Here is a 237,742-nt window from a genome sequence, read left to right as displayed (position 1 = left end):
TAAGGGAAAAGCAATTAAAAAACACAACTTGGGCAAAGAACATCAACAGATGCTTTTCAAAAGCTTGAACATATGGACCAACATGCATACGAAAAAGTGCTCAACATCACTAATTATTAGAGAAACGCAAATCAAAACCACAGTAAGATACCATTTCACACCAGAGTGGCTATTATTAAAAAGTTAAAAAATAACAGATGCTGCTGAGGTTGCAGAGAAAAAGGAATGTGCTGGGCACAGTGGCTCACACCTGTAATCCCAGCAATTTGGGAATTCAAGGAGGGAGGATCACTTGAGGCCAGGAGTTCAAGACCAGCCTGCCCAACAGGATGAAACCTCGACTCCACTAAGAATACAAAAATTAGCTAGGCGTGGTGGTGCACACCTGTAGTCCCAGCTACTTGGGAGGCTGAGGCACGAGAATCACTTGAATCCAGGAGGTGGAGGTTGCAGACAGCTGAGGCTGTGCCACTGCACTTCAGCCTGGGCGACAGAGCAAGACTGTCTAAAAAAGAAAAAACAGAGAGAGAGAAAAGGGAACGTTTACACACTGTTGGTGAGAATGTAAATTAGTTTAGCGATTGTGAAAAGCAGTTATGGTAATTCCTCAAAGAACTAAAAACAAAAGTACCATTTGACCCTGCAACCCCATTACTGGGTATATACCCAGAGTTATAAAAAAGAATGAGGTCATTTCCTTTGCAGAAACATGGATGGAGCTGGAGGCCATTATCCTTAGCAAACTAACAAAGGAACAGAAAACCAAATATCGCATGTTCTCATTTTTGTATTTTTAGTAGAGACGGGGTTTCACCATACTGGGGAGGCTGGTCTCGAACTTCTGACCTCGTGATCCACCCACCTCAGCCTCCCAAAGTGCTGGGATTACAGGCATAAGCCACCATGCCCAGCCGCATGTTCTCACTTTTCAGTGGGACCTAGATGATTAGAACCCATGGACACAAAGAGAAGAACAAACACTGGGGCCTACTTGAGGGTGGAGGGTGGGAGGAGGGAGAGGATCAGACAAAACACCTGTTGGGTACTAGGCTTAATACCTGGGTGACAAAATCATCTGTACACCAAACCCCTGTGACATGCAGTTTATGTATATAATAAACCTGTACATGTACCCCTGAACCTAAAATAAAACCTCTAAAACAGAAAAAGAAACACAATTGGAGCAAATCCACATGTGTTGAGAAAGGAAGTGTCCACCACACATGCTTCACTATAAAACAACATTACCAAGTAATAATATAATTCATTAACGTTTGGCTGTATAAACAATGAGTGGAACAAATAAGAAAGTATTATTGAAAGATCCATACCAACTGCAAACAGCAGTTACATCCTGGAAATGGAATTGGAGTGGGGTGGGGTCAGGGATCTGACACATTATTTTACAAGTGCTTATATTGCTGGAATTTACAATAAGTGTGCTTTCCTATGTGACTTTTTTTTTTCTTTTTTGAGATGGAGTCTCGCTCTGTTGCCGAGGCTGGAGTGCAGTGGTGTGATCTCCGCTCACTACAAGCTCCACCTCCCGGGTTCACGTCATTCTCCTGCCTCAGCCTCCCAAGTAGCTGGGACTACAGGCACCTGCCACCACACCTGGCTAATTTTTTGTAGTTTTAATAGAGACGGGGTTTCACCATATTAACCAGGATGGTCTCGATCTCCTGACCTCATGATCTGCCTGCCTCGGCCTCCCAAAGTGCTGGGATTACAGGCGTGAGCCACTGCGCCCAGCCACTTATATGATTTTCAAAATAACAGATGAAACCATTTCAAAAGACTCAAGAGGTGTGTGACATCCTCGGGCCCCAGAGCCCAGGCCTCCTCCAGCCCCAACACTGTTGAGTCCCCTCTGAGACGGCCCTTTGAGGTCTCCTCATCCCACCACTCAGGTACAGAGACACGGAGACTCCCAGGAGGGGATCCTTGCTGCAGCTCCCACAGCAGACAGGGATAAAGTGAGGTTCTGTCCAGCCTGACACACATACTGAGTGAGCACACACACTGTAGGCTTGTCCTGGATAGTGGGACAGTCCCTGCTATACAAGCACCATTCAGTGGACACTGGGAGCGAACAGATGAGACCAAACCGCCCTGCAGGTCCTAAGACAGGGGCAGCACAGAGCCCTAGGGGACATGGGTCCCATCCAGCCCTGAGCCTCCCCCTCACCTCATGGCCTCTCCCTCTCCCTGCTCCTGACCCAGGAAGAGCTACATAATGTGGGGCATTCAGTGCAACCTGAAAATGCAGTAGCCTTCTTCAAGACAGGATTAAGAGGGTTTCAACACAGCCACAGAAGGGCATTATATTAAGTGCAGGACCCTTCTATGCACAGGCCCCCATGTGATGACACAGGTCACATGCCAAGAAGCTGGCCCCATCCTACTCTCCTGCCTCAGGTCTAGATGCCCACATTTGGGAGTGACCTCAGGGACTAAGAAGACAAAAGTTCACAGAGCTCAAGAAGAGACACGGCTCTACTGCTTCCTGTGCCCTTTACTCTGTTCAACTCTTCTGCAGACCCTCAGGGCAGACAGCCCCTTAGGTGATGAGACAGGTATGGGCCTGGCCTCCTCCCTGGCCAGGAGAACACTGCAGGCAAAGGCCCATGGAGTGCTGAGGTGACCCAGCCCTGCACTGACTGTCCTGCAGGGGGAAGTTGTTGTCCATCTCTGCCCAGGGCTCCGCAGGTGGAGCACTAATTTGAACCCTGGTCAATGCCTGGTTCTGGACGCACAACAGGTGAGTCTAAGCCCTGAGACCATCAAGATGCGGTTATTGTGCCTCTGTCCTGATGAAACCATCTGTGGCTCCCACCATCTGTGGGACACAACCCCCACCCCCCTGCAGGTGTCCCTTGATACTGCCTCATGCCATCCTACCCTGGGTGATAACTATTCCCTGAGTCCCCAATATTCCCATTGGGCATATCCCAGAGGTCTGCATTCACAGACTTGATGAATGCCCATGACAATGGTCAGATTTTAAAAGGAATTATAAGAAACGTGCACTGAGGCAGGGCGCAGTGGCTCACGCCTATAATCCCAGAACTTTGGGAGGTGGAGACGGGTGGATCACCTGAGTTCAAGACCACCCTGGCTAACATGGTGAAACCCATCTCTACTAAAAATACAAAAATTAGCTGGGTGTGGTGGAACCCTCCTGTAATCCCAGCTACTCAGGAGGCTGAAGCAGGAGAATTGCTGGAACCCAGGAGGTGGAGGTTGCAGGAGCCGAGATAGCACCACTGCTCTCCAGCCTGGGCGACAGAGCGAGACTCTGTCTTGAAAAAGAAACATGCACTGAAGTAAGAAAGTGGCAGGGCATCAGACTTTGAACATCTCAGTTTAGTGTAAGCTTGTTTTAAAACACCAGAGAAGAGCTAGAATCAAAGAACATTGCGAAAGAAAATATATGGAACATGACAGTGTTGACATTTTGTCTAGAAACATTAAAAACAAAGGATGATTTTTTTAAAACAAACTAGCTTGGCATGACTGTTTCTTCTACAGTTTCCTCACTGTCCACCAGAGGGCTCCAACCTGGGGTCTTTCCAGGGGGCTGCTGACCTCCCCTCTGCAGGGCCCACAGGTCCCAGCGGAACTCTCTTTGGAAGTACGTTTATTTCATGCATCTGCAGTTGTCTAGTCAGTCTCACGTCTAAATCATTTGATCTCTGCGCAGAATGTCATGAGGGGTCCGCACATGAGTTTGAGGACTATCTGCCCAGGGTGGGTATTTTATATGGTGGGGTTTTTTTTCACCAAATACTTATTTAAAACTGTAATAAAATATATAGATTAAAAAGTATCATTTTAACCATTTTAAACTATACAATTAAATGGAATTTACTACAGAGCCCTGATGGAGTGCTCCTGTAGCCCCGACTACTCAGGAGGCTGAGGAGGGAGGATTGCTTGAGGCAAGGAGTTGGAGTCTAGTCTGGGCAACATAGTGAGACCCTGTCTCTAAATACACAAATGGAATTAACTATATTCACAATGTTAAACCACCATCACCACTAATTTTTCCAGAAAATTTTCATCCCTCCAAACAGAAACTTTGTATCATTAGATAATAGTTTCCAGGGTACACAGCAAGACAGTAGAATAGATGCCTACACCATTTGTCCCTTCCCCCCCACCCCACTGGAACACTACATTTTAATCTGCACATAGAAAAGCACTGTCACAAGAACCAAAAACCAGGGGAGCAATCACAGTACCTGGTTTTAACTTCATATCGCTGAAAGAGGCATTGGGCCAGGTGCAGTGGCTCATGCCTGCAATCCCAGCACTTTGGGAGGCCGAGGCAGGCAGATCAGTTGAGGTCAGGAGCGTGAGACCAGCCTGGGCTACATAGACCCCATATCTACTAAAAATACAAAAATTAGGCTGGGCGCAGTGGCTCACGCCTGTAATCCCAGCACTTTGGAAGGCTGAGGCGGGCGGATCACAAGGTCAGGAATTTGAGACCACCCTGGCCAACATAGTGAAACCCCATCTCTATTAAAAATACAAAAATTAGCCGGGTATGGTGGCACGTGCCTGTAATCCCAGCTACTCAAGAGGCTGAGGCAGGAGAATTGCTTGAACCCAGGAGGCGGAGGTTGTGGTGAGCCGAGATTGCACCACTGCACTCCAGCCTGGGCAACAGCGTGAGACTCCACCTCAAAAAACAATAATAATAATACAAAAATTAGCCAGGCGTGGTGGCGCACTTTCATAATCCCAGCTACTCGAGAGGCTGAGGCATGAGAATCACTTGAACCCAGGAGGCAGAGGCTGCAGTGAGCTGAGATTGCACCACTGCACTCCAGGCTGGGTGACAGGGGAGGCTCTGTCTTACAAAAAGAAAGAAAAAAGGCACTGAAGAGTGCTAGACAGAGGCCACGCCATCCCTCACCCATCCCCCACCATCCCGCAGCAGCCCTGCAGTGTGGAGACAGAATCTGCCCTTTGGGAAGGGTGAGTGCGGCCACTGGAGCACCTTACATTGAATTCAGCGCTGCCCCATCACAGCAAAGAATAAAGCCGTGCTGGGCTCAGCCAGTGCCCACACACAGAGGCAGTATTTGGACCAGTCCTAGCCAGAGAGGAATCACTCATCCCAGCAGTCGGAACTTCAGTTTTTCAGCAAGCCTCCCCACGGTGGGCTGATGTGCTCTGGAGTTCTAGGTGAACTTAAAAGGCAACTCCTAGTTAGGCTGGGCTTAAAGCCAGTGGACTAGCGTGGCATGTAACCAAGGGAGATACCAGCTGGCATGGCTAAGGGAATGCTTTCACCACCCCTCCCCCAATCCCAGGCAATGCAGCTAGAGGCAACAAAAGTGACCCTCCTTCTGCTTAAGGAGAGAAGAGCGAAGAGTAAAGAGGATTTTGTCTTGCATCTAGGATACCAGCTCAGCCACAGTAGGACAGGGAACTGGGCAGAGTCATGAGGCCGTTATTCTAGGCCCTAGCTCCCAGATGACATCTCTAGACACACCGTGAGCCAAAAGGGAGCCCACTGCCTTGAAGGGAAGGACCCAATCCTGGCAGAACTCATCACATGCTGACTACAGAGCCCCTGGGCCCTGAATAACCAGTAGTGATACCCAGGCAATATGCAGTGGGCCTTGGGCTCTGAGACATGCTGGCTTCTGGGTGACCCAATGCATTCCCAGCTGTGGTAGCCATGGGGAGAGACTCCTTCAACTTGAGAAAAATAGAGGAAAAAGTAAAGGGGACTTTGTCTTGTGCCTCAGGTACCAGCTCAGCCACAGTGGGATAAAGTAACAAGCAGTCTCTTGGGGTTACCGAGTCCAGGCCTATGTTCCTGGAGAGCATTTCTGGACCTTCCCTAGGCCAGAGGGGAGCCCACTGCCCTGAAGAGTGAGTCCCAGGCCTGGCAGCATTCACCACAAGCTGATGGAAGAGCCCCTGGGCTTTAAGTGAACATCAGCAGAGGACAGGTGGAATCCCCTGTGGAACAGTGGTGGTGGTGGAGGAAGGGGAAGGAAGAGCAGGAAGGACTTTGCATTGTTTGAGTGGCAGATTAGCCACAGTTTGTTTGTTTGTTTGTTTGTTTGTTTGTTTGTTGCGATGGAGTCTCATTCTTGTCGCCCAGGCTGGAGTGCAATCTCTGATCACTGCAACCTCTGCCTCCTGGGTTCAAGCGATTCTCCTGCCTCAGCTTCCTGAGTAGCTGGGATTACAGGCACCCACAACCATGCCTGGCTAATCAGCTGCAGTTTTTGACTCCCATCCCTGCCTCCCAGACAGCATTTCTAGACACATCTGAGGCTTAGGAGAACTCATCACCCTGAAGGGAAGGGCCTTGGGCAAGACCCAGTGTGGTACTTAGGTCTGACCCAGCACAATCCCAGTGGTGGTAGCCACAGGGGTGCCTGCATCACCATACTTCCAGTTCCAGGTGGCTCTGCACAAATGGAGAGATTCCATTTCTTTGAGACAAATTAAGCGAAAAGAACACAAGTCCCTCTACCTGGTAATCCAGATAATTCTTCCAGATCTTATCCAAGATCACCAAGGCAGTACCTATATAGGTCTGCAAAAACCACAGCATTCTTGGGCTTGGGACCCAAGTGCCTTCAAACACCTGGAAAGCCTTCCCAAGAAGGACAGGCATAAAGAAGCCCAGACTACGATATGAAGACTACAATAAATACCTAACTTCTCAGTGACCAGACACCAACAAACACCTATAAGCATCAACACCATCCATGAAAACACGACCTCACTAAACAAGCTAAATAAGGCACCAGGAACCAATCCTGGAGAAACAGAAATATGTGACCTTTCAGACAAAGAATTCAAAATAATCGTTTTGAGGAAACTCAAATTCAAGACAACACAGAGAAGGAATTCAGAATGCTATCAGATATATTTAACAAAGAGGCTGGGCACAGTGGCTCGTGCCTGTAATCCTAACACTTTGGGAGACAGAGGCCAGAGGATCACTTCAACTCAGGAGTTTGAGACCAGCCTGGGCAACAGAGTGAGACCCTGACTCTACAAAATAAATAAAATTAAAGTGTTAACAAAGAGATTAAAATAATTAAAAAGATTCAAGCAGAAATTCTAGAGTTGAAAAATGCAATTGACATGTTGAAGAATGCAACAGAGTCTCTTAATAGCAGAATTGATCAAGCAGAAGAAAGAATTCATGAGCTTGAAGACAGGCTATTTGAAAACACAGAGGAGACAAAAAAAAAAAAAACCATGAAGCATATCTATAAGATCTAGAAAGTAGGCTCAAAAGGGCAAATCTAAGAGTTATTGGCCTTAGGCCAGGCGTGGTGGCTCACACCTGTAATCCCGGCACTTTGGGAAGCCTAGGCAGGTGGATCACGAGGTCAGAAGATCGAGACCATCCTGGCTAACACAGTGAAACCCCGTCTCTACTAAAAAAAATACAAAAAAATTAGCCAGGCATGGTGGCGGGTGCCTGTAGTCCCAGCTACTCGGGAGGCTGAGGCAGGAGAATGGCATGAACCTGGGAGGCAGAGCTTGCAATGAGTCGAGACTGTGCCACTGCACTCCAGCCTGGTGACAGAGCAAGACTCCATCTCCAGAAAAAAAAAAAAAAAAAAAAAAAAGCTATTGGCCTTAAAGAGGAGGTAGAGAAAAAGATAGGCACATAAAGTTTATTCAAAGGAATAATACAAGAGAACTTCCCAACCCTAGAGAAAGATATTGACATTCAAATACAAGAAGGTTATAGAATACCAAGCAGATTTAACACAAAGAAGACTACCTCAAGGCATTTAATAATCAAACTCCCTAAGATCAAAGGATCCTAAAAGCAGCAAGAAAAAAGAAACAACATGCAATGGAGCTCCAATACATCTGGCAGCAGACTTTTCAGTGGAAACCTTACAGGCCAGGAGACAGTGTATGACATAATTAAAGTGCTGAAGGAAAACAACTTTTACCCTAGAATAGTATATCAGGCAAAAATATCCTTCAAACACAAAGGAGAAATAAAGACCTTCCCAGACAAACAAAAGCTGAGGGATTTCATCAACACCAGACCTGTCCTATGAGAAATGCTAAAGGGAGTTCTTTAATCTGAAAGAAAAGGATGTTAATGACGAAGAAGAAATCACCTAAAGGTACAAAACTCACTGGTAATAGTTAAGCACACAGAATAGTATAACACTGTAGTTGTGGTGTATAAACTTCTCTTATGTAGAAAGACTAAATGATGAGCCAATCAAAAATCACAACTACATTAACTTTTCAGGACACAGACAGTACAATAAGACATAAAGAGAAACAACAAAACATTAAAAAGTGGGGTGACGAAGTTGAAGTGTAGAGTTTTTATTAGTTTTCTTTTTGCATGTTTGTTTGTTTATGTAATCAGTGTTGTCATCAGTTTAAAGTAATGGTTTTAAGATAGTATTTGCAAGCCTCATAGTAACCACAAATCAAAAAACATACAACAGACACACAAAAAATAAAAAGCTAGAAATTAAAGTATACCACCAGAGGAAATCACCTTCACTAAAAGGACAACAGGAAGGAAGGAAAGAAGAAAGAGAAGACTGCAATAAATAAAAACAGAAAAACAACAAAATGACAGGAGTAAGTCCCTACTTATCAATAATAACACTGAATGTAAATGGACTAAATTCTCCAAAAAAAAAGATATAGAATGGCTGAATGGCTGAAAAATAAGACCCAATGATCTGTTGCCTACAAGAAACACAGTTCACCCATAAAGATACATATAGACTGAAATTAAAGAGATGGAAAAAGATATTCCATGCCAACGGAAACCAAAAAAAGAGTAGGAGTAGCTATACTTATATCAGACAAAATAGATTTAAAGACAAAAACTGTTAGAAGGGACAAAGGAGGTCATTATACAATGATAAAAGGGTCAATTCAGCAAAAGGATATGACAATTGTAAACATATATGCACCCAAAACTGGAGCACCCAAATATATAAATCAAATATATTAGAGAGATAGACCCCAATACCATAATAGCTGGAGACTTCAACACCCCACTTTCAGCATTAGACAGATCTCCTAGACAGAAAATCAACAAAGAAACATCAGACTTGATCTGAACTATAGAACGAATGGAATGATGGAACATTTCATCCAATGGCTGCAAAATACACATTCTTCTCCTCAGTACACAGATCATTCTCAAAAATAGGCTATATATTAGGTCACAAAACAAGTCTTAAAACATTTTAAAAATTGAAATAATATCAAGTATCTTCCCTGACTACAATGGAATAAAACTAGAAATCAATAACAAGAGGTATTCTGGAAACTATACAAACACATGGAAATTAAACAATATGCTCCTAAATGGCCAGTGGGTCAACAAAGACATTAAGAAGGAAATTGGAAAATTTCTCAAAGCAAATGATAATGAAAACACAACATACCAAAACCTGTGGGATACAATGAAAGCAGCACCAAGAGGGAAATTTATAGCTCTAAGTGCCTATATCAAAAAAAGAAAGAGAAGAACTTCAAATAAATAACCTAAAACCTAATGATACATCTTAAAGAACTAGAAATGCTAATAACCAGAATATATAAGGAGCTCAAACAACTCTATGGAAAAAAATCTAATAATCCAATTAAAAGAAGGGCAAAATATCTGAATAGACTTTCTCAAAAGACATACGAATAACAGACAGGCATATGAAAAGGTGCTCAACATCACTGATCATCAGAGAAATGCAAATCAAAACTACAATGAGCTATTATCTTGCCCCAGTTACAATGGCTTTTATTCAAAAGACAGGCAATAAAAAACGCTAGCAATGATATGGAGTAAAGGGAACCCTTGTACACTGTTGGCAGGAATGTAAATTAGTACAACCACAATGAAGAACAGTTTGGAGATTCCTCAAAAAACTAAAAATAGAACTACCATACAATCCAGCAATCCTACTGCTGGGTATATACCCAAAAGAAAGAAAATCAGTACATCAAAGAGATATCTGCACTCCCATGTTTGTTGCAGAGCTGTTCACAACAGCCAAGATTTGGACGTAACCTAAGTGTGCATCAACAGATGAATGAATGAAGAAAAGGTGGCACTTATACACAATAGAGTATTATTCAGCCATAAAAAAAATGAGATTCTATCATTTGCAACAATATGGATGGAGCTAAGGGTCATATTAAGTGAAATAAACCAGGCACAGGAAGAAAAACATCACATGTTCTCACTTATTTGTGGGATCTAAAAATCAAAACAATTGAACTCATGGAGATAAAGAAGAGAAGGATGGTTCCCAGAAACTAGGAAGGGTAGTGGTGGGATAGGGGAGAGGCGGGTATACAGTTAATGGGTATAAAAAAATAGAAAGAATGAATAAGATCTACTATTCAACAGCACAAGGGGATTATAGTCAACAATAATTTATTTACACATTTTAAAGCAACTAAAAGAATGCAATTGGATTGTTCGTAACACAAAGGATAAATGCTTGAGGGGATGGATACCCAATTTTCTATGATATGATTATTATACAGTGCATGCCTGTACTAAAATGTCTCGTGTACCCCATATATATATATACACTTACTATGTACCCACAAAAATTAAAAATTAAAAAAAAAATTCCCCATTGCACCCTGCCCCCAGATCTTGATAATCCCTAATCTACTTTCTGTCTCTGAATTTACCTATTCTTGATTTTTCATGTAAATGGCATCATACACATATGTCACTTTGTTTCTGGCTTATTTTACTTAGCATAATGTTTCCAAGGTCCATTTATGTTGCAGCATATGTCAGAGCTTCACTCCATTTTAAGGCTGATTGACATTCTGTTGTATGTATCACCATATTTGTTTATCCATTCATGTGTTGATGGACGCTTGGGTTGTTTCTATGTTTTACCTATTGTGAATAATGCTGCAGTGAACATTCCCATGCAAGTATCTGTTTGAGTCCCTGTTTTCAATTCTTTGGACATATACCTAACAGTGAAATTCCTATTTCATATGACAATTCTGTGATTAGCTTTTAGCTTCCACATATTACTAAGAACATGTGGTGTTTAACTTTCTGTTCCTAGCCCAGTTCCATTCATGTTGCCACACGTGACAGGATTTCATTCTCAAGCCCCCAAAGACACCTCACTGGGCCTTTGTTTTTTTGTTTTGTTTTGTTTTGTTTTTGTTTTTGTTTTTCCAACTTCTGGGACAGATGGCTCCTTCTAAGGCAGCCCATCCCCGTGGTGGACAGTTCTCTCGAATCTTGACAGAAGTCCTCTGGACAACTCACATCCTCTCCCTGGGCTCATCCTGCACTGCATGGAGCTGGGCAGCCTGGGGACCCGCAGTGAACAGGACCTGGGGTGACTTGACCTTGAAGCCTGGAGGTCAGAGCCCACGTCTGCCCAGAGGTCTGGGCCAGCTCACATCATGTGGACCCTGGTCAGCATCCCTGGGGCAGTCCTTGACAAGGCTGCAGGTCTCATCTTACCCTCCAGGGGGAGACATTGCACACAGACAACACTCAGGAAACAAATTCCCCTGGTCATGAACCTGGCTTTGCTAAGGAGGTGAAGGTAGAGCCCACTTTCCATCCTTTGCTCCAAAACACCCTTCTGGGCCCTCCCCATGTACCTGCTCTTCCTGGGCCCTCTGAGGACCCTGTTCTGTGAGGGGTCCCTGTGCAGCTCCCCATTCTCTCCTGGCACCACTCGTGGGGAAGGTGCAGTGACCACAGGACAATCAGCCTCGCAGAGGACAGAGACCAACCAGGATGGTCAGGGAGAACACGGACAGGCCTTGAGCCTCAGCTCAGCCAACAGACACGGAGAGGGAGGGTCCCCCTGAAGCCTTCCCCAAGGACAGTAGAGCCCAGAGCCACCCACCTCCCTCTATCACAGTCCTCTCTTCCCAGGACACACAGGACACCTCCCCCTCCATATCCAAGAGCTGCAGCTCCATCTGAGACCCCTGGGCCTGGGTCTCTCTCCCTGGGTTAGAGGCCAGGCTGGTGACACTAGAGACAGAGGGCTGGTCCCTCCCCAGTCATCCCCAAGTGAGCCCCTTTCCATCCCCCAGAGCCACCTCTGTCACCTTCCTGCTGGGTGTCTTCCTACCTTCCCAGCGCACTGGAGAGCATGGGGAGACCTGGCAGCTCACTGTGTGGCAAAGAAAATAATTACCACATTTGGATATGCCAGGGTTCTCTGTGTGCTGCTGACAGACCCATAGACAGGACACAATAGAGGTCAGTGCTGGAGAGGGGGGATTCTCCTCCCCTGATGGGGACAGAGGTCCCATCAGCCTTGATTCTCAAAGTGTGGTCTGGAAAACCAAAATGTAGACAGAAAGGAAAAAGAAAGTAAGGACAAAGAGGCAGGAATGAGAGGAGAGGAAACAGCTTCCTGGACAAACCCCGCCCCAGCACACATGATCAGACAAAGCTCTGGGCCCCAGGGAGGAGGCTCAGCACAGACAGTGGAAAACAGCAGAGCTGACAGAGCTGCCGTGCTCGAAGCGTTCCTGGAGCCCAAGCTCTCCTCCACACGTGAAGACAGAGCCAGCAGCAGACACCATGGGGCACCTCTCAGCCCCACTTCACAGAGTGCGTGTCCTCTGGCAGGGGCTTCTGCTCACAGGTGAGGGGAGGACTCCCTGGGAAGGGGAGGAAGGAGGGTGCACAGAGAATGGCTAGGGTCCTCTGGGTAGGATGGAGCTCTAAGAGGGGACAGAGGGCTTCTCTTGGAGCCAAATAGGAGAGAGGACATGAAAGGGATAGAGATCATAAAAGGAAAGTCTCAGTGATCTGAAACTGTTAGTGAATAAACGATCTCCCATTTTCTACCTTTTCCAACTGAATCATCAATGAGCAATAAATTTCAAAAACTGGTGACAATAATCACAATTTAAGTCAGCGTGACAATTAAGGAAAACATTTTAAAAGGGGCATTAAACAGAGCCCTGAGCCACCAACCTCAGATGTTGGCAAATAAACCCCAGGACGTGAAGAGCCCTGGGAATGCTCAGTAACTCATCCACAGGAGTCTGCAGCCTATCCCAGGCACTGGGGTGCAACCAACGTTACACGAATCCCTGCCCTCACGGAGCTCACACTCTCATGGGTGGGGAAGACAGACACGCAAAGAGATCTAGAATGTGAGGTCAGGTGTTGACAAGAGCCCTGGAGGGAACAGAGCAGAAAAAGGTCAGAAAGGGAAGACCCAGGGTCTCTACAGGAGGTGTCAGGGAAAGGATCTCCCAAGAGCACCCTGATGTGAGCAGGATCTGAGGGCAGTGGGGAGGGAGCTGTGCAGATCCCTGGGGAAGAGTATTCCAGAGAAATGACAAGGTCAGAGGCACTAGGGGAATGGGAGTCACACTGCTGACCTTGACCCAGCAGGACACACACGCACACACACACACTCCAAGGTGGAGGGGTGAAGACACCTGCTCAGGACCCAGGGCCCCGTTTTTCCACCCTAATGCATACGTCCCAATATTGACGGAAGCTCTCTCCTCTCCTAGTCTCACTTCTAACCTTCTGGAACCCGCCCACCACTGCCCAGCTCACTATTGAATCAACACCATTCAATGTCGCAAAGGGGAAGGAAGTTCTTCTACTCGTCCACAATCTGCCCCAGAATCGTATTGGCTACACCTGGTACAAAGGGGAAAGAGTGTATGGCAACCATCTAATTGTAGCATATGCAATAGGAACTGCACAAGCTACCCCAGGGCCCGCATACAGCAGTCGAGAGACAGTATACCCCAATGCATCCCTGCTGATCCAGAACGTCACCCAGAATGACACAGGCTTCTACACCCTACAAGTCATAAAGTCAGATCTTGTGAATGAAGAAGTAATTGGACAGTTCCATGTATACCGTGAGTGATTCCCCCATGACCTCTGGGTGTTGGGGGGTTAGTTCTACTTCCCACACACGGGATTGTCAGGCCTGGACTGTGCCTGTGGCCCCCTCTGCATTATACCCCATGTTAAGGTTTGAGCATTTAGTGCAGGATACACTATGGGACAGACATCAAAATATCGAATATCTTACTCTGGAGTCCTGATCCTGCAGACATTTATTTCAGAGGAAGGACAATCTGATGTGGGCAACTTATCGAGGGGAGACCAGTCTCAATCTAGTCCCCAGGGGACCCTCCTGGTGAACATGTCCCTAAGAAAAACCCAGTAGGAGTCAGTCAGGGTGTGGCCTGAGGGGCCTTCTGGGATCCTCACAGACAAGCTCAGCCCTGGGAATCCTCTGCTCCAAAACACTATCCCAAGGTTCTCAACTCCTGGTGACCCTGAGGAGCCTGGGCCAGGGCTAGATTGTGGCCTGGGCAGAGCTGACTAGGAGCAAGAATCTGAGCTATCCGAAGGCTGTGGCTCCTGGAGCTGGTAACCAGCCAGAGTTCAGGCACTAGAGCCTCACTTGGGCAAGGACAGAGCCTCATCCTTCACCTTAGTCTCAGCCTGGAGAGGACAGATGGACAAGCTCCCCAGGCCACCAGCCAACTGCCCTGGGGGCTTAGGAGATGCCATAGGAAGTTCAGCATCCCCAGGAGGAGGAACAGAGGAGACAGGATGCTCCTGAAAGCTCCTTGTCCACCAGGGATCAGGCTGAGTGGCACTCTCATGGAATCCAACAATAATAGATGCTGTGGCCGGGGGCGGTGGCTCACGCCTGTAATCCCAGTACTTTGGGAGGCCAAGGTGGATGGACTATGAGGTCAGGAGTTCAAGACCAGCCTGACCAACATGGTGAAACCCTGTCTCTACTAAAAATACAAAAAAATTAGCCGGGCGTGGTGGTGCGTGCCTGTAATCCCAGCTACTCAGGAGGTTGAGGCAGGAGAATCGCTTGGACCTGGGAAGCAGAGGTTGCAGTGAGCCCAGATCACACCACTGCACCCTAGCCTGGGTGACAGAGCGAGACTCCATCTCAAAAATAAAAATAAAAATAAGATTGTTTATTTGGGCAGCTCCCCTATGCAGAGCTGAGGTCAAATAATTATAAATATTTTAAGGTTAATTCACAGACCACAAAACAAGCCAAAACCATTAACCATTTATACTATTTTGCTGAGGGGAAACTGAGCCACATGGCAATAAATACAGTCACTGTATCAAGGTCACACAGACTGTAACTGGCAGAACAGTTACAGGGGATTCATCTTCAGCCACAGCCTTAACCTCTCCTCTACTCCAGGGGCCTTATTTGGCATCTGTGGACCCCAATACCAGAGTTGGTTCAGTTCCTTTCTTCTTAGGCATCTGCCGCCCAGAGGGGAGACCCTGGTCTGGGGAGTGAGATCAAATGGAGAATTAACCAAGTTTTATTCTGGAACTTATTCAACAGTTAGAGTCAGTGTCAGAAATGTTCAGGCCTAGGCCAGGCGTTGTGGCTCACACCTGTAATCCCAGCACTTTGGGATGCCTAGGTGGGTGGATCACTTGAGGTCAGGAGTTCAAGACCAGCCTGGCCAACATGGTGAAACTCCATCTCTACTAAAAATACAAAAAAAAATTAGCCGGGCATGGTGGTGCATGCCTGTAATCCCAGCTACTTGGGAGGCTGAGGTGGTAGAATTGCTTGAACCCAGAAGGCAGAGGTTGCAGTGAGCCAAGATCATGTCACTGTGCTCCAGCCTGGGAGACAGTGAGATTCTATCTCAAAAAAAAAAAAAAAAATGTTCAAGCCTATCCCCTCAGACCCAGACCCACACCTCTGCTCCCTGGACTTGAAATCCTGTGTTTCCTGATGTGTTGGTGTCACTTCCACAGGAGGATAAAGGAAAGGACTTTGCTTTCTCTCCTTGCTCACACCCTGTACCAGCCAGGGCCCAATATGAAACACACACTCAGTAGTTCTCTCATGAATGAATGAATGATTTGAATGATCCATAACCTCTTTAGAGATTGGATCTGGTTGCAGAATCCTGGGAGGTTTTTGCCATACCTGCTCCCCATTCCTCCAGAGACTGAGACCCATGTTCCATCCCCTGATCATCTGCCCCTAAAGCCACCCCAAGTACCATATTTCATGTGACTCTGGGGCTGCTCAGCTGTGGGAAGGTTTTCAGGGCTCCCTGGTCTTGGTTCTGGGACACCAGAGGCTCCTGGTTGCTGGGGTCTCTAAGGTCACTTAGCCCCCACTGCTCACTGTCATGGGCATCTCTGACTCTCTCTGCTCCTCCATGTCCTCATTTTCCTCTTCTTTTTTTTTTTGAGACGGAGTCTCGCGCTGTCGCCCAGGCTCTGGAGTGCAGTGGCGCAAACTTGGCTCACTGCAAGCTCCGCCTCCTGGGTTCACGTCATTCCCCTGACTCAGACTCCCGAGTAGCTGGGACTACAGGAGCCCACCACCACGCCCAGCTAATTTTTTTGTATTTTTAGTAGAGACGGGGTTTCACTGTGTTAGCCAGGATGGTCTTGATCTCCTGACCTCATGATCCACCCGCCTTGGCCTCCCAAAGTGCTGGGATTACAGGTGTGAGCCACTGTGCCCGGCCTTTTCCTCTTCTTTTATCCCAGCTGAACTGCACAGTTTCCTCCACTCTTAGGCCTTTCCCAGACACTCCCTCTAACAAGGTTGACTGTCCTGTTCCCTTCCCGCTCACACTGTGGCCAGGCCCACCTCCCAGGCAATAGGAAAGGCACAGAAATGAGCCCGGAGCAGCCGCCCCTGCCAGGTCCATCACAAGCCACTGTCCCCAGGTCCCTCGGTGAGGCTGACATGTGGAACAGGCCACATGACAGGGACGAGTGACTCCTCCATACACTCTCTATACTGACTCACCACGGGATCAGAGGCAGAAGGACAGGTCTGCAGTCCCCAAAGCCCATGGGCTCATTTCACCCATTTGACTCCTAACCCCATCCCTGTCCTGCTGTGGCCTCACATCCTCTAGTGGTTCCTGGGACCTTCCCCAGGTGGAGCTGGCCAGGCGGGTGCTGTCTGATGGGTTTGCTGCCCATTCCACATACATCTGTGTCCTCATGATGACACCACTGTCATAATGTGGGGTCTCTCGGACAGGGAGATGCATTAGCCACTGGTGTCTCACTTAAGTCTCTGACCAATTTGGATGAATTTGGTCAAACTCTAGTTGTGTTTCCTGAAGTTGAGAGAAAAGGAAGAAAGCATTTCACATGACTGTTTTGGGTTCCTCTTTTTACCTGTAATTTCCACAGAAATTTGTAACATAGAACTCTTTCTAAATTTACTAACATAACATACATCACTTCTCCTCATATGGCATCGTTTCTCTCTTAATGCAATTAAGAACCCTCAGATATCCTTTCTGACAAGTTCTGTCTTCCTAATAGGACCCATGAGTCCCTTCTACCCAGGAAGTCACTGATTTCAAACTGACTTCAGCATCTTTCTTTGATCATAACATGATCCTACTGGACTTCAGAGCTTGGTTTAAGAGTTTATCATGCTCTCTAGAGAATATTCCTCTTATTAATTGGTGTTAGATCCAGAGGATTAATAACAATTTTCGCAAATGGAATAATTTAACTTCTCAAATTTATATCCCAGATCTACCAAACACACACAGTCCATGAGGGTCAGGTTTTCAGCAAGTTCATGCTCCTTCCATTCCACTAGTTGTTTATTCTGCATTTGCAAAAAACCCACATATTTCAGAAAAGATCCACAGTGTCATCACCTGCTCTTTTCAGGGGGAAAAGGGACATTAAAGACCAAAGAAAAGGAACATAGATATGCTGTTAAATCCAGGCATCTCCTGCCTGTCACCCTCACTCTTTTCTAGATTATTCCTTGCACTCTGCTCTATCTTTAGGGTCACTGGCTCGAGTCAGTCATCATCTAACACCTGGGAAAAACTACCCTACCTTGTGGTTCTGCTGCCTAATGACTGAGCTGACCTTCAGGCTTGCCCCTGGTGTCCCCTGCTATTTCTGCTGAAACATACAGTCCCAGGCCAGGCTGCGCAGTATCCTCAGGGTTTAAGGACAACGGGAGGTCCCATCATCACCCATCTCTAGGATGTCCTTAGACAGGGAAGCTGCAGAGAAAACACACCTAGTGGGGCAAAGTAGGACTGTGAAGCTGGAAGGGACCCAGCACCTGCATGTTCCAGGTGAGGACCCACAGGTGGGTCAGGCAGGCATCAGCCAGTCAGGGAAGGACCAGAAGTGCCCGGGGCTGTGATTCCCAGTCCTGGGTCTGTCCACGACCCAACACTGCTGCTCAGTTCACACTTGAGAAAGTCTGTACTTCTCTCACACAGAGCAGGCAGCCTCATGGTCTCTGAGCCCTCAGATCATCACGCATCTGTCTTGTGAAACACACACTTGCCGTGAGCTTTTAAGGACTCAGGTTGGCTGAGAGGTGGGGAGATGCCAGCTCTGATTGAAAAATGCCTGGCCGGAATCCCAGCACTTTGGGAGGCCGAGGCAGGTGTATCACAAAGTCAGGAGATCGAGACCATCCTGGCTAACGGTGAAACCCCATCTCTACTAAAAATACAAAAAATTAGCCAGGTGTGGTGGCGTGCGCCTGTAGTCCCAGCTACTCAGGAGGCTGAGGCAGGAGAATCACTTGAATCCAGGAGGAGGAGGCTGCAATGAGCCAAGATCGTGCCACTGCACCCCAGCCTGGGCAACAAAGTGAGACTCCGTCTCAAAAAAAAAAAAAAAAAATGAAAGAAAGAAAAATGACCAGCTGGGCACGGTGGCTCACGCCTGTAATCCCAACACTTTGGGAGGCCGAGGAGGGTGGATTGCCTGAGCTCAGGAGTTCGAGACCAGCCTGGGCAACATGGTGAAACCCTGTCTCTACTAAAATATAAAAAAATTAGCCAGGCATGGTAGCGTGAGCTTGTAATCCCAGCTACTCGGGAGGCTGAGGCAGGAGAATTGCTTGAACCCGGGAGGCAGAGCTTGCAGTGAACCGAGATTGCACCACTGCACTCTAGCCTGGGCGACAGAGCTAGACTCTGTCTCCAAAAAAAAAAAAAAAAAAGAAAGAAAGAAAAGAAAAGAAAAATGTCTGTGGAGGAATCAAAGGTGCCACACAGGGCAATCTTCTCTGTTATCTGCACAGCGGAGCTGCCCAAGCCCTCCATCACCAGCAACAACTCCAACCCCGAGGAGGACAAGGATGCTGTAACCTTCACCTGTGAACCTGAGGCTCAGGACACAACCTACCTGTGGTGGGTAAATGGTCAGAGCCTCCCAGTCAGTCCCAGGCTGCAGCTGTCCAATGGCAACAAGACCCTCACTCTACTCAGTGTCACAAGGAATGACACAGGACCCTATGAGTGTGAAATACAGAACCCAGTGAGTGCGAACCGCAGTGACCCAGTCACCTTGAATGTCACCTGTGAGTATCTTCTGTTCCTCTGTGGCCCAGGCTGCCAGCCCAAATCCATGCAGCCAGAGGGCAGGCCTCTCAGTCCCTCTCAGGTCCAAGGATGCAGACCCTTAACCCTAGACACCCAGGCTGGCCATGACTTCCTGTCCCAAGCAAACCTGGGCAGCCCCAGCCTGGACCAAGAATAGGAGGGGAGGGGCTGCTCCTGTCCTGGGAGGCTCAGGGTCCACAGCCTGTGATGGGAGAAACAGGTGAATGTCTGAGACCCAGACTCAGTGGACACAATGGAGGTTTGGTTGGGACTTCAGAGTTGTGACTTAGTAGAGAGGAACACTGTGGCCCTTCTTCAGACCAGGAGCTTCCCCTTCCCTCTGATGATATCACCTGTGGCTTTATTCTCTTTGCTCCAGATGGCCCGGACACACCCACCATTTCCCCTTCAGACACCTATTACCGTCCAGAGGCAAACCTCAACCTCTCCTGCTATGCGGCCTCTAACCCACCTGCACAGTACTCCTGGCTTATCAATGGAACATTCGAGCAAAGCACACAAGAGCTCTTTATCCCCAACATCACTGTGAATAATAGTGGATCCTATACCTGCCACGCCAATAACTTAGTCACTGGCCGCAACAGGACCACAGTCAAGACAATCATAGTCTCTGGTAAGTAATTCCTGGAGCATCGACACTAAGATCTGGGGTACAAGCTTTCTGGTTTTCAAATAGGAGCAGAGAAGAAATTTTCTTTTCCAGCCTGTATCCAACAGGCACAAACAAGTCCAAATTCTCCCCTGAACCCTCTCAATTCATCTCTGCAGACTCTCTTCCCTTTGTTTTTCTGATTTCTCACAGCTGACCTTAGCTCCAGCCTGGAATGTGGGAAGGGGGTTCTCTCAGCCCCAGAAAGCCCCATGTAGCAGGAGGGGCTTCACAGAGGGGGAAGCAGAAAGGGTCCTCAAGATCAATTTGCTTCAGTCACTAACATGTCCCTTTCTGTAACTTCTTGGCCTTCTTTTACCTACCCCATAAGATATAAGGAATATGTGAGGTTTTAAAACAGGCTCACATTAGTTTTCCCTAAATGAGGGAAGAAAATGCCCTTCATCAGGGATGAGCAGCTCAGACTCTGCTCCCCGCTCTACTCCCAGCTTGCCTGGTGATTGGCTCTGCCCTGACTCCATGTGGGGTAGGACGCAGGTGTGTGCAGAAGGTGTCCAGGTGGCCTGTCATGAATCCAGCTAAATCAAGATGGCAGTCAATGGCTGGGCGTGGTGGTTCATGCCTGTAATCCCAGCACTTTGGAAGGCCAAGGTGGGAGGATCACCTGAGATCAGGAGTTCGAGACCAGCCTGACCAACATGGCAAAACTCTGTCTCTATTAAAAATACAAAAAAAAATAATTACCAGGCATGGTTGCGCATGCCTGTAATCCCAGCCACTAGGGAGGCTGAGGCACAAGAATCACTTGAACCCGGGAGGCAGAGGTTGCAATGAGCTGAGATGGCACCACTGCACTCCAGCCTGCACAACAGAGAGAGACTCTGTCTCAAAAAAAAAAAAAAAAAAAAGGCAGTCAACACCTGAGCCTCCCCTGGGTCAGGCTGCCTCCCTAAGCTTGTCCTGGCTCTGAAGTCACCAGCTGTATGAGGCTGTGGGCACAGCACATGGGATAGCACAGAGCACAGCGAGTGACCCACACTTGGAGAAATCGGGAGATTCAGCCACAGGGGTTCTGCATTGGAGAGAATGGGCAATGCCAAACAGCGTGTATTTGTAGAGAAGGTAAGAATATCAGCCTTTTGTTAACACTGTGCCTACTCTCTAGGAATCTCCACTGTGATATTCTATCCACAGACCAGGAAGTAAAACTCCTCTTTACAGTGAGAAATCCTTCAAATTGGAACCAGATACTCAGGTCATAAAGACTGGATGGGGCATCATCATTCCCTAAAAAAATTATTTAATGAAAAAAAAACACTACCTTCCCTTTTGTAGGTAAAGTGACAGTCACAGGAAGGATGCCTGATCACAGAAAGCTCCAGGAAAGGGTCAGTGGGAGGCCAGGCGCGGTGGCTCATGCCTGTAATCCTAGCACTTTGGGAGGCCGAGGCGGGCGGATCACAAGGTCAGGAGATCGAGACCATCCTGGCTAACACGGTGAAACCCCGTCTCTACTAAAAATACAGAAAAATTAGCCGGGCGCAGTGGCGGGCACCTGTAGTCCCAGCTACTTGGGAGGCTGAGGCAGGAGAATGGCGTGAACCCGGGAGGCGGAGGTTGCACTGAGCTGAGATCACGCCACTGCCCTCCAGCCTGGGGACATAGTGAGACTCTGTCTCAAAAAAAAAAAAGTCAGTGGGAAAAACATTCTACCTGATGATGAGGTTGCTCGGTCTGTGCACTGAGAAGAGGATTCCAAGTGGGGATACAGAGATATCCAGAGGGTCACTCTGAGACGATCTGGGGTCAGGAGGGAGGTGCAGCCCTCTCCTTACAGATCATCACCTGAACAAAGACACTCGACCTTCTGCAGAGGGTCAGGGCTATCCCCTGGTTGATCACCTTTGCACAGCTCACTGTGGGACCTGAGAGCTGCGTGAGATCTCAGGGAAAGGAGCATAGCCCCAGGCCCCAGGCCCCAACCCTATTCTCAGTAGGTTATCTCAGATACTCTGTTTGTCCACAGAGTTAAGTCCAGTAGTAGCACAGCCCCAAATCAAAGCCAGCAAGACCACAGTCACAGAAGATAAGGACTCTGTGAACCTGACCTGCTCCACAAATGACACTGGAATCTCCATCAGTTGGTTCTTCAATAACCAGAGTCTCCCGTCCTCAGAGAGGATGAAGCTGTCCCAGGGCAACACCACCCTCAGCATAAACCCTGTCAAGAGGGAGGATGCTGGGAAGTATTGGTGTGAGGTCTTCAACCCAATCAGTAAGAACCAAAGCGACCCCATCATGCTGACCGTAAACTGTAAGTGACTCCTCACCCCTTCCTATATGTCCCTGGAGGATTACTCTGCCAGTGGTGTGCAAAATGGATAAAACTCACAGGAGGCAGAATATCAACGAAGAGACCATTATAGCAAACAGAATTGCAAAGTGGTTAAGAGCTCAGGCTCAGGCCGGACGCAGTGGCTCATGCCTGTAATCCCAGCACTTTGGGAGGCCAAGGCGGGTGGATCACGAGATCAGGAGATCAAGACCATCCTGGCTAATATGGTGAAAGCCCATCTCTACTAAAAATACAAAAAAAAAAATTAGCCAGGAGTGGTGGCAGGCGCCTGTAGTCCCAGCTACTCAGGAGGCTGAGGCAGGAGAATGGTGTGAACCCGGGAGGCGGAGCTTTCAGTGAGCCGAGATCGCGCCACTGCACTCCAGTCTGGGCAACAGAGCAAGACTCTGTCTCAAAAAAAAAAAAAAAAGAGCTCAGGCTCTGAATCAAATATACACATACTTAGTTGTTGTTGTTGTTGTTGTTGTTGTTGTTGTTGTTTTTTGGTTTGTTGGGTTTTTTTGTTTGTTTTGTTGTTTTGAGACAGGGTCTCGCTCTGTCACCCAGGCTGGAGTGCTGTGGTGTGATCAAAGCTCACTCCCGCCTCAATACCCTGGGCTCAAGCAATCCTGCCACCTCAGCCACCAGCGTAGCTGAGACTACAGGTGTACACCACCATGCCTGGCTAAGTTTTTAAGTTTTTTTGTAGAGATGGGGTTTCACTGTGTTGCCCAGGCTGGTCTCAATCTCCTGGTCTCAGCCTCGGCCTCCCAAAGTGCTGGGATTACAGGAATGAGCCACTGTGCCCACCCCGTATTTAACTATTCTAAGTACCTCTCATACAGATGGAAGCATGCAACATTTGTCCTTTTGTGTCTAGCTTACTTCATTTAGCACAATGTCTTCAAGGTCCATCTACGTTGTAGAATGTATCAGAATTTAATTCCTTTTGGAGACTGAATAATATTATGCTGTGTAGATAGATACATCACATTTTGCTTATTGACTCATCCATCTATGGACAGTTAGGTTGCTTCCACCTTTTGGCTATTATGAATAATGCTATTACAAACATGGGTATACAAACATCTGTTCAAATCTCTGCTTTCAGTTCTTTTAAGTAGATACTCAGAAGTGGAATTGCTGGATCAAATGGTAATCCTGTTTAATTTTGAAGAACCATCATACCATTTTCCACAGTGGCTATACCATTTCACATTCCCACCAGCAATGCACTAGAGTTCCAATTTCTCTACATCCTCAAAAACATTTGTTGCTTTCTGGTTTTGTTTTGTTTTGTTTTTTATAATGGCCATCCTAATGGTTATAAGGTGGTATATCATTGGAGTTTTGATTTGCACTTCCCTAATGATTAGCAATATTTAGCATCTTTTCATGTGCTTATTGGCCATTTATCTTCTTTGGAGAAATGTTTATTCAAGTCCTTTGCCCATGTTTTAATTAGGTTGTTTGGAGATTTTTTGTTGAGTTGCAGTAGTTCTTTATATATTTTGGATATTAATCCCTTATCAGATATATGATTCTCAAATATTTTCTCCCATTCTATAAGAGGTCTTTTCACTTTTGTGATAATGTGCTTTGATACACAAAAGCTTTTAATTTTCATGAAGTCCAATTTCTCTACTTCTTCTTTCATTGCCTATGCTTTTAGCGTCATAGCCAAGAAATCATTGCCAAATTCAATGTTCCAAAGTTTTCACTCTATCTTCTAAGAGCTTTATAGTTTTAGCTCTTACATTTAGGTCTCTTATGCATTTTGAATTAATTTTTATATATGATGTTACATAAAGGTTCAATTTCATTCTTTTGCATGGATATCCAGTTTCTTCAATGCCATTTGTTGAAAAGACTATCCTTTCCCCACTGAATGATCTTGGCACCCTTGTCAAAAACCATTTGGCTATGTATGCAAACATTTCTTTCTGGACTCTATATTTTATTGCACTGGTTTCTATTTCTTTTTGCCAGTACCATGCTGTTTTGATTACTGTAGCTTTTGGATTTCGTTTGTTTGTTTGTTTGTTTTATTGTTGTTGTTTGGGGTTTTTTTGTTTTGTTTTGTTTTGTTTTGCTTTTCTTTGTAGAGATGGGGTTTCACCATGTTGCTGAGGCTGGTCTCAAACTCCTGAGCTCAAGCAATCCACCTGCCTCCACCTCCCAAAGTGCTAAGATTACGGGTGTGATGATTACCATAGCTTTGTAAAAAATTTTGAAACCAGGAAGTGTGAGCCCTTCAACTTTGTTCTTTTTCAAGATTGCTTTGGCTATCCATGGTCCCTGCAGAGTCTATATAAATTTTAGAATGAATTTTTCTATTTCTGCAAAAAATATTACTGGAATTTTGGTAGAGATTGCACTGAATCTGTAGATCACTTTGGGTACAATATTAAGTCTTCTAATCCATGAAAATGGGGTGACTTTTCCATTTATGTCTTCTTTAATTTCTTTTGGCAATGTTTTGTATTTTCAGGGTACAAATCTTTCACCTCTTTGGTTAAGTTTATTTCTAAGTATTTTTAAAGCTCTTATAAATAGAATTTTTTTCTTAATTTTCCTTTGGATTGTTATTAGTATACAAAAATACTACTGATTTTTGTATGTTGATTTTGTATCCTGCCACTTTGCTGAATTTATTATTCTAATAGTTTTTTTGTGTGGAATCTCTAGGGTTTTCTATATATAAGTTAGTCTACTCTGCAAACAGGTATAATTTTACTTCTTTCCAATCTAGATGCTTTTTTTTCCTTGCCTAATTGTTCTGTCTAGGTCTTCCAATACTACATTGAATAGAAGTGGCAAAAGCAGGCATCCTTGTCTTGTTCTTGATCTTAAAGGAAAAGTTTTCAATCTTTCACCATTGACTATGATGGTAGCTGGGGGTTTTCATGTGTAGCATTTATTTTGTTGAGAATTTCCTTCTATTCCTAGTTTCAGTGTTTTCTAGCATGAAAGAATGTTGAATTTTGTCAAATGCTTTTATCGACTCATTTTCATTACTGGTTATAGGTCTATTCGGATTTTCTATTTATTCATGATTCTATCATGGCAGGTTTTGTGTTTCTAGGAATTTGTTCATTTCATCCAGGTTATCCAATTTGTTGGCATTCAATTACTCATAGTACTCTTATAATCCTTATTATTCCTGCAGAATTAGTAGTAATGTTTCACTTTCATTTCTGACTTTAGTAATTTGAATCTTCTTTCTTTCTTAGTCAATCTAGTTAAAAGTTGTCAATTATAGTGATCTTTTTTGAAGAACAACTATTTTTTTTTGGTTTGAGACAGTTTCTCACTCTGTCACCGAGGCTTATCATGGCTCACTGCAGCCTCAACCTCCCAGGTTCAAGCAATCCTCCTGCTTCAGCCTCCTGGGTAGCTGAAACTACAGACACGCACTACCACCTCCAGCTAATTTTTGTAATTTTTTGTAGATACAGGGTTTCACCATCTTGCCCAGCTGGTCTCAAATTCCTGAGCTCAAGTGATACACCTGCCTCAGCCTCCCAAATTGCTGGGATTACAGTCGCGCATCACTGTACCTGGCCTACAGTTATAAATTTCTTTCTTGCACAAGATTCTTAACTACTCTGAGCCTCGGATTCCTCAACCGAAAATTGCACTGAGAATGCCTGCTCCATAGAATTGCATGGGTTTTGGGTTTTTGTTTTGTTTTTGAGACAGGGTCTCACTCTGTCACCCAGGCTAGAGTGCAGTGGTGCAAACACAGCTCACTGCAGCCTCAACTTCCTGGGCTCAAGCAATTCCCCCACCTTAGCCTCCTAAGTAGTACACGCTACCACACCTGGCTAATATATTTTTATTTTTGTTTTCGGAGAGACAGAATCTCACCATGTTACCCAGGCTGAACTTGAACTCCTGGGCTCAAGCAATCCTCCCATCTGTTTCCCAAAGTGCTGGGATTACAGGTGTGAGCCACCACACCTGGCCCCATAGTGTTATTTTAAAGATTTAATGTAATAATAAACCTTCAGCAAAACACCACGCACAGAGGAAATGTTTCATAAATGTTACCTGCTATTACTACTACTATTATCATTAGCCTTGAAATCAGATAGTCCTAGAGTCAAATCTCAGATCCACCTCTCACTAGCCATCTGACTTTAGGTAAGCTTTTTACCACTCTAAGCTTCCATTTTTTTCATGTTTAAAATGGAAATAATGTCTACCTGACAGCACTATTTTATGGATCAAATGAGATATATGTAAAGCATTTAGCAGCACAGGACCTAGCACACAGGAAGTACCCCACAAAAGTAGCTAACATAGCATTAATCACCAGCCTGAGTTGACTGGTGAGGGTTAAGCCCCAAATAGTTGCAACAGATATAAAGAAATAGGCTGGACACAGTGGCTCACACCTGTAATCCCAACACTTGGTAGGCCAAGGCTAGAGGATCTCTTGAGCCCAGGAGTCCAAGACCAGCCTGGGCAATATAGTGGAACCCTATCTCTATAAAAATTATGTTTTTAAATTAGCCAGGTGGGCGGGCATGGTGGCTCACGCCTGTAATCCCAGCACTTTGGGAGGCCAAGGCAGGCGGGTCACCTGAGGTCGGGAGTTCAAGACCAGCCTGACCAGCATGGAGAAACCCCATCTCTACTAAAAATATAAAATTAGCCAGGCGTGGTGGCGCATGCCTGTAATCCCAGCTACTCAGGAGGCTGAGGCAGGAGAATCGCTTGAACCTGGGAGGCAGAGGTTGCAGTGAGCTGAGATCACATCATTGCACTCTAGCCTGGGCAACAAGAGCGAAACTCAGTCTCAAAAAAAACACAAAGAAAGAAAAAAATTAGCCAGGTATGGTGGCATGTGCTTGTAGTCCCAGCTACTGAGGACACTGAGGTGGGAGGATCACTTGATCCCAAGAGGCTACAATGAGCCATGATTGTGCCACTGCACTCCAGCCTGGGTGACAGAGTGAGAACCTGCCTCAAAAAAAAAAAGAAGAAGAAGAAGAAATAGATGCAAAAGGTATTATTTATATATTTATTTTATATATATATGGGGGGAGAAGCATTATACAAGAAATGGGACATGGCTATGATCAAATATGGGAAAGGCAGAAAAAAGGAGGTAAAGCAAAGTCTTAAGCCTGGTATGTTAGTTTCCATCTACTGCGATACAGTGAAGATGGGATTAAACATACGAGATAATTTATTGGGGTAAATGCCTGTGAGGGAAAGTGAGGCGAGAGTGAGAGGAATCTCAGACCATGATGCAAATCTGATTCCTGTGGAAGAGAAAGAGAGGAAGGAAGTTTTAGATTGCAGTTTGTTTGTTTGTTTTTGTTTTTGTTTTTTGAGACAGAGTCTCACTCTGTCGCCCAGGCTTGAGTGCAGTGGTGTGATCTCGGCTCACTGCAACCTCTGTCCCCCAGGTTCAAGCGATTATCCTGCCTCAGCCTCCCAAGTAGCTGGGATTATAGGCGCCTGCCACCGCGCCCAGCTAAATTTTGTATTTTTAGTAGAGATGGGGTTTCACCATCTTGGCCAGGCTGGTCTTGAACTCCTGACCTCGTGATCCACCCACCTCAGCCTCCCAAAGTGCTGGGATTACAGGCGTGAGCCACCGTGCCCGACCTGCAGTGCAGTTCTAATAGCGTTTCTGCAAGGCTGACAGGGAGTCCTCCAGCCATTCACACTTCAGAGTAAAACAGTCACACAAAACTGGGCTTGCTTTCATACCCCTGCTGGGAGCCTATGGGAAGCCAGTTCTCTATGCAAAAGAGGTGGTGAATTCAGAATGCACCGACTGCCACAACTGAGACACTGAGAAAAAGATGCAACCACGAAAAAGGTGGAAAGTTCTAATCACATACAAAATAACAATCAGCGTTTCTCACATTTCAAAGCCTTAAAAATGTCTGAGTGCAGAAAGGCCAGGGTGAAACTGACAGAAGAGAGATCATCAACCTAGAAACATGGTGATTGGGGTTGGGCGCAGTGGCTCACGCCTATAATCCAAGCACTTTGGGAGGCCGAGGCAGGTGGATCACGAGGTCAGGAGTTCAAGACCAGTCTGACCAATATGGTGAAACCCCATCTCTACTAAAAACATACAAAAATTAGCCAGGCTTGGTGGCACGTGCCTGTAGTCCCAGCTACTTGGAAGGCTGAGGCAGGAGAATCACTTGAACCCGGGAGGCGGAGGTTGCAGTGAGCCAAGATCATGCTACTGCACTCCAGCCTGTGCCACAGAGCAAGACTCTGTCTTAAAAAAAAAAAAAAAAAGAAAAGAAAAAAAGAAACATGGTGATTGAAAAAAAAAATTCCAAGGATATAGTTAGCTAATCACCTTCCAGCAACCTTCCTACAAAGAAACTGTATTCCTTGAAGGAACAATTAGAAACTACTTCACTCTGAGAGTTATTTCCCAGCCCCCACTGTAAAGTAATTTCACCTTCATTTCTTCTCCTCTTTTCTTCCCATGACAGATAATGATCCATCACCAGAAAATGGCCTCTCACCTGGGGCCATTGCTGGCATTGTGATTGGAGTACTGGCCCTGGTTGTTCTGATAGCAGTAGCCCTGGCATGTTTTCTGCATTTCAAGAAGACTGGCAGGTATGATGGCCTTTCCTCTTATTCTGTTTCCTCCAAGGCTGACTGCCATGCTTGGGAGAGGGAAAGAATTCTTTGCCTGTCTCTGGGCCTGGATCTCATACTCCTCCCACTAAACTCCTGCTTCTCGGCACTAATTCCCACAGGTTTCCTCTTCTCTGATCTCATGCTCCCTGTCTCCCATTATCTCTCAGACATGGCTATTCCCATCCCCATCTAATCTAGAGGAAGAGACTCAAGTATGTTCCTCTGTCCCCTAGTCAGGGAAAGCAAGGTCTAAGAAGGAAAACAAATGAAAAAATGAAAGAAGCGGCCGGGCGCGGTGGCTCACGCCTGTAATCCCAGCACTTTGCGAGGCCGAGGCGGGCGGATCACGAGGTCAGGAGATCGAGACCATCCTGGCTAACACAGTGAAACCCCGTCTCTACTAAAAAAATACAAAACATTAGCCGGGCGCGGTGGCGGGCGCCTGTAGTCCCAGCTACTCGGGAGGCTGAGGCAGGTGAATGGCGTGAACCCGGGAGGCGGAGCTTGCAGTGAGCGGAGATCGCGCCACTGCACTCTGGCCTGGGAGAAAGAGCAAGACTCCGTCTCAAAAAAAAAAAAAAAAAGAAAAAAAAGAAAAAATGAAAGAAGCAGCAGGAGAAAGCAAGTCATGTGCTCTGTTGACCACAGTAGGAAGAGGAGGGAGAAATAGCATAGGAAGAGAACCTAAGAGAAAGTAAAAACAACCAAAGTCCTCTTAAACAATAAATAGAGGAAAAAAAAGCACAGTATCTACCCTGGAAAACAAAATGGGAAAGGTTTTAAGGATAGAAGTAGGCACAGAAGCAGCTGATAAAGAATAAAATGAAATGTGAACATCCAGCAAACAGGAAAAGAGTAAACACTAGAAGGGATTGTAGTCAGACTGAAGAACAAGGCCCTCAGAAGAAACGCAGTATGAACATCAAGGACTCCAAGGAATTACCTGCTCACAGTGTCCTTCCTAACTTAAGGAACAAAGATTCTATGCTTGGGAATAGCAGTCACAGTGTCTGATATTTATTTAGGGCAAGCGACCAGCGTGATCTCACAGAGCACAAACCCTCAGTCTCCAACCACAGTAAGTAAAGCCACTTACCCCAGTGAGAACTGGTATGTTCCACCACGTGCCCTCCCATGGCAGGGAATCCTGGATTCCCAAACCACTCCCTCCCTTCTGAATTTTCACAGAAAGGATCTCTATTTCCCAACCCTAAGGTGGCATAGGTCTTCCCACCCTTCCTAGCCACAGGAGTCCCCTGAGACACATCTGAGGAGAGAGGCTCACTCTGCCTAGGCCAGGCAGGCCTGAGGAAGATCCCATGTTTCCAGGAGCCATTTCCTCAGCCTTACTCCTTCCGCCTCCTGCCTCTATTACGGATGTGGGCACTCTCCCTTGGTGAGACTTTCCTTGTCTTGTGGGTGCTGTGGGTGCTACAAGTCTCAATGCCCCTCCTTGCCACTGGAGCATGTTGCTGAGAAACCCATCTGGGCAAAAATCAAGGCCTTGTAAACTGGTAGAACTCTTCACAAGTGGATTGTGGCCTCTTGTGGTTCTGCCCCTGACCCCTCTCTGGTACTAACGTGCTGGGTCTGGACCATACACTCAGGGAAGTAAATTCGTTAACTGGTCCTTAAACTCCCCACCCTCCAACTGCCACCTCCTTCAGCTAGAATCACCTTAAGTCAGCTTTGCATTTCCATGGATTGCTAACTCTTCTTTTGCTTCTCCAGCTCAGGTCCACTCCAATGACCCACCTAACAAGGTAAGCATAGCCGGTTTTCATGGGCTTATTTTCTCATAGAAATGATTCTGTGTAGAATTGATTATTCCTGAAGACACAATGTAACATCAAGTTTGGGTTAATGTTCCTCAGTGCAACAACAAAGACTATTTGTAATCACTCCCATGAGTCTACTTTGTAGCAAGAACATGCATTTTGGAATTATTCCCATCCTGTGTCTGAATACTGGATGTGACCCTTAGTAGCTCTGTGACCCTTGTCAAGTAACCTAACCTCTTTGATCCTCAGCTTTGTCATCTGTAAAATGGGCATTCTGCCTACTTCAAAGAGAAGTTGAAGGGATTAAACAAGATAACCTACATAGAGCACCCAGCACAATGGCCTAAAAAAGGAAGGCACTGAATCATTCTCACTCCCCTAATTTCAGTCTGATCCTGCTCTTACTGTCAAAAGGATAATTTCAATTTTAATAGATCTGACATCCTGTTTTTTATAATAATTTTATAGAATTTTTCATTTTATGGTCGGACATGGTGGCAGGCGCCTGTAGTCCCAGCTACTTGGGAGGCTGAGGCAGGAGAATGGCGTGAACCCGGGAGGTGGAGCTTGCAGTGAGCCAATATTGCACCACTGCGCTCCAACCTGGGCGACAGAGGGAGACTCTGTCTCAAAAAAAAAAAAAGAATTTTTCATTTTACCTTTTCAATAGAGCAAACATACATACTGAAAAGTGCTAAATCATAATTATACTTTCACAATGTATGAACTTTCACAAGTTGAACACACCCAGGTAAGCAGCACCCAAATCATGAAATACTACATGACCTCCCCTTAAAAAGAGAACCTTCCAGTCAGGCGTGGTGGCTCACGCCTGTAATCCCAGCACTCTGGGAGGCCAAGGCAGGTGAATCACTTGAAGTCAGGAGTTCTAAACCAGCCTGGCCAACATGGTGAAACTTTGTCTCTACCAAAAATACAAAAAAAATTAACCAGGCATGGTGGTGGATGCCTGTAATCCCAGCTACTTGGGAGGCTGAGACAGGAGAATCACTTGAATCCAGGAGGCAGAGCTTGCAGTGAGCCGAGATCATGCCATTGCACTCCAGCCTGGGCAACAGAGCAAGACTCCATCTCAAAAAAAAAAAAAAAAAAAAAAAAAAAAAGAAAAGAAAGAAAGATGAAAGAAAAAGAAAGAAAGAAAAAAGAAAGAAAGAAAGAAAGAAAGAAACTCTACCAGTCACTTCCCTCCAAAGAGTAACCATTATCCTGACTTCTAATGCTCCAGATTAGTTTTGCTTGGTTTTGTTTTTATATAAAGGAGAAATACGACATATCCTTATTATGTGGCTTCTTCAACATTGCTTTGTGAGACTCATCCATATTGTTGTACGTATTTGTGGTTTGCTGGTTCTCATTGCTGCATTATCCTATTCCACTGCATATATACCATAATTTCTCTCTTCTAATGATCATTCATCAGGAGGTCAGCAAGCAGAGAATGGGTAACAACAAAAGCCCTTCTCCAGAGCTAAAATTTCAAAATGGTAACAGCTTGTGGTGCTGAATCACACCAGGCAAGGTGAGGCCCTGCCCTGTGTCACTGACTTAACTGATCATTACTTGTGCTTTTCAGATGAATGAAGTTACTTATTCTACCCTGAACTTTGAAGCCCAGCAACCCACACAACCAACTTCAGCCTCCCCATCCCCAACAGCCACAGAAATAATTTATTCAGAAGTAAAAAAGAAGTAATGAAACCTGTCCTGCTCATTGCAGTGCTGATGTATTCCAAGTCTCTCACCCTCATCACTAGGAGATTCCTTTCCCCTGTAGGGGTAGGGGGGTGGGGACAGAAATAATTTTCTCCTACTCTTCCTTCCTAATAGGCACCTCCAGGCTGCCTGGTCACTGCCCCTCCCTCAGTGCCAACAGATGAAAAGGTACATTGGGAGTCTGTAGGAAACCCAACCTTCCTGTCACTGAAATTTGGCAAAGCTGACTTTGGGAAACAGTGGCCAGAACTTCCCCTCCCTTCCCCTTTTCCCAACCTGGACTTGTTTTAAACTTGCCTGTTCAGAGCACTCACTCCTTCCCACCCCAGTCCTGTTCTATCAATCTAATTCGGATTTGCCATAGCCTTGAGGTTATGTCCTTTTCCATTAAGTACATGTGCCAGAAAACAAGAGAGAGAGAGAAAGTAAAGGCAGTAATGCCTTCTCCTATTTCTCCAAAGCCTTGTGTAAACTCACCAAACCCAAGAAAATCAAATATATAACCAACAGTGAAATTCCACACCTTTGTCCACTGTCAGGGTTGTCTACCTGTAGGATCGGGGTCTAAGCACCTTGGTGGTTAGCTAGAATACCACCTAGTCCTCTGGCAAGCCTGTCTTCAGAGAACCCACTAGAAGCAACTAGGAAAATCACTTGCCAAAATCCAAGGCAATTCCTGACGGAAAATGCAAAAGCACAGATATAATATCTTTATGGGCTCTATTCAAGGCAGTGCTGAGAGGGAGGGGTTATAGCTTTAGGAGGGAACCAGCTTCTGATAAACACAATCTGCTAGGAACTTGGGAAAGGAATCAGAGAGCTGCCCTTCAGCGATTATTTAAATTATTGTTAAAGAATACACAATTTGGGATATTGGGATTTTTCTCCTTTTCTCTTGAGACATTCCAACATTTTAATTTTTGTAACTGCTTATTTATGTGAAAAGGGTTATTTTTACTTAGCTTAGCTATGTAAGCCAATCCGATTGCCTTAGATGAAAGAAACCACCAAAATCCCTCAGGTCCCTTGGTCAGGAGCCTCTCAAGGTTTTTTTTGTCAGAGGCTCCAAATAGAAAATAAGAAAAGGTTTTCTTCATTCATGGCTAGAGCTAGATTTAACTCAGTTTCTAGGCACCTCAGACCAATCATCAACTACCATTCTATTCCATGTTTGCACCTGTGCATTTTCTGTTTGCCCCCATTCACTTTGTCAGGAAACCTTGGCCTCTGCTAAGGTATACTTGGTCCTTGAGAAGTGGGAGCACCCTACAGGGACACTATCACTCATGCTGGTGGCATTGTTTACAGCTAGAAAGCTGCACTGGTGCTAATGCCCCTTGGGGAAACGGGGCTGTGAGGAGGAAGATTATAACTTAGGCCTAGCCTTTTTTAACAGCCTCTGAAATTTATCTTTTCTTCTATGGGGTCTATAAATGTATCTTATAATAAAAAGGAAAGAAAGGGGCCGGGCGCAGTGGCTCACGCTTGTAATCCCAGCACTTTGGGAGGCCGAGGCGGGTGGATCACGAGGTCAGGAGATCGAGACCACAGCGAAACCCTGTCTCTACTAAAAATACAAAAAATTAGCTGGGCGTGGTGGCAGGCGAGTGTAGTCCCAGCTACTCGGAGAGGCTGAGGCAGGAGAATGGCGTGAACCCAGGAGGCAGAGCTTGCAGTGAGCCGAGATTGCACCACTGCACTCCAGCCTGGGTGACAGAGCGAGACTCCGTCTCAAAAAAAAAAAGGAAGGACAGGAGGAAGACAGGCAAATGTACTTCTCACCCAGTCTTCTACACAGATGGAATCCCTTTGGGGCTAAGAGAAAGGTTTTATTCTATATTGCTTACCTGATCTCAGGTTAGGCCTAAGAGGCTTTCTCCAACAGGATTAGCTTGGAGTTCTCTATACTCAGGTACCTCTTTCAGGGTTTTCGAACCCTGACATGGACTGTGCATACCTTCCCTCATCCATGCTGTGCTGTGTTATTTAATTTTTCCTGGCTAAGACCATGTCTGAATTATGTATGAAAATTGTTCTATGTTTTTATAATAAAAATAATATATCAGATATCGACATGCTGCCTCATGGTTGATACTACCTTAGACAATGTTTTTCTCTACAGGCAGAATAAAATAAACAAATTGTTCAATGGGGAGTCAGAGTAAAACTATTTCTTCTTTTTTTTTTTTTGAGTCGGAGTCTCGCTGTGTCGCCCAGGCTGGAGTGCAGTGGCACAAACTCCGCTCACTGCAACCTCCACTTCCCTGGTTCAAGCAATTCCCCTACCCCAGCCTCCCCAAGTAGCTGCGATTACAGGTGCATGCCACCATGCTCAGCTAATTTTTTTGTATTTTTAGTAGAGACAAGGTTTCACCATGTCGGCCAGACTGGTCTCAAACTCCTGACCTCAGGCAATCCGCCCGCCTTGGCCTTCCAAAGTGCTGGGATTACAGGCGTGAGCCACTGCGCCCAGCTGTGAAACTATTTCTAAGCCTACAGATATTTGATCTAGTGATCAGAGAATTAGCTAAATTCATTTGCATACCTGCTAACAAAGTGAGTATATCTGGGAACAACAGACCACAGCTCCAACTTGCCTGGGAGGAAGTGCCTATCTTCCTCTGGGAGAGAAGATGATCTCATGAGTAAAAGACCTCCCAGCCTCTTCATTAGGGGCCAACAACACTCCCCACACCGGTGGCTCCAGTGAATCAGATGTAGCTATACAAGGGTCTCCACAGGTTCATTCACATATAAATCTCTCTAGACCTTCTAACTCTTCCTGGTTCCGAGTTCCTTTATTCTGCCCTCTAGGAGGGTCGGATCTCTTCTAACCCAAATAGCCTTCATTTATTAATTCTGCTAAGTACTAAGCTATAACCTCATTTCCTTCACTTGCAAGCAATTGAAACACATGTGCTGTCTTTGCCTTCCCTCATCACCTAATTTTTCCTGGCCCTCTGCAGTGCCTCCATACCCAAGATCGCTGGAAACAGCACAAAATCAGTATCCATGTCTTGGCCAAATCCAAAGGCATTTTTAGGGACCTCACACTTTTTCCTTTTACAATATCTAAGATCACAGACAATTTTTCCGTTCTGGAAAGCTCTCCTCCTTCCATTTCCCACTTATGTACTGCTCCCTCATGCCAGATTTAGTAGTCAGACCCTTCTTGTCTCCCTCCATCCACCCTCTTTCATCAGCTTAGTGACCACTCTGGAGATGGCTCTTAATTTATATCTCTAGCCCCAACTACTTCCAGAACTGATGACACCCACATCCAAATACTGTCTGAAGTTACCCATTTAAACAAGCTCTCCCACACAGCTCACTCATTCCTCCCAGTGACACCCCCTAAGTTTCCACAGCCCCTGCTCATTTGTTTCCAGATTCAATACATTGTGAAAGCCTCTTGATCCTTTTTTAACAACGCTCAGTTATGCTGTTCTCACCATTCCCATAAACCTAACTGACCCAGACCCTCAACAACACTCAAAGTCTTGCTTGACTTCTTGTCTCCAGTCTCTCTGAAATCTTCCTTGCATATGACTGCTTCATTACCCTCCTAAAAGCTAGTTCACTCCCCTATTCAAAAATCTACAGTGGCCTACTCTGGCCTATTAGATAAGTTCAAACTTCTTCTAAAGAGAAGATGTTTCTGGCCGAGTGCAGTGGCTCATGCCTGTAATCCCAGCACTTTGGGAGGCCGAGGCGGTTGCATCACTTGAGGTCAGGAGTTCGAGACCAGCCTGGCCAACATGGTGAAATTCTGTCTCTACTAAAAATACAAAAATTCACTGGGTGTGTTGGTGGACGCCTGTAATCCCAGCTACTCTGGAGGCTGAGGCAGGAGAATCACTTGAACCCGGGAGGGAGAGGTTGCAGTGAGCCAAGATCATGCTATTGCACTCTAGCCTAGGTGACAGAGGCAGACTCCATCTCAAAAAAAAGAAAAAAAAGAAGTTTCTTCCTTCCTTTATCACTACTTCCTTGTATAATTCCTCCATCCTAATTAGATCTCTCCCCCTACATATCCCTGCCCCTCCATCCCACACACAGAATTCTTAGTTCCAATGCTACACCTAAAAACATACCAAACAGGGTGACCTCCGTCTACCAGCTGCACTGTGGAGTTACCCACATCCTTCATCCCAAGCAACCTCTGAACTTGTGGAGAACAAAGACTATAGCATTAACATGTGAACCTGAGACCCAGGACACAACCTATGTGTGGCTGAGAATCTCTTCCTGATGACCAATTCATGTGTTCATGAAAGATATAGAAATGAAGAAGGCAAGGTCCCTATCCCAAGGAATATAAAGCCCAAGACAGGAGATAAGACCTGAAAAATAATCATAATACCAAAAAAGAAAGGTGTAAATGCCACAAGAAGTCAGAGAAATCTAATGGGAAATATGGCTACACATTGGAATAACTGGGGAATTTTTTAAAAGAACAACTGATGCTCAGACTCCACCCACAAATTCCAATATAATTGGTCTGGAGAGGGACCCAGGCTTTGTACTTTTTTTTTTTTTTTTTTTTTGAGACGAGTCTCACTCTGTTGTCCAGGCTGGAGTACAGTGGCGTAATCTTATCTCACTGCAAGCTCCGCCTCCCAGGTTCAAACAATTCTCCTGCCTTAGCCTCCCGAGTAGCTGGGACTACAGACACCCGCCACCACGCCCAGCTAATTTTTTGTATTTTTAGTAGAGACGGGGTTTCACTGTGTTAGCCAGGATGGTCTCAATCTCCTGACCTCGTTATCTGCCCCCCTCAGCCTCCCAAACTGCTGGAATTACAGGCGTGAGCCACAGCGCCCAGCCCAGGCTTTGTAATTTTTAAGCCTTCCAAGACACTACCAACATATAGCCAGGATGGAGATAATAGGTAGGACCTGGGGCTAAATCAATGTTTTTAGCTAGGGGTATGCATCAGAATTACCTAGGGAACCTTTTCAACATAACTAAGTATATATACCATCCCTGGAAAAGCTGATACAATATGCCTGTAGTGAGACTAGGGCTTGTGTATTCTGAAACACTCCCAAGTGATTCTCACAAGTATTCCGTGTTAGGAAACAGTGACCTGAAGCACAGGTAGGAATTAAATTATAAAGAGTTGGAAAGACATACTATATGATGGGCATGAGATGAATAATCTATTCTGCAAAGCACAGAGAGGTACTCAAGAAGAAATTGTTGGCAAATGGCTGAACTTTAAAAGACTTGACCTTACCAAGTAAGGATGGGGAATGATTGGTATTCTTATGTATTGTTAGGGGAAATATAAAATGGCACACCCACTCTAGAAAACAGTTGACACTTTCTTATAAAGTTCAATATACACTTTTACAATCCAGCAATCCTACTCGTAGATATTTACCCAAGAGAAATGAAAATACATATCCACACAAACAGTTGTACATGAATGCTCATAGCAGTATTATTCACAATAGCTAAAAACTGGAAACCCAAATGTCTATCAGCAGATGAATGATAAACACATTATGGAATACCCATACAATAGTATACTAATCAGCAATCAAAGGGTACAATCTACTGACAAAACAAAATGGATGGGCCGGCAGCATAGCTCATACCTTCAATCTCAGCACTTTAGGAGGCCAAGGTGGAAGGATCTGCTTGAGACCAGGAGTTCAAAGCTGCAGTGAGCTATGATCATACTATGGCACTCTGGCCTGCACAACAGAATGAGACCCTCCCTGTAAGGACGCGCAGTGGCTCACGCCTGTAATCCCAGCACTTTGGGAGGCCGAGGCGGGCGGATCATGAGGTCAAGAGATCAAGACCATCCTGGCCAACATGGTGAAACCCTGTCTGTACGAAAAATACAAAAATTAGCTGGGCATGGTGGCGTGCACCTGTAGTCCCAGCTTCTCAGGAGGCTGAGGCAGGAGAATCACTTGAACCCGGGAGGCAGTGGTTGCAATGAGCTGAGATCGTGCCACTGCACTCCAGCCTGGTGACAGGGCAAGACTCCATCTCAAAAAAAAAAAAAAAGATAAATCTTGAAAACATTATGCCATGCAAAAGAAGCCAGACACAAAGGAGCGCATGCTATATAATGTCATTGTTCTTTTCCAGAAGGAGGTCTCACTCTGTCACCCAGGCCAAGTGCAGTGGCACAATCATGGCTTACTGCAGCCTTGACCTCCCAGGCTCAAGTAATCCTCCCACTTCAACCTCCTCAGTAGCTGGGACTACAGATGCACGCCACCACCACACCCAGCTAATATTTTATTTTTTTATAGAGAGGAGGTCTCGCTATGTTGCCCAGACTGGTCTTGAACTCCTGGAGGCAAGCGATCTTCCTGCCTCGGCCCTCCCAAAGTGCTGGAATTACAAGCATGAGCCATTATGCCCAGCCTATATGATGACATTTAAATGAAGCTCAAGAATAGGCAATTCCAATTAAAGATGTTAAGAATTCGCCCCAGGCTGGGCGCGGTGGCTCACACCTGTAATCCCAGCACTTTGGGAGGCCGAGGCAGGCGGATCATGAAGTCAGGAGATCGAGACCATCCTGGCTAACATGGTGAAACCTCATCTCTACTAAAAAATACAAAAAATTAGCCAGGCGTGTTGACGAGCGCCTGTAGTCCCAGCTAATCGTGAGGCTGAGGCAGGAGAATGAGGTGAACCCAGGAGGCGGAGCTTGCAGTGAGCTGAGATCACGCCATTGCACTCCAGCCTGGGTGACAGAGGAGCGAAACTTGTCTCAAAAAAAAAAGAATTCGCCCCAGAGGGTGGGATTAATGACAAAGATGCTCAAGGGAGCTCTGGGGCTGATGGAAATGTTCTACATCTCAATTCAGGTAGTGATTGCATGGGTATACACATTTACCAAAAATCAACTTGTATACTTGAGATCTATAGACATTTCAATGTATTTTAATTTTACTAGGCCAGGCGCGGTGGCTCACGCTTGTAATCCCAGCACTTTGGGAGGCCGAGGCGGGTGGATCACGAGGTCAGGAGATCGAGACCACGGTGAAACCCCGTCTCTACTAAAAATACAAAAAATTAGCCGGGTGTGGTGGCGGGCGCCTGTAGTCCCAGCTACTCGGAGAGGCTGAGGCAGGAGAATGGCGTGAACCCGGGAGGCGGAGCTTGCAGTGAGCCGAGATCGCGCCACTGCACTCCAGCCTGGGAGACAGAGCGAGACTCCGTCTCAAAAAAAAAAAAAAAAAATTTTACTTCAATTTTTAAATATAAACTAAGGAAAGGAGCCACTAATTCAATCTATCAGGTACAAAGCACCTGTATTCATGTTCTATTGCTATACAATAAACCACCACTAATTTAGTGACTTAAAACAACACTTACTCATTAGTTTGCAGAATTCAGTTCCTTGAAGTCATAGTTTGAGTTCCCCATTGTCCTGTTGTCAGCCAGGGACTATTAGTAGCTCCTAGAAGACCTTCTCAGGTCCTAGCACTGTGACCTCCTCCATCTTAGCCATGGAGAACCTCTCTCAAGTCAAATCCCTCTCACACTTCTACTATCTCTGATTTTCCCTTCTGAGATCAGCCTGAGAAAACTCTCTGATTTTGCTTTTAAAAAGCTCATGTGTTTACATTAGGTCCACTCAGATCATTTCCCTTCTGATTAATTCAAAATCAACTAAGTTGTAACCTTAATTATGTCTTCAAAATCCTGTTTGCCACACAAGGTAACATAATCGTGGGTGTGATATCTCATCATATTCATAGCTCTAGGTATTAGGGGCCATCTTAGAATTCTGTGTACCAAGCACACATAAAGCCGCTGGTGCTTTCTGGAAGCTCCTTTACAATCCTGGTATCCTGGGTTCAAGTGATTCTCGTGCCTCAGCCTCCCCAGTAGCTGGGATTACAGGTGCATGCTACCACACCAGGCTAATTTTTGTATTCCTTTTAGTAGAGATGGGGTTTTACCATGTTGGTCAGGCTGGTCTCAAACTCTTGGCCTCAAGTGATCCACCTACCTTGGCCTCCCAGAGTGCTGGGATTACAGGTGTCAGCCACTGTGCCTGGCCCTCAACTTTTATTTTTTGAGATAGGATCTCACTATGTTGCCCAGGCTGGAGTGTAGTGGCACAATCATGGCTAATTGCAGTCTTGACCTCCCAGACTGAGGCAATTCCCAGGCTCAGCCTCCTGAATAGGTGGGACCACAAGCGCATACCACCACATGGGGGTAATATTTTTATTTTTTGTAGAGACAGGGTCTCGCTATGTTGCCCAGGCTGTTCTTGAACTCCTGAACAGAAGCAATCTTCCTGCCTCCGCCTAACCAAGTGCTTGGATTACAGGAGTGAGCGACAATTTAACGTGCAATAAGATACTGTTATTAGTCTGCTATAACAGACTATATGGCTGCCATATGACTATATGGCTGAGCACCAGAAAGCCTGAATGGCTTAAACAACAGAAATTTATTTCTCATAGTTTTGGAGGTGCCTTCTTGCTGTCTCCTCACATGGTCTCTTCTCTTTACCTACACATCCGTGGTGTCTCTCTTTGTGTCCAAATTTCCTCTTCTTTAAGGACATCAGTCAGAAGGAATTAGGGCCCACCCTACAGGCATTATCTTAATCACCTTTAAAGCCCCTATTTCCAAATAAAGTCACTTTCTGAGGCACTAGGGGTTAAGGTTTCAACAGAAGAATTTTAAGGGAACACAATTCAGCCCATGACAGAGACCAAGGGCAAAAAACAGAAACAAGAAAGCAAGGACCAGGCCAGGCACAGTGACTCACATCTGTAATCCCAACACTTTGGGAGGCCGAGGCAGGCGGATCACCTGAGGCCAGGAGTTCGAGACCAGCCTTGGCAACATGGTGAAACCCCGTCTCTACTAAAAATACAAAAAATTAGCTGGGTATGGTGGTGCGTGCCTGTAATCCTAGCTACTTGGGAGGCTGGGGCACAAGAATCACTTGAACTTCGAAGGTAGAGGTTGCAGTGAGCCAAGGTCATGCCACTGCACTGCAATCTGGGTAACAGCATGAGACTCTGTCTCAAAGCAAAAAAAAAAAAAGAAAGAAAGAAAGCAAGGACCCCCATTTCCTCCTAGCCTACAAATATCTGAGTCAAGGATATACCCATTGCCCTCAAACCTCTAGCAATGTTCATACACTGATAATAGCTAGCACCAAAGTTAACCCCTGAAAAACTAAGGTTATCAGAAATTGAAAGGCATTCCAAGAAACCAACCAAATATCAAACAGGACCTTTTCTAGGTTTCTGATTATTTGTTTAACAAACATTTATTGAGGACTTACTATATGTCAAATACTAATCTAGGTGTTGAAGAGAACATGAAGATTAAAAAATAAAGTCCTTCTGATTTGGATTCTGATTCAAACCTACTATTTAAAAAAGAAGAAGAGGAGGGAGGGAAAGAACAAAGGAAGGAATGAAAGAACAAATAAATGAAAAACGGAAAGGAAGAACAATTATAAGGTAATTGCAGAAATTTGATCATTGGCTGGATATTTTGATACTAAGGAGGAAATAATCTTTTTTTTTTTTTTTTTTGAGACGGAGTCTCGCTCTGTCGCCCAGGCTGGAGTGCAGTGGCATGATCTCCGCTCACTGCAAGCTCCGCCTCCCGGGTTCACACCATTCTCCTGCCTCAGCCTCCCGAGTAGCTGGGACTACAGGTGCCCACCACCACACCTGGCTAATTTTTTTGTATTTTTAGTAGAGACGAGGTTTCACCGTGCTAGCCAGGATGGTCTTGATCTCCTGACCTTGTGATCTGCCTGCCTCGGCCTCCCAAAGTGCTGGGATTACAGGTGTGAGCCACCACACCCGGCCCAGGAGGAAATAATCTTTTAGTGTGATAACGTTTTCTGATATGTTTGTGATACTGTTTCTTTTTTTTTTTTTTTTTTTTTTGAGACGGAGTCTTGCTCTGTCGCCCAGGCTGGAGTGCAGTGGCGCAATCTCGGCTCACTGCAAGCTCCGCCTCCCAGGTTCACGCCATTCTCCTGCCTCAGCCTCTCCGAATAGCTGGGACTACAGGCGCCCGCCACCACGCCCGGCTAATTTTTTGTATTTTTAGTAGAGACGGGGTTTCACAGTGGTCTCGATCTCCTGACCTCGTGATCTGCCCGCCTCAGCCTCCCAAAGTGCTGGGATTACAAGCGTGAGCCACCGCGCCTGGCTGTGATACTGTTTCTTAAAATGCCCTTCTATTTTGGGAGTAAGCTGAAATATCTACAGATGAAATGATTTGATGTCTATGATTTTCTACAAAATAATTCATGGTTGGAAGGGGGAGTATGGATGACATAAGATTGAACTGAAATGTTCATCACTGAAGGTGGATGATAAGTACATTTAAACTCATTATATTATTGGCTCTACTTTTACAACTGTTTTCCGAGAATAAAAATTCCTTGCTCTCCAGAAGCTTATAATAAAAGGAGTCAGAAATTCCAACAAATAGAATGCAATGACAAAGTGTTGGGTAAGCTCCAAGGGCAGCAATGGCTCTCGGATAGGCAGAAGGAGTCAGAGAAGATATCAAAGAAGAGCCTCTCGTTGACCAGAGGCTTTAAGGAAGAGTATCTCAGGCCAAGGAAAGACAAGTGGGTACAAAGGCATGAAGACATGAAGTGGCAGAGCTTCCCCACATGACTTATTAGCAGCTATGTTAGTGCCAGTGTAGGTTCTAGAACCAGACTACCTGTGCTGGAGTTCTGCTTCTGAGTGCCTGCTGTAAGACCTCATGCAGGCTATGTGTAATATCTCTGTGCCTCAGATTCTTTACCTATAAAACAAGGATTATAGCAATAGCAATATATACTTCAAGGGGCTGATGTCAGGAGTTGATGAGTTATTTAATGCATAAAATGCTTAGAAGACGGTGGGTAAAAAATAAATGCCAGCTATTAGCAATGGTAGCAGACTCCTAGCCCACAATACCACACATTCTGAAAAATCACCTCCAATTTGTCAATTTATCTCCTTTTTGTTAGACTGTAAACTTGTTAAATAAGGACTGTGTCTTATTTATCTCTTTATCCCTAAAACCTAGCCTAAGACCATGCCCATAGTAGGCCTTGATCAGGCAATTCTTTCAGATGGCAGGGTAGGGACTACCAACAGCCTCTGTCTAACTCGCTCTTTATTTCTCCATGTGATACCCTCAATTCCTGAAATTCTCTGGCTTCCTTTAGCTTCCTTCCTTGTGTCTAACTCGTCCCCTATTCTGCTCCAGGGTTGTTCATTTATTAATTATGCCCTCTGGTCCCTCCCCTGGCAGGTGTCCCAGTGCTTCCTCTCCCTCTCCCCACAGATAAGATACTCTCTGAACAGCCTCTGCATTGCTTATTCTGCAATTAGTGAAGGATGAAGGAGGCTGAACTCCTAGATCATACCTATTTGTGAAAAGTAGAATCCTCTGGAAAAAGAGAAAAGCAGGTCAGATGGCCAAAATATAAAGCCTTCAAATGTAGCCCCAGCTTGAGGAAATCCTGTAGACATGTTTGTACCATCAGCTAAAATCTCACTGTAATGTTCTGGGGGTTTAGAAACTGCTGGGGAGGAAGGAGGCATGGTGAGCAGGGAGCCCAGCTTTCTATCAATTTTTGCAAACTTCAGTATTTCTTTTTCCTCTGCTAGTAAACGTCCCCATTTTCCCTCAGAGTAGACTCAGAGGGAAAGAAAATTGAAAGATCCATTTTCATAACCGGAGCCTGACAACTGAGAACATACAAGACCACAGATGGCTACTGACTCTACAGATGAAGTAGGAAAGTCAGATGCAGCTCCCTCTGTGTACAAAGTGCCCTCTGCCCTAAGCTGTGATGTGGGGCTGGAACATGATCCCAGTATCCCCAAGAGTGGGGACTGCTGGTAGATCATTAACTAACTACCCACAAGCAGAAGGAAAAAGAGACCTCTGAAGTACCTCTCTCTACCCATTCTCCCTGTTTCCTCTGAGAGGACAATTCAAGGCCATGTCCCCAGCCTCAGGTTTAAGGGTTCTTTAATACAAAAAGGGTGGGGGAGGGGATCACAAAGCAGAAACAGGACACTGGAGAAAAGAGACTGACCATGCTTTGTTTAAAGGTCAAAGTCTTGTGAAGCATGCCAATCTTTCTTCATTGCTTGGGTTCTGTATGATGTGAGCCTTGTCCTGTACTTGGAGCACTATGTGAACCCAGAGTTTTCCTTGCTTGGGGCTAGAGAAATAAAAAGGGGTAACTATTTTAAAAAGGCTAATAAACACAAGCAGAGTAGCAAGTATCTGAAATCCTAAGTGTGATTATAAGGAAGTGAAACTGGTTTTCTTGTAGGCCTCAGACTGATTTTGAAAGTAACTCTACATGGCAAGTTGACCAAAATATTTTGAGTAATGATGACAGAATTTTTTGAATAGATGTGTATTTATTCCCAGGACAACTACTTTCAAGGTGCCCATATTTATCTGGATATGATATACTTGTTAACAGAATCCTATAACTATAACTCACATGAGTTTCATAACTTTTTTGTCTTAACTTACATAGGACTGAGGAACAGTTTAATACTAGCAGGAGTTTAAATGAGCCAATCTCCCCATTTGAAGCCTTCCTGGTTAACTCCATCAGCCAGCCCTGTTTGGTCCAGAGGAGAAGGAGCAGGAATGGAAATGGACGGAAACAGACGTGACATTCTCCTACTTCCATTTAACCCAAAAAGGGCTTTATCTTTATTGGAGAATTAGGCTTTGCTTATTCGCTGGCTACTTCACATCAGACAGAGAAACTTAATTAACGTAAATTATTCAAAGAACCAGCTGTAAAATTTACCACTAAAGTAACAAAGTACAGGGCAAGAGTTATTAGTGCTTCATGCATGTTTCAGCTTATTCTCTAAAGCTCAGCAACTTCTCTCTTCTTAAGAATTGTAAGCCCTCCATACTGTCAGAGGTGTTCGAACCAGAGCAACTCCATATTGAACTGGGGCTGGGTAAAATGAGGCTGAGACCTGCTGGGCTGCATTCCCAGGAGGTTAGGCATTCTTAGTTGCAAGATGAGCTAGAAGGTCAACACAAGATACAGGTCACAAGTCTCCCACTGATAAAACAGGATGCAGTAAAGAAGCTGGTCAAAACCCACCAAAACCAAGATAGCGATGAAACTGACATCTGGTTGCTCTCACTGCTCATTATACACTAATTATAATGTATTAGCATGCTAGAAGACACTCCCCCCAGCACCATAGCAGTTTGCAAATGCCATGGCAATGTCTGGAAGTTACCCTATATGGTCTACACAGTTCTGAGAAATCCCTGCCCCTTCCTTGGAAAACTCATGAATAATCCACCCCATATTTAGCATATGATCAAAAACTAACCATAAAAATAACCAACTAGCAGCACTCAGGGCTGCTCTGCCTATGGAGTAGCCATTCTTTTGTTTCTTTACTTCTCTAATAAACTTGCTTTCACTTTATGGACTTGCCCTGAATTCTTTCTTGTGCAAGATCCAAGAACCCTCTCTCGGGGTCTGGATTGGGACCCATTTCCCATAACATCTTCCAGGGAACCATGAAGGGACAATACTGGAGAGACCCCCAACTCCAAAGGAAAATCATCCACGCAGCACCAATTGGCTAACTTTGGGTAAGTGCTGGGGTACATTTTATCCTGGGTAAAGGACAAAGTTGGGTTAGAGGCCCAACCTGAAAGGTTTAGAATACCTCCTAAGACATAGCGGATTGTGCTCACTGCACCAACACATATACTAAAATTGGAAAGATACAGAGAAGATTAGCTAAAAATTTTTATATATTAAAAGAGAAAAGGAAGGAAGGAAGGGAGGGAAGGAGGAAGGAAGATGCAAGGGAGGGAGGAAAGGAGGGAGAGAGGGAGGGAGGAAGGAAGATGGAAGGGAGGGAGGGAAAGGGGGAAGATGGAAGGGAGGGAGGGAAAGGGGGAAGGAGGAAGGAAGGAAGGAAGGAAGGAAGGAAGGAAGGAAGGAAGGAAGGAAGGAAGGAAGGAAGGAAGGAAAGCAGGCAGGCAGGCAAGCAGGCAGACAGGCAGGCAGGCAGGCATGCATGCATGCATGCATAAGGGGTTAAAAGGCCCATCACAGTAAAGGGCAAGGACGCTTGTCTGAACTTGGGTTAAAGGCTCAACTTAGGAAGGTCAGAGTCCCTCCTAAGACATAGGGAGTTAGAGGTCTCCCTTGGTAACACTGTTCTTGGTTAAAAATGGATTTGGTACTACGGGATGTTAACCGCTATTCTCTTTGGATTAATCTGCCTTGTGCTCTTTGCTGAAGGCTATGAGTGACAGGATTAGGCATGTACAGGATCGTGGGACACAGGGAGCTTTTTTCTCCCTAAAGGGGGAAACTTGAGAGCCAATGAGACTACCAGAAACGATCCCTTCAAGACTGACGATCAGCTGCCTGAACATTTGATCCAGTGTCACTGCAATGGGTGGGTCTTTCCCTGGCCCCCGAGCTCCTTGCCTCCCCTACCCTGCTGCAGTCAATGCTTTTCTCCCTCTCCCTTCCCTTTCCTCTCTCTCTCTGTGTGCGAACCAGTTGAATGCATGGTAAAAATCACTTTTTATCTCCTCTGCAAAGTTTTCATTACTGGGAAAAAGGATTTATGAAGCTAATCTTAGGCTGTAACAAATCCAGTGTAATTTGCGCTATGAATTTGTCTTTCTGTGACGTTCTGTCATAAAAAGAGATACCACAGGATAGAATGCAGGCCAAGGACCCCTGTAAGCCCTCTGTTCAAGCCGCCCCAGAAAGCTGTTCAGTTACAAATTGCTGCAGGTTAATGAAACCAAAAAACAAAACAAACCAACCAAAAACCTGGATGAGGTTTCTCCCTCATCTTGTTTTATGTCCTTGGGAGTCTGACATTGTAACCATGGTACTTTCTCTTGGTCTCTGCCATCTGGAGGGCAGGAATTTGGGGGCTCATGTCATAGCCCTAAAAATTATCTTGAGCAGTTAAAAGCCTTAGCAAGTTCAAAATTGGCTGCTCTAGGCTCTTCTGGGAAGGATAACAGAAACTGCCCAATGTTGTCACTCAGTAGCTAAGATTTCATCTTTTCACAATGGTGGCCTGGGTTCAATTTTCAGCCTGGGAAATAAGTCCTTTCTGATTTATTTGTGTGACCTTTACCATTTATTAATTCTCTTCCTCTCCATGAACAACTTATTTTTTATTTTTTATTGTTATTACTTTTTTTTTTTTTTTTTTTTTTTGCCCATGACATAACCCTCAGGAGATCCTGAAAACATGTGCCCCCGTCCATGAACAACTTCTGGCTTCCCTTCTCAAATTTTCCTTTCTCTGTGCTACCTTTAGAGATTCTAGATCTTGTAAAAACTGCTTACCAACTCTTTGGAAATACCCGGTACACCCACAGTTAAGTCATAACCTTAGTTAAAACTTATTGGTTTCATCTGGCAAGTTACCTTTGGTAAAGTCCAAAAGCCAGAAATATTGGCTGTTTGTCTTTAACTAGAGTCTAGTAATAAGATTTGGTTAAAAGCCAGCTTAATTTAAAGCAGATGTCCAAGATATACATACGTTTTAAAGGCCTTTATGTTTTTTTTCTTGGATCTTACTTTTCTGGAAAAAACAAAAACAAAAACTTTTTCTTCTCAGGCGACTGAATTCTCTTTCTCCAGTTTTTATTCTTGCCACCTTCATGCTTACATAAGAGGACCTAAGATAATTTCTAACAGCCTGGGACTCCTCGGGAAAAACAGAGGATGACACAGACCCCATTTTGGGGAAAACTTCTCTTTTCTTCACGGAACCCCAGCAATTAAAAGTGGATAGGCCGGGTGCGGTGGCTCACACCTGTAATCTCAGCACTTTGGGAGGCCGAGGCGGGTGGATCACGAGGTCAGGAGTTCAAGACCAGCCTGGCCAAGATAGCGAAACCTCATCTCTACTAAAAATACAAAAATTAGCTGAGCATGGTGGCGGGCGCCTGTAATCCCAGCTACTTGGGAGGCTGAGGCAGAGAATTGCTTTAACGCGTGAGGTGGAGTTTGCAGTGAGCTGAGATTACACCACTGCACTCCAGCCTGGGTGACAGAGCAAGACTCTGTCTCAAAAAAAATAAAATAAAAGCAGATAGATGCCTCTCAAAATCTAATGCTCTGTTCTGTTTTGCATTGCATTACCTGACATTTTGACTTTTGGGGGGTATCAGAAATTACTTTGCATTGGCCAGGCGCGGTGGCTCACGCCTGTAATCGCGGCACTTTGGTAGGCTGAGGTGGGTGGATCACCTGAGGTCAGGAGTTTGAGACCAGCCTCAACATGGAGAAACCCCGTTTCTACTAAAAATACAAAATTAGCCAGGTGTGGTGGTGCATGCCTATAATCCCAGCTACTCGGGAGGCTGAGGCAGGAGAATTGCTTGAACCTGGGAGGCGGAGGTTGTGGTGAGCTGAGATCGCACCATTGCACTCCAGCCTGGGCAACAAGAGCAAAACTCTGTCTCAAAAAAAAAAAAAAAAAAAAAAAAAAAAAAGAAATTACTTTGCATTATGAGAGAGCTTTTAGCCTCCATGTGTAATAACTAGGTTAAGGGACAGCTAATGGCAGTTATGGGGGGATACTCAGCTCTTTGCATATTTGGATCAGAGAAACATGCTCTCAGCCACCTAAAAGGTATGGAAACATCCGCAACTCCCACTGAGAGATGAGTCTCCCATGGGAGATGGGCTGATTACCTCTTTTTTGGGATCCAGGATCCAGTACAAAAATGGGTCCCTTGGCCGGGCACGGTGGCTCATGCCTGTAATCCCAGCACTTCGGGAGGCCAAGGCGGGCAGATCACGAGGTCAGGAGATCGAGACCATCCTGGCTAGCATGGTGAAACCTCGTCTCTACTAAAAATACAAAACATTAGCCAGGTGTGGTGGCGGGCACCTGCGATCCCAGCTACTCAGGAGGCTGAGGCAGGAGAATGGCGTGAACCTGGGAGGGGGAGCTTGCAGTGAGCTGAAATCGCACCACTGCATTCCAGCCTGGGCGACAGAGCAAGACGCCGTCTCAAAAAAAAAAAAAAATGGTCCCTTAATTCTCGGGGATCTGTTTTGCCTTCCAGCTGTGTCTGCTTATTAGGCTCTAGAAACCTCATGCTTTCCTGGCATTGTTCTTTAAAAGGCTCCACCCTAAAGCCAGTCAGTAATTAACTTAACTTACATCCTTAGAGAAATCTCTATGTGTAAGAGTGTATGTTTTTCCTAGCTGTCTTTTTTTTTTTTTTTTTTTTTTTTTTTTGAGACAGAGTTTTGCTCTTGTTTCCAAGGCTGGAGTGCAATAGCGCAGTCTCGGCTCACCGCAACCTCCACCTCCCAGGTTCAAGTGTTTCTCCTGCCTCAGCCTCCCGAGTAGCTGGGATTACAGGCACGTGCCACCATGTCCAGCTAATTTTGTATTTTTATTAGAGATGGGGTTTCACCATGTTGGCCAGGCTGGTCACGAACTCCTGACCTCAGGTGATCCACCTGCCTTGGCCTCCCAAAGTGCTGGGATTACAGGCATAAGCCACCACGCCTGGCCCTGGCTGTCTTAACTGAACTGTTATTCACACCATTTTTCCTTGGTTTGAATAAAATATGAATTCTCTATTTTGTTTCATCTAAGAGTTGGCCCTTTGGAAACGTAATTTAGTATTGCTTAGCTGACAATTAGGACAGGGAACAGAAGAAAATAGAAAAAAGGTAGAAAGAGAAAAAAACAGTAGGGGAGAGAGGTGTGAAGAAAGTTATGGATATGAAGATGTATTTTTGGCAAGGAAAGTTATAAAGAAAAGAAATATTATGTGAGAAAAGATCTTGTATGGTAAATCCTTGTCCTAAAGTAGAATGACTGATTATTTAGGAAAAAGGGAAACATAAGACAAGTTAGAAAGTCTAGATGGTCTGTGTAAGTCATGATAGGGTTCATAAAATGGGAAAGAAAAACTTAAAAACTGGCAAATGAAAAATCTTACAACTATTGGTTCTGCTTCTGTTTGTGTATCTAAGTTTTGTTTTCTGTTCTTGTTTTTGTTTTTCTTGTCTGTGTATTTATATGTGTTGTGTGTGTGGTATTTATATAAAAAGCTCTAATTAATTGGCTTTAAGAAAAATAAGTGCTGAAATCAAATATTTGGTCAGAAAAATAAAAACTTTAATGCCTTTTAGTTCACATGACTTTAGTAATCTTCATGAAATAAAGACACTTTTCAAGATTATTGGTAAAATAAAAACATCTTCAAAACTTAGACATTTAGTCTAAATTAGGCAGGTCAAATACTATCTTTGCTAGATGGTTTAAGGTTATAAACTACTACTTTGACTTTTGATACTGTACAACTTACCTGCTTTGTAGCTAGATTCTAGGTAAGGCCTGGGGACATATGGAGTTATCCATGCCCCCAGCTATGTTGGAAATAGTCAGACCTTATCTGCATTTCTGTCTGGTGTCCTAGGCTACACACCTGGTACATAAATAAAATTGCCTACTTACCAGGTCTTTCACCAAAAATAAAAGTTGCTAAGAGTTAACATTGTAACATATGTAATTGAGACTACTAGAGAAACAGTTTTACATTCAAGATATATAAGGAAAGTAGAATGTGTTTTTGGTAAAAGATCATAAGAAAGTGTGGGGATTTTTTTTCCCTAATTTAGAGAGTTAAAGGATAGGATAAAGCTGATGTTTGAGTAAGTTGTGAAAGGTTTATGAAAGATTAGTGTTGCAAAAGAAATTCCGTATAAGAAGATATTGGCCAAAATTAAAGGAGTATTATTCAATTTATCTGTAAATTGAACATTGGAATAAAAGCATAACATGACTTTCTTAGAGCATGGTTCTATTCTTTAACCAAAACAAAACTGTAAAGAGTTATAAAAGGTTTGTAAGAATCTTACCTTATGATAAAATGATTAAGATTAGGCAGATTTGTGTATAAGATTTTTTTTTTTTTGGCCAGGCACGGTGGCTCACGCCTGTAATCCCAGCACTGTGGGAGGCCGAGGCAGGTGGATCACAAGGTCAGGAGATCAAGACCATCCTGGCCAACATGGTGAAATCCTGTCTCTACTAAACATACAAAAATTAGCTGGGTGTGGCAGTGCACACCTGTAATCCCAGCTACTCGGGAGGCTGAGGCAGGGGAATGGCATGAACCTGGGAGGCGGAAATTGCAGTGAGCCAAGATCACCACTGCGCTCCAGCCTGGTGTCAGAGTGAGACTCTGTCTCAAAAAAAAAAAAAAAGATTTTTTTTTTTAAGAGACAGGGTCTCACTGTGTTGCCCAGGCTGGTCTTGAACTCCTGGGCTCAAGTGATTCTCCTGCCTCAGCCTCCCAAAGTGTTAGGATTACAGGCATGAGCCATTGCACCTGAACAGATTTGTCTATTAGGTTTTATTAAGAACTGGATTTAACATCAATATAGTACACTAACGTGAAGGTGAGACTTGGCTTTCACTCTTGAACAAGATTTTTGTGTAATTTTTTTAATGAAAGATTTTTGTTTGCCTTTTGAATAAACTACAGGAAAAAGAATGAAAGAAAAGAGAAAGATTATTTGGAAAGCTAAGTCTTCCCTCTGTCAATGAGTAAAGGTTCCCCCCCGCTTTTTTTTTTTCAGGTAGAGTCTCACTCTGTCACCCAAGCTGGAGTGCAGTGGCGCAATCTAGGCTCATTGAAACCTCTGCCTCCCAGGTTCAAGCAAATCTCCTGCCTCAGCCTCCTAAGTAGCTGGGATTACAGGCGTGCACTACCACGCCTGGCTAATTTTTTGTATTTTTGGTGAGACGGGGTTTCACCATATTGGCCAGGCTGGTCTCAAACTCCTGACCTTATGATCTGCCCACCTCGGCCTCCCAAAGTGCTGGGATTACAGGCGTGAGCCACCATGCCCGGCCAGGTTTTTCTCTTTTTAAAATCTTTGAGTTATCATTTTGGCTAAATGACTTACGGTGTGCTGGGATTCTATTTTATATCAAGTATTTTAAACCTTCAATATTTGAAAACTTTCCAAAATCAAATTATAAGTTGCCTTTTTCTGACTTGATTAATCCTTTAAATATCAGGTACCCTAAAGTCCAAAAGAGACATATTTGGTTTATTTGGTATATTAAAATCATACAGGAAGCACTGTCAAATATGAAATAGTGTTTGGCTTTCTTTGGGCTATATTTGTATAAATGTGTTATTGGTATGTTTTCCAAAATTATGCTATACTCCTATAATACTGATATGACTTAGTGTATATTATCAGTAATAATTATAATTGTTTTGTAAAATTGTTGTATGCCACAGAAGTAACCATGACTGCCATAATAATTTTTGTCATCCACAGACAATTGTTGTCTTATTTTGATCCTCTTTAAAGGGCAGTTTATAATCAGCTATAGGACTCTGATGAGTACTCTTAAATCCTTTGATAACTTTGGAAAGTGTGCCATTAAAATAGAGAGGAAAGAACTTCAAAGACTCTCTTGGAAAACTAATGTGTACATAATGTTGAGTGAAACAGGAACTAATTGCATAGACTGAACCAACAAAAGATGAAAATAATCTTTTTATGACTTTTTGCCCAAAACATTGCTGATCCTTTCTGTCTTTTCAGAGTCAAGAATACTTTTCTTTTGAGCTATTTACAGATTTTAACAAGTAAAATATATTCCTATAAAGAAAATTTGGAGCATATTTCTTTCTCTCTACCTCATTTCTCCAAAATTTGGAAACTGTAAGTATTCTTAACTATGGCAATATTTGCACAAGTACAATAAGAATCTGTTTTCTTTCGTAACAGGACACCATTGGAGACAATGGTTATTTTATGAAGGCTTGGACTGGAATGGCATGCCAGGTACAAAAAGACTACTTTTAAGGAATCAAAGTTGACTTACAGAGTCAGAAAAAGCCCCCTGGGAAAACTGGCCTCATGCCTTGTCTATGCAGTCCTTGTACAAGGATCCTGACCTGTGGTAAGTAAAGAATGTCACTTTTTTTTTTTTTTTTTTTTTTTGACAGAGTGTTTCACTGTGTCACCCAGGCTGGAGTGCAGTGATACGATCTTGGCTTACTGCAACCTCCACCCCCCAGGTTCAAGTGATTCTCCTGCCTCAGCCTCCGAGCAGCTGGGATTACAGGCATGTGCCACGATGCCAGGCTAAATTTTTTTTGTATTATTAGTAGAGACAGCGTTTTCACCATGTTAGCCAGGCTGGTCTCAAACTCCTGACATCAAGTGATCAACCCACCTCAGCCTCCAAAAGTGCTGGGGTTACAGGTGTGACGACCGCACCTGGCCAAAAATGTCACTTTCTGGCCCAGGAGTCCCAATTATCCTGGGAAATTGAGAGGAAAGAAATGTACCCAATTCATACAAGTATTTGAAGGTACAAACTCATGGCTAGGATGAGTGCTTTAAAAGCTCTAATCTGAGAATCCTTATGGAACAAAGTTCCATCAAATCCAATTTAAAAAGAGCCTATATGGCAAATAATTACTCTTGCTGCACTTTATACAAATAATCAGACCTAGTATAATAAGACTAAAACTTAGTTTGCAAATAAATGAGTCCTACCATGATTTGTTTTTAATAAAAATGGAAATTAGAGAAAAATTATTTTTCAAAAACTGTCATACACCTGTTATTAGATTCTAGTCTCATCTGTTGCTTTTTGAGTTTTTTCTGCAATTTAGACTGACTCTGCCTCTTCTTGTGAATCAACCAGTGATCTCTGGCTGCTGCTCAGAAGAAACAAAAGAGGAAGGTAATGTAAAAATCTGGATCAATATCTTAATTCTGGGCATGTATTGGAATCAGCTAGTGACTCTGTATCGGCTTGGTTGCAACAACTGCCCCATTCATGAAAAGCTTTCTTATTTAGTTCACTTGGAATAATTTTACTTATTTCGCTTTACTTTTGTGGAATATATTGCTGTCATATTCTTTGTGTAAAAATGCAAGATAAGCTTATTCAATGTTTTCTTAAATTGAGCACTTATTAGTCTTTCAGATATCACCTTTTGTCAGAACTCAGAGTTATGAAGGGCCCTCACCATACTGAGGCTTTCTGACTGAGCTCCTCTCTACCCTGGATACAAGAGACCTTAACAGGCAGGAATATCATTGCCCCTATTCAGCCTAAAGAAGTTACAGTGGATGGATCTTTGCCCCTCTGCAACCCTTAGGATTAAAGATCCCCTTGTAAAAAGGAGGGGGGAAATATGTCAGAGGTGTTTGAACCAGAGAAACTCCATCTTGAACAGGGTCTGGGTAAAATAAAGCTGAGACCTGCTGGGCTGCATTCACAGATTAGGCATTCTTAGTTGCAGGATGAGATAGGAGGTCAGCACAAGATACAGGTCACAAAGACCCCGCTGATAAAACAGGATGCAGTAAAGAAGCTGGCCAAAACACACCCAAACCAAGATAAAGATGGAACTGACTTCTGGTTGTCCTCATTGCTCTTTATACACTAACTATAATGTGTGACCATGCTAGAAGACACTCCCACCAGTGCCATAACAGTTTACAAATACCATGGCAATGTCTAGAAGTTACCCTAAATGGTCAAAAAGGAAAAGGAACCCTCAGTTCCAAGAAATTGCCACCCCTTTACTGGAAAACTCATGAATAATCCACCCCATATGTAGCATATAATCAAGAACTAACCATAAAAATATCCAACCAGCAGCCCTCAGGGCTGCTCTGCCTATGGACCAGCCATTCTTTTGTTTCTTCTCTAATAAACTTGCTTTCACTTTACTCTATGGACTTACCCTGACTTCTTTCCTGTGTAAGATCCAAGAACCCTCTCTTGGGGACTTGATCAGGACCCCATTCTGGTAATAATATGACCCAACAATTCCACTTCTAGGTATATACCCAAGAGAAATAAAAACATGTCTATACAAAAACTCATACACAAATGTCCATGGCTGGGCTTGATGGCTCACCCCTGTAATCCCAGCACTTTGGGAGGCTGAGGTGGGCAGATCACTTGAGCTCAGGAGTTCAAGACCAGCCTGGCCAACATGGTGAAACCCCATCTCTACTAAAAATACCAATATTAGCTGGGTGTAGTTGTGTGCACCTGTAATCCCAGCTACTCAGGAGGCTGGGCCAGGAGAATCATTTGAACTGGAAAGGCAGAGGTTTCAGCGAGCCAAGCAAGACTCCATCTCTTAGAAAAAAAAAAAAATGTTCATAAGCAGCACTGTTTGTAATAGCCAAAAGCAGAAACAACTCAAATGTCTACCAACTGATGAATGGATTTACAAAACGTGGTATATACATACAATGGAAGATTATTTGGCAATAAAAAGAAACGGGGCTGGGCACAGTGGCTCACACCTATAATCCCAACAACTTGAAAGGCTGAGGTGGGAGGACCGCTTGAGCCCAGTTGTTTGAGACCAGCCTGGGTAATACAGTGAGACTTCATCTGTATAGGAAAAAAATTGTAAGTAAAAAATAAAAAGAAATAAGGTATTGATATATGATATAACATGGATAAAGCTTGAAAATATTATGCTAAGTGAAAGAAGCCAGTCACAAGAACACATATTATTCCATTTATATGAAATATTGAGAATAGGCAAGTTCACAGAAACAAAAAAGTAGATTAGGGTTCCCAGGGGCTGGAGAGAGGAGGCTGAAGGGTGGGGTAAAAAAAGGAGCAATTACTAATGGGCATGGAGTTTCTTGTTGGGGTGATGAATATGTTCTGAAGACTGATTTTGGTGATAGTTACACAATTCTGTGACTATACTAAAAATCAGGCACTTGTTCTTCAAGGCACCCACTTGGATGTCTTCCAAGCATACTTTCTCTTTTTTCATTTTCTAAAGCCTTTTAAAAATAAACTCCCGGCCCGGCGTGGTGGCTTACACCTGTAATCCCAAGCACTTTGGGAGGCTGAGGTGGGTGGATCACCTGAGGTCAGGAGTTGGATACCAGCCTGGCCAACATGGTGAAACCCCGTCTCTACTAAAAATACAAAAAAATTAACTGGGTGGTAGGCGCCTGTAATCCCAGTTGCTCAGGAGGCTGAGGCAGGAGAATCGTTTGAACACAGGAGGCAGAGGTTGCAGTGAGCCGAAATCACACCATTGCACTCCACCCTGGACGACAAGAGCAAGATTCCATCTTAAAAATAAAATAAACTTCCACTCTTGCTGTGGAAAAAAATCATTGAGGAATATACTTTAAATGGGTGAGTGGTATGACATATAAATTATATCTCAATAAAGCTGTTGTTGTTTTTTTTTTTTTTAAAAAAAAAAAAAAAAGAACACTGAGGCCTGGATAAAGACTGTACCAGCTGGACAGAGTTTCGATTCAATTGTAATATCCCGGCCGGGCAAGGTGGCTCACGCTTGTAATCCCAGCACTTTGGGAGGCCGAGGCGGGCGGATCACGAGGTCAGGAGATCGAGACCACGGTGAAACCCCGTCTCTACTAAAAAATACAAAAAATTAGCCGGGCGCGGTGGCGGGCGCCTGTAGTCCCAGCTACTCGGAGAGGCTGAGGCAGGAGAATGGCGTGAACCCGGGAGGCGGAGCTTGCAGTGAGCCGAGATTGCGCCACTGCACTCCAGCCTGGGCGACAGAGCGAGACTACGTCTCAAAAAAAAAAAAAACAAAAAAAAAAAAAAAAAAAAAGTAATATCCCATAAGCCCATTAAGACCCACAGCCAACCTATAAAACTGCAATAATCTGAACTTTGGCTTTACTTTAAAAAAAAAAAAACCTAACATCGAGGCCTAGGACCTCATTTCTGGTCATTCCCTACCAGCTCTGTACCACTTGTTTAATTGATTTAATGAGAAACATACCCGAAGTAACGATGTGTATTTACTGAGCATCTATTATGTGTTACTTTTCTAGGACCCAGGATTCAACAGTGAGACATGTAGTCTCTGCATACAAAATGCTTACACTACATTCACCAGGTAATCTTGAGAGGGCATGGTAAGCGCTACACAGGGGTAAGTACTGGGTACTTCAGAAGCATGACCTGGGGTTGGGGTGTTAGCATAGCATAGCACAGAAGAAGTGATGTCTAAACCAAAGATAACTAAAGTTGATAAGAAAGAGGCATAACAGGAGCATTCTAGGCAGATAGAATAAGTGCAAAGGCCCCGACACAATAGAGAACAGGGGTATTTAAGGAATTAAAGAATGTGCTGTGTACCTGGAGTACAAGAATGGGAGTAAGGTAGGGGCAGGATTAGCACTTGTAATATGACAAAAAAAAAAAAAGCTTGGGGACCCTATTGAAGAGATCAAAGTGCATCCTGAGGGCAACAGAGAACCATTTAAAGGGCTTTAACATTGGGGAAAATGTGATTCGAATTTTGTCTCATACATCCACTCCATCCACACTGCAGAAAATGAATTAGAGTGGCATGGAATTAGACTGAAGACAAAAAAGTGGAATCAGAGAGAAGGCTGTTGCAGTGATCTAGAAAAGGAAATGCCTGAATCAGTAGTGTGAGTAAGGTTGGAAAAAGAAGTGGACAGCTTGAGAGATATTTAGCAGGTAGTATTGTCAAGAGTGAGTGATTGACTAGATGTGGGGGTGATAAAAGAGTAATCAAAGATGGTGGCCAGATTTCTGGTGTGGATCATTGTGGGGTACCATCCACTGAAATTTTTTTTGTTAATTTTTTGAGACAGGGTCTCACTCTGTCACCTAGGCTACAGTGCAGTCGTGTGATCACAGTTCACTGCAGACTCAACCTCCGGGGCTCAAGCAATCCCAGCCTCCTGAGTACCCGGTATTACAGGCACATGCCACCACGCCGAGATAATTTTTTTTTTAAGACATGAGGTCTCAGGCCAGGCGCGGTGGCTCACGTTTGTAATCCCAGCACTTTGGGAGGCCGAGGCGGGCGGATCACGAGGTCAGGAGATCGAGACCACAGTGAAACCCCATCTCTACTAAAAATACAAAAAATGAGCCGGGCGTGGTGGCGGGCGCCTGTAGTCCCAGCTACTCGGAGAGGCTGAGGCAGGAGAATGGCGTGAACCCAGGAGGCAGAGCTTGCAGTGAGCCGAGATTGCGCCACTGCACTCCAGCCTGGGCGACAGAGTGAGACTCCATCTCAAAAAAAAAAAAAAAAAAGACATTATGCTGCCCAGGTCACAGGCATGAGCCATCACGCCCAGCCATCTCTCTCTCTCTTTAAATAGAGATGGGGTCTTACTCTTTGCTTGGTCACAAACTCCTGGACTCAAGCAATCCTCCCTCCTCAGCCTCCCAAAAGTGGTGGGATTATAGGTGTGAGCTGCTGCACCTGGCTACAATTTTGTTTTAAACAATCAGGTTTAGAGGCAAGTAAGTTCAGTTTCTTTGGACATGTTGCATATTCAAAAGCAGATGTCCAATAAACTGTTGAGATATACAATTCAAGAGAGATGGAGGGCTGGGTGCAGTGGCTCACGCCTGTAATTCCAGCACTTTGGGAGGCCAAGGCAGGCGGATCACTTGAGGTCAGTAGTTGACACCAGCCTGGCCAACACGGCGAAACGCTGTCTCTACTAAAAATACAAAAACTAGCCAAGTGTTGTGGTGGGCACCTGTAATCTCGCTACCTGGGAGGCTGAGGCAGGAAAATCGCTTGAACCCGGGAGGCAGAGGTTTCAGTGAGCAGAGACCATGCCACTGCACTCCAGTCTGGGCGACAGAAGGAGACTCTGTCTCAAAAAAAAAAAAAAAAGAGAGAGAGAGAACGCGAGACAGGCACAGTGGCTCACACCTGTAACCCCAGCCCTTTGAAAGGCTTAGGTAGCTGAATAGCTCGAAGCCAGAGGAGTTCAAGATCAGCCTGCGCAACATAGCAAGACCCTGTCTCTACCAAAAAAAAAAGTTTTTAATTAGCTGGGCACAGTGGCTCATACCTGTAATCCCAGCACTTTGGGATGCTAAAGTGGAAGGATTGCTTGAGCCCAGGAGTTAAAAGTTATAGTGAGCTATGATCACACCACTGCATTCTAGCCTGGGTGAAAGAGTAAGACCCCATCACTGTTTAAAGAGACAGAGAGATGGCCGGGCGCGATGGCTCACGCCTGTAATCCCAGCACTTTGGGAGGCCGAGGCGGGCAGATCATGAGGTCAGGAGATTGAGACCATCCTGGCTAACACAGTGAAACCCTGTCTCTACTAAAAATACAAAAAATTAACCGGCGTGGTGGCAGGCACCTGTAGTCCCAGCTACTCAGGAGGCTGAGGCAGGAGAATGGCGTGAACCCGGGAGGCAGAGATTGCAGTGAGCCGAGATCTCGCCACTGCATTCCAGCCTGGGCAACAAAGGGAGACTCTGTCTCATAAAAAGAGAGAGAGAGAGAGAGATGGGCCATTCATCAGGTATCAATTATAACTGAAGTCACAGAGGGAACATGAGTATATAGAAAGAGAAGAGGACATAAGGACAGAACCCTAAAGACCACTGAATTTAAGGAATGGAATGGACACATCAGAGAAGGTGGTAACGAAAACTCAAAAGGAATGGCCAGAGAGGTAGAAGAGAACCCAACAGTGTGAGGGCCAGAGCAGCAATTCCAAAGCAAAGCACTGGCGGACTGTGGTTAAGTGTGCTGCAACGCCAAGTAAAACAAGGGTGAGAAAGGGTCATTCTATTTTGCAACTGTGTCAACATTGGCAACCCTGGTGAGAGTAGTTTTGGTTGCACAACGGGAATAAATCTACTCTAGGATGCTCAGGAGTAGATGAGAGATAAGTAAATGGAGATAGTATACTATAAACTCTTTTTAAGTATTAGTTTAGGCCAGGCACGGTGGCTCAAGCCTGTAATCCCAGCAATCTGGGAGGCCGAGGTGGGCGGATCACCTGAGGTCAGGAGTTTGAGACCAGCATGGCCAATATGGTGAAACCCCGTCTCTACTAAAAATACAAAAATTAGCCAGGCGTGGTGGTACATGCCTGGAGTCCCAGCTACTCTGAGGCAGGAGAATCGCTTGAACTCGGTAGGAGGAGGTTGCAGTAAACTAAGATTGCAACACTGCACTCCAGCCTGGGCAACAGAGCGAGATACTGTCTCAAAAAAAAAAAATAATAACCATAAATAAATAAATGTTAGTTTCTAAAAAAAGAAGAGAGTGATGTGGTAGAAGCCAGTAAGAGAAGTAGAGTTCAAAAGGGGATATTTTTAATATAAGACAGGCTTAAATATATTTAAATATTAAAATATTGAAACAGATGCAGAGTTTTTAGTTTCCTATTATGATCATGCTCTTTCTTCTAACTACTTCCTTCCTTCTCACAGGAAATTACTACTGAAATACCAGGCATTCAGCCTAGTCCTGCAGTTTGCTGCATAGAATGCCAGTCACTGAGTCAACAAGTATTTCCAGGAAGGAGGGCTTGCATCGGGGGGTGCAGTGAAGGACAACAGGAGATAAAGTCTCAAATCAGTCTCTCTGACCGACTGAAACTGGGGAGTTTATATAGCAGGAAAGGTGGGAAAACAGAAATTAGGGAGGGGTAGGGAAGCAGTCATGACGGATAAGGAATCTGGTATCTCATTGTCTGGATGTGAGGATCTGATGAGTTTCAGTTCCTTGCCTGAGGGTAGGTTTCCTAAGGAAGGAACTCAGATGAGACAAATACAAGTTTAGAGTTTTAAGACTAGGGAAGGTCAATTTCTGTGTTTATTCAAAAAACCTGTAAACATTAGTCCTGTGGGACAATTGCGCTGGTTTCAAAATCTGGAAGGGAAGAGCTAGCTGAAGATAAGATAGATCCTAAGTATTTTAAGGCAGAGCAGCTTCATGACAGATTTGACTTACCAACATTTCAAACATAGTGCCTCCATACCACGTTAAAATCTCCTCTCCTATAACCAGGTCTTTTCTCTGATTATGACCACATATAATATAAAACTACTGATTTGCTCATCATCTTTTAAACAAATCATATTCTTCTAAAATAGGACTTTCAAAACTATAAATAGTTGCTAACTTATAAAAATCCAGTGGAGACTGCTAATGGTTTCCTTCTTTCTCTCTTCTTATGTTAGCAGTAGACTCTCCATTGCTACTTCTGTGGGAGTACTTGTTTGTTAATATTTTGAGAGAAACTGTGGTTTCTTTCTTTTTTTTTTTTTTTTGAGACAGAGTCTCTTGTTGCCCAGGCTGGAGTGCAATGGTGCAATCTCGGCTCACCGCAACCTCTGCCTCCCGGGTTCAAGCAATTTCCTGCCTCAGCCTCCTGAGTAGCTGGGATTACAGGTATGCACCACAATGCCCAGCTAATTTCATATTTTTAGTAGAGACAGGGTTTCTCCATGTTGGTCAGGCTGGTCTCGAATTCCCGACCACAGGTGATCCGCCCTCCTCAGCCTCCCAAAGTGCTAGGATTACAGGCGTGAGCCACCGTTCCTGGTGAAACTGGTTTCAAAGATGGAAAAGGGAAGAATCTGTCAAAGCAGTAAGCGCACAGGAATGCTAACCCTAGGACTGACTCCAGGTAGGGTTGAGTAACTCCCATTGGGCAGTTACTCAAAGATTTTGCCCCCACTCTGCCTAAAATTTTCATCCCACTTTATTAAACTACATGGTATTTCATCTAATTCATTTAGCAAATGATTCTGAGATTACAGAGCTTTCAGCTATACATGAATCACTTGTACAAACTGCTTTTCCCTCACCATCCAGCTTCCATCTAACACACTGAGTTGGGAGCTTTAATGGGAATGGGGTAGGATTGGGAAAATGACTCAAAAGCAGGAAATTTGGGCCATAAATGAGGAACAAGATAGGCCTGGATCAGATATTAAAGTAGAGGGATAAGGGTAGCATCAAAGTCCTATATACCTTAAATCTTAGAAGAGGGAGAAGAGTTCATAAAAAGGGTTCAAGAGATGAAAAGATATCAAAGGTAAGCATCATTTTTAACGTGTGCCTCATGTAATCCTGTGCCAGGAATGGTAGATAGGACTCTTTTCCCTTCCCTGGGATATTTCTAACATTTAGAACCCAAGTGTAGTAGGGTTCTCCAGAGAAGCAGAACCAACAAGATGTTGTGTGTTTGTATATAAAAAGAACTTTATTATAAAGAATTGTCTCACACAATTATGAAGGCTGACAAGTCCCAAGAGCTCCAGGGTGAGCTGCAAAGCTAGAGACCCAAGAGAGCCGGTTGTATAGTTTCAGTCCAAAGGCCAGCAAGGCTCAAGAGCTGATGATTCAGTTTGAGTCTGGAGACAGGAAGAAGCCAATATCCCAGTTTGAAAGTGGTCAGGCAGGAGGAATTCCTTTACTCAAGGGAGGATAAGTCTTTTTGTTCTATTCAGGCCTTCAACTGATTGGATGAGGTCCACCCATATTAGGGAGAGCAATCTACTTTGTTCAATCTATCAATTTAAATCTTAATCTCATGCAAAAATATCTTCACGGAAATACCCAGAATAGGCCGGGAGCAGTGGCTCAGGCCTGTAATCCAGCACTTTGGGAGGACAAGGCAGGCGGATCATGAGGTCAGGAGTTCGAGACCAGCCTGGCCAACATGTAGAAACCTCGTCTCTACTAAAAATACAAAAATTCGCCAGGTGTGGTGGCATGAGCCTATAATCCCAGCTACTTGGGAGACTGAGGCAGGAGAATTGCTTGAACTTGGGAGGTGGAGGTTGCAGTGAGCCGAGATCAAGCCATTGCACTCCAGCCTGGGCGACAGAGCAAGATTCCATCTTGGGAAAAAAAAAAAACACCCAGAATAATGTCTGACCAAATACCTGGGCACATCATGGTCCAGCTAGGTTGACAAGTAAAAGTAACCATAACACTAAATTAGTAATACAGCTCAGCCACATTGTCCATTCAACATTTACAAAGACCTGTGCTAGACACTCTGGAATACTCATAGCTAAATTACATATGATTCCTTCCTTCTAGTGTAAGAATGATAACTCATATATAATTCTAGGTAGAGAGCATTAAGTACCACAAGGGGGTCTAAAAATTGAGATGACTTCGGTAGGGAAAGATTATTCTTTCCATAAGGTTTCATAAAAAGCATTTCAGCAGGGCACTGAAGAATGATGATAATGGCATAAAGGAGAAAACATTCCTAACAAAGAAAGGAAACACAAAAAGACAAAAGAATCAGGAAACCATGGCAAGTCATGTAGTTTAACTGTTATTTATTTATTTATGTATTTATTTATTTATATTTAGATGGGGTCTCACTCTGTTGCCCAGGCTGGAGTGCAGTGATACGATCTCAGCTCACTGCAGCCTTGACCTCCTGGGCTCACAAGTGATCCTCTCACCTCAGCCTCTCAAGTAGCTGGAACTATAGGTGTGCACCACCATGCCCAGCTAATTTTATTTTTTGTAAAGACAAGGTCTTGGCCAGACGTGGTCGCTCACGCCTGTAATCCTAACACTTTGGGAGGCCGAGGCAGGCAGATCACAAGGTCAAGAGATCGAGACCATCCTGGCCAACATGGTGAAACCCCATCTCTACTAAAAATACAAAAATTAGCTGGGTGTGGTGGTGCATGCCTGTAGTTCCAGCTACTGGGGAGGCTGAGGCAGGAGAATCGCTTGAACCTGGAAGGCGGAGGTTACAGTGAGCCGAGATCGCACCATTGCACTCCAGCCTAGCGACAGAACGAGACTCTGTCTCAAAAGAAAAAAAAAAAAGACAAGGTCTCACTACATTGCTCAGGTTGCTCTAGAACTCCTGGGCTCAAGTGATCCTCCCACTTTAGCCTCCCAACGTGCTGGGATTATAGGTGTGGGCCACCGCACCCTGCCAATTTTTTTTTTTTTTTTTTTTTCTTTCAGAGACAAGGTCTCACTCTGTCACCCAGGCTGGAGTGCAGTGGTATAATCATGGCTCACTCAGCCTTGACTTCCTGGGCTCAAGTGATCCTCTCACCTCAGCCTCCCAAGTAACTGGGACAACAGGTGCATGCCACCACACCTGGCTAATTTTTTAATGAAGATCTTGCTGTGTTGCCCAGGCTGCTCTTCGACTCCTGGCCTCAAGCAATCTTCCTACTTGGCCTTCCAAAGTGTTGGGATTACAGGCATCAGCCACTGTGCCAGCCAAATGTATTTTAAAGTATATGAGGAAGAACAAAAGTGATTTGTATAACAGAAGGTAGCAAAAGGAATTCAGAACTTCCCAATCTCCCCAGTAGGTCTTTCTAAAAACCTTTGGCCCAGAATCTTTCTGAAACTGTCTCAGTTCAACTGCTAAATACTTCCGGGAAGTAACTTACTTCCATTCTGCTAATTCCTGCCATTTCCTAGAGTTTCCCTCCTTCTCAGGCCTTAGATATGCCCAGTACCCCATTAGGCTCTAGATTTAAAAGGCTTTTGAGGGGGAATCTGAGCACCTAATCAACATTTACAGCATATTTCATGAAACGTATTTCAAATACAACACATGAATTTCAAATTCATGAAACAAATATCTATCATTGCCTAGTATGTATCATGTATTGTGATAAGTCCAGGGACTACAAAAATGAATAAAAATATGTTTGCTGCCCTAAAGGAACCCACTGTCAACTTTGGAACAAAGACTCTTCACAAAATGGAAAATGTCTATGGAGACATCTTGAGAAGAGCCAAACATATCTTCTGGCCAGGCACGGTGGCTCACGCCTATAATCTCAGCACTTTGGGAAGCTGAGGTAGGGGGATCATTTGAGGTCAGGAGTTCAAGACCAGCCTGGCCAACATGGTGAAACCTCATCTCAACTGAAAATACAAAAATTAGCTGGGCATGGTGGCGCACACCTGTAATCCCAGCTACTCAGGAGGCTAAGGCAGAAGAATTGCTTGAACCCAGGAGGCAAAGACTGCAGTGAGCCAAGATCACACCACTGTACTCCAACCTGGGCGACTGAGTGAGACTCTGTCTCAAAAAATATATGTGTGTGTGTGTGTGTGTATCTTCCATGTCAGTTCTAACCAAGAAAGCAATTTTGCCTGATTTGTGACCGCAGGAAAAAGGGTGCTCACTTTACTTTCAAATCAGTGCCCAGTCACTGTTAGCACAAGCCACAGCAGTGGAGCTAACCAACATATGATGTAAAATGCCTTCTATTTTCCTGGTGCTATGGCAAGTACTACAGGCAAGATCCGTAAAGATGGAAAGGGGCATCCCAGAGAAGAAAGCAGCAATCACAGCTAACGCAACTTATCCTGCTTCTGGGCTTCATCTTCCCCTAACTCATTGATTCAATCTGTCCTCCACTTTGACAGTCAAAGAGATCACCCTAAAACACAAGTCTGCTAATGTCAATGATACGTGAACCACCACGTCTTATAACAGTGAAAAAATATGGCAGTAAGAGATCTTATCTAACCCATGCTCCCGCATCTTGCCTTTCCCTTAACCATTCCTATGCTTAGGCTAAACTAACTTTGGGAGACATTTAGTTTATAGTTTAAATGATAAGAAACCTTCCCCCAAACTCAACCACCCTTGTAAAGCTAATGAAAGGCCATCAGGCTAGGGGGAGGAGAGGAACCTGAATTCTGCTAAGCTGTAGACTGGTCACCAGATATGTCCTGCACATAACATCACTGTTGTAGATTGGCATTTTGAGATATCTTTTCAGGTTTTTTGCATGTCTGACACCCAGAGCTCCACCTGGACCTGCCAACTCCACTCCTGTGGCCCTACCCAGAAGCAACTCAGCTCAAGAGAGCAGCTTCAAGATCCTGTGATTTCATCTCCACCCAAACCAATCAGCAGCAAGCACTCCAACCCCTTCCCCCAAACTGCCTTTGAAAAACCTCTAACCTATGAGCTGAAGATGAGGCTGATTTGAATAACAATTCCATCTCCCATGTGGTGTGGCCAGCCTTGTGTCAATTAAACTCTTTCGTCCCACCCCATAAACTCTTTCTTTACTGCAATGCTGTGGTCATTATTTGTGCAGCAGGCAGGAAGAACCTGTTGGGTGGTTACATCAATACCCTGCCTAAAATCTAGGTGTAGTTCTCCATCACCTTGAGGATAAAATCTAAACTTCTTCACCAAGCATACCAGGCTCTTCGTAATCTGGTCCCTGATTATTTCTAATCACTGTGCCTGTGTACTCTCTGTGGCAACAGGCTCAGCTACTTGCACTTCCCTGAACACATCACTCACTTTGCACTCCCTCACGTCACGGACTTTGCGTGTATTGCTCCCTCTCCCTAGACGGCCCTCCTCTCAATTTCTACTCCTCGTTCAGAGCTTAGCTCTTAAAAATAGAAAGAAAAGAGAAGAAAAGGTTTCTCTGTTCTCAGCATTCTCATCCCAGGATGAGTTAGTAAGCCCTCCCCTATGCTCCTGTAACACTTGATTTGTCCTTTAATCATAACACTTGTCATTCTTTTTTTTTTTTTTGAGACAGAGTCTCGCTCTTGTCGCCCAGGCTGGAGTACAGTGGCACGATCTCAGCTCACTGCAACTTCCGCCTCCCGAGTTCAAGCAATTCTCCTGCCTCAGCTTCCCAAGTAGCTGGGATTACAGGTGCCCATCATCACGCCTGGCTAATTTTTGTATTTTTAGTAGAGATAGGGTTTCTCCATGTTGGCCAGGCTAGTCTCAAACTCCTGACCTCAGGTGATCCACCTGCCTCAGCCTCCCAAAGTGCTGGGAATACAGGCGTGAGCCACAGAGCCCGACCCGTGCTTGTCATTCTGTTCTGTAACTGTTTGACTTGTCTCCCTTATAAGGCTATGAGCTCCTTAAGGGCCACCATGTTTTTATTTCCATTAATACACTTAGTACCTAATATAGTGCTTAGTATCTAGTAGGCATTCAGGAAACTACATGCTTATTAAGGAATTCAATGAATGAATAAATAGCACCAAACATTTACTGGATTCCATGTGTGAGGCACATGGTGAAGTCTTAAACTTAATCAATGTATTGAGTTTGTGAAAGGAAAATAAAATCTTGGGATCGCAAATTCACTATGCCAAAGGGAAAAGTTAAGCTTGGGAACTGAGTCATGCAGAAACTGCCTTCTTTTTGTTCCTAAACAGATAGCTGTAATTTCACAGGCTTACATTATCTTATGTAAAATGTAGATCTATTGAGCACTAGATAAATGCATAATTGACTGCCCCCCATTCCTTTCTTTTCACATGTAAAATGTGAATTCACTGAGTGCTAATCAAAGCCTCCAAAGAATATAACTGTTTGCTTCACTGCCTACCCTCCCCTTTCTTTTTCTTTCCTCCTCCTCCTCCTGCCTGCTCTTTCTCTTTTAAATATTGAAGTCCTCGGCCAGGCGCGGTGGCTTATGCCTGTAATCCCAGCACTTTAGGAGGCCGAGGGGGGTGGATCACGAGGTCAGGAGATAGAGACCATCCTGGCTAACACGGTGAAACCCTGTCTCTGCTAAAAATACAAAAAAAAAATTAGCCAGGTGTGGCGGCGGGTGCCTGTAGTCCCAGCTACTCAGGAGGCTGAGGCAGGAGAATGGCATGAACCCAGGAGGCAGAGCTTGCAGTGAGCCCCGAGATCATGCCACTGCACTCCAGCCTGGGCGACAGAGCGAGACTCCATCTCCAAAAATTTATATATATATATTGAAGTCCTCAAAACCCTCTTTGGAAAAAGCAAGGCCACAGATCCTACTGCAACATGGCTCTTTTTCTCCAGGTGCATCCTCAGCATCCTCAACCTTGGCAAAATAAACCTCTAAATTGATTGAGATCTGTCTCAGGCACTTTTTGGTTTATAGGTGTCTATAATATAAATAGTATCTGGCCAGATACTAAAAAAATTAGTAACTCCAGGTGCAGTGGTTCATGCCTGTAATCCTAACACTTTGGGAGGCCAAGGTGGGATCACTTAAGCCCAGGAGTTCAAGACTAGCCTGGGCAACAAGAGGAGACCCTCTGTCTCTACAAAGAAGAAAGAAGAGAGAAGGAAGAAGAAGGAGGAGGAGGAGGAAGAGGAGGGAGAGGAGGGGGAGGGGGAAGGAGGAGGAGGAGGAGGAAAAGGAAAAGAAAAGAGAAAGGAAAAGAAAGAATGAAGAGGCCTAGATTTGGGGAAAAAAAAAAAACTCTGAGAAAGCACCTGCCTAACCTCCCTCAGGAGACTCTGGTGAAAAGCAAATGTGATAATACCTGTGAAACCATTTTATAAATTGAAAAACTATACAAAACATCTAAAGAGAAGCAATAATGTTATTTCTGCCCTTCTTAGGTTATTTCACAACAGGAATGGTATAAACCTGAAGCCTACCAAATAATCACTCCTTTCCTGAAACATTTTATCAATTTATCCACTTCTCCAGGTGCCCCAAGTTAGGTGTCTCCTGAGATGTATCTTGCCGAACTCAAACTGTTAATAAAGTTATAATGTCAAAGTACCTATAACATACAGTAAAGGCCCTCCTCACTCACACACAAAGTCTCTTACAAGAGGCTTCTTCCCTGATATTGCACTGGCTTTCTGAACAATCCTCCATCTACAGTTTTTCCCCTTCATACCGATTCTGCGTTTTATCATTAAAATAATCTTCCTGGCCAGGTGCGGTGGCTCACGCTTGTAATCCTAGCCCTTTGGGAGGCCAAGGCAGGAAGATCACAAGATCAAGACCAGCCTGGCCAACATGGTGAAACCCCGTCTCTACAAAAATCATCTGGGTGTGGTGGCGTGTGTCTGTAATCCCAGCTACTCAGGAGGCTGAGGCACGAGAATTGCTGAACCCGGGAAGGTGGAGGTTGCAGTGAGCCGAGATCACACACCACTGCACTCCAGCCTGGTGACAGAGCAAGATGCCATCTCAAAAATAAATAAATAAAAAAAGACAAAAATAAAATAGTCTTCCTGTATCATAGAATCATAAACTCTCTAGCTAGAGAAACTCCTCTACGATCACATGATCCAAGCTTCTTACTGTATAGATGAGGGATCTAAGGTCCAGAGAAATTAAAAGAATACGTGGCCAAATCGAGGTCATAATATGAACGTCATTACCCTCCTCAAAAACCTTCAGATAAATTCCAAACTCCTTAGCACGGCATTGAAAGCTCTTTACAACCTGACCTCAACCCACCTATTCAATCTCATCTCTCTCTCATATCCCCTACAAGCCCTTGGTTCCAATCTGTTTTCTTCCTATCCTCTGAACTTATGCTACTTGGCCTCATTCTGTTCTTTTTCTGGAGTGTCCTTCCACCTTCCTCTCCAATCTGTGCAGGTTTGCAACACTCACTTGTTCAGAAAGCCTTCCCTGGCTTAGCCCATGGGGCAGCTCTCATAGCTCTGAACTCTCAAAGCCTTCATGGTCCATGACACTTGTTGGCTGATGTTATTGCGAAAGTTTCCCATTCACAATAATTGCACCTCAGATAAACCTCACTGGCTACAATAACACCACTGCGCACAACCAGCCAGTATTATGTTATATGCATTCCCAACACTGTGATTTACATGATTTTCTATCTTATTACCTCTCACCCCATCTAGACTGCAACCTCCTTAAAGGCAAGAGATTGTACTTTATATTTCTCCACAGCCCCCAACTGCACCTAACCTGTGACTGTGAGCATTTACTGAGCACCTATAATGTGTAAGTTGCTGTTCTAAGGCCTTTGTGTATGTGATGTCATTTGATCCTCATAATTCAGCCAGGCACGGTGGCTCATGCCTATAATTCCAGAAATTTAGGTGGCTGAGGTGGGAGGACTGCTTGAGCCCAGCAGTTTCAGACGAGCCTGGGCAACATACAGAGACTTCATCTCCACAAGAAATTTAAAAATTAGCCAGGCATGGTGGCGCACACCTGTAGTCCCAGCTACTTGGGAGGCTGAGATGGGAAAATTGCTTGAGCCTAGGAAGACGAGGCTACAGTGAGCTGTGATCAAGCCACTGCACTCCAGCCTGGTAACAGAATGAGACTCTGTCTCAAAAAAGATCCTCATAATTTTCTCACAAATGAGAAAAGTGAGGCTCAGAAAAGAGTAAACTGTCAAGATCACACAACTTAACTGAAAAGTGTCAGAGCTATAGTGAAATGCAGGTTCCTCGGCTTCCAAAAAAACATTTAGCCAAAAACCATGCTGCCTCTAACCCAGCTGGTGACTTGAATGGGACAGGTGAGCCCGAACTGCTCAGTGACTGACCAAGCCATTCACAAGCCTAGGCAGAGGGCCAAAGTATACATGCCAAAGAATCAGAGCAGGCTTGATGCTCCCTTCCCCTGAAGCCCAGATTTGGGTTTCCCCAGGTCCCTGCAGGGTCTCCTTTGTTTCTTGGCACTGACTCTTCACCTTGTGCCAATTTAGGCAGAGGCCCCACTCTGTTCCCCAGGTAGCTTATCCAGGAGCCCTGACCAAATGGGTAAGACAGCAGGATACAAAAAGCCAGATTCCTCTGAAGCAGTGAGAAAAGTGATTCTTGAGCAACTGGCTCAGTGGAAGGGAGCCCTTCCTATGGCCACCCTGGTCCTGTGTTTTCCTTTCAGGGCCTGTTAGGCAACTTTGGGATTAGAGAAACAAGACTTTTGCCAACAAACTGTGTCTAACAGAGTTGGAGTGTAAAAAGCCCTGACATCTTGCAAACCCCGGGACAGCGGGAAGACCCGTCTCTCTCCTGCCTTGCCCTGACTGAGGGCCACATCCTCCACGTGCCCATGGGGAAGTACAGCTTGGAAAACAGGCTTTTCTACCCTGGTGGCAACAGCTGCCATTTACTGCCATCAGTTATTTAATAACTTATTGCCAAGCTCTATACCTGGTGCTTTAAATGCTTTGTGTTTTTGGGGGGCTTCCCCCCCCCCAAATCCTTGTTAACATTCTGTGCACTATAGTCCAGTGCAGTAGTTAAGGACACAGGCTCTGAGGTCGGGCTTCCATGTTCAGAATCCCAGCTCCACAACTTAAGAATTGTGTTAATGTTGGCATGCTGCTTAACCTCTCTATGCCTCAGTTTTCTTATATGAGAAATGACAACTACAATAGTACCTGATTCCTAGAGATATATGGGGATTAACTGTATTAATAAATATAAAGTGCTCAATACACTAGCTATTATTATAACTATTACATGGTATCATCTTCATTTTACAAATGTCGCAACTGAGCCCTAGAGAGCTTAAGTCAGTTGCCCAAGATCACGCAGATAATAGAGAACAAAGTGGATTTAAATCCAGGTCCAGTCTGTCTGACTCCGAAGGCACCAAACACCCAGTGCTTGAAGTCTCTCTCTCTGTGTCTCTTTCTCTCAAGCTGAACTATACTTACGGAGCTGTTGGGGTGGTTAAGGAGCTACAATAGGACCCAAGTTAGAATTAAGTTCCCAGGGTTACCCTGGAGAAGTGAAAATATGAAGAGCCCAGAGCTGCCATTAAGAATGTGGGGTTTGGGGCCAGGCGTGGTGGCTCAGACCTGTAATCCCAGCATTGTGGGAGGCCCAAGTGGGTGGATCAGCTAAGGTCAGGAGTTCGAGACCATCCTGGCCAATATGGGGAAACCCTGTCTCTACTAAAAATACAAACAAAAGTTAGCTGGGTGTGGTGGTGGGCACCTGTAATCCTGGCTACTAGGGAGGCTGAAGCAGGAGAATCACTTGAACCCAAGAGGCAGAGATTGCAGTGAGCCGAGATCACATCATTGCACTGCAGCCTGGACAACAGAGAATCCATCTCAAAAAAAAAAAAAAAAAAAATGTGGGGTTTGGGCCAGACGCAGTGGCTCATGCCTATAACCCCAGCACTATGGGAGGCTAAGGCAGGAGGATCACTTGAGCCCAGGAGCTAGAGACTAACCTGAACAATATAGCAAGACCCTGTCCCTACAAAAATAAGTTAAAAAGTTAGCCGCATGTGGTGGCACACACCTGTGGTCTCAGCTACCCAGGAGGCTGAGGTGGTTTGAGCCCAGGAGGTTGAGACTGCAGTGAGGTGTGTTCACACCACTGCACTTCAGCCTGGGTGATATAGCAAAACCCTGCCTCAAAAAATAAAAAATAAAAATAAAAAAAGAATGTGGGGTTTGGGCTGAGCACAGCAGCTCAAGCCGATATATAATCCTAGCACTTTGGGAGGCTGATGCAGGAGGATCACATGAGCCCAGGAGTTTGAGACCAGTGTAGGCAACAAAGTGAGACCCTGTCTCTACAAAAAATTAGCCAAGTGTGGTAGCATGAGCCAGCTGCTCTGGAAGCTGAGGCAGGAAAATCACTTAAGCCCAAAAGGTCGTGGCTGCAGTGAGTCATGATTGTGACAGGGTACTCCAGCCTGTGCAACAGAGTGAGACTGTGTCCCAAAAAAAAAAGAATGTGTGGTTTGGAAAATTTTCACTCATCCTACCCCCAGTGATTTACACAAGTGACATCAGGCTGAAATGATATCAAAAGCAGTATTAAAGGGGGAAAGAAGTCACAAAAGGGCATCATGAAGAATTAGAAGAATGGGAGAAAACAGGGAAGGAAGTCCCAGCTGCCACTGCCTTTGTGCCTCTGTGTGGTGGAGGGGACAGCAGCTTAATGTATGACCCTCCGACAAAAATTTGGCACCAGTTGGTCTGAGCATGCCTTTTTTATTTTTTTATTTTGAGACAGGCTCTGCCCTCTGTCACTCAGGCTGGAGTGCTGTGGGGCAATCATGACTCACTGCAGCCTCAACCACCAAGGCTCTAGTGATCTTCCTGCCTCAGCCTCTCAAGTAGCTGGGACTACAGGCATGTGTCACCATACTCAGCTAAATTTTTTGAATTTTTTTTTTTTTTAGAGATAAGGTCCCGCTATGTTGCCCAGACTGCTCTTGAATTCCTAGGCTCAAGGAGTCCTCCCACCTCGGCCTCCCAAAGGAATGGGATTACAGGCATGCGCCACTGTGCCTGGCCTGAGCATTTCCTATGCATCTTTCTCCACAAATGCCCATCCCTCCCTTTTTTTGAGATGGAGTCTCACTCTGTTACCCAGGCTGGAGTGCAGTGGTATGATCTCAGCTCACTGCAACTTCCACCTGCTGGGTTCAAGTTGATTCTCATGCCTCAGCCTCCGGAGTAGCTAGGATTACAAGTGTGCCCCACCATGCCCAGCTAATTTTTGTATATAGATAGATACCTACATATATAGATATCTATATCTGTCTGTGCATGCGTGTGTGTGTGTATAAATATATATATATATATATATATATATATATATTTTTTTTTTTTTTAGACAAAGTCTCACTCTGTCACCCAGGCTGGAGTACACTGGCAAGATCTCGGCTCACTGCAACCTCCTCCTCCTGGGTTCAAGCAATTCTCCTGCCTCAGCCTCCTGAGTAGCTGGGATTATAGGAGTATGCCACCTCGCCCAGCAAATTTTTGTATTTTTGGTAGAGATGGGGGTTTCACTATGTTGGCCAGGCTGGTCTCAAACTCCTGACCTCAGGTGATCCACCCACCTCAGCCTCCCAAAGTACAGGGATTATAGGCATGAGCCACCACGCCTAGCCTTAATTTTTATATTTTTAGTACAGACAAGGTTTCACCAAGTTGGCCAGGCTGGTCTCAAACTCCTGACCTCAGGTGATCCACCCACCTCGGCCTCCCAAAGTACAGGGATTACAGGCATGAGCCACCACGCCCAGACTTAATTTTTATATTTTTAGTAGAGACAAGGTTTCACCAAGTTGACCAGGCTGGTCTCAAACTCTTAAAAGCAATCCTCCCACTTCAGCCTCCCAAATCGCTGGGATTAAAGCCATGAGCCACCGTGCCTGGCCCTGCCCCATTTAACTACTGCCTAGCATCCTGGTTTGAATGGAGAGAAGTAATTATAGTTCCCTACGGACTCCGCAAGGCTCAAATTGCCCTGCCATCTCCCTACTACTGTTTGTAAGAACAACTAACAAATCCCATTTCTGGTCCCCCAGGGAACATACACTCATTCTCCACCTCTGGGTGTGCTTGAGGCCATGCTGCTGTATCTGGAGAGCTGAGGGGCAAGCTGAGAGATAACTGCAGTTGCCACCCCCACCACATTCCCGCCACAGCCTTTCTTAAAGAGCCCAGTGTCTTGCCTTCCCATGGACACTGTGTCCTAAAAGGGAGAGTCAGAAAGTGGCAAGGGGTTGGACTCACATCCCACTCTCCTGTGTCAGCTGCTGCGTGTCTGAGCTAGCCTGTCTGATTCTGAGAGCTCCCAAAGGCTTGCAAGAGAGACAGTTGGGTACTGTAAGAATTAGCCCCAGAAGGCCATGTTCAAGAAAAGACAAACCATTTGTTCCCGAGGAAAGAGATCCTATTTTATTTATCTGTTTTTTCTTTTTTTCTTTTTTTGAGATGGAGTCTCACTCTGTCGCCCAGGCTAGAGTGCAGTGGTGCGATCTCAGCTCACTGCAACCTCCGCCTCCCGGGTTCAAGCGATTCTCCTGCCTCAGCCTCCCAAGTACCTGGGATTACAGGTGCCCGCCACCACACGAAGCTAATTTTTGTATTTTTAGTAGAAGTGGGGTTTCACCATCTTGGCCAGGCTTGTCTTGAACTCCTGACCTAGTGATCCACCCGCCTCGGCCCCCCAAAGTGCTGGGATTATAGGCGTGAGCCACCGCGCCCAGCTTATTTTATTTATCTTTGAGAATTCAGCACCTGGCCCTTGTTAGATACGTGAAAAATATCAGTGAAATTTAATTGTTTTTAAAGGGCAGAATGCCTAAATGTTGGTTAGAAACAAGCCATAAATCTGACCAGTTTCCTGCATGTCAACGTGTCGCCAGTTTTCCAGGAACAGGATGATACCTCTGTCACAGAAATGATCAAATCCTCTAGGTCCAACTCATAAATCCAAGGGTGTGATGGCTAAACAACCAACATCTGATTTCTGAGAACTGACCTTGGACTATTCAGAAGGTCTGGGAATTTCATCCTCCACCTCCTAATCCCTCACATGATTCATACCCAGGAATAAACCAAGGCGGATTTCAGACTGGATTAAGAAAATTTCTAACATCTTATCCAGCCTCTGACAAGTTACCAGGACATTGCACAAAAAGCAGAAACATAAAGACAGCAAGCCCAGCTCCTAAATCACTTCCTCTCAGCATCAGCACATCAGCAGCCACTGATCCACATTCTTACCCACACGCATGCACCAGACACATGTAATACACTCACAAAGCTTCACCTTAAACTCTTAAGTAGCAGTGACATACAAGACATTATCACAGCACACAGAGTCTCACATGTGTTACAGGAGCTCCCCAGACAATACTAACCAAACCATAAGAATATAACTCCACCTACCCTTCACCGTATCTGTATGAATACTGGGAGCTGGAGCATGCACATGTGTCTCTCTGTGCCCTGGATCTGTCAGGTTCTATGGAAAAGGGGAAATATGAAACAGAGACCCTGATGGCTATGAAAAGAATTTCCTGCTATTTGCTTCAAAGACCTGTAGGCAGGAAACAGTTGGGAAATCTATCAAAACAATCATAGCCTACTCTAGAAACTGAATATTAGAGAGGCAGGCAGAACAGGGAGGGAAGTCATGTCATTACTGGAACATGAGAAGTCTGTGCAATGGCAGGGAAGCTACCAACTGGCCTCCTTCCCCAGAGCCAAAGGAAGCTCCTGCCTCCAGACTGTCCTCACCACACCCACAGTGGGCCTCTTCAGCCCTCAGAAACACAGAGCTATTCAAGAAAAAATGCAAATAAAACTCACAGCTTGTTCCTTTTGGGGGAGGGAGGCACATGTGACAGAAAAAGCAGCATTCGGGGCTCCGCCACACCTGCCACAACCTACCTACCACTGCTAATCACAGAATCAGAACCTGAGAACACAAAGATGATCTCACTCAAATCCAACGGTTTACAGATAAGAAAACTCCCGTCCAGAGTGAGCGAGTGACTTTCTCATGGTAACAAAGGAAGTTAGTAGCTTAGCTGACACAAAACAAGGCCTCCTCACTCCCAGCCCAGAGCCTTTCCCTCACTTCTGGATCTTCCTGAGGCCAGAGTGTGTGAACATCCCCAAAACTGAGCTGCATAAAACTCTCTGATGTCCTCACCCAAGGCAGTGGGTATAACTGGATTGGCCCTCCAAACTTGCTAGTGGATGAGGTGGAAGCAGAAAGATTAATACTTCCTCCTGTTTGTCTGTCTTGCTCAGCTCAGGGCCCTAGGGGAGTCACAAAAGATGAGGACATATGAAGACTACAGCTGCAGGTAACAGGATCCCCGTTTCATATCCCAGGCTGCAATTCCACTGTCCCCCATTCACTGCTTTCAGCAGTCCCCACTCTTGAGCAGACTTAGGTGAAGCAGCTAAACTTCATGTCACTCCACCTCCATGGCAGAGCACGGCAGGCCCGAGAGAAGTCACAACTACAACTGCTCCCCTCCCAATGTTCATCGCCCAACCGAGCACCAAACCACATGGAGGTCCTTAGCTGGGAAGTTCCCCAACAGGACAGAGAGAGAAGTGAAACCCATCTCAGGGGAGAAAAACAAATGAAAGGCAAACGTAAGAGATGCTGCCTCACAGTGCCTCCTCTGATATAAAGGCAAGTGCAATTTTATCCATTCTTGGTCCTCCCACCCCACCCCTCCAAGAGCCCAGAGAAAGAAAGAGAGCATGGACCACATTATTGTTTTGGGTTTTGTTTGTTTGTTTGTTTGTTTGAAATGGAGTCTCGCTCTCTCGCCCAGGCTGGAGTGCAGTGGCGCGATTTTGGCTCACTGCTACCTCTACCCCCTAGGTTCAAGCAATTCTCCTGCCTCAGCCTCCCTAGTAGCTGGGATTACAGGCATGCGCTACCAAAGCCTGGCTAATTTTTGTATTTTTAGTAGAGACGGGGTTCCACCATGTTGGCCAGGCTGGTCTCAAACTCCTGACCACAGGTGATCTACCCGCCTCGGACTCCCAAAGTGCTGGGATTATAGGAGTGAACCACCGTGCCGGCCTACATTGTTAATTTCACAGAGAAACAAGACCCAAACTGTGGTGACTGAAGAAGCCAAGATTCCATTTCCTTCCAGAACCAGACATTCAGCCTTAAATCAGTAGGTCTCAAACATCAATGTTTGAGAAATTCTTCTTTCAGTTGGCCCAAGTGACAACTATAGATCTCAGGGTTTTTTTTGTTTTGTTTGTTGTTGTTTTGAGACCATCTCACTCTGTTGCCCAGGCTGGAGTGCAGTGGCGCGATCTCGGCTCACTGCAACCTCTGCCTCCCGGGTTCAAGCAATTCTCCCACCTCAACTTCCTGAGTAGCTGAGAGTACAGGTGGACACCCCCATGCTCAGCTAATTTTTGTATTTTTAGTAGAGACAGGGTTTCACCATGTTGGCCAGGCTCATCTTGAACTCCTGACCTCAAGAGATCCCCCGCCTCGGCCTCCCAAAGTGCTGGGATTACAGGCATGAGCCATCGCGCCTGGCCTAGATCTCGGTTTTTTTTTGTTTGTTTTTGAGACGGAGTCTCACTCTGTTGCCCAGGCTGGAGTGCAATGTCACGATCTCGGCTCACTGCAGGCTCCGCCTCCCAGGTTCACGCCATTCTCCTGCCTCAGCCTCCCCAGCAGCCAGGACAACAGGCACCCACCACCACGCCAGGCTAATTTTTGTATTTTTAGTAAAGACGGGTTTTCACTGTGTTAGCCAGGAGATTGGTCTCAATCTCCTGACCTTGTGATCTGCCTGCCTCGGCCTCCCAAAGTGCTGGGATTACAGGTGTGAGCCACTACGCCCGGCCTAGATCTCGGTTTTTAATAAACATCCTCAAAGATTCCCATACAGATGATCCAAGGACCACTCTATGAGAACTCCTACCCTGTTGCTTTCCCCAGCATTCCTGCTCTCAATGTGGGAGTCAACCTGAAAGTTGACACTTTCTGTACCTGAGCTGCATTTTATCTATGTCTTCGTTAGAGGTAAAAGGAAACAAAACAAAAAAACACAGAAAAGTCCAGGCGCGGTGGCTCACACCTGTAATCCCAGCACTTTGGGAGGCCAAGGTGGGCAGACCACGAGGTCAGGAGTTCGAGACCACCCTGGCCAACACAGTGCAACCCCGTCTCTACTAAAAATACAAAAATTAGCAGGGCGTGGTGGCACGTGCTGGTAGTCCCACCTACTCGGGAGGCTGAGGCAGGAGAATCACTTGAACCTGGGAGGCAGAGGCTGCAGTGAGCCGAGATTGCACCACTGCACTCCAGCCTGGGCGACAGAGCAAGACTCCATCTCCAAAAAAAAAAAAAACAAAAAAACAAACAAAAAAAAAAAAACAGAAAAGTATAGAATGTACTGAACTACCCTGAACTGCTGAGTAATTAAGACCACATGCTTTAATCCATCTTGAATTAATTTTTGTATAAGGTGTAAGGAAGGGATCCAGTTGCAGCTTTCTACATATGGCTAGCCAGTTTTCCCAGCACCATTTATTAAATAGGGAATCCTTTCCCCATTTCTTGTTTTTGTCAGGTTTGTCAAAGATCAGATAGTTGTAGCTATGCGGCATCATTTCTGAGGGCTCTGTTCTGTTCCATTGATCTATGTCTCTGTTGTGGTACCAGTACCATGCTGTTTTGGTTACTGTAGCCTTGTAGTATAGTTTAAAGTCAGGTAGCGTGATGCCTCCAGCTTTGTTCTTTTGGCTTAGGATTGACTTGGCGATGCGGGCTCTTTTTTGGTTCCATATGAACTTTAAAGTAGTTTTTTCCAATTCTGTGAAGAAAGTCATTGGTAGCTTGATGGGGATGGCATTGAATCTATAAATTACCTTGGGCAGTATGGCCATTTTCACGATATTGATTCTTCCAACCCATGAGCATGGAATGTTCTTCCATTTGTTTGTATCCTCTTTTATTTCATTGAGCAGTGGTTTGTAGTTCTCCTTGAAGAGGTCCTTCACATCCCTTGTAAGTTGGATTCCTAGGTATTTTATTCTCTTTGAAGCAATTGTGAATGGGAGTTCACTCATGATTTGGCTCTCTGTTTGTCTGTTATTGGTGTACAAGAATGCTTGTGATTTTTGTACATTAATTTTGTATCCTGAGACTTTGCTGAAGTTGCTAATCAGCTTAAGGAGATTTTGGGCTGAGACAATGGGGTTTTCTAGATATACAATCATGTCATCTGCAAACAGGGACAATTTGACTTCCTCTTTTCCTAATTGAATACCTTTTATTTCCTTCTCCTGCCTGATTGCTCTGGCCAGAACTTCCAGCACTATGTTGCATAGGAGCGGTGAGAGAGGGCATCCCTGTCTTGTGCCAGTTTTCAGAGGGAATGCTTCCTAAAACCATTAAAATCCTACAAGAAAACCTAGGCGATACCATTCAGGACATAGGCGTGGGCAAGGACTTCATGTCTAAAACACCAAAAGCAATGGCAACAAAAGCCAAAATTGACAAATGGGATCTCATTAAACTAAAGAGCTTCTGCACAGCAAAAGAAACTATCATCAGAATGAACAGGCAACCTACAGAATGGGAGAAAATTTTTGCAACCTACTCATCTGACAAAGGGCTAATATCCAGAATCTACAATGAACTCAAACAAATTTACAAGAAAAAAACAAACAACCCCATCAAAAAGTGGGCAGAGGACATGAACAGACACTTCTCAAAAGAAGACATTTATGCAGCCAGAAAACACATGAAGAAATGCTCATCATCACTGGCCATCAGAGAAATGCAAATCAAAACCACAGTGAGATACCATCTCACACCAGTTAGAATGGCCATCATTAAAAAATCGGGAAACAACAGGTGCTGGAGAGGATGTGGAGAAATAGGAACACTTTTACACTGTTGGTGGGACTGTAAACTAGTTCAACCATTGTGGAAGTCAGTGTGGCGATTCCTCAGGGATCTCGAACTAGAAATACCATTTGACCCAGCCATCCCATTACTGGGTATATACCCAAAGGACTATATAAATCATGCTGCTATAAAGACACATGCACACGTATGTTTATTGCGGCACTATTCACAATAGCAAAGAGTTGGAACCAACCCAAATGTCCAACAACGATAGACTGGATTAAGAAAATGTGGCATATATACACCATGGAATACTATGCAGCCATAAAAAATGATGAGTTCGTGTCCTTTGTAGGGACATGGATGAAACTGGAGAACATCATTCTCAGTAAACTATCGCAAGGACAAAAAACCAAACACCGCATGTTCTCTCTCATAGGTGGGAATTGAACAATGAGAACTCATGGACACAGGAAGGGGAACATCACAATCCGGGGACTGTTGTGGGGTGGGGGGGGGGGAGGGACAGCATTGGGAGATACACCTATTGCTAAATGACGAGTTAATGGGTGCAGGAAATCAACATGGCACATGGATACATATGTAACAAACCTGCACATTGTGCACATGTACCCTAAAACCCTAAAGTATAATAATAAAAAATAAAAAAAAATAAAAAAAAAAAAAAAAAAAAAAAGACCACATGCTATATAGTCCCCCAGGCGGCCTGGCTTCATATTCTGGCTCCAGCATACAAGCTGCAAGGCCCTGGGCAAATGACTATACCTCACTCCCCTCATCTGTAAAATGGGGCCAATAAAAGTACCCGCCTCATGTGCTGTTGTGAAGATCAATTGAGGTAATCTAGTTAAAGTGTTTAGCACACTGCCTGGTATGTACTGAGCACACAATATTTGTTGGCCACTCATTGTATTATTAGTACACAATATTAGTTACACTAGCTGTGTTAGATGTACTAATTGTAAGCATACAATATTTGTTGGCTATTAGCATTTAATATTGTCATATAAACATATAAAACTCATTACTCATTACACCCAGGCCGGGCACAGTGGCTCACGCCTATAATCCCAGCACTTTGGGAGGCTGAGGCGGGTGGATCACCTGAGATCGGGAGTTCGAGACCAGCCTGGCCAACGTGGCGAAACCCCTCTCTACTAAAAATACAAAATTAGCTGGGTGTGGTGGCACATGCCTGTAATCCCATCTACTCGGGAGGCTGAGGCAGGAGAATCACTTGAACCCGGTAGGTGTATGTTGCAGTGAGCCAAGATTGTGCCATTGCACTCCAGCCTGCACAACAAGAGCAAAACTCTGTTTCAAAAAGAAAAAAGAAAAAAAAAAACTCATTACACCCAAGAGATTGGATAGGCCAAGTAATTTTTAAGCAGTAGACAGCCTTCCAAGGAGACGTCTAGATCTAGTAGCCTGGCTTTTGGCTTCATCCTTCTAAGCTACTTCTTCCCCTTTACCCTCCTAGTCTCACCTCTCCCCCTTCCAACCCATGGTCACAGTGTTCTCAGCAGAACTGTACATTTGCGTTGTGCTTTTTATAGTTTATAATGAATGCTAACATATTTTATAGCATGTGTTTCACCTGCCTCCTCTTCCCTATTATCTTTCTCCAAAAGTCGTTCCTTCACTCTCCTCTTTTCACCTCTCCATTCATTGATTCGCAGTCCCCACTGGTAGTAAATATGTGACCCCTGGGCTAATAATACCTATCCAGCCAAAACCCTGAAAAATCGCTCTGATCAGAGAACAGGGAGGGAAAGAGTAGAACACAGCCATGAGCTCGATGCAGGAGAGCAGGTGTGAAGTTACCACAGTGGCAGAGACCCCCCCAGCTCACTACCTCTTTCCTCTTCATCCTCTACCACTCCCTGGATCTAGCCCCAGCTGTATTCTTCCCACTCCCCACACAGTAGTTCCACCTGGATGGCCCATAGGCATCTTATCTAACATCCAAAACTGGGTTTAGCATTTCAGTCCCTAACCAACCTAGCCCCGCCCTTATCTTGGGGCTAATGACATCTGGTCCACCCAAAATCCCAAACTAGACACAGCTCAGAGCCATCTTCAGGCCCTTCCTTCCCATCTCCTCCCCTCTGGTCACTCACAAAGACCTCCAACTCTTCCTCAAATGGCTCACGCCTACACCAGTTCTTCATGCCCTCTGATTTCTCACTTCAGATCTGAGTCTCTCATGTGGACTCTCCACAGCCACACTTCTCCTAGAGTATGTGTCCTGAGACACAGGTCACTTCCCACTTAAAGCCTCTGGTAGTTCCACACTCACAAGAGTCCAGACCCCTTAAGCTGGTGGTCAAGACTTTCACAGTCTGGCAGGACTCTGCCCTTCCTGCTGTCAAAGAGCACCAAAACAAGACTAGGACAAAAATATCCACCCTCTCCACTCTTGCCTAAAAGGCCAAAGAGCACATAAAGCCTGAGAGTTGGTCCCTTCTCATAAGGACATTAGCCAAATTGATTTCTTCCGAGCGTGGGTCCTTGGGCCCTGAAGGAATGATATAGATTTCAATGAGGAAGAGGAAAGAAAATGCATGGCCAGAGCAGTCAAGCTGTAAGGGCTTGAGTTCATCTCAAATCTCATTTTGCAGAAGGCACAGCTAAGGCCTAGATAGGCAAATCTACTCATTCAAAGTCAGAGCTCAGTCACCAACACCAGGACCCAGGTCCTGACCCACAATTCTGCTTCTTCTGCCAACAGGCCTAGAAGACTCTCTCAAGAACAACTGTCTTGGATTCTCACAGCTTTCCCCTTTCTGTGGTCACAACTCAGGACTCCCTACCCTGCCCCACAAGCCTGCAGATTCTGAGATGACCTGGAAGGAACAGAACAGGAAGGTGTGAGCTTTGGCACCAGTTCAAGGTAGAACTGTACGGGCCAAACACAGGGCCTTTCATTATAGAAAAAAATAGGCCCATTGTCTTGGTGGGTGGAACCAAAGCATAGCAGCATCTAAGAAACCAGTTTCTTTGTGTCCAGTGACGAGGACTTAGCCCTAAAATATTAGGGTGGGGAGGGAGAAGGGATGAAAGGGACACACACTTTAATAAAATAGATTAGCAAACTAATACAGGAACAGAAAACCAAATACTGTGTCTTCTCACTTATAAGTGGAAGCTAAATGAGAACACATGGACAGAAAGAGGGGAACAACAGACACTGGAGACTACTTGAGGGTGGAGGGTGGGAAGAGGGAGAAGATCAGAAAAAAAAACAAAACTGTTGGGTACTAAGTACCCGAGTGACAAAATAGTCTGTATACGAAACCCCTGAGTCACAAGTTTACCTATATAACAAATCTGCAGGCCAGGCACGGTAGCTCACGCCTGTAATTCCAGCACTTTGGGAGGCCGCGGATCGCCTGAGGTCAGGAGTTCCAGACCAGCCTGGCCAACATGGTGAAACCCCGTCTCTAATAAAAATATAAAAATTAGCTGGACGTAGTGGCTGGCGCCTGTAATCCCAGCTACTAGGCTGAGGCGGGAGAATTGCTTGAACCCAGGAGACGGAGGTTGCAGTGAGCAGAGATCGCGCCACTGCACTCCAGCCTGGGTGACACAGTGAGACTCTGTCTCAAAACAAAAACAAAAACAAAAACAAAAACAAAAAACCTGTACATGGAGCCCTGAACCTAAAATAAAAGTTTAAACTATTTTAAAAGAAAGAAAAAAAAATAGAGGCAATTACAAGAGTTCTTATCCCTAGGTTTTCTTGTTTCCTCACATAGTGCTTATACAAGGTCCTCTGATTCCCCCAGGATCTAAGAGGGCTGGGGAAAGGTGTGGCTCCATGGAGGATAGAGGAATCAGTAAGAGATTTAGATGGCTCCATTATGAGGCTATTAGTAGAGAAAGGAGCCACTCTATGTTTCCGTAATTGCTAGTAAAGAAAAACAAAAAAAACAAACTCAGGGCTATACACCCATCCCTATCAACAAAGGAAACAAACCTTCCTCTTAAGTACAGGTGACCTGTTCCGGGACTGGGGCCCTGCCCACCTCAGCATTGTTAAGAAATAATAGGAGGAAAAAAGCAGAAAAGGCTGAGCCCTAAACAACAGATTTTAGGAGCACATTCTTCCCTGCCACCAAGTCTGCAACTACTTCACATTGATTCCAGGCTCCCGGAATGTCTCAGTTTACCCCATAAGATGTGACTGAACACATTCCTTGATGACTAGTCATTCCTTTGAGTTTGATCCATGGAAATGATGGACCATTTAGATTGAAGGATAAGGCCCTCTCTTCCTGCCTTTGCAAAAACTGTGCCTATAATGTCACTCCTGTCCTTGGCAAATTCATCCTTACACTCAAAGATATGCCTTCTCGGTGATCTTCCAGAGGATTTAACAGGTACATTGAAATACTTCTATTTATAACATCGCAATGTAATTGTTACTCGTGTCCATGTGAAGACAGTCTACTATACAGGCACTTGGGTGCAAGTGGGCTGAGTCTGAAAAGAGAATCAGCAAAGGGAGAATGGAGGGGACAGTTTTACAGGATTTGGGTAGGCAGTGGAAAATTACAGTTAAAGGTGGTTTTCTCTTGTGGGCAGTTGTGGAGGTCACAAGGTGCACGGTGGAGAGATCATGAAACTCACTGTCCAGGAAAAAGAATGTCACAAGGTCAACGGATCAGTTAGAGTGGGGCAGGAACAAATCACAATGGTAGAATGCCATCAGTTAAGGCAGGAACTGGCTCTTTTTACTTTTGTGGTTCTTCAGTTGCTTCAGGACAGCTGGATGTATACGTGCAGGTCACTGGAGATATGATGACTTAGCTTGGGCTCAGAGGCCTGACAGTAATAACCTTTAATTTCTTACCTTTGAAAATTAAGACATAAAGTATGAAAGAAAAAGTAACTATCAATTGTATTCTATTTTCCACCCATAATCTAGACCTAATCATTGTTTAACATTTTGGCCTATTTTTTCCAGCCCCTTTTCACTATGTAGCAGACTATAACCTCCTGGAATGTAAAAACTACATACATTTTTCCCAGTTCTTATAGTTCTGGAGGTCAAAAGTCCAAAATAGATCTCTCTGGGCTAAAATCAAGGCATTGGCGGTGTTCCTTCTAGAGGTTTCCTTCTGGAGGTTTAAGGAATAGATCCTCTCCATTGCCTGACCCAGCTTCTCGATGCCACCTGTATTCCTTTGCTTATGGCTCCCCTCCATCTTCAAAGCCAGCAGTGGCCACTGGAGTCTTCCTCATGCTACATCATTTTCACCCTGACTCTCCTGCCTCCCTCTTTCACTTATAAGGATCCTTCTGATTACAATGTGCCCACTCAGATAATCCAGGATAATTCCCCCATCTCAAGATTCTTAACTTCATCTTATCCGCAAAGTCTTTCTGCCAAATAAAGTAAAATGCACAGGTTCCAGGGATTAGGATGTGGATATTTTCAGGAGGCCATTATTCTGCCTAATACAGGTACCTTTTATAAACTTCACCCACAACAAAAATTTGCCTTGCCTTCCTTCTGTGTCTCACTTTTCTGTCTGAATCATAGGCAAGAACGTAAATTAAGATGTGTAAGGCACTGGCCGGGCACAGTGGCTCACGCCTGCAATCCCAGCACTTTGGGAGGCCAAGGCAGGTGGATCACGAGCTCAGGAGTTCAAGACCAGCCTGACCAACATGGTGAAACCCTGTCCCTACTAAAAACACAAAAATTAGTTGGGCATGGTGGTGCACGCCTGTAATCCCAGCTACTCAGGAGGCTGAGGCAGGAGAATCCCTTGAATCAGGGAGGTGGAGGTTGCAGTGAGCTAAGATCACGCCACTGCACTCCAGCCTGGGCAACAGAGCAAGACTCCATCTAAAAAAAAAAAAAAGATGTGTAAGGCATTAGACACACAGCCTGGTACCTGGTGACCCCTCAGTAAACATTACTTTCAGTCTTTTCCTTTCACCATCCCATTTCTCTCACCCTCACCCATCTTCTTGGTCTCCTTTCCTTTCAGTGACTTGCTCACTCTAAACTATCACTTAGAAAGCAGCCACACTATCCATTCTCTTGTGATTCTGCTGGAATGTTCTTATGATGGAGTCTGCTATCTACTCATGGCAGTCCACATTATTTATATGGAGAGGTCTGTTTAAAACAAGAAGTCCTTTTTATGTTCACATACAATTTTTACATGCTTCCTCTTCACATACACATACCAATCCCAATTCTGCCCTGCTAATGCATATATGTATTTCCTTATTTCACTCTTCTTCAGTCTCTTTTTTGAGACAGTTTCGTTCTTGTCACCCAGGCTGCAGTGCAATGGCACGATCTCGGCTCACTGCAACCTCCGCCTCCTGGATTCAAGTGATTTTCCTGCCTCAGCCTCCTGAGTAGCTGGGATTACAGGCACACACCACCACGCCCAGCTAATTTTTGTATTTTTTTGTAGAGATGGAGTTTCGCCATGTTGGCCAGGCTGGTCTCAAACTCCTGACCTCAGGCAGTCCGCCCACCTCGGCCTCCCAAAGTGCTGGGATCACAGGCGTGATCCACTGAGTCCAGCCCAGTCTTTCTCTTTACATCTTGTAAATAAGGATAGTACAGGCAGGGCACGGTGGCTCACGCCTGTAATCCCAGCACTTTGGGAGGCCAAGGTGGGCGGATCACGAGGTCAGGAGATAGAGACCATCCTGGCTAACACTGTGAAACCCCGTCTCTACTAAAAGTACAAAAAAATTAGCCAGGCATGGTGGCAGGCGCCTGTAGTCCCAGCTACTTGGGAGGCTGAGGTAGGAGAATGGTGTCAACCTGGGAGGTAGAGCTTGCAGTGAGCTGAGATCCACCACTGCACTCCAGCCTGGGCAAAAGAGCAAGACACCTTCTCAAAAAAAAAAAAAAAAAAAGGATAGTACCAAGGCAAAAATAATGACCTGGGCCACAAGAAGGGATTCTTTTAGCACATAAATGCTTTCTTTTAACAAGATGAACATTTTCCTTTGGCAAGATGAATGCTAATTTGCAAGGCACCCCTGAAGCCTGTTTCTAGGCTTGGGTTTCACATTCCTAGACCCCAGGGACAATAATTGTGACAGAAGCCACACCCACTCTGCATATTCCTGCTGTTGGGTAAAGGTATTTTCACAGAATGTTATGCATGAGTTACTCCTTCCCAATCCTTCCACTCCTGGAGGTTAAGCCTCCCCCGTCACCAGCTTCATCTCCAGCTGGCCTCCCAGGACTCTGACTGGAAAATACCTCCCCACTCTGGATGCCCCGGGTGGCACCTTTGTCTATTCCCATAATTATAATAACTCACACCGATGCAGCACTCACTATCTGCCAGGCACTATCCCAAGGGGTTTCCATGTAGCTCCAGTCCTCTCAAAGAATCCTGAGTGTCACCATCCCCATTTTTACAGATTAAAAAAACTGAGGCAGAGGCCGGGCGTGGTGGCTCACGCCTGTAATCCTAGCACTTTGGGAGGCCGAGGTGGGCGGATCACGAGGTCAGGAGATCAAGACCATCCTGGCCAACACGGTGAAACCCCATCTGTACTAAAAATACAAAAAAAAATTAGCCGGGCATGGTGGCGGGCGCCTGTAGTCCCAGCTACTCCGGAGGCTGAGGCAGGAGAATGGCATGAACCCGGGAGGCGGAGCTTGCAGTGAGCCAAGATCACACCACTGCACTCCAGCCTGGGCAACAGAGTGAGACTCCGTCTCAAAAAAAAAAAAAAAAAAAAAAACTGAAGCAGAGAAGTTTAGTAATGTACCAAGTGTCACTCAACTCCATAATTTAACCTCATCCTCCTCCCCATCTGGGCAGAGGACACCCTAAGATTTCCAAGGTCTCCTGAATGACATCCACCTTTCAGAATGATTTTTGTCCCCTCTACTCTCAGGATTTGACAAACAGCCAGCATTTTGTTTTCTGTCTCACCCTTCACTTATGTACCTGTTCCCTAATACCACACTCACAACTGCACAGCCCGGAATAAAAGCTGGCGTTTATGGACCTCAATCTCTTTTGGCAAAAAGGAAGGCCAGGTTCCCAGTTCTCATAAAAAGTAATTTTTTTTTTTTTGAGATGGAGTCTCGCTCTGTCGCCCAAGCTGGGGTGCAGTGGCACAGTCTTGGCTCACTGCAACCTCCGCCTCCCAGGTTCAAGCGATTCTCCTGCCTCAGTCTCCTGAATAGCTGGGATTACAGGTGCGTGCCACCACACCCGGATAATTTTTGTATTTTTAGTAGAGACAAGGTTTCACCACATTGGTCAGGCTGGTCTTGAACTCCTGACCTCGTGATCCGCCCTCCTCGTCCTCCCAAGTTCTGGAATTACAGGTGTGAGCCACCGTGCCCAGCTGTAACTTTTACTGAATTGTTAACTATTTGTACAGCCATTCTCTGGCCATAAAAGGGATGCACTAGGAACAGATAGTGTGATGAGAAGGAAGCAGGAGGAGGGTGAGCCTCTGGAATGATCACAAAGGGGAAAAGATTTCAAATCCAGGAACAGTCATAAAACACACCCAGAGTATGTGGCCTTTGAGCAATGACAGCCCCACCTGCCTCTTTCCATGCCTAGTGGCCTCTGACTTCCTTCTCAGTTGCCCCTCCAAGCCTTGCTTTCTTAAGCCAATACTAATGGCCTGGGAGGTGGGGCCAGACCATAGCACATAGCACTGAGTGGTGAGGATGGAGGAGCTGAAGAGGGAGAAGAATGATTGACTCATGGGGACCTGACTCACCCAGGTACACATCACCTGGACAGGGAATGGATTAGTGAAGGGCTGTTCAGGACTCATGGTTTAAGGAGTTGTACTAGGGAGTGGTACTTCCTCACTGCTGTCTCACTGACAGCAACAGAGTGGGTGTGGAAGGCATCACAGCTTTTTCCTACCTAAAAATCCAGTTCCTCCCTTCTCCCTCTTTCGGGTTACATTCCTCTGCCCTTAGGTCACTTATTTACTCAGTTGTGTTCCAAGGGAAAAAAAAAAAATCTCAGTTGAATTTCTTAAAGTCCCAAGCATTCAGTTCCATTAAAGAGCATCTGTCATCTTAGTGATGACCAGGTGCAAATATTTTTAAAAGGCTCTTTAGGAAATTTTGATAAGAGCCTTCACACCACTCACAAACTTTCTGGGAACCACTGAGCTATTAAAGTGATGAGGAAAGAATCTGCTATATGCTGTGCTGAGGACCTTTATGCTTGCATCTGATCTAATGGTCACAATGACCCTTTGATGCAGGTACTTCATTACCCCTCTATTTCAAGATGTTGATAAACTTGTCCCTTATCTCAGAACTGGTTAAAGGTGGAACTGGTCAAAGGATTCAAACTCACATATTTCTGAATCTAAAGCTCGTGGTTCACTCCACACCATGGTACCTACCAGAATTCAAAGAAAGGAAGGATGATTGCTTCTAACAGGAATAACTATACAGGCTTCAATGAAGAGACAGGGTCTGAAATGGACCATAGGACAAAGAACAGCTCAGGAGGCTGAACAGGAAGGCAAGGGTATTATATAGGAAGGAGTAAAAGAATTAGAATAAGCTCAGGCATGAGAAAGTAAAATGTAGGTTAAGTCCTTCCATGTAAATCAATGGAGTAGATTGAGGCCATGCTATGGGGGCTTTAAATGGTAGCCTAAGGAGCAGGAACTTCATCCTAGATGACAGCAATCACTGGAAAGCTTTGAAAAGGTCACAAACATAACAATATGGTATTTCCAGGAAGATTACTCTTGACAGTATTATTAGGCAAGATAACTTAGAGAAGTGGTTTTCAGCTTAGGCAACTCAGTAGAATCACCTGGAAGCTGTCTTTTCCTTTCTTTACTTTCATCTGAAATAATTTCAGACTTTCAAAAAACTTCTACAAATAGTCAGGGTCTTCATATACTTTCACTCAGCCTCCCCAAATGTTAACATTTTAGATAACCACAGTATAATCATCAAAATCAATAAATGATCACTGATACTGTACAATGAATGAATCTATAGACCTTATTCAAATCCCCTTTATCTTCCCACTAATGTTCTTTTTCTGGACCAGGATCCAATCTAGGATCAGACATTGCATCTCATTGCTCTGTCCTCCCAGTCTCCTTTAATCTGGGACAGGTCCTCAGGATTTCTCTTGCCTTCATGACCTTAACATTTTCGAAGAGTATTGGTGAGTTATTTCGTATAATGACCTTCGGTTTGGGCTTTTCTAGTTGTTTCTCATGATGAAACTAAAGTTATATATATTGGGCAAGAATACTACAGAGGTGATGCTGCGCCTTCTCCATCCATCGTATTAAGATACCCTAAGATGTCGATATCTCTGATTACTGGAGATGTTAACTTTGAGCACTGGGCTACAGTTCCCCCACTGTAAAATGGCCATTTTCCTTGGAAGCATTCATAAACAACCAGTGCTTGGGCCACATCATGCATCAATCAAATCACACTCTCTTGGGGGAAGGCACAAGCATTGGTAGGTTTTAAATGCCCTACAAGTGACTCTAATCAGTATCCAAGGTTGGAAACCCACAGCTTAGACAGTGAAGATTAGAATCCTGGAAATCTGCTAGGAAGCTGTCCTTGGGCTTTACTTTTTAAAAGAACATCCAGTTCCAGGCACAATAAATATATCTGAACATTGGCATGGACCCTTTATAGGAAAATGGGAAGGTTAAAAAGCCCGATTGGCCGGCGCGGTGGCTCATGCCTGTAATCCCAGCACTTTGGGAGGCTGAGGTGGGCAGATCATGACGTCAGGAGATCAAGACCATCCTGGCTAACACGGTGAAACCCCATCTCTACTAAAAATACAAAAAATTAGCCAAGTGTGGTGGCGGGCACCTGTAGTCCCAACTACTCAGGAGGCTGAGGCAGAAGAATGGCATGAACCCGGGAGGCGAAGCTTGCAGTGAGCCAAGATCGTGCCACTGCACTCCAGCCTGGGCGACGGAGTGAGACTCCATCTCAACAACAAAAAAAAAAAAAAAAAAAAAAAGCCCCTGATTGGGAAAGTGATGGCTGAGTAGGCTGCTGTCCAATAAAAAGAGAAGGCAGGACCCCAAGTAAAGGGTCCAGCCCTACTGGTCCATTTTCTCTCCAGACTTCAGAGAAACCTTTGCTCCAGTGAAAGTACATACTATATAATTTTAATATCCTAATCCTGACTGACATGATCTCCTAATTGCCACTGACAGGGAGGGAATTATGAGTGATGTGATATAAATATATGACCACACATGCAAAGATGTACACTTCCAGATATGACTGAAAGAACAATTCAGAGAATCCAGGTTAGAGGTACATTAACTCCCCTAAACCACCCTGTCCTCCCCACTTGTTTTTTTTTTTTTTTCTTGGTCTATCACCCAGGCCAGAGTGCAATAGCATGATCATAGTTCACTGCAGCTTTGAGCTCCTAGGTTCAAACGATCCTCACACCTCGACCTCCAGAGTAGCTGGGACTACAGGCATACACCACCACACCCAGCTAATTTTTTATTTTTTTGTAGAGATGGGGTCTCGCTATGTTGCCCACACTCCCACTTGGTCTTTTGTCCCCAATCTCTTCTGAAGTAAGAGAGTAAAGACTTGTAATTTTAATGAAACAGGAAAGTGTGTACACATCTCCTGTAACCAGGCTGTTTAAGCAATAAGATATTGGGTTCAACTTCCTCAGTCATTATCTTGGCATTTCCATAAAGAGATATCATCAATCTCTCCCTTAGAGGGACCACTGACATCGTGCAAAAGGAAACACCAATTTAACCAAAACCCAGAGGCAGGAAGGACCCTGACAAGAGCAATCCCTAAGGTATTCACATGCCTGCCAGGGTCTGGTGCAGCTGGTGCAGGAGGAACTGCTGCTAGGACTAGCTGAAAAAAAGAAACGGCAGCTCTAACACTCAGTGGGTAGTAAGAAAAGAATTCACTCAATTAACCTTCAATTCGCACACAGCCAGTACCCTTCCAGCCTCCCTATGGGGTCTCACTGAGAGGGCTGGCACATAATTAAATGCCAATACATGGATAAAATAATTTATAGAAGCGAGGGATCAACTGGGTCAGGAATGGCTGGGAAAGGTTTCATGGAACAGACGGGATTCAGGTGAGGTCCTGAATGGTTCAACCTTAGGAAAGCAGAGACAAGGAGAAACACACGCCAAGGAAACCAGGTGGCAGGCACCACTGTAGATGCTAGCTTTGAAGAGGGTCTGAGGAATGAGAGTGGGTTTGCAGATGTTGTTTTACTTTTTTTTTTTTAATTTTTACATTTGGGGGTACATAGTAGGTATATATATTTATGAGGTACAGATGTTTTTTTATTTACTCCTCTCAACCACCACGTGGGGTTATTTCACAGGAGGATGCTGATCCTCAAAAAGGTGAAGTAACTTGCCAAGGTTGTTGGTGGATGTTGGATTAGAAACTCAGTGAGTCTAACACCAGAGCCCATGCCACCACCACTACCACTTAGAGAGACGAGAACGGAGTATGTGTAGGGAACAGGAAGGAGCAGGGAGAGCAAGAGCAGAAAGAGATGGTTTAAAAACAGGTAAGTGGCCAGGCGTGGTGGGCTCACGCCTGTAATCCCAGCACTTTTGAGGCTGAAGCGGGCGGATCACGAGGTCAAGAGATCGAGACCATCTTGGCTAACACGGTGAAACCCCGCCTCTACTAAAAATACAAAAAATTAGCCGGGCGTGGTGGTGGGCACCTGTAATCCCAGCTACTAGGGAGGCTGAGGCAGGAGAATGGCATGAACCCAGGAGGCGGAACTTGTAGTGAGCCGAGATTGTGCCACTGCACTCCAGCCTGGGCGACAGAGCAAGACTCCATCTCAAAAACAAAAACAAAACCAGGGAAGTTAGGTAAGCTTGCTAAAGGGGGATCATACATATGTTGTACAGGCATGAACACTGGACACAGACATTCGAACTTGATCTTGTGAATTACAGAAGAGTCAGTGAAGGTTTTGAGTAAGGGGAGAACCAGTCAAAGTGACATGTTGAGCCAAGCCCAGAATGGGTGATAAAAATGGGGTTCTGAGTTCCTAAGCTAAAGAGATGCCACCAACAACAGTGAAGGGGCCATGTGATGCATGAGGCAAGGACTGGACAAAGAGGCTGAAGCCCTGGGTTTAAACACAAAAAGTCATGCAGTGAGGGCATGGCTATGGAGGGCAAGTTCTATTCCTCCTCCACACCTCAGTCTGTCCTCATCCATAAATCAGATGCAGCGAGAATTAATCTCTAAATGATACTCAAGCCTTGCTACTCTAAGTGTGGTCCACCAACCAGCAGCAATGACATCGTCCAAATGCTCCTTAGAAATGCAGAATCTTGTGAAAATGCCAATCATAAAAAAAAGAAATGCAGAATCTCAGACCCCACCAAAAGAATCAGAATCTGCATTTTTTTTTTTTTGAGACGGAGTCTCGCTCTGTCGCCCAGGCTGGAGTGCAGTGGCGCAATCTCGGCTCACTGCAAACTCCGCCTCCCGGGTTCACGCCATTCTCCTGCCTCAGCCTCTCCGAGTAGCTGGGACTACAGGCGCCCGCCACCACGCCCGGCTAATTTTTTGTGTGTGTTTTTAGTAGAGACGGGTTTCACCGTGTCCTCAATCTCCTGACCTCATGATCCGCCCGCCTCAGCCTCCCGAAGTGCTGGGATTACAAGCGTGAGCCACCGCGCCCGGCCAGAATCTGCATTTAAACAAGATCTTTGGGTGATCTGTGAGCACATTAAAGTTTATGAAGCATTTCTATCAGATCTTTTTTATTTTGTATTCATTTTTGGAGTTTTTTGAGACAGAGTCTCATTCTGTCACCCACGCTGGATGGAATGCAGTGACAGGATCATAGCTTAATGCAGCCTGGACCTCCTGGGTTCAAGGGAATCCTCCTGCCTCAGGCTCTCAAGTAGCTGGGACCACAGGCATGTGTCACCATGCCCGGCTAATTTTTTTATTTTTTGTAGAGATGAGGTCTCACCATGTTGCCCAGGCTGGTCTGGAACTCCTGGGCTCAAACCATCCTCCTGCTTCAGCCTCCCAGAGTGTTGGGATTACAGGCATGAGCCACCGCACATGGCACTTCCAGTTCTAAAATGCAATTACTTCACACTCACCTCAAATTCTGTTACTTCACAGGAGAAAAAAAGGAAAATAAAGTTTACCTTTAGCCTCATTCATGCCCTCCTTAATCCTAACAGCGTCTGGCCCACCTCCGAGCAGAGGTCTTAGGAAACACCAGTGAGGCAGTGCTGCCACCTTGTGACCATCATCAGTAAATGCACTTAAACCTTGTCACCAGTAAAGGAAGTGGGAGGGCTGGCAAGAGCAAAGGGTAGGGGGCAAAGTCCAGGTCGCAAAGGAGATAAAATCACAATCGCCCACAAAGACAGGAAGTAACTGTCAGAGAGCTCAGGCTGCATCATAGGGCGGTGTCTCATTGCAAATGACAGTTTGTATAATACCTAATATGTGGTATCGGTGGGAAACCTGGTTTCAAGCCAAGCTCTGCCCTTGTAACCTTAGAAATCACTCTAACAAGTATTTTCAGACACCCAGTTCAGGCCTGAACTCCACCAGTAAACTTGTAATTTCCCAAGGAAACTTACTTTACTGTGACAGTTCTTTTCCATCCTGAGCCAAAATGTGTCTGATACATACTCACCAGTTCTCGTCCTACTCTCTGTAGGCTGAAATAAGTCTAACTTCATACCCCTTACCGTCTTCAATCTTCAGGAAAGGTAGAACGGTCTAATGGTCTTTTAAAGACATACCTCACCAAGCTCAGTCTCCAACTTAAAAAGGACTGGACAGTACTTTTACCTCTTGCCCTTCTCAGAATTAGAGCCTGTCCTCGAGATGCTACAGGGTACAGTCCATTTGAACTTTTACATGGACGCACTTTCTTGCTCGGCCCCAACCTTGTCCCAGACACCAGCCCTCTAGGCGACTATCTTCCACACTTACTTAAAAACCTTTCTCCTTATATCAACTCTACTCCCCCCATATTTGGACCCTTCACAACACAAACTACTATTCCTGTGGCCACTCCTTTATGTATCTCTTGGCAAAGACCCACTAGAATTCCCCTAGGTAACCTTTCACCTTCTCCATGTTCCTTCACTCTTCATCTCCAAAGCCCAACTACACATACCATTGAAATAATTGGAGCCTCCCAGCTCTGTATTACAGACAAGCCCTCTATCAATACTGGCAAACTTAAAAACATTAGCAGTTACTATTGCCTAGGAAGACACTTACCCTGTATTTCACTCCATCCTTGGCTACCTTCCCCTTGCTCATCAGACTCTCCTCCCAGGCCCTCTTCTTGTTTGCTTATACCCAGTCCTGTAAATAACAGTGAAAGGTTGCTCGTAGACACTCAACATTTTCTCATATACCATGAAAATCGAGCCTCCCCCTCTACGCAGTTACCCCATCAGTCCCCATTACAACCTCTGACGGCTGCCGCCCTAGCTGGATCCCTAGGAATCTGAGTACAAGACACCTCTTTTAGTATTCCTTCTCATCTTTTTACTTTGCATTTCCAGTTTTGCCTTGCACAAGGTCTCTTCTTCCTCTGTGGATCCTCTGCCTACATGTGTCTACCTGCTAATTGGACAGGCACATGCACACTAGTTTACCTTACTCCCAAAATTCAATTTGTGAATAGGACTGAAAAGCTTCCTGTTCCCCTCATGACACCAACACGACAAAAAAAAAAAAGGTTATTCCACTAATTCCCTTACTTGTCAGTTTAGGACTTTCTGCCTCCACTATTGTGCTCAGAACTGGAATAGCAGGCCTTTCAGCCTCTGTCACGACCTTCCATAGCCTCTGTAATGACTTCTCTGCTAGCATCACAGACATATCACAAACTCTACAAGTCCTTCAGGCCCAGGTTGACTCTTCAGCTGCAGTTGTCCTCCAAAACTGCTGAGGCCTTGACTTACTCACTGCTGAAAAAGGAGGACTCTGTATATTTTTAAATGAAGAGTGTTGCTTTTACCTATATCAGTCTGGCCTAGTATATGACAACATAAAAAAACTCAAGGATAGAGCCCAAAAACTCGCCAACCAAGCAAGTAATTATGCTGAACCCCCTTGGGCACTCTCTAACTGGACGTCCTGGGTCCTCCCAATTCTTAGTCCTCTGGTACCTCTTTTTCTTCTTCTCTTATTTGGGGCTTGTGTCTTCCGTTTGGTTTCTCAATTCATACAAAACCGCATTCAGACCATCATCAATCATTCTATATGACAAATGCTACTTTTAACAACCCCACAGTACCATCCTCTGCCCCAAGATCTCCCCACAGCCTCAACTCCTACTCCATGTAACCCATTAGAAAATTTTCTTTAAGGTGTCCATGCAGCCCTTAATCCCACTTGAAGCAGCCCTGAGAAACATGGCCCATTATCTCTCCATACCATCCTAAAAACAATTTTTTCGCCACCCCAACACTTCAACACTATTTTGTTTAATTTTTCTTATTAATATAAGAAGACAGGAATGTCAGGCCTCTGAGCCCAAGCCTGCACGTATACATCCAGATGGCCTGAGGCAACCGAAAAGTACAAAAGAAGGGAAACAGCCAAGTCCTGTCTTAACCGATTGACCAACCTTACAACATTCTATCATGACTTGATCCTGCCCTGTACCAATTGATCTATCAATCAACCTCGTGACATTCTTCTTCTGGACAATGAGTCTTATGATCTCCCCACCATGCCTGCAAGAGAAAAATCCCCTTTAACTGTAACTTTCCACTGCTTACCCTAGTCCTATAAAACTGCCCTATCCCTAACTCCCTTCACTGACTCTCTTTTCGGACTCAGCCCGCCTGTACCAGGTGATTAAAAGCTTTATTGCTCACACAAAGCCTGTTTGGTGGTCTCTTCACATGGATGCATGTGACACTAACATTTTTTCTTTTCCTTTTTTTTTTTTTTTTTTTTGAGATGGAGTCTGGCTCTGTCGCCCAGGATGGAGTGCGGTGGCACAATCTTGGCTCACTGCAACCTCCCCGTCCTGGATTCAAGCGATTTTCCTGCCTCAGCCTCCTGAATAGCTGCGATTACAGGCGCCCGCGACTGTGCCCGGCTAATTTTTGTATTTTTAGTAGAGATGGGGTTTCGCCATGTTGGCCAGGTTGGTCTCAAACTCCCGACCTCAGGTGATCTGCCTGCCTCAGCCTCCCAAAGTGTTGAGATTACAGGCATGAGCCAACGCGCCCAGCCAAGTCTAACACTTTTTCATACAACCAACCTTCAAATATTGGTAAACAACCTTGGCCGGGCACAGTGGCTCATGCCTGTAATCCCAGCACTTTGGGAGGCCAAGGTGGGCGGATCACCTGAGGTCAGGAGTTCAAGACCAGCCTGACCAACATGGAAAAACCCTGTCTCTACTAAAAATACAAAAAAAAATAGCCGGGCATGGTGGCGCATGCCTGTAATCCTAGCTACTCGGGGGGCTAAGGCAGGAGAATTGCTTAAACCTGGGAGGCAGAGGTTGCAGTGAGCCAAGATTGTGCCATTGCACTCCAGCCTGGGCAACAAGAATGAAACTTCATCTCAAAAATAAAAATAAAAAAAATAAAAAAACAACCTCTATGTGCCACCTACCCCATCTTCCCTCGGCCATTTCCCACATAGGGTCACCTGAAGCCCCACACCCTCTGCTCACTTTCCCATGGGCAAGTGAAGTGCAGCAATCACAGCCAACACTCTGAATCCTAGGGGTGTCCCCCAGAGCAGCAGAGCCACAGGAACCCCATCCCCGTCCTGGCACCTCACCTCTATCTAGAAGTTGAATGCTATATCAGCTGATCTGGGGACGCTGACTTTTCCTGCTTCTGCTGCTGCTTAGCCATCCCACACCTGTGCAGGTGTCTACTTTTTATTCAGTTTTATTTTGTAAGAAATATTTATCGGAGCCTGCTGTGTACTGTCACCGGAGAGACAAAGGTGAATCACACCTGGTCCCTGCCTCACAGAGCTCCAGGCTATGGATGAAACCCACTCAAAGTCAGACCATTACCATTCAGTGAGAAACACCATGACAGACATCAGAAAAGGGTTTTCTTTTTTAAAAACAAAAAACAAAAAAAAAAAAAACTTTTTATAGAGACAGGGTCTCACCATGTTGCCCACACTGGTCTCAAACTCCTGGGCCCAAGCCATCCTCCCACCTCAGCTTCCCAAAGTGCTGGGATTACAGGCACCCATCCAAAACAGGCTTTTTGACGCATCTCACTAATCCCCTGTGAAAAATCTTCCACTCTTGGTTTCCTGGGATCAGTTTCTTCATTTCAAGCTCAAAGTGAAAAAAAGAATGCAATATCCCTGATGGTCCTTTGTGCGGTCACAGCTGGACCTGGCATGTCCTCCTGGCTAATCCAGGGTGCTCAGGGCTCCCACTTCACTCTGAACGTCCTCTCTCCTATTGGAGCTCACCATGTCTGCACCTGCAGCAGCCAGGTAGCTGCACACTAATAGAAAATCCAGCAAGTCAGAAAACTTGATTTACTCCTGTAACTTTGAGGCTACTGACTGTGTTGTTGAACTAATCCTATAACTTCCCTGCACTTTAATTTCCATGTCTGTAAAGTGGGGCAGGTGGATTTGGTCACCCTAGGTGCAGCTGTATAGTGAGAGCTCCTGAGAGACAGCAGCACACCTGATCTCAGCATCCCCCATCTAGCAAATACCAGGCACACACTAGGCGCTCAAAGTCTCACTGAATGTATGTGTGAATAAATGACTATATGAGAGCCATGTGGATCATGGACAAAGTCAACAAATATTTTTGAACGTCTTTGAACATCTACCAAGTACACTGTAGAATAGGGAAATAAGTAACCCAGGCAGGGCGGTGTTTTCTCCTAACTTCCCCTGACCTCCTTCCTGGGGGAGGGAGGGCCTCTGTACATCAGAGGGACTCTTGACACAAATAATGTTCTTGAGATGCGTTATAAGAAGTTGTCATGTTAACAAGAAAAAAGTCCATTTGTCTTGGGGGTGTTTTATATTAATAGACCTAACAGACCAGAAGCCCCCTCCAATGGGACACAGGATGCAACACCCACCCCAAGTGCATGGAGGGGAAACCAGATGGAGTGAATTGACAGGGAGCGGGACCTGGGAGAACAGGGGGGTAAAGAGACTGAGGCACCCGGAAGAAGGTCTGAGGAGGAGCTCTCGGCCCCTGCGGTGGCCTCGGTGTGGACTGATGCAGAACTCAGCAGCGTAAGTAAAGTGTCCACACCAGCCTCCATTTGTACATGGGATGGTTTTTCAGTAAGATTTTCTTTCTGCTAATGGGCTACATTTTCGCACACTTTCTAATATATCAGGCCCAGTTAATGGGCTACAAAACCATCATTCCATTCAACAGTCATTTATAGAATACTCCCAAAGTGCCAGGCCCTGTGTAAGTTCAGGCAATACAAAAATGAACACAAACAGCTCCTGTCCTCTAAGATCCCCATCCAATGAGCTCCAGGGGCACCTCTCCTACAACACACTCCTGCTCTGCATGGCCCTCCTCTCTGCTCTCCACCAACCCAAATCCTCCCCGACCTCCAGCTCAAGTTCCACCCGACCAAGTCCCTCTCAGTCCCCCTGCACTCTTGCCACTTTGAGAGATGACTGCACTCATATCTCTAGGCTTTATGAAATGGATGTCATCTTCCTGGTTTTAGAATTTTCCAGAAAGAAGCCACATCAGTGATTTGCATCAGAACAAGCTTAGGCCCACCCTGAGTCTTCGACTTGGACACAGGCTCAGTCCTAGCAGTCCCTGGCCCCTGCAGTGCTTTATAAACACTGCAGTAGCAAAGTCCACAATCAACTCTGTGACAAGTCAACAGGCCGAGATAATTTGAAAACGTGGAGAAAAAAGAATGGTCAAACAAAATCAAAGAGCTTTGACTCATGCCTTTCCTCTTTCCTCCTCTCAAGGAAACAAAGTCACACCCCCTGCTCTCACTCCTGCCTGGAGGCTTCCAAAAAAGGGCTCCCTTGTTAGCCTTCCCTTCAGCCCCCATGAGTATCACCCAGCATTCAAGTCCAGCCTCTCCTCTCCCTTTGAGTACACTTCCTAAAGTCTCAAATGAATGTCAAGTTTAGTGAGTGCTGATATTCTATGCCCCTAATGTTAACTTCAAGTATTATTACCTTTCTTCTTTTGCCCTGGGCCATTTCCAAACAAGTGCTGGAGCCAGGCGCCCCAGCAGCTAGGCAAACACACTTCAGGGCTCCTTCCCTCCTGTGGCTCCTGTTTCTCAAACCCTCTGAGACCTGCAGCTCTGGGGGTCTCTTCCCCCATCCCAGTTCCCTCCCCTTTAGACCAGAACAACTAAGCCATGGCCACCTTCCCGATGGACACACAAGGAGGCCTGGTGTCACCCACTGCTCCAGGGGCGGTGTTCTGGGCAGGGGAGCTGCCTCTTGTGCCTGGATCCTGCTCTGCTGCCACCTTACGTGGCTGCAGAATTGGAGGGAATTGTGAACAGAGAGAGGACAGGGCAACTTCCCAGGCAACAACACTACTATTGCCGATATTTTGCCAAGGATGGGAGCAGGAGCACAGAGGGGAAACAGACCTTGTCAACATCTCCTCCACCAACACTTATACCCGCTTTCCTGCCAAATATTCAGATAGAGAGGGTCATTGAAAGGTATAAGGAAATCCAAGCGAGAAAAAAAAGATTTGAGGAAGAAATCATGAGGCATTGGGGTGTGAGGAGGCGGGAAAGAGTACAGGAGAGAACTGGCACGGCTGCCAAGTTATCAGTCACCTTCTTTTGTTCTTAAGAATGCTGAATTTCTTTTGTTTGACCAGTTTCACCTCCCAGATTCCCATAAAGCACATGGTCTAATCTGTTACCTAACAGCAAGACAGCGTCACCTCACCTGTTCTCACCCTCAAATGGGAACGCTGGCCTGGGACTAAATCATAGACCGCCAGGCTGAGTACCCTGACCTGAGTCATCCCCAGCAATCAGGAGCCTCCAACAGGGAACCTTCCATTACACTCTTCAAGCAACTTACAGCTGCACCGACAGTTGCAATGAAAGTTCTAATCTCTTCCCTCCTCCTGTTGCTGCCACTAATGCTGATGCCCACGGTCTCTAGCAGCCTGAATCCAGGTAAACAAGACTCTATGAAGGAGAAAACGGGGGGAGGAAATGTGGCAAAATAGGCCACAGACACATCAAAATGCAGCTTCTCTTAGCTATGGGGGATTGGGGCAAGTGAGCCTTTCTCGATGCCAGTTTCCTCCTTTACCAAAAACAGCAAACTGTACTTACACCCAAACGATGTTGAGAGAGTTAAACGAGATTTTGTATGTGAAAATATCTGCAACTGGCCGGGTGCGGTGACTCACACCTGTAATCCCAGCACTTTGGGAGGCCGAGGCAGGGCAGATTACAAGGTCAGGAGATCGAGACCATCCTGGCTAACACGTGGAAACCCCATCTCTACTAAAAATACAAAAAATTAGCCAGGCCTGGTGGCACACACCTGTAGTCCCAGCTACTCAGGAGGCTGAGGACGGAGAATTGCTGGAACCCGGGAGGCGGAGGCCGCAGTGAGCCGAGATGGCACCACTGTACTCCAGCCTGGGTGACAGAGTGAGACTCTTGTCTCAAAAAAAAAAAAAAAAAAAGAAGAAAGAAAAGAAAATATCTGCAATTGTAGCTGATCCCCCTCACACACACACGTACGTATGTATGTATATACTAGCTCAACAAAGATTTGCTCCCATGCCTTCTCCCCCAACACTTTTCCAAAAGAGTAACATAATTCTCATGGCTAAACTTAATGATGGTGGTGGGAGGGTGTTGAAAGCAATGGTACCTTTATAGAAGATCAGGAAGTCCTTGCTTATATTCTTTACAGTGCACCAGAATGCCACCAACATGTCTTAATGCTATTTGCTGGTAACATAATAAACTAGAAAAAGTCTGTCACCAGGTAGTGTCCATATGTGAAGTTTTATCCATAGCAAGCCCTGCTGTAACAGCTCACATTTTGGGAAGCCAACCTTACTTAGCTTAGGGGTTCCAAATCTGCTCCAGCTTTCACTATAAAGTAGGCCAGCCCTTCACAGAGCAACCACGCAGAAGAGACCTGATCCCCATGTATATTTCCGCTTGTGAGCACCATCTCCCCAAAGGCCACTTTGAGGTGAAATGGCTTTGTTACATACTCAGCATCAACTTGGTCCTAAAATCAGGAGGTATTCTCCCTTCTCCACCCCAATTTCCAACATCCCCTCCTTTGTAGAGAGAGTGTTCCGGAAGCTGTTAAGCCCCATAGCCCTAGGGCCTAGACCACTATTCCGAAAGGGAAGACTTTTCCATCACTATGAGAGACACCCAGGCTAGAGTCCTCTGCCTGGATTCAAAGCTCTAGCCCCAACCTGCCTTTCCAGTGTACCTCTCTCTACTCACTAAAAAATACTATTTCTCCACCCAAACTAACCTGTTTGCCCTTCCCTGAACAGGTATTGTGTTTTTCCACCAGCTCAACTTTGCTCACACACCCAGCTCAAAACCACCTTCCCACAGCTTCCTTCAGTTCCTCCCACAGCCAGACATGTGGTCTCCCTCCTGAGAGCCGGCTTAGCCCTGCTGGACACTCTCTTCTTGCACTTATCATCTGCTGCCTTATATTGAGGGCCTTCATGTGCCTTTCCTGCCTCCACCCCCTGTCCTTCTAGGCTGCAAACTACTTGATGGCATAGACTGGTACAGTTTCCATATCCCTCACGCTATCCAGCTTAGTACTCAGCAAACATTAGCTAACTGCAAGAATGCATCCTCAGGTTGCTAAATCAAACCAGGGCTTCATAGCAGCTCTACTGACATTTGGGCTGAACAGTTCCTTGAGGTGGGGGCTGTTCTGTGCATTGTGAGATGTTCAGCAGCATCCGCGTGGCCTCTCTCCACTACATGCCAATAGCAGCCTTCCCTCTCCCTCATCCAAACCCCTGTTATGGAAGCCAAAAATATCTCTAGACATTGCCAAATGTCCCCGGAGGGGGAACCACCCTCGGTCAACAACCACTGCTCTACACCAATAGTTCTCTGCATGGCCACACTTTTAGACTCACCTAGACCTTTACACTCAGCTTGGAAGTCAGGGGGACCTAGATGCTGGCTCTGCCACACACTTTGCAACCCTAGACAAGTCGCCTCACTTTTTTGAGTTTCAGTTTTATCATCTTAAAATGAAGAAAATACCACTTGTCACATACACTTGTGAAGATTAAATGATCCGCAGCGTGACCTAGAAAGGGTTTAATAAATGGACTGAGTAAAATTTCTAAGTCGCTCCTAAAGCACGAGGGTAAGGAACTGGGGAAAGCTCCCTGCGCCACCAGGGGGCGCCATCACAAACGACGTCGGGTGGGTGGCGGCGGGGCTCAAGTCTTGCTTCCTAGCCAAGCAAAGTTTTGCAATGCTGGCCTGAGTCTGAGCTACTTAGTCGCTAAAGGAAATAATAGCTCCTCCATCCCCAAAATAAATCTCAGAATAAAGTCTAATCTTATTTTATCTCTTAATCACATACATGCTCAGTATGCTTTTCACAGGGTTAAGGGAAATAGAAATAAGTGAGAATATATGAGGTCATTAGGAAATAAATTACTTATAATAACGGATTATTCATTAATTGTAATATTAATTATAAAATTACTTATAATACCAGACACATTAAGAACTCCTATATCACAAGCATCGTTCTAAGCACTTCACACTTATTATCTCATTTGTCCTCACAAATCTAATGCATTTCTTACTTTTTCTTACTTTTCATTTTTCAGACTTTGAAAAATACTGTAAAAATAGAGTTCCAGTACAGCCTTCATCCAATTGTTTTCAAACAATATCTTATGTAACCATAATACGATTATCAAAACCAGGAGATTAGCATTGATACCATAATATTAACTAATCTACAAATGTTCAAATCTTGCTAATCATCCCACTCATGTCCTTTTTCTGCTCCAGACTCCAATCTGGGATCCCACTGAATAAAATGTCAGATCTCCTAGGTCTCCTCCAATCTGGGAGAGTTTCTCAGTCTCTCCCTCTCTTTCGGGACCTTGACACTTTTGAAGAGTTCTAGCCAGTTGTTTTGTAGAATGCCCCCTGAATATGGGTTTGTCTGATATTTCCGGCTACGCATTTTGGGCAAGAATACTTCAGAAGTGATGTATCCTTCTCTGGACATCCCAGAAAGAGCCCCAGGATGTCGATATCTCTCATTACTGATGAAGTTCACTTTAAGCACTTGGTTCAGGTGGTGTCTGCCAGGTTTCTCTACTGTAAAGTTACTATTCATCTCATTGTAATTAATAAGTATCTTGTGGAGAGACACTTTGGAAATATGTAAATAGCCTGTTTCTTCCCATCATACTTTTTTTTCTTGTTATTCACCAGTTACAGCATCATCATACTTTTAACATTAACTTTTAGAATCTATGGATGATTGTTTCCTATGAAGAATTACTATTGTGGTGTTGGCCAAATAGTGATTTTCTACTTCCATCGTTCCTTCTACATTTATTTAATCGGAATTCTGCCATAAGAAAGAGTTATTTATTTTTCTTTTTCTTTTTTTTTTTTTTTTGAGATAGAGTCTCGCTCTGTTGCCTAGGCTGGAGTGCAGAGGTGTGATCTTGGCTCACTGCCACCTCCACCTTCTGGGCTCAAGCGATCCTCCCACCTCAGCCTCCTGAGTAGCTGGGACTACAGGCACACACCACCATACCCGGCTAATTTTTGTATTTTTAGTAAAGACGGGGTTTTGTCATGTTAGCCAGGCTGGTCTCTAATACCTGGCCTCAAGTGATCCCCCCACTTCGGCCTCCCAAAGTGCTGGGATTACAGGTGTGAGCCACCATGCCTAGCCTCTTCTTCCTTATTTATTTATTTGTTCAGTTATTTATTTATATCAGCATGGACTCATGAGTATTTATGGGTTGGAATCCATTGCTATCATTATTTATTATGTTGCTCATATTGTCCCAAAATTGGCCATTGGGAGCTCCTTCTAGTTGGCTTCTGTGACCTTTAGACACATCTCCATCATTTTTTGAGCAGTTCTTTACTTTCTGACACCACAAGAAGCTTCGGGCTCCTCTTTTGTTTTTCTGCCCCAGCCCTGGATCAGCTATTTTTCCTGGAAGCCCTAGTTCCTTTCATGGGAGAATGATATTTACAGACCATGGGCACTGACTGATAGGCCCATTGCTAGTAGGTGCTGGTGCTCCTAGGCCCTCTAGTGGTCAGAGCTGGGAAATAACACACACGCACACTCGTGTAGAGTAGTCCCACTTAATTGCAGTTTCAGTTACCCGCCAACAGTGGTCCAAAAATATTGTTATCTTGAGAAAGAAAGAGAGACAGAAACCACATTCACATCATTTTTATTACAGTATATATACGTGTGTGTGTGTGTGTGTGTGTGTATATATATATATATATATATTTTTTTTTTTTTTTTTTTTTTTTGAGATGGAGTCTCTTGTCGCCCAGACTGGAGTGCAGTGGTGCGATCTCGGCTCACTGCAAGCTCTGCCTCCTGGGTTCACGCCATTCTCCTGCCTCAGCCTCCCGAGTAGCTGGGACTAAAGGCATGCGCCACCACACCCGGCTAATTTTTTGTATTTTTAGTAGAGATGGGGTTTCACCATGTTAGCCAGGATGGTCTCGATCTCCTGACCTCGTGATCCGCCTGCCTCGGCCTCCCAAAGTGCTGGGATTATAGGTGTGAGCCCCCACACCCGGCCTATTACAGTATATTTTTAAAATTGTTCTATCTTATTAGTTATTGTTAATCTCTTACTGTGCCTAATTCATAAATTAGACTTTATCATAAGTGTATATGTGTAGAAAAAATATATATATATAGGGTTTGGTACTATCTGAGACTTGAAGTATCTTGGGGGTCTTGGAATGCATCCCCTGTGGATAAGAGAGGACTACTGTACTATTATTAACCACATCTTACAAATTAGGAAAATGAGGCACAGAAAAGTTACACAACTTTGTCCAAAATCACAAAGCAAATATGTAGTGGATCTGGGAAATGAAAATAATGACAGATGCACCACAAATCCTAACTAGTGGAAGTAACTTCTTTACACATCCACATAAGCAGAAAGCCACAAGCCCAATATTCCAGCATAGATGCTCTCTTTGGAAAATAACCAGAATTCCACCGCAATAACCACGATGATAACCATCATGTACTCAACACTCGCCTGGGCACTGGGCTCCCACAGCAGCTCACTTATTCCCAACAACTCTGCAAGGAGGATTTTACCATCCTCCTTTCACAAATCAGGGAATCAAGGATCATAGAAGCCAAGTGACTTGTCCAAGTCGACACAGTTAAGTGACAGAGCCAGTAGCTGACCCCAGGCCCATGTGGATATAAAGTGCATGCTTATGCCACTGTATCAGTGGTTCCCAAAACTGATTTTAGGTGGAAGGTAAATAAGCTTCTTTTTACTTTAATACTTACATATTTTAATGCATGTTAGGAAAAAAACTAAGCATACATCAAACCTGTAATTTCACAGATAATATTGCATAGGATGAGGATGTTTTGCAAAATAAATTTGTTTAGAGAAAAAGTATAAAGTGGCCAGGCATAGTGTCTCATGCCTGCAATCCCAACACTTTGGGAGGCCGAGGGGAGCGGATCACTTGAGGTTAAGAGTTCAATACCAGCCTGACCAACATGGTAAAACCTGCCTCTACTAAAAATACAAAAATTAGCCAGGCATAGTGGTGGGTGCCTGTAATCCCAGCTACTTGGGAGGCTGAGGAAGGAGAATCGCTTGAACCCGGGAGGTAGAGGTTGCAGTGAGCCAAGATCACAACACTGCACTCCAGCCTGGGCGACAGAGCAAGACTCCGTCTCAAAAAAAATAAATAAATAATTAAATTTAAAAAAATTAAACATTAGTACAGCTCTTCTGAAAGCAATTCTTAACTTTTGACCCAGTAATTCCACTTTGGGAACTCTCTCCCAAGAAAATAATCTAAAATTTGGAAAACAGTTACAAGAACAAAGAAATTTACCAACATCTAAAAAATAAAACTTTCTAAATATTCAGCAATGGGAAAGCAGTTAAATAATTTGGAACACATAATTATTGAGAGTACTATGCATTCATTAAAAATGTGTTATGAAGATGACACAGCAACATGCCTAAAAAGAGAATGTGTTTACATGTTATGGTTATCACTATATTAATAAAAAGCCTATGTAAGTAACAAATATGCCAAAATACCAACAGTCAGTAAGAATAATAATTTCCCTGTTTGTACTTTCAAAATTTTCTCCAACAGTTAAATTACATTTAGACTAAAAAAAAAAAAAACTTCAGAATTAAGGAATTCAATTAAATAATCTCTAGGATTTCCTTCAGGGTCTAATATTCTGTGGTTTTTCTCTGGAACTAGGAGTAGAGGTCAGGCAAGAGTAAAAATGTTAGAAAAGTTTAGATGGCAGGGGCTATGCCTGCTTAAATTACTTTGATAACACTCAAAACAGCACATGAGAACATTGGAAAAGCAGCCCTTGGGGAAATGACGCAACCCCCTCCATCTGTGTGGCAGAAGTCTGGGAAGTAGGAGGCCTGAATTGAACCATATGATCTCTAAGGGTCCTCTCCAAACAATTTATCCATCCACGTGTTGAACAAACATTTACCAAATGCCTACCATGTGTCAGGAACCACATAGCTGAATGACTACGGAACCAATGGTTCAGAGTCTAGTGAAGGAGAAAGATTTTATTTTAGTTTGCTAGGACTGCCATAACACAATAACACAGACCGGGTGGCATAAACAAGAGAAATTTATTCCTCACAGTTCTGCAGGCTGGATATATGAAATCCGGGTGCCAGCACAGCTGGGTTCTGGCAAGGGTCCTCTTCCAGGTTGCAGACAGTGGACTTCTCCTCTTATCTTCAAGAGGTGGAAAGAGAATGAAAGAGCTCTCTAGGATCCCCCCTACTTTTTTTTTTTTTTTTTTTTTTTTTTTTTTTAGACAAAGTCTTGCTTTGTTGCCCAGCTGGAGTGCAATGGTACGATCTCAGCTCACTGCAACCTTTGCCTTCCGGGTTCAAGCAATTCTCCTGCCTCAGTCTCCCAAGTAGCTGGGACTATAGGCGTGCGCCACCATGCCCGGCTCATTTTTGTGCTTTTAGTAAAGACAGCGTTTCACTATGTTGGCCAGGCTGGTCTCAAACTCCTGACACTGTGATCCACCCACTTCGGCCTCCCAAAGTGCTGAGATTATAGGCATGAGCCACCGCACCCAGCCCAAATCTCCTTTTCTTATAAGGACACCAGCCAGACTGGCATAGGGCCCACCATAACAGCCTGATTTTAATCACCCCTTTAGAGGTCCTATCTCCATATACAGTCATTCTGAGGTACTGGGGGTTATGGATTCAACATGTGAATTTTGGGAGACACAATCCAGTCCATAAAAGATTTCAAACAACAACATTACAGTGCAATAACAACTGCATTCAACAACAGTGGGAACCATATGAAGGTATAATTCATTCTGAAAGGAAATATCAGAAACTACCACAAAGGAAGTATCATCTGAGCCAAGTTCTTACTTGAGAATCTCAAGTCTATAATCCATCATCCTTGATTGTCTTAGGAATTTTTTTTTTTGGGGGGGTGCCGAGTCTCGCTCTGTCGCACAGGCTGGAGTACAGTGGTGCGATCTCAGCTCACTGCAACTTCCGCCTCCTGGGTTCAAGAGATTCTCCTGCCTCAGCCTCCCGAGTAGCTGGGACTACAGGCGCCCGCCAACACGCCCACCTAATTTTTTGTAGTTTTAGTAGAGATGGGGTTTCACCATGTTAGCCAGGATGGTCTTGATCTCCTGACCTCATGATCCGCCTGCCTCGGCCTCCCAAAGTGCTGGGATTCCAGGCATGAGCCACTGTGCCCAGCCTGTCATAGGAATATTTTAAGTATCAAAAAATGGAGATAAGACAGAATCAGAAAATAAAACAGGCTCGGATAGAGGCCAAAAGAAGAATGTATTTGTTCCAGAGGAACAAAGGTAAATACCATCGTTTAATAGTTGAACTGGGATTTTGGATTCAAATACAGCTACTTGGGGTTTGGGGTGGGTGTGGTGGCTCATGCCTATAATCACAGCACTTTGGGAGGCCAAGACGGGCAGATCGCTTACGCCCATGAGCTCCATACCAACTTGGGCAACTTGGCGAAACCCTATCTTTACAAAAACTACAAAAAACTAGCCAGGAGTGGTGGTGCATGCCTGAAGCCTCAGCTACCCAGGAGGCCGAGATGGGAGGACCAACCAAACCCAGGAGGTCAAGGCTGCAGTGAGCCGTGATTGCACCACTATACTCCAGCCTGGATGACAGAGTGAGACCCTGTCTCAAAAAACAAACAAACAAAAAACCCAGCAACTTGGAGGTCAAGGGAAAATCTTGATTTAAGGAATAATCTCCTCCTCGCTCTCACTCTTTTAAGTCATGAGGATTTTAATGTGAGGTATGGGGAGAGAGCAGGAGGTTTCGACAAACCCCTGCCTTTTATCCTGTCTTCCATCTAGAAGCCATTCTTTCTCCACCTACCTTCAGCTAAGCTTTTCTCTAGGCCAGATTTTTTTAATCATTAAATTTTTGAATATGCTTATGTATAGGCCAGATTTTAAACCTCAATCCCTTATCGATTAAAATACCCCTCAGCTGGGCATAGTGGCTCACGCCTATAATCCTAGCACTTTGGGAGGCCAAGGCAGGAGGATCACTGGAGCCCAAGAGTTCAAGACCAGCCTAGGCAACATAGCAAGACCCTATCTCAAAAATATAAATAAAAATAAAATATTCGTCTCTTGAAGTAACCCAGATTCTTGAAGTAAAAATGGAAAAATGGAACTGTGCTGACCTAGGTAGCACAATGCTGGGAAGATCATTTCTGTTCTCTTTCCAGTGTCTGAATGTGACCTGTTTCCTTCCGACAGGGGTCGCCAGAGGCCATAGGGACCGAGGCCAGGCTTCTAGGAGATGGCTCCAGGAAGATGGCCAAGAATGTGAGTGCAAAGGTCAGTAACTCAGCATCAACAACAGCGATGGCATCACCATGACCCCAGCTCTCTCCCTTGGGCCCCTCTGAGACCAACGCAGATGTTATCTCAGCTGACCTCACCCATTCCCCTCTCCACAGCCTGCCACATGCAGCACCTGTGCCCACTTTCTTCCTGACTCTCAGGAAAGAACTGGACTTCTCCAAGGTCTAGGGGAAAGCCAGCCAAATGTCAGGCTGCCCCCTGCCCCTTATCCTTTTCCTGAAGAACCCAGAGCTACCGTCCAAAAGCCTTTTTATTTTTTCCTGGCCTTCCAAAAGCTTCCTGAATCCTATTCTCAGCCTTATTTTACTCATAGGCAAGACTGAAAGCAGAGAGGCAAAATGGCTTCCCCAAGGGAAAGCAGCCACCGGAAAGCAGACACCCAAGCCTTACTCCTCATTCTTTGGAGTAATGACATTCTGATGCACCCTCCAAACCTGCCACCAAACCCTTGCCCAAACCCTTGCCCAAACCTTGCCCAAAGTTGTCAGGAGAAACAACTCAGAAATACTGGCATTCAAATAGCTGGATGGACACTGTTCTCTGTTGACCCCTTTTCCCACCCCACTGCAGTGGAAATGCAAGGCACAGAAGATGGCGATTAAAGCTCTGTCCTACTCCCTCCTATCAAATGTATTAACTCTCCCATCTAAGCAGCAATGCTGTTGTTCCAGATTGGTTCCTGAGAGCCCCGAGAAGAAAACTCATGACAGTGTCTGGGCTGCCAAAGAAGCAGTGCCCCTGTGATCATTTCAAGGGCAATGTGAAGAAAACAAGTAAGTTTCCAAAGGATGATTTTCCTTATACCAGACTCACTCCGTGAAATCACTAGGGATGAAGCACGGTTGAGAATAGAAAAAAGAGGTGAAATTAAGACCAGGATAAGCACACAACTCAGCCCTTTCTACTCAATGTCAACTTGTCGGGAAATAGGAAGAGCAAGAAAAGCAGGATATAATTTTCCTGATACTGGAAAGGTTTAACCAAATTCTTAGATTTTAAAACCTCAGTTTACCAAAGTGAAGGTAGATGGGGCTGTTGGAGACCTGGTCATTAATCTCTGAAGATTACACCAGTGTCAGCATCAAACAGAATTTGACTCCTCCCTGGTCTAGCAGTTTTGTGTTTGTTATTTTGTTCTGTTTTTTGAGTAGGGGGTCTTGCTATGTTGTCCAGCTTGGTCTCAAACTCCTGGGCTCAAGTGATCCTCCCACCTCAGCCTCCCAAGGATCTGGGGTTAGAGGTACACACCACTACGCCCAGTTTAGTCTACCAGTTTTTAAGTGTCATATAAAAAGTAAATTGGCAGCCAGGCACAGTGGCTCATGCCTGTAATTCCAGCACTGTGGGAGGCCGAGGCAGGCAGATTGTTTGAGGCCAGGAGTTCAAGACCAGCCTGGCCAACACGGTGAAACCCCGTCTCTACTAAAAATATAAAAATTAGCTGGGCATAGTGGTGCACGCCTGTAATCCCAGCTACTCGGGAGGTTGAGGCACGAGAATTGCTTTAATCTGGGAGGCAGAGGTTGCAGAGAGTTGAGATCGTGCCACTGCACTCCAGCCTGGGCGACAGAGTGAGACTCTGTCTCAAAAAAAAAAAAAAAAACAAAAAAACTAAATTGGCAAATGTTAAACTGATTGATATTATGATATTATCAAGAATGGGATATATCAGGATCCTTATACACTATTGACGGAAGTAAAATAAATTTGGCTGTATCAAAATTGTAAATGAGTATAATAACTTTAATCTAGTAATCTCACTTTAGGAAATCTCAACAATAGAATACTAGCATGGATGCTCAAAGATATAGGTACAAGAATATTAATTATAGCAGTATTTGTATTGACAAATAAATGGGGGAAATTTTCTTCAAAGCCAAATTGGGAAAAATTAATTACTGTCAAAAATAATTAGGTAAACCAGGGGCAGTGGCTCAGGCCTACAATCCTAGCTACTCAGGAGGCTGAGGCAGGAGGATCCAGTAAGCCAAGGAGCTCAAGACCAGCCTGGGCAACACAGCAACATCCTGTCTCTAAAATAAATATAATAATAATAATAATAATGAGATAAATCATTATGTGTTGGCTGGAGAGATATCAACAATATATTAATGAAAAAAAAAACGATGTAGAGACCCCCTATTTCACATCCTTCATTAACATAAGTTTCAGGTGGATTACAGATCTAAATTTGAAAGACAAATTTACAAGGAAATACAGGAGAATATATTCACAACCTTGAGGTATGAAAGCCTTTCTTAAACAAAATACAAAATGCACAAACCATAAAGTAAAAGAGTAAATAAATCTGACTTCACTGAGATTAAGAAATTTTGATCATCAAAAGAATAAAATGACAAGCTGCCAAGTAGGAGATGATATATGTAACATACACAACCTTCAAAGGATTAGTATTCAGAATACATATATAAGGAATTCCTACAGACCAGTGAGAGGAGGGCAGGAAATACAACAGATAAACGGGCAAAAATACTTGAATAGCCACTTCACAGATTATGAAACCCAAACAGCTAATAAACAGATGCAATGGCACTCAATCTTATTATTACAAGGAAAATGTGAATTAAAACTAAAGTGAGGCCAGGTGCAGTGACTCATGCCTATAATTCCAGCACTTTGGGAGGCCAAGGCAGGGGGATCACCTGAGGTCAGGAGTTCGAGACCAGCCTGGCCAACATGGTGAAACCCCATCTCTACTTAAAATACAAAAAAATTAGCCAGGCATGATGGTGCACATCTGTAATCCCAGCTACTTAGGAGGCTGAGGCAGGAGAATTATTTGAACCTGGGAGGCAGAGGCTGCAGTGAGCCAAGATCATGCCACTGCACTCCAGCCTGAACAACAGAGTGAGACTCCATCTCAAAAAAAAAAAAAAAAAATGGGGAGAGACACATAAACATTCAGACCATAATGTATACATAAAGTTTAAAAATGAGCAAAAATAAACTAAATTATTTAGGAATCTATACACATAGGTGGTATAATAAAGAAAAGAAAGTAAATAATTACTATAAAAGTCAGGATTATCACTGTGAGGGGGAGAGGAAGCAGTGATCAGGAAAGGAGGGGTGCTGTTGGCAATATTCTATTTCTTTCATTTTTTTTTTTTTTTTTTTTTTTGAGATGGAGCTCTGCTCTTGTTGCCCAGGCTGGAGTGCAATGGCGCAATCTTGGCTCACTGCAACCTCCGCCTCCCGGGTTCAAGTAATTCTCCTGCCTCAGCCTCCTGAGTAGCTGGGATTACAGGGATGCGCCACCACGCCTGGCTACTTTTGTATTTTTAGTAAAGACAGATTTCTCCATGTTGGTCAGGCTGGTCTCGAACTCCTGACCTCAGGTGATCTGCCTGCCTCAGCCTCCCCTACTGCTGGGATTACAAGCGTGAGCCACCGTGCCCAGACACAATATTCTATTTCTAAGCCTAGGTAATAGTTTCATGAATATCTGCTTTGTAACTATTTGTTTAATTGCATGTATAAGTTTCTATGAACTTCTATAGAAATATAATACTTCGCAATAATAGATTCAGTTTTTTTTTGGGGGTGGGGTGCGTGGTTGAGACAAGGTCCTGCTCTGTCACCCAGGCTGGAATGCAGTGGCATGATCACAGCTCACCTCCTGGGCTGAAATGTTCCTCCTGCCTCAGCCTCCCCAGCAGCTGGAACCACAGGTACACGCCACCATGCCCGGCTAATTTTTGTATTTTTTGTAGAGATAGGGTTTCCCCGTGTTGCTCAGGCTGGTCTTTAACTCCTGGGCTCAAGCGATCTGCCCACCTCGGCCTCCCAAAGTGCTGAGATTACAGGCATAAGCCACTATGCCTGGCCAGATTTCTTAAAGGTGCAGACTAAGGCAATACGTATAGTATAATCTCATTTTTGTTTTTAAAATAAACCATTGTATTTATATACCAGAAGGTATGGAAAAATATGTAGCAAACTATTAACAGTGGTTAGCCCTGGAAAATGTGTTGTAGAGGCTGGGGTGGGAGGGGTCGTTTTACTTTTTACTGGATTTTAAAAATTTTTTCCACTGAATGAGTCTTATTTTTATAATTTTTAAAACTCTCATAAAAATTAAATGTTGGCTGGGCACAGTGGCTCACACCTGTAATCCTAGCATTTTCGGAGGCCAAAGTGGGCGGATCACCTGAGGTCAGGAGTTCAAGACCAGCCTGGCCAACATGGTGAAACCCTGTCTCTACTAAAATACAAAAATTAGCCAGGCATGGTGGTGGGTGCCTGTAATTCCAGCTACTCGGGAGGCTGAGACAGAAGAATCGCTTGAATCTGGGAGACAGTGGTTGCAGTGAGCCGAGATCGCACCACTGCACTCCAGCCTGGGTGACTGAGACTCCGTCTCAAAAAAAATTAAATGTTAAGGCGAGGCATGGTGGCTCATGCCTGTAATCCCAGCACTTTGGGAGGCCGAGGCAGGTGGATCACATGAGGTCAGGAGTTCCAGACCAGCCTGGCCAATGTGGTGAAACCCTGTCTCTACTGAAATACAAAAATTAGCCAGCCATGGTGGCAGGCACCTGTAGTCCCAGCTACTCGGGAGGCTAAGGCAGGAGAATCACTTGAACTCGGGAGGCAGAGGTTGCAGTGAGCTGAAATCGTGCCACTGCACTCCAGTCTGGAAGACAGAGCAAGACTCTGTCTCCAAAAAAAAAAAGAAATGTTAAAAATGTTTTTAACACTAGCCTCTCCCCTTTATTTGCACCCTAGGACACCAAAGGCACCACAGAAAGCCAAACAAGCATTCCAGAGCCTGCCAGCAATTTCTCAAACAATGTCAGCTAAGAAGCTTTGCTCTGCCTTTGTAGGAGCTCTGAGCGCCCACTCTTCCAATTAAACATTCTCAGCCAAGAAGACAGTGGGCACACCTACCAGACACTCTTCTTCTCCCACCTCACTCTCCCACTGTACCCACCCCTAAATCATTCCAGTGCTCTCAAAAAGCATGTTTCTCAAGATCATTTTGATTGTTGCTCTCTCTAGTGCCTTCTTCTCTCCTCAGTCTTATCCTGTGCCCTCCCCTTACCCAGGCTTAGGCTTAATTATCTGAAAGATTCCAGGAAACTGTAGCTTCCTAGCTGGTGTCATTTAACCTTAAATACAATCAGGAAAGTAGCAAACAGAAGTCAATAAATATTTTTAAATGTAACAGATCAAAATTGTTTCCTTCAAATGGGGTCTGCCAATTCACATCCAGATGACCCATTTTACCCTATTCACTGTAGACTGAATCCAGATTCTACACATACTTATCCCCACCAAGACCCTCACTCTGTCTCCATTGGCCTACTTGTTTATCTTTCACTCATTCGACTAATCTTTCTGAGGTAAGAGCTAGGTGGGGACAAAAAAAAAAAAAGTATACCAATGAACCAGACATGATCTTATTAAAGATAATATAGGTTTAAAAAAAAAAAAAACTTGGCACAGTTTCTTAGCACTTAGGCAGCCTTTGGTATTTATAACTACTATCATGACCGTTACCACTATCATTGTCAGTCATTATCTGTCATTGTCATCAGTGGTCACTGTCTTCTGTGAGTTTCCAATCTAGTACGGGATCATAGTTCAGGGCTAGAGAGATGGCATGGAGTATCTCAAATGCCATTCAGAAGGGCCTCAAGCTATAAAAATGGGAGGGCATGACATTAGTTTTTAGCATGAAAGTTAAATGATCAGAGTGACAATATAAGGAAATTAAACTGGCAACCTGGCTGGGCGTGGTGGCTCATACCTGTAAGCCCAGCACTTTGGGAGGCCCGGGGGCGGGGGGCGGGGGCGGATCACTTAAGGTCAGGAGTTTGAGAGCAGCCTGGTCAACATGGCAAAACCCCATCTCTACTAAAAATACAAAAATTAGCCGGGCGTGGCAGTGTGCGCCTGTAGTCCCAGCTACTTGGGAGGCTGAGGCAGGAGAGTCGCTTGAACCCAGGAGGTGGAGGCTTCAGTGAGCCAAAATGGCACCACTGCACTCCAGCCTGGGCAACAGAGAAAGACTTGTCTCAATAAATAAATAATCTGGCAACCATTTGTAGGAATGAACAAAGAGGGAAATAATTATTACAACAACTACAGAGACTGCCCCCTGAATGACGCTTTCCTCAAACATCAGAAGGAGAGAGAAAAAAGGAACACTCATCCAGCATCTGGCTTCTGTCATCCCAGATGACAGGGAGGCCTAAATTGGGATGTTTGCCTTATGAGAAGAAACATTTTAACTGAGTGGTGGGTGGGGTGGGGCCCTATTTATGACACAAGCGAGCAAGCCCCTCCCTTCTTGTAAGAGAGTGCTGGGCACGTAGTCTCCTCCTATTCCTAATCCTCCCACCAAAGAAAGAGGCACAGAGTTCATTACTTAGTGGGGCCAGCTGTGGTCGGCCAACTGCCAGCCACCTTAAAAAGGAAGACCAGTGATGCCAGGATGGAGTGAAACCCAAGAGGAAGTGCCATCATGAGGAATCAATGAGAGATCTGTGAAGACAGAGGGCTGGGTGGGAGCCCAGAAGGATGAAACCTGGAAGATCAGTATCTCCCGTGAGGGAAATAACAATGGAGCCAGGTTCTAAGTCAGCATCTAGGCCAGACTGGCAACCTGAGCCACACCAGAGGCCTATAACCCAGCCAGAGCCTGGGCCAGAAAAGACACCCATAGCCCAGCCAGAATCGAAGACTCTGCAGGGATCCAATACCCAACGGGAGCCTGCTTCAAACCAAAGACCCCTCACCCAGCAGGAGACCCCTGCACAACATGATGCTGATTCCCAGAAGGAACCTAGAGCCCAACAAAAATCTGCTTCACAAGAGGAATTTCTTGCCCCACAGAAGCCTGCACCACAGCAATCACCTCACATCCAAAGGGTGCTGCTCACTCAACAGGAAGCTGCCTCCCAGCAGGCACCTGGACTAGGAAAAGAATCTACAACTCAACAAGAGCCAGCATTGAGACAAAGACATGTAGCCCAGCCAGGGCCTGGGCCAGGAGAGCCACCTCCAGCTCAACAAGAAGCTGAATCAACACCTGCGGCCCAGGCTAAACCTGGAGCCAAAAGGGAGCCATCTGCCCCGACTGAATCTACGTCCCAAGAGACACCTGAACAGTCAGACAAGCAAACAACTCCAGTCCAGGGAGCCAAATCCAAGCAGGGATCTTTGACAGAGCTGGGATTTCTAACAAAACTGCAGGAACTATCCATACAGCGATCAGCCCTAGAGTGGAAGGCACTTTCTGAGTGGGTCACAGATTCCGAGTCAGAATCAGATGTGGGATCATCTTCAGACACAGATTCTCCAGCCACGATGGGTGGAATGGTGGCCCAGGGAGTGAAGCTAGGCTTCAAAAGAAAATCTGGTTATAAAGTGATGTCAGGACACGGTGGGACGTCGCTACATGAGAAAACCAGTGCCCGAAATCACAGACACTACCAGGATACAGGTGAGTTTGAATCTGGAGGAATTGAAGCCTCTCAGGGCCAGTCATTCATTTACTTAAGAAATACTAAAAACTTACGGTGTATCAGGTTAGCTCTGGTCATCCTTCAACAATCCTGAAATAAAGATCAACATCCCCAGTATTTAAAAAAAAAAAAAAAAAAAAGGCCGGGCGCAGTGGCTCACACCTGTAATCCCACCACTTTGGGAGGCCGAGGCAGGTGGATTGCTTGAAGCCAGGAGTTCAAGACCAGCCTAGCCAAGATGGTGAAACACCATCTCTACTAAAAATGCAAAAATTAGCCAGGCGTGGTGGCAGGTGCCCGTAATCCCAGCTACTCGGGAGGCTGAGGCACAGAATCGCTTGAACCCGGGAGGCAGAGGTTGTAATGAGCTGAGATGGCGCCACTGCACTCCAGCCTGGGTGACAGAGTAAGACTCCATCTCAAAAAAAGAAAAAAGCGAAGTCTCACTCTATCGCCCAGGCTGGAGTGCACTAGCATGATCATGGCTCACTGCAGCCTCAAACTCCTGGGCTCAAGCGATCCTCCTACCTCAGCCTCCCGAGTAGCTGGGACTACAAGTGCACCACCATGCCCCACTAATTTTTACATTTTCCGTAGAGACGTGGCCTCGCTATGTTGCCCAGGCTGGTCTCGAACTCCTGACCCCAAGCAAGCTCCCACCTCAGCCTCCCAAAGTGCTGAGATTACAGGCATGAGCCACCGAGCACCTGGCCAACATCCTCATTTTATAAATGAGGACATGAGGCAGAAAAATAAAGAAGTAAAGGTTCTTGCACAGGGCCATGCAGTTAGGAAGTGGCGAAGTCAGGATTTGAAGCCAGGGTCTTTCTCCCCCGGACCAGGCTGCCTCCCTACAGAGGATTTGGGGAAAATCAAATCCCAGAGTGGAAAGGCACTCTGGGCTAGGGACCAGGAGACCAGGAAAGCGGCCCTCTTATCAGTGTTCATTCATCCATCCTCAGAAACTGACCGAGCACCAGCTCTGGGGCAGACACGGGCGTAAGTCCCAGCAATACAATACAAAGATGGTACCTTACCCTTCTGGAGTTTCCAGGCAGGCTAGGCAGAACATCGGGGCATCAACAGTCTCTCAGTTTACCAGGTCTGTCCTCTTCTGCCAGGAAGACACCTGCTCCCTGCCAGGCTGCCTCCATAGGGGACTCAGTCCAGCCAGGCGGAATGGCCTTGCGGGTTGTGTTCTCAGCGAGGAGCCGGGAGGGAGGTGCGGGAGCCGCCAAGGTCTCAGGCAAGGTCAGGGACTGACGGCAGGAAAGTTGGGGGAGCAGCATCAGAGGATAATGGGCCCAAGGCTCTGGGCTCACCGCAGGCACTCCCTCGCCTTCTTCGCCTCTTCCCGGGGCCCAGTGCTGCCCCCTGCCTGCTTCACAGGAGCCCCAGGAAGTTCCGATCTTCCTTCTCCAGGCTCAAAACCCCTGCCATGGAGAAGGGGGGAGTGCAAGTTTTATCTATGGAACTGGAGGTTACTTGTTGAAGTCCCCTGATGTGGGAGGAAAAAGCAACGCAGTCCTAATCCTGAAGCTGAGGGCATCTGTGAGGCCCTGGTCCAGAGAGCAGGCAATGGCGGCCCCACCGCCGAGAGGCCAGTCTGTCTCCTTTCTCCCATAGCTGATAAGAGGGTAACGCGTTTCTCAGCGCGGGTTGTGTTCTGGTGGGTATGCTTTGAGAGGGAAGGAGGAGGAGTGGCAGGCAACGACAGGGATAGAGGCCTGCTCTCCCCAGTGCTGAGGATAGAAAGCTGTTTCTCCAGGCCTCCAGAGCACAGTCTCAAAGGATGCCCGCACCCGCCCCACACCACCGCGGCGGGCGAAGTTGCCTCTCAGGCGGTCCAGAAGCAGTTGGCTGTGTGCGTGTGCGCAAGCCTCGAGCCTCCTCTGTTTCCCGCCATTTCTCAGGCATGCGTCGTTCCCTCTACCTCAGCTCTTGGGCCAGCCCGCGGCCTGAAGCTAGTGCGCAGGCGCCGAGCGTTCTCCTACCACCATCCCCCACCCCCATTAGCGGGAGCATGGATTAGGGGGCGGAGACACAGGGAGAACGATCCCCCAGGAAAAGCGCAATAGGAGAACTAGGAGACAGGAGAGGGAAGGCGGGGCTCCCTCCTCCAACGGCTCTCAGGCACAGCCACGCCTCCAGCGCTGGCGCCCCGCCTCGTCTTTGAGTTGGCAGAGGACCTGGCCCGCCCCCACCCCAGGCAGAGGCTCAGCGGCGCCCCACTTTTCCCCTTCAAAAGGCGGGCCGAGCCGCGTTCTAGGGGATCCCTCCCTGGGAAGGTGAGTGGGATGGCGAGACTGAGCCAGCACATGGGAGGCTTCCCAGCACGTGGGAAGATCGGGACTTCCCTGCTGGGGTGCTCCCCGCGGGGCTCCGCACTAGTCCTGCCCGAAGGACGCTTTTCGTCGCCCCTAGGGTTGCCTTTTTGTTGGCCGCGAGCCCTTTAATGAGCAATAGGGGGCGGAGCCAGATCTTAAACTCTGGCGGTTGGGGGCGGAGCACGGCAGCGGAGGGAGACCAGGATTGGTTAGGGAGCTGGACCCAGAGAAGAGCAAGCTCGGGATTGGGTAATAGGGGGGCCCGACGGTAGTGTATAGCGAGGATTGGCCCTCCGGGCAGGGCCTCGCGGCTGGAATTGGCCCCCGCGCGAGGACCGCGGGGAATTGATGGAGTTGGCCGGGGAAACGGAGCCCGCCGAGGCCGCTATGGCCCCGGCCTCGAAGAATGCCAAAGAGGGCTCGAGGAGCCGCGGTCGCCGGCGGTGGCGAAAAGGCAAGGCCAAAGGTGAGCGCCCGGAGACCGGCAGCAGCCCGGAAGGAACCTCGTACATCCTGCGGGGCAGTGGGGACAGCGTGGACTGGCCCACTGCCACAGGGAGTTGGGGGGGTCCGCGGACTGGCCCATTGCCGCTTGCGGGGACAACGGGATGATCCATTGTGAGAAGGGGGTGATGTGAGAGCCGAGAGGCTCACCCTGGTACAGGGACTAGCTGACGCCCGGATCGGCTTGGGAGCAGAGTCCGGAATGCGACCTTCGTGGACCAGAGTTCCCGCTCGGATTCCGTATTCGCTGTGTGACCAAGGGCAACGGCTGCCCTCAGTGTTTCCCACCTGGGGAATGGTTCAAGCGCCGATATTCAGGGCTCCAGCGCTCTTGAGAGGATAAGGGGGAAGGAGGTTAGCAGGTGTTACTCAAAGAGGAAGTCTAGGGGTGAGTCAAGGAGAGGTAGGAGGAAGGGGTACCCATAGTGGAGAGTGCAGCGGGGCCAGTAAAGCTCATCGCAGTCAGTAAAGCTCATCGCAGTCCCGGCCTCCCACCCGGCAAATCAGTCCATCCATCCATCCATCCATTCACTGTCAGTCCACCTGCTTCAGCCGGCTCCACTGGGGCCTAGCCCTGACCCCTACCCTTTCCAGGACAACGGGCCCTGGCTTGGCTTCAGACCTCCACACCTGCCTCAGGAAAAGGGAAGGCCTGATTTCTCTAGGGTGTCACATTATTTTCAGGTCTCAAAAGGCGGAACAAAGGCTGACAGACCAACAGAAATGCTGCAAGCCTCAGGCAGAGGCAGGTCCTCAGTTACAAGGATTTATCAATCAGCATAGGGACCCGTGGGAAGTTCCCATGCAGGAAGGAAACTAACACCACCCCTCAGCCCCAGGGACCCCAAACTCATTGCTTCCCCTGCCGTAGAACACATCATTAGCCCAGAATAGACCTGGAGTTGGCTCCAGACACACGCAGGCTCAGACAGGCTCAGAGGGCAGACAGACTGGAGCCCAAGGGCACTCGCTGTCACAGCAAGACACTGAGCCTCACACCAGCATAGCATACCCAGAGGCAGTACAGACTGTAGTTAAGAAACGTGGATGTCAGAGATCTGGTTCCTCAGGCTGCGAGCTGTGATGTGATGGGCAGGAGACTCCCTCTTTCCCTGCCTCAGCTTTCTGAGCTCTAAAATGGGTATGATGATAGGAGTACCTCCTTTTGTGAGGTTAGAATGAGTGTAGAGCGTTTGGCACAGGCACACAGCAAACCCTCAGGAGAAGTGAAGGTTATTGTTACTGTTAGTCCCCACTAGACAGTGAATATCCTAAAAGCAGGGCTGTATCTGCCCTGTTTACCCTGTATTTCCAGAGCCTGGTATGCCAGGCAAATAGGCACTCAAATATTTATTGGATTAATAAGTGAAGGAATGTGTGAACTGTAACAGAGATCATAATAATCACGCTTCCCTTAGGGTTGTCATGAGGAGTCAGAATCCAGTTGGGCAGGGCTCCCTGCAGAATAAGCCATTCACAAAGGCTCATTCCTGCAAACTCCAAGATTTGCCTGTCATTTCCTGAAGCCCCGCCCTCGTGCCAGGCTTTAGATAAATTAATCAGACCTCACTCCTGCCTCAAGGGCATCTGGGCTGGCTGGAGCAATCCTCGTCATCAGTTTCATCTTGCCAGTAACTGGATGAGGCTAGTGTCCTTATGATCACCCCATTTCCCAGGTGACGACACTGGGGCTCTGAGGGACCAAGGCTGCCTGGGCTTCCTTACTTGACCAGTGAGGGCAAAGAGATGGCTGCCTCAGCCTCCTCGGGGCAGGGAGTTTGTGGGCCCACAACTGCTGTGGGCCCAAACTTGATTCTGGGCCCAAGAGGTTCCAGTCACAAAGATTCGTTCAGCAGACATTCACTGAACACTGAGCTGTGCCAGGCCTGGGCTCTCAGTAGCAAAAAGGACAGATTCACAGTTGAGCTGGGGACACAGATATTACTCAGATAAGACTATGATTGTAAACTGTGATAAATACAACAGAGAAAAATACCCTGGGAAGATAGAATTGGGAGGCTTCCCAAGGAGGCGATATTGGACCCAAGATGGACAGGCGTTAAGTGCTGTGCAGGGGGCAGGCAGGGGAACAAAGAGGACAGGATGGAGAAAGACCCGAGGCTTGAGGAAACACTGAGTTACAGTGCAGAGGGAGCTCAGCCAGGGCCAGGAGGAAGAGGAAACAGGGCAGGCAGTTTAAGAGAGGAGGATGGTAGCTGGGTACAGTGGCTCACACCTGTAATCCTGGCACTTTGGGAGGCCAAGGTGGGAGGATCCCTTGAGTCCAGGAGTTTGAGGCCAGTGTGGGCAACATAGTGAGACCCCGTCTCTACCAAAAATACAAACATTAGCCGGGCATGGTGGGGTGTACCTCTAGTCCCAGCTACTTGGGAGGCTGAGGTGGGAGGATCAATTGAGCCCAGGAGGTTGAGGCTGCAGTGAGCTGTGATCGCACCACTCTACTCCAGCCTGGGCAACAATGAGACTTTGTCTCAAAAAGAGAGAGAGAGAGGAGGGTGCTACCTGGCTTGGGAGGCCATGTCCAGGATTGGGGGCTTTATCCTGAAAGCGAGGGAGAGGGTGTGGAAGGGTTGGAAGTGTGTGAAGGATTTGTGTGCTAAAAAGATCCTGTGGCTGCTATGTGGACAACAAATCAAAGAGAACAAAATCAGAAATATATAAAGATCTGTCACAGTCACCCAGATAATGATGCTACAGCCTGGACCAGAGAGGAGGCAGTGGAGGTGGGGAGAAGGGCCAGGTTCTAGAGGCCTTTAGTAGGCAGAGTGGGCAGGACTAGGGGATGGAATGCATGGGAATTGGGGGGTGGGGAGGTGGCCAGGATGATATCCTGGGTTCCAGCTTGAGCAAATGGGGAGAGGTTTGTTCTCAACACACACACGGAGACCAAGACACGCACAAGCATGTATATCCATTCATACATAAACAAACACGCCCACACAAGCTCACAGGCCAAGAGAAACAGAGACACAGATACATTCACAGGCATACAAACATTCATACCTTCAAATGTACCAGTGCCGACGGACACAGGCCAGGACACACGCCAGCCATGACACATACCTGCAGAGGTACATATGTACACATGAACCCCAGACACACTCACACCTGACCAGAAAGCATATACTTTGAAGCACAGACAGAGGGATAAGCACACAGAAACACAGCAGAGATCAGCAGCACTGCCCTGGAGCTGCCCCCTGCTGGCCGTGTGACCCCAGGGGGTTATGTCACCTTTCTGTGCCTCACTTTTGTCATCTGCCAAAAGGGATGATAATGGTCCCTCCTTCATGGGTTGTGGGGCAGGTGACATGAGTCACTTCACATAAAACACATAAAGAAATGTCATCACCTCCTTTGAGAATGAAAAAAAAAAAAAAAGAAAAGAAATCCCAGCACTTTGGGAGACCGAGGTAGGAGGATTGCTTGAGCACAGGAGTTCAAGACCAGTCTAGGCAACATAGCTAGACTCGATCCCTATTTTTAAATTAAACACACACACACACAGAGAGAAAGAGACCAGGCACACAGAGGCTGTTGGTGCAATGTTTGCTCTTTTATGCAGACACTCTCGGGGATCCAGCCGCTCATTGTCCCTGCCTACATCTGATTCCAGGCTTCCTGGCTTCACAAGCCTTTGCTTCCTCCCAGGCCCCACACCTGGCCCTTCCTCCATCCCCCATCCACCCCCACACCACTTCCTTCCCCACCGCCCTCCTTACCCCTGCTCAGTCCCCAGGAGTCGGATTCAGCTGTCCAGAAACTCTTTAGGGCAAAGAAAGGTCCAGTGCCCAGTCAGTGGGACACCCCCCAAAGCTAAATCCCCTCTGCCCTACCTCTGCCCTAGTCCTTACTCACAGCCCCAGTGGGCCTGCCCCTGCCCCAGTGCCCTCTGCCAGGGATTCCTGGCGAGTTTCTGGCAACCTTAGCATCCCTTCCTGCCAGCTCCACCCAGCCCAGTCCTCAGGGAGCCGCCTGGAACAGGACAAAGGGCAGAGCTCTGGAGTCCCTAGGGCCTGGGTCCAGCCCCTTCCCCACTCCTTTGTGCAGTCACTTGTTTTGTCGGAAATGTCCCCTCTCCTCATCTTTTTATTTTATTTTTTTTTTTGAGACAGAGTTTCTCTCTTGTTGCCTGGGCTGGAGTGCAATGGTGCAATCTTGGCTCACCACAACCTCTGCCTCCCAGGTTCAAGTGATTTTCCTGCCTCAGCCTCCCGAGTAGCTGGGACTACAGGCATGCGCCACCATGCCCAGCTAATTTTGTATTTTTAGTAGAGACAGGGTTTCTCCACGTTGGCCAGGCTGGTCTCAAACTCCCGGCTTCAGATTATCCACCTGCCTCAGCCTCCCAAAGTGCTGGGATTACAGGTGTGAGCCACCACGCCCGGCCCCCACTCTTCATCTTAAAAGATCCCTACCGGCATGGATGCTACCACTTTACCAAGGGGCGACAGTGCACCAGGCACTGCCCAAAGGCTGAATAAAACAGGCAAAAGTCCCTGCCCTCAGGGAGTTTACAATCTAGTGGGGGAATCAGAGAACAAACAATAAAAATTCAGGCATGTCTCAGAGATATTTGGGGTTCAGTTCCAGACCACTTGATAAAGCGAGTCACACAAATTTGTTGGTTTCCCAGTGCATAAAAAAGTTATGTTTACACTATCCTATAGTCTATTAAAGTGTACAACAGCATATGTCTAAAAATACTATGTACATATTTTAATTTTTTTTTCTATAGAGACGGAATCTCACTATGTTGCCCAGGCTAGTCTCGAACTCCTAGCCTCAAGTGAGCCTCCTGCCTTGACCTCCCAAAGTGCCAGGATTACAAGCATGAGCTACCGCACCTGGCCCCTTACTATGCTGATGATCATCTCAGCCTTCAGCAAATCCTCATCTTTTTGCTGCTGGAGGGTCTTGCCCCAGTGGTGGTGGCTGCTGACTTGCGAGGGTGGTGATTGTGGAAGGTGGCTGTAGCAGTTTCTTAAAATAAGGTAACAATGAAGTTTTCTGCTTCGATTAACTCACAAAACAGTTCCCTGTAACATGTGATGCTGTTTGATACCATTTGGCCCACAGTAGAACTTTCAAAATTGGGGTCAGGCCAGGCATGGTGGCTCACGCCTATAATCCCAGCACTTTGGGAGGCCAAGGTGGGAAAATCACCCAAGGTCAGGAGTTTGAGGCCAGCCTGGCCAACATGGTAAAACCCCGTCTTTACTAAAAATACTAAAATTAGCCAGGCGTGGTGGCAGGCACCTGTAGTCCCAGCTACTCAGGAGGCTGAGGCAGGAGAATCACTTAAACTTGGGAGGCGGAGGTTGCAGTGAGCTGAGATCGCACCATTGCACTCCAGCCTGGGCAACAAGAGGGAAACTTGTCTCAAAAAAAAAAAAAAAAAAATGGGGGTCAGTCCTGTCAAAGCCTGCTGGTGCTTTATCAGCCAAGTCTACGTTATAGTCTAAATCCTTTGTTGCCATTGTTCCTGCTATCAAATGTATTTCTTTCTTTTTTTTTTTTTTTTATTTTTGGTAGAGGGGGAGGGTCTCACTATCTTACCCAGATTGATCTCAAACTGGCCTCAAGCTATCTTCCTGCCTCGGCCTCCCAAAGTGCTGCGATTACAAGTATGAGCCACTGCAGCCTACAAAATGTATTTCTAAATGTATTTCTATTTTTTTTATTATTTAATAAGACTTACAGCTGGGCCTGGTGGCACATGCCTGTAATCCCAGCTATTCAAGAGGCTGAGGCAGGATGATCACTTGAGGTCCAGTGTTCAAGACCAGCCTAGGCAACACAGCCCTGTCTCTTAAAAAATACAAAAAATTAGCCAGATGCAGTGATTCTCACCTGTAATCCCAGCTACTCAAGAGGCCAAGGCAGGAGGATCTCTTGAGGCCTAGAATTCAAAACCAGCCTAGGCAATATAGCAAGACTCTGTCTCTAAAAACCTGGAAAAAAAAATGAACCAGGCATGGTGGTGCCCATCTGTAGTCCCCACTACTCAGGAGGCTGAAGTAGGAGGATCACTTGAGCCCAAAATTCAAGGCTGCAGTGAAGTATGATCGCGCTACTGCACTCCAGCCCAGGCAACACAGCAAGAATCCATCTCTAAAACTAAAAATTTAAAAAATAATAATAACAAATAATAAGACTTAAAAGTTGAAATTGGCCTGGCGCAGTGGATCACGCCTGTAATCCCAGCACTTTGGGAGGCCGAGGCAGGTGGATCACAAGGTCAGGAGATCGAGACCATCCTAGCTAACATGGTGAAACCCCGTCTCTACTAAAAATACAAAAAATTAGCCGGGCGTGGTGGCGAGCGCCTGTAGTCCCAGCTACTCAGGAGGCTGAGGCAGGAGAATGTCGTGAATCCAGGAGGTGGAGCTTGCAGTGAGCTGAGATAGCACCACTGCACTCCAGCCTAGGCGACAGAGCGAGACTCCGTCTCAAGAAAATATAATAATAATAACAAATAATAAGACTTAAAAGTTGAAATTACTCCTTGGCTGGTGGGCTGCAGAACAGATGATGTGTTAGCGGGCATGAAAACAACATTAATCTACTCCACCAGGGCCCTTTGGTAACCACGTGCATTGTCATTGAGAAATATTTTGTTTTTTTCTGTGCAGTCCGTCTCAACAGTGGGCTTGAAATATTCAGTAAACCATGCTATAAACAGACGTGCTGTCATCCAGACTTTGTTCCATTTAACAGCATAGGCAGAGTACATTTGGCGTAATCCTAAGGGCCCTAACATTGCTGGAATGATAAATGAACACCGGCATCAACTGAGTCACCAGTTGCATTAGCCCCTAACAAGGGGGTCAGCCTGGCCTTGAAGCTTTGGTGCCCAGGCACTGACCTCCCCTCCAGCTAGAAAAGTCCTAGATGGCGTCTTCTTCCAATACGTGGTGGTTTTATCTACACTGAAAATATGTTGCTTAATGTAGCCGTCTTCATCAATGATCTTAGCTAGATCTTCTGCATAACCTGCTGCGGCTCCTCCAGCAGCACTTGCTACATCACCTTGCACTTTTTTTTTTTTTTTGAGACAAAGTTTCACTCTTGTTGCTCAGGCTGGAGTGCAATAGCGGGATCTCGGCTCACCGCAACCTCCGCCTCCCAGGTTCAAGTGATTCTCCTGCCTCAGCCTCCCAAGTAGCTGGGATTACAGGCATGCGCCACCATGCCCGGCTTCTTTTTTGTATTTTAAGTTGAGATGGGGTTTCTCCAGGTTGGTCAGGCTGGTCTCAAACTCCCAACCTCAGGTGATCCACCTGCCTCAGCCTCCCAAAGTGCTGGGATTACAGGCGTGAGCCACGGTGCCCGGCCATCACCCTGCACTTTTATGTTACAGAGATGCCTTCTTTCCTTAAACCTCATGAATCCACCTCTGCTAGCTTCCAACCTTTTTTCTGCAGCTTCCTCACCTCTCTCACCCTTCAAAGAATTGAAGAGGGATAGGGCTTTGCTTGGGATTAGGCTTTGGCTTAAGGAAATGTGGCTGGTTTGACCTTCCATCCAGACCACTCAAACTTTGTCCATATCCACAATAAGCCTAGTTCACTTTCTTTTTTTTTTTTTTTTTCAGACCGAGTCTCACTCTGTCACCCAGGCTGGAGTGCAGTGGCGTGATCTTGGCTCACTGCAAGCTCCACCTCCCAGATTCACACCATTCTCCTGCCTCAGCCTCCCTAGTAGCTGGGACTACAGGCGCCCACCACCACGCCCGGCTGATTTTTTGTATTTTTAGTAGAGCTGGGGTTTCACCATGTTAGCCAGGATGGTCCCGATCTCCTGATCTCGTGATCCGCCCACCTCGGCCTCCCAAAGTGCTGGGATTACAGGCGTGAGCCACCGTGCCCAGCCAAGGCTGGTTCATTTTCTTATCATTCATGCGTTCACTGGAGTAGCACTTTTAATTACTTTCATGAATTTTTCCTTTGCATTCACAGCTTAGCTAACTGGCAGAAGAGGCCTAGTTTTCAGCCCGTTTCAGCACTGGACATGCCTTCCTCACGAAGCTTAATCACTTCTAGCTTTTGATTTAAAGTGAGAGACATAAGACTCTTTCACTTGAACACTTCGAGGTCATTGTAGGGTTGTTAATTGGCCTGATTTCTATTTTATTTTATTCTGTTTTTCATTTCATTTCATTTATTTGAGACAGACTCTTGCTCTATTGCCCAGCCTGGAGTATAATGGTGTGATCTTGGCTCACTACAACCTCCACCTCCCGGGTTCAAGCGATTCTCCTGCCTCAGCCTCCCGAGTAGCTGGGATTACAAGCACACACCACCATGCCCGGCTAATTTTTTATTTTTAGTAGAGATGGGGTTTCACCAGTCTCAGCCTCCTGACCTCAAGTGATCCACCTGCCTCAGCCTCCCAAAGTGCTGGGATTACAGGCGTTAGCCACCATGCCCGGCCTCAATATTGTATGTCTTAGGGAATATGGAGGCTCGAGAAGAGAGATGGGGGAAATGGCTGGTCAGTGGAGCAGTCAGAATACACACAGCATTAATCGGTAAAGTTTGCCCTCTTACATGGACATGGTTGGTGGTGCCCCCAATTACAACAGTTAACACCAGAGATCACTGATCACAGTTCATCATAACAAATATAATAATAATGAAAAAGCGCGAAACACTGTGAAAATTACCAGAATGTGACACAGAGACACGAAGTGAGCACCTGCTATCAGAAAAATGGTGCCAACAGACTTTTTTGACACAGGGTTGCCACAAACCTTCAATTTGTAAAAAATGCAGTATGTGCGAGGCACAGTGAAGCAAGGTATTCCTGTAGTAAACTGTATAGTATGCTAGATGGTGACAAGTGCCGCAGAGAAAAATCACCCAATACACCATCTCAGGAAGGCCGAGTGAGCCCACAAAGCAAACCACATGCAGAAGATGCCGGCCATGGCCCCACTTATAAATTCTGTCTCCCACCCTGAGCCGGCAGAACGGCCAAGTGCAGTTTCCAGATGAGGAAAACAGACTCATCCAGGGTCGCCAGCAAGTGCTTGGGCCGTCTTTCTTTCCTTTTCTTCCTTCCTTCCTTCCTTCCTTCCTTCCTTCCTTCCTTCCTTCCTTCTTTCTTTCTTTCTTTCTTTCCTTTCTTTCCTTCCCCAGGCTGGAGTACAGTGGCGTGATCTCGGCTCACTGCAACCTCCGCCTCCTGGGTTCAAGTGATTCTCCTGTCTCAGCCTCCCAATGGACTACAGGCATCCGCCACCATACCGCTAATTTTTGTATTTTTAGTAGAGATGGGGTTTCACCATGTTGGCCAGGATGGTCTCGATCTCCTGACCTCGTGATCCACCCACCTTGGCCTCCCAACGTGCTGGGATTATAGGCATGAGCCACCGTGCCTGGCCCACATCGTCCCATTTTCACAGCTGCAAGCCTAACACTGCCTCCTGAGGCCTCTGTCTATCCATCTGTCTGCCAGCCCTGGGGAGGGGCCATCGTCTCCTGAGCTAACTAGCCCCTCTGCCCTCACTCTGCCTCTTCATGCCTTCCTTCCTGCTTCAGATATCCACTGAGCACCTACTATGTGCCAGGTCCCATGATAGGCCCCAGGGCCACCTGGGGGATGACAGTCCGGGACAGAAGATTCACTTCCGGCCAAATGACCCTGAGGCCTCAGAGTCCCTCAGTCACACAGGCCCCTTCCAAGGCCCTAATCTGTTTTGTTTTGTTTTGTTTTGTTTTGTTTTGTTTTAAGACAGTCTCGCTCTGTCACCCAGGCTGGAGTGCAGTGGCACGATCTTGGCTCAGTGCAAGCTCCGCCTCTCAGGTTCACGCCATTCTCCTGCCTCCGCCTCCCGAGTAGCTGGGACTACAGATGCCTGCCACCACGCCCAGCTAAATTTTTTGTATTTTTAGTAGAGACAGGGTTTCACTGTGTTAGCCAGGATGGTCTCGATCTGCTGACCTCATGATCCGCCCGTCTTGACCTCCCAAAATGCTGGGATTACAGGCGTGAGCCACTGCACCTGGCCCAAGGCCCTAATCTTGTATTTGTAATTCTGTATTTCTTCTTCCTAAAGGGCCACACCCCTGTACCTTATAAGTTTCATGGCTCCATAAAACCTAGTACTGTCCTGGGGGAGATGAACAAACATGTAAACAAATTATAAAGTGTCAAATGGCAGGATGGTACAGAACTAAGTATCATGGCAGAAAATAATGGGGGCGTGCATATCTTAGATGGGGAGAAGCAACTGGGGAGTACCTCTTGGAAGTGACAAGCTGAGGCCAGACAAGGAATCTGTGGAATGACACGGGTGAATGACATGGGTGAAGCATCTCTCTGAGCTTCTGTTTCCCTATGTGTGAGGTGGGGATGACAGTCACAGCAGGGTGGGCTGAGAGGGATAAGTGGCAGATCCAGGGTACCCAGTGTGGTCACACCACCCAGTAGGACCGGCAGGCAGCTCAGGCCGCTAGCTGAGCCTGGCACTGCCCTTAATCGGCTTTTGTCCTTCCAGGAGGGACAGGCAGGGCTGGCTACCTCCTCTCTCCCCCCAACAGCTGGGGCTGGCTGTGCCAGGGCCAGACTAGGAGGCGGGAGCTGAGATCACTGGGCCTTTGGCTCCCTGAGTCCTCTCTGGGGACAGAGAGGGCAGCCTGGCTGGGTGAGAGGGGACGGTTTGTTCAGGACTGGGGCTGGGACTCCTGGGTCCTAAAGGATGAAGGGGCTGGGGGCCTGGACTCCTGGGTCTGAGGGAGGAGGGGCTGTGGGTGTGGACTCCTGGGTTCTAAGGCAGAGGAGCCTGTAACAGGACTACCAGTTGAGCTGAGTCTGGGAGCAGGTGGGGGGCAGGGCAGGGAGCTGAGCCCTCTACTCTGTTTACAGCACGTGGTCCTCACTGATCTTTCTGGGTGGGAGGTGGCTTGTGCGGCTACACCCTGGGCAGGCCAGCCCCGCCCCCGGGTTTATTGCCCCAGGCTGCTACTGGCACAAGCCACAGACCAGCAGTCCCAGCCCAGGGAAGCTCGGAAGATGCCTAGGAGGGGTGAGTGTCCAGCCAGCTGAGAGACAGGAATGGCCGCTGCCAGGCCCCAGGACCTAGAAGGGAAAGGAAATACCTTCTTCTAGGGAAACAGGCAAGGTGCTGGGCTTTGGGAGGGAAGTCCCTGGAGCAGATGGTAGCATTCCACCAAGGGCAGCTTGTTCAGGACCTGGGTGACAGGGCATCCAAGAAACAGGGCGGCCTGAATGGCTGGGAAAGGATCTCAGAAGGAAGGTCCTTGGGGACCGGGAAGTGTGGAGAGTCAGACGTAGTCCAGGGCGAGTTTTGAGATGTGGCTTCCAGAGTCCTAGCGGGGAGCCCCACATAAGTGGGGCTGTGGACCCAGAGAGCTGGGTTTACAAAAGCTCTGCCACTTGCAATGCAACTTTAACCTCTTCACTTAAAACCTAAGCCTCAGTTTCCTCTCCTGTAAAATAGGGATGCTGGCAATAATAGAGATTTGAACCCAGGTGGTGTGGGTCCCAGAGGGTTAGCACGCTAAAGCAGGAAACACACAGAAAGCTCTCAGCACGGGACCTGCACGGATATGCTCAAGGTCGACACCAGTGATGAGTATCGCTGTTCCAGGCAAGAGAGCAGGGCTGGCCATGCAACCCAGGACCAGTGGACAAGCCTGAAGGCCAGGGGACCCCGCTGGGGGAGAAGCAAGACTGAGTTTTGGGGACCTCACAGAGAAACAGGGAGGGAACTGGGATTTGGAGGGGGTTCCACAGCCAGACTTGAAGGATGAGGAATGACTCTTCAGTGAAGTCTAGAATTGTGAACTCCTGAGTTCAAGGAGAGCTGCGCTTGGGGACCAGGGTCCCAAGAGATGGGAATGGCAGGGCTGGGGCTGAACTCTCCCAAATGTTGTTGGAGGGGAAGGGCCTGTGGGTAGCACTTGGGGCCTAAGAAGGAAAGATGGGATGGGGGACCCGGACTCCTGGGTCCTGAGAATGGGGACCAACTGGGGGTCTAGACTTCTTGGAATCTAGGAGAAGGAGTCTTGGGCCCCAGGAGAGTTCATGGAGACAGGTGACTGGACTCTTGGGTTCCTGGAAGGAAGAAAGAAGGACCGGCAGCCTCCTGGATCACAGGAGAGATGAATGAGTTAGGGAAGCAGAGTCGTGTGGGCTCAGGGAATGTCTGGATTCAGGAGGCCAGGGCAGCAAGTTTCTGAGTCCCAAAGAGGTGATAGCAGGGGCTCCTGGGTCCTGAAGAAGAAGGGTTTGGGGCTTGGACTCCTGGATCTGAGGGAGGAGGGAGCTGAGGGCCCAAACTCCTGGCTCTTGAGGAGGGACAAAGGCACTGGGAACTGGGGCCCCAAACTTCTGATTCCTAGAGACAAGAGGGTGACCTCTTATGTCTAAGGGAGGAGGAACCTGGGGTCCTGGGCCCCTGGAACTGAAAGAAGACAGCACTGAGGTCTGAAGGAGGAGCGGGTAAGCTATGGTCCAGACTCCTGGGCCCCAGCTGAGCAAGGCTTGATCAGCCCCGCCTAACAGGCCTCCCCCCCGCCCACAGCCTCGAGGCTCATCCACAACATGGACCTGCGCACAATGACACAGTCGCTGGTGACTCTGGCAGAGGACAACATAGCCTTCTTCTCCAGCCAGGGTCCTGGGGAAACGGCCCAGCGGCTGTCAGGCGTTTTTGCTGGTGTGCGAGAGCAGGCGCTGGGGCTGGAGCCCGCCCTAGGTCGCCTGCTGGGCGTGGCGCACCTCTTTGACCTGGACCCAGAGACACCGGCCAATGGGTACCGCAGCCTGGTGCACACAGCCCGCTGCTGCCTGGCGCACCTCCTGCACAAATCCCGCTATGTGGCCTCCAACCGCCGCAGCATCTTCTTCCGCACTAGCCACAACCTGGCCGAGCTGGAGGCCTACCTAGCTGCCCTCACCCAGCTCCGCGCTCTGGTCTACTACGCCCAGCGCCTGCTGGTTACCAATCAGCCGGGGGTGCTCTTCTTTGAGGGCGACGAGGGGCTCACCGCCGACTTCCTCCGGGAGTATGTCACGCTGCATAAGGGATGCTTCTATGGCCGCTGCCTGGGCTTCCAGGTGAGCCCCCTGCCCCGTGCCCCTCTGGGCCCACAATGAAGGCACCTGGTAGCCCCTGGCCTGGCCTATAGTACGGTAAAGTAACCAGTGGTCAGCATTACTGGACTCAGCAAACAGCAGGTACAGAAAGGGGAAGTTGGCTGGAGCTCAGACAGAGCTGCACCAGGGGTCTCAAACTCATGGTCCCTAGGTCATATCTGCCGAGTAGTAAGAAATGCAACTTGCAGAGCTTTTTTCACCAGGGTATCCACTACTCTCTATTGTCCTACACGCAGGAGATGCATTCACTCTTTGTTACCTGTCTGGCCCCTGAAGTCACTTGAGTTTGAGAACCCTCAGGGAGGGATCTGGAGCCATGTGACCCTGTAGTCCTTCTGGCCCTCTCTGGGCCTCCCCACACCTCAGCCTCCCCCTCCCACCCCACATCTCCAGGCTTCCCTGCGGGCTAGGCTATCCTCAGCAACCCAGCCCAGGCATTCCTGGAAACCTCCCCTCACCAGGGCTGAACCCACAAGTATTGATCAGCCCAGCCAGGCCAGCCAGCTCCTCCCTGTGTCCCAGCCGTGACCCTAGTGTCATGAGAAAGAGATCCCGGGGCTGCCCGAACCAGCATCCCAGCCACAGTAGCCAGGCACTCAGGTGCCCTCTGGCCTACTGGGCACCCAGCCAGGGGCAGGGCCCAGCTCTGCCTTGGTGCAGGGCAGTCTCCCCTTTAAAATGTCAGTCCCCGGGAGGGCAGAGGCCTCCCCTGACTTGGTCACTGCTCCAGCCCGGTGTCTAGCATGCAGCAGGACCTTGGCCAGTATAGAGTGAACAGAAGAACCCACCAATCCCTTGCCTTGGCCTCCTGTGGCTCCATTTCTTCTAATCCTGTGTCCCCATTGTCTTGTCTTTTTTTTTTTCTTTTTTTTCGTTTAGTAGAGATGGGGTTTCGCTATGTTGGCCAGGCTGGTCTCAAACTCCTGACCTCAAGTGATCCACCCACCTCAGCCTCCCAAAGTGCTGAGTTTACAGGCATGAGCCACCGCGCCCGGACCCCACTGTCTTTCCTTAACTGCGTGTCTGCTCTGTCAGACGCTGTCTCCCCCTCCCCCTGTGGTGGCCGGCTGGTCCCATGTCTAGGCCTCAGTCTCCCTCTCTGGCTGTCCTTTTGCCTCAGGTCCCTGTGCCTCGGGGGCTGTCTCTGGCTATCTCCCTGTTCCTGTCTTCCAGTTGCCTCCTCTCCCCATCCATCCTCTCTCTGACTTTCAGGAAGTCCCTGCACCATCCTACTCCCCACCACACAGCCTACCAGTGGCACCACCCCGCACTGAGAATGAAATCCAAATTCCTCTGCCCAGGCCCTACATGAGCCCCCTTTGCCTCTCCAACGTCACTGCCTGCCCCTCTCCCCACCGCTCACTCTGCTTCAGCCACACTAGCCCCCTGGGTCTCACTACCCAGGTCAAGCACCAAGCATGAGTTCACCTTTTTTTTTTGAGACAGAGTCTCACTCTGTCACCCAGGCTGGAGTGCAGTGGTGTGATCTCCACTCACTGCAACCTCTGCCTCCCGGGTTCAAGCAGTTCTCCTGCCTCAGCCTCCTGTGAGCTCATCTTTAAGCCTTCACGCTCTCTGTGCCTTGTGCAGGGAACACCCTCCCCTCGCTTCAGTCAGATCTCTCCTCCGAGACCCACTAAGTAGCCTGACCCCTAGTCATCACTCGTGTCCTCTCCACCTACTGCCTTTTTGTTTTTCAAACCATTCGTCATTCCTTGTCATGATACTGCGCATGGCTTTGTTTATATGCTGATCATTTGTTTTCCCTTTGAGAACATCAGGTCCGTGAACCAGGCGAGAGCTATGCCCAGCACACAGTAGGAGCTCATGAAACGTTTACTGAATGAATGTGTCTTCCCCGCACATCCCTGCGCCTCGCTCCTGCCCTCTCCCCATCCCTCTCTTGAGCGGTGGGTGACGCAGCTGCGTCTCTCCACAGTTCACGCCTGCCATCCGGCCATTCCTGCAGACCATCTCCATTGGGCTGGTGTCCTTCGGGGAGCACTACAAACGCAACGAGACAGGCCTCAGTGAGTCCCGGCCGGGTTCTACTTGCAGCCTACTCTCCTGGCCCTCCTCCCCATTCCTGCCCAAGCAGCCTGACCCAGTGGGGCTCCCTGACACCCCTTCCGACCCCCAGGTGTGGCCGCCAGCTCTCTCTTCACCAGCGGCCGCTTTGCCATCGACCCTGAGCTGCGTGGGGCTGAGTTTGAGCGGATCATACAGAACCTGGATGTGCACTTCTGGAAAGCCTTCTGGAACATCACCGAGATGGAAGTGCTATCGGTGAGGGCCTGTTACAGATGGGGACACTGAGGCCCAGAAACTCATCTGAGGCCACAGTAGGTCTCTGTGGGGCTCCAGGCCCAGGGATGGCACACAAGGGCAAAGACTGGGGATCAGAGGGAGAGGTGAAGGGCACCCCTGTAGGCAGACCCTCCCCAGCACCCCTTCTGTCCCCTCCCTCCAGTCTCTGGCCAACATGGCATCGGCCACCGTGAGGGTAAGCCGCCTGCTCAGCCTGCCACCTGAAGCCTTTGAGATGCCGCTGACTGCCAACCCCACGCTCACAGTCACCATCTCACCCCCACTGGCCCACACGGGCCCTGGGCCCGTCCTCGTCAGGCTCATCTCCTACGACCTGCGTGAAGGACAGGTAGGGTTCCAGCCTCAGTCAGGGACAGGGACAGACCCGAGAAGCGTGGGCAGCCCCCACCTTGGCATCCCCGTGGACGGGTGCAGCCCTGGCCAGCTCTCCCCAACCTCACACACCGTCTCCCTCCTCACCCCCAGGACAGTGAGGAGCTCAGCAGCCTGGTAAAGTCCAACGGCCAACGGAGCCTGGAGCTGTGGCCGCGCCCCCAGCAGGCACCCCGCTCGCAGTCCCTGATAGTGCACTTCCACGGCGGTGGCTTCGTGGCCCAGACCTCCAAATCCCACGAGCCCTACCTCAAGAGCTGGGCCCAGGAGCTGGGCGCCCCCATCGTCTCCATCGACTACTCCCTGGCCCCCGAGGCCCCCTTCCCCCGTGCACTGGAGGAGTGCTTCTTCGCCTACTGCTGGGCCATCAAGCACTGCACCCTCCTTGGTGAGCCTTAGGCCCCAACAGCCACCTGCGCCTGCTCCCATCCCACCCAGCCTGCTTTAAGCTCCTCCAGCCTCAGCCTCACCCTCTGCCTTTCTCTTCCCCCGACACCTCCCAGCTCCTGCTCACCCAGGTCCTGCCCAGTCTTCCGCCTCAGCCACTTTATCCTCTGTCCTCGACTGTGGCACCCAGACTCTCCATCTCCACTTCCACTTCTCATCCACCATCCTGTCTCCTCGGGCCTCTGTCTTCCCCCTATGATAGCTCCAGGCCCTGTTCTCCTGTCCTGCCAGGCTCCTGGCCCACAGTCCAGCTTCTCTGACCTCCCTCTTCAAAGATCAGCATCTTGGGAGGACACTGAGGCACAGAGCAGTGTGTGGCCATGCCCCAGGGCACAGAGCCTGCAGCCCAGCCCCTCTGTGCTGAGCCTGAACCCTGACCTTCCATTCCCACCCTCTGAGGCCCCCCTCCTGCAACAGACCTGAGCTCAACTCCCCTTTCCCACCACCTGCCCTCCCTGCTCCCAACCTCCAGCCCCGACAGACTTTCCCAGGCCTTCCCTGGGCCTCTCCAGGTCCTGAGTCATCCTGACCCTCTGTCTACCATGTGAGCCCAAATCTGTGCCTTAGTCTGCCAGTCTCTAAAACTGCAGTCTGCTAGGCCTTGGAGTGCCCCACACCCCACCTTGGAGAGCCCAGTTCTCCCCGCTTGAGTTCCTCCCTGCCCTCCCTCCCCAGGCCCCTGCCCCTGCCAGGTTGCCACCAACCACCCCTCTCCCAAACCAGGCTCAACAGGGGAACGAATCTGCCTTGCGGGGGACAGTGCAGGTGGGAACCTCTGCTTCACCGTGGCTCTTCGGGCAGCAGCCTACGGGGTGCGGGTGCCAGATGGCATCATGGCAGCCTACCCGGCCACAATGCTGCAGCCTGCCGCCTCTCCCTCCCGTCTGCTGAGCCTCATGGACCCCCTGCTGCCCCTCAGTGTGCTCTCCAAGTGTGTCAGCGCCTATGCTGGTGAGGCCCACACCCTCAGCAGGGAAAAAGGACTGCAGGGATGTCTGAGTCCTGCAGGGACGGGCTGGGGACCGGGACTCCTGTGACTGAGGAAGGAGAGCCAGGCAGAGGAATCTAAGACTCCTTGTCCCTTTTTTTTTTTCCTGTGTATGTGTGTGTGTGTGTGTGTGTGAGAGAGAGAGACAGAGAGAGACAGACACAAGGTGTCATGTCGCTCAGGCTGAGTGCAGTGGCTCAAACACACCTCACTGCAGCCTCGACCTCCCAGGCTGAAGCAATCATCCTGCCTCAGCTTCCCAAGTAGCTGGAACTACAGGTGTGCACCACCGTGACCACGCCCAGCTAATTTTTGTGTTTTTTGCTATGTTGCCCAGGCAGGTCTTGAACTCCTGGGCTCAAGCCATCCTCTCGCCTTGGCCTCCCAAAGTACTGGGACTACAGGCATGAGCCACTGTGCCCAGCCTCCTTATCCCTTTTGAAGCGATTGGATATTCTTGGGTCCCTGGGACCACAGATGCCTGAAATTCTGGGCATTAAGACTGGGCCCAGAAAGGGGAAAACAACTCAGATACCCGCATATACTCTGCAGGTGCAAAGACAGAGGACCACTCCAACTCAGACCAGAAAGCCCTCGGCATGATGGGGCTGGTGCGGCGGGACACAGCCCTGCTCCTCCGAGACTTCCGCCTGGGTGCCTCCTCGTGGCTCAACTCCTTCCTGGAGTTAAGTGGACGCAAGTCCCAGAAGATGTCGGAGCCCATAGCAGGTGAGTGATTCACTCCTGTCACATGCCTAGCCAGGGTGAGCAGGAGGGACAGCCTAGCACAGCAAAAGTCCCAGGGAAGATGCTGGGCATGGTGGTTCAGACCTGCAATCCCAGCACTTTGGGAGGCTGAGGTGGGCAGATCACTTGAGGTCAGGGGTTCAAGATCAGCCTGGTCAACATGACGAAACCCTGTCTCTAGTAAAAGTACAAAGAAATTAGCCAGGTGTGGTGGTGCACGCCTGTAATCCCAGCACTTTGGGAGGCCAAGGTAGGCAGATCACTTGAGGTCAGGAGTTCGAGACCAGCCTGGCCAACACGGCAAAACCCCTTCTCTACAAAAAAATACAAAAATTAGCAGGGTGTGGTGGCATACACCTGTAGTCCCAGCTCCCGGAGAGGCTGAAGCATGAGAATCGCTTGAACCTGGGTAGCAGAGGTTGCAGTGAGCCAAGACAGAGCCTCTGTACTCCAGCCTGGGTGACAGAGCGATACCTTGTCTCAAAAAAAAAAAACTAAAAAAAAGAGTACCCTTACTGGGCTGTGCTGAGGTCTGCCTCCAACCATTTGGGTCAAGTGGCCAGTACAATACGTGGCACCCAGTAGGTGCTATTAGAAGATGCCAGCACCCCTGGTGTGCCCATTCTGTTCCAGTGACCCTCTGGGCCACAAAGCACTTAAGTAGTTATTCTCACATTGTTTTGCACCTCGCCTTCGTAGATTTATAAAGACAAGTAAGGCTGGGTGTGGTGGCTCACGCCCATAATCCCAACACTTTGGGAAGCCGAGGCAGGGGAATCACTTGAGGTCAGGGTTGGAGACCAGCTTGGCCAACATAGTGAAACCCCATCTCTATTAAAAATACAAAAATGGGCCAGGCATGATGGCACGCACCTGTAATCCCAGCTACTCAGGAGGCTGAGGCAGGAGAATCACTTGAACCCAAGAGACGAGGTTGCAGTGAGCCGAGATCACGACACTGCACTCGAGCCTGGGTAACAGAGTGAGACTGTCTCAAAAAAAAAAAAAAAAAAATACAAAAAGTAACTGGGCATGGTGGCATGCCTGTAATCCCAGCTACTCAGGAGGCTGTGGCAGGAGAATTGCTTGAACCTGGGAGGCGGAGGTTGCAGTGAGCCGAGATCGCACCACTGCGCTCCAGCCTGGGTGACAGAGCAAGACTCCATCTCAAAAATAAAAATAAAAATAAAGTAAAAAACTAAAACTGTAGCATCTTGGCCCTCATGGTAGGCAGTGTGGGTCTGATAAAATGGACAGAGCTGAGGCCAAGCTGGGCACGCCAGGTGGGCTGGAAGTGTATCTTTAGCATCGTTTGGGCACTTGCTTGCCTGGTCACGTGAAGGGATAAAACTGAAGAACACAAAGGAAATTTAGGGAAGCAGATCCGTGTGGCTACAGGTGCCAGACCCCTAGAAATGTGAGACACCCTGGAGACTTGTTAGCTCCCTGTGAACAGAGCCTCCCTTCAAGCCACTGGGCCTGCTTACTATTCAAATCATTTTGATCCATTTTCACCTTGTGGTAAGTGTAATCCCAGCACTATGGGAGGCCGAGGCGAGCAGATCACTTGAGGCCAGGAATTCGAGAACAGCCTGGCCAACATGGCAAAACCCCATCTCTGCTAAAAAAACACAAAAATTACCCGGGCATGGTGGCACATGCCTATAGTCCCAGCTACTCGGGAAGCTGAGGCACGAGAATCACTTGAACCTGGGAGGTAGAGGTTGCAGTGAGCCATGTTCTCGCCACTGCACTCCAGCCTGGGTGACAGAGCGAGACATTGTCTCAAAAAAAAAAAAAAAAAAAAAAAAAAAAAATATATATATATATATATTATGATCCCCAGTGGGTAGCGGTACCTAATCCCACATCTTATCCCACTGAGTCCTGCCACCTATGAACCAAGGACTATTTTCATTTCCTTGATCTAGAAGAAAAAATAGGTTCCTAGAGGTAAACTGCACCTAATCTTCCCAGACACACACACACACACACACACACACACACACACACACACATCCTTCACTAGGACACACAGCCCCACTGCCAAGACCCCCACCATGACTACCTGGGGCATCTGGAACTCCACCCATCCCCTAGGCAAGAGTCTGGGGAAACACAGCCTTTCACAGCGCTCCACAGGCGACTGCCCTTCCCATGGCATTCCCTGCCAGCCACACACACACCTAAACTAACGGAGCCAGGCCTATCTGCTCCCCCTCTCTCAGAGCCGATGCGCCGCAGTGTGTCTGAAGCAGCGCTGGCCCAGCCCCAGGGCCCACTGGGCACGGATTCCCTCAGGAACCTGACCCTGAGGGACTTAAGCCTGAGGGGAAACTCCGAGACGTCGTCGGACACCCCAGAGATGTCGCTGTCAGCTGAGACACTTGGCCCCTCCACACCCTCCGATGTCAACTTCTTATTACCACCTGAGGATGCAGGGGAAGAGGCTGAGGCCAAAAATGAGCTGAGCCCCATGGACAGAGGCCTGGGCGTCCATGCCGCCTTCCCCGAGGGTTTCCACCCCCGACGCTCCAGCCAGGGTGCCACACAGATGCCCCTCTACTCCTCGCCCATAGTCAAGAACCCCTTCATGTCGCCGCTGCTGGCACCCGACAGCATGCTCAAGAGCCTGCCACCTGTGCACATCGTGGTGAGCGCCAGAGGGGGCCGGTACAGGTGCATTTAGAGAGGAGCAGGGCACCCAGGGAGGAGCGGGACCGGGCACGGGTGCACCTGGGAAAGAGAGCTCCGGAGTGGGGAGAAAGGGACAGGCTGTCCCCAGAGGAGAACAATGCCCCGAACGAACGGGAGGAGGACAGGAGTCAGGGCTGCCTCCGTTTTACTTTGCAATTTTGAGTACCAAGAGACAGGATCAGTGGGGCAGCCCCTTGGGCTTGGAGAATCAAGAGAAAAAAAGGTGGGTTTGGCGGGGTGGGGAGGGAGAGGCTGGAGAGAGGCCAGGGATCGCAGTTAAAGTCATTCTCCCATTCTTCCCACAACTCCCCCCATTCCCTCCATTCTCTCCCCAACTCCTCACCCACCGTCTCCTGCCTCCGTCCACTCCTGTCTGTGTCCATATTTCCCGCTCCCTTTGTTCATCAAACCCCTCCTCGCTGTACCCGACCCCGGTCTGTCGGTCCTCCACCCTCTCTCCACGTCCGTCCCCGCTGTCCCGTAGGCGTGCGCGCTGGACCCCATGCTGGATGACTCGGTCATGCTCGCGCGGCGACTGCGCAACCTGGGCCAGCCGGTGACGCTGCGCGTGGTGGAGGACCTGCCGCACGGCTTCCTGACCCTGGCGGCGCTGTGCCGCGAGACGCGCCAGGCCGCAGAGCTGTGCGTGGAGCGCATCCGCCTCGTCCTCACTCCGCCCGCCGGGCCCGCGCCCGCCCCGCCGCCGGTGTGAGCCGCCCGCCGGAGCCGGGCCGCGCGGGGAGACGGGGTTGCGGGGGGCGACACTAAAAGCCTGTTGTTCCCATCTGCGCCGGCCTCCGTCATGAATGCGTTCCGGGCCGGGCGGAAGGGGACGCGGGCTGTGCCTTACTTAAGTCGGGGGTGGCAAGGGGGCGAGGCGGGGGCCCGGGCCCGAAAGCTGAGACCCCCGCCACGGGGAGGGGGACGCGCACACACACCGGTCACCGAGACGGCTGGACCTGCACGCCACCGCTGCCTTTTGCTGCTGCTGCTGCGACCGCCGCAGGGACGGGGACTGGCCCTCCCTTGCAGGTCGCTTGGTTGGTTTATTTCTTGTAAATAAAAGTATTTAATTAGTTTGGCCTCTCTCAAATACGGTGGGGTGTTTGCCCACCAGGGGGCAGCCTCGGACTCAAGCGGCTGGGAACTAAGAAACCTGGAATGAGGGGTATGGGGGCCTGGATTTTTGGGACCAGAAGGGAGTGGACTCCTTGGTAACCCAGACCCACCTCCCCTCGGACTTCATCCAGGTACACTGCCAGGAGATGCTGGGTCCTCAGCTCCTCCCCTTGAAGACCTTCGGTTAGCTGGACTCACCCTGGTCCCAGGGAGACCAGGCTCAGCATCCATCAGGGGGATATAAAAGTTAAAAATAATCTCTTGGGTCTCATAGGCTCCAGTGACCCAGACACCCTGCAGAACTGGAGCAAAGTTAGCAGGAAATCAGAAACGAACTGGCGCTCAAAATACTGTAAATGCAGCCGGGCACGGAGGTTCACGCCTGTAATACCAGCACTTTGGGAGGCAAGACAGGAGGATAGCTTGAGTCCAGGGGTTTGAGACCAACCTGGGCAACATAGACCAGTCTCTACAAAAAACATTTAAAAATTAGCCGGGCGTGGTGGCACACTCCTGTAGTCCTAGCTACTCAGGAGGGTGAGGCAGGAAGATCACTTAAGCCCAGGAGTTTGAGGTTGCAGTGAGCTATGATCGCACCACTGCGCTCCAACTTAGGCAAGAGTTGGACCCTGTTTCCAAAAAAACAAAAACTGGAAATGCAAGCTCTGTCCAGCTGTGACAATCAGCTCTTGGACCAACTCTCTGGCCCCTTGTAAGTCCTGAGTTTGGAGTTGAGATGATTTATACCCAGGTCGTGCCTTCAAAGGGCTTCTGATCCTGGATTCAGAGAGGGTGGAAGAACAGACACAGGGTGTCACAGTCCCCAGGGGTTCCACCTGTGGTAGTCAGGGAGGGCTTCACAGAGGTGGTGATCTGAGCTTGACACTAAAGGATGAACAAAAGTCTGCTAGGAAGAAAAAACATGCCAGGTTGTGAGAGCCAGCTGGCAGTGATCAAAGCTGCCACCTGGCTAGAAAAAGCTTCCACCTGACCAGAAGGTCAGGTGCAAAGTGGGGAGGGGCGTGAGGGGCCTGGAGTGGTCAGCAGGAGCAGGGCCTGAAGAGCCTGGAGTACGATTTGGACTAAACTGGAGGGCAGTGGGGAGCCACAGGAGCGCTTTGAGCAGGAAAGAGCCAGGGTCAGCTCAGGGCACTAAAAGATCCTGCTGGGACACTGGGGGATGGACAGGAAAGGGCAAAACTGGAGCCCTACAGGCCAAGGAGGAGGCCTGAGCTGGGGCAGGAGCCGTGAGGGTAGGGAGTGTAGGTGGAGCGTCCCAGAGCCATAAAAGGTGGGAAGAACAGCACCTACTGATGAGGTGCTGTCCTGTAGGACAGCAAGGGGACAGAGATGACACCCAGGTCTGGCCATGGGAGCAGGTGGACAGTGAAGCTGTCTCTTCAATGGGAGGAGGCTCAGGTGTGTGTGTGATAGGCGGGACCTGCTGAGGGCCATTCTGGACATGGTGAGCTGGAAGGTCTCAGGAAGACAATCCAGGAGGCAACAAGGGTCAGAAGTGCAGTCTGGGGCTGGGTGTGGTGGCTCACGCCTGTAATCCCAGCAGTTTCGGAGGCCGAGGTGGGTGGATCACCTGAGGTCAGGAGTTCAAGACCAGCCCGGCCAACATGGCGAAACCCCGTCTCTACTAAAAATACAAAAATTAGCCGGGTGTGGTGGTGCACGCCTGTAATCCCAACTAATTGGGAGGTCGAGGCAAGAGAATCGCTTGAACCTGGGAGGCAGAGGTTGCAGTGGGCTGAGACTGCGCCACTGCACTCCAGCCTGGGCAATAGAATGAGACTCTGTCTCAAAAAAAAAAAAAATGCAGTCTAGATGGAACCAAGGGACTGGAACATTTCCAGGAAGCCTGGGCAGGTGGGACAAGCAACAAGAGGGCCAGGACAGAGACAGCCCTGAGGATCACACCCCTAGTAAAGGGGTGGGCAGGGGTGGGCAGGGGTGGGCAGTGGAAGGCAAGTCTGGCGGGTTCTAAGGAGCAGCCGGAGAGGGAGGAAGCTAGCCAGGAAGGAGGATGTAGGGTGAAGGGAGTTTCAGGGAGTGGACCAGTTCAGATGAGGATTGAAATGTTACCTTCAGGTCTCAGCAATGAGCAGGTGACCTCAGTGACCTTGTCCAGAGCCACTGCAGGGTCATGGCCGTTGGGCAGCCAGACATAGTGGGTTGAAGAGGGAGTGGAAGGTAAGGGATTGAGCCAGTGGGCACCACAAGAGAGCTTGATACAGGGCACGTGTTTAGAGATGATGGACATGTTTGAATGCTGGAGCGGTGGGAGAGACTGAAGACGCAGAAACAACAAAGCGGTTTCCTCGCAGGATGCGAAGCAAGGGATCCTCAGCTCAGAGGTCCTCGTTCACCCAGCAAGTGACTTCTGAGTCAGGGCCTGTGCTGGGGCAGGGAGCTATAGCCCAGAACTCTTCCTGAAGGTCCAGATCCACTGGGCTGAGTCACCGCTCTCCTTGACCAACTCATAGAACCCCCTTGCTCACTTCTGTCAAAACAGTCACTACCCATCAACCTGCTCCTCTTTCCTGTCCCCACCTCAGGGATGGCTCCACTGTCCTCCAGACTAGAGCTCTGGGTCTCATCCTGGACAACCCCTTGTCCCATAGCCCATCAATCCCCACTTTCTGTTCTCTCTGCCTCCTGAATCTCCTTATTTTTCTTTTTCTTTTTCTTTTTTTTTTTTTTTTTTTTTTGAGATAAGGTCTCACTCTTGTGCAGGCTGGAGTGCAGTGGCACCGTCTTGGTTCACTGCAGCCTCAACTTCCCAGGCTCAAGTGATCCTCCTGCTTCAGCCTCCTCAGTAGCTGGGACCATAGGCATGCACCACCACACCTGACTAATTTTTCTTTTTCTTTTCTTTTTTTTTTTTTTTTTTTTTGAGTCTCACTCTATGGCCCAGGCTGGAGTGCAGTGGCGCAATCTCAGCTCACTGCAACCTCCCCATCCTGGGTTCAAGCAATTTTCTGCCTCAGCCTCCCGAGTAGCTGGGATTACAGGTGCCCACCACCAAGCCTGGCTAATTTTTTGCATTTTTAGTAAAGACGGGGTTTCACCATCTTGGCCAGGCTGGTCTTGAACTCCTGACCTCGTGATCCACCTGCCTCGGCCTCCCAAAGTGCTGAGACTACAGGAGTGAGCCACTGCGCCTGGCCACACCTGGCTAATTTTTTGTAGAGATGAGGCTGTCACTATGTTGCCCAGGCTGCTCTTGAACTCCTTGGCTCAAGTGATCTTCCCACTGCAATTTCCCAAAGTGCTGGGATTACAGACATGAGCCACAGCACCAAGCCTTGCCTCCTGAATCTCTGTCTTATCCCCTCGGCCTCTTCCCTGATCCACGCTCCACTCTCTCCTACCTGAATCCCTGCCAGAGCCACCTCCTGGGCTACTGGCTTCCAGTCTCATTCCTCCAGTTCTGGACCAACTATGACCTTGTCCTCCGCTACTCTCAACCCTTCCGTGGCTCTCCACGACCCCCTCACCCTCAGGACAAAGTCCAAGCTCCTCAGCCTGGCCTCTACTCATCTCTTCGGCCTCCTCCAGCCTTACAGTTCCCCTGCTGGCCATACAGACTTGACTGGCCTTCAGCTTAGGCACCTGCATGCAGTACTGCTCCTGCATGCCTCCCTGTCTTTGGTCACGCTGAAACACCCTCCCCACACCCATTTTGCCTGGCATCTCCACTTTGCCTGGCACGTTCTGCTCCTCCAAGATCCAGCTCCAATGGCCCCTCCCCTGGAAACCCTTTCCCGACCACGCCAAACTCAAAAAAGTCTCTCCTGGGCTCCCCACCGTCTCCGCACACCCATGCCCATCAACGTCCAACCTCCCATTTGACCCGGGCTCCTTGAGGGTACGGCCCAGGCCTGACTCATCTCGGTCACCAGCATCGCCCAGCACGAGGCTTGGCACACCAGAAGCCTCAGGAAATGTTTGTCTAACTAATAGGTGGGAGAGTGTGTGAGTGAGTGGCTAGACGAGGGAATCCGTGAGTGAAAGAATTGAGGGCAGGAAGGGCAGAACGGATGAAGGAGCAGGAAGGCAGGAGCAGACGAGAATCAGGCTTAGGGTGGGAGGAACGGATGGATGAATAACTAGATCCAGCATCCCGGTCTGAGTTTCTCCAAGAAAGCAAGATGGGTTCGCCGGGACTGAGCTCCCCACTCCGCCTCGAGCCTCACTAAGCCTCACAGTTTCCCAGCCGAGCTATGTGCAGAATCCCAATACTAGGCGTGCTGGAAAGGGCTTACCCGGCCAGACCCGGAGAACCGGTTCCCTCGCGAGCCTGCTCCGGCGTCTGCGGAGTGGACCTGGATTCCGCTCCCTCAGGTTCCGCGTCTATTGGCCGACTGACGGGGCCTGGCAGAGACTGGCGTCTCCGAAAGCCTATCGCTGTCCGAGTTGGGCTGTGGGCCCCGCCTACCAGGCAAAGGGTCCTGAGTGGCCCAGGGAGGTAGAAGGCCGAGTGTCCATTGGCTGGAAGATAGTGACTGACGTCATGGATAGCTTTCGCAGCCAGACTCCAAAGAAGCGCCTCGCGTGTCGGACCCGCCTCCAGAGGGACTGAGTCGGGGTGGGAACCCTGGGCGTAGACGGTCGCAGAATGGTCGTGAATGGAGTTTCTGGCCCCACATACCTAGGCTGTTTGCTGACCCGATCCTTGGGTCTTGAGGAAGGTTGGGGATTTGAGAGTTCAGACTCCTTGGTTCTGAAGGACGAGAAGTCTGGGACCCGAGGAAGGAGGGACTAGGGGCCGGGACTCCTGGGTCAGAGGGAGGAGGGGGCTGGAAACCTGAAGGTTTAGTGTCTAGGAGCGGGAACTCCGGGATCTTGAGTCACTCGCCCGCCCAGGGATGACAGGTTTGGGGTTCAGGATTTTATGAGGCTATTTATGGTAAGGGAGCCAGGCCTTACCCCCAGGCACGTGTTCTGGGTAATGAGGTGGAGCTTGGAATGGAGAGGGAGAAGGAAGAGGCTCAGGGGAAGCCCTGGCCTGGATATGCCCTTTCCTCATCCCGAAAAGGGAAGTCAGAGGCAGGTGCTGTCTGCAAAAGGAACCCAGAGCTAGAGGAGACTGGAGACTCAAGTGAGACCAAGAAAAAAACAGAGATACCAAAGGGGAGATAGCAAAAATAAAACAGTAATAATAATAGAGCTCTCTTGTACTGAGTTTACTGTGGCCTGGTTCTGTGCTGAGCATTTTACATAATTATCTCATGTCTTCCTCGTCACAGCTCTGAGAGATTGGATTATTATTAGTAGTATTATCCCCAGTTTACAAGTGAGAAAATTGAGGCCCAGTGAGGGAGAATCAAGATACAGATGTAAAGATACAAGAGAGACACAAAACACAGATGGAGGTAAACAAAGAGTTACAGGCCCAGAGAGAAAAAAGGAAACTCAGGCAACAAACAAAAGGAGAGGGGCTGAGAGGTGGGACTCCTGGGGCTGGGGGACTGGAGAGCGGGGGACCCGGACTCCTGGGTCCTGGGGAAAGCAGGGCCAAGGATGGGGTCTCCCAGATATTTTCTCCCATGAATCCACGACACCAAGCTTGTCCAACCCTTCTGGCTGTGGGCGTGAGCCTGGTTGGGGTCTTAGGAGGTGCAGCTGCATCATGAGCTTATTAGGAGGTGATAAGAAAATGATTCATGGCAGTCCCCTTCACCTGGAAGGGACCTTTCCCCATGGCCTCTGTTCTTTGATCTGGACAGATCTGGCCTTCTCTGTCCCTCCCCATCGCTGCATCTCCATCACTCAGAACTGTCACTGAGGCCTATCATGGAGGCAGTGGGCCACCTCGGGGCAGCAACAGCTTTCCTGGTGGGCGTTCATCTCTCTGGGTCTCTCTGCTTTCCCCCAGACCCTGAACCGACCAGAGGTCCTGGCACATTGCAGGGGCTCAGGAAATGCTCATGGAATGAATGGACAGAGATCCCCATCTCTGGGCAGCTCTTCCTCTGTCCCCATCCAGCCATCGTTTTTCTGTGCCACCATCACGTCTCTTACCCTCTCCCTGGCCTCACTGGTCTCCTCCCACCTTCCCTTTCAATCTCCCGTTTCTCCTTGAGCCACTGGGCCCACTATCCCCATTAGGGAGAAACCAAGGCTCATCTTGGAAGGATCTCTCCCAGGGGTCACCTGTGGGACGTTATGTAAGGGAGTGGCCTCACAGCTGAGAGAAGGGTTCTCAAGATTCAATTACAGACACACTCCCAGCACCTCAGAGTCAGAAATGCAAGATCACACCAAACACGTGCCTTCACAATTTGTGTTAGATTTGATCTTGCATTTGCACCGACACAAAGAATCACACACACGCAGCAATATAATCACCTACAAGCACAAACACAAATATAGGCACACAATCAGAATCGCCCGTGATCACAGCACACAAGAAATATCCTGTTCCACATGCAAAAGAGACACCCCAGCGATGCAATTACATGACCAGTCACTGAGAGCTGGACCAGTCATCCAGCTCCTACCAGGAGGACCATGAGCAAAGACCTGGGTTAATTCCCTACTGTATCCCCGGCAACCAGAAGAACACATCATCGTCATCAGCAGCAGCAACAAAAAAATGTTTCCTATGTGACAGGCACAATTCCAAGCACTTTTTTTTTATTTTTGAGGCGGGGTCTCACTCTGTTGCCCAAGCTGGAGTGCAGTAGTGCGATCTTGGCTCAGTGCAACCTTTGCCTCCTGGGTTCAAGCGATTCTCCTGCCCCAGCCTCCCAAGTGGCTGGGACTACAGGCACACACCACCATGCCCGGCTAGTTTTTGTATTTTTAGTAGAGATGGGGTTTCACCATGCTGGCCAGGCTGGTCATGAACTCCTGACCTCAGTTGATCCGCCTGCCTCAGCCTCCCAAGGTGCTGGGATTATAGGCCTGAGCCACTGTGCCCGGCCGCACTTTTTATTTAATGCTCTCAACAACCTTATTTGCAACAACCCATCTTATAGGTGGGAAAATTGATATCCAAAGAAGTTTAGTGACTTGCCCAAGGTTTCACAGCCACTGACAGGCAGTCAGAATTTGGTAGGTTTTTTTTTTTTTTTTTTTTTTTTTGAGATGGAGTCTCGCTCTGTCACCCAGGCTGGAGCGCAATGGTGCAATCTTGGCTCACTACAACCTCTGCCTCCTGGGCTCACGCAATTCTCCTGCCTCAACCTCCCGAATAGCTGGGACTACAGGCACATGCCACCACACCTGGCTTTTTATGTGCATTTTTAGTAGAGATGGGTTTTCACCATATTGACCAGGCTGGTCTTGAACTCCTGACCTCACGTGACCTGCCTGCCTCAGCCTCCCAAAGTGCTGGGATTACAGGTGTGAGTCACCATGTCCAGCCAACAGTCAGAAATTGAACCCAGGCTGGGCACAGTGGCTCATGCCTTTAATCCCAACACTTTAGGAGGCCGAAGCAGAAGGATTGCTTGGGCCCAGGAGTTTGAGACCAGCCTGGGCAACATAACAAGACTCCATCACTACAAAAAATTTGTAGAAATTAGCTGGCATGGTGGTGCACACCTGTGGTCCCAGCTACTCAGGAGGCTCAGGTGGGAGGATCACTTGAGTCGGGGAGGTCAAGGCTGCAGTGAGTCCTCCCATTCATTGCACTCCAGCCTGGGCAACAGAGTGAGACTTTGTCTCAATAAAAAAAGAATTTGAGGCTGAGCACGGTGGCTCATGCCTGTAATCCCTGCACTTTGGGAAGCCGAAGCGGGCAGATCACCTGAGGTCGGGAGTTCGAGACCAGCTTGCCAACATGGAGAAACCCCGTCTCTACTAAAAATACAAAAAATTAGCCAGGAATGGTGGTGCATGCCTGTAATCCCAGCTACTCGGGCATCTGAGGCAGGTGAATTGCTTGAACCTGGGAGGTAGAGGTTGTGGTGAGCTGAGATCACACCATTGCACTCTGGGCAACAAGAGCGAAACTCCATCTCAAAAAAAAAAAAAAAAAAAAACGAATTTGAACCCAGGCTTTCTGGCTCCAGAGTCCATCACATAAGGCTGCCATTCAATAAATAATTGCTACCTTAATCCAACCGGAATTACAGAATCACAATAACTGCAAACACACCCAAACAGCAGTGCACAGTGTGTGGACTCACAGGAGGGCAATACAGACACACAAATAGAAGAGACCCTCTCATATCACACCGCAGACCACAGAAAAAGCACAGAGACACATCATGACAGTCAGGGATTGTCATGACAATTGTTCACAACCACACACAGAGACACAACACACCCAAACACAGGGGCACACCCAGAGCTCCCCAAGTCCCTCCTGTTTCACTCCCAGCCCTGCTGGGCTGGCCCTGAAGGAAACAGCAGGTTGAGGATGGGAAGGGGGGCCACCCCACTTGTCCGCTCAGCCCAACCAGTTCCACCGGGGCCACAGATGGCACAACCCACCTTGTGAAACCCACAGTGATGACTGACCCACATTGGGCAACTGGACTGAGACCTGGTCTGGATGCCTGGGTTCTGGGGAGAAAAGGGCTGGGAGCCTGGACTCCTGTATTTCCAAAGGAGAAGGGGGTTGGGTGCCCCATTCCTTCTAAGGGGGAAGAGGAGGATTGGGACCTGGACTCTCAGATCCTGAGGAGGGAAGGCTGGGGCCTGGACTCCTAGGTTCTGGGAAAAGAGGGGGCTGGAGCCCTGGATTCCTCTGTCTTTGATGGTAGGGTTCCAGATTTAGCAAATAAAAACTATAGGAAGCCCAATTTAATTTGAATTTTAGATAAATAACAAATACTTTTTAGTATAAATATGCCCCAAATATTGCATGAAACATACTTATGCTAAAAAAAAAAAATGTTTGTTGCTTATCTGAATTTCAGATTTTACAGGACAGCCTGTGTTTTATGTGGCAACCCTGTTTGAGGAGGATGTAGGCCGATGCCTGATGACTGGGGCACCATCACTCCTCAGCCCCCCAGGAGCTCCTCCTCCTGCTCACGGCCCTCCTCACCCCCAAGCAGGCCACCTCACAGATTCCCCAGTCTCTATTTCCTCACCTGCATGAATTGCTAGATCTAATTGGGGCCCCCAGGCTGTGTCAGGAGTGAGAGAGGAAACTTGAGGACAACTCACAGTGTCATCCTGGGAGCCCTAGGGTCCTCGGAGATGACTGACTTTGAGTCACTTACACCCTTAGTCTGGACAGCAGCGGGGATGGGGCCCTGTGGCTGCCTTCACGGGGCAGGTCTGGAGATGAAGAGAGATGGGAAGCGAGATTCAGAAGAGATTTTGACATAGAAGACAGAGACCTAGGATAAGGGCACAGAGACACAGAGCCTGGAAGGAGAGGGACCCAGAGATGGAGAGACAGAGATTTAGAAAGAGATTTGCAGAGATGAGGAAAGAAAGAGAGATTCACAGCTGGAAAGGTGAAGATGCAGGGTGAGAGACGAAGATTCAGAGATGAGGAGACAGGGATGTTAGGACACAAGTGAGGAGAAGATGTCCCCCAGACATCCAGGCTCTAGGACCAATGATGGACGTGCACCGGCAAGACAGTGAGCGCTGCCGAGAGTTCTGGGGACAAGGAGACCCAACCATCTGGGTGGTGCTGGGAGACCAAGGCTTGGGTCCTAATGTGTTTGAGGGAGGGAGGGGATACCTGGGATCCCAGGCTAGCAGGGCAATCCACCTGCCATCACCCCACACCCAGTGGGGTGATGACACCACCTTCTCTGCAGATGACACCCCAGTTTTCTAGTGCCTCCTACATTTTTGGGGTGACACCCGTGCTGAGAACCCCACCCAGCTCTAACGCTGCTTCCCTCACTGAGTCACCTCCCTACCCCGTCAGGCCTGTTGGGGGGAGACTTTGGCGACTCAGGCATCCAGGCCCCCAGCTCCTTCCTTGCTCAGGGGCCCAGCAGTGTGGAATCCCAGGACCCCTACCCTACTGAGGGATGTGCGGCCCGGCCTCATGAGACGCAGGAGTCCGGGGCCCCAGCCCATCCTCCCTCAGACCCCGGGGTCCAAGCCCCCAGTACTTTGCTCCATTAGGACCCAGGAGAACCGGGTGACGTCCACGTCCTTCAGGAACTGCGGCTTTTCAGTTCCCAGCCGCCTCCCTTCCCAGTTTGGAGCTGGGATGAGGTGTGTTTATTTACTTTGGTTCCAACATGAGTCATTCCCCAAAACACACTGCCCCCCATGTGTCTCCTGGCTTGAATGGGTAGGACACTGTCCCCCTCTCCCAGGAAAGTGGGGACGTCACTGAGAGAGATGAGAGAGACCCTGAAAGGAGAGTCCCACACAGCACTCGCTCCTACTCCACCCGGCCTTTCTCTTTCCTCACCCATCACCTCTCCCCATTTCACTGCCCTCTAAACCTGTTCAGTGATTCCCCCCACCTGCCTCTCCACTTTTCCATCTCCGTCTCTCTTCTGTCTCCCATCTCCCCTTTTCTTTCCTTTTTTTTTTTGAGACAGGGTTTCGCTCTGTCACTGAGGCTGGAGTGTAGTGGCGGGAACAGGGCTCACTGCAGCCTCGACCTTCTGGACTCAAGCGATCCTCCTGCCTCAGCCTCTCAAGTAGCCGGGACTACAGGCACATGCCACCATGCCCAGCTAATTTTATTTGTATTTTTTATAGAGATGGGGTCTCCCTATGTTGCCCAGGCTGGTTTCCAACTCCTGGGCTCAAGCGATCCTCTCACCTCAGCCCCCCGAAGTATTGGGATTACAGGCGAGAGCCACCATGCCTGGCCCATCTCCCCTCTTCCTGTTATTTCTTTTCACATTTTTGTGCCCTTCTGTTTCTTGGCACCTCTCCATCTCTCTACATCTTCCTGCGTGTCTCCATCTCTCTGAATCTCCTTCTCTCTCTCCCTTCTGTCTAGAGGGATTTCCCTGCCTGCCTTTCTGACACTGTGTTTCTGTCTCTCCCTCTCTTTTGGTCTCTGCACACTGACCCAGCTGTGGCCCCCCGCCCCCCCACTCCCCTATCCCTCACCGCCTTCTCTCCCCTTGGTCCTGGGAGCTGAGGCAGGAGGAGAAGTGGGGGGATGGGAGTGGAGAGGGAGGGTGGGAAATCCCAGTTCGGGGAGAGGGTCGATCAGACCGGCTTGGCTCCCTGGGCACCTCTGTCAGAGCCCCGCCCAGGGCTGCGTGGCCGCCCATATAAGTGGCTCTGGGCTGAGAAGGGGAAGTCAGTGCCCGTGTCTCCACACGTCTGTCTCCATCACTGCCATCGAGGTCCTACAGGTAGGAGCATCCCCTCCGCAGCCCTTTCTTTGAGGTTGGGCGCCTCTACTCTGTTCTCCCTCCTCCTCATCCCACTCATATCACTCTGTCTCCTTTCATATCTCTGATTGTCTGTCTCTCGGGACATCTCTGTCCTTCCCAATGCCCCCAAATCCCTCCTTCTTAACTGGGGTGGGCTGAGCTGAATTTAGAAGTCCTGGGGCCCAGCATCACCTCTACGAACCCCCTTGGCCTGGGCCATCAGACATGGGGCATTCCTCCTCATGTCTCTGAGCCTCAGTGTTCATCTGTGAGATGGGCTTGCAGAGGAGTCAAAGTGCTGGGCACATGTGGGCGTTACTGGTGACATCTCTACGGGCACCTGGCTCTGAGCTTTCTCCCCTTGTCTCTGACTCTGTCCATCTCCATTTCTTGTTCTCCCTCAAGCTCTATCTCGGGTATGGGGAGGGTCCTCTGCAATCTGTCGGGCAGTTGGAAAGAGATGGGCGAGTTTCTCGCCCCCACCCTATCCATTCCCTATTCCATGTCTCTCCTGGCCGCAGGCTGACTTGGCCTCTTTCTCCCCAGCTCCCCTCCCCCTGAGAGCCCAGCCCCCAGTGCCCCAGTCCCTTGCCCCCCACCTTCCCAGTATCCAGCGTCCCTTGGACAGACTCCGCCACTGTCGCCGCAGCCACTTCTGCCGTCCCCAGCACCACTTCCTCAGGGCCAGCAAGATGCAGTTTGAGATGCACGACAACGTGAAAGGCAAAGGTGGGATCGCTGGGTGGACCAGCAACCCTCTCGGTACTGGAACCTGGCCGCCTCCCTCCCCTGGGCACCCTTGCTTCGAAGACAGACGGCGCCTGCTTCCACCCCAGAGGCCCCAGAAATGCTGCAACCCAGAACCCAGGCCCAGACGTGGAGGAGGAGGCGGCACCGCCAGGCCCCACCTAGATGTGGTTCCCACCCTTCCTCAGATGTGCAGGAGACCCCCACCCCCAGCCTAACCAGACGTGCAGAAGCCAGCAGCAACAGGGACAGACTGGGGTTGCCAGTGCCCAGATGTGGCAGAAGGGAAGGGGGAGGCACAGTGGTGTCCCTTCAGTGCGGGCCTGGCGGCCCCACCCAGACTGCCCGGCAGAGGGAAGGGTGGCAGAAGTGGGGTGCCCAGGAGGTGCTGCGAGGCTGCCAGCTCACCCCTACCCTCCCACCTCTGCAGCTATGTCCTACCCCGTAACCAGTCAGCCCCAGTGCGCCACCACCAGCTGCTATCAGACCCAGCTCAGTGACTGGCACACAGGTCTCACGGACTGCTGCAATGACATGCCTGTCTGTGAGTGCCTGCCTGCTCCCTCTCCAGGCCTGGTGGAAGGCGGGTTTGGGGGGAATCGGGAGAGGGAAGCTCACCTCCAACCTCCTCCCACCGCTTGCTAACCCCACTCCCACCTCCCTTCCCTGGACTTGGAATTCCCACTCTAACACTCACCCTTTCCTCAGACCCCCAACACTCCTTAGGATACTACCTCATGCCTTCCTACACTCAACTTCTCGGGCCCTCAACCTCCCCTTTGCATGCCCAGCTTTCCTCACTGTGACCCCCAACTCCCTCTTCAAACCCTAGCTCCTGGCCCAGTGCAGTGGCTCATGCCTGTAATCCTAGCACTTTGGGAGGCCAAGGCAGGACAATCCCTTGAGGCCAGGAATTCAAGACCAGCCTGGGCAACATAATGAGATCCCCATCTCTACAAAAATAAAAATAAAAAATAGGCCGGGCTCAGTGGCTCACGCCTGTAATCCCAGGACTTTGGGAGGCCGCGGCAGGTGGATCACGAGGTCAGGAGTTCAAGACCAGTCTGGTCAAGATGGTGAAACCCCGTCTCTACTGAAAATACAAAAAATTAACCAGGCGTGGTGGCGGGCGCCTGTAAACTCAGCTACTCGGGAGGCTGAGACAGAGAATTGATTGAACCCGGGAGACAGAGGTTGCAGTGAGCCGAGATCACACCACTGCACTCCAGTCTGGGAAACAGAGCAAGATTCCGTCTCAAAAAAAATAAAAATAAAAAATAAAATTAGCCTGGGGTGGTGGCACACACCAGTAGTCCCAGCTACTCGGGAGGCTGAGGCAGGAGGATTGCTTGAGCCCAGGAGGTCGAGGCTACAGTGAGCCGTGTGATCACACCACTGCACCCCAACCTGGATGACAGACTGAGACTTTAATTTCTTTTCCTTTTTTTTTCTTTTTTTTTTTTTTTTTTTTTTGAGACGGAGTATTGCTCTGTCGCCCAGGCTAGAATGCAATGGCACAGTCTATGCTCACTGCAACCTCCGCTTCCCGGGTTCAAGCGATTCTCCTGCCTCAGCCTCCCGAGTAGCTGAGATTACAGGCGCACACCACCACGCCTGGCTAATTTTTGTATTTTTAGTAGAGACGGGGTTTCACTATGTTGGATAGGCTGGTCTCAAACCCCTGACCTCGTGATCCGCCCGCCTAGGCCTCCTAAAGTGCTGAGATTACAGGCGTGAGCCACCGCGCCCAGCCTCCAATTTCTAAAAAAAAAAAAAAAAAAAAAAGAAAAAAAGAAAAAAGAAAAACCCTGTCTTCCAATCGCTAAGCCATCCTCTCCTCGGACCTCTAATTCCCTCTGGGACCTCTCCTTGGCTGGGACCCTCAATGCCTCCGGGGCGAACCAACCGCGCCCCTCCCCGGGGCGGAGCCGTCGGGAGGCCCCGGCTGGCCCCGCCCCTGAGCTCCTGCGCCCCGCCCAGGTCTGTGCGGCACTTTTGCTCCTCTGTGCCTTGCCTGCCGCATCTCCGACGACTTCGGCGAGTGCTGCTGCGCGCCCTACCTGCCCGGAGGCCTGCACTCCATCCGCACCGGCATGCGGGAGCGCTACCACATCCAGGTGCTTGCGGGCTGGGGACCCGCGGGAGCGGGGAGCTGGGGACTGGCCTCCTGGGACCCACCGCAGGGCTCCTGACCGCTCTCTCCCACCCTCTAGGGCTCCGTCGGGCACGACTGGGCGGCCCTCACCTTTTGTCTGCCCTGCGCCCTCTGCCAGATGGCGCGGGAGCTGAAGATCCGAGAGTAAGGAAGTTCCCTGTCTTCCCCGTCCTTTTCCACCAGTCTCGCCTCTGGCCTTCTCTGGCCACTCCTGGGAGGGACTGCCTCACCACCCCTGTCCCGCTGCCAGAAATGCACCCACAATAAAAACCTGAAAACCAACTCCGCCTACATCCATTTTGTCCCAGGGTAGGAATCTGGGTGGAGAGAGAGGATTGGTGAGAGAGGTGGGGACACGACAGATGCCTACGTGTGACCCCGCCAGGCAGTGTGTGACTTTGGCAAGTTATCCCTCCCAAACCCCAGGCGCCCTCACCCTAACAAAGTAAAACCACTAACCCTTTAGCTGCTGACTCCCTGCCTGAAGCTGCCTGCATTCTGAAAATAAGCAAAACCAGAAAGTCAGTCTTGGGAGGACGGGGGGCACTGAAGTTCAAAGAAAAAACAGGAGAGCGCCCTTGCTTGCTCCATACCTATGGACTGTTGGCCTGCACACAATTCGAACAGGCGTGGGGGACTTTTGTCTCCAAAGCAGAGAACTTCCAAGCTTAAGGCTCTCTGGAGCTAAAAAGGAATTTTTTTTTCTTTTTTTTTTTGAACGGAGTCTCACTCTGTTGCCCAGGCTGGAGTGCAATGGTGCGATCTCGGCTCACTGTAAGCTCCGCCTCCCGGGTTCACTCCATTCTCCTGCCTCAGCCTCCCGAGTAGCTGGGACTAAAGGCGCCCACCACCATGCCCAGCTAATTTTTTTTTTTTTTTTGTATTTTTAGTAGAAACAGGGTTTCACCGTGTTAGCCAGGTTGGTCTCGATCTCCTGACCTTGTGATCCGCCTGCCTTGGCCTCCCAAAGTGCTGGGATTACAGGCGTGAGCCACCACGCCCGGCCTTTTTTTTTTTTTTTTTTTTTTTCGAGACATAGTTTCGCTGTTGTTCCCTAGGCTGGAGTGCAATGTCGTCATCTCAGCTCACTGCAACCTCCACCTCCTGGGTTCAAGCGATTCTCCTGCTTCAGCCTCCCTAGTAGTTGGGATTACAGGCATGTGCCACCATCCCCAGCTAATTTTGCATTTTTAGTAGAGACGGGGTTTCTCCATGTTGGCCCAGCTGGTCTCGAACTCCTAACCTCAGGTGATCCTCCCGCCTCGGCCTGACAAAGTGCTGGGATTACAGGCATGAGCCACTGCGCCTGGCCTAAAAAGGAATTTTTAGGGACTGTCTACTTCAATCAACCCTCTTTCCTGCAAAAGCAACCAACAGCAGATCAAAAAATGTTCAGGTCTCAAAATTGGACAGACCTGGGATCTAATCTTGACTCCTCACCATTTAGCTGTGTTATCTTAGTGAATTCATAAACCTTTCTGAACCTGATTCCCCCTCTGGGGCTAACAATCCCTAGCATGTCATATGGCTATTGTGAGAACAAGAGATGGAACACAGGGAAAGGCCAAAGTGTGAACTCGAATCACTGTGGGCTGGATGTGGTGGCTCCTGCCTCTAATCTCAATGCTTTGGGAGGGCTGAGGCAGGAGGATCACTTCAGGCCAGGATTTGGAGGCCAACCTCGGCAACACAGCGAGACATCTCTACGAAAATTTTTTTTTTTTAAGATGGAGTCTTGCTCTGTTGCCCAGGCTGGAGTGCAGTGGCACGATCTTGGCTCACTGCAAGCCCCGCCTCCCGGGTTCACACCATTCTCCTGCCTCAGCTTCCTGAGTAGCTGGGACTACAGGGGCCCGCCACCACACCCCGCTCATTTTTTGTATTTTTTAGTACAGACAGGGTTTCACCGTGTTAGCCAGGATGGTCTCGATCTACTGACCTCGTGATCTGCCCACCTTGGCCTCCCAAAGTGCTGGGATTACAGGCGTGAGCCACCACGCCCGGCCTATTCTAATATTAATATATTACTATTATTTGCTGTTATCTCTCTCTCTCTCTCTCTTTCTGGAGCTGTATCCACTCGTGGAGTGACATCTTCCCTCAGGATATCTAAGAGCCATCTCAAATTTAACATATATAAAACCTAACTGCTGATGTACCCCAACCCCCAAACTGACTCTGCCTAGTCTTTGCCATGCCAGGAAACAGCAAACTCTACCGGTTCCGTTGCTCAGTCACTTTCTCTCTCACCCAATCTGTCAACAAATTCTGCTGGTTCTGCTTTGAGAATATATCCAGAATCTCACCACTTCTCCCCAGTTCTGCTTTGAGAATATATCCAGAATCTCACCACTTCTCCCCAGTTCTGCTTTCAGAATATATCCAGAATCTCACCACTTCTCCCCGCTCTGCTATCCCGACCTTGTTCCAGCCACTCTCCTCTTCAACATGGACACAGGGCTTCCTCAATGGGCTTCCCACCCTCTCCTACCACTTTAGCCTCTTCCTCCCAGGGGAATCCTGTGAACACCTGTGTCAGAGCTCATTCTTCCCAAGCTCAGAATCCTCCCATGATGCCATCTCTGACAGAGTGGAAGCTTGAGTCCTCACCGTGGTGCAGGGACCTACAGGACATGGCTTTTGTTCCCTCCGTGACCTTGTCTCCCTATCTCCCCTTATTCCTTCTTTGCTCCAACCGCATGAATCTTGTTTCTCTGAAATGTCAGGCACACTCCAACTCTGGGCCTTTGCACTGGCTGTTCCTTTGGCCTGGAATGCTCCTCCCTCAAATGTCCCTCTGGCTCACTCCCTAATTTCTGCTCGTTTATCATCTTACAAGAGAGGCCTTCCCATCCCACCTATGTTAAATAGCAAGTCCCAGGCCGGGTGCAGTGGCTCATGCCTGTAATCCCAGCACTTGGGGAGGCCATGGTGGGTGAATCCCCTGAGATCAGGAGTTCATGACCAGCCTGGCTAACATAGTGAAACCCTGTCTCTACTAAAAATACAACAATTAGCCAGGCGTGGTGACAGGCACCTGTAATCCCAGCTACTTGGGAGGCTGAGGCAGGAGAGTCGTTTGAACCCGGGAGGCAGAGATTGCAGTGAGCTGAGACCGCGCCATTGCACTCCAGCCTGGGCAACAAGAGCGAAACTCCATCTCAAAAAAAAAAAAGCAAAATAGCAAGTGCCAACCCCTTGCTCTCTCACTGCCTTTTCTGATCACTTTCCAGCATGCAGCATCATTTACTTATTATTGGGCACCACACTGGCTTATCAGCTCCATGAGGGCAGAGACCTTATTCACTACTCTGTCCCCAGCTCCCAGCACAATGCGGGGCCCATTGTAGGTAATCAGAAGACATCGGCTTAGAAAAGGGAAGCAACTTTGGAGGTAATGTGTGGGGCAACAGAGACAGGCTTGCGTCACAATCTGGCTCGTCTCTTAATTATTATTATTATTATTATTATTTTTTTTTTGAGACAGAGCCTCGCTCTGTCACCCAGGCTGGAGTGCAGTAGCGCGATCTCGGCTCACTGCAAGCTCCGCCTCCCGGGTTCACGCCATTCTCCTGCCTCAGCCTCTCCGAGTAGCTGGGACTACAGACACCCGCCACCACGCCCGGCTAATTTTTTTGTATTTTTAGTAGAGACGGGGTTTCACCGTGGTATCAATCTCCTGACCTCGTGATCCGCCCGCCTCGGCCTCCCAAAGTGCTGGGATTACAAGCGTGAGCCACCGCTCCCGGCCTTCGTCTCTTACTTAGCCCTGAGTTCTTAGTCAACAGAGCTTTCGAATGGGCAAAATGGAAAACCAAGCTAGCACCTCCCAGTGATGATGTTGGCAAGATAAGATTCACACCAAGCACTCACTCAGCACAGTGCCTGGAGGCCTGGAGGCCCTCAGTAAAATATTCCCTCTATCCCTGAAATCCCCAGGGGGTTGGGAGCCGCACATAGCTAGAACCAGGCATCCAGCCTTCCATGTTCAGACTCTCTCCCACTTCAGCATACGCCACTTACACTCAGGTATGTGCAGGGAGAAGTGATGGCGGAGGGCTGACATGGAGGGAGGAACACGTACCATAGAGCATTTGTGAGAGTCGGAGGGAGTGTGGCTATGCATCCCAGAGAAAAGGCCCAGTCATGGTGCAAATCATCTGCTTAGGAGGCCAAAGTCACAGGATGACTGCTAGGAAGACACTTCACCTGAGAGGTCCACGCATAACACAGAGGAGTCCTAAAGAACCTTAGCTCCTTACTGCTCATGCAGGAGGAACTCCATGGCCTCAGGACTCCCTCTCTCAGGGCAGCACATGTCACACTCCTTAGCTCTCTAGTTAGCATATTCTGCATTATCCCTAGCAGAAATTGGCTATTGTTTTTGTTTTTTGAGACAGAGTCTCGCTCTTGTTGCCCAGGCTGGAGTACAGTGGCGCGATCTCTGCTCACTGCAACCTCCACCTCCCGGGTTCAAGCAACTCTCCTGCCTCAGCCTCCTGAGTAGCTGGGTTTACAGGCGTTTGCCACCACGCCCAGCTAATTTTTGTACCTTTATTTATTTATTTTTATTTTTATTTATTTTTTGAGACAGAGTCTCGCTCTGTCACCCAGGCTGGAGTACAGTAGCATAATCTTGGCTCACTGCAACCTCTGCCTCTGGGTTCAAGCAATTCTCCTGCCTCAGCCTCCCGAGTAGCTGAGATTACAGGTGCCCACCACCACGCCCAACTAATTTTTGTATTTTTAATAGAGATGGGGTTTCACCATGTTGGCCAGGCTGGTCTCGAACTCCTGACCTCAGTGATCTGCCCACCTCGGCTTCCCAAAGTGCTGGGATTACAGGCGTGAGCCACCACGCCCAGCCAGTTTTTGTACTCTTAGTAGAGACAGGGTTTCACCATGTTGGCCAGGCTGGTCTCAAACTCCTGACCTCAGGTGATCCACCTGCCTCAGCCTCCCAAAGTGCTGGGATTACAGGCGTGAGCCACTGCACCCAGCCGAAAAATCAGCTCTTTTGGACACCCTGCCCCAGTGCCTGCTCTGTGCTGGGACAGCTTTCAGCTATGTCGACCTAATTTAAGGGGTCCTTCCTTGGGAGGTGGAAGAGCCTGGTGGTCAGGCACATGGATCTGAGAGTCAATTGACAGCTGTCATGCAACAGCTAAACCATGTCTATGACCTTTTGTTTTCTCCTCTGCAAAAGGGGATTATGGGTTACTGACCTCATGATTGCTGGAGAGACCAAATGAAACCACAGCAGTATGTTACCCAAACTGTCCAGCACGTGCTGCTCAGTTCATATAAATGCAAGTTCACGGTTATATCCTGGAGGGTAGGTGCTACTATTAGCTCATAAAGGCAAAACTCACGTGAGCTCAAAGTAACCCCTGGAAATCCCTTAAATTGCCCACAAAGTATGAAGATACCATGTTAAACCTGGGCAATACAGCGAAAACCTGTCTCTACAAAAATACAAAAAAATTAGCCAGGCCTGGTGGCGTGCATCTGTAGTCCCAGCTACTTAGGAGGCTGAGGTGGGAGGATCACTGGACCCCAGGAGGTTGAAGCTACAGTGCGCCAAGATCACATCACTGCACTCCAGCCTGAGTGACGAAGCAAGAGCATCTCTGAAAAAAAAGAAAAGGAAAATACAGTGTTATTCCTGGCCCATAATGGAGACTCACACACCCTCTGGGTCTGACACATCGTCCTCCGCCGAGCACCTGATGAAGCAACCAGCTTGCACTTTGGAGCCGGGTTGTGCAGAAAAGATACATTGTTTAACACACCCAGCAAGATGCCTATGCTGCTGAGGCTGATGGAGAGGACAGAGATCTCCAGCTCCCACCTGGGAGGAATCAGGGATTTTGTTTGCCTAGGTGCATGCCACGTAAAGCAGCTCTCATGATGCTTTCAGTTTTGACTGTTACCCTAATCGAATTAGAGAAAGCTCATTGGGCTGGGCGCGGTGGCTCACGTCTATAATCCCAGCACTTTGGGAGGCCGAGGCGGGCGGATCACGAGGTCAGGAGATCAAGACCATCCTGGCTAACACGGTGAAACCCTGTCTCTACTAAAAATACAAAAAATTAGCCGGGCGAGGTGGTGGGCACCTGTAGTCCCAGCTACTTGGGAGGCTGAGGCAAGAGAATGGCGTGAACCCGGGGAGCGGAGCCTGCAGTGAGCCAAGATTGCACCACTGCACTCCAGCCTGGGTGACAGAGCGAGACTCCGTCTCAAAAAAAAAAAAGAAAAAGAGAAAGCTCATTGTGCTGGGGTCTCATTTCATTCTCGGCCCTGTCTGGTTTGAACCCTTCTACTGGGGCCCAGAATAAAATCTGTGCCTGGGCTAGGCATGGTGGCTCACACCTATAATCCCAGCACTTTGGGATGCCAAGGTGAGAGGATCACTTGAGCTCCAGAATTCAAGACCAGCCTGGGCAACATGGTGAAACTTCATCTCTACCAAAATTAGAAAAATTAGCTGGGTGAGGTGGTACACGTCTGTAGTTCCAGCTACTCGGGAGGCTGAAGTGGGGGGATTGCCTGAGCCCAGGAAGTTGAGGCTTCAGTGAGCAATGATTGCATCACTTCACTCTAGCCTGTCACAGAAAAAGAGACACCCTGTCTCAAAAAAAAAGGCCAAGTGCAGTGGCTCATGCCTGTAATCCCAGCACTTTGGGAGTCAAGGTGGGCGGACCACTTGAGGTCAGGAGTTTGAGACCAGCCTGGCCAACATGGTGAAACCTTGTCTCCTCTAAAGATAGAAGAAAATTAGCCAGGCATGGTGGCACGTGCCTGTAATCCCAGCTACTTGGGAGGCTGAGGCATGCAAATCACTTGAACCCGGGATATGGAGGTTGCGGTGAGCCAAGATCACACCACTGCACACTAGCCTGGGCAACAGAGTGAGACTCTGTCCCCTCAAAAAGCAAAACAAAACAACAACAAAAAGCTGTAGCTGGGACCAATGCAGCCTGTTTTCCCTCCTGAGCCAAACTGGGGTCTCCCTGAGGAAGATCTAGGGAAGAGTCAAAAGCCACCACCCACGTCTGCCCTCAGCGCATCCCTTCTGGGAAACAAGAGCTGTGTATTGGTGTTTATTACGCTTCTGTTGTGGCATACGCGTCCCCCTTCCCCCTTTAAGAGGGGCAGCCAGGAACAAAGCCACCCTGGCTTGGAAGTGGCACCATCATAAGGGCAATTATCCAAGTTATCCAGCATGTGGGGCTGGGTCAGAGTTGAGACCTAGCCCTGCTGGGACATGTGCAGATGCGCTCAGACACCTGGGTCTTCCCCATACTTTTTATTTGTTAATTTCGTCGCCCCCCTCTTCTTCTGATGTGGTCCCCACCGCCTCTGACATGCATGCATTGGCAGGGCCTCTCACACTGAGGCTCCACGCGAAGGGAAGATGCAGAGTCCAGTCCCTCCAGGAGCTAGTGATGGAAGTCTTGGGAAAGGAGAGTCCCAAGTTCAACAAGACAGCTAGGGTAGAAGGGAGGGAGGTCCTCAAAGGGGTAGAGGACAGGAGTCCAAGGAGGTGGCTCAGGTGTGGGGTGGCTCCTCGGGAGAGCCCAGAAATCTTCCAGGCAGCACTGTCTGGAACAGGGCTGTGCACTGACAGTACCGGCATTTTCATCCCCAACCTCAGTGGCCGCCATGCCCACCTGGGGTGGGATCTGAGGCAGAGGTTTTGTTCCCTCTGAGGCTCCCCCACAACACGCCTCTGTTGTTCCAGCTTTGCTGCGTGACCCTGGTCCCCGGTGAGGTAACACCACGGCTGAGCTTTGTCCCTGCAGCCTGGGGGTCCTATTCACCTCTGGGCTGTCTCATGGTGCCATTTGTCTCTTCCCAGCCGCTTCCCTCGCCAGCGCTATCAATCCCCCCACTCAATTTCTGCTGTTGAAATATTCAGTGTTTCTGTATCCCTAGTTGGACCTGAGTGAAGAGATGTCTCAAAGGCATCTCATGTCAAGAACCAGACTCTGATCTTCCTCATATACCCCAGTCTGCCCCATTCAATTAACGACCCCCTCAGCCACCCGCAGTTCAGGCCACAAAGCTAGGGGTCATCGTGGTTTTGTCTCCTCCCTCACCCTGACGTCCACACCTCATTATATTCTTCCACACACATCCTGCATCTGAGCCAGACTCCCTCATTACCAGCACCCTACTCCAGCCCACCATCCCTGCTGCCCCTCTTGTCCCTCCAGCCCATTCTCCACAGCACAACTGAGTGACCTCTTAAATTGTTTTTTTGAGATGGAGTCTCGCACTGTCACCCAGGTTGGAGTGCAGTGACGCAATCTGAGCTCACTGCAACCTCCGCCTCCCGGGTTCAAGCGATTCTTCTGCCTCAGCCTCCCGAGTAGCTCAGACTACAAGTGTGCACCACCATGCCCAGCTAATTTTTGTATTTTTAGTAGACATGGGGTTTCACCATATTGGCCAAGCTGGTCACGAACTCCTGACCTTGTGATCAGCCCGCCTTGGCCTCCCAAAGTGCTGGGATTATAGGCATGAGCCACCGCGCCTGGCCCTCTTAAATTCTTAAATAGGTACATCGGATCCTGTCACTCCCCTTCATCAAACCATCCAACAGCTTCCCGTTGCCCTGAGAATAAAACCCAAAACCCTATGTGGGGCCCACAAGGCCCTGGGTGATCCAGCCCCTGCCTGTCCCCAGCCTCATCTCCTCACACTTGATCTGGGTCACACTTGCCAGTTTTCTGGTCCTTCCAATAAAAGCCTGCCCCCACCCAGGGCCTCTGCCTTCACTTCTCGAAGCTCTTCCCGTAGCTGGTTCTTCTCAGGCGTTCTCAGTCTAGCTTCTCTGAATGCCCAGCTGACTCACCCCATCGTCCCTCACTGCCACGTCCTCTGGAGGCCTCATGGCGCTTCTCCCTCTCTGAAGCCATCTTACTCGTGTGTGCACATGTGCATGTGTTCATGTGTGTGTGCGTGTGGGGTGTGTGCGTCTGCACTGATTGTCTCTCTTCACTAGAATCTAAGTCCCATGAGATTAAGGAACCTCGTCTCTTGGTTCCTGCTTTGCCCCATGCCTATGACAGTGCCTGACAGAGTAGGTACTCAATAAATAGCTGCTGAATGCCGAACAAAGGAGGCCCCATCTGGGCACCCCTGGGGGAAGGGAGCCAGTGGTCTCCAAGTAGACAGTGTCCAGGGGCCCCCAGGTGGAGGGACCCCAAGTCCAGGGCGGCCCCATCAGGTGACCCAGCTGCTGTGGATGAGGACCCTGGGCACGTCAGAGGGACATGCTGGTGAGGTTGTCCTGGCTCAACAGTCCCTTCCGGCCCACACCAGTCCCATGCCCACTGCCCCCAGCACCCCCACTGCCCCCACAGTACTCGTGCAGCCTGTGCCGCAGTGTGACGAGGGCTGACCCCAGGCAGGCGCCGTTGGGTGCATGGGGCCCGCCAGGCAGCTGGAGCAGCAGTGTGGCCACGCCGGCCATGCCATCTTCCGTGGGCTCAAGGGTGATGGGCCCAGCTCGCAGCCCAGCAGTGGTGGCGGGGATGGCTGGTGGGCAACAGCCCCCTCCCATGGGTCCCCAGGGCCCACCGGCCCCTGTCAGCAGCAGGGGTGCCAGAAAGGGCTCAGAGCGGCGGAAGGCGGGTGGTGGGAGCCCAGCCGGCTTCCAGACGGGGGCCGGGGCAGTAGGGTCAGGTGGGAAGCAGACGGTGACCTTGGCGAAGGGGCGGCTGGCCATCTTGGTCATCTCCTGCAAGTGCCGGCGCTGCTCCTGCCGCTGGTCCAGGGCCTGCTTGGCCTTCCAAAGGAGCACACAGAGTGAGAGGAAGAGGAAGAAGCAAGAGAAGAAGACGGAGAAGAAGACAAACAGGTCGATGTGGGCCTGGTCCTGCCGGAAGAAGAGCAGGCCCTGCGAGTCGGCCGAGCCGTTGGCGCCAGGCCCACTTGGGTCTCCCACGCCCAGCAGCAGCAGGTAGAAGCGGCTCGACTTGAGGGCATGGTGCTCGTGTGGGTAGGTGATGACCAGCCGGTCCCGCACGCTGCGGACCACCAGCACTGCTGACGGCTCCGTCACTGTCACGTAGGTAATCAGGCCCCGCGGCCATACCTCCCGTACCCGTGGCTCTGCTGGGGCGCCCGGCCCACTGCTGGCCCCTGCTCCTCCTGGATCCCCGGCCCCCCGGGGCCCACCATCTGCAGGGGGTGGTGGAGGTGGTGGGGGTGGGGGTGGCTGGATGTGTACAGTATGGACGCCAGTGTCAGGGGCCACACGGACCACGAAGGTGTCATAGGAGGTGGAGACATAGAGGTCCACGGCCCCGAAGGTCACGTCCAGCGTCAGGCGGATGTCCACATTGGTGAATTTGGGCTGCACGCCAAAGAGGACAGTGCGGCCGGGGCCTAGTGCCCGGCGCTTGGGCTCATGGAAGCAGTTGGTCTGGGACGTGGGGTCCAGGCAGCACTCCTGCTCCACCGAGATGAGGCGGTAGCACTGCTGGCCGCCCAGCGGACTCCCGTGAAACGATTCCCGGCACTTGGCGCACTGCAGGCAGGGTTAGAGGCAGTGGCTATCAGGGCTGAGCGTGGCGCCAGCCTGTCCCCCAAGCAGCAGTGACCAATACTCTATACCCACTGTTAACTAGCCATTGCCCTGGGCCTTACCCCCACTGCCCCAGTCACTTCCCTGTGACCCCCTGGACCTTCTCTGCCACAGTGTAGACCTTGCCAGGACCTGACACTCCAGCACTGCTGCCCCTGGTGCCACCCTAATGACCTGAGCACCCTGATACTGAGGCCTCTGGCACTCTGAGGCACAGCAACGAAGAACGCTGCTGCATTCCGGCTCTACCTCCTTGCTAGCTGTGTGGCCTTGGACTAGTGACTTAACCTCACTGAGCCTGAGCACACAGACTTAACCTATGAGCTCTGCACACAGGGAGTAACCACGGCTCGCTCACAGGACCACTGATCATGTGCATGGCACTTGGCGCGGGGTCAGCCAGCCTCGTCTGCCTGCCTGGATGCTTCTATACTGTGCCAGACGCTCTCCCACCCTGGGGCCTTTGCACTGGCGGACCCTCTGCCTGTATGGTTCTCCTGTCGCTTGTCAGCCTGTCAAGCCCCTTGCCTCCTTCGGGTCTTTGCTCAAGAGCCTCCTTCTCACCTAGGCCTTCCCTGGCCACTGTGTCTACCATTCCCACTCCGCAACAGCCCTAGCCTCCGCTTCCTATTTAACTTTCCTTAGCGCTCATCGCTGTCTAACACACGAGCGTCTGACTTGTTTGTTCATTTCTGATGCCTCCATGAGAATGCAAACGCCTGAAGACAGAACATTTGCCTGCTTTGTTCCATACTGTGTCCCCAGCAACCTGCACAGTGCTTGCCATATGCTAGGTGCTCAATGACTGTGTGCTGAATGAATGTGTGGCTGGATGGATAACGGCTATGATTCCTGTGGCTTAGTGGAAACCACTCAAGTTCTGAGATCAGTCCAGGGTCACTCCAGGCTCCAAGCCTAACTGACCACCTGATCTGGAGTGAGATTTTTGTTTTTTTTTTTTGAGACAGAGTCTCGCTCTGCTGCCCAGGCTGGAGTGCAGTGGCGTCATCTCAGCTCACTGCAACCTCTGCCTCCCGGGTTCAAGCGATTCTCCTGCCTCAGCCTCCCGAGTAGCTGGGATTACAGGTGTCTGCCACCACACCCAACTAATTTTTGTATTTTTAGTAGAGAAGGGGTTTCACCATGTTGGCCAGGCTGGTCTCGAACTTCTGACCTCAAGTGATCTGCCCGCCTCAGCCTCTCAAAGTGCTGGCATGAGCCACTGTGCCCAGCTAGGACATTTAATGTCTCTGAATCTGTCTTCCTCTTAAGTCTGTACCCCACTGAGGCCCCAGCACAGTCTTGCAAAACTTTTCATATCTATGCTGTCACCACTGTCTACACGGCACAGCACCCAGCTCTGTGGCAGGCGCTCCTGACATTCTAGTTATTACTGCAATCACTGTTAGAACCAAGAGAAAACAGGCGCAGTGGCTCATGCCTGTAATCCCAGTGCTTCGGGAGGCTGAGGCAGGAGTGCCACTTGAGCCCAGGAGTTTGAGACCAGTCTGGGCAACATAGTAAGACCCTCATCTTTAAAAAATTGTTTTTAATTAGCCAGGCATGGTGGTGTGTGCCTATAGTTAGTTACTCAGGAGGCTGAGGCAGGAGGATCACTTGAGCTCAGGAGTTCAAGGCTGCAGTGAACTATGATTGTGCCATTATACTCTAGCCTGGGTGACAGAGTAAGCCCTGTGTCAAAAAAAAAAAAAAAACCCAAAAGCCCGACCAGGCATGGTGGCTCATGCCTATAATCCCAACACTTTGAGAAGCCAAGGTGAGTGGATTGCTTGAGCTCAGGAGTTCAAGACTAGCCTGGGCAACATGGTTAAAACCCCATCTCTACAAAAAAAAATTAGCCAAGTATGATGGCGCATGCTTGTAGTCTCAGCTACTCAGAAGGCTGAGGTGGGAGGATGATGGAAACCAGGGAGGCAGAGGTTGCAATGAGCTGAGATTGCACCACCGCACTCTAGCCTGGGTGAAAGAGCCAGACCGTCTCAAAAATAAATACATTAAAAAAAAGAACCGGCTGGGCGTGGTGGCTCACGCCTGTGATCCCAGCACTTTGGAAGGCCAAGGTGGGCAGATCACAAGGTTAAGAGATCAAGACCATCCTGGCCAACATGGTGAAACCCCGTCTCTACTAAAAATACAAAAATTAGCCGGGCGTGGTGGTGCGCGCCTGTAGTCCCAGCTACTCGGGGGGCTGAGGCAGGAGAATCGCTTGAACTTGGGAGGCGGAGGTTGCAGTTAGCTGAGATCACGCCACTGCACTCCAGCCTGGGCGACAGAGCGAGACTCCGTCTCAAAAAAAAAAAAAAAGAACCAAGAAAAACTGCTACTTCTAAGCAGCCAACAGACCTGGTAGAGGAGGAGGTCTGATTTAATCTCTGAGACTCCCTGGTAAAAGCCAATAGGCCTTTCCCTTATCAAGAAAGCAGAAACTCTGGGCCGGGTGTGGTGGTTCACGCCTGTAATCCCAGCACTTTGGGGGGCCAAGGCAGATGGATTGCCTGAGCTCAGAAGTTTTGAGACTAGCCTGGGCAACATGGTGAAACCCCATCTCTACTAAAATACAGAAAATTAGCCAGGCATGGTGGCATGTGCCTGTAGTCCCAGCTACTCAGGGAGCTGAGGCAGGGTAATCACTTGAACCCAGGAGGTGGAGGCTGCCACGAGCAAAGATCACACCACTGCACTCCAGCCTGGGCGACAGAGCAATACTCTGTGTCCAGAAAAAATTAAATTAAATTAAAAATTAAAAAAATAAAATGAAAAAGCAGAAATTCTGGCCCAGGATAGAAATGTTAGGGGTCAGTAAGGCTTGTAAAACTGTTGTCATTTGGGATGGGGTTGCATCTTTGCAGCTATTATGTTTCTATAGATGGGTAAGGGAGACTGAGAGCAAGAGACTTTCTCTTCCCTCTGGGACTGGAGACAGAAGGTGGCTGGGGGGGGCGGGGGGGGCGGTCCTCTGAGGAGGGAGCCTGGGACATCATGGAGGCAAGTCTGGAACACAGCAGCCAGCCAGGTGGCCAGTGCAGGTGCTCCAGGAGCCTCTGTGCAGAAGAAAAAGGGAAACGCACTCAAGAGGAATTTGAATCTGGGTATTAAATGATACGAGATCTCTGCTAACCTCAGTTCATCAGAGGGGGCCTGCTAACTGGGAAGAATCTGCCTGAAAATGAAGCCAATGCAGAGAAAAGCAGAGTCAAGACGCAGAGAGACATGGCATTGTATGAGCACCTGGATCTGATGGCATTGTATGAGCACCTGGATCCAGCCAGTCCTGAAGGCAGTCACAGACCCTCAGTTCTAAGAGTCAATACATTTTCTTTTCTTCTTTTTTTTTTTTTTTTTTTTTTTTGTGTGTGTGTGTGTGTGTGTGTGTGTGTTTGTTTTTGAGACACAGTCCTGCAGCCTCGACCTCCTGGGCTCAAGCAATCCTCCCACTTCCACCTCCCAAGTAGCTGGGACCACAGATGTGCACCACCATGCCAGGCTAATTTTTAAATATTTTTCAGAGATGGGGTTGCACTATGTGGCCCAGGCTAGTCTTGAACTCCCGGGCTCAAGTGATCCTCCCGCCTCAGCCTCCCAAAGTTCTGGGATTACGGGCATGAGCAACCATGCCCAGCCCATTTTCTTTTTTCGGTTGAGCTACCATGAGATAGATTTTCTGGCATGTGCCACCTTTAGCTGTGACTACCTGTAATGGAGACTGTCTCCCCACCAGTCTGAGAGTCCCCCAGAGGCTCATATCTTGGTCCCCAGCATCACTGCTCAGGGCCTGTAACTGAATGGGGCTCAAGAACAGTCTGTCAAGCTGCACTGGATCCCAAAACCACTGATTCGGATCCCATGTTGTCAGTCCTGCCTGAGCCTGGCTACCTCATCCCAGCCCTGACCTCCATAAGGTGTAGGGCCCTCGGCCCACCGCTAGCTTCTGCAGCCGCACCTGGTACTTGTAGCAGTCTCGACGGTCACTGGGGGAGCTGCCCTGGCATGTGCCCGTCTCTGTGTTATTCTGACAAGGACAGCCCGTCCCATCCTGCTCGTTACATGTGTCCGCGTGGCCATTACACTGGCATCTGGGGAAGAAGTTGAGGGTTACGGAGCCCCCATGGCCTGCAGTGGTCCAGGATGGACACCCCATATGTGAGCTCAACTCTGTGCAACAGGCCAGAAGAGGAAACTAAGGTTCACAGAGGTCAAGCTGTTTGCCCAAGGCCACAAAGCAGTTAAATTGCCATTGGGATTGGAACCCGAGTTGCACAGACTCCAGCACTCACTGAACACTCAGAAAGAAGGAGATGGAAAGGGGAGGTTGTTCCAAGGCCTCTGCCCTCAGCCGCCCCATCTTGTTCTCGATCGGGCCACTCTGTGCCTACACTTCAGCACTAGACTTGGAGGTAGGGAGTGGCATCACATTCCAGCTCCTTCCCTACCCTGACCCCAGCCTGGGTGCTCCCTGGGGGTGTCATCCTCTCCTGACTGGGGGTGGAGGACTAAAGAGGGGGTCTGGCTCCAGAGCTACTCCCAGTGAGAAGGGTGGGATCCCCGGCCCCCCATTCCTCTTACTTGGTGCACTTCCCATCCAGGAGGAAGTAGCCCTGCAGGCAGCTGTCGCATTTCTCCCCATAGCTGTTATTCTGGCAGTTCACGCACACAGCCTCATCTTCACTAGGACCCTCTGTCACCCAGTTTTCAATCTGGCCAAGGAAAGACAGTGTGATCACAGAAAGGCATGGACCAGCCACCTCCTCCCTCAGACCCAGGAGTCCAGGCTCCCACCCCCTCCCCGCTCAGACCCAGGAGTCCAGGCTCCCACCCCCTCCCCCTTCAGACCCAGGAGGCCAGGCTCCCACCCCCCACTCCCTCAGACCCAGGCCAGGCTCCCATCCCTTCCTCCCTCAGATCCAGGAGTTCAGGCCCCAGCTCCTCTTCCCTCAGACCCAGGAGTCCAAGACCCCCGCCTCTACTCTCTCAGACCCAGGAATCTAGGCCTCCAGCCCCTCCTCCCTCAGACCCAAGAGCTCCCCAGCCCCTCCTCCTTCAGACCCAGGCATCTGATCCCTCTCTTTCACCTCCTCTGGGTCCAGTGAGTACTTCTTTGGCTCTCCCTCCGACATTGCTAACTCCTTCCTGGAGATGCAGACGTGGCTATTTCCACGACAAAAGGCATGGCAGGGCCGGCAGGTCCCGCCTCCGACAGCTGAACCCACAAACAGCGGGAGGCACTGCTCACAGTGGCTGCCCTGAGAACCCAGGACAGGATAGTTAGAGAGGCTGGAGAGTCACCAGGGGTAGGAGGGTGTGGGGGGCACAGGGGCAGGTTCTGAGAGCCCACGGGAGGGCAATAGAGGCTCGGGTACCTGGTTTGGACAATCTCAGCCTCCCTGGGATTTAGCCCCCACCTTCCCTTGCACACCTGCAGCCCAAAGTGCTGAGCTCAAAAGCCCTTCTCTCTATTATCTCAAATCCTCCTCCATGTGCCTGTCCTCCTGGCCCAGCACCCACTCCGTCCACTATTCCAGGGCAGACCCTCTGGGATCCAAACCCAGGCAGCATCCCCCAAGTCTCCACACATCTCCCTGGGACAGGGCTCTGGCTTATCTGTCCCTGGCTTATCAGGGCTCAGAATGAGATGCGAGACGCCTGAGCGTGGGATGAAGGCAAGCGAGGGCCTGGGTTCCAGGGTCGGCGGTCTGAGGCCCCGGGCGGCCCACCTTGGTGTGGTTGCGGCAGAGCAGGCAGTGGTCGCGCGCCCCGACACCAGCGCATTCACTGTGGCGGTTGCAGCGGCATTCCGTGGAGCAGTTGCGGCCCACAAAGCCAAAGTGGCAGCGGCAGTGGTCGGGCTCCACGCATGAGCCGTTCACACAGCCCTGGGCGCACACAGGGCGGCACAGCCCTGTCATGCTGCAGGGACAAAGTGGGGCTCAGGGCAGGTGGCCACCCTCCTCGTGGCTTCATGGCCTAGCGCCCAACCAACTACCCCACCCTTTTCTCAACTGGTTGCTCATCTCTGCTCTGTCCTGTCAATATCTCCTCTTCAGGATCTAGCCCACCACCCCCTCCAGGTGTAGCCCACAACCCTATCTCCTCTTTTGAGGGTACCCTATTTTCTTTTTTATTTTTTTGTAGAGATGGGGTCTCCCTGTGGACTGGTCTCGAACTCCTGGCATTAAGTGGTCCACCTGCCTCGGCCTCCCAAAGTGCTGGGATTACAGGCATCAGCCACTGTGCCTGGCCATTGGGGTACCCTATGAAACTCATTCTTCCCTGCTCAGTCTCACCACTCTTGACCTTCAGGGATCAATCCCACTGCCTTCATGCCTCAAGCTTTCTTTTCTTCTGTGCTGCTTGGCTCTAGGCCTCATCCATTACTGCTCCCCACAGACTCTCCCACCCTAGCCTGTCTGGCCCCCGCGCCGCCTGCAGCCTCACTTGTCCATGGTGTAGCCTGTCTTGCAGCTGCACTCATAGCCGTGGGGTTGGTCGTGGCAATTCTGCGTCTCGTTGCAGTCGTGGTGCCCGTTTGCACACTCGTCCTCAGGGGGGCAGGACAGGAAGGCCCAGGAGGCCCCTGGATGCCCACACGTCAGCCCTAGCACCGGGGATATAGCATTTTACCTGGACCTCTGTACCACCTGCCCCAGTTGCCTAGGCCCTCCCTCCTGCCTCCTCTGAGCCCCACCTCTCGGTCTGGCCCGGTATCCCTTTGTTCACTGTATCAGACCCCAGCCAAGGGCCAGCCCCTCTCCCCCCATGCCCAAAGCCCTCTCACCATCACGGGGGCCGCTGAGTCCACCCTCCATGCAGCGGCCACCCCCATCCTGGCCCCCCCAGGCACACCAGCCGCAATGGGGGCGCCGCAGGCACAAGGCGCACTGGGTTGCCTGAGCACAGCCCAGGGAACAGCTCTCAGGTCCCCGGAGCAGCCGCCCACAGCCTCCGGCCATACATCGCAGGGGCAGGTAGGAAGGGCTCAGACACTGTATGGGGGGGAGGGGATGGGGATGCAGGGAAGAGAGAGATGGGGAAATAAGCTTAAACAAACACATTCTGGGTATCTTCCCAGACCATACCCTCTTTGAGGTCTCACCCCTCCCTGGCCACAGACAGGTAGAGCAAAGTGGACACTAGCTGGGGTCATCACGTTTTCCCTCTCAAGCATTTGTAACTACACACCAAGGCTGGAAGTCGGGCTGGGGAGGATCTTGAAACTGGAAGGTTGCCTGGCCGCAGGGGCTCACACCTGTAATACCAATACTTTGGGAGGCTACAGTGGGAGGATCACTTGAGCCCAAGAGTTCCAGACCAGCCTGGGCAGCACAGTGAGACACCATCTCTACAAAAAATAAAAAATTAGCTGGGCGTGGTGGCACACATCTGTAGACCCAGCTACCTGGGGGGGCTGAGGTAGAAGGATTTTTTGAGCCCGGGAGGTTGAGGCTGCAATGAGTCACGACTGCACCACTGCATTCCAGCCTGGACAACAGAGTAAGACTCTGTCTCAAAAAAAGAAAATAAACTAGAAGATCGCGCAGACTTGGGTTGAAGGGATTGTTTAGATAAGCAAATGATGATCAAATAAAGAGGGCGCAGACAGGCAGGAAAAGAGCAGGCTGCAGAAACAGACAGAGATGAGAACCACGTGCCCTAAAGACAGATAGAAAGGCAGGTTTCCAGTCTCTGTCTCCAGTTCCTTGTGAGGCCCTGCTGTACTTTCTACCCTGGGTTCCAACAGGTACCATTGTATTGGTGGAGGGAGTTCCCCTCCTTACTAAGGGCACTTCTGTTTCTTCCAGGTAAAGGAAAAATGGCAATGATCCCAGAAGGAGACAGAAAAGAGTATCAGGAGTGGGGTTGCAAACCACAGTTTCTTAGAAAAATGTAATCCCAGCACTTTGGGAGGCCGAGGCGGGCAGATCACGAGGTCAGGAGACCAAGACCATCCTGGCTAACATGGTGAAACCCCGTCTCTACTAAAAATAGAAAAAATTAGCCAGGCATGGTGACGGGCACCTGTAGTCCCAGCTATGCAGGAGGCTGAGGCAGGAGAATGGCGTGAACCCAGGAGGCGGAGCTTGCAGTGAACGGAGATCGCGCCACTGCACTCCAGCCTGGACGACAGAGCGAGACTCCGTCTCAAAAAAAAAAAAAAAAGAAAAGAAAGGAAAAGAAAAAGAAAAAATGTGGCTGCTGAGGCAAAAAGGCTTCTCCCACCCCATACTGAGAACCTGAGAGTCCTTGGTTAGGGGCTGCGTAGCAACTCACAAGCCATATTTGTATGTCAGGACCCCAAAAATGTGCACAATGAGATTCAGGCTCTTGGGAACTTACCTCAGTGTATAAGGCATTTTATTTATTGCTTGGGCCATAAGTGAAGAATAAGAGGAAAGGGGTTAATTTGGGCTGGCTGCCTGAAAGCACTTAGGAAAAGGCAAAGCAACCATGGAATCCTGAAATAGAAAACCCTGACTGCTGTGGCTGGAGCTTGGAGCCCACTGAGGGGCCTGCAAATCACTGAGACTTGCTGAACTGCCAGAGGCAAATTCTCTGCTGGGCTGGGCTTCCAGATCTAAATTTAGGGCACTTGTTGGCAGATGGTGGGACAATCTGGGAGGGGTGGAGAACCCTGAATCCTCAGTCCTGCACAGCACTTTCTGCTGTGATCTCCCTAGTGACCAAATGCAAAGATGCCCAACATCATACACTGCATTTCCTGAGTTCATGGAAAAGGTGTATGAACATAAGTTCTGAGAGCAGGACTCTAGCTCATCTGCTGACATTCCCCCCTGCCTAGCAAAGCACCCAGCAGAAAGAAAGTGCTCAATGATAAATTCGCTGAAGAGAGGGAGGGAGGATGACAGGAAGGAGGCAGACCAGAGAAGGAGTGTCTCTGCTGCCTGCTCCAGACTCACAGGTCAAAGCCATTAAAAAGAACAATGCTGGGCCAGGCGTGGTGGCTCACGCCTGTAATCCCAGCACTTTGGGAGGCCGAGGCAGGTGGATCACAAGGTCAGGAGTTCGAGACCAGCCTGGCCAATATGGTGACACCTGGTCTCTACTAAAAATACAAAAATTAGCCAGGTGTGGTGACGTGCACCTGTAGTCCCAGATACTCGGGAGGCTGAGGCAGGATAATCACTTGAACCTGGCAGGTGGAGACTGCAGTGAGACGAGATCATGCCACTGCACTACAGCCTGGGCAACAGAGTGAGACTCCATTTCAAAAAAAGAAAAAAAGAACAATGCCGGATGGTTAGAATCAGGCAGCCCTTGAGCCAAATCATAACAGGTCTCACCTGCACGCCTATTATGTTTGATTTGTGTGGTGGAATCTAAGCCAACAGTTTTTTTTTTTTTTTTTTAGACGGAGACTCACTCTGTCACCCAGGCTGGAGTACAGTGGCGCGATCTCAGCTCACTGCAACCTCTGCCGCCCAGGTTCAAGCGACTCTCCTGCCTCAGCCTCCCGAGTAGCTGGGATTACAGGCACCTGCCACCATGCCTGGCTAATTTTTGTATTTTTAGTAGAGACAGGGTTTCACCACATTGGTCAAGCTGGTCTTGAATGCCTGACCTCATGATCCACCCACCTCAGCCTCCCAAAGTGCTGGGATTACAGGTGTGAGCCACTGCACCTGGCCTAACTTTTTTTTTTTTTTTTTTTTTAGAGATGGGGTCTTGCTCTGTCACCCAGGCTGGAGTGCAGTGCTGTAATCATGGCTCACTGCAGTCTCAACCTCCCAGGCACAAGTGATCCTCCCACCTCAGCCTCCCAAGGAGCTGGGACTACAGACACGCACCACTATGCCTGGCTAATTTTTTTTTTTTTTTGTAGAGATGAGGGTCTTGCTATGTTGCCCAGGCAGGTCTCAAACTCCTGGCCTCAAGCAATCAATCTGTCTCAGCTTCTTGAAGTGTTGGGATTACAGGCCTGAGCCACCCCACCCAGCTAAGCCATCACTTTAAAGCTAGGAGGTTTCATAGAAAGTCTGGCAAAAGTCCCCTCTCACATTCACATACACCATCAACACTGTGCTCGTCTGGCCCCTGGGGACAGGCTGTGCTCTCCAGTTCACTGGCCCCACCTCTTCCCCTTGCCTCCCTCCTGGCCACTCCCCCATCTCCTTAGCACCCCCAGCTCTTCAGGCATGTGAGAACTTGGCAGGCACCGAGAGGCTGGGGGAACAGCGCATGCCCACAGGACTGTGGGTATGCCTTCTGCTCCCTGGAGCTCCCACAAAGATAAATGATGGAAATCTCAATAATATCCGGGGAGAACCCATACTACCAGTAGGACTCCAGGCTTGGAGACGAGAGGCCTCTGCTTACCACAGACCAAAATCACAGGGACTTCTGCCCTTCTGGCCACATTGAGAGCCCCCATGGGGAACTCCCGCAGCCACCCTCTTGGTGTGTCCCGTACAGTGGAGACTGGGAATCCTCCCAGTGGCAGGACTTGGGTCAGCCAGATTGGCCCTCTCACCACTGCTCATTACAGTAACAATGATCATGATCATTAGCCATTTTTTAGTCCTTCCTGAATGGCAGGCATTCCTCTATGCTCTAAGTAAATTCTCCCCCATTTAACTGGTACAACCTCCCTAGGGGACAGGATCTAGTGAAATGATTCCCATTTTAGCAAACTCTCCCTGAGGTCTCGGAGAGGGGAAGTCACCCATCCAAAGTCAAACAGCCAGGAAGTGGCCAAGTTGAAGTCAAACCCAGATCCCACTGACTTCACAGCCTGAGCTTTTGATCGCAAGGCAAACTACCTCCAGGTGAGAGCTTATGTACCACTCCCAGGCAGGGCTCCTGGTCTGTGGGATTCTTGGTCCTCCACACCCTGCCCTCCTGGTCTTGAATTTCCACGAAGTGCTGTTGGTTTCTTTAGTTCACCTCTCAAAATGGCAAGTGTCCCACATCCCTGCACTGTTGTCTACTAGTGTCTGGGTGGTGGCTGGACTGATCACTTAGTTCATGGGTTGTCGGATGGTGAGTAGTTTTGCCTCGAGTGGGTCTTGCATAATCGAGGTATGAATGAGGAGTGGGCTCTGGCTGAGTGACATTGCTTCCACATGTGACAGTGGGAGGTGAATGTGTCTTATCTCCCACTGGGGGGCAGTGGGGTGGGGTGCGAATGCCTTTGTCTGCCACCGCGACAGTTTAATCATGTCAGGTGGAAGCATCTTTGGAATGGAGTTTCTGGAAACAAGAGAGCATGTGCCAGGCAGTCCAAGGGGCGGACTGTCACGGGTACACACATGCCTGCCTAGGCCACACCCACCTTCAGGAATCATCTCTCCACCCCACAGCCTAGGAGAGGCCTAGATCTGACCTGCCACGTTTGAACCACGTGCTCCTAGCCCTCCCTGGCCACATCCCACTACACCAAGGCTGGACATGTAGCTCGTGCACTAAGTCAGAGTTTCTCCTCGAGAATGTGAGCTAACTGACAAACACAGAGATGAACGTGGTCTCTGGAATTAGAAGGCATCTAGACTGGGGGTCAAGGCTGCCATCTGCGGCCATGTGTGTTGACTATCAGGCCAAGAGAAACTGGACAATGGAGAATTGCGGAGAACAGCTGAGATTACGGGTCGTGGCCTGAGAGCGACAGAGCAGAAACACTTCCTGCTCTCAGAGTCCATCAAATACCCACACTTCCTTATAACAAAACCAGCTCGAGGGAGTGTCTGTTTCTTACAACCAAAAGTTCCATAAGTAGAGAGAGAAAGAGAGAGGAGGGAAGCAGAAAAGGTTTGGGAGGTTGAAGGGAGAAGTATTAAGAGTCATGGATGTGAACCTATGAATTATATCGACAAATTAAAAACAAAAAATTAAATTAAAAATTTTTTAAAGTCATGGAAAGGATGAGGAGACCATGATACCATGGACAAAAGTTGGAGAGGCAGAGGCCAGGGGCTGGGAAAGCGGCACACACAGAAGCATGGCTGGAGGACACAGCAGGGACCCTCATGAGGCAATGAGGGAGGAAAGAGATGGTGGCATGAGAAAGAAGCAGGACTGAGGCTAGAGCCAGGGAGATGGAAGGAGGCGGGTGGAGGAGATGGTGGAAGAAAGGTCCCTGCCAGGGCAGAGAGGAGGGAGACCTGCCCGGGCCCTTGCCTGGCACGGTCCTGGCCAGGTGCAGTACCTGCTGCAGGCTGCTGCTCCAGACACAGTGCTGCCAGCCCCCATCCGCTCCCTTAGAGTCCAGGCAGGAGGTGCAGTTGGATAGGAGGTGACAAGGGGTGGGGCAGGGCAGTGGGGGTGATGATTCCACCGGCATGGGGGACACATTCAGCAGAGAGTGGCTGAAGCACGTCCAGTCATAGGTGGGCTGCACGGAGAGGATGCGGCGGGTCTCCCCTGGGGGTGGGGCACGGGGATTAGAACCTCAGACCCAGGAGATCACAAGCCCAGCCCCTCCTCCCTCAGACCCAGGAGCTCAGGCCCAGCCCCTCCTCCCTTAAACCCAGGAGTCCAGCCCCAGCCCCTCTTCCCTCAGACCCAGGAGCTCAGGCCCAGCCCCTCCTCCCTTAAACCCAGGAGTCCAGCCCCAGCCCCTCCTCCCTCAGACCCAAGAGATCAGGCGCCCAGCTCCTCCTCCCTCAGACCCAGGAGTCCAGGCCCCCATCCCCTCCTCCCTCAGACCCAGGAGTCCAGGCCCCAAGACTCCCCTCTCAGGAACTAGGCCCAGTGCTCACCCGTCCTCTTGAACTGCCGCGTCCACATGCACTTGCCCTCCCGCGTGCACTGCTCGCAGTCAGCAGCCCCGCACGCAGCCTCGGAGCAGTTCCCTGCCCAGAAGACCTCTCGCTGGTTGATCCGACAGTCATTCTCAGAGGTGCAGGACCCATTGCGTCCAATGCAAGCACCTTCGGGGCAGTTGGTACACCACTTACAGCGGGGGGCTGATGCCTGGTGAGGGAAGACAGGCTGGATGAGACCCTCAGCACCCCTCCTGAGCCAGCTGAGAACTCGGTGGTTCCTGAGACCCTGGGGTGGGTGGGACAGCTGACCAGAGTGGAGACCAGGACCTCCCTGTCCTACACCTGCTGCTTCTCAACCCTGCCTTCCCCACCACTCACCTCTCCATCTCCAGGTTGCAGGGTCCGAGGATGGCGGGCCAGGCACTCACTGCAGGTCCGGAGACGTCGACATTCCTCCGGGGAGCGAGGCATTGGGGAGCAGGGGGAGCCCCCACAGCCCAGCCTAAAGGGCATGAGGCCTGGCTCACTCACACCCATCCAGACCCCCTCCTTCTGCCTCCCAGACACTGTCCTGCAGGCCCCCAACCCTGCATCCCAAGCTGGACATAGCACAGGCCTCCTGAGCCTGGCTGTCCCCACCCCCATTTGGTAATAGATGGTCCCACATCCACCTGTCACCCAGGCCGGAGACGCTGGACCACACCCAGGTCCTCCTGCCCATGCAGCCACCAAAGCCTTCTGCCTCCTGGATTTCTCTCTGACCGTCCTGTCCTCCCCACCCCTGCAGCCCCTTGCCCAACCTGGTGCCCACCTGAAGTGTTTCGTCACTCTACCCCTCACAACAGCGCCAGGAATCTCACTGCCCAGGCCTGTCCCTGCCCTGTCCTGCTTAGGCCTTCCATGGCTCCCTGTCCTGCACAGTGGGGGTCCACAATCCCTTACCCCAAATCCCAAGAAGTACACACGTTTCAGACTGTTCTGGATTTTAGAAAAGCAGTGGGTGTGCCCACTGTTACACAACACCTCCAGTGAGGTCTGGGGGAAGGAGCACCCCAAAATCAAACCATTAACATTCCTGTAGTAACTGACAACACACCCATCGGGCAAATAAGGTCAACTAATAGCCTCACGTCAGTGAGGGTGACTGGGCAGCGAGGTGAGTCTGTGCTAAGCCTAGGAAAATACTTTCAGTGTCCAGGATGTCTGCATTCCCGGAACCGCAGCTGAGGGGTCTGTGGAGCTGGACAGAGCCAGTGCCTCTGCCAGGCACGGGAAGTCCTTTCTGAGCTGACCCCCTCCAGCTTCCAGTCTCAGCCTCACTTCTGAATCGCTGATGGTCTCAACTCTACCATTCTTTTAGGGCCCAGTTCAGACCCAGCTCCTCCAGCAAGCATTCTTGCATGAGATCCCAGTCCCAGGCAGGGGTCCCCACTCAGAGCTCCCCTGGCCACCCTGCTTGCAGTGATTCACCCCTTTCCTGAACCAGGCGGTATACTCCTGAGGCCTCCATCCTGGTGTGGCCTAGCACAGGACCCCCATTAGAGGGCTCCACTCCCCACTGCCTATCATGGTCGCCATGGTTACCTGTGGGCCTGATCCCCGGACAAGCAGGCCCCATGGCACCAGGTGCAGGCCCCAGACTGGTTACAAGCTTCAGGTGAGGACAGCAGGCGGCAGGGGTCAGGGGGCAGGGTCAGTGCCAGCAGGCGGCCCAGGGCCACTCCCCCGAAGCCCCCAGAGATATACAGGCGGCTCCCGACTGCTGCCACAGCATGGGCCACAGACTCCTCCATTGGGGGCCCCACAGAGGCCGGGCCTGAGGAAAGATGGCGTATTCAGACAGAAAGCAGGAGACTCCAGGAAGAGACCCACACCATGATGCCAGTCAGAGAAGGATGCAGGGAAAGAGGAGAAACACAGAGTCAAAGGACAGCAGAAACAAGGCCAAGTGCGGTGGCTCACGCCTGTGATCCCAACACTTTGGGAGGCTGAGGCAGGAAGACTGCTTGAGCCCAGGAGTTCAAGACCAGCCTGGGCAACATAGAAAGACCCCGTCTCTACAAACAATAAAAAATTAGCTGGGCATGGTGGTGCGCACCTGTGGCCCCAGCTACTTGGGAAGCTAAAGTAGGAGGATCACTTGAGCCCAGGAGGTTGTGGCTGCAGTGAGCTGAGATTGCACCATTGTACTCCAGCCTGGGCAACAGAACAAGACCATGTCTCCAATGTGGCGGCTGGACGACTCTCTGAAGGCACTAAATGCCAATGCATTTTTTTTTTTTTTTGAGAAGGAGTCTTGCTCTGTCACTCAGGCTGCAGCCAACGCATTTTTAAGGTGGTTAATTTTATGTTATGTGACTTTCACCTCAATTTTTTTAAATCCTCAAAAAAAACTGAGAAACACAGATATGAAGTAGTCTCTGTCTACTGAATCTGAAAAGACAGATGAAGAGAAAAAGGGAATTAAATCCCAGTACTTTGGGAGGCTGAGGCAGGTGGAGTGCTTGGGCCCAGGAGTTCAAGACCAGCCTGGGCAACATAGCAAAACCCTGTCTCTACAAAAAAAAAAAAAAAAAAAAAATTATCCAGGCGTGGTGGCGTGCCTGTAGTCCCAGCTACTTGGGAAGCTGAGGAGGGAGGATCGCTTGCTTGAGCCTGGGAGGCAGAGGCTACAGTGAGCCAAGATAGCATCACTGCACTCCAGCCTGGGCAACACAGTGAGACCCTGTCGCTAATAAAAATAGAAAAAGAGACAAAGGGTCAGAGAGAGAAGCAAAAAGAAAAGGAGACAGACCCAGAAACACACTCACAACAGTGAAATAAAAAGGCAAGTGACAGGCATGCTTCTAAGCTATGAACAGCAAAGACTGGTAGGAAACACCCCCATGTCTAATAGTGGTTGTCTCTAGAGAGGGGGATTATGAGTGTTTTTTTCTTTCCTATTTTACAAATTATATACAGTGAACATTGTTATTTTTACAGTCAGAGTAAAAAATAAACTTCTCTAACAAAAAAAAAAGGAAGGAGGGCATCTCCTGGTGTTTAGATAATCCAGAAGGGCGGGAGCTCTGCCAGTGGGTCTGCAGGGGCCCAGTGACTCCAGAGGAGTGGGAGTCCCAGGATGGGGATGGGGTTCCTCCTGGATGTCCCTCAGCCTCCTGGGAGCCACAATGGGGACTTACGGGTGAGGTCGGGCAGAAGCCAGGCATTGCAGTTGACCTGGTAGAGCAGAACGTCGCTGCTGAACTCGTCAGGGTCCGAGCGCCCCCCAAGAACCACCATGGTGTCCCCTAACAGGGCTGAGGCGTGGAAAAGCCGGGGGTGGGGCTGTTGGGGAGACGGGGGGCGGGGGGCAGGATAGCCTGTCAGAGCTGTCCTCTGCTCCCTCTTAGCCCTCCAGCCACCCCTGTACTTCCCTACCTGTCCCCTAACCAGCCCACCCAATCCTAACCCTCCTCAAAGCTCACCTCCTTCAGGTGAGGTGAGATTTCCTCCAGGAAACCTCCTGTACCAGCAAGAGCAGCCCACAGAGCCATCTCCTTCCTGAGTTCCCGGAACCCCCATGACCCAGGCTGCTCCCCAGGAACTTGGCCCAGACCCCTTGAGATGAGCCACGCACATTCCTCATACGATCTCGCTAGTGACAGTGGGGACGTTCTGGGGGTGAGGCTCCTCGAGTCTCTTGCTTCTAGCCCCCTGCCTCCAAGATGGGCTTGGAAACGTGTGGACTGAAACCGCCAGCCTCTCTAACCAGTGCAGACAGGGCTCCCTGCCCTCGCACACACATTCTCCTTGGCCTTGAAGGCAGAAAGAGCGGGGAGCCTCTGTCCTGCTTTGTACGAGTGGAAAAACCCAGGACGGGGAAGGGGCCTGCCAGGGCCACACCAAGACTGAGGGCAGAGCTGGGCAGAACTCATGCCTCTGACCTCCTGGCCTCAGGTTCTCTCCTCCAAATCAGGGATGGAAGCAGGGGAGATGTGGGGGTGTCAGCTCAGTTAGGGAACGTAGAAAGGAGGGGAAACAGGAATCTGGGATGGAGCCAGTCCCTGCGGCACTGGGAAGGAGGCCCCCTCCCTCCTGCCCCATACATCCTTGGGTCTGAGCCTCTTTTCCTGACCTTTGCGCCCTGAGAAGGGGCCAGCAGACTCCAGGTGCGGTCAGGACAGTGCAGGGAGTAGAGCTCGGAGGATGGGGCCGCCAGCTCCACATGGAATCGGAACCCTCCAAACACGTAGAGGGAGTCGGTGGCCTCGTGGTAGACAGCAGAGTGACCATAGAGACCTGGTGAGGGGCAGGGTGACAGGCTGGGGGAGGGGCTGACAATAGCACTGACCCCGCCGACCTCCCAGCCCCCCTGTTCAGTGACCACTCCCTTCCCCGGCCCTGAGACTGGAGGCCTGGGAGCCCCTCTCCACCCATCCCTCTGAGTTGGGTTCGAATGGACAATCATTAGAGACTCTGGAAAAGAGAAGGGAACCCTCAACTGGCAGTAAGTTCTGCCAGGCTCTCGGGAGGCAGACACGGCGTCCAGAATGTCTAGAGGACAGTGATCAAAGAAAGGAGGCGAGATCGAGGAAGAACCCCTGAGGAGCAGGGAGCTCAGAGCCTGCGGGCGGGGGATGGCGGCCACATGTGGCCGGGAGTAGGCAGTTAATTGTGGAGTCTAGGAAGGACAGTCAGAGAACCTGAACATTCGAGAGGGTGCCCTGAGAATCTGCATGGGGGCAGGAAAGAGAGGGAGACAGGTGGCCACAGAGCACAGGAGTGGATGGAGAGCCCACAGGAAGCCCGGATGCCCAGGAGGTCCATGGGGACTATCCCCTCCCGGTCCCCAGCCCCACCTGTGGGGGGTGTCCCACTCTGGGCTCCTGACACCCAGGTGCCGGTTGCCAGCTGGTACTCGAGCAGCTGCTGGTTGAAGCCATTTTCTGGGGAGTAACCACCCACCAGGAGCAGAGACAGGCCTCGGCGGGCAGTAAGGGTGTGACCAGCAACGGCTGGCAGCTCCACGGTCTGGGGGGCCTGAGGGATGGAGGGGCAAGGTCACCGATGGGGCTAGAGGTCAGGGGTCACCTTGTGGGTAGAAGCGAGCCTCAGCCCCCCCACAGTCCTCCCTGAAGTACTAAGGAGGGAGTGACCCCCCTGGGGCCAGTCGGACCAGCCTGGGTCCTGGCAGGGGCACAGTGAGCCCCTTGGCATTTCCACCTGCTCAAGCCTGGTGGTTGCCCCAGGTCGTCTCCACCCCTCCTGGGACCCCCCACCCAGCCTGCCTTGTCCTGACCCCCTGATCCCCGCCCCCCCCCTAGACCTGCCAGCCCCCGCACCGCCTGGGCCACACCATGGTGGATGGTGTGGGAAGGCTTTGGGAAGCCCTTGCTCCCCTGGCCTCTCTCTGCTGCTGAGTGAAGCTGTGTCCCAGCCCAGGACTGGCTCAGGACAACAGTGTGACCCAGGATGGCTGAGGAAATTCAAGTCTGGGGCTTCTGTTTCCTCTGGGGGTGGAGCTGGCAGGAGCTACCACAGCTGTCTCTGTCAGGGCCCAGCGTGAGGGCTGGGGAGTGGGCTGGGGAGAGATGCTCACCTTCTCCTGCCGCCATTGCAGGGTGGTGAGGTTGAGGACCCAGAAATCACGGGTGACGCCTCCAGCGGTAAGTCCCCCCAGCAGATACATGGCGCCACGGCCAGCGGGCACATATGCGGCTGCATGGAAGGAGCGGGGCGATGGGCCTGGGCCCCCGTCCTCAGCTCCCGCCAGCATCTGTGTCCACCGCCGCTCACTCACTGAGTACCTAGGACCAGGGTGCAAAAAAGCAGCCTCATTACAGTCATCCCAGCATCCTTCAAGGTGACCCTGCCTGACAGATGTCCCCACATCCCCTGGGGTGACCTTCCTATGACAGTCCTCTCACCATTCCCTGGGGTAGCACCACCCAAATAAGTACCCTGGTCCCCAAGTGTCCCCGGGTGAGCCTCCTGTGACAAGTGTCCCAGCATCCTTTGGGCTGTCCTTTACCTTAGAGGCTTTTCTGCACTCCTCTGAGGTGACTTTTAGCATCCCGAGGTGACCTTCTCTTATTTGCAAATCCCACCTACCCAGGGCAGTCCTCACCTGTACAGGTTTCCCAGCAGCCCCTGGGGCAGGCCCAGGCCCCCAAACATCCACAAGGTGGCATCGGGTCCATCCACCATGGTGTGGCCCAGGCGGTGCAGGAAGCGGCTGGCAGTGTCCTAGGGATGGGTGCGGACGTCGGGGATCAGGCTAGGGTCAGGACAAAGTGCCAGGCCTGGGTGTAGGGGTGGTCCCAGGAGTGGAGGTGGGAGAACGACCTGGGGGCAACCATCCCTAGACAGCGGGTACCCACAACTCACGGCTGAGAGGCGACTGTCCATGAGGGTCTCCCAGACCAGCTGCCCGCCGTCCAGCTTGGTGGCGCAGTCGGGGCCCCCAAAGCCCTCGGCACAGATGCACACGCCCAGGCTCTGGGGGACGACAAGGGACTCAGGGGAGCCCTGATCACCAGCCCTGTCCCACCAGGCTTGACCTCTCCCACCTGTACCTGGTTACAAGTTCCTGCCCCAGTGTGGGCATTGCAGTTCTCAGGACACAGAGCCATGCGGCAGTGTGGGCCAGCCCAGCCCTGAGGACATCGGCAGAGCCCGGCACCTGCAGCACCGTCCTGGGGCACGCATTCCTGGGGGACGGGGCAGCTCCCGGGGCCCCCTGACCCACAGCGGGCAGAGCCCACCGAAGCATTGAAGCCCCAGGATGAGGAGCCATTGGCCTCCCAGTGCAGCACAAGCAGCCCTGTGGGGAGAGAGGCCAGAAGCTGGCAGCAAAGCCACACTCCTGGCTCCTCCACCCCCAGATGCTGAGAAAACCCAGTGTGACTGGGCAGGGAAGGAAGGCACCATATTATTCATAATCATCGCCAGGATGAACCATTCTGCACCCCCTCCCTCAGCCAACCCATCAAGATTGATCTTCAAGCCTAAATCTCTCACCGACCACTAGCTACCTCCTGAGCTGCTATCCAAGCCCAAGTCCTGTCTTACCTGGACACCAGCACCCATCCCCTACTGGTCCTCCTGGCTGCCTACACTCCCCACTCAGGGTGGCCCAGCGATCCTCAAAACGTGAATTGGGCCGTGTCATCAGCAAGCTCCAAACCTTCCACAACTCCTACTGCCCTTACATGAGACTGGATCTCTTTAGAAAAGATACTGATTTGGGGGTAGGTGGGACAGAAATTATCTGATATGTTAGTATACATAAAATATGCCTCAATAAATTTATATATATATATATATATATATATGCCAGGTGCGGTGGCTTATGTCTGTAATCCCAGCATTTTGGGAGGCCAAGGTGGGCGAATCACTTGAGGTCAGGAGTTCAAGACCAGACTGGCCAACATGGTGAAACCCCATCTCCACAAAAAATACAAAAATTAGCCAGGCATGGTGGCATGCGCCTGTAATCCCAGCTACTCGGGAGGCTGAGGCAGGAGAATCGCTGAAGCCCAGGGAGGCAGAAGTTGCAGTGAGCTGAGATTGCGCTACTACATTCCTGCCTAGCTGGAAAGAGTGAGTGGTGTGGGGTCCTCACACCAGCCACATTCTATGTGCCCCAGAGACATGTCTCATTCAGCCCTTCTCTCTGCAGACATAGCTCAGCTGGCGCAATCCTATTTTCCTCTCAACTAAGGACACTGAGGTCCAGAGATGGTGAGGGACTACATCACCCCATAAGCAGCGGCAGAGCTGGGTCCTGAGCCCACTTCAGGTGGTGAGTTCAGGGGCAAGGGATACATAGCCCAGGACTAAGAGGTCCCACTTCCCCTAGCCCCCGTACCAGACAGGGCCTGAACGGTGAGGGGCCTGTCCCGTCGCTGGCCGCAGAAGGCAGCTATGAGGCTGCGGTCTGACTGGACAACACCAGTGTCCAGGAAGCGTGGGAATCCATCAAAGGCCAGGACGTAGCTCAGCTAGACGGGTGCAGAATCGAGGATTAGGAGACAATGAGGATGAGAAATGACCCCTGGGGTCTGGGAGGAGGAGGGGTTCAAGAGGGGAGGGCAATCTGAGACTGGAAATGGGCTGTTTGAACATCCAGGGAAGACTGTCAAACTATGGCATAGAGGCCACCACTCCCCTTCCTGTGTCCAAAGTAGACACAGCTCATCTATCAGGCACTCTTGCATTGAGCCCCTTTCTCAACATGCAGCTCCTGGCAGTCAGTAGCAATCAGTCAGAGTTGGTGCACAAGGTGTAACAATTTACCATTCCTGGTCTGGGAATGGGGAGATTGAGGATCTGGAGAATTGGAGATGGGAGCTGAGGAAATAGGAAGCTATCTGGGAAATGGGAGGGTCTGTCTGTGGGCCTAGGAACAAAGTACTGGGGATCTGAGGAGGAGTTTGGGTTTTGAAGGATTAAAAAAACAGCAATACTGGGGTCAGGGGTCTGGGGATGCAGGCTGGGTCAGCGGACATGGTTCTGGCTCATGGGCCTGAACCCTCGTTTCCTCAGTGCTCACCGTGCAGGGGGTGCTGCTGTCGGGGGAGAAGGTGAGGGTGAGTGGGGGACAGAGGGTCCCGGGAGCACAGGGCTGTAGCTCCTCAGTGGCCGAGACAACCCACACACAGTAGGACAGGCCAGGCCCGGCTCTTGCAGCCCCACCACCTGGAGGCAGCAGCCCCCCGAACCGGCGTGAGCCCAGTGCCACTGAGGACACATTGGTGAGGAGGGCGCGACCCCCACACTCTCGGAAGCAGGAACCACCAGCCCTGGGGAGATGGAGAAGAGCCAGTGTCAGACCAGTCCTGCCCCTCCCCACTGTGTCCCCAGGCACACCCTACCCAGCCCTGGCTGGCCCGCTGGCTCACCGGGGATCCCCATAATAGCCTGGGGAGCAGAGCTGGCAGTGGGCACCCTCGGTGTGGTCCTGGCAGAAGCAGAGCCCACTGAGGTTGTCGCAGTGGCCACGGCGTGGGTCTCCGTGCCCGTTGCACTGGCAGGGCCGGCAGCCCCTAGAGCCTGTGGCATTGCCGAAGCTGCCGGGCCGGCATCGTTCGCAGTGCTCCCCCCATGTCCAGTCTGTGGAGGCCCCAGCAGGTGGGACAGAGTCAAGTCAAGGGTGGAAACAGGCCCAGGCCTATTGGCTCAGCTAAACCCTGACCCCACCCGGCTGCTTCAAAGGTGAGAAACCAAGACCCAGATCAGGGGAAACAGCAAGTCCCAAGAGGGGGAACTGAAGCCCAGCCAGAGCGATGGGTGGCACTGAAACCTGTTTGAGTCAGGAACAGGAATGGGGCAGGGGACCTAGAGCTGCATGAGAGGACACTGAGGCCCCCTCCAAGAAGAGCAAACTGGAGCCCCAAGAAGGGAGGAGGCTCCCTGGGTCCAGGCTGGGCCCAGCACGAGGGCTGCTTACCCTGGCACTCGTCGCAGAAGCCAGGGCCCCGCTTTCGGCAGTGGCTGTGGAAGCTGCAGCCACAGTCCCGGGAGCAGCGGGGGGCTGGCGGACCCGGGGCGGGTGTGGGTGGGGGCAGGTCTGATGTCCAGCCCAGGTCACACACGCAGGTAAAGTCCGGGGGGCCGCTGCACACGCCATGGCCACAGTCCTCTAAGCACCTGAGGGGCCGTGTTGGGGGTGGAGAAAGCGCCAGGAAGGCCCAGAGCCCCTAAAGCACCCCATCACCTCCACCCACCATGACACCATCAAAGCCACTGGCTGTTTCCATGGTTTTGGGCTATGTGGGTGACCCTGTCTCCAAGGTAACTTCATGCATCACCACGCCTATCTCTATAGCAACCACACAGCACCACTATGAAAACCTCTTTCAACTAGGTCCTCCTCCGCCTCCATGGCAACGCTGAAGACTATGGCCCACAGCCTATGGGTGCCCCATTTCCACGGTAACCAGGGTTACCCTGTCACTCTAACAAGGACCTAGTGTGCAAGGTAAAAACCCCTGGCTAACTGGGGATGCTGGTTCCACAGGAGGGGACCCAGTGCTATAATGGCTTCCTCCCTCCACCTCCATGTGCCCCAGCCTGGGGCAACATCTCCATAGCAACCCCCGCCTCACTCACGTGCGGTTGCAGTGTGAGATGCCATCACCCTGGTAGCCCCGCTGGCAGTGACACTCGTAGCTGAGGGGCGTGTTCAGGCAGGTCGCCCGCGGGTGGCACCGGGCCAGGCCCAGGCGACACTCATCCACGTCAGGACAGCGGGCGTATGCCCAGCGGGCAGGGAGGGCCACGGGAAGCCCCAGGCCCTCCCCCACCCACAGGGAGCAGTTACCCCCACCAAGGGGCCCGGAGAAGTCCCCCTGTAGGCACCTGCAGGGTGGGAGAGTGAAGAAGCGGGGGACAACATAGAAACAGGAGCCATACATAGAAACAATGACAGGGAGAGACAGAGAAACCAGGAGAAGTCGCAGACAAAAACAATTTTGGAAGACAGAAGAGAGACATAGATGGAGATGCAGTGAAAGGGAAAGCGGAGAGACAGAAACAGACAAGGAGAAAGAAAATGAATCACAGAGACCCGGAAAAGGAGGAAAAATGAGAAAAACGAGCAGGAGGGTAAAATAAACAACAGAAAAACAGTACGGAAAAGGAAGGTGGCCATGGAATGGGGTCAGGGCAAGAGGGCAGAGAAGAAAAGAGGCCATTAGAATGACCAGTCATGGAGGAAGGACACAGCCGGGCACCCTGCCCGCCCACCTGCCCGGGCTCACCGTCCTAGTGTGGGGTTGTCCTCATTGCCACACCAGCCACACTCGTGGCTCTGCAGACACTCATGGCAGGTCAGGAAGCCATCGCAGCTCCGGCACCGTGGCTCCGAGTGCACACTGCAGGATGGCAGGGGTGGGGGTCAGAGCCCCAGCCCCTTGCCGGTGGGGATCTTCCTCTGTTAGCCCTGCCCCAGGGACCATACCTGTCGTCCCAGCCTCGACAGCCCCCGTGTGGGTACCGGGCCAAGTAGGCGGCAAACAGGAAGCAGGTGTGGGTGGACTGGCACCAGGCGCACTGGCTAGAGTTGGCCAGGCAGTCCTCACAGGTCAGTCGCCTGGGGCGGGGAGCAGGGGGCCAGGTCACTCCACAGCCAGCCCACATCCCTGGGCACATCCACCCACCCACTCCCTGGACCCAGCTGGACTCACTGGCTGCAGAGTGGGGGACACTCCTCTGGACTCTTCAGGGCACCCCGACCCCGGCCCCGCCGGCTGCATGCCGCGTCTCCTTTGCGGTTGGTGCTCTGATGCCACTCACAGAAGGGGTCCTGGGGGTTAGTTGGGCAGAGGAGTCAGAACCCCACTCAGCCCTTTCCTTTGGGCTCCCAGTGCCTATCCCACCCCCTGCCCCACCCTGCAGACTGTCCCTGTAAGGCCATCTCCCTCCCCAGCTGCCTGCATCTCTGGACCCCTCCTTTCGGCCACAGACACCCATGGGTCAGCCTGCCCAGCACCCACTGTCTCCTTTGGGCAATAGTGCCCCTTCTGTGTGGTCCGAGTGGGGTTTATTCAATCCTCAGGATCCAGAGGCGGGCAAGGGCCCACATTCCCTCCCCCCAGCTCCAGTCATTGGCCCAGGAGCCTGTACGAGGCCCAACCAGAGCCACAGAAGTGCAATTCTGGGACTTCTGTTGAGCTCCTGGATGGTGGTGGGGTGGGGTAGAGAAAGAGGAAGCCTCACTCTGTTTGAGACAGAGCAGGGACTGAGAGCCTGGAGCCTTAACAGCTCCCTTGCCACTCACAAGGAAACAAACCCTCCCAGGGAACAAGAGGAAGCAGGGTGTCGAGGGCTGCCTGACACCACTTGGAGCTGGCAGGCCTGAAGGCCTACTCCTGGGCTCCAGTGCCTATGCTGAGAAACTCCCCGCTAGTGGAAAAGGATGGAGTTGCATTCTCTGGCCCCTGCATCAGGGAGGGTCCTGACTCCCAGATGCCTCTCTCTCCAGCTCCATCTCACCCTCCCCACCAGGCTCTGCAGATCAAGGACCAAAGCCCTTGCTGTTTCCCCCATGCCCCCCAGCAGGGGTTCCCTTGACTGCCCATTGCCTGCTCTGGCTCCCTCCACCTTGTGACCTCCCCTGGTGGCCCCACAGGCACCTGGGTGCAGGCGTGGCAGTCCCGATGCTCCTCACAGAGTGGGCAGAGGGTAGGTACCAGCACCAGCAGGGACCCACCAGCCCCGTCATCCCCGCAATGGGCTCCGCCCTGGCGCAGGTGGCAGGTGGCACTGGTCAGGCACCAGCCACAGCCCTGGTCTGCCAAGCAGCCCAGGCAGGAAGAATAGGAGGTGCAGGCCGACGAGCGGTAGGGCTCCAGGAAGAAGAAGGAGATCTCCTGGGGAAGGGGTCACAGGAAGGCAGCAGTCAAGGTCTGGGGCAGGGGTCAGAGTCTGGCGCTAACTGAAAGTAAGGGTTTGGAGCCCAGGTTGAGAACTCAGGCATATAGGAAGTCAGGATTTAGGAAATCAGTAAACAGGTCCAAGGTCTGGAGGAATCTGGAGATTACTATAGGTCAAAGTATGGAGGGCAGAGGTCAGGGTCAGCAGGGTCAAGGGTGAGGAGTCAGAACACAGGGTTCAAAATATGGGATGAGGTCAGGGTCTATGGGCAGAGGTCAGGGGCCACAGGGCTCAAGAGGAGGTCCAGAGTTCAGAGGCCAAGAGTTAAGGAGTCCGAGGCCAGAATCTAGGGATTTCAGAGTTTGTGGCCTGGGGTTCAGAAAGCCCAGGTGATCTGAGGCTGGGGCCTGCGGCTAGGGTTGGAGGTAGGTCCTGGGTACTCACGCTGCCTCCTGGCACACCAGTCCGATCCCACAGCAGAGTTAGCTCACTGTGCCCAGGGCCTGCCGAGCCGTTGAGCTGGCCCCGGATCTCTACTGCATACTTGTGGTCCCGCCCAGGCAGGGGGAAGAGGCGAGCAGACCCAGGGCGCTGCAGCCGCCGAGTCTCCTTCTCCTGATGAGCCACCCAGCGCCCCACCTCCTCCTAGGGTAGGTGTGAGTGATAGGCAGGGGCCTCAGAACCCTTCTCATTCCTTCCTCAGACCCCTGATACCTCCAAATCCACCCTGTACCCCACCCCCTCCTAAGAAGAGGGCCTCAGAGCTCCTTAGATCCTGAGAACCTCTGAGGTGAGACCCCCAGGGACCCTCCTCCTCCTCAGGGGCTTTTTTTTTTTTTTTTTTTTCGAGACAGGGTCTCATTCCATCACCCAGGCTGGAGTGCAGTGATGCGATCATGGCTCACTGCAGCCTCAACTTCCCAGGGTCAAGTGATCCTCCCACCTCAGCCTCCCAAATAGCTGGGACTACAGGTGCATGCTACCATGGCCAGCTGATTTTTGTATTTTTTGGAGAGATGATATCTCACCACGTTTCCCAGGCTAGTCCCAAACTTCTGGGTTCAGGCAATCCACCTGCCCCTACCTCCCAAAGGGCTGGGATTACTGGGATTACCTCCACGCCCGGCCTTCAGGGACCTTTCAAGTCTGACTCAGACCTTCCTCACCTGCTTCAAAGTTTCCCTCAAATTCTGCTCACAATTGAAAACCTCAGCACCCTCCCTCCTCTACTAAAGATCCATTTCCAGCCGGGCGCAGTGGCTCACGCCTGTAATCCCAGCACTTTGGGAGGCTGAGGCGGGCGAATCATCTGAGGTCAGGAGTTCCAAACCAGTCTGGCCAACATGATGAAACCCCATCTCTACTTAAAATGCAAAACAATTAGCCAGGAGTGCTGATGCACATCTGTAATCCCAGCTACTTGGGAGGCTGAGGCAGGAGAATTGCTTGAACCTGGGAGGTGAATGTAGCAGTGAGCCAAGATCACACCATTGCACTCCAGCCTGGACAACAGAGTGAGACTCTGTCTCACACACACAAAAAAAATCCATCTCCTGCCTCTAATTTCTCCCCAGTCCTTCCCCAGAACCTTCAAATCACCACAGATGCCCTATACCACACCCCTAGCTCCCATATTTACCATAAACACCCCCCTGAATGTCCCAGGCGGCCTCACCATGTTCTCTGTGTCAGGGCCACGGGCCATCCGGGCCAGGACATGTAGGCGCTGGGCCCGCGCCCACACGGCCACATCCTCAGCCCCTGGCCCACCTGGCCCTCCAGGCAGCATTGGGTAGATGAAGCCACGGTACACCAGGGACACATCTGTCTCTGCGCTGGGTGTCAGGGTGATGGTCGTGCTGCGGACAATTGAGACCTGTGCCACCAGGGATGGGTGTATGTGTGAGTCCCTTTCTGGACTCACAGGCCACATCGGAGCCAGAAAAGACTGGTCAACCCAACCTTCTTCCCCATTTTACCAAATGAGAGACTGAGGCGAGGAACAGGGGTTAGGTGGCTTGTCAAAGGTCACTCTGGGAAAAGAGGCAAGACCTAAATTCAGACAATAGACGACAGGGTCCCAGAGCCCACCTTCACCCCTGGCCTCTCGCCATTTCCATCTCACGTTAAAACTCCAGGACTGGACACTTCAGTGTCTTCTTATCCAATTCCTCACCTTTCCAGCTAAGCACTTCAAAGCCCAGATCTAATATTCAAAGTGGCAGACAAAATGCAAGACTTATTTTCCTGGTGTGTGATTTTTTAATAGCAGAAGAGTGGAACAGTCCAAGTGTTCACCAGTGGAAGGCTATTTAAATAAACTACAAATGTAAATGGAATATTATACAACTTAAAAAAAAAAAAAGAAGAATGAAGGCCAGACACGGCCAGCACTTTGGGAGGCCGAGGCAGGCAGATCACTTGAGGTCAGGAGTTCAAGACCAGCCTGACCAACATGGTGAAACCCCATCTCTACTAAATACAAAAAATTAGCAGGGAGTGGTAGTGTGCACCTGTAATCCCAGCTACTTGGGAGCCTGAGGCAGGAGAATCGCTCAAGCCCGGGAGGCAGAGGTTACAGTGAGCCGAGATTGCGCCATTGCACTCCAGCCTGGGCAACAAGAGCAAAACTCCGTCTCAAAACATACAAAAAAAAAAAAACAAAAACCAGCCAGGCATGGTGGTGCATCCTTGTAATCCCAGCTACTTGGGAGGCTGAGGTGGGAAGACCACTTAAGCCCAGGAGGCAGGGTTGCAGTGAGCTGAAATTGCTTGCCACTGCACTCCAGCCTGGGCAATAGAGAGAGACTCCATCTCAAAAAAAAAAAAAAAAAAAGAATGAGAGTGTTTCTTAAGTTCTGTTATGGGAAGCTTGCCAGGAAGAAAAAAAGGAAGCAGTCGTATAGTGTGCATAGTATATTACTTTTGTGTGAAAGAAAAACGATATGATGTCATGCTTACTTGCATCTGAATAGGTAAATTCTGGAATAAGATCAAAGAAACCCAAATGGATCTTCCAGGGAGGTATAGTGGTCTTAAGTTGCAGCCATGCTGGAGCTAGATAATTTTGGACCACTTAAGGGTTGGGGAGTGGGGTAAATGAGAGAGACTGTCCATTTAATGACTTTTTTTCTTTTTCTTTTTTTTCTTTTTTTTTTTGAGACAGAGTCTCTCTCTGTCACCCAGGCTGGAGTACAGTGGCGCGATCTCAGCCGACCGCAAGCTCCAACTCCTGGGTTCACGCCATTCTCCTGCCTCAGACTCCCGAGTAGCTGGGACTACAGGCGCTCACCACCACACCCAGCTAATTTTTTTGTATTTTTATTAGAGACAGGGCTTCACTGTGTTAGCCAGGATGGTCTCGCTCTCCTGACCTTGTAATCTGCCTGCCTTGGCCTCACAAAGTGCTGGGATTACCGGCGTGAGCCACCGTGCCCGGCCTTTTATTTATTTATTTTTAATTAAAATGGTGTCTCACTCTGTTGCCCAGGCTGCAATGCAGTGGCATGATCTTGGGTCACTGTAACCTCTGCCTCCCAGGCTCAAGAGATTCTCCTCCCTCAGCCTCCCAGGTAGTTGGGACTACAGGCACGCATCACCATGCACAGCTAATTTTTGTATTTTTAGTAGAGATGGGATTTCGCAATGTTGGCCAGGCTGGTCTCGAACTCCTGACCTCAAGTGATCCCCCCACATTAGCCTCCCAAAGTGCTGGGATCACAGGCACCCGACATCACACCCAGCTAATTTTTGTATTTTTAGTGGAGACAGGGTTTCGCCATGTTGGCCAGGCTGGTCTCAAACTCCTGACCTCAAGAGATCTGCCCACCTCAGCCTCCCAAAGTGCTGGAATTACAGGCGTGAGCCACCGTGCCCAGCCCCAATGACTTTTGATATCACTGTGATTTTTGAACCATGTGAATATATGAGCTATTTTTAAAATCAATAAAGAGGCCGGGCGTGGTGGCTCACGCCTGTAATCCCAGCACTTTGGGAGGCTGAGGTGGCAGATCATGAGGTCAGGAGATCAAGACCATGCTGGCTAACACGGTGAAACCCCATCTCTACTAAAAATACAAAAAATTAGCCGGGTGTGGTGGCAAGTGCCTGTAGTTCCAGCTACTCAGCAGGCTGAGGCAGGAGAATCACTTGAACTCGGGAGCTGGAGGTTGCAGTGAGCCGAGATCGTGCCACTGCACTCCAGCCTGGGCGACAGAGAGAGACTCTGTCTCAACAACAACAAAAAATCAATAAAGAGGTACTGTGGAAAAGTTTGGACATTCCTTAATAAGATGAATATGGAATTACCATATAACCCAGCAATTCTGCTCCTAGGTATACAGCCACAAGAATTGAAAACAGATGTTCAAACAAAAACGTGTACACAAGTGCTCATAGCAGCATTATTCACAATACCCAAAAGATGGAAACAGCCCAAATGTCCATCAGCTGACGAATGGATAAACAAAATGTGGTACATCTATACAATGGAATATTACTCAATCATAAAAAGGAACAGAGGTCCTTTCTGAATGAAGTTATAAAATGAATGAGCCTTGAAAACATGCGAGTGAAAGAGGCCAGACACAAAAGGCCACATAGTACATGCCTCCATGTACATGAAATGTCCAGAACTGGCAAATCCAGAGATGGAAAACAGATTAGTGGCTGCCAGGGACCAGGGGAGAGAGTAGAATAGAGAGTGACTACTTAGTGAGTCCAGGGTTGTCCTCTGGGGTGATGAAAATGTTCTGTAACAAGATAGTGGTGATGGTTGCACAATATTGTAAATGTGCTAAATGTCACTGATGAAAAACTTTATGTGTATTTTACCACAATGCAAAAATTCTTTTTAAAATCTATAAGGAGGCCAGGTGCAGTGGCTCACGCCTGTAATCTCAGCATTTTGGGAGGCCAAGGCAGGTGGATCATTTAAGGTCAAGAGCTCAAGACCAGCCTGACCAACATGGTGAAACTTCGTCTTCTACTAAAATAAAAAAATTAGCCAGGCGCAGTGGCGGGCGTCTGTAATCTTGGCTACTCAGGAGGCTGAGGCAGGAGAATCACTTGAACCCAGGAGGCAGAGGTTGCAGTGAGCTGAGACTGCGCCACTGCACTTCAGCCTGGGTGACAGAGCAAGACTCCCACTCAAAAAATAAAAATAAAAAATGAAGTCCATAAGGAAAATAAGACCCTTGAATGTAAAGACTTTTGGAGTAAACATAAGAGTGATAAAGATGCATTTGAGAAAAAACAAACCCTAGGATCAGGATCATCAACACCCCACCCACGGCCATGCCTCCTACCCACCTTGTCAGGCTGGGAGGTATTGGGCGGCTGCTGGAAGGTGAGCAGGTGCAGGCCAGGCAGGAAGCTCTGGGTGACGCAGGCCTCCAGGGACGTGACAAAGACAGGCGCAGGCCCCCACCAGCCCACAGTGCCTGAGATCTGCTCCCCTCGGCAGCGGGCCTGCTCTGAGAGGACAGGGGGTGGGGGCTGGTGGGTCAGTGTGGAGTGCTCTGGCCCCCTCCCCCCAGCCCACTGCTGCAGACACTCACCAGGCCGAGGGAGGCAGCTCTCATTGTGCACGCACCAGCCCAGGGTGCCGGGTCCCCGCGGAGGGGCTGTGGGGCTGCTGAAGGCCAGGCAGGCCTGGCAGTCACCCAGGAGGCGGCCCAGGCCCAGGCAGCTGGCGGCTGGACACTGCGAGGAGGAGAGGGGAAAGGGCTCACTGTCGACTGGAGCTCAAGAGATCTGGGAAGGAAGGGCTGTGGATACAGGGTCCTGCAATGGAAAGGGCCAAAAAACTGAAGAACGGGGAGTTGACTTGGAATGTGGGAGATCCAGAGGACGGGGGATGTGGGGATGGGGTCAAGGGCTCAAAAGGGTCGGGCTGGGTGGGATAAGCAAAGGTTCAGAGCTCCGCAGTCAGGAATCAGGAAGGAAGATCTTCGGCATGAAAACAAGTCTCTCAGTTGAGGGAAAGTTCTTGTCCACCTGGTTAGGCAGAGGGAGACACTGAGAGCAGGTCTCTGTGCTAGGGAACAAAGGGTCTAGGGCTGTCACTCACAGCCCCCAAGGGGGTCCCAGGAGGGGGTGCAGCTTGGCAGGCTCCTTGGCACCAACTGCATTCTGGGTCCCGGGAGCAGACGCTGTGGTCTGTGTACATGGAGCAGTAGTCCAAGTGGTACTGCAGGGAGGCAAGGGGATGGAGGAGGAGGCCTCTCAGACCTGGGCCGGCCTCCCAAGTCCCCACTCACTTTAGCTATCCCAGAGGACCCTGAATGCTCAGCATGCCCATCCATTCCTCCCCCAGGCCCAGGGACCTCTAGCTCCTCTTTCCTCTGCCCCAGGGACCTCCTTCCCTTCTCTCATGGCCCTAGGGATCACCACTCCTCCCAGGGATCTCCTCCTGCCTTTCCCCTCACCTGTGGAAACTCTGCTACCTCCTCCCCCAGCCACCCTTTCCCTGTCACCCCAGTGCTCACGTCAGGGGCAGGTGCCTGGAACACAAAGGGGGGCACCTTGTACGCCATCAAGTCCCCACGGGGCCGGCCGCTGTACCCCCCAGCCACCAAGAGGACGCTGCCACCAAGCACCGCAGCTACATGTGAGTACCGACCACTGGGAGGCGCTGCTCGGCCTAGGGGAATAGAGATCCCAATGACATTATTAGACCCCCAGCCCCTCCACCACCTCCATGGCTCCTGATTCTCCTGGGCCACAGCCCAGCCTTCTATTCCGGTGGCTGCTTCAACCTCACCTGCCCAAGGACACTCTCCCAGCCCACCTGGCCCTGAACAAGCTGAGCTCCCTCACCCCTACCCAAATCATCTTTCTGATCTTTAGGGTCAGAAAGACTTGGGTTCAAATCCTGGGTCTACCACTTGCTTGGGTTCAAATCGTGGATCAACTACTGACTAGCTGTGTGACCCTGGACAGGAGACTGAACTTCTCTGAGTCTTGGTTTCCTCCTCTATAAAAAGAACCATCATCTCATCCTCAGGGAGCTGGGAGGACTGAAGAATCTGCTGAGCCCCCAGCAGGCTGCCTCTGTCTCCCATTTTTGTCTGTCTAGCACCAGCCTCTCTTCTGGTGATAGCGCCTGATTTTCCTCTGGAAAACCAACCTTTCCCTCTCCCAGTCCATGAGACTTAGGTGGAGTTGTCCCTGGTTCTGGCAGAGGTGAGGCCTTAGCCCAGGCCCATCAGTCTCAGTGACTGGCTCAGGGAGGGGTACAGGGCCTGATTCTCAATTCTTGGGGCAAAGACACTCTCTTCTTTCTGGGCATTTTATGGCAGAAGATAATCCACGAGCTGCCTGTGACCATCTACACAAAGCAAGAGACTGAAGTGAACCCAGCTGAAAAATTGAGTGAGAAATGGCTGATGCCGTTGTGTGAGCACCTAGATCCAGCCCAGCCTGAAGACAGCCCCTATAGTTTTCACTCAAGTAAGCCAGGAAATTCTCCTTTTCTTTCTTTTTTTTTTTTTTTTTTTGAGACAGAGTCTCACTCTGTCGCCCAGGCTGGAGTACAGTGGCGTGATCTCAGCTCACTGCAAGCTCCGCCTCCCGGGTTCACGCCATTCTCCTCCCTCAGCCTCCCGAGTAGCTGGGACTACAGGCACCCGCCACCACGCCCAGCTAATTTTTTGTGTTTTTAGTAAAGACAGCGTTTTACTGTGTTAGCCAGGATGGTCTCGATCTCCTGACCTCGTGATCCGCCTGCCTCGGCCTCCCAAAGTGCTGGGATTACAGGCGTGAGCCACCGTGCCCAGACAGAAATTCTCCTTTTCGCTTAAGCCAGCTGGGTTGGGTTTCTGTCAGTTACAGCCAAGAATCCTGACTGACAGGTAAGTGGTCAGTGAATGGTGACTTCCCTACCCTCTTACCGACCTGCATGCACTGTAAACCTGTGGGACTTGGCCCAGGGAATCACAAACTGCGAAGCAGGAAGAGGCCTCCAGAAACATCACACTCCTGACTCCTGCCCAGTGAAGGGGACCAAGGGATAGGCAGACGAGACCTAGAATGAGGGCCTCAGACACCAGGCCTGAACTTTATTCCTGATGGTCACACAGGGTTCCTCTGGGGCCTTTCCTCCTTCCCATCCCTTAAGTGCTAAGGTTCCTTCCTTACGCCTATCCTCTCCTCTCTCTCCTTTTCAGGGAGGAGGAGTGAACAGATGGGACTCCGGGAAGCCCACACGTCCCCGAAGTGATACGCCCAACTTGTAGGTATAAGCATCTTCTGAAGAGAGGGCCAGTGGCTTTCATCCGATTTCAAAGCAGTGTCTGATCTAATGAAAGTGAAAGGTTTCTCCATATCTCCTCCCTGGTGACCCCTCTGGCCCTGAGACAGGACCCTCACTGCTATAAGAAAGAAAATATGGCTGGGCGTGGTAGCTCACATCTGTAATCCCAGCACTTTGGGAGGCCAGGTCTCACGAGGCTCGCTTGAGGCCAGGAGTTCAACACTAGCCTGGACAACACAGCAAGACCCTATCTCTAAAAAAAATTTTTTTTTTATTTAATTAGCCAGGCATGGTGGTGTGTGCCTATGGTCACAGCTATTTGGGAGGCTGAGATGGAAGGATGACTTGAGCCTAGGAGCTCAAGACCAGCCTGAGCAACATAGTGAGGCCTCATCTCTACAAAAAAAAAAAAAAAAAAAAAAATCTGTTTGGTTTTTTTTTTTTTTTTTTTTTTTGGAGATGGAGTCTCCCTCTGTTACCCAGGCTGGCTGGAGTGCAGTGGTGCAATCTTGGCTCACTGCAACCTCCGCCTCCTGGGTTCAAGCAATTCTCCTGCCTCAGCCTCCTGAGTAGCTGTGACCACAGGCATCCACCACCACGCCAGCTAATTTGTGTATTTTTAGTAGAGCCAGGGTTTCACCATATTGACCAGGCTGGTCTCAAACTCCTGACCTCATGATTTGCCTGCCTTGGCCTCCTAAAGTGCCGGCATTACAGGAATGAGCCACAGCGCCTGGACAAAAATTTTGTTTTTAATTAGCTGGGAAGGGTAGTATGGGCCTGTGGTCCCAACTACTTGGGAGGCAGAGGTGGGAGGATTGCTTGTGCCCGGGAGGTCAAGGCTGCAGTGAGCTATGACTGCACCACTGCACTCCAGCTTGGGCAACAGAACAAGACTCTGCCTCTAAAATAGTAACAATAGGCTAGGCGTGGTGGCTCATGCCTGTAATCCCAGAACTTTGGGAGGCCCAGGCAGGCAGATTACTTAAGGTCAGGAGTTCGAGACCAGGCTGGCAAACATGGCAAAACTTCGACTCTACCAAAAACACAAAAATTAGCCAGGAGTGGTGGTGCACATCTATAATCCCAGCTACTCAGGAGGCCGAGGCAGGAGAATGGCTTGAACACGGGAGGTGGAGGTTGCAGTGAGCAGAGACTGTGCTACCGCACTCCAGCCTGGGCAACAGAGCAAGACTCCATCTCAAGTAAAATAAAATAAAATAGTAACAACAATAATAATAATGCCTGGCCAGGCACGGTGGCTCATGCTTGTAATCCTAGCATTTTGGGAGGCCCAGGCGGGCAGATCACAAGGTCAACACAGTGAAACCCCATCTCTACTAAAAAAATACAAAAATTAGGCCAGGCGCAGTGGCTCACACTTGTAATCCCAACACTTTGGGAGGCCGAGGCAGATGGATCACTTGAGGCCAGGAGTTCGAGAACCACCTGGTCAACATGGCAAACCCCATCTCTACTAAAAATACAAAAATTAGCCGAGTGTGGTGGCACACGCATCTAGTCCCAGCTACTCAGAAGGCTGAAGCATGAGAATTGCTTGAACCTCGGAGGCAGAGGTTGGAGTGAGCCGATCACGCCACTGCACTTCAGTCTGGGCAATAGAGAGAGACTCTGTCTCAAAAATAAATAATAAAAATTTTAAAAAAGGAAGAAAATGTGTGGAGCACTTCACTGGGCATCATTCTTGAAGGATCATCTCAATTTACAGCTGTCTTACAGCTGTCCAATGGCATAAGTGTTATAATTTTCATTTCACAGATGAGCAAACTGAGACACAGAGATTAAGTAATGGTTTTTGTTTTTGTTTTTGTTTTTTTGAGGATGGAATCTCACTCTGTTGCCCAGGCGGGAGTGCAGTGGTGCGATCTCGGCTCACTGCAACCTCCGCCTCCCAGGTTCAAGCAATTCTCCTGCCTCAGTCTCCCGACTAGCAGGCGCGTGCCACCATGACTGGCTAATTTTTTGTATTTTTAGTAGAGACAGGGTTTCACTATGTTAACCAGGATGGTCTCAAACTCCTGACCTCATGATCCGCCCGCCATGGCATCCTAAAGTGCTGGGATTACAGGTGTAAGCCACTGCGCCCGGCCTTAAGTGATAGTTTTATACAGATTGTTGTTTGGGGATAGCCATGCTGGCTCTGTCACTTATCTACTGTGATCTTGAAAAAGTTGCTGCTAAAGATACTATCAACAGAGTAAAAAAACAATGTACAGAATGTGAGAAAATATTTGCAAACTATGCATCCAACAAAGGTCTAATATCCAGAACCTATAAGGAACTTAAATAAACTAACAAGCAAAAAACAACCCCATTAAAAAGTAGACAAAGGACATGAACAGACATTTTTCAAAAGAAGACATACACGTGGCCAATAAGCATATGAAAAAATGCTCAATATCACTAATCATGAGAGAAATGCAAATCAAAACCACAATGAGACACCATCTCACACCAGTCAGAATGGCTATTATCAAAAAGTCAAAAAATAACACATGCGAGTGAGGTTGCAGATGGGAATGTAAATTAGTTCAGGCATTGTGGAAAGCAGTTTGAAGATTTCTCAAATAACTTAAAACAGAATTACCATTTGACCCAGCAATCTCATTATCAGGTATATACCCCAAGGAATATAAATTGTTCTAACATGTGTATGTTCATTGCAGCACTATTCACAATAGCAAAGACATGGAATCAACCTAAATGCCCATCAATGATAGACTGGATAAAGAAAATGGAGGCCAGGCGCATTGGCTTATGCCTGTAATCCCAGAAATTTGGGAGGCCGAAGCAGGTGGATCACCTGAGGTCAGGAGTTTGAGACCAGCCTGGCCAACATGGTGAAACCCCGTCTCTACTAAAAATACAAAACTTAGCCGGGTGTGGTGGTAGGCACCTGTAATCCTATCTACTCAGGAGGCTGAGGCAGGAAAATCGCTTGAACCTGGGAGGTGGAGGTTGCAGTGAGCTGAGATCGCGCCATTGCACTCCAGCCTGGGTGACAAGAGCGAAACTCCATCTCAAAAAAAATATATAGAAAGAAAAAAGAAAAAAGAAAATGTGGTACGTATACATCAAAGAATACTACGTGGCTATAAAAAAGAATGAGATCATGTTCTTTGCATCAGCACGGATGGAGCTGGAGGCCCTTATCCTCAGCAGACTAATACAGGAACAGAAAACCAAATACTGCATGTTCTCACAAGTGCGAGCCAAACATCAAGTGCACATGGACACAAAGAAGGGAACAACAGACACTTGAGGGGCCTACCTGAGGGTTGGAGGAGGGAGAGGATCAAAAAACTACCTACTGGGGCTGGGCGCGGTGGCTCATGCCTGTAATCACAGCACTTTGGGAGGCCAAGGCAGGCGGATCACCTGAGGTCAGGAGTTCGAGACCAGCCTAGCCAACATGGTGAAACCTCGTCTCTATTAAAAATACAAAAAAATTAGCCGGGTGTGGTGGCATGCACCTATACTCCCAGCTACTGAGGAGGCTGAGGCGGGAGGTGGAGATTGCAGTGAGCCAAGACTGCGCCACTGCATTCCAGCCTGGGCAACAGAGTAAGACTCCATCTCAAAAAAAAAAAAATACCTGTTGGGTACTAGGCTTAATACCTGGGTGATGAAATAATCAGCACGCCAAATCCCCATGACACACAATTTACCTATATAATAAACCTGTACTTGTACCTAAATTGAAAGTTAAAAAGGCCAAGCACGGTGGCTCACACATGTAATCCCAGTACTTTAGGAGGCTGAGGTGGGCAGATCACTTGAGGTCAGGAGTTTGAGACCAGCCTGGCCAACATGATGAAACATTGTCTCTACTAAAAGTACAAAAAAATTAGCCAGGCATGGAGATGCATGCCTATAATCCCAGCTACTCAGGAGACTGACACAGGAAAATCGCTTGAACCTGGGAGGTGGAGGTCGCAGTGAGCTGAGATCACGCTACTGCACTCTAGCCCGGGCGAAGGAGTGAGACTCCCTCTCAAAAAAAAAGAAAAGAAAGTTAAAAAGAAGGAAAAGTTGCTGCCTCTTAGGCATTTCCCTGGGGCAGCTGGAAACTGGCAAAACCTGGATTGGAACCCACATTGGATATTGCGGTAAGGGCCTCCCATCTCCGTGGTGACGATGCCCTAGTCCCATCTCCATCCCAGGCTTGCCTCCTGAGGCTGGCACCAACTGGCCTGGATGTCAGGCTCACCCTTACAGACTGAGGTGGCTTGAGCCCAGAATCACTATGGAGGGAGGTGGGACCCTCAGGAGCCCCTAGGGAAGAACAGGGACCACTCACCCTCAGGGGTTCCTGGGGGGGCAAGCTCAGCTCCTGACACCCACTGATGGCAGCCAAGGTGGTAGAAGAAGATGCCATCTTCGTAGCACTTTTCCTCCTGGTAATGGGTGTGCACATTGCCCCCTGGGAAAGGAGGAAGGGGCATAGCTGGCAAGCCTAGGGGAGGTGGGGGGACTCCCCTGCAGGGAGCCTCAGCTCAGGGTTGGCTCAGGCCCTCAGCAGGCAGGCAGGCAGGACTGGGGAGCCTCCTCACCATAGACCACCATGTAATTGCCCAGAACACTGGCTGTGTGGAAGGCTCGCTCCCTTGGGCCCTGAAGCCCATCCCGCCCCTTCAGCGTTGTCCACACATGCCGATCCACGTGGAAAAGCTCAGTGGAGTTCACTCGCACAGAGAACCTACCGAAGGAGAAGTAGGTCAGGGGCTCAGGGCAGGAAGCGTCTCTCTCCCTCCTCCAGGCTCTTAGGAGCCGTGTGATCACCCAGGGATGAGACTGGCCATGACTGACTCTATGTCCCCTCCAAACTAGAAGTTCCCTGTGGGCAGGACCTTGAGTCATCTCTGGGTTACCCGCATAAACTAGCAAGGGCTGGACACCAAGCAGGGCTCTGTTGAATGGATACATGGGTGGGAGTGCGTGAGAGGCAATTCACCAAGAGACTGAATAAAACACCAGAGAATGTGTGAGTGGGTGAATGAATGAATGAGTGAATGAAGGAGTAAGTAAATACATGAAGGAAGGAGTGACTGAGAGACCACAGGAGTCTGACAGTGGGCAAAGACCTCTAAAGACTAAAGGCCTATGGTGTTGAGCTGGGCCTGGCCTGTGGGGCACAGGTTATGGGACAGGTCACTTACCGGGCAGTGGAGGGCCGGTGTCCACCATGGACCAGCAGGGCACGGGAGGGGGCATGGAACACCATGGAGTGGCCGGTGGCAGCAGGGGGCCGTCCGCCTGCCGGAATCACCTGCTCCCAATAGCCCCCGCTGGTGCTGTCAAGGCGGAAACGGAAGAGGCCAGAGGAGAAGAGGTCGTGCTGGGTGCGGCCTCCAGACACATATAGCCAGACATCATCCACCAAGGCAGCCGCGTGACCTGCCAGGCCTGGGGGCCCCGAGGAGCTGGAGGCAGGTGGTGCCAGGAGCTCCCAGTGGCCCCTGCCCAGTGGACTGAAGGCCCACACGTCGTTGGTGAGCGAGCCGTCAGCCAGCTCACCACCCATCAGCACCAGGGAGCCGGCCCAGGCCACGGCCACATGGGAGTGACGGGCAGCCTGTGAGGAAGAGACAAGAGACAGAGGTAGAGACATAGCAAGAGAGCCAGAGCCAGGCTTAGACAGACAGATGCAGAGCCAGAGAAACATGGAGAGAAGGCGAGATAAAGACAGAGACAAAGAGAAAGGCAGAGACGGGCAGAGAGAGAAAAGAAGAGACAGATTCATAGAAACGGAAATACAATAAGAGAGGGAAGAGGCAAGGAGACAGAGTTAAAGAGACAAATGGCAGAGAGAAACAGACCCAGAGAGATGGAGACACAGAAACGGAGAACACGGAAGCCCAAAAGTCAGACAGACGAAAACAGAGACAGATTGAGCGACAGGAGACACGTGGAAAAATAAGATGCACAAAGGCAGATAAAGGAAGAGGGAGAAGAAAAAAGAAAACCGGAGAGAAAAGGCAGAAACAGGGAGAAGTTGGTTCCTATATCAAGCTGCGGGAAATGGGGGAGCACTGGGTGATAGGGGATCATTCTGGGGGTCCCCGGCTGGGTCTGATTGAGTGGAAAGGCTCCTCCAGGGCAGAGGAGGGGTCCATACCGGGGCAGGACTCAGGTCCCAGGACTCCCAGGTGTTAGCGGAGAAGTTGTATAGGACGAGGTCACCCAGGGCGTTGTTGAGGTCCTGGCCTGTGGAGGGGTGGACAGTCTCATGCCCTGGCCATAGGCTGCCAGGCCTCCAGACCCCAGATACTCGCCCCATCTGCTCACCTCCGAAAACTGCCAGCAGCCCCGGCGGGGACAGGAAGGCGCCAGCTGCCCCGATACGGGCAGAGAAGGCAGGGTCCCCGGCACTCACGTTGTGCCACCAGCCAGCCCCCTGGTTCTCCCACAGGTGCAGGTCACAGGCACGTCCCAAGAAGCCAGGCTCACAGCGGCATGGTCCCAGGGGCTGCGGGGAAGGAGACACAAAGGCAGAGATAAGAGAGGGAGAGACAAGGACAGAGAGACAAAGGAGACACAAAGAGAAAAAGAGGCAGAATGAGACAGACAGGGCACAAAGGGAGAGAGAAAAAGACAGACAGGAAGGGAGAGGATGGAAAAGGAAAGAGAGAGAGAAAGGGAGACAGAGAGAGACAGGAAGAGGGGAAAGGCAAACTGTCAGACAGAAACAAGAGACAAAGAGACACAACCAGAAGGAAGCAGACAGATGGAAAAAAGAAGACCAACGGAAAAAGGAAAAGACACACAGAGAAAAAGGAGAAAAGACAGAAAGACGGCAGGCTGGGAGAAGACAGACAGGGCGACTGACGTTCAGCCTGGACTGAAAGAGCTCAGATCTGGGGAGGTCAAGTCGGGGAGGGCTCAAAGCGCAATCCAGATTGAAAGCTGGATGTGCACAGCTTCGGCGTAAGGTCAGTGGTGCGAGGCTGGAAGTCATGGCAGGGGGTCCAAGGCCACACAGAGTGGCTGGATGGGAGGACAGAGTTGGGCCTGGCTGGAGGAAGAAGGGTGGTGTTCACAGGTGAGAGTGGGGTATAGATGAGAGTGGGATATGCTCAGCAGGGGAGGGCCTGCAGGAGAAGGTGGGGTGGGGTTGGAGTAACAGGTGGGGGGCAAGCTCTGGAAGGAGAAGGAAGTGGGTGTCATGGAGGAGGGTGGGGTGGTGGGGGGAGTTTCATGCAGGAGCAAGGTCAGACCTAGGAGATGGGCATGGAGGGTGTGCTCACGGATCAGGGCCCCAGGGGAAACAGGGCTGGGGACCGGCTCACCGAGGCACAGGTGCCGTGGCTGCCACAGTAGGCTGAGCACTCCTGCAGGCCACAGTCAGGACCCCCCCAGCCTGGCTCGCAGGCACACACACCCGGTGGCTGGCACTGCCCGTGGCTCCGGCAGCCACCCGGGCACAGGGAGAAGCGGAATGAGGCGTTAAAGCCCAGCAGGTTGTAGTTGGCATCACTGAAGAGGTGCAGCAGCATCTGCGGGCACAAGGTGTGCTGGGTAAGGTGGGCAGGGCCTGGGGATTGTCCTGGGAGGGTGGCCCACTCCTGCCCCCTTCCACCCTGGGGGACCGAGAGCCTCATCTCCTTCCTTTGCCTCTCCCCACCTTCCCTTGTCCCTGTGCTCTGCTCTTGGATGCCCTCTTACTGACTCTCTGTCCCTCCTTTCTTCTTCCGTCTCTCTCGGTGTATCTACCCACAGCCCCATCCCCACTAACCTTGCCTGAGGAAGCTTCGATGGGCGGAGGTCGGGTGCTCCCGCTCAGACTGGCAAGCAGCGGCCCTCGCGGGGAGTCACCGTCATACACGAACAGGTAGTCATACGTGCACTCTGTGTCCAGGAAAAGGAAGTCCAGCAGGATCCGGTGCTGGGGGCTTGGGGCTGGAAGGTGAGCACAGAGGGACCAAGCTCTAAAGCGGACCTTCTCCCCACACCTCCCTGCAGCCTCCCACAATTGTACACCAAACCCTGCTCCAGGTGATGCTGGGGGCTCAAGGATGAGTCAGACCTGGGCCCTGCCTTGGAGGGGCTCCCAGTCTCATAACCTAGGGCGGTCAAGGGCTGTGACAGCCAGAGGGACAGGAGCCCAGAGAAAGAATCATAATATTCCAGATCTCTAGAAAGGTCACCTGAGATCAGAATGAACACTCCTACCATGCAGATGGGAAAATAAAGTACAGAGAAAACCCCATCCCAGTGGCCACACAGAGCAGAATCCACAGTGTTCCTGATGCCTCTCTCTTCCTGTCCATGCCTGAGCTTCAGACATGTCCAGGCTGGAGGGTCAAGGTCATAATCCCAGTGAGAAGAGCACCTCTGTGACAGTCCCCTGGCCCACGCTGAATAGAGCTGCAAGAGAAGAGTCCAGCTTCTTCCCCCAGAACAGAGGCCTAACCTTGGAGCAGCATAGTTCCCCTCTGTCCCCATCCAGAGTCTCACCTCTGCTTATTGTGATGGCTACAAGCACAAACTCTGGAACCAAACTGCCTGAGCTTATGTCTTGGCTCTGCCACCAAATAGCTACCAGCTGTGTGATTGTGGCCAAGTAACCCACCCCCCCGGATCGGTCTCCTCATCTCTAACGTGGGAGATAGTGGTACTGTGGTGGAATCAAACTTATAGGCCACTCCTGCCATTGAAAGTTAATTCCCTGCCCCTTATATCTGGGAAGAGCCTTAGTGACTTGCTTGACCAATTAAAACCCAGCAGAAATTCTGAAACTTCCAAGGCTAGATCATAAGAAGACTTGTACCTTTCACCTGGGCCTCATAGAATGCTCCTTCTCAGAACACAGCTGTCATGCTAGGAAAAGCCAAAGCCGGCCGGGCACAGTGGCTCACGCCTGTAATCCCAGCACTTTGGGAGGCCGAGGCGGGCGGATCACGAGGTCAGGAGTTTGAGACCAGCCTAGCCAACATGGCGAAACTCTGTCTCTACTAAAAATACAAAAATTAGCTGGGCGTGGTGGCGGGCACCTGTAATCCCAGCTACTCGGGAGGCTGAGGCAGGAGAATTGCCTTGAACCTGGGAGGCAGAGGTTGCGGTGAGCCGAGATTGTGCCATTGCACTCTAGCCTGGAGGATTATGAGCGAGGAGGACTATGAGGAGGACTAAGAGTGAGATTTCGTCTCAAAAAAAAGAGCAAAAAAAAGAAAAACCAAAGCCACAAGAAAAGGCCACACACAGGCACTCCGGCTGACAGCCCCAACTGAGCTTCCAGCTGACAGCCAGCATCAACTGCCAGGCCTGGAAGGGACCTTCCTGGATGTCTAGCCAAGGTGAACATTCAGCTGACTGCAGCCCCAGCTGACATCTGACTGCAACCTCATTAGGAGCAATAATACACACGAAATGGTGACAACGAAGTGGGGTGGGTGGCTCATGCCTGTAACCCCAACACTTTTGAGAGGCCAGGGCGGGCGGATCACCTGAGGTCAGGAGTTCCAGAACAGCCTGGCCAACATGGTGAAACCCTGTCTCTCCTAAAAGAAAATACAAAAATTAGCCAGGCATGGTGGTGTGAGTCCCAGCTACTCAGGAGGCTGAGGCAGGAGAACTGCTTGAACCTGGGAGGCAGAGGTTGCAGTGAGCCAAGATCGCACCATTGCACTCCAGCCTGGGCGACAGAGGGGACTCAAAAAAAAAAGAGGCTGGGCGCCATGGGTCACGCCTATAATCCCAGCACTTTGGGAGGCCAAGGTGGGTGAATCACTTGAGGTCAGGAGTTCGAGACCAGCCTGGTCAACATGGTGAAACCCCGTCTCTACTAAAAATACAAAAAATTAGCTGGATGTGGTGGCACATGCTTGTACTCCCAGCTATTTGGGAGGCTGAGGCAGGAGAATTCTTGAACCTGGGAGGCAGAGGTTACAGTGAGCTGAGATCATGCCATTGCACTCTAGCCTGGGCGAGAAGAGTGAAACTCTGTTTCAAAAAAAAAAAAAAGAAATGCCGACAACGGGGCCCACATATCGTGGTGAGTGCCACTACCCCAACACTGTCACTGTCTTGTTCTCTGCCAGTCCTGGTTCAGGTAGCCTCTCTCATTCCACATTCCACATCCCACATGAGAAGGCTCCTGAACAGGCAGCTCAGGGCAGTCCTCTGGGTGAGGGAAATTAGGAGGCCTAGGCTCTGGCTCTGGCTCTGCCCATGACCAGCTGGAGGACCCTGGGCCAGCCCTTTCCCCCATGACCCTTAGTGAGCCTATCGGGATCGTGCAGACACTCAGCCACCACTGCCAATAGCTTGGGTGATCCTTGGCCAGTTCTATGGGCTCTCTGAGCCTTAGTTTCCATGACTGTAAAATGGGGATAATTCCCCCCACCCACAAAGGCTGGGGTGAACATTCAACGAGGTGACGACTCCAGCCTGCCAGCTTAGAGCCAGGGTGTGCCCTGGCTGCCCGGCCTCATCCTGTCTCACCAGAACCATTGATCCAGCCTCCTCCTTGCCCTGACATGAATCTCTGATCTTCCCAGCTCAACATCTGGCCCCGTCCCTCCCCTGCCCCAAAGCCCTGCATGGCTCCCTACCACCCTAGGAGAAAGTCCAGTTCCTTAACCTGCTGTTCAGACCCTCGCTTTGTCTCAAATCACCCCACTGCTTACAGCTCTAATGGGAGCTGGGCCTTTGTACAAGCTTCTCCCTCTGTCTGCAACATATTATCGCTTCCCACCACCAGCCCTCTTCCTGATGCCCTCTAGCTGGGTTAGGTGCCCCCTCTCCAGTGTTCTCACATCCCATTATAACCTTCATTCCCCTGGGCCAGGAACATCTATGTCCAGGTCTGTCTCCCTGCAGCCTACAAGGCCCATAGGGCAGGGCCTGGATGTGGGCTTAATTCCCTCTGCAGCATTGCCCAGACCCGGGCTTGGCAAAGGCTCAGGAAATGCTGGATGATGGAATGAAGAAATACACAAAAGAAGGAATACTAAATCTGGAAGCTCTCCCTGAGGCTCTGACCAGAGCCCCCAAGAACATCAGACACAGACCCCACCCATGCTCTGGGGAGCGCAGAAGAACCATTCAGCACGGCCACACAACCAGACCTCCCAGAATCTTACCAGCCTCAACCAAACTATAAAGCTCTGTTCCTGGAATCACAAGTACATCTTTGTTAAGTGCCTGCTGGAGGCCGGCTCACCATCTGCCTCCCCAAGTTCTTCCCTAAGTTGAAGGTCTTCTGTTTCCACCCAACCCCCATACCATTCCAGACAGAAATCAATCCCAAACCCCCTCCTGCTCAAAAGCAGGATGCCTCTTATCCATGGGATGTTATAAGGACTAGGACTGGGCTGGGTGTGGTGGCTCACGTCTGTAATCCCAGGGCAGATCATTTGAGGCCAGCAGTTTGAGACCAGCCTGGCCGACATAGAGAAACCCCGTCTCCACTAAAAATATAAAAATTAGCCAGGCATGGTGGCAAATGCCTGTAATCCCAGCTACTCAGGAAACCGAGGCACGAGAATCACTTGAACCTGGGAAGCAGAAGCTGCAGTGAGCTGAGATGAAGCCACTGCACTCCAGCCTGGGCAACAGAGCAAAATTCGGTCTCGGAAAAAAAAAAAGAAAAGTCTAGGACTAGATAAAGCGTGAACATAACACAAAAGTTAGTAGGTTGGTTGTTTATCTTTTTTTTTTTTTTTTTTTTCCTGAGACAGGGTCTCGCTCTGCTGCCCAGGCTGGAGTATAGCAGTGCAATCTCGGCTCACTGAGACCTCAGCCTTCTAGGCTCAAGGGATCTGCCCACCTCAGCCTCCCCAGTAGCTGGAACTATAGGTACATGCCACCACCTACCACGCCCAGCTAATCTTTTGTAATTTTTTTGCAGAGACCGTGTCTTACCATGTTGTTCAGGCTAGTCTCTAACTCCTGGGCTCAAGTAATCCTTCCATCTCAGATTCCCAAAGTGCTGGGATTACAGGCGTGTGCCACTGCCCCTGGCTGGTTGTTTATTTTATAATAGATAGAGGAAGATGTTGGTTCTTATAGGTAAGAAGTGACAGGCATTGGTAAGAACAGAAGATCATCAAGGGGGGTCTGGAGGTCTCCCAGACTCCCCCCTCACCCCAACATCTACCCAGTTGGTCCCCAAGTCTCATCGGTGAAACTCCACAAACATCTATTGTACTCTCTACACCTCTCCACCCCTCTAAGCCCCTGCCCCAGTTAGGAACTCATCCTCTCTTGTCAGTTCAGCTCACTAAGTCTCCAGTCTGCCCCCCACCCAGCCTGAGGGCAATGCCCTACTCCTGCTCAAAACCTCCTGTGGCTCCCCATCAACCCCAAGGGGAAGGCCAGGCTGCTCAGTGTGACATTTAAGGCCCCTCTTCCCCTGCTTCTGGCTCTCATTACCTCCCAGTCAAAAGTGCCATCAGACCAGACAAACCTAGATAGGGATCCTGAGACACTCCAGCCACCCTCATGTCTTCATAGAGACTGTTTGTTCCCTTTTCCCACTCAATAAACTCCTATGCATGCTTCAGAACCCTGTTTCAGTGGCTCCTCCTCTGTGACCTCCAGCACAGTCCTCTTTCCTCCCTAGGTACATCCACCCCACCCCTCTACTTCCCTTCTTGGCCCTGAGCACTGTCTCAGTGAACACACTGGGGGCTGAATATCTGTGTCCAGTCCCACCATTCCCAACCAGACTGAGACTTTTTTTTCTTTTTTGGAGGTGGAGTCTCGCTCTGTCACCCAGGCTGGAATCACAGGTGTGTGCCACCACGCCGGGCTAATTTTTGTAGTTTTAGTAAGTTTCTTCCTGTTGGCCAGGCTGGTCTCTAACGCCTGACGTCAGGTGATCTGCCCCACTTGGTCTCCCAAAGTGCTGGGATTACAGGCGTGAGCCACTGCACCTGACCTAACCAGTCTGGGACTCTTTAAGGCCAGAGAGTGATTTATATCCAGCACACAGACCCCTTCGCCACACATACACACACACACACACACACACACACTTCCTATTCTGTTCTCATCCCACTAGCTTGACACTAGCTTGACAGGAATGGCCCCCAAGCTGGGGACAGGTAGACATGCTAACACCAAGAAACATGCCTTCATCCACACCCCACACAGCAGCCAGAGAGATCTTCTAAAACATAAATAAGATCATGTCCTCTCCCTGCTCAAAACCCTTCCATAGCTCCCCAGAGCCCCCAGACAAAGACAAAGCTCCACAGCCTCCCAAGGGAGGCCCTGCATGATCCAGGCTCTGTCACACCTCTGGCCTTTGCCTAGGACCTCCCCTGTCTGGAGGCCAGCTTCTACATCCACTACTCTGTGAGGCCTTCCTGGGCTTCTGCAGGTACTGCCTTTCAACTTCTCTTCCACCCCTGTATTGCCCTCAGGATACAGCTCAAAATCACATAGCCCTATACCTGCTGGCTCCTCCCACCCTGCAGCCTCTGGCTCATTCGTTGTCTTGTATTCTGTGTTTTTGTTTAAGATGGAGTCTCGCTCTGCCGCGCAGACTGGAGCGTAGTGGCCCAATATCGGCTCACTGCAACCTCCAGGTTCAAGCGATTCTTGTGCCTCAGCCTCCTGAGGAGCTGGGACTACAGGCGTGTGCCATCACACCCAGCTAATTTTTATATTTTTAGTAGAGATGCTGCCCAGGCTGGTCTCAAACTCCTGACTTCAGGTGATCTGCCGGCCTCGGCCTCCCAAAGTGCTGGGATTACATGCATGAGCCACCATGCCCTGCCAGTATTCTATGTTTTAACACACTGGATTTCTAGTTCTTCAAAAGCATCACTCTCCTGCTTCCCCGCCTTTGCACGGCTATTCTTGCCTGGAATGCCCTTCTGCTCCCTCCTACAAATGCCTCTGATCTCAGCTATACCCCAGGTTAAGTCACATGTCTTCACAGAGAAAGAGCCACTGAGGCATGCATAGGAGTTTATTGGGTGGAAAAGGAAAACAAACAGCCTTGGAGTGGGTTTGTCTCTCCCACTGACTGGGAGCCCAGAAGGGTAGGGCTGGGGCCTTTCCTCCCACTCCTGACAGATTCCTATTGGTCCTTTAGGTCTCAGCTTAGACATTGCCTCCTCCAGGAAGCCTCTCTCTGTTCTCCCTGGCCCCAGATCAGGCACTTTCTCTGGGCTCTCCCAGGCCTGTGGGGTTCCTCCATCACAGACCACTCCTGCCTCCCACTATTAATGTGTTCGTCTCCCCAACTAGACTCCAAGACCTAAGTCACTGGGGATTGCTGGAGCTGTCTCAGTCTGGGCTATGTCCAATGGCAAACATGTCTGGTACATGAACGACTGAAGAAAAATGCTTTTATTGAAGTACTTTACAAATAACAACAATAATAATCCTAATGCCATTTATTGAACAGTTGCTGTATGCCACACATCAGGCACGTTAAATACCTGTTTTCATTTCATTCCAACAACTCTTATGAGGTGAGTACTGTTGTTATCCCATTTGTGGGGGGAAGGAAACCAAACCTTAGAGAAAGAAAGCCACCTGCTCAAAGTCACAAAGCTAACAATAAGAAGCCAGGCACAGTGGCTCACACCTACAATCCCAACACTTTGGGAGGCTGAGGTGGGAGGATCGTTTGAGCCCAGGATTTCGGGACTAGCCTGGGCAACATGGTGAGACTCTGTCTCTACACACTCAGTTACTTGGGAGGCTGAGGTGGGAGGATCACTTGAGCCCAGGAGGTCGAGGCTGCAGTAAGTAAATTGTGTTGGTACCATTGCACTCCAGCCTGGGTGACAGAGTGAGGCCCCCATCTCAAAAAAAAAAAAAAAAAAAGTAGTAGTAGAACCAAATTCAAAGCCAGATGATTGGACCCAGACCCTGAGTTCTTAACAGTTACCCAGAAGACCCGACACTGATGCTCCTGTCTTGTAATTGTAAATCTGGGTGTAGGTGCATCTCCCCCACCAGACTTGGAGGCCTTCCAGGGCAGGGCCCAGGTTGGCTGCAACCCTGGGTGTCAGGCATTTTAGAGCAAAAGACCTGGACCAGAACCGAGCTCTGGGAATGTGGTGAGTGGATGAATGCACACATGAATGAACTAGCAGCGAATTAGTGAGTGACCCACGCGGCCCCACTCACCCTCGACGAGCCACTCGCAGTTGCCATTGACGCTGTAGTTGCCCGCACCATCCGTCACGAAGCCTGGCGCCTCCCGCAGCACCTGCCGCTGCCCCTTGCAGTCCCCCGCCCGGGCCCCAGGGGACAGCGACCCCAGCACGGCCAAGGCCAAAGCTAGTGCCGTGGCCAGAACCTTGCCCAGGGCCATCGCCGCCTCCTGCACTGACCCTTAGCGCGGGGACAGGCCGTAAAAACCTGGAGAGGACCCTCTACCCGGGGTGAGGCCCTGCAAATGCGACCTCTATAGGCATAGCATGGCCTTGTAGACCGAAGAGGTCCCGGAGACGCAGTCCGGGCGAAGGGAACGGCTACTGCTGACAGGCTCTGGAAGCCGAGGGCTGGGCCCTATAGAGCGATGGAAGGCCCTGTATATGGAGTCATTATGGACGGGGCCGATCCCTAGGGACCGTAGGGGTCCCCTATAGACACGGGCCTCCATAGGGGGCCGATCCCATAAACAGTGTCCAGCATTACAGACTCAGGCTGCTGCAGGCCAAACGGACCTTATAGACGGCTGGGTCCCCAGGGGGCGAAGGGCTCTACGGCCCGGCAGGAGCCTCCATAGAGGCTGCGGGCAGGGACAGGCCAGGCTCGGATGGTCCAGGAGAGACTCCTCCAGCCGGGGGCGGGGCGCGAGCGGGTGCCGGGGGCGGAGCCTGTCTTCAGGGGCTCGGGCCTGGACCCCATAGACCCAATCCCTTTGCTCACCCACCCTCGCCTCCCTCCGAAACCGGATGGGCCAGATCAGAGAGACGAGGGGACGCTTCGGCCAGAGCGGCCGCGGGAAGACCCGCTGTGGGAGGGCGAGGGGGCGGGAGCCGAGCAGCCGCTGTGGGAGGGACGGCTGAGAGGAGGCGAGAAGTTGCAGAGCGGCCGGTCAGAGCGGCCCTGGGAGGACTGCGGAGCGCCCAACCCCCAACCCTCCATAAAGGGACACTTCCGGGGAAATTCCCCGCCCATTTGTTCCCAACCGCATGCGCAGCAGCGTCCTCCTGGAGGGAGAGAAAATTACATATGCGCAGTGCTAAGATCGTAACCCAAACACTGGGTGCCTGTGGTTCAGCAAAGCATGGGCCACTGGAGGGCGCCTCTACCTCTGAGTGAGGAGAGGAAGGCAAAAATAAAGGAGCGGTGCAAGACACTGCTAGATGTTTGAACATCTTCAATGTTCCCACATTCTGGGGCAACATAAAGATCAGGTTATACAGGCCCCTGCCTCCGGTTCCAAATTCCCATTTCACAGATGGACACACTGAGGTCCCAAGCCTGACATAGTTCTGGCTCAGCCCCGCCGCTGAACACCGTCAAGATGCAAAAGAAGCCATGTTATAGATAAAAACGAATCTTTTTTTATTTTGGCAAGAAGGGGGAAAATGTCTTTCTGCCAGGGACCCGAGGGAAGGCCCCCGGAATGGAGATGGGGCAGACGGAGCACGGGTCCGAGGTCACAGATCCGAGGGAGGGTTTCAGGGTCGAGACCAGCATCGCAATATCCATCCCGGGGTCGCAGAGTCCTGGAGAGTCACAGGCAGGGTCCCGGCGGTCCCCACGGGTGTTCCGGAGGCCAGCGGGGTCAGAGGTCTCGAAGGGGGGCCGGGGGCCGGAGGTCACGGAACAGCGGGAGCCCAGAATCCGGCGCCGCTCGGGGCAGGGGCTGAGGGAGGGGACGGGGAGAGCGGCTCCCGCGGGACCGTTTGGCACAGAGGGGAGGGGGGCGGGACGCAGCGTACCCAACCTGGGCGCGCGGGGTGGGAAGGGTCGGGAAGGCCCGGGATGGCCGAGCTCTCGGGCCAGAATAAAGCAGGGGTCCGGAGCCCGGCCGGGGCCCGGTCATGGCCCAGGGGGCAGGGGCGGGCAGGGGTGCTCAGACCGGGGGTGCGGTGCCCCCGGCCGTGTGCATGCTGAAGTATTCGGTGAAGCCGGTGTGCGGCGCCGCCGTCTGGGGCACGAGCGGCTGGTAGGGCGGCGTCGGGCCGTCCCAGCCCGGGTCGGCCGCCTTGGGGAACCGAGCGGGAAGTGGGGGGGAGGCTGCGCCCGGCTCGGCCATGGTCACCACGCGGCCCCTCGGGGCCACCGCCGCCGCCACCGCTGTCTCCTCCACCTGCTTCCCGGCCTGGGAGGGGGGTCAGGGTCAGAGGCCGTCCAGGACCCTCGGGGGGCAGATGCGGCCCCGAAGGCCCGTCCCCCTCCCCCGGAGAGCCCTTCCACCCCAGGTGTGGACGCACGTGTCAGTCAGGGAAGGACTGGGTGGCGGGGCGCCTGGGCAGCGGGGCCAGGTACTCGAAGGGCGGCGTTGGGGCGCGCGGGGCGAACTCCGGCGGCGGCCGGGGAGCTGGGGGAGAGCCGCGGAAGGCGGGCGGTGGGGGCAAGGCGCAGGGAGTCTGCGGGGGTGTGCGCAACAGCGCCAGGACCCAGTCAGGCAGGGTGGGCGCGGGCGCCAGGGGACGGTCGCGGCGCGGTGTTGGGACGCGGGGAGTGCGAAAGGCAGGGGGAGGGCTCAGGCGCCCGGGCGCTGGGGGCGGCGGGGCCGGGAGCGGGGTCAGGTACTCCAGGGGCGGCGCCAGCAGCTCCTCGGGCGCTGGGGCCGCGGGGCTTACGGAGGTGGCGGGCGGGGGTATGGAGAAGAGCTCCGTGAAGTTGGGCACCGAGTCGCTGATAAACGTCACGTTCCCATAGACGTGCTGCGGGAAGGCCTTGTCAGCGGATTGGCTCCCTCCGGGTCCAGGGACTCCGGCTGATGCGATCTGCGACGTGCGCACGTGGTACGGGAAGTTCTTGTTGGCCGCTGATGGGCGGGTCATGATCTGAGGCCAGGGCCAGGAGCAGGTGTGAGAGGCACTCTCAGGCCGAAGGCTGTCCCCATAAACTCGGGGTCCGAAGGATTCCCTTTCACTTGATAACCCCCACACTTCCCTGAAGCCATTCACACTGGATTAGGCGCCCCCTCTGGGCTCTCGAAATGCCCTGGACCCTCACCTTTTCCCTTCAACACAACTCAGCCTGTGCTTCCTCCATCAGAGCCCTGATCACTGAGCTGTCACTGATTGGTTAGGGTCAGCGTCCTGCACTGTATGATAGCCACTGGCTGCATGTAGCTTAAATTTAATCAAAATAAAATTTAAATTTTGGTCAGTCACACTCCTCACTACACACTCGCTATGCACTACCCACATTCAAGTGCTCAACAGCCACATGTGGTTAGTAGCTCCCATATTGGAAAGTGCAGATAATAGAATATTTTCATAAATACAGAGAGTTCAATTGGACAGCAACTAATAGACTCTAAAATGTCTCGGTGAGGCAGGAACCAGACTCTTCTGTTCCCTACTGCGTCCCTAGTACCTTCTAGAACCATGCCTGGCGCATATAAGCCTTCAATAAATATTGGTGGGTCGGGCGCCATGGCTCACGCCTGTAATCCCAGCACTTGGGGAGGCCGAGGCGGGCGGATCACCTGAGGTCAGCAGTTTGAGACCAGCATGGCCAACATGGTGAAACTCTGTCTCTACTAAAAATACAAAAAGTAGCCAGGTGTGGTGGTGCGCCTGTAATCCCAGCTACTTGGGAGGCTAAAGCAGGAGAATTGCTTGAACCCAGGAGGCAGAGGTTGCAGTGAGCCGAGATCATGCCACTGCACTCCAGCCTGGGCGACAGAGCAAGATTCCGTCTCGAAAAAAAAAAAATTAAAATAAATAAATAAATATTGGTGGAATGTAGGGATGTCTGGTACCAGTTAGTCTGATAGGCTGTGAAGGCAGGGACTGGGTGTGACTCCATCGCCATATTTACGGAAGCCTAACACAGCTCCTCTAAGGTTGTACTGAAAAAAATGAACAAGGAGCTGAAAGCAATGAGCATTGGGATACCCAGGTGGAGCTGTGCTGAGCTAACGCGAGCATCCTTAGGAAGGAAGCTGGCTAAGATAAAGCAGGAAGGGCGCTGCGCTTGCCATTCTGAACCTGCATCCCACCTCTAGGATCTGTAGCTCACTGAGTATGGGATCTGGGGCATGTTGATTAAACTCCCTGAGCCTCGCTGTGGGGAAAAGGGATTGTAGCGCCTACTTGGAAAGATGAGAGGGTGGAAATGAAAACCACTGGTGCAGAGCCCCGCACATGATGGGTTCTCAGCATTTCTCCTCTTTCTGTCCCTTTCTGACTTCCTGCAGAGCTTCAGGATGGACTGGCCTGCGAAGGTGAGCGAGTCTGTACCTAAGTCAGGCTCTGCGGCAAAGGATGGGGACCTGTCCCCTCCCTCGGTGGCTAGGTCCACTCCCTACACAAGGTTCCCTCAGTAGGGAACAGAAGAGTCTGGTTCCTGCCTCACCGAGACATTTTAGAGTCTATTAGTTGCTGTCCAGTTGAACTTTCTGTATTATGAAAATATTCTATTATCTCTATTGGGTCAGTAGAGACACTGCTCCTGTCCTCCACCCCACCCTATAGCCCCACCTGTCCCAGTCAGAAGCCGGGACACTGGGTCATGCCTGTTTCCCTTTCTGGTTCCCCTTCATTTCAGACCTTATGGTCTGCTGGAGAAGGATAGGGTTCAAAGTATTTGCCTGCCGCCAAAGGCCACGGAGCCCTAGCACGTCACTTCTCCTCTCTGGGCCTTAGCTTCCCCGCTCTATGTAATGGGAACAATGTCAATTATCCACCCTCTCCTGGAGCTGCTCTGCCAATTAAACAAGAGGGCAGAAATAAATGCATATGGATGTTCCTAGAATGAAACAGACTGGTTCAAGACAGGTGCCCAGTGAACAATTGATGAATAAATTAATGAATATTAGAACTGTCGCCAAGAATGTCAGATAGGATGTGAACCAGGGCAAAGAATAGACGTGGTCGGGGCCAGGCACGGTGGCTCATGCCTGTAATCCCAACACTTTTGGAGGCCGAGGCGGGCGGATCACGAGGTCAGGAGATCGAGACCATCCTGGCTAACACGGTGAAACCCCGTCTCTACTAAAAATACAAAAAGTTTGCTAGGCGTGGTGGCAGGCGCCGGTAGTCCCAGCTACTAGGGAGGCTGAGGCAGGAGAATGGCATGAACCCGGGAGGCGGAGGTTGCAGTGAGCCAAGATCGTGCCACTGCACTCCACCCTGGGCGACAGAGCAAGACTCCGTCTCAAAAAAAAAAAAAAGAAAAACTTAGCCAGGCATGGTGGCATGCTCCTGTGGTCCCAGCTACTCCGGAGGCTGAGGCAGGAGAGGAACCTGGGAGGTGGAGGTTGCAGTGAGCCAAGATCACGCCACTGCACTCCAGCCTAGTGACAGAGCGAGACTCCGTCTCAAAAAAAAAAAAAAAAAAAAAAAAGATGTGGTGCTGTACCCTCCTGATGCCGACCCAGGAGCCTAAAAGCTTCACCCTGTGCCACCCCAGCTGCTTCTTCCTGAACAATGGCCTGTGATGGCAGAATGTGGGCAGGGGCAGGGGGAGAGTGGAGAGATCAAGGAGGGTGGGGAAGGCAGTGGGGATACAGAAGAGAAATGGAAGAATCTGGGGACACAGGGTCAGGAATGGAAATGGGAAGGGAGGGCAAAAAGAGAGGACGGGGGTTGAGGAAAGAGGCCAGGACACAAAGTGGGAGAAAGGAACGGAAGAAAATGGACATGGGTCCAGCAAGGTGGCTCATGCCTGTAATCCCAGCACTTTCGGAGGCTGAGACGGGTGGATCACCTGAGGTCAGGAGTTCGACACCAACCTGACCAACATGGTGAAACCCCATCTCTACTAAAACTACAAAAAATTAGCTGCATGTGGTGGTGGGCACCTGTAATCCCAGCTACTTGGGAGGCTGAGGCAGAAGAATCATTTGAACCTGAGAGGCGGAGGTTGCAGGGAGCCGAGATCAAGCCATTGCACTCCAGCCTGGGAGACAGAGTGAGACTCTGTCTCAAAAAAAAAAAACAGAAGAAAATGGACTCTGAGGAGCACAGTAGAGGAGCCTGCAGGAACCAAGCAGGCTGTCAATAAAGGGAGAATGACTAAAAGGAAAATGGATCAAGACCTCAGAACAGGAGGTCCAGCAGATCAGGTGTAGGAGCCTCACGCATCTTCTGCCCTCAGGTCCTCCCCTCCGCCCCCGACATATGCCCATCCTCACCAGGAACACGCCATGGGCGTACAAGTGGATCCCCAGCTGGATGCCATTGACAATCTTCTCCCGGGCCCACTTGGGGATGCCGAAATTGGCAATCAGGGCCATGACAGGAACCGCAAAGAACCTGAAGGGAAAGTATTGGGTCAGTAGAGACACTGCTCCTGTCCTCCACCCCACCCTATAGCCCCACCTCCCCTGCCATGTACACACACAGACCCCAGGCAGGTCCCAAACTAGAGGGAAGCCAGTGTGACCTTCAGAAGCCAGAGACTGAAATGGGGCAGGACTGGACTGGGAAATTCTGAGGGGCAAGAACAAGGTTCAATTTAACTCAGTTCCACACCACCCCAAATCCTGGCATCTGATAAGAAATCAATAGATAGGCCGGGCATGGTGGCTCATGCCTATAATCCCAGCACTTTGGGAGGCCAAGGCAGGCAGATCACCTGAGGTTGGGAGTTCGAGACCAGCCTGACCAACATGGCGAAACCCCGTCTCTACTAAAAATACAAAATTAGCTGGGTGTGGTGGCATGCACCTGTAATCCCAGCTATTTAGGAGGCTGAAGCAGGGGAATCACTTGAACCCGGGAGGCGGAGGCCGCAGTGAGCGGAGATTATACCACTGCACTCCAGCCTGGGCAACAAGAGTGAAACTCCATCTCAAAAAAAAAAAAAAAAAGAAATCAGGCTGGGCACAGTGGCTCATGCCTGTAATCCCAGCACTTTGGGAGGCCAAGGCAGGTGGATCACCTGAGGCCAGGAGTTCCAGACCAGCCTGGCCAATATGGCGGAAACCACATCTCTACTAAAAATACATAAATGAGCTGGGCGTGGAGGCATGCGCCTATAGTCCCAACTACTTGGGAGGCTGAGGCAGAAGAATCGCTTGAACTCAGGAGGCGGAGGTTGCAGTGAGCTGAGATCGTGCCACTGCACTCCAGCCTGGGCGACAGAGCAAGACTCCATCTCAAAAAAAAAATAGATATTTGACGAATGAATGAACAAATGATAATAAGAAGTAACGACTTATTGCATGCCAGGCCTGTTTCTTAGCATTTGACGTATATAAACTCATTTAACTCTCACAGTGACTCTATGAGGCAGATAAAATTTCCATCCCCATTAAAAGGTGAGGAAACTGAGGCAGAGAGAAGTTAATGGGCTTCTCTGAGGTCACATCATCTATAAGCTTTAGAGCTGGGATCTGAACCCGGATAGTCTGGCTCAGAATCTGCCAACCTTTTTGCTATGTTATGGTGAACAATAATAATTACAATAGTTTTGGGTGTTTTTTTGTTTTGTTTGTTGTTGTTGTTTTTTGTTTGTTTTTGAGATGGAGTGTCACTCTGTTGCCCAGGCTAGAGTACAGGGGCACGATCTCAACTCACTGCAACCTTGGTCTCCCAGGGTCAAGCGATTCTCCTGCTTCAGCTTCCCGAGTAACTGGCAGTACAGGCGTGCACCACCATGCCTGGCTAATTTTTTTGTATTTTTAGTAAAGATGGGGTTTTACCATGTTGGCCAGGCTGGTCTTGAACTCCTGACCTCAAATGATCCACCCATCTTGGCCTCCCAAAGTTCTGGGAATACAGGCATGAGCCACCCACCGCACCCAGCCTACAATAGTTTTTACCGAACATTTACTATGTGCCAGACACTCAGCCCTCATATAGTGGCCTGTGCTTGCTCAAGATATCCCTTTGAGTAGATCCTTTTTTTTTTTTTTTTGAAGATGGAGTCGTGCTGTGTTGCCCAGGCTGGAATGCAATGACGTGATCTCGGCTCACTGCAACCTCTGCCTCCCAGGTTCAAGCAATTCTCCTGCCTCAGCCTCCTGAGTAGCTGGGATTACAGGTGCCCACCAGCATGCCCGGCTAATTTTTTTATTTTTTGGTACAGATGGGGTTTCACCATGTTGATCATGTTGGTCTCAAACTCCTGATCTCAGGTGATCCACCTGCCTCGGCCTCCCAAAGTGCTGGGATTACAGGCATGAACCACCATGCCCAGCCTGAGGCGATCGTTTTTTTGTTTTCTTTGTTGTTTTTTTTTTTTTTTTTTTTTGAGACAGACTCTCGCTCTGTCGCCCAGGCTGGAGTGCAGTGGCGCGATCTCGGCTCACTGCAAGCTCCGCCTCCTGGGTTCACGCCATTCTCCTGCCTCGGCCTCCCCAGCAGCTGGGACTACAGGCGCACGCTGCCATGGCTGGCTAATTTTTTTGTATTTTTAGTAGAGACAGGGTTTCACCGTGTTAGCCAGGATGGTCTCCATCTCCTGACCTCGTGATCCGCCCACCTTGGCCTCCCAAAGTGCTGGGATTACAGGCGTGAGCCACCGCGCCCAGCGAGATCCTGTTGTTTTATAGGTAAATGTGATGCACTTCTTGTGAAAGTAATTTTTCACAAAGTGAGTAAGTGGCAGATTTTGGGTGACAGCTGCCTGAGTGAAAAGCCCATCTTCCTCACTATGGAGGGTCTGAGATGGGGGGCAACCACTTCTAGGGAGCCCCGAGAGGGAGGCAGGGACAGGCTGGGGCCCACCAATTCTCACCAGAGGGTATAGGCAGCAAAGAAGGGCACATAAAAAGGCTGCTTCTCGGGAAAGTGTCGCAGTGAGACAAGCACAGCATAGCAGAACCACACGTAGGCCGCCACCTGCAGTCCAATGAGCCCGTAGCCGGCCGGCGACTCATACGTGTACAGTACCTGGCCTGGGTCAAAGAACTAGACCCGCGGGAGAGGGTCCATCAGAGCCTGGCCTCCTCCCCTCTATTAGGGTCCCCGGACCCCACCCCTGGGCACTTGGGAACAGAGGTACTCGGTCAGAATACAAGCAACAGGAGAGCCAGGCATGCAGACGGAAGCATATTGAGGTAGAGAGAGAGGGTGAAAAAGACAGGAAGAGAATAAATCAGTTACTGTGTGCTCAACAAAGGGCTAAACACCTCCCATGTGTTTTTCCATCAGCATCTACTCAGTGAGGTAGGTCTTATTACTGCTCCATTTCACAGAAGAGGAAACTAAGGCTAAGAGGGAAGCCCTTTGGCCAAAGCCATACAGACGATAGAAAGCCTTAGAGGGGATCCATGGGGTAGGTAAGATCCTCCCAATTTTCCAAGAAGAAAATGGGCCCAGAGACGGGGGTCATCACCCAAGGTCAGGCAGCTAGGAAGTGGGAGAGCTGGTGTGGAATCCAGGTCTGTGTGACCCCTGAACTCTTAGTCACGATATTGAGCACAAATGTGACAGACAGTGAGAGACAGAGGGAGAAGAAAGCTGCTGCGGGATGGTGAAGAGAGGAGGAATCACTTAGACAGATGGGAAAGCAGAAAATCGAAGAGTGGGAGAGAGAGCGAGCCAGCAGGAGCACGATGTAGGCAAGGGCGAGCAGGCAGGTCAAGAGGGAGGCAGTGCCAAAAGCAGGGGAAGGCGGGGCCCGGCCAGGGGCCAGTGGGACTCACTTCCGCCTCGTAGATGAGCAGCACCACATGGGTGAGCGTGTACAGGGTCATGTAGACAGACAACTTCACGGAGCCTGCGTGGCTGATGCGGCCCCTGGCGGCAGGCCATGAGGGGAGACAGCAGGGTGGGGGCCGTCAGGGAGGAGGATGCACCAAGCCCCCCAACCCTGCCCCTGCCCTGCTCCCCCACCAGCCGCCCCATGAGCACGCCCTGCCCGGGCACCGTGTCACCGTGAATCCCTTCCCCAGGAGGATGAGCATCAGCAGGAAGATGAGGAAGCTGGAGGAGAAGAGCAGCTTGGCTGGGAGAAGGGAGGAGGGGGCGGCTCAGAGCCAGGCTCAGACCCGATGCCCAACCTGAGCCCTGGGCTCCACTCTCTCCCCACCCGGCTTCATTCTCACCCAAGATCTTCACACTCTCGTTGCCAATGCCATCGGTGGCATATTGACCCCAGTAGATGCAGAAAAACAGGAGGCTCAGGACTGGGGGGAGGATGGGCAGAGAAGAAAGGATAGAAAGCAGCTCTGGGGCATCACTGTCCTCTAGCATTACCATCCAGGCGGTCTGAACCCCACCTCCTCCCTCAGGACTCCAGACCTTCTACCCCGACTCACCTGCTAGGAGAATCTGGAGTCCAGCCCCCAACCCTGCTCCCCAAGGACCCAGGGGTCCAGGTCCCCACCCCCTCCCCACTCAGACCCAGGGGTCCAGGCCCTCCCCCCCTTCAGACCCAGGGGTCCAGGCCCCCACCCCCTCCTCCCTTCAGACCCAGGGGCTCAGGCCCCCACCCTCTCCTCACTCAGACCCAGGAGTCCAGGCCCCCAGCCCCTCCTCCTCCAGGACCCAGGGATCCAGACCCCCAGCTCCTCCTCCCTCAGACCCAGGAGTCCAGGCTCCCAGCCCGTCTTCCCCCAGACTCAGGAGTTCAGGCCTTTATTGTTTGTTTTTTTGTTTGTTTTGTTTTGTTTTTTGAGACGGAGTCTCTCTCTGTCGCCCAGGTTAGAATGCAGTGGCATGATCTCGGCTCACTGCAATCTCCGCCTCCCGGGTTCAAGCAATTCTTCTGCCTCAGCCTCCTGAGTAGCTGGGATTACAGGCACATGCCACCACGTCCAGCTAATTTTTATATTTTTAGTGGAGACAGGGTTTCACCATGTTGGTCAGGCTGGTCTCGAACTCCTGACCTCGTGATCTGCCCACCTCGGCCTCCCCAAGTGCTAGGATTACAGGTGTGAGCCACCGCGCCCAGCCGAGTTCAGGCCTTTATACTCCCTCAAGGACCCAGGGGTGTCAGGTCCCACCCCCTCCTCCCCCAGGAACCAGGGGTCCAGGTTCCCAGCCCATCCTCCCCCAGGAACTAGGGGTCCAGGCCCCCGGCCCCTTCTCCCCCAGGACCCAGGAGTCCAGGCCCCCAGCCCCTTCTCCCTTGGACCCAGGAGACCAGGCCCCCAGCCCCTCCTCCCCCAGGACCCAGGAGTCCAGGCCCCCAGGCATTCCTCTTAGGCCCAGGTGTCTGGCCCCAAGTGCCTTCTCTTTCAGAACACAAAAGTTGGGACACGGAACCTCACCCTCTACTCCTGCTGCGGCCATGAACATTTTATAAGTTGTGTGGAGCAACTGACGACCTTTCAGCAAATCTAGGAAGCAAGGTAGGGAAAGGCTGTCCACAGGCGGAAAGGGAGAGCAGCTCACCTCCCCCAACCCTGCTCCCTCCTATCTCCTCCCCCACACCCCATGTGCCAGACTCACATCCAAAGTAACAAGAGAGGAAGAAGATGAGGATGAAGATGAGGAGGAAGGTCACATCTGTCTCCAGGATCCCTGCCGATTTGGTAGGAGGAGTAAGGTTCATTCAGGTGGATGTCCCCTCAGTGGGCAGCCGGCTCCGGTGTCCCACAGAGAGCCTGGTTTCTGGGTCCCCACGTGCTCACCAAACTCATCAGCGGAGAAGTGTCGTGTCCAGAAGGACTTGCCATTGGTGAGGACCATCTCATACTCCAGCTGCAATCCATCACCCTGTGGGGAGTAGGGAGGCCTAAGGGGGGGCCCTGGGCAAGTTGGGGGTTGGCAGGAAGGCAAAGAGAAGGTGGTCCAGGTGGCCACCCCAGCCCCTTACCCCACACTTGCTGAGCGCAATATACCACCACCTTTCACGCACTGAGCGGAAGCTGCGGCCACTGGAGCAGCTCAGGTAGCGGGTTCCCTCCTCTGATACCACCTGGGGACAAACAAGAAGGCTGAAGCCTGTCCTTGATGCCCTGAAGGCCTCATCCTTCAGCACCTGCCCACTCCCCCAGGCTGAGCCTGCACCTGACAGCCAGACCAGGCATACTGGGTGGTGAGGTTGATGACCTGGTTGTTCTCCGGCCGGATCACTGACTCCTTGGCCAGGCAGTCCTGGGGAAGGCAGGGACAGGGTCACTCCCCCAGCCAGCAACAACCTTCTCCCGTCTCCCCCTATGCCCTCTTCACAGCCCTCACCTTGTCCCCTGCCTTGTACACGGCTGGCCACTGGGATGGGTCGTCAAAATAGAGGAGGATGTTCTGACAGCACTTGGCCTGCAGACCAGAGATGTTGGGGGCCGGGAGCTGGGGCAGCCTGTGCCTTTGGAGGCCAAGGGAAGTACCCAGCCTCAGCATGGCGAGTGTTGGGGGAGACTCACCTCAGGGTAGCGGAAACGGAAGTCCAGTCGGCCGTAATCCGAGAGGAAACAAAATCTTGTCAGGAACACCCAGTCCTGAAAAAGGGGCCCAGTCTGACCCTCTGCTGAGTCCTTCAAGAACTCTTTACTCCATAGACCCCCAACTTTTCTTCCCTACCCCCCAGGGACCTGGCTTCCCAAGTACTAGAAGGAGACCAGGTCATCTCCAAACTCCTTTCCTGATCCCATCACTGTGGGTCCAGGATTCCTGCCGCCCTTATTTTCTCCCTCCATTGCCCCCCAAGTTTCCTCCCCTCCATTCAAACACTCCTCCCTGCATTTCCCGGGATCCCCCAGAAAGACCTTAGGGGCCAGATGCTCATCCTGGCCACCTCGTGTCCTGGCCAATATCTAAGCCCGTTCCCCCAATATCCACACTCCCCTGCACCCCACCCCGTGCTCCCAAAGACCATCCCGCGCGGGGGAATCTTCCAAACGGCCCCCTCCCGGTCCTGAGCGGGAGTGTGGCGGTGAGCTCGGGGCTCTCTGCTGAGTGAAAAGTGCTGTCCCTTCAGCACCACCTCTGCACCACCCCCCTTCCCAAACTCTGACTCTCCCAACCCGCTCCCCCTCCCCGCTCAGCTCTGACCTCAACGTCCCTCCTACAACCCCCAGGTCTGGCCGCGACCCTACGGCTCCCTTTAGCCTCGACTCTGGCCCAGTCCCCCATCGCCCTCGGCCCCATTCCCCCAAGGCTCCCGGAGTCCTCCAGGAGGGGTGGCAGGGGGCGGGGCGGTACCCGCTCCCCTCGCCTCCCTTGCGTCCCCCTGGGGCCGGAGGCGGCAGAGGAGGGCTCGGCATGCTCACCTCCTTGGAGCTGAGGTTGCCCCTCACGTACTTGGCCCGGGCGCGGGGGGGCAGTGACAGCAGCAGGAGTAGCAGCGGCGGCAGCAGGCGGCGCAGCGCGGGCGCGCGCGGGGGCTCCATTCCGCCCGCTCCGGCCCCGGCTCCGCTCCGGCTCCCGCTCCGGCCCGGCGACGGAGGCGAGAGCGCGCGGGCTGGCCAGCGCGCGCCCCCGATTAAAGGGGCCGCCGGGCTCTGCGCTCCCCGCCCCCTCCTCCAAGAGGGCCCAGCCTGACTCCTATCTTCTCCGCGTGGGAGGGGGACGTTCATCCTCTGTCACCCCGCCCCAGCCCTCCCCTCCTGGAGTCCCGTAGATACCTATGGTTTCCTGTGTCCTAAACTGAACTCAGTCTTCCAAAGCCATGCCTCCTCCAGACTGCCTTCTCCGGATCCCCAGACCCATGCTCTATCCTGGCCTCCCCTTAATGTAGTCCCCAAACTAATTTTTTTTTTTTTGAGACAGTCTCGCTCTATCACCCAGGCTGGAGTGCAGTGGCGCGACCTCAGCTCACTGCAACCTCCACCTCCCAGGTTCAAGCAATTCTCCTGCCTCAGCCTCCTGAGTAGCCGGGATTACAGGCGCCCACCACCACGCCCGGCTGATTTTTTCGTACTTTTAGTAGAGACAGGGTTTCACCATGTTGGCCAGGCTGGTTTCGAACTCCTAATCTAAAGTGATCTGCTCACCTCGGCCTCCCAGAGTGCTAGGATTACAGGTGTGAGCCCCCGTGCCTGGCCAACAAGTCTTTGATTGCCCATCACCACCTCTATTGCAGCCATCCCCAGCTGTGTCCATTCCGGAGTTGCCAGCATTCTAGATCTGATGCACCCTGCGAAGTGCCCACGGAGGCACAGAGGGGGCAAGCCACTTGTTACACCACATGGTGGTGGTGGAGGCTTTAGTATAACCACCGTACCCCTCTGCCTGACCATGACCTGTCACTGCTTACCACGCTGTGAAACTGGGTTGCTGTGAGAGACAGAGGTGGTAGTGTGAGATAGCCAAAAGCATGTTTCAGATCCAAGTTGAAATAACTTGCTTGGGTTCATTCAAATCCCAGCCTGGCCCCTACTTTGTCACTTGTCCACCATAAGACCTGGGCCAAGTCATTCAGCCTTGTGATCTCCTAGCCCAGTCCCCTCTATGCGGGTATCAACCCTGTGGTTTCCCAGTGGACAACAGCAAGCCCTAGAAAGGCTTTTCAGAGTAGAGGCCACGCCCTTCACCTTGATTTTCCTGATCAGACTCCAACAAACATTTCTAGCTTCATCCTTCTCCACTGCAGAAAACTGGGGGCTGCTCAAAATACCATTTTTTACAAATTTTCTAAGCCAAGGGGCCAAGCTGGAAATATAAGTGAAACATTTTTAACGGAGAGCGTGGGTCCCACAAAGAGGGGGCCTCTGCTACTTGGCCAGTTGTTGCCAGGAAGGATTGTAATTCTGCTGCCAGATCCTTTTTTCTTTCTTTCTTTCTGAAAGAAGCCAGAAATGCAATTAAAAAAAAAAAAAAAAAAGCAAACTGCCTGGTTTGTAACAGTAGGCAATTTATTCCAACATTTAAAACATATCGTGGGTGAAATTAAAAAAAGCCTGTGGGCCAGATTCAGCCCTGATCTGTCACTCCTGCCCTGAGCCTGCACATACACTGTTCCCTGTGTTCACAGACTAGGAGGTGCTCAAGGGCAGGCCCAGATGTGGCTTACTCTAGGTCCTGGCGTGGCCTAGGGATTTGCTGAGTGAAAATGGCCCTGTACCTGCTATGTACCCTCCTCCAGGACTTGCATATGCTGTTCCCCTTGCCTGAAATGTTCTTTTCCTCAAGTACCAAGTTTCCACCAACCTTGAAAAATACAGGGTTGGCAGGGCACAGTGGCTCATGCCTGTAATTGCAGCTCTTTGGGAGGCCAAGGCAGGAGGATCACTTGAGACCAGGAGTCCGAGACCAGCCTGGCCAACATGGCGAAAACCCATCTCTGCTTAAAATACAAAAATTAGCCGTGTATGGTGGCGCATACCTGTAATCTCAGCTCCTTGGGAGGCTGAGGCAGGAGAATCGCTTGAACCTGGGTGGCGGAGGTTGCAGTGAGCCAAGATTGTGCCATTGCACTCTAGCCTGAGCAAGAAAACGAGACTCTGTCTCCAAAGAAAGAAAGAAAGAAAGAAAGAAAGAAAGAAAGAAAGAAAAGAAAGAGAGAGAGAGAGAGAAGGAAAGAGAGAGAGAAGGAAAGAAAAAAGAGAGAGAGAGAGAAAGAAAGAAAGAAAGAAAGAAAGAAAGAAAGAAAGAAAGAAAGAAAGAAAGAGAGAAAGACAAAGCTCTTCTATGAAGAATTCCCTCCTCACTAGGGCAGCCATCACACCCTCTTTGGACTGCCCCAGCCCCTGCACCTCTCTTGCTCTCCTAGACACAACCATTGGAGCTGGGGTTGTGTGTGCCCACCACCAAACTGGGAGCCTCATGAGGACAAGGCCTTTGTCTCACTCAGTCTGGGGCCCCAGCATTACCAGAGCTCAGGGTCAACTATACAGTTAGCCACAGTGGGCATATGTGTTGGACTAATTGAAGTCCCAGTTTTCCCCACCATGCTGGCTCCTCAGGCCCTATGAAGGTAACAAGCGACAGTACCTTCCCCTCCATCTTGGACCTAGAACTCAGAGCTAAGAAAAGCTGCTCTTTTGAGTCAGCAACTCACTGAAAATCAAGAGGACCATGAAAAGTACTTTATTGAGGTCACTGGGAGTACAAGATATCTGTCCCCAGCCCTAGCCTCAGCCCCAGCCTCAGCCCCTCCTCAGTACAGTCTCATGGGTGGAAAAGACCAGGCTTCCGGACTGCTCTGGGCCACTACCCAGGAGAGGCTGGGCAGTGGGGAAGGGGAGCTGGGGCTGCAGTCCAGGACAGAGGTTCGGGGCAACAGGGTTGATGAAGGCTGAGGCAGGGGCTGAGGGAGGCCAACCCCCCAGGGCCGAGGAGGGGGTGGCGTGGCTACCAGCCAGATGCTTTTTAACAAGTCAAACGCTGTTGGGGGACCCCAGGCTGTTCCAGATGGCGAAGACAATGAGGAAAAGTGTGGTGGCCAGGGACCTCTTGGCGGTGCCAGACTCCCCCTGTGCACAGTGGGCATGCTGGAGGTGTAGGGCATGGGGAAGGTGAACTCCTTTATCCCTTGTTGCTTCCTTTGCCTCCCCTCCTCTGGGACTTGATCAGGGCTATTAATCCAGAAAGGTGTCATCTTTCGCTCAGAGACCCCAGGCTTGGCCCCTGGCACAGAGGAAAGAAGCATAGAGGCCAGCTGAACTAGAGCCGACAAAGGAAAGGGGAGTACAGGGGCAGGAGGGAGGCTCACCTGGCAAGGGTGGCTGGCAGCCCCGAAGCACCAGGGCAAGGTCAGGCACACAACCATGACAGGCCTGCAAGGTGCGCACGATGGCATCCCTGGCATCCTGAATCAGGTTCCTCCGGGGGAAGGCCTGTGGCAAACTCAGCTGACACTGCAGCTCTGCCAGCAGCTGCCCCACACGAGGCAACTCTGGGGAACTGGGTGGGCCTGGGCCCGAACCTCCAGGCACCTGGTTCTCTTTGTCCCTGGACTGTGGGGCTGGTTCCTGGGCCCTGCCTGGGCTTGGGGAGGGCTTGGCAGGGAGTGTGCGGCTGCCTGGCACCAGGGTCCCACTGCTAAGCAGCCTTGCAACATCTAGGGATTTCACCTCGTGGTTGAAGAGACCCCGGTGCTCCCGGCTCAGCCGGCCCTGGGTTATGACCACGAGCTTGGAGGCAGTAGGGACCACAGGTGGATCCTGAATGGTCACAGGAGGATCCTGATGGGCTAATGGCCGGCGGCTGCCCACCAGGGCCTTGTTACGTTCCCGCCTAGTCTTCCGACGACGGACACGACCAGGTTTCTCAGGCTGCTGAAAAGGCTGGGAGACTGGTCCCCGGGTATCCATGGTGTCCTGGAATATAAAGATAGGGTGCCCATCAGCATGCAGATAAGTCAAGAGGAGTAGCAAAATGAATAGGGAGGGCTGGGTGCGGTGGCTTATGCCTGTAATATCAACACTGGGGTAGGCCAAGGCGGGCGGATCACTTTAGGCCAGGAGTTCAAGACCAGCCTAGCCAACATGGCAAAACCCTGTCTTTACTGAAAATACAAAAATTGGCCAGGCACAGTGGCTCACATCTATAATTCTAGTACTTTGGGAGGCCAAGGCAGGCGGATCACTTGAGGTCAGGAGTTCAAGACTAGCCTGGCCAACACAGTGAAACCCTGTCTCTACTAAAAATACAAAAATTAGCCAGACGTGGTGGCATGCACCTGTAATACCAGCTACTTAGGAGGCTGAGGCAGGAGAATCACTTGAACCCAGGAGGTGGAGTTTGCAGTGAGCTAAGATCATGCCATTGCACTCCAGCCTGGGCGACAGAGCAAGACTCCATCTCAAAAAAAAAAAAAAATTAGCTGGGCGTGGTGGTGCACGCCTGTAATCCCAGCTACTCAGGAGGCTGAGGCAGGAGGCTGAGGCAGGAGAATCGCTTGAACCCAGAAGGCAGAGGTTGCAGTGAGTCAAGATTGTGCCACTGCACTTCAGTCTGGGCAATAGAGTGAGACTCCATCTCAAAAACAAAACAAAACAAAACAAAAAAACAAGTGAATAGGGAGATGTTTCGGGGTGAGGTGGGAATACTATTTAGAATGATCAGATGAGGCCAGGCATGGTGGCTCAAATCTGTAATCCTAGCACTTTGGGAGGCTGAGGCGGGAGTATCGCTTGAGGCTAGGAATTCAAGACCAACCTGAGCAGCAAAGTGAGACCCTCGTCTCTACAAAAAATAAAAATGAAAATTAGCTGGACGATGCCAGGTGCGGTGGCTCGTGCCTGTAATCCCAGCACTTTGGGAGGCCAGGGTGAGCAGATCACTTGAGGCCAGGAGTTCGAGACCAGCCTGGCCAACATGCCGAAACCCTGTCTCTACTAAAAATACAAAAATTAGCTGCATGTGATGGTGCGCGCCTGTAATCCCAGCTATTCCGGAGGCTGAGGCAGGAGAATCGCTTGAACCTAGGAGACGGAGGTCGCAGTGAGCCGAGATTGCACCACTGCACTCCAACCTGGGCAACAGAGCGAGACTCCGTCTCAAAAAAAAAAAAAAAAAAATAGCTGGATTCGGTGGCCCACAACTGTAGTCCCAGCTGCTAGGGAAGCTGAGGTGGGAGGATCACTTGAGCCCAGGAGTTGGTTACTCTGAGCTATGATTGCATCACTGTGCTCCAGCCTGGGCAAGACAGTGAGACCTTGTCTCTTAAAAGAGAGAGAGAAGATGAGAGAAAATAAGTGAGCAGAGAGAGGTTGGAAAAGGTTTGGTCAGATAAAGAATCACAGGGGTAAGATGAAGTCGAAGGAGTCACAGCTAATGGGAAGATAAGCCAGGAAATAGAGAAAGTCTATTAGGAAGAGGGACCTGGGGAAACAGTTAAAAGATGGAGGGTAAGCCGGGCGCGGTGGCTCACGCCTGTAATCCCAGCACCTTGGGAGGCCGAGGCGGGCAGATCACCAGGTCAGGAGATCGAGACCATCCTGGCTAACACGGTGAAACCCCGTCTCTACTAAAAATACCAAAAATTAGCCGGGCGCAGTGGTGGGCGCCTGTAGTCCCAACTACTCGGGAGGCTGAGGCAGGAGAATGGCGTGAACCCAGGAGGCAGAGCTTGCAGTGAGCCGAGATCGCGCCACTGCACACTCCAGCCTGGGCGACGGAGCGAGACTACGTCTCAAAAAAAAAAAGATGGAGGGTGGGGGCCAGGCACAGTGGCTCACGCCTGTAGTCCCAGTACTTTGGGAGGCCGACATGGGTGGATCATTTGAGGTCAGAAGTTCGAGATCAGCCTGGCCAACATGTGAAACCTCGCCTCTACTAAAAATGCAAAAATTAGCCGGCGTGGTGGTGAATGCCTGTAATCTCACCTACTCAGGAGGCTGAGGCAGGACAATCGCTTGAAATCGGAAGGCGGAGGTTGCAGTGGGCCGAGATCGCGCCACTGCACTCCAGCCTGGGGGACACAAGGAGGCTCTGTCTCAATAACAACAAAAAAAAGATGGAGGGTGGTGAAGGGGTCACGAGATTGGAGGGATTTGGGGGACCAGAAAGGGATTCTGGACGGAGAAATCCAGGGGTAGACGAGGTACAGGAGAATGCAGAAAGTGGAAAGAGATGGTAGAGAAAGAGAAGCAGGAGAGGGACAGCAGCAAGAGAAGTCTGGAAAGCCTGAGAAAACCTTGAGAGAACAGAAAGGGAGACAGAGGCGCGATCAGGGACAGGGCGCGATCACAAAGGAAGGGCCTAGGGTAGGAGAGGAAGCATGGTGGCCAGCCGCGGTAGGGCAGGGTGGGCAGAGTGAAGGGAGTGGGGTACGGTTGGTAGGAGCAGGGTGGGGGAAGGGCACCTCTCCCGCCCCAAGGAACCCTGGCCTTCCCACTTCACGTAGCTGTGGGGCGCAATGGCTTCTTTTCCGCGGTGACCCCAGCTCTCGAAGCCACCTGGCGCTGTTCCGAGCCTCGGGCGCCCCCACACGCATGCGCGTGCCCTTTCCATGCCCTTTGACTTCGTGGCTCTGAGAGGACGGAAACCTAGAGGCGCGTGCCAGGGAAGCGCCGGTTATAGCTCCCCCGCTCCCAGCCTCAATTTCAGAAATCTCCCTTTCTTGGTCTTAGCACCTCCCATCTACCAATTGGCTGTGAGGTTCACTAGGTCCGCCCCCTTCCTGAATGCTGATTGGTTCAGATAGCTATCGGCGGTCTTTCGAGGGCTAGTTGAGACCAGGCGTGCCAAGGGGAAGAAGGGTCATGGTAGCCCCCATGCACAGCTGTCCCCCAAGCAGCCACAGACATAATCCCTAGAAAACTTATATAGTTGGCCGGGTGTGGTGGCTCACGTCTGTAATCCCAGCTACTGGGAGGCAGAGGCAGGAGGATGGTTTGAGCCCAAGAGTTCAAGACCACCCTGGACAACATAGGGAGACCCTGACTGCAGAAAATAAATTAGCTTTGGGCGCGGTGGCTCACGCCTGTAATCCCAGCACTTTGGGAGGCCAAGGTGGGAGGATCACGAGGTCAGGAGATCGAGACCATCCTAGCTAACATGGTGAAACCCCGTCTGTACTAAAAATACAAAAAATCAGCCGGGCGTGGTGGCGGGCGCCTGTAGTCCCAACTACTCGGGAGGCTGAGGCAGAAGAATGGCGTGAACCCGGGAGGCGGAGCTTGCAGTGAGCCGAGATGGCACCACTGCACTTCAGCCTGGGAAACAGAGCGAGACTCTGTCTCTAAATAAATAAATAAATAAGCTGGGCGCCGTGGCTCTTGCCTGTGGGCCCAGCTACTTACTTGGGAGGCTGATGCAGGAGGATCGCTTAAGCCTAGGAGGTGGAGGCAGCAGTGAGCCATGATCACGCCCGCCTGAGGGAGAGGGCAAGATCCTGTAAAAGAAAAAAAATTAGGCCAGGCGCAGTGGCTCACGACTGTATATCCAGCGACTCAGCAGGCTGGGGCAGGAGAATTGCTTGAACCTGGGAAGTGGCGGTTGCAGTGAGCCGAGATCACACCACTGCACTCTGGGTGACAGAGTAAGACTCCATCTCAAAAAAAAGTTAGTGTAGTGTTGTGATTCATAGCTAGGCTTGGTTTAAATGCCCAAAATGGCACAACTGGGCTGTGTGACCTTGGAAACGTTTGTAACTGGTCAGACTTAGTTTTCTGACCGGTAAAATTGGGTTGGTAATAAAACTACCTTCCTTATTTGGTTGATAGAAGGATAAACTAGACCAATATGTCTAACTTGAAATGGGCCTGGTGAATGAAGAATGCCTGGAAGCTTTGTTTCTCACTAAGCTTTTCTTCAGGAACTGCTCCAAATTATCCCCTCAGACTTTATTTTTAAAAATTTTTTTCTTGGTTGGGTATGGTGGCTCATGCCTGTAATCCCAGCACTTTGGGAGGCCAAGGCAGGTAGATCATGAGGTCAGGAGATCGAGACCATCCTGGCTAACACAGTGAAACCTCTTCTCTATTAAAAATACAAAAAATTAGCCGGGCGTGGTGGCACACGCCTGTAGTCCCAGCTACTCAGGAGGCTGAGGCAGGAGAATCACTTGAACCTGGGAGGCAGAGGTTGCAGTGAACCGAGATCGCACCATTGCAGTCCAGCCTAGGCGACAGAGCGAGACTCTATCAAAAAAAAAAAAAAAATTCTCTCTTATTATATCACTGACTTGAAGGCATAATTATGACTTTTTTCTTTTCTTTCCTTTTTGAGATAGAATTTCAATCTGTCACCCAGGCTGGAGTGCAGTGGCACAATTTCGACTCACCACAACCTCCACCTCCTGGGTTCAAGCGATTCTCCTGCCTCAGCCTCCCAGCAGCTGGGACTACAGGCGCAGACCACCTTGCCCGGCTAATCTTTGTATTTTTTAATAGAGATGGGGTTTTGCTATGTTGGTCAGACTGGTCTTGAACTCCTGATGCCAAGTGATCCGCCCACCTCAGCCTCCCAAAGTGCTGGGATTACAGGAGTCAGCCACCATGCCTAGCTGATTATGACTTCTTTTTTGGGGACAGGGACTCACTCTGTCACCCAACCTGGAGTGCAGTGACACAATCATGGCCCACTGCCACCTCATCTCCCAGGCTCAAGCAATCCTCCTGCCTCAGCCTCCCAACTAACTGGGACTACAGGCACTTGCCTTTTTTTTTTTTTTGAGACGGTGTCTCGCTCTGTCACCCAGGCTGAAGTGCAGCGG

At 49.9% G+C, this 237,742-nt stretch overlaps 7 protein-coding genes and 1 long non-coding RNA gene across 24 annotated transcripts; 4 read left to right on the top strand and 4 right to left on the bottom strand.

Annotated features, from left to right (window-relative positions):
• Positions 1 to 12,473: 12,473 nt before the first annotated feature.
• CEACAM1 (CEA cell adhesion molecule 1) lies at positions 12,474 to 32,479 on the top strand. 7 transcript variants are annotated; one of them, XM_030797105.1, is made up of 9 exons: positions 12,501 to 12,638; positions 13,525 to 13,884; positions 19,083 to 19,361; positions 19,763 to 20,017; positions 22,041 to 22,328; positions 28,826 to 28,955; positions 30,005 to 30,057; positions 30,711 to 30,742; positions 32,355 to 32,479. In XM_030797105.1, the coding sequence occupies exons 1-9, from the start codon at positions 12,575 to 12,577 to the stop codon at positions 32,472 to 32,474; spliced, it is 1,581 nt and encodes a 526-aa protein (XP_030652965.1). In that variant the 5' UTR covers positions 12,501 to 12,574; the 3' UTR covers positions 32,475 to 32,479. The 7 variants fall into 7 exon arrangements, with proteins under 7 accessions (XP_030652967.1, XP_030652966.1, XP_030652965.1 ...); XM_030797108.1 differs by lacking the exon at positions 22,041 to 22,328 and adding an exon at positions 26,208 to 26,296 and having other exon boundaries at positions 12,575 to 12,638; positions 19,763 to 20,021; XM_030797107.1 differs by lacking the exon at positions 30,005 to 30,057 and having other exon boundaries at positions 12,474 to 12,638.
• Positions 32,480 to 101,081: 68,602 nt separating this feature from the next.
• CXCL17 (C-X-C motif chemokine ligand 17) lies at positions 101,082 to 115,566 on the top strand. The gene is made up of 4 exons (XM_003280967.3): positions 101,082 to 101,376; positions 110,273 to 110,353; positions 111,052 to 111,153; positions 115,130 to 115,566. Exons 1-4 carry the CDS (start codon positions 101,298 to 101,300, stop codon positions 115,225 to 115,227), a joined length of 360 nt encoding a protein of 119 aa, XP_003281015.1. The 5' UTR covers positions 101,082 to 101,297; the 3' UTR covers positions 115,228 to 115,566.
• A 1,066-nt stretch (positions 115,567 to 116,632) lies between these two features.
• LIPE (lipase E, hormone sensitive type) lies at positions 116,633 to 142,509 on the top strand. 3 transcript variants are annotated; one of them, XM_030797064.1, is made up of 10 exons: positions 116,635 to 117,851; positions 133,279 to 133,814; positions 135,793 to 135,883; positions 135,994 to 136,139; positions 136,324 to 136,509; positions 136,647 to 136,941; positions 137,724 to 137,951; positions 138,541 to 138,717; positions 140,940 to 141,388; positions 141,917 to 142,509. In XM_030797064.1, the coding sequence occupies exons 1-10, from the start codon at positions 116,927 to 116,929 to the stop codon at positions 142,142 to 142,144; spliced, it is 3,261 nt and encodes a 1,086-aa protein (XP_030652924.1). In that variant the 5' UTR covers positions 116,635 to 116,926; the 3' UTR covers positions 142,145 to 142,509. The 3 variants fall into 3 exon arrangements, with proteins under 3 accessions (XP_030652927.1, XP_030652924.1, XP_030652926.1); XM_030797066.1 differs by having other exon boundaries at positions 116,636 to 117,851; positions 140,964 to 141,388; XM_030797067.1 differs by lacking the exon at positions 140,940 to 141,388 and having other exon boundaries at positions 116,633 to 117,851; positions 141,917 to 142,043.
• LOC115830971 lies at positions 135,671 to 146,922 on the bottom strand. The gene is made up of 2 exons (XR_004026516.1): positions 146,826 to 146,922; positions 135,671 to 135,857 (listed from the first exon to the last, which is right to left on the bottom strand). It is a non-coding gene; the product is annotated as an uncharacterized LOC115830971 (long non-coding RNA).
• Positions 146,923 to 153,760: 6,838 nt separating this feature from the next.
• On the top strand, positions 153,761 to 157,017 carry CNFN (cornifelin). 2 transcript variants are annotated; one of them, XM_003280966.3, is made up of 5 exons: positions 153,791 to 153,812; positions 154,483 to 154,562; positions 155,011 to 155,124; positions 156,561 to 156,697; positions 156,794 to 157,017. In XM_003280966.3, the coding sequence occupies exons 2-5, from the start codon at positions 154,526 to 154,528 to the stop codon at positions 156,881 to 156,883; spliced, it is 378 nt and encodes a 125-aa protein (XP_003281014.1). In that variant the 5' UTR covers positions 153,791 to 153,812; positions 154,483 to 154,525; the 3' UTR covers positions 156,884 to 157,017. The 2 variants fall into 2 exon arrangements, with proteins under 2 accessions (XP_012352176.1, XP_003281014.1); XM_012496722.2 differs by lacking the exon at positions 154,483 to 154,562 and having other exon boundaries at positions 153,761 to 153,812.
• Positions 157,018 to 164,028: 7,011 nt separating this feature from the next.
• Positions 164,029 to 216,672, bottom strand: MEGF8 (multiple EGF like domains 8). Of its 3 annotated transcripts, XM_030797052.1 has the most exons (41): positions 215,795 to 216,672; positions 208,437 to 208,600; positions 207,991 to 208,197; positions 206,990 to 207,170; positions 206,820 to 206,908; positions 205,861 to 206,276; positions 205,255 to 205,400; positions 205,002 to 205,124; positions 198,915 to 199,069; positions 198,497 to 198,616; positions 197,985 to 198,129; positions 197,737 to 197,900; positions 194,102 to 194,302; positions 192,871 to 193,071; positions 192,186 to 192,422; positions 191,238 to 191,356; positions 191,012 to 191,143; positions 190,812 to 190,925; positions 190,162 to 190,410; positions 189,500 to 189,699; positions 188,952 to 189,162; positions 188,603 to 188,852; positions 187,919 to 188,051; positions 186,624 to 186,871; positions 186,436 to 186,546; positions 186,176 to 186,294; positions 185,648 to 185,855; positions 184,908 to 185,088; positions 184,184 to 184,347; positions 183,249 to 183,393; positions 181,651 to 181,882; positions 180,445 to 180,568; positions 180,061 to 180,274; positions 179,508 to 179,722; positions 174,126 to 174,333; positions 173,786 to 173,945; positions 173,065 to 173,257; positions 172,423 to 172,593; positions 171,917 to 172,047; positions 171,294 to 171,426; positions 164,029 to 167,275 (listed from the first exon to the last, which is right to left on the bottom strand). In XM_030797052.1, the coding sequence occupies exons 1-41, from the start codon at positions 215,979 to 215,981 to the stop codon at positions 166,007 to 166,009; spliced, it is 8,370 nt and encodes a 2,789-aa protein (XP_030652912.1). In that variant the 5' UTR covers positions 215,982 to 216,672; the 3' UTR covers positions 164,029 to 166,006. The 3 variants fall into 3 exon arrangements, with proteins under 3 accessions (XP_030652912.1, XP_030652913.1, XP_030652914.1); XM_030797053.1 differs by lacking the exon at positions 205,002 to 205,124; XM_030797054.1 differs by lacking the exon at positions 171,294 to 171,426 and having other exon boundaries at positions 166,185 to 167,275.
• A 487-nt stretch (positions 216,673 to 217,159) lies between these two features.
• On the bottom strand, positions 217,160 to 229,090 carry TMEM145 (transmembrane protein 145). Of its 6 annotated transcripts, none has more exons than XM_030797095.1 (15): positions 228,909 to 229,090; positions 228,063 to 228,137; positions 227,881 to 227,958; positions 227,710 to 227,796; positions 227,516 to 227,617; positions 227,331 to 227,415; positions 227,149 to 227,220; positions 226,968 to 227,036; positions 225,801 to 225,881; positions 225,622 to 225,700; positions 225,399 to 225,492; positions 224,489 to 224,661; positions 221,940 to 222,060; positions 218,431 to 218,637; positions 217,160 to 217,946 (listed from the first exon to the last, which is right to left on the bottom strand). In XM_030797095.1, exons 1-15 carry the CDS (start codon positions 229,026 to 229,028, stop codon positions 217,698 to 217,700), a joined length of 1,692 nt encoding a protein of 563 aa, XP_030652955.1. In that variant the 5' UTR covers positions 229,029 to 229,090; the 3' UTR covers positions 217,160 to 217,697. The 6 variants fall into 6 exon arrangements, with proteins under 6 accessions (XP_030652955.1, XP_030652959.1, XP_030652956.1 ...); XM_030797099.1 differs by having other exon boundaries at positions 217,160 to 217,487; positions 228,909 to 229,084; XM_030797096.1 differs by having other exon boundaries at positions 227,558 to 227,617; positions 228,909 to 229,084.
• A 2,560-nt stretch (positions 229,091 to 231,650) lies between these two features.
• PRR19 (proline rich 19) lies at positions 231,651 to 233,725 on the bottom strand. Its single transcript, XM_030797137.1, has 2 exons — positions 232,292 to 233,725; positions 231,651 to 232,206 (listed from the first exon to the last, which is right to left on the bottom strand). The coding sequence occupies exons 1-2, from the start codon at positions 232,890 to 232,892 to the stop codon at positions 231,737 to 231,739; spliced, it is 1,071 nt and encodes a 356-aa protein (XP_030652997.1). The 5' UTR covers positions 232,893 to 233,725; the 3' UTR covers positions 231,651 to 231,736.
• Positions 233,726 to 237,742: the final 4,017 nt, after the last annotated feature.

Source organism: Nomascus leucogenys, chromosome 17, assembly GCF_006542625.1.
Source record: "Nomascus leucogenys isolate Asia chromosome 17, Asia_NLE_v1, whole genome shotgun sequence".
Lineage (NCBI taxonomy): Eukaryota > Metazoa > Chordata > Mammalia > Primates > Hylobatidae > Nomascus > Nomascus leucogenys.
This window is presented reverse-complemented; position numbering and strand designations above follow the sequence as displayed.

Bases quoted from the DNA above. Each gene is read 5' to 3' on its own strand.
- LIPE (XM_030797064.1), top strand. From the start codon at position 116,927: ATGAAACCTGGAAGATCAGTATCTCCCGTGAGGGAAATAACAATGGAG. The intron at 136,140-136,323 runs GTGAGGGCCTGT...CCCTCCCTCCAG, and splicing joins CCGAGATGGAAGTGCTATCG to TCTCTGGCCAACATGGCATC. The intron at 136,510-136,646 runs GTAGGGTTCCAG...CCTCACCCCCAG, and splicing joins ACGACCTGCGTGAAGGACAG to GACAGTGAGGAGCTCAGCAG.
- CXCL17 (XM_003280967.3), top strand. From the start codon at position 101,298: ATGAAAGTTCTAATCTCTTCCCTCCTCCTGTTGCTGCCACTAATGCTG. The intron at 101,377-110,272 runs GTAAACAAGACT...TCCTTCCGACAG, and splicing joins CTCTAGCAGCCTGAATCCAG to GGGTCGCCAGAGGCCATAGG. The intron at 111,154-115,129 runs GTAAGTTTCCAA...TTTGCACCCTAG, and splicing joins GGGCAATGTGAAGAAAACAA to GACACCAAAGGCACCACAGA.
- TMEM145 (XM_030797095.1), bottom strand. From the start codon at position 229,028: ATGGAGCCCCCGCGCGCGCCCGCGCTGCGCCGCCTGCTGCCGCCGCTG. The intron at 227,797-227,880 runs GTGAGGGCTGTG...TGCCTTCCCCAG, and splicing joins TGTACAAGGCAGGGGACAAG to GACTGCCTGGCCAAGGAGTC. The intron at 225,493-225,621 runs GTGCCCGGGCAG...GCCTGCCGCCAG, and splicing joins AAGGGATTCACGGTGACACG to GGGCCGCATCAGCCACGCAG.
- CEACAM1 (XM_030797105.1), top strand. From the start codon at position 12,575: ATGGGGCACCTCTCAGCCCCACTTCACAGAGTGCGTGTCCTCTGGCAG. The intron at 19,362-19,762 runs GTGAGTATCTTC...TCTTTGCTCCAG, and splicing joins AGTCACCTTGAATGTCACCT to ATGGCCCGGACACACCCACC. The intron at 20,018-22,040 runs GTAAGTAATTCC...GTTTGTCCACAG, and splicing joins CAAGACAATCATAGTCTCTG to AGTTAAGTCCAGTAGTAGCA.
- PRR19 (XM_030797137.1), bottom strand. From the start codon at position 232,892: ATGGATACCCGGGGACCAGTCTCCCAGCCTTTTCAGCAGCCTGAGAAA. The intron at 232,207-232,291 runs GTGAGCCTCCCT...CCTCTGTGCCAG, and splicing joins CTGCCAGCCACCCTTGCCAG to GGGCCAAGCCTGGGGTCTCT.
- CNFN (XM_003280966.3), top strand. From the start codon at position 154,526: ATGCAGTTTGAGATGCACGACAACGTGAAAGGCAAAG. The intron at 155,125-156,560 runs GTGAGTGCCTGC...CGCCCCGCCCAG, and splicing joins CTGCAATGACATGCCTGTCT to GTCTGTGCGGCACTTTTGCT. The intron at 156,698-156,793 runs GTGCTTGCGGGC...CCCACCCTCTAG, and splicing joins GGGAGCGCTACCACATCCAG to GGCTCCGTCGGGCACGACTG.
- MEGF8 (XM_030797052.1), bottom strand. From the start codon at position 215,981: ATGGCCCTGGGCAAGGTTCTGGCCACGGCACTAGCTTTGGCCTTGGCC. The intron at 206,277-206,819 runs GTATGGACCCCT...TCTTCCTCACAG, and splicing joins GGGACCTGAGTCCTGCCCCG to GCTGCCCGTCACTCCCATGT. The intron at 167,276-171,293 runs GTGCGGCTGCAG...CCCTGCCTGCAG, and splicing joins GAGACTGCTACAAGTACCAG to TGCGCCAAGTGCCGGGAATC.